The sequence below is a fragment of the Cetorhinus maximus genome, chromosome 8, assembly GCF_964194155.1.
Source record: "Cetorhinus maximus chromosome 8, sCetMax3.hap1.1, whole genome shotgun sequence".
Lineage (NCBI taxonomy): Eukaryota > Metazoa > Chordata > Chondrichthyes > Lamniformes > Cetorhinidae > Cetorhinus > Cetorhinus maximus.
In genome coordinates this window covers 17333284-17554898 of record NC_135886.1, presented here as the reverse complement: position 1 = coordinate 17554898, position 221615 = coordinate 17333284, and the positions used below count along the sequence as shown (strand labels likewise).

At 43.6% G+C, this 221615-nt stretch overlaps 1 protein-coding gene and 1 pseudogene across 2 annotated transcripts; both read left to right on the top strand.

Moving 5' to 3' along the window:
* Positions 1-18667: 18667 nt before the first annotated feature.
* On the top strand, positions 18668-137770 carry LOC144683467 (striatin-interacting protein 1 homolog). 2 transcript variants are annotated; one of them, XM_078546514.1, is made up of 21 exons: positions 18668-18862; positions 26372-26441; positions 27604-27678; positions 38804-38938; positions 47367-47487; positions 48905-48973; positions 60673-60779; positions 62290-62417; positions 63037-63219; positions 72586-72806; positions 73697-73762; positions 80275-80338; positions 86105-86176; positions 88702-88776; positions 91549-91646; positions 92249-92375; positions 107738-107838; positions 111156-111222; positions 131400-131504; positions 132279-132483; positions 136984-137770. In XM_078546514.1, the coding sequence occupies exons 1-21, from the start codon at positions 18689-18691 to the stop codon at positions 137229-137231; spliced, it is 2511 nt and encodes an 836-aa protein (XP_078402640.1). In that variant the 5' UTR covers positions 18668-18688; the 3' UTR covers positions 137232-137770. The 2 variants fall into 2 exon arrangements, with proteins under 2 accessions (XP_078402640.1, XP_078402641.1); XM_078546515.1 differs by having other exon boundaries at positions 132279-132443; positions 136984-137170.
* Positions 137771-207499: 69729 nt separating this feature from the next.
* On the top strand, positions 207500-207628 carry LOC144684097 (U2 spliceosomal RNA; annotated as a pseudogene).
* The last annotated feature ends 13987 nt before the right edge of the window (positions 207629-221615 follow it).

Below are 221615 nucleotides of genomic sequence, written 5' to 3'. Positions count from 1 at the left end.
AGTGGCAAACAGCTTTCGAGACACTGAAAGCCATATTAACAAATGAACCGGTGCTGTCAGCTCCAAACCTTAACTAAACATTTAAAGTGGCCAATACTGGTGACATAGGGATAGGTGCAGTTCAGCTCCAAGTTGATAAATCAGGTATCAAAAGGCCGATTGGGTATTTCTCATAGAAATTGAATCGGCACCAAAAGAGGTTCTCCATTGCAGAGAAGGAAACTCTAGGGCTGCTACTCACTGTCGAGCAATTTGAAATATATGTTCAAAATGGATATAGAGAGATCTTAGTCTACACAGATCACAACAAATTAACATGAAGAAGAAATTCAAAACTCATAGTGCACGGATATTTTAATGGAGCCTGCTTTTACAACCTTATCACTTAAAGAAAACACACATTGCAGGAAAAAACAATGTGTTACCTGACGTTTTACCCAACAGACAACTATCCCAAGGACTGTGGACAATGGGAGACTGGGCCCAGGCTGTACTAAATTCAGCCGCTATGTATGATGTGCATGTAAATTATGGTTTGAAAATGAGTGTGTTTCTGTTACTTTCCCTTTTAATGGACAAAATAATTGTAATGAAATGCTCATTCACCCTAGTGGGAGGGTATTATAAAATCCTGTTTTATATAAAAAATGACTTTATTTATTGAGTGGGCTGAAACTACTGGATAGGTTTAAAGAGACTGAACATAAGCATTTTCAGTGGCTTAAACAGCAACCCCTAAGATGGCTGAACATTCTCATAACTCATGCTCACTCACTCACTTTTCCAGAACCGCTTCACCCAATTCAGGGTCGTGGGAAATCCCAGATAATGACCTGGTGGGTGTTGAGTGGTAGCTGCGCTAGTGGTCTTAGAGAGGCCAAACGAGGCTGGGGAGGCAGAAAGGTTACAGGAGAAGGTTCCTGGCAATTTTCCTGACTGTGTGGTAACTCAGTTCATTGCCAAACAAGCTTTTTCGGAGGAGGCTGAACCAGCACTGCAGAAGGATGACTCTGCAATCCGGCTGTCCACTGACACTGCAGTCTGGCTGGCCTAGGCTCAACAAGCCGACGCCCATGTAAAAAACATTTGCACGGACTGGCCAGACCGAACCTGAAGCAGAGGGAGTTCAGAAGAGCTACTATTTAAAGAATGTACTCCTGTTGAGGAATTGGAGACCTCCTCATAGACCTGTGGATGAAGAGTGGACAGTGGTGCCCCAGTTAGTAGTGCCTCTGAGAAACTGTCAGGAAATATTGAGGATACTCCATGAAATTCCAAGGGCTGGGCATGTACTTATCCTAAAAATCCAAGTCTGCATAAGGCAACATTTTTATTAGCAAGGATGTGGTGGAATTCATAAAAGCTGATCACATGTGCCAGGTTGCAGGGAAGCCCCACCCTGCAATAAAAACTGCTCCACTAATCCCCATACCAGCTTTTGGAGAACCGTTCAGCATGCTGCTGGTGGAAGATGTGGGCTCCCTACCTAATCAAAAGAGGCTTACCAATATCACCAACATGTTTGTGGCTACCCAGTTTCCAGAGACCATTCCCCTGAGAACTATCTCAGCAAAAGTTGTAGTTTGAGGGGCTAATTCAATTCTTTACCCAATACTTACTGCCTGCTGTGATCCAGTCAGATCAGGGCACAAATTTTATGTTCAGTATTTTTGAAAATGTCATGGGTAATCTGGGCAAAACCCAGCTAAGGTGCTTAGCCTAACACCCACAGTTACAACGGGCACTGCAACTTACCACCAGACCCTGTAACTATGATCGGGGTATACGGCTGTGAGTACTCCCATGACAGGCATAAAGGGCTGGGATCCCCCCTGTTCGCTACCAGGAATTCTCCAAATGAATCTACTGGTTTTAGTCCTTTTGAAATAGTTTATGGACAAGAGGTGAGAGGTCAGTTCTTGAACTAATCAAGGAGAAGTTTTTAGAACCACGGGAAGAGATTTCTTTATTAGACTATGGGCGGAATTTTCCGTGCCCCACTGGCATCGGGTGTGTCTGGTGGCTTGAGCGGACAATATGGCGAGAAGGCCAAAAATCAGTTTCACGAAGCCATGAAACCAGTTTGCAATCGATCACTCTGCCTGTCAATGGCGGGCCTGGGGCGAAATCATCCCAGATTTGCACTAAGTGTGGTAGCGGGCGGGAAAAAGGATGTTTTACCTGCCAGCCGCAATGGCGGCTTTTCATGCCAAATTGTCCCAATCCCGCTGCATTATTCATGCATTCCCGCTAAACACGCCGTTTCAATGGCGGGCAGGCTCCGATTTGCCCATCATGCCGTCACCTCGCCTTTTCATCATGCCAGGCATCGCATTTAAAGTGCAGCCGTGCGCACATCTCCCAGTGCTTCTAACCCAGGGCTGCTGTAAAGAAGACATCGCCCCAAAAGACAAGTAGGCTGCAGCCCCCCGGTTTAGTAACATGCCCCTTGAGTGCCTTTGGGCACCATGGAGACCCGCCATGATGTCCTCTAACCCGCTCTGGCTGCAGGAGGGGCAGCAGCATTACCACTCCAGCTTGGTAGGTGGTGGCAGTGGTGGTCAGTGCCAATCCTGCACAGAAGAGGTTGGACATCCAATGCAGACAGAGGATGAATGATCTCATCAGTGCCTCCATGGTAAGGCAACCATTTCCTCACTCTAAACTCACACACTCAAGCCCATCACACATTCACTGACACCTCACTTACTGCCAACTCAAGGGACATCACCATTCACTCTTTCACACAACCCTCACCTCGCCCTGCAGCTTCTTCCCATTCCTGAGGCCACTTCTCCACCTTCCCCATGCAAGCCTTAGACCTGTAGCTATTGGGAAGCCACCCAGCCTTATGGCTGGTCTGGTAGGTAGAGACCTGCCCGTGATTCCCCCCCAAAAAGTGATGTGGTGCTGTCTGTGAAGCCTGGCGCTGATGACTGCGCGTGCTGCCCGAAGCAAGGTAGGCAAACAAACCTCGAAGTCCTGAGCGAAGTGCAGCTCACCAGATGCACATCACTTGTGTACAGTTGTAAAACATGTTGGTGGCCAATCACATCGTGTGCTAGGATGTTCCAGCTTAGGGGATGATTTTGGTGAGCTGGGCTTATAGTGATATGCAGATGTATTACAATGAGGTCCCTAATGTTCGATGGTGGGAAACGTCATTGATAGGCAGAGTGGGCAATTGCGAACTGGTTTGACGGCATGGCGAAACCGATTTTTGGCCTTCTCGCCGTATTGTCAACTCACGCCACCAAACATGCCCAGCGCCAGCAGGCACGGAAATTTCCATCCCTGGGCTGGAAGCACTGAGAGGTGTGCACGCAGCTGTACTTTAAATGCGGCGCCCGGTGTGATGAAGCATTGAGGTGACGGCGTGATGGGGGAATTGGAGTTCGCCTGCCATCGAAAGGGCATGTGTCCCAGGAATGCGTGATTAAAGAAGTGGGATTGGGCAATACGGCGTGAAAAGTCGCCATTGTGGCCTGCAGGTAAAATGTCCTTTTTCCCGCCCATTGCTGCACTAAGTGCAAATCTAGTGCGATTCCGCCCTCTGTGTGCGTATTCTGTGTACTGTTCACAAGAACCCGTGCTGTGGCTCAATCGCACCTTAAAATCTCTGTAAGTTATGAAAAGACAGGCAATAAACAAGCCAAGGCTTGAACATTTAAATTAGAGGACCAAGTATCATACTGGCAATACACAGGGTGAAACTGAAAGTAGGGTTCAGTTGCTCATACAGTGTAGTAATGGATTGGTGAAGTGAATTATTTAATTGGCACCCCAGACTTGTAGGAAAAAAACAAAGGATGTACTACGTCTACATGTTAGAGCAGTTTTACAGCCGGGGAGGTGACAAACAGGCACCGATATGCCAGGTAGTGAGGAAAAAGGAGCGAAAAAGGAACAGTGAGGATGAGTAAGAGGGAGAACGAAGCCTGGACGCTTCCCAAGTTGAACTGCCTGCCTTCCGGGCAACAGTGAAAAACGTGGGGGGGTAGACACTGTGCTGCCTTATATAGTTGCAGAACAGAGAGGAGACTTAACAAAGCTGCTTACATAGTTCAAAGGGATCTGTAAGTACATGCCAGGATGCACGGCCCTGGCTCTACACAACATAGATTGAGGAGGGACCCCTCCCAAAAAGCAAAATCCCTATCCCTTAGGTCCTGAGGAACTATTCCAGCTTTGGGAAGGAATTAAGTCCGTGCTGGATCACATCCTGATGGAGCCCGGCCACAGCAGCCTGAGTTCTCCAGTTGTACTTGTGCCCAATCCCAATGGATCAACCAGGCTCTGCATTGATTACAGAAAAGTTAATGCAGTGACCAGAGCTGACTCATACCTGACCTCTCGCCTGGAAGACTGTACTGTCAGAGTAAGAAACTTCATTTACATCACAGGGATAGACTTGTTAAAAGAGTATTGGCAAGTTTCCTTCGCCAACTGAGCTAAAGAGATCACAGCTTTCGTCACACCAGATGTTTTTTTCCAAACCCGAGTTATGCCTTTTGGGTTAAGAAATGTCCCAACCACCTTCGAAAGACTGATAAAGCAGGAAGCAGCTGGACTGTCCAATTGTGTAACATACCTGGATGATCTGTTAGTATATAGTGACACCTGGAGGGATAACCTAGACCAGTCAGAATCCCCATTCTGAATGTTACTGTTACTAATTTAGTGGTAAACCTCGCAAAGAGTGAGTTTGTTAAAGCTCAGGGCATGTTATGGGTCAAGGGTGAGTGTTGTCCAGGGCAGTGACAGTACAAGCACTGGTGGATTTCCCCATCACAAGGACTAGATGGGAAATGAATGTGATTCTTGGGGATGTTTGGGTTCTGCTGCATGCTTGACCAGAACTTTACGACTTTAGCTACCCCATTGACAGACTTGCTGCAGAAAAAGGCAGAAAAGTGGCAAACAGCTCTCGAGGGACTGAAATCCATATTGACAAGTGAACCGGTGCTGACAGCTTTGAACCTTAACTAACCATTTAAGTGGCAACCAATACTGGTGACATAGGGATAGGTGCAGTTCAGCTCCAAGTTGATGAATCAGGAATTGGGTATTTCTCATAGAAATTGAATCGGCACCAAAAGAGGTTCTCCATTGCAGAGAAGGAAACTCTAGAGCCGCTACTCACTGTCAAGCAATTTGAAATATGTGTCCAAAATGGATATAGAGAGATCTTAGTCTACACAGATCACAACAAATTAACATTTGTAAAGAAATTCAAAACCCATACTGCAAGGCTCTTTTAATGGAGCCTGCTTTTGCGACCTTATCACTTAAAGAAAACATACATTGCAGGAGAAAATCAATGTGATACCTGATGTTTTATCCAAAGTTTGATACAGCACAAAACCATCCCAAAAACGGTGTAATGGGAGACTGGGTCCAGGCTGTACTATATTCAGCCACTGTGTCTAATGTGCGAGTGACTGAATGTCTGAAAATAAATGTGTTTCTATTACTTTCCCTTTTTCTGAACAAAATAATTGTATTGGAATGCTCATTCACCCTGGTGGTGAATTGTCATAAAGCCCTGTTTTATACTGAAAATAACTTTATTTATTGTGTGGGCTGAAACTAGCAGATAAATTTCAAAAGACTAAACAACAGCATTTTAAGTGATTTAAACTGGAGCTCCTGAGTTGGCCAAACATGCGAACATAAGAAATAGGAGCAGAAGTTGGCCATTCGGCCCCTCAAGCCTGCTCTGCCATTCAATTAGAACGTGGCTGATCTGTCTGTGTTTCAAATTTCACATTCTTATCCACTCCCGATATGCTTTGATTCCCTTTCCTAATAAAAAGCTATCTACCTCCACCTTAAAAATATTCAATGACACCACCTCCACTGCCTTCTGAGGCAGTCACACAACTCTCTGAGACAGAACATTTCTCCTCATCTCTGTCCTAAAAGGGTGACCCCTAATTTTAAAAGAGTGCCCTCTAGTTCTGGACTCACCCATCCGAGGAAGCATCTTTTCCATGTCCACCTTGTCTTTACTGTTCAGGGTCTTATATACTTAAATCAAGTCACCACTTACTCTTCTAAATTCTGGAGGAAACAAACCCAATCTGTCCAACCTTTCCTCATAAGATAACCCGCTCATTCCCAATTTCAATCTTGTAAGCCTCTTCTGAACCACCTCCAACGCGTTTATATCCTTCCTTAAATAAGGAGACCAAAACTGTACCCAATATTTGAGATGTGGTCTTACAAATGCCCTGTATAATGGAAGCATAACATCCTTACTCTTATGTTCAATTCCTCTCGTTATAAAGAATAGCATTCCATTCGCCTTCTTAATTACTTGCTGTCCCTGCATACTAACTTTTTGAGATTCAAGCATTAGAACACCTAGATCCCTCTGCACCTCGGAATTCTGCAGCCATTCTCCCTTTCTGCTTTTTTATTCTTCCTGCCAAAGTGAACAACTTCACAGTTTCCCACATTATACTCCATCTGCCAGGTTTTTGCCCACTCACTCAACCTATGTCCGTCTGCCACCTCCTTATGTCCCCTTCACAACATACTTTCCAACCTATCTTTGTGTCATCTACAAATTTAGCAATCATGCCTTCACTCCCCTCATCTAAGTCATTGATATAAATTTTAAAAAGTTGAGGCCCTAACGCAGATCCCTGCAGGACTGCACGCGTCACATCCTGCCAATCAGAAAAATACCCATTTATGCATACTCTCTGTTTTCTGCCAGCCAGCCAATCTTCTATCCATGCTAATATGTTACCCACTACACCATGGGCTTTTATTTTCTGCAATGACCTTTGAAGTGGCACCTTATCAAAATGCCTTCTGGAAATCCAAGCACAACACGTTTACAGGCTCCTTTTTATCCATAGTGCATGTTGCTCCCTCAAAGAACTACAATAAATCGGTTAAACATGATTTCCCTTTCACAAAACCCTGCTGTCTCTTCCCGATTACCTCGAGTTTCTCTAAGTGCCCAGCTACAACCTTTAATGATTCTAACACCTACCCCGCTACAGACATCAAGCTAACTGCGCTACAGTTTCCTGTTTGCTTCCTCCCTCCCTTCTTGAACAGAGGAGTTTTATTTTCTACTTTCTAGTCTGAAGGAAACTTTCCAGAATCGAGTGAATTTTGGAAAATTAATACCAGCGCATCTACTGCCTCATTAGCCACCTCCTTTAAGACCCTAGGATGTAGTCCATCAGGATCCGGAGACTTGTCAGCCTGCAGCTCCATCAATTTGCTCAGTACTGCTTCTCTAAAGATTGTAATTTCACTGAGTTCCCCTCTCCTTTCCACTGGGATAGGAATAATACAAAAGAACAAGAGGGTCGAGAGTTCTTGGAATGTGTTCAAGATAAGTTTCTACAGCAGTATGTTTCTAGTCCAACGAGGAGACATGCACCTTTGGACTTGGTCCTGGGGAATGAGTTGGCCCAATTGGATCAACTATCAGTGGGAGAGCCTCTCAGGGACAGTGATCATCGTATCATAAGGCTTAGATTAATCATGGCTAAGGACAGGGAATAATCCAGAGCAGGAATAATAAATTGGGGGAAAGCCAACTTCGATGGGATGAGAATGCATCTAAGTCAAGTGAGTTGGGATCAAATGTTGGCAGAAAAGACAGTGGCTGAACAATGGACCGCCTTCAAAGAAAAAGTATTGTAGGCAATGTCTAGGTATATCCCCTTGAAGGGGTAAGTTTGGACAAATAAATCCAGAGTGCCCTGGATGACGAGAGAGAAAGAGGCAAAAATGAAAAGGAAGAAGTGTGTGTACGATAGATGTCAGGTAGAAAATACAATGGAGAATCAGGCTGAATATAGAAGGATCAGAGGGGAAGTGAAGAAACTAATAAGAAAAGCAAGGAGAGGGCATGAAAAGAGACTGGCAGCGAACATAATAGGGAATCTCGAGGTCTTCTGTAAGCATGTAAATAATGAAAGGGTGGAAAAAGAAATAGTAGGGATGGTTAGGGACAAGAAAGGGGACTTGCTTGTGGAGGCTGGAGAAATAGCGGAGGTGGTGAACGAGTACTTTTCACCTGTCTTTGCAAAGGAAGAATTTGCTATACAGGCTGAGGTGACAGAGGAGGTAATTAGTACACCTGAAGAACTTAAAATCGGGAGGAAGGAGGTGTTGGAAAGGCTATCTTTACTTAAAATAGATAAGGTACCAGGACCAGATGAGATGCATTCAAGGGTACTGAGGAAAGTGAGAGTGAAAATTGCCAAGGCACTAGTGATAATCTTCCAGCATTCCCTAAACACAGGGGCAGTGCCAGAGGACTGGAGAACTGCACAAGCGGGTGCAAGGATAAAGCTGGCAAATGCAGTCCAGTCAGTTTGACTTCAGTGGTCGGGAAACTTCTGGAAACTATAGTTTGGCACAAAATAAATAATCACTTAGACAAGTGTAGGATAATTAAAGAAAACCAGAATGGATTCATTAAAGGAAAATAATGTTTTACTAACTTGTTGGAGGTTTTTGAGGAGGTTACCTAACCCTAACCCGAACTAACCCTAACCCAAACTAACCCTAACCATAAACCTAAACCTAACTCCTAACCCGAACCCCAACCCCAACCCTAACCAGTAACCCTAACCGCTAATCCTAACCCCTAATCCTAATATTAACCCCTAACCCTAAACCTAACCCTAACCCCTAAACCCTAGACGGTAACCCTAACCTTAACCCTAAACCACAGCCACAACGCCAACCCCAACCCTAGCTCTAACACCAACACTAACCTCAACCCCAACACAAATCCTAACCCTAACCGTGTCCCTAACCCGAATCCTTAGATTGACCCTAATGCTAACCCCAACCCCTAACCCGAACCCTAACCCTCACCATAATGCCTTAACTCTAACACTAACCCTAACCTTAACGCTAATACCGGAGGCTTAACCCTAACCCTAATGCCCGAACCCCAACCCTAACCCAAACTAACCCTAACCCTAACTAACCCTAACCCTAACTAACCCTAAACCTAACCCTAACCCTACCCGGAACCCTAACCACCAACCCTAAACCTAACCCCTAATCTCTAAACAATAAGCACTAATCCCAACCCCAACTCCAACCCTTAAACTAACCCCAACCCTAAGCCTAACCCTAAACCTAATCCCTAACCCTACCCTGACTTGACCCTAACCCAAAACCTAACCCCTAACCCTAACCCTAATGCCCTAACCCTAAAAGTAACCCTAACCCTAATAACACAACCCTAACCCTAATGCCATAACCCCAACCCCAACCCCAACCCTAACCCTAACCCTAACTAACCCTAACCCTAACCCCAACCCCTAACCCTAACCCTAACCCCTAACCCTAACCCGTAACCCTAATACCCTTACCCTAAACCTCACCCTAACACTAACCCTAGCCCTAACCTAAAAATTGTGCGATAAGAGCCCACTTTTAGCGTTCAAAAATGCGGATATTTTTTCACACATGCGAAAAACGCGCGGATGTTGTGAACCTACAGACTCGCCACTTAACGGCAGCAAAGACGTTCTTTGTTGAGGGGAAAGCGTGAGACTTTTTTTACCATTTCTTTTGTACAACCCTAACCTAGAAAAGACCAGTATATGACCCTCAACATGATGCAAACTACAAAGCTGACCTTGAGCAGATTGACAAGCTAGGAGGGTGATAACCTCTCTGACAGTTTGGGTACCTGTCCTGTATCCATTAGTCAGAATAATTTGAACAGATGACTAACACTGGGTAAGCTACCAGCCCCCAGAGAAAGGGTACACTAACAAGTGCTCAGGCACACAGATCAGGTCGTATATTGGTGAGGCCTTGGTGAGGGGTCCTGCTGAGGTGCTGATGAGGTGGCAGTGCTCTTTGGGCAGCTGCCTTCTTCAGATGGAAGATGGACCAGAGGAAGAGGAGGAGGAAGATCAAGGGAAGAGTTTCCTAACATTTCAACTGGAGAACAGAATGCTGTTATCCCAAGCTATTGAGGTCAACAAACTCTGTGCCAACCGTTTGTCCTCTGGGATAGGTAAATTACTCTCAACTGTGACGGGTAGTATACTTTTTCTGTCTAATTGGTTAGTGTACCACATCTAAACTGCTGTTTCTTAATAAACTATCTTAAAATAGTCGACTGCCTGTCTTAGGTATCTGTGACCACCCCTCCGAACCCGCAAAATCTTACATCACGGCCCTAGATAAAGATCACAGGCTTGCGAAAGGGGCTTTGGTTGTAGGAGGGAGAGTTTGTGTAGTAGTAGTCCAGAAAGAGAGAGGATGGCAAGCAGAGGCCATAGTTTGACAACAACAAGGACCACAGAACATGCTCAGAATGCCACTAGAAGTAACAGTCCTATGATCGAAAAGTTTTAGTGGCTACTAACAAATTAGAAGCTAAGTTGATAAAGGATCCCAAACAAAAGAAGTTGGAAAGTTGGAAAGAATTTGGTGTACACACTGAAATGCCAGATGGGGGCAGCCAGCTTTATCACACAGGCGGATATGCACAGGAAAGGTGCTTCCTGATGGCACGTATTAGGCTAAAGCTTTACAAGTAGCTCAGGGTTTTGAACAAAGACATGAGCTAGGATTTTTCTATGGTGAGGTTTCCTGTCTCTCACTCGGGAGGAAGTCCTGCCTTAGGGAGCTGCCAGCCCATCTGATTGCAGCATCAGAAGCTGCAGTGGACATAAGTGGAACTTCATGCAGTCCATGGAGCCTAAGCTCCAGGAGTGCAAGAAAAGGTAAGTTTTTGGGGTCTCTGGCCGGGGAGGGTAGGGTAGGCCTGGGGTGGGGATGTAGTGGATAGTGGGGTTTGGGTTGTGGGGGAGAGGCTGGGGGAGAGGAATATCCAGAGGCTTTAAGTCAGGACTCCCAAAGTTATAAGGAAGCTTCTGATGGAAGCTCCCCCACCTTCTTGCCCAAGGCCTAAACCTAAATTCGGACTTCCCACGTATCAAGGAAATCCTCCCACCGGCCTAAAAATTAAGGCTGGGTGGTAAACGGCCCTTAAGTGATCAATAATTGGCCACTTAAGGGCCTCAATTGGGCCAAGGTACACAGACAGCCGGTCTGAGATCTCACCCACCCCACATAAAATTGCTGAGAAGTCGGGGTGGGTGGGAACCCAGCAGAAAGTCCACTCGTGCTATTTCACACTCACCTCCCCGCCTCCAAACCCACTAGCAGGGGAGCGTGAAATTCAGGCTTTGGTGATCAAGATATCAGGGTGGACTCCCCTACTGCAGGAAAAGTGAGCTCGAAGATTTTCTTAGTCCTCTTAACATTATATTCCTGGGAATACAAATCAATTGATATAAAAGCTGCATTTTTGCGGGGTGAGAAGTTTCAAAGGGAAGTGTTCTTGAAACCACCTAAAGAAGCTGGCGATATAGAAGGGAGACTGTGGAAGTTAAACCAGTGTGTTTAAGGGTTGAATGATGCGTCAAGGTTATTGTATTTCTCAGTTAGCTCCATCCTGTTAAAACAGGCTGTGTTCAGTTAAAGGCAGACCCGGCCATGTTCTATTGGTATCACAAAGTGAAACTAGCAGGCTTCTTTATAAAGCATGTTGATGATTTTCTGTGGGGAGGTTCAGCAGAATTTGAGCAATGGGTGATAGATAAAATAAAGAAGAAATTTAAGATTGGAAGTCAGACTTCTGGGGCTTTTAAATATAGAGGGTTAACATTAAGCAGAATAAGTTGGGAGTGACTTTGAATCAACAGTTTATTTAGAAAACGCCAATCACATTCCAATAAATATGGCCAGGTCTTCACAAAAGAGGGTTCTGCATCCAAGAAAGAAATAGACTAGCTAAGAAGTTTGATTGGACAGTTGAACTGGCTGTGCACTTAGACTCGACCTGATGCTAGTTATGATATTTTGGAACTAAGTACTATAATGAAACATGCTATAGTTGAGGAAGTTCTGAGATCAAATAAAACATTACAGAAATTAAATTCAGAGAAATTCATACTCAAGTTTCCAGCCTTGGGTGATCCAGAAGATATCAAGTTAGTCAGTTTAGCAATGCTTCACATGCCAATCTTCCAGATGGATATTCTAGCACAGTAGGGTTTATCATATTCTTGGTGGGAAAGAATAATAAATATTGTCCATTGGCCTGGGAAGTGAAAAAATTAAAAGGGGTAGTTACAAGCACCTCAGCTGCAGAAATGCAGGCATTATAGAAGCAATAGATATGGGAGTGTACTTATTTAATATACTGAAGGAAATTCTATACGAGGGGCAATATGAGAAAAGTTTGCTCATAGAATGCTTTGTGGATAACCATTCTCTTTGGGAAAATGTTCATTTGACAAAGAATGTCACTGAAAAAAAAGTTGAGAATTGACCTTGCTAACATAAAGGAAATGTTGGAAAGAAGAAATATTTCCAAAATAAAATAGGTGGATGCAAGTCACCAATTGTCAGGTTGTCTTACGAAGAGAGACGCTTGCTCCAAGAAATTATTAGATGTAATGGAAGAGATGATTGGGCATTGACAGATGCCTCTCTTTTCTTATAAAATAAAACTTTTTGAAAACTCAAGAACAATCTTTCAATGCCTTGTGTTATAATGAGGATATGGAACACCAGTACTCTGATTGCTTTGTAATTATTTATATATTGTAGAGAAGAAAAAACGTTTTTTGTTTAAAGAAGGGGAAACGTGAGATCTATTAATGATTTGTTTTAATATAATGTGAGGCATAGAAGATGGAAAAATGCATATAATTTTGTTTCTTTTGATTAGTTTGAAAGATTGTTCTTGAGTTTTCAAAAAGTTTTATTTTATAAGAAAAGAGAGGCATCTGTCAATGCCCAATCATCTCAGTTCCAGCACATCATGGTTGGAGTTCCTCAGGGTAGTGTCCTAGGCCCAACCATCTTCAGCTGCTTCATCAATGATCTTTCTTCCATCATAAGGTCAGAAGTGGGGATGTTCGTTGATGATTGCACAATGTTCAGCACCATTCATGACACCTCAGATACTGAAGCAGTCCACGTCTAAACGCAACAAGACCTGGACAATATCCAGGCTTGGGCTGACAAGTTGCAAGTAACATTCACACCACACAAGTGCCAGGCAATGACCAACTCCTACAAGAGAGAATCTAACCATTGCCCCATGACATTCAGTGACATTGCCATCACTGAATCACCGAGCAATGCCCACATCCCATAAATGAATATAAAGAAATTACATTGTTAACGTTTAAGCAAAGAAAGCAGCTTTGTCTTAATGTTATAATCCCAGCTGATGTTGCTACTGGACAAACAAAATCTCAGGGTGGAACCGAGCTTGATAGATTCCAACTTTTATTTTTTGTTTAGATACGTGGAGCTAATGAACAGAGTCACAGGAGTCAGCTGATGGAATTTTAACAAAAGAATAAAACATTTATTAAACCAGTAAAGATTAACTATATTACACTACTTCTTTACAGATATACTCAGGTTCGTAAGGATAACATAAGTTACAAAAGCTTTTTTTTAATTCATTCATGGCATGTGGGTTTCACTGGCTAGGCCAGCATTTATTGCCCATCCCTAGTTGCCCTTGAGAAGGTGGTGGTGAGCTGCCTTCTCTAACCACTGCAGTCCATGAGGTGTAGGTACACCCACAGTGCTGTTAGGGAGGGAGTTCCAGGATTTTGACACAGCGACAGTGAAGGAACAGCGATATATTTCCAAGTCAGGATGGTGAGTGACTTGGAGGGGAACTTCCAGGTGGTGGTGTTCCCATCTATCTGCTGCCCTTGTCCTTCTAGATGGTAGCGGCCGTGGGTTTAGAAGGTGCTGTCAAAGGAGCCTTGGTGAATTCCTGCAGTGCATCTTGTAAATGGTACACACTGCTGCTACTGTGCGTCAGTGGTGGAGGAAGTGAATGTTTGTGAATGTGATGCCAATCAAGTGGGCTGCTTTGTCCTGCATGGTGTCAAGCTTCTTGAATGTTGTGGGAGCTGCACTCATCCAGGCAAGTGGGACGTATTCCATTACACTCCTGACTTGTGCCTTGTAAATAGTGGACAGGCTCTGGGGAGTCAGGAGGTGAGTTACTCGTTGCATGATTCCTAGCCTCTGACCTGCTCTTGTAGCCACAGTGTTTATATGGCTAGTCCAGGACCTCATCCCCTTTCTTACCTAGGTCATTAGTACCAACGTGGACCACAACCTCTGGCTGATCACCCTCCCCCAGAAGAATGTCTTGCAGCCACTCTGTGACACTCTTGTCCGTGTCACCTAGGAGGCAACATACCATCTTGGAGTCATGTCTATGGTTACAGAAACGTCTGACTGTGCCCCTAACTAATGAATCCCTTATTACTGCTGCTATTCCCCTCTTGTTCCTCCCTCCTGTTCAGCTCGGCCATCTGTGGTACCACAAGCTTGGCCCTGACTGCACTCTTCTGAGGAACCAATGCCCTCACCAGTATCCGAAACAGAAAACCAGGGTTTTACTTGTGCCTTGTAGATGGTGGGCAAGCTTTGGGGAGTCAGGAGGTGAGTTACTTGTTGCAGGATTCCTAGCCTCTGACCTGCTCTTGTAGCCACAATGTTTATATAATAGTGTCAGGGTTACTACCTGAGCCACAGGCAAACTGGCAAAGGGTAAATAATGTCAAGGAGTTAAATGCGTGGCTCAAAGGGGGGAATGGGTTTCAGTTCATGGGGCACTGGCACCAGTACTGGGGTAGAGAGAGCTGTTCTGGTGGGACAGGCTTCACTTGAACCATGCTGGAATCAGTGTACCAGCTAATCGAATAACTAAGGCTGTAGAGAGGGCTTTAAACTAAATAGAGGGTGGGAGGGTTCTGGAGAGGGGATACGTACGCTTACAAAGCAAAAGGATATGGCAGCATTGCAGGGCAGCTATTTAGGTAATGATACCCAGAGTGTGACAGGAAGGGGCAGAGTGTACAAACATTAAAAAAAAAACAGCATCAAATAGGGTCAAAGGAGGGAAAATGGTAAAAATGCAAAATTAATGGCTCTTACATGTAATTAATGCATGTAGTATTCGGAATAAAATAAATCAATTAACGGCGCCAATAGAGGTTAATGGGTATGACCGTATAGCCATTACGGAGACGTGGTTACAAGGAGATCAAAGATGGGAACTAAATATTCAGGGGTATGTGATTTTTCAAAAGGGCAGGCAGGAAGGAAAGGGTGGTGGGGTAGCTTTGTTAGTACGATATGGAATAAATATGATAGCAAGAAATGAATCTTGAATCGGAAGTTGTAGAATCCATATGGGCGGAGGTAAGAAATAACAAGGGGAAGACGACACTGGTGGGAGTAGTCTACAGACCCCCTAACAGTGGCCATACTGTAGGACAGAGAATAAATCAGGAGATAATGAGGGCATGTAAAAAAGGCAGTATATTAATCATGGATGACTTTAATCTTCATGTAGCTTGGGAAAATCAAATTGGCAGAGGGACTAAATAGAGGTGGGGAGAGTTCTGGTCAGGGGATATGTAGGGTTACAAAGCAAAAGGATATGGCAGCCTTGCAAGGCAGCTATTTAGGTAATGATACCCAGAGTGTGACAGGAAGGGGCAGATGCACAAACATAAAAAACAGCAGCAAATAGGGTCAAAGGGGGGAAAAAATGGTAAAAAGGCAAAATTAATGGCTCTTTACTTAAATGCACATAGTATTGAGAACAAAATAAATGAATTAATGGCACAAATAAAGGTTAATGGGTATGATCTTAGAGCCATTACGGAGATGTGGTCACAAGGAGATCAAAGCTGGGACCTAAATATTCAGGGTTATGTGACTTTTCAAAAGGACAAGCAGGAAGGAAAGGGTGGTGGGGTAGCTTTGTTAGTACGAGATGGAATAAGTATGATTGCAAGAAAGGATCTTGGATTGGGAGGTGTAGAATCCATATGGGTGGAGATAAGAAGTAACAAGGGGAAGGGAGTAGTCTATAGGCCGCCGAACAGTAGCTATACTGTAGGACAGAGAATAAATCAAGAGATAATGAGGGCATGTAAAAAAGCAGTACATTAATCATGGGTGACTTTAATCTTCATGTAGATTGGGGAAATCAAATTGGCAGAGGTAGCCATGAGCAAGAATTCATAGAGTGTATTCGGGACAGTTTCCTAGACCAATATGTTGTGGATCCAACCAGGGATCAGGCTATTTTGGATCTGATAATGTGTAATGAGGCACGTTTAATAAATGATCTCAGAGTAAAAGATACCCGAGGAAACACTGACCATAATATGGTCAAATTTAGCATTCAGTTTGCGAGTGAAAAACTTGGGTCGGAAACAACTGTGCTAAACTTAAGTAAGGGTGATTACAAAGGAATGAGGAAAGAGTTGGCTGGAGTGGGCTGGGATAGGATTTTAGCAGAAAAGACGGTTGATGAACAATGGCAAATGTTTAAGAAAATAGTTCATGACTCACAACAAAGATATATCCCAGTGAGGAAGAAGGATTCAAGGAAGGGGATAAACCAACCATGGTTAACCAAGGAAGTTAAGAGTAGTATCAAATTAAAAGAAAAGACATACAATGTGGCAAAGATTAGTGGTAAGCCAGAGGATTAGGAAAGTTTTAAAAAACCAACAAAAGATGACCAAAAAAATAATAAAGAGGGAGAAAATAAACTTTGAGGGTAAAGTAGCAAGTAATATAAAATCGGACAGCAAGAGCTTCTTCAAATATATAAAAAGGAAGAGAGATAGAGATCAAAGTGAATACAGGCCCCTTACAGAATGAGGCTGGGGAAATAATAACAGGGAACCAAGAAATGGCAGAGGAGTTGAATAAATACTTTGCTTCAGTCTTCACGGTCGAAGACACTAATAGCATTTCAATACTAAATAATCAAGGGGCAAAAGAGTGGAGAGGAAGTAAATACAATAACTATCATTAGGGAAAAAGTACTGGGGAAACTAATGGTGCTAAAGGCCGATAAGTCCCCTGGACCTGATGGGTTGCATCCTAGGATATTAAAGGAAGTAGCTGCAGAGATAGTGGATGTACTGGTAGTAATCTTCCAAGAATCCTTAGATTCTGGAAAAGTCCCAGAGGATTGGAAAACTGCCAAAATTTCCAAAACATGTTTGATAAGGTACCGCATGTAAGGCTACTTAATAAGATAAGAGCTCATGCTGTTGGGAACAGTTTTTAGCATGGATAGAAGATTGGCTAACTAATAGAAGACAGAGAGTTGGGATGAGACAGGCATTTTCAGGATAGCAACCTGTAACTAGTGGAGTGCCACAGGGATCAGCGCTGGGGCCACAATTGTTTACAATATATACTAATGACTTAGATGAGGGAAGTGAATGTACTATACGCAAATTGCGGTTGATAGAACAATAGGCGGGAAGGCAAGTGGTGAGGATGAGACAAGGAGTCTACAGAGGGATATAGACAGGTTATGTGAGTGGGTAAAAAAGTGTCAGATGGAATATAATGTGGGAAAGTGTGAGGTTATGCACTTTGGCAGGGAAAATAGAGCTGAATTTTATTTAAGTGGAGAAGGACTTCAGAAAGCTGCAGCACAGAGGAGTTTGGGAGTCCTTGTGCATGAATCCCAAAAAGCTAACATACAAGTTCAACAGGTAATAGGGAAGGCAAATGGAATGTTGGTTTTTATTTCAAAGGGAATAGAGCATAAAAATAGGGAAGTCTTGCTAAAACAATACAAGGCACTAGTTAGACTATACCTAGAATACTGTGAACAATTTTGGTCTCCTTATCTAAGTAAAGATATACTGGCATTGGAGGCTGTCCGGAGAAGGTTCACTAGGTTGATTCCGGGTATGGAGGGGTTTTCTTATGAGAGGTTGAGTAGGTTGGGCTTGTACTCAGAGTTTAGAAGAATGAGAGACGACCTTATTGAAACAAATAAGATTCTCAGGGGGCTTGACAGGATAGATGCTGAGAGGTTGTTTCTCCATGTAGGAGAGTCTAGGACCAAAGGACATAATCTCAGAGTAAGGGGTCGCCCATTTAATACAGAGATGAGGAGGAATTTCTTCTCTCAGAGGATAGTTAATCTGAGGAATTCTTTATCGCAGAGGGCTGTAGAAACTGGGTCGTTAAGTATATTCAAGTTGGAGATAGACAGATTTTTAATCAGTAAGGGAATCAAGGGCTATGGGGAAAAGGCAGGAAGGTGGAGTTGAGGATTATCAGATCAGCCATGATCTCATTGAACGGTGGAGCAGACTGGATGAGCCGAATGGCATACTCATGCTCCTACATCTTATGGCCCTATAGTCTTAACACTTTGAGTACAATATGGCATCTTCAGATCTCTTGGAATATGTCTAGCTAGCATTGGCATATGTGTCTTGGAGTTGAATGAGGATATCAGCCTAGACTTCTTTTCCAGTCCATATTGGCATCTAGAACTCTTTATATTTTTATTTCCTTTTAAGTCAGAGTATATTCATGATACTTTTGATGTTGAACCTTACTTGCAGGAGAGCAATATAGATATGATTTACAGACCAGTAATACCATGTCGAGAAGGGTAAACGAGGGTTGACTCTCCGCCATGTTGGGAAGGGTAAGCCGGGCTGCCGCTCCGCCATGTTGGGAAGGGTAAGCCGGGCTGCCGCTCCGCCATGCTGGGAAGGGTAAGCCGGGCTGTCTTCTCCTGAAGTCCCGTGAGAACAGAGTAATTGGACGGAGCTCGCGAGAAGAGGCAGCGATGGAGTCGGGCGCTGGGGTGGAGAACGGAGCGGCGCCGGGACCCGGAACCGGAGCCGGAGCGGCGCCTGCGGCCGGCACAGCCACTGGCGTTCCCGTCAATAACAGCTTCGGCAAACCCAGGGCCTTACCCAAGGGCCGTGAGTTTTTCAGAAATCAGCGGAAAGATTCGGAGGTGAGAGGGCCGGGGCTGTGGGAGGAGGATAGGCGGGGCGGAAGGTGTGTTTCCCCTCCTGTGGGGGCGGGGGTGGGGGTGAAGGGTGTGTTTCCCCTCTTTTGGGGGCGGGGGCGGGGGGTGAAGGGTGTGTTTCCCCTCCTTTGGGGGCGGGGGCGGGGGATGAAGGGTGTGTTTCCCCTCCTTTTGGGGGTGGGGTGGGGGTGAAGGGTGTGTTTCCCCTCTTGTGGGGGTGGGGGTGGGGGTGAAGGGTGTGTTTCCCCTCCTGTGGGGGCGGGGGTGGGGGTGGGGGTGAGGGGTGTGGGTGAGGGGTGAGGGTGAGGGTGAGGGGTGTGGGTGCGGGTGAAGGGTGTGTTTCCCCTCCTTTGGGGGTGGGGGTGAAGGGTGTGTTTCCCCTCCTTTGGGGGTGGGGGTGAAGGGTGTGTTTCCCCTCCTTTGGGGGTGGGGGTGAAGGGTGTGTTTCCCCTCCTTTGGGGGTGGGGGTGAAGGGTGTGTTTCCCCTCCTTTGGGGGCGGGGGTGGGGGTGAAGGGTGTGTTTCCCCTCCTTTGGGGGTGGGGGTGAAGGGTGTGTTTGCCCTCCTTTGGGGGTAGGGGTGAAGGGTGTGTTTCCCCTCCTTTGTGGGTGGGGTGGGGGTGAAGGGTGTGTTTCCCCTCCTTTGAGGGCGGGGGTGAAGGGTGTGTTTGCCCTCCTTTGAGGGCGGGGGTGAAGGGTGTGTTTCCCCTCCTTTGAGGGTGGGGGTGAAGGGTGTGTTTCCCCTCCTTTGGGGGTGGGGTGGGGGTGAAGGGTGTGTTTTCTCTCTTGGGAGGTGTCGGATGGGGAGTGTGTCCACCTTGGGGGGGATGGTGTTCGCAGATCATTGGACTCTCGAGTACATATCCCTAATTAACGGGCCTGGACTTTGTGCCTTCTAAAGTAGCATTTAATGTTTCTTTACATTTATCATAGGGTTGGCAGTGGTGGCAGTACTGCTTCTGTGATCTTAGCCGCCAGTGTTGCATGTTCCAAGCTCATTGCTGGTGGAGTGTTGTTCAGTGCAGGTCGTTCAAAAGTATAGGAGATGGGGACAGGAATGAGTCACATTAGAAATGAGTAGCACTATGATGAACAAGAGCAGACCAGGGTGAAGTGGGGTTTGGGGAAGACTGTGATTGTGGGAGAGGATGGGAGGGGAGTTATTGAGAGTCAGCTGGGGCACACCATGCTACCAACCATGGTGCATCTGAAACAAAAGATAGCAATGGAAGAAAAGCAACAAAGAGAGAACTACAACAGTCCAAAGCTTACTAAGTCTAAGCTTAATACTATGATGCTAACAACTAAGAGACAATTAGAACAAAGAACAAAGAAAAGTACAGCACAGGAACAGGCCCTTCGGCCCTCCAAGCCTGCGCCGATCATATTGCCCATCAACTAAAACATTTTGCACTTCCGGGGTCCGTATCCCTCTATTCCCATCCTATTCATGTTTTTCTCAAGCTGCCTCTTAAACACCACTATCGTACCTGCTTCCACCACCTCCTCTGGCAGCGAATTCCAGACACTCACTACCCTCTGCGTAAAAAACTTGCCCCGCACATCTCCTCTATAGTTTTCTCCTCTCACCCTAAATCTATGTCTCCTAGTAATTGACTCTTCCACCCTGGGAAAAAGCTTCTGACTATCTACTCTGTCCATGCCACTCATAATTTTGTAAACTTCTATCAAGTCGCCCCTCAATCTCCGTCACTCTAGTGAGAACAGCTGAGAATTAGCTGGCACGAAAGAGGAGCTGAGGCCTGGGGCAGATCAGCCATGATCTTATTGAATGGCGGGTCAGGCTTGAGGGTCGAATGGCCTACTCCTCCTATTTCTTATGTTCTTATATATTTCGTATTAACATAAAACATCCCAAGGCACTTTACAGGAGCATTACAAAACAACCAAACCACACCAAGAGATATTAGGTCAGATGATCAAAAGCCTGGTCAAAGAAGTAGGTTTTAAGGAGTGTCTCAAAGGAGGAAAGTGGGGTTGGGAGGTGGAGGACTGTTGGAGGGAATTCCAGGCCACCAGTTGTGGAGCAATTAAAATCTGGGATACAACAGAGTCCAGTATTAGAGAAGTGCAGATATCTCTGATGGTTTTGGGGCTGGCGAACATTGAAGCCGTGGAGAGATTTGAAAATAATAATTTTAAAATCAAGACCTGGCTTAAACGGGAGCAAATGTAGATCAGTGAGCTCAGCAGTGATAGGGGAAGGGGATCTGCGTGAGTTAGGACACGGCTGTAGAGATTTGGGTGATCTTGAGTTTATGGAGGGTTGGATGTGGGAGACCAGACAGAAGAGCGTTGGAATAGTCGAGTGTAGAATTAATAAAAAGGCATGAATGAAGGTTTCAGCGGCAGGTGAACTTAGACAGGTGAAGTCTTTAAAATATTGACCTAGTTATCAAAACAGAGTTAATGGAGAGCTAAGGCTGAGAAATTTACACTGGGAATTTCCTCAGGGGCTCTGCAAATTGGCTGCTGTACTTCTGGTGGAAGATAGACAAAAAAAACCACATAAGTGGGAAATAAATTTAAAATGTTCAACAAGTAAATGTGAAAGGTCAGATCTGAGATTGCATTAATCCAAAAAGTCCAACACACTTTTTTTGATGAGGTAATGGGGAGAGTAGAAGAGGGTAATGCAGTTGATGTGGTGTACATAGACTTCTAAAGGCATTTGGTAAGTTATTGCACATCAGACTTGTGAGCAAAGTTAGAGTTCATGGATTAAAAGGTACAGTAGCAACATGGATACAAAATTGGTTGAGTAACAGGAAACCGAGAGTAGCTGTAGTGGTGATTGGTTGCTTCTCAGACTGAAGGAAGACTTAAAGTGGGATTCCCCAGGAGTTGATGTTAGGACCCCTACCTTTCATTGACCTCGACTTGGGTGTACATGGAATAATTTCAAAATTTGCAGATGACACTGTCATGACTCACTGGGGATAGTGCGCTGTAATATCAAGCCCCACTGATCCCTGAGCCGCGACAAATGTGATAAGTTTGACCAAGCTACCAGATTGCTGCAATTCTACCTAATTGTTTAATTTAGGTTAACAGAATACGAGCACCAGGTTTGTAAACTTAATAAGTAAATAACTGTTTATTGAACAAACTGTTTTTAACTAGTGGCAAAAGAAAGACATATGAACTGCTAACTTCTAACACTATAACTTAAACTCTACCCCTTCTTAAATCCCTACACACACACACACACACATACAAGACACACACACATACAAGACACACAAAAACATGAATTTTAAGGGTGGGGTAAAACAGTTCAATAGCACCAATTCATGAGTACAGGATTTGATGGGTTGATTTTGATCCATGTTTTTCAAATTCCTTTCGGTTCTTGTTGAACAACAAGAACCTTGTTGACCACAAGGTGGTCTTCTAGCACTTCCGGTGTTTAGTTCACTAGTTGAGCACTTGCATTTCAATGTCTCTAACAGTGATTTTTCCCCTTTGCCTCTTGACAGAAGTTTTCAGAGAGAGATAGAGCAGGTTATAGAGATGTGAGGAGAAAAAGCCAGCTAGCTGCTATTGTGGAATTACTGGAATCTTCCACAAACCGGAGAAAAAGGTTTTAGATCTTGTTCTTTTAAGGCTAGGAGCTATTCTGCACTGCTCTTACACAAAACCTGGTCACCTGGTCAGGAGCCAATTAAAACATTGTTGCCAGGCAGCTCCTTGGTCCAGGACTCCGTTCTGGCACCATCCTGTCTTTCATGGCACACTCTGTTCCAGGACTGAAATGTTGATATATCTCTCACCCTGTTGCAGTGGACATGGCCCTCAAACTGCAGCCATTGTAATTCCAATCCACAGCCCAACAGAAAATAAAAAGATATTTTCTTTGCAACAGCTGAACAGAACTAAAAAGATATGTTCCTTACAACACAAAACTTGAAAATATTATACAATAAAAACAAAAATACCTGGAAAAACTCAGCAGGTCTGACAGCATCTGTGGAGAGGAATACAGTTAACGTTTCGAGTCTAAGTGACTCTTCATCAGAGCTAAGGAAAAATAGAAAAGAAGTAAAATATAAGCTGGTTTAAGGGGCGGTGGGACAGGTAGAGCTGGTTAGAGGGCCAGTGATAGGTGGAGTTTGCCAAAAGATGTCATAGACAAAAGGCCAAAGAGGTGTTGACGGTGGTGATATTAGCTAAGAAATGTGCTAATGGGGACATTAAGGGTAGAAAGCAGGATGAACGAGGGACAGGTAGCCCTAGTGGGGGTGGGGTGGGAGGATCAAAATAAGCTAAAAATATTATAGCTGAGGAGGATAGTGTTAAGCTTCAAAAGGGCATAAACAAGTTGGTTGAATGCATGGATGAGTGACTGATGAACATGAATGCAGAGAAGTGTCAAATGATTCATTTTGATGGAAAGAATGAGAGTTAATATAAAATAAAAGGTACGATTCTAAAGGGGATACAGGAGCAGAGAAGCAGTATCACCGCACAAATTATGATAAACGTATGTAAAACCCTGGTTTGGCCTCAACTGGATTGTTGTGTCCCATTCTGGGCACCACACTTTTGGAATGATGTGAAGGTTTTAGGGTGCAGAAAAGATTCACAAGAATGGTTCCAGGGATGAGGAACTTCAGTTAGGTAGATTGATTTTTTAAAAAAAAATCATTCATGGGATGTGGGCTTCGCTGGCTGAGCCAACTTTTATTGCCCACCCCTAGTTGCTCTTGAGAAGGTGATGTGAGCTGCCTTGAACCGCTGCAGTCCATGTGGTGTAGGTACACCCACAGTGCTGTTAGGAAGGGAGTTCCAGGATTTTGACACAGCGACAGTGAAGGAATGGTGATATATTTCCAAGTCAGGATGGTGAGTGACTTGGAGGGGAACTTCCAGGTGGTGGTGTTCCCATCTATCTGCTGCCCTTGTCGTTCTAGATGGCAGCGGTCATGGGTTTGGAAGGTGCTGTCTAAGGAGCCTTGTTGAATTCCTGCAGTGCATCTTGTAGATGGTACACACTGCTGCTAATGTGCGTCAGTGACGGAGGGAGTAAATGTTTGTTTGTGGATGTGGTGTCAATTAAGTGGGCTGCTTTGTCCCGGATGGTGTCAAGCTTCTTGAGTGTTGTGGGAGCTGCACTCATCCAGGCAAGTGGGGAGTATCCCATCACACTCCTGACCTGTGCCTTGTAGATGGTGGACAGGCTCTGGGGAGTCAGGAGGTGGTTACCCATCGCAGGATTCCTAGCCTCTGACCTGCACTTGTAGCCACAGTATTTATATCGCAAGTCCAATTCAGTTTCTGGTCAATGATAACCCTCAGGATGTTGATAATGGAGGATTCAGTGATGGTAATGCCATTGAACATCAAGGAGCGATGGTTAGATTCTTTCTTGGTAGAAGTGATCATTGCCTGGCACTTGTGTGGCGCGAATGTTGCTTGCCACTTGTCAGCCCAAGTCTGGATATTGTCCAAGTCTTGCTGCATTTGGACATGGACTACTTCAGTATCTGAGGAGTCGCGAATGGTGCTGATCATTATGCAATTACCAGTGAACATCCCCACTTCTGACCTTATGATGGGAAGAAGGTAATTGATGAAGCAGCTGAAGATGGTTGGGCCGAGGACACTACCCTGAGTGACTCTTGCAGTGATGTCCTGGAGCTGAGATGGCTGACTTCCAACAACTACAACTACCTTCCTTTGTGCTAGGCATGATTTCAACCTGCAGAGAGTTTTCCCCCTGATTCCCATTGACTCCAGTTTTGCTCGTGCTTGTTGATGCCACACTCAGTCAAATGTGCTCATGATGTCAAGGGTAGTCACTCTTACCTCACCTCGGGAGTTCAGCTCTTTTGTGCATGCTTGAACCAAGGCTGTAATGCGGTCAGGAGCTGAGTGGCCCTGGTGAAACCCAAACTGGTCATCAGTAAGCAGGTTATTGCTGAGCAAGTGCTACTTGATAGCACAGTTGATGACCCCTTCCATTACTTTACTAATGATCGAGAGTAGACTGATGAGGCGGTAATTGGCTGGGTTAGGTTTGTCTTGCTGTTTGTGTACAGGACATACATGGGCAATTTTCCACATAGCCAGGTAGTTGCCAGTGTTGTAGCTGTATTGAAACAGCTTAGCAGGGGGTGTGGCAAGTTCTGGAGCATAAGTTTTCAGTACTTTAGCCGGAATATTGTCAGGGCCCATAGCCTTTGCAGTATCCAGTGCCTTCAGCTGTTTCTTCATATCGCGTGGAGTGAATCAAATTGGCTGAAGACTGGCATCTGTGATGCTGGGGACCTCCGAAAGAGGCTGAGATGGATCATCTACTGGCTGAAAATTGTAGCAAATGCTTCAGCCTTATCTTTTGCACTGTTGTGCTGGGCTTCCCCCATCATTGAGGACTGGGGATGTTTTTGGAGCCTTCCCTCCAGTGAGTTGTTTAATTGTCCACCGCCATTTATGACTGGATGTGGCAGGACTGCATAGCTTTGGTCTGATCCTTTGGTTGTGGGACCGCATAGCTCTGTCTATCACTTGCTGCTTATGCTGTTTGGCATGCAAGTAGTCCTGTGTTATAGCTTCACCAGGTTGATAACTAATTTTTAAGTATGCCTAGTGCTGCTCCTGATCTGCCCTCCTGCACTCTCCATTGGAGAAGTTGGTACTGTTTCCCTTGGAGAATGGAAGATTGACGGAAGATTTGATACAGGTATTCAAAATCATGAGGGATCTGGACAGAGTAATTGGGGAGAAACTGTTCCAATTGGTGGAAGGGTCAAGAACCAGAGGGCACCAATTTAAGCTGATGGACAAAAAAAGCAATAGTGATGAAATTTTTTTACACAGCGAGTGGTTAGAATCTGGAATGCATTGCCTCAGACTGTGTTGGAGGCAGATTCAATCTTGGCTTTCAAAAGAGAATTTGATCATCACCTGAAGAGGAGAAGTTTGCAAGCTACGGGGGAAAGATGACAGAATGGCATAAAGTCAGTTGCTGTTAAGGAGAGCAGGCACAAACGATGGGGCCGAGTGGCTGCCTCCTGTGCTGTAACTATTCTATGATTATGAAATTATTAAAATCAGGGATTGGCAAGGGACCAGATTTAAGAAGTGGAGAGACCTTGGACTGTTGTAGGACAGGACGAGGTTTCACAGGTAGTTGAGGGGGGGGGGGGGGGGGGCAGGGGGGGTGTGAGGCCATGGCGGGATTAGAAAATAAGGCACATCCACTTCATTGCTCCCATCTGTGACATCTGTCACCATCTCACAACTTTGTTTTTTCCTGACCAAACCTGACTGTGTTTCTTGCATTTTCTATTCTTTTTGTTATTCATGCATGTATGATATTGTATTTTAAGTTTAGAGGAATGGTACCTGTCAACCTAATAGCTTCAGTTCTGTTTTTTATTATAAGATTGTGCAATATCTGCTGATTTTCTGTCTCTCCTGTTTATTTAATCAGATTTCTTTTTATTTTCTCCCACCCCCCCAACCCCGCACAGGGTTTCTCAGAATCACCTGATTTGGAATTTGAATATTCCGATAGTGATAAATGGGCGGCAGAATTTTCAGGTAAGCAGAGGAAGTGAAAGACCTCTAAAACCACAGAACACTTTTCAGACTGAGAAAACAATGTGGGATGTTAATGACCAGGATAGTGATGGATGAAAAGGCAGAGTATTGTGTGAGCCACCCAGTACACTGCCAATCCTCAATCCCCTCCTGCCACCAGTGCATCAGCCTTCTGGCACAATCAGAATTGGGGGTGTTTTCCACCCTCCTGTCAAATAGACTAATAGATCCTGCAACTGTTCACTGCCAACATTCTTTGTTGCAATAACTTCCATTTATTATCTACCAAGATGTTCAGATTTCTTTCACATGTACATAATATTTCCATTAAAATCATAGTTTCAAGATCTGAAGTAAGTCAATATTAAGACCAAAGAACTGCAGTGTTAAGTAGTAAAATAAGGTGCTGTTCCTTGAACTTGCATTGAGTTTTGCTGCAACAGTAAGGTCAGGGTGGGAATGGGATGGAGAGTTAAAACTAGCAAGTGGCCTAGAAGTCAGACTTGCAGACAGAGTGCAAGTGCTCAACAAAGTGATAACCAACCTTGCTCCAGTGTAGAGGAATCTGTACTGTGAGCAGCAATCACAGTGTATTAGTTTATCAAGTATATTGCCTTGTCACCAGGAAGGAGAGTTTGGGTAGTATGTAAGGAGGTGAAAGGCAGGTGTTACACTCCACTTGCACAGGTATTAGAGTTGGATGTGATGGAGGGTGTCACAGTGAATTTCTCCTTTGGACCTTTGGAAAGCTACAAATAGTAAGGGGAAGATCCATCTAGTGGCAGATAAGAGGAAGAGGAGTGGGTAAGATGTGTTTTGTGGGATTCAGTTGGCGGTAGCAGAAATGGTGGAGGATGGCCTTAGGAATGTAGAGGCTGGAGATGTGAAAGATTCCTCTTGTCCTTGTGTAATCATTCTGGGTGGGAGTTGAATTGATGAGGGAGGAAGTACGAGTAATATGATAGCCTCAGGCGAGGGTCTGTCAACCGTAGTGGAGTGGGCTACGTGGCTACAGAAAAGAGATAATCCAGCCTTTCTCCCCAAATGCTGATGAGATGCACGTACTTCTTTCTGGGTAGTGCTGTTTTACCATTGATTACATCTGTGTTACAATGTCCATTCTTGGTTTTTCACTCCTAATACTCTTATTATGTATTGATAGAACTTTATAGCTACACAGAGGGTCCTGAGCTTCACCTGAACAGGAAATGCTTTGAAGAAGAATTCAAGACTCATGGTAATAAAGTTGCTTTTGATGTTAAATACAAATACAAGCAATGCCTATATAAATTGATGGTGAACCTTATCTCAAATCTCACCTTTGGTGCTGTGTCGAATCCTAATTATCTTTTAATGATTTTGACACAAATTCTAGTCTTTGATCTATCTCTTTTTTTACCTTCCTTTGAAAATATTTTGCACTCTTTCCATTTCATATATGATTATTTCCCAATGCTTGTCTATCAACTTATTTGTAGACTTGTCTTGTGAATTCAGACCAGATCCCTGTACTTTGCCTTATTCTAGTCCAGAACTGATCTTTTATTATATATTTTCCTCACTTCATTTCTCTGAACAAAATCAAATGAAAGTTCTTTCCTCGTTGGACAAGAAACCTTCTGACACATTCTAAAAAGCATTTCCATCTTTGGTCTTGTGTATTACTTTTTATCCTAGCCTAACTTGCAATAGTTAACGTCACTTAAAAGGCATGATTACCAAAATTGAGACTCTTGGAATAGGAGGGTCACTGTCAGCTTGTAGAAAAAATGGCTTAAGGACAGAAAACAGTGTCATAGTAAATGGTTGTTTCCCAGACTGGAGGATGGTAGACAGTGGCGTTCACCAAGGTTCAATGCTGGAGTGTTTTGTCCTCTACAGGGAACAGGCAAACCAAATTTACTGAATGTCCCTAAATGAAGAAATTACCAAAAATATTTCACTTTTGTAATTTTAACACAAATCTGAGCCAACGCAAATTAAACATGAATTAATAGGCAAATGATACTTCCAATAAAAAGGTAAATTTCACTTTAAATAGTCCATACAGCAAAGATACATTTTACACAACCACAAGCACTGACATCATTTTCCAGAGACATGAAGCATTATGTAGCTACACAGCTCCACAATATGCTGTTCTTTATTAATGCAGGGTAGGTCAGGCGTCCTATTCGACAACAGCTTTCACCTTCGAGTTTCATGGGTCCGATTATCGGCCAGGCACACTTATGAACCTTCTCTCCCTTGGCTAACAACAGTCCCGATGATGCAGCTTTCCAGAATTCCTTTTCAACCGACCAACTGTTCATGGTTTGGCCACTTCTTTAAAAACACCGAGCTTTGGGTTCAAATACAGGATTTAGCTCCAGGAGACATCAGCAACACTGCCTGGATAGGGTACCTGTCCTGATCAGCATGCACAATTGAATAACTGCTCCAGGACTCTAGAGGAAAGCAAGATCAGCCAATAATGAATAGTTCCAACAGGGCAAATGCAAGCAACATCCAATTGCAATTTGTGGATGTGGGGGAGTGGTGGACCGGGATTTGTGAGGGAGAGTGCGGCGGGGACGGGACGGGTGCAGGAGCAAGGAAGAGCAAGAAGCCTGGCAGGCTTCGTTATGAAAGTCTTTATTCTCAGCAATCATAGAATCCTAGTTTACGGCACAGAAAGAGGCCACTTGGCCCATTGTGCTTGAGCCGGCTGAGAAATGAGCCATCCAGCCTAATCTACTTTCCAGCATTTGGTCTGTAACCATGCAGGTTACAGCATTTGAAGTGTGTATCCAGACACCTTTTAAATGAGTTGAGGGTTTCTGCTTTACTCCCTTTCAGACAGAGAGTTCCAGACCCCCACAACCTTGTGGGTGAAAGATTTTTCTCTCGTCTCCCCCCTAATCTTTCTACCATTGACTTTAAACCTATGTCCCCTAGCCACTTACCTCTCTGCTAAAGTAAATGGGCCTTTCCCATCCACTCTTTCTAGGCCCTTCACAATTTTGTGCATCTCAATCAAATCTCCCCTCAGCCTGCTCTGTTCCAAGGAAAACAACCCCAACCTATCCAATCTTTCCTCATAGCTGCAATTTTCCAGTCCTGGAAATATCCTCGTAAACCTCCTCTGTACCCTCTCTAATGTAATTACATTCTTTCTGTAATGAGGTGAGCAGAACTGCACACAATACTCAAGTTGTGGCAAAACTAATGTTTTATATTGTTCCAGCATAACCTCCCTGCTCTTATATTCTATGTGTCGGCTAATAACTGAAAGGGTTCCATATGCCACCTTAGCTACCTTATTAATCTGTTCTACCTTCAGGGGTTTGTGGACATTCACTCCAAGGTCCCTCACTTCCTTTACACCTCTCAGTATCCATCCATATATTGTGCAATCCTTTGCTTTGTTTGACCTCCCCAAATGTATCACCTCATACTTATCAGTTGAATTCCATTTGCTGCTTTTCTACCCACCTGACCAGTCCGTTGATATCTTCCTGCAGACTACAGCTATCCATCTCGCTATCAACCAAACGGCCAATTTTTGCCATTTGTAAACTTCTTGATCAACCCCCTTACATATATGTCTAAATCGTTAATATGTACCACATAAAGCAGGAGACCAAGTACAGAACCCTGCGGAACCCCACTAGAAACAACCTTCAAGTTAAGAAAACATGCATCAACAATTATTCTGAAGTTAAGATCTCATTCACAACCATTGCAAAAAATAAAAACATCTAAGCTGCCAGAATTCCAAACTTTGAAAGAGACATACTGGTGATGAATGATTGAAATAAATATGCATATGATTTGCATTTAACTAATATGTAACTTTTATTGTGTGTAAGTTAATCTATATAATTAATATGGTGTTGCCATAGCCCATGTGTGGTTAGTGAGGGATGTTCTATTGGGCAACATTATTTTGCAACATCCTTGTGTAAGAAATGGGAGCAGTAGTAGGCCACATGGTCCCTTGAACCTGCTTCACCTTCAGTATGATCATGGCTGATCTTCTGCCTCAACCCCACTTTCGCGCTCTTCCTCACATCCCTTAATTCTCTGAGAGGTCAAAAATCTGTTTTTCCCAGCCTTAAATATACTCAGTGATGGAGGATTCACAACCTTCTGGGTAGAGAATTCCTCTGGGGTGGAAGATTTACAACTCTGAATAAGTTTCTTCTCATCTCAGCCCTAAATAATCAGCCCTTACTCTGAGGCTGTGTCTCTATGTTCAAGCTTCCCAGCCAGGGAAAACAACTCAGTGTCTACCCTGTTAAGCCCCTTCAGAATCGCGTATGTTTCAATGAGATCACCTCTCTTCTAAATTCCAGACAATATAGGCCAATTTACTCAGTTATTTTTGGACAACCCTCTCACCTTGCATCCTATTGCTGTCATAGAATCAAGAAGTGCTAGAAGTTTCGACTTGAGAGTTGGCTTCTCAATCTGGCCAGTCTGTACGTTTGCATTTACCTTCCATATGAATAAATAGTTCTAATCATGTTTTCGAGTCCTGTTAACTTTTCTGAATGTTTTAATCACAAATATTAAGTTCGCAGTCCTGCTATACATAAACCATTATATCATATCTGTCCTTAATGCTTATAACGCTCTCATTTTGATTTTATACTTTGTACACACAATTTCTGTTACTTGATTCTCATTTTTTTCTTGTGACATTATACTGAACTTCACTAATTAAAAAAGTTGAATGACATCATACCAATGATTAAACCCTATTATTTAGCACAAGAGTGCATTAAAGAGGTAAGCTGGTTCATGTATGAGTCAAAACTTCTTAAAATGTTATATTGTATGATATTTCTCAAAAATAGATAATCAGTGACTATCCTGTCTACTGTGTAAATTTGGTGAAAGTACAGTGCAAGCTGCTGCTCTAGTTCACTTCCTAGTTGCTGCGCAAAACAGCATTATGCAGAGTTTTCAGTGCAGGCTAGTTGCTTTCTTGATCTTTGGGGCAAACATGAAGGAAGTTTACCCTAAAAAGTTGAGCCCTGTGTCTCCCTGCCAGTGGGTCCTTCTGTGCTGCACTTGGTATCCTGATTATTGCCTATGGGCTCCAAGATAACTCCACTCAATTTTTGTTGCTCTTTTTTAATGGAAATCATGTAGTCTCTGCTGGCCCTGTCTCACTGGACAGCTAAGATTGTAATCCATTTTATGGGTAACGAGTTGTTAAAGTGCCAGGATTCTGCACCCCTGCAAATGCATTTTCTAAATTTCTGCAATTCACAGTTAAACTTGTTCGTTATGTGGCTATTTCTGCTTTTGCCAAAATGGAGGTAAAATGTCAGGTTTCAGGTGACTGACTTAGTTGCATTATATAGCTCCTTAAATTGTAAAGGTCTTGTAATACATTTTCAGGAATACATTTTGTCACAACCACAAGGCATTTCCTTAAAATGATCTGTAGCTAAGAATTTGTGCATAGCGTATATAGCCCCCTTTCAATTTACATGTGATTCAATTTTAAAAAAGCAGCAGCAAAGCTTTAGTCTTTAAGGTAAAGGTTCATTTATTACAAAACTACTGCTGTTACTTAAGTAAAAAGTAACAAAGTTACTAATTAGATGCCGATAAGGATAAAATCTGCTTATAAAGATGAAATTCAGTTCAATCCCTTACGATGTTGTCACAGGCCCATAGCTTGCAGTTTAAGTGTTTGTCTGGAGTGAAGGGTTGAAGTTGAAGAGCCGTGTTTCCGAACTCCCAATCTGAACTCAAGATTAGCATTGGAGTTGCACCTATCCCCTCAGAAGAAAGAAAGCTTCAATACAGTGAAGGTTCCTTTACAGTGATGTGACATTTCTTCACAAGAATGTAACGTGATAAACTTCTAGCAAGTAACCTGTTAGATATGATACAGATAAACTTTCCATTTTGTTCCATTACTATATGCCATATTATACAATTACAAAGGTTTAACCAAAACAAAAGTCTAAACCTACAACAAGTAGGATTAGCGGAATTTAAACATCACAGGATGGTCATAACTCAACCTTTACATTTCTTTTTCTTCTCATTCCCAGTCTTTAACTCGGCAAAGAATTTTAGTTCACAGGCCAATCAACATCCTTTTCGTTAGCTGTAGGTGTAATTCCATCATCATTCACATTTTCCGACCTCAAACGTGGTAAATTCTCAGTTCCGGATAAGGTCAACGTGGCATCATTGTGTGTTAACAACTCATTTCTCCTCTGATCAAAATCTCTTTTGGCCATTTCAAGGATGTTATTGAGGTGTTTTTTATGTTCACACAATGATTTTATATCCTTGATCTTGAACATTTTAAGATCTTGTAGTTTCTCCTGATCCCATTTCAAATGGGTCTTACCTAATTCTCTTTGAGCAATATCAACCACTTCCCCACTCTGGAGTTTATGTTTCGCTCCAATACTTCAACTCTTTTACATAATTCACACACTATATCATTCCACTCCACTGCAGCTTTTAAATGATCTTTTGCCAACTGTCCACTGCCTGGATTCTGGCTGCTTGTATGCATTGTCAACGCTGGCAAGCATTTGTAGTTCAGTGTCTCTGGTCATTGACCCTTCCAGACCATACATCTCATCTTTCATATTCCCTAGATTGCATTGAACTTTAATAATCTCATTGCTCTTTTCATGATGAAGTTCTAACAGTTCATTAGTCTTGGTTTTTAATTCTACATTCAGCTAACTGTTCTGATTCACTAGCAATTCTTTTTCCTCTTCAAGGTGTTTTTCATGATAGAGACTTTCATAGAGACAACAGATGTTTGAAGTTCACCAGATTTTAACTGAAGATCTATCTTTGTTAAATTTGTTTCTACAAGTTTATCATTCAGACATTTCAAGTCCTGATTCAAGTATTCTACTTCCAGTGAGTGATGCTCAATTATTCTCATCGATGCTCGTTTTTCATTAGCAAACTCATCTTTCATGCATGACAGTTGCTTCTCTACACTGATCGGGTTTCCCTTCAATTGCTTGCTATCGGCAGCAAGCTTCTCATTTTTGGCCACAGTCATTTTTTGGAGTTTAAGATCAGCATGATCAAATGCTTGCTGCAGTACAGCCATTGCCATGTTACTGTCTATGCTAGCCAAATCATTACCCAGAGTAAAACCTACCCCTTCAATAGGTAACCTCGGAACAATTCCCACTGTAACAATTCCATTTACGAAGCCACTTCGTAAATTGACTTTACACAAAGGAATGGGTTTATAAACTCCATAAAATCTCCTATTAATACCTTTTCCTTCATCAGACTATTTGGAACATATTGCATCATCAGCTACCAACAATGACTGAACTGCCCCTGTGCCGCTCAAAATTTTAATTTTGTTTACTTATTTTGTTGGAGGGGTAAGGGATAACTTCTCCTTTCGAGACAAAACATTCAGAACCTTTCGCAGCCTGACTCTAGCAGGAAGAATTCTCTGGACTATGCTGAGCCACATCCCCCTTTCTAGTAGTTTTTGAGGGAGCGTGTTTCACCATTCCAGTGGTTTTCATACCATTTCCTTTCCTGGTGCAGCCTTTTCTGAGGATTCCTTATGCATTACTAGGCCTGCAATAGGTCTCCCAATTAATTTCCGGCAATTAGTTTAGTATGTCCAGATTTATTGCAATGGAAGCATACTGTTTTCTTTACATCACTTGCAGGTTCTATCTCCTTCATTATTTTGGTTTCTTTCTATTTGTTCCCTAGAACTAGTATCTTTTCCATCCCTAGATTTTCTAATCCCCCAGTTTCCTTCCTAATTTCATATGTCCATTTCCCCACAAGGGGAACTATCTGTGTGAGATAAAGGCATTAGCTAAAACTGCTGCTTCTTGGATCTTTGTTTCTTGACGCTCATCTAAATAAACCTTAATGGTTACTGAAATGCTATTTTGGAATTCTTCCATAATCATAATTTCCTTCCCATTCTCAAAATCTTTTCCTAATTTCATTAATTGAAACCACTGACCCCACGGCATTTCTTTTTCTTTAGCAAATTCAACAAATGTCTGATTTGGCTTTTTCGTTATGGTCCTAACCTTTAATTGATAAGCTTCAGGGGCAAGCTCATAAGCATTGAGTATTGCCCTTTTAACCTCTTCATCGTCTGTAGATTGTTCTTCTGATCCATAAATACAACTGTCAGGGCACTTTGTAGCAGTAAGGTCCAAGCATCTTTTATCCGCTTCAACTTCATAGCTATATTTTCATATGAGGTGAAATATCTTTCAACTCTATCCTCTGTAAACTTAGGCGCTAAATGAACGTTTTTAGTTAAATTAAAATTCTCAGTAGAATCAGAATCATCCTCAGAACCACTACCTCCCCTTTCTTCCTTTATTCTAAGCTTTTCTCTCTCAAGCTCAAGCTTTCGCATTTCTTTTGCTCTTTCATTTTCCTTCTCTTTTCTCCTTTCTTTCTAATTCGAGTTTTTTTCATTGCTCTTTCTCTTTTTCCTCCAGTTCAAGGATTTTCAGTTCTTTTTCTTTTTCAAGTTCAAGCTTCTGTTTTTCTCTCATCTCTTTCTATCTGCCTTTCTTTCATAGCTGTACTTTAGCTAGCTAGCTGTGAGACACCAATTTCAGTTTTCTCTTCTTGTAATTCTAAATGCTGGGTATTTACTTTAATCATATAATTCTTACAAAATCCTGCTTTTCTTTCTACCTTCAATTTATCTGCTAGCTCTCTTAGTGTAGACTATTTAAGGATTTCAGATAATCTACAGTTACATCTTTTACTCCCAGAAAAGTCTTGGCAACAGTCAAAGCCATTTTTGAATTCCAGCCACTGTAATATGCTTCACAGCAAATCCTGTTCCTATGCCTAGTTTCTCCACATACTTGTTTCTTTAAGGATTCATAGATCTCACTTAAATTTAAGGATGTTTGATCCCGTAAGAGACTCCACCTTGCTATGATCCCGGACAAACCCTCACTTTGTCACGATCCCAGCTGGTGTTAAAACTGGACAAGCCAGATCTCTGAGTGAAACCTGGCTTGGTAGGTTCTGCTGATGAACTTTTAACACAGAATAAAACATTTATTAAACAAGAAAAATGAACTATATTACACCAGACAAAAAGGTTGGAAAGATCTCTACAGACACAAGAAAATGATTGAAATTATCACTATTCCTTCACCCAGCAATCTCTTTACAGCCACATACAAATTCAGAAAGATAAAACAATTTACCATATCTATCTTATACTCTAATATTCAGGGTAAGGATGCAGTGCATGTGAACCAACTGCCAAACTGTGGTCAGACCCACCACACTCCAAAGTAAATGACATATGCGACCAAAGCAGATTCTGTGGATTTCTCAACAACCCAGCCAGATGCTTGTTACACTGTGAGCCAGCCATTCCCTCTGAAACAAAACAAAAACAGAATTACCTGGAAAAACTCAGCAAGTCTGGCAGCATCGGCGGAGAAGAAATCAGTCAACGTTTCGAGCCTCCATGGCCCTTCGGCAGAACTGCAGCCTCTGAAACTGTCTTTCTTATGAGGGATTCCTATCTCCACGTTCGAAGAACTCACCTTTAAATTTTTCTCTCAAAGTCTCTCCAACTTGAACAGCTTCAACAAGAATCCATCTCCAGCATTTCAATCTTGCCTTGTGAGATTCCTTTCCTCTGGATCTCCGCATACACTCGAGCTTCACCTTCTAAGCATGCTTTCAGATTTTCGGCCGTGCCAAGCAGAACACCACTCCTTCAAAAGGGTACCTTTCCCCTTATGGCTCGCAACACGGAGTCACCAACCTTCACTGCCCTCTTGGAACTTCAGGGCTTCTCTCAAGCCCACTAGACTTCGTCTGCTCCCGGCAGCATGCTCTTATTAATTTGGAGGCTATTTCTTTTCCCCTTTCTCACAACTTTACTAAACAGGACCTGTTTCTAATCTCTGCCCTTGCCTTTTACCTGGGACTGTCTTCTAGGACTGCTTTCTGTCCCACTCCCTTGTTTGGGACCTTTTCCCTGTGTCCTGCCCCCTGTGACACCTCTACAGTGACACTCCTCTTCAGGACATCTTACCTGCAGTTTCGCGTTGTTTCATTTTTCTTCCGCACATGTGCTCAGTGCTGGTTCCCAGCCTAAAGAGCATAAAAACTACTAACTGCACGTGTGCGGCCCCTTTCCTGTGTGAGATCAACAAACTGTGCATGTGCAGCCAGTTCCCGGCTAGCGCACGTGCAGAAGTCCTGAGGCCCTCTGGAAACTAGAGTTCCTGAACTCCGAACTCCTGATCTAAACTCAAGGTAAGTATCAGAGTTCATTACATCAGACATGGGGCTGGTGCCAGAGGACTGGAGAATGTAAGCATTATGCCCTTGTTCAAGAGAGGTGTGAGGATAAGCCCAGCAACTACAGTCAAGTCAGTTTAACTTGGGTGGTGGGGAAACTTCTAGAAACTATAATTCAGGGCAGAATTAATAGTCACATGGACAAATGCAGGTTAATTTAGGAGAGCCGGCATGGATTTCTTAAAGGAAAATTGTGTTTTACTAACTTGCTGGAGTTTTTTTGAAGGGGTAACAGAAAGGGCTGATGAGGACAGTGCAGTTGATGTGGTGTACAAGGACTTCCAAAAGGCATTTGATATAGTGCCAAAAAACAACAGACTTGTGAGAAGTTATAGCTCATGAAATAAAGGGGACAGCAGCAGCATAGGTACAAAATTGGCTGAGTGACAGGAAATAGAGACTAGTGGTTAATGGATGTTTTTGGGGCTGGAGGAAGGTTTGTAATGGCATTCCCCAGGGGTTGGTATTGGCACTCTTGCTTTTCCTGATATATATTAACGATCTAGACCTTGGTGTACAGGGAGCAATTTCAAAATTTATGGATGATATAAAACTTTGAAGCATTGTAAACTGTGAAGAGGGCAGTGCAGAACTACAAAAGGACACAGACAAGCTGGCGGAATGGGCGAATAGGTGGTAGATGAAGTTCAATGTGGAGAAATGTGAGGTGATACATTTTGGTAGGAAGGATATGGAGAGACAGTATAAAATAAAAGGTGCTACTCCAAAGTGCGGTGGAGGAGCAAAGGGACCTGGGTGTATATGTGCAAAAGTCATTAAAGGTGACAAGACAGGTTGAGAGAGCAGTTAATAAAAGCACACAGTATCCTAGGCTTTATTAATAGGGGCATAGAGTACAAGAGCAAGGAGGTTATTTGAACTTATATAAGACGCTAGTTAGACCCCAGCTGGAGTATTGTGTACAGATCTGGGTGCTGCATTTTAGGAAGAATGTGAAGGCATTGGAGAGAGTGCAGAAGAGGTTGACGAGAATGATTCTAGGGATGAGAAGCTTCAGTTTTGAAGATAGATTGGAGAATTTGGGACTTGTTTCCTTGGAGATAAGAAAGCTGAAATGAGATTTAATAGAGGCATTTAAAATCATGAGGGGCCTGGACAGAGTAGATAGGGAGAAATTGTTCCCACTTGTGAAAGGATTGAGAACGGGAGGGCACAGATTTAAAATAATTGGCAAAAGAAGCTAAAGTGGCATGAGACTTTCTTTTCACGCAGTAAGTGGTTAGGGCCTGGGATGCACTGCCTTAGTGTGGTGGAGGCAGGTTCAGTTGAGGCATTCAAGAGAGAATTAGATGATTATTTGAAAAAAAAAACAATCTGCAGGGTTCCAGGAGAAGGTAGGAGAATGGCACCAGGTGAAATTGTCATTCGGAGAGGTGATGCAGACGTGTTGAGCCAAATGGCCTCCTCCTGCTTTGTAACAATTCTGTGATTCTGTCTTCACACTATTAAAAAAATATATATATCCCTGGCCCAAGACTGCCCAAAGTGGAGGGAAAGCATCTGGGAAGGAGCTGAACACCAAGTCTCATGTCCAAGGGCTAGATGAAGCCAAGCCCCGACAGCGCACCCCACTCACCCGTTCCCCTTACCACCGTCTGCTCCACCTGTGACAGACTGTTAGTCACGCATTGGACTCTTCAGTCACCTTGAGAACTCATTTTAGTGTGGAAGCAAGTTATCCTCGACCCCGAGAGGCTGCCTAAGAAGAAGAAAAGATTCAATGGATGCCCTGGAGGAGCCTTGCATTTTAATGACTCTGTGATCAGTTCTCAAGAAAAGAGCCTGGCCAGGTATGAACAAATATAGAAAGGTGCCAGGTTGCCTGTCGTACCTCCAATTTGAAAAGAGCTTTTGAACTCAAGTTACAGGTTTGGAAGCAAAAATGCACCTTTAAAACAGTTATCCTTAAAAATCTGTGATTTTATAATTACATCTTTGTGACAATTTTTTAAATGTGTCCTGAAGTGTGATTCATGCCTATAGTATATATAACCAATACATGCTAATAATTTGCTATGCAGTGAAAGACAAGAAATGGACCGAAGTGGATATCTCAGAGCACCAGACCCATGCCATGAGATTGCTGGATGGCCTGGAGGTAACTGCCCGGGAGAAAAGACTGAAAGTGGCTCGTGCTATACTTTATATGGCACAAGGTAACATCTAGTTGAAGATGATATTTAGCTGAACATTACTGATTTTTGCTTCAACAAGGTGAAAAATGTTCCAATTAGAGCAACCAGTGTCAGAAAGTATATGCTGTCAGATGGAGTACAGCACAAGATACAAAATAAACTTATGCTCGCCCTAACCTTAGTATCCCATACAGCAGCAATGTGACATTTTTTTTCATTTTCTACAACAGCCAGTTAATTTCTGCAGTAGGGCACTCGATATGGATCCTTGTCACCTTGGGATGGGATTCAGACTTTTGCAGATTAATCTCACTTTATCAGTCACAACTGAATTTGAAACCAAATCTTCGAGGTGAACAGCTGGAGTCCATCCCACTGGATCATCTGACCCACTGCCTCTGTAACTTGATGGTGTTAATGGAGTGTTTCTGGGTGGCAGAGCAGTGGTGTTTCACTCCTTTTTTAATACATTTTTGTATTGCAAACTTGCTTACCTCAAGTGTTAGAGTAGGGAAAAATTCAACATTGTGGCCATGAGTTGTACACACTGCGATGTGAACTCAGCATTGACCAAGTCAAGCTCATTGACATGTTTTCCAACCTCTTTCTGCTTGTCTTTGAATGTGACTAATGTCTCACCTCTTGATTTTAAAGCACTCGTACCTATTTTCATGATCATCCCTTGACCTTAAACTGCTTTGGGGCGTTTTATTATGTGAAAGGCACAATATAAATATAAGTTGTAATCATTTCAACATAGCTTCTCTATCCCTTTCTTCCTTTCATCCCCATCTCCTTTGTCATCCCCAGAAACAAATTCTCTGTACTTTCAAACGTCTCACTGTCTAGTCTGTGATTTACTATTCAAGTAATGGTTTGCCCATGATGCCTTTGTCCTCAGTCAGTATCCTCACTCTCTCCCACTCAAACATTGCCTCTGCTATGGCCTCCACCTTAGCTGTCTTGAATCCAGAGGGGGCAGGTGTGAAGTTCCTTGCCTTCAACCTTCCAAAAATACAAAATTTAATAGAGAATCACATCACATGTACTTTGCAGAAACAGACCATTCAACCTGACTGGGGTATGGCAGTTTTGTGCTTCACGAGCTCTTGTCTTCATCTAACTCCATCAGCATAACCTCTTATTCCTTCTTTTCTTCTGTTCATCCAGTTTCCCTTTAAATATATCTATGATCATCACCTCAGTCACTCCATATGGTTGTGATTTACACATTCTTGCTGCACTCTATATAAGCAAGTTTCTCCTTATTGAATTAATCAATGGTTATCTAATAGATTCTAATTGTAATGACTTGTATTTGGTCATCCTCAGCCTTCTCTCTTTCTGGAGAAAAGAGATGAGAAACCTGTTCAATTTTTCCTGATAGGCATAACTTCTCAGTTCTGAAGATTTCTTGTGAATTTTTATTTTTAACCCTCTCTACTACCTCTATGTCCTTTTGTAATATGTGGTTCAACCAAGGTTTGATTAAAGTTTAACATAGTTTTTGTATCTTTCCATCCCATCCCTCTGGAAAGGAACCCCAGTACTGTGCTTGCTTTGTTATGACCTTATTAACCTGCCTTGCCAATTTTAGAGATTTGAGTACCCAAGTGCCAGCTACTAATGAGCGCCATTACTACTTGCTGATTTGCCTTGTCTTTTTAATTTAGTTGCAGTCCTGGACGTTGGCTTTTCCATTCACTGTAAATTGAACCATAAATATTATTAATGTTTCTGATCCTTGCTCTTTATTCACTGTTATTTCTGCTGCCTTCCCCACTGTACAGTACATACTGCCATAAAATTCTCTTCTATTTCAGGTTGTAGACATCACACCCAAAATGCACACTCTTGCTTAAAATCTAATAACTTTGTACATACACTCAAATCGCTCCTCTTAACCATTAACATGAACCGATCATTCTGTTCACAGAGTGCAGAAGAGGCCCTTCAGCCCATCGAGTCTGCACCGACACGAGAAACACCTGACCTACCTACCTAATCCCATTTACCAGCACTTGGCCCATAGCCTTGAATGTTATGACGTACCAATTGCTTATCCAGGTACTTTTTAAAGAATGTGAGGCAACCCGCCTCCACACCCTCCCAGGCAGCGTATTCCAGACCGTCACCACCCTCTGGGTAAAAATGTTTTTCCTCACATCCGCCCTAAACCTCCTGCCCCTCACCTTGAACTTATGTCCCCTCGTGACTGACCCTTCAACTAAGGGGAACAGCTGCTCCCTATCCACCCTGTCCATGCCCCTCATAATCTTGTACACCTTGATCAGGTCGCCCCTCAGCCTTCTGTGCTCCAACAAAAACAACCCAAGCCTATCCAACCTCGCTTCATAACTTAAATTTTTCATCCCAGGAAACATCCTGGTGAATCTCCTCTGCACCCCCTCCAGTGCAATCACATCCTTCCTATAATGTGGCGACCAGAACTGCACACAGTACTCCAGCTGTGGCCTCACCAAGGTTCTATACAACTCCAACATGACCTCACTACTTTTGTAACCTATGCCTCGATTGATAAAGGCAAGTGTCCCATATGCCTTTTTCACCACCGCACTAACATGCCCCTCCGCCTTCAGAGATCTATGGACACACACGCCAAGGTCTCTTTGTTCCTCAGAACTTCCTAGTGTCATGCCGTTCATTGAATACTTCCTTGTCAAATTACTCCTTCCAAAGTGTAGCACCTCACACTTTTCAGGGTTAAATTCTATTTGCCACTTAATTGCCCATTTGACCATCCCGTCTATATCTTCCTGTAGCCCAAGACACTCAACCTCACTGTTAACCACCCGGCCAACCTTTGTGTCATCCGCAAACTTACTAATCCTCCACCCCACATAGTCATCTGTGTCATTTATATAAATGACGAATAATAGGGGGCCAAGCACAGATTCCTGTGGTACGCCACTGGACACTGGCTTCCAGTCACTAAAGCAGCCTTCTGTCATCACCCTCTGTCTCCTACAACTAATCCAATTTTGAATCCACCTCATCAAATTACCCTGTATCCCATGTGCATTTGCCTTCTTTATAAGTCTCCCATGTGGGACCTTGTCATAGGCTTTCTAATTCAGGGTTCCTCAGTTATATTGTATATGTAAACATCACTTGCTGTAGCACATATTTTTGGTTGAAATCTTTGCAAGCCAAAGAATACACCTTTATTTTGATTGAGCTGTTCACAGTTCACTCGGTAGAAAATTAGCAAGCAGGACCTCTAAAGTCATAATCTCTGGATTACTCCTAGTGCCACGTGCAACTGAGTACAGAAATAGAAGGATAAAACAGATGAATGTGTGGCTGGAAAGATGGTGCAGGAGAGAGGGCTGTAGATTCCTGGGACACTGGGACTGGCTCTGGGAGAGATGGCACCTGTACAAGCTGGACGGGTTGCACCTGAACAGAGCTGGGACTGAGTTCCTTGCGGGTTGTTTTGCTAGTGCTGTTGGGGAGGGTTTCAACTAACTCAGCAGGGGTGTGAGAACCAGAGGGCAATTTTAGAAAGTAATACCAGGGTGAATGGAATGTTGGGAGAGGCAGATAGCACTAAAATAGAGAATAGTAAGTTAATAGATGGAGTCGGGGTAAAGGAGCAAGAAATGAAGACTAGTTCAGGGTTGCACTGCATGTATGTGAATGCACGGAGTATAGTTAATAAAATTGGGAGTTACAGGCACAGATTGCCTTGTGGGATAATGATGTAGTGGCGATAACGGAGACCTTAAGGAAGGGCAGAAATGGTGCTAAATATTCCTGGTTACAAAGTGTTCAGAAAAGATAGGAAAGTGAAGAAAGGAGGAGGGGTAGTGTTTTTGGTTAGAAGTATTGCAGTACTGGAGAACGAGGATGTGTCAGAGGATTCAAGGACAGAATCGATTTGACTAGAGCTAAGGAACAAGAAGGGTGCAATTACATTGCTCGGTGTAATATATAGACCACCAGCGAGTGGGAAGGATATAGAGGAACAAATCTGCAAGGAAACTACAAAGAGGTGTAAACATTGTAGAGTAGTTATAATGGGGGACTTTAATTACCTGTATATAGACTGGGATAGTGGTAGTGTAAGGGGCAGTGAGGGACAAAAATCCCTGAATCGTGTTCAGGAGAATTTCCTACAGTATGTGTCCAGTCCAACAAGAAAAGAGGCACTGATAGACCTGGTTCTTGAGAATGAGGTGGGTCAAATATATCAAGTGACAGTAGGGGAACAGTCAGGGGACAGTGATCATTGTATATTAAGGTTTAGGATGACAGAGCAAAAGGATATTGGTCAACCCAGAGTAAGAATAATCAACTGGCACAGACCGGACTTCAATGGGGCAAGAACGGAGCTGGGCCAGATAGACTGGAATCAAAGGCACAAAAGGAAATCATTTGGCCTGACATGGCTCTGCCAGTGCTTTGAAAGAGCTATCCAACTGGTACCATTCTGCAGTTCTTTCTCTGTGGACCTGCATACTTTTTCTTTTTAAATATTTATGCAATTTCTTTATGAGCACTTCTTAGAATCTGTTTTCGCCACCCTTTGAAACAGAACATTGCAGGTTATAAGTCTCTGTATAAAAATTAGTTTTCCTAATTTCCCCTCTGGCCCTTTTATTATTTGAATTTGAGACTTCTTGTTAACCCTCTTTTTTGTTCATTCATGGGATGTGGGCTTTGCTGGCTGGGCCAGCATTTATTGCCCATCCCTAGTTGCTCTTGAGAAGATAGCAGTGAGCTGCCTTCTTGAACTGCTGCAGTCCATGTAGTGTAGGTACACCCACAATGCTATTAGGAAGGGAGTTCCAGGATTTTGACCCAGCGACAGTGAAGGAACGGTGACATATTTCCAAGTTAGGAGGAGTAACTTGGAGGGGAACATCCAGGTGGTGGTGTTCCCATCTATTTGCTGCCCTTGTCCTTCTAGATGGTAGTGGTCGTGGGTTTAGAAGATGTTGTGTAAGGAGCCTTGTTGAATTCCTGCAGTGCATCTTGTAGATGGTACACACTGCTGTTACTGTGCGTCGGTGGTGTAGGGAGAGAATGTTTGTGGATGTAGTGCCAATCAAATGGGCTGCTTTGCCCTGGATGGTGTCAAGCTTCTTGAATATTATGGGAGCTGCATTCATTCAGGCAGGTGGGGAGTATTCCATCACACTCCTGACTTGTGCCTTGTAGATGGTGGACAGGCTTTGGGGAGTCAGGAGGTGGGTTACTCGTCGCAGGATTCCTAGCCTCTGACCTGCTCTTGTGGCCACAGTATTTTTATGACTAGTCCAGTTCAGTTTCTGGCCAATGGTAATGCCCAGGATGTTGATAGTGGGGGATTTAGTGATGGTAATGCCATGAACATCAAGGGTCGATGGTTAGATTCTCTCTTGTTAGAGATGGTCATTGCCTGACACTTGTATGGCACGAATGTTACTTGCCACTTGTCAACCCAAGCCTGGATATTGTCCAGGTCTTGCTGCATATGAACATGGGCTGCTGCAGTATCTGAGGAGTCACGAATGATGCTAAACATCGTACAATCATCAGCGAGCATCCCCCCTTCTAACTTTATGATGAAAGGAAGGTCATTGATGAAGCAGCTGAAGATGGTTGGGCTGAGGATACTACCTTGAGGGGCTCCTGTTGTGATGTCCTGGAGCTGAGATGACTGATCTCCAACAACCGCAACCATCTTCCTTTGTGCTTTGTATGATTAAACTAGTGGAGAGTCTCCCCATTCCCATTGACTCCAGCTTTGTCAGGGCTCCTTGATGCCATACTCGGTCAAATGCTGCCTTGATGTCTCACCTCACCTCGGGAGTTCAGCTCTTTTGTCCATGTTTGAACCAAGACTATAATGAGGTCAGGAGCTGAGTGGCCTTGGCGGAACCCAAACTGGGTGCCAGTGAGCAGGTTTATTGCTAAACAAGTGCCGCTTGATAGCACTATTGATGACCCCTTCCATTACTTTACTGAAGATCGAGATCATTAAAACATTGGAATCAAATTAGGTTATTTAGACCCTCAAACCTGTTCTGCCATGCAGTTGGATCATGGTTGATCTGTATCCTAACTCACTTTGGTTCCGTAACCCTTAATACCCTTGACAACAAAAATCTTTCAATGTCCTTTTTCAAGGAGATTTCAAATTTTCAATTGACCCCCAACCTCAGCTGCTTTTTGAGGGAGAATGATTCAGATTTCCTCTGCCCTTCGTGTGAAAAAGTGCTTCTGGCATCATTCCTGAACAACCTGGCTATAATCTTAAGGTTATGTCATCTTGTTATAGATTCTGCTTCCCCAGAGGAAATAGTTTCCCTATTAGCTCCTTTAATCATCTCAATCAGATCATCCCTTAATCTTTTATACTCAAGGGAATACAAGCCAATATTTATGTCTCAATTCAACATCATTTGGGGGAAACAAAGTTATCTGGCCAATGTGACTTTGCTGTTTTTGGGAACTTGCTGTGCACAAATTTGCTGTCCCAATTCCTATATTACAACAGCGACCACATTTCAAAAACTGCTTCATTGGTTGTAATGTGCTTTGGGATGCCCTGAAGTTGTGAAAGGTGGTATAGAAATGCAAGTCTTTTGATAGGAATCTAATATTAAATGAATGCATTAAATAAAAACACTTTATACATGAGCGATAGAAGTTAAGGGTGTCACGAGGCTATGCCCCCTTATTTTTGAAATAATGATTTTTCAGCTTTTACCTGCCTGGAAATTTTGCAATTTGAACTGAGAGCAAACTGCTTAAAAATGCAAGACCACATTTGAAGGTGAAGATGAGAAACGAAAGCATCACTCTAAGGGGAGTGTGAAGAGAGAGACATTTTCTATATTCCAGACACCCATCAAAACTCGTAACTATCTAAGGAAGAGATATTTAAAGTGCAAACTACTGGATATTGAAACAATGGCTGCCACAGGCAGATGCACTCAAAACCTCTCTGAAGTATACAGTGGGTGAAGCCTTTCAAGGCAAGGCTGCCCAGCCACTTGAGAGAGATTGCAAGTGACTCAGGCGGTGTCAAGAAAGTCTTCAGAAGAAACAGGCTGAAGGCTGTTCTCTTTCCCTCTCCCTCTTATGGAACAAGTGTATTGCCCGGTTCAAGAAGCCAACTCCATCAGAAACCTACCAGTGAATCGAGATCTTGTAATAATTACAGCATCTTCTACACCTGACTGCATCCAAGAAACCAGCTAACCTAAATCGGCTGCAGCTTTTTAAATCTATACCTCAAGGAAATCAAAGGACACTTAACCGTATATTCTTTTGCCTTTTTTAATGGACTCTTAACTCCACTTGTGTGTGTGTGTGTGTGTGTGTGTGTGTGTGTGGCTTGACATTGCATTTTTATTATTTTTCTTGGGTTTAATGATGAATAAATTTGCTCTTTGACTCAAGAAAACCTTATTTGGCTCCTTATTTCTCGTAGCTTAAATGGTTAAATACATTCTGATTTAGAAAAGACATATCCTCGTGAAAAAGAAACTTAAACCTTTGTTGTGACCAATCGAGAACGTTGAATAGAGGGGAGCCAGTTCAACCCTTCTCACCTGGTCATCATAAGGGATAGTGAACCAAAGTATGTGTATGACATCACTCGCATGCATGTTTTATATATGTAGAAAGTATGGAATTAGATAGCCTTTTAAGCAAAATAATGGAATAGCTGAGACCCATTGCCTGCAATTCCTGTGCCGTGTGGAACTCCTTCACATGTCCAGGAAGTGCTAAGAGCTCTCCCAATTTTGGCACAAGCCCCCAGATGTCAGTAAGGAGGACTTTGCAGGGTCGACAGGGCTGGTTTTGCTGTTGTCATTTCCGGTGCTTAGGTCGATGCCGGATGATCTTCTGGTGTCATTCCTTTTGAGATTTTGATACAACTAAGTTGCTTGCTAGACCATTTCAGAAGGCACTTAAGAGTCAACCACATTGCTGAGAGTTTGGAGTTGCGTGTAGGCCAGGCGAGGTAAGGACACCAGGTTTCCTTCCTTAAAAAGGTGTTAGTGAACCACATGAATACATAAATTTTTACAGCAATCAACAATGGTTTCATGGTGACTGGATTTTAATTCTAGATCTGTTAATTGAATTTAAATTCCACCAGCTGTGTGATGGCATTGAACCCATGTCCCCAGAGCATTAGCCTGGGCCCCTAGGTTACTAGTCCAGTGGCATGACTACTACAGCACTGCCTCCTCTTGGCCAGCCATTCAGCCACCACTCCTCAACCTCTTATCATGGCTTGGCAACCAATCTTTTATTCCTTTTATCTATTTGTGTTGCAAACATTCCCCCACCACCCAAACCCCTTAGCATCATCTGAAGTGCTTGGGGCATTTTCTGTATTAAATTGCTATCTAGGTGCAGGTCGGTGTGTGCTTGAGTAGCATAATATTGAAGCAAGCTGATTGTGATCCTTTTTGTTGGCTTGCAGGTACGTTTGGTGAATGTAACTCCGAGGAAGAGGTCCAGCAGTGGATGAGATATAATATATTTCTGCTGCTTGAAGTTGGCACCTTCACTGCATTGGTGGAGCTACTCAGCATGGAGATTGAGTGAGTGCAGACTTTTCAGGAATAATCATGCAGGCACTAGGGGTTCATGGTTGTTTACAGTAGAAGTTTGAGACACAATGAAGTGCAATGTTTCCTGGCTGCCTCATTGGGTTTCGAGCAGCATTTTGATACTGTTTTTGATTTGCTAAAGACAGGCTGTGGGGAAACAGCAGGGAAAAGCATTTGGCCCATTGTATTTTGTTAATTTAGAAAGACCCACCCCGGCCTTCCATCTTATATGCTTCCATCAAGTCACCTGTCACTCTTCTAAACAAGACCATTCTGCCTAACCTTTCCTCATAAGACAACTCGCTCATTCCAGGTATCAATCTAGTAAACCTCCTCTGAACTGTCTCCAACACATTTATATCCTTTCTTAAATAAGGAGACCAAAATAGCGCACTATTTGAGATGTGGCCACCCCAATGCCCTGTCATAGGCACAATGAGCAGAATGTGCTCTTATGCTGTATAAATCTAAGTTCTCTGAGAAATAATAAGAAAAAATGTTGCTTTGATGCTATTGACATATTGATTGTCATCGGCACGCACATGGGATACCTGACCCATGACTTTAAACGTTACCAGCGGGGAGCAGGCAGATGATGAAGAGGGGGGATCCTTGGGGGACATGAGAGGTAATTGTGTAGGGGTTGGGGGAGAAGCCATTGCTAGATATTCCTTGACTATGTTTGAATAGCTCAGAGTGGAATCAAATGAGCGTGATCTGAACGAGGCGACAGGAGAGTGGTGTTGGAGGAGGATGGTGTAGTCAACTTTGTCAAAGGTGGCAAAGAGGTCAAGGAGGGAAGATGAACACAGTCGCAGTCAGGGAATATAATTTGTTACTTGAGTTACAATAGTTTTATCAGCAAAAGATACAAACGTGGAGTTGTGAATGAATGAAATGTATTTCAATGTATAAAGGGTTAAAAACAAAATTGGCAACTAAAAGCATTAATAACGATATAAGGATGTCATATAGCAGCTATCATGGAAATGTGCTTGACCTAAAAACTACATAGCAAATTTACCATCATGGAAAGTGTTCTGGTTGGAATCTTGGCTGAAGCTAACTTTTGTGCTGCAGCTGCTGCTAAGACCCAAAATTTGGGGATTGACCTTGAGACTATTTGTTGTATATGATCCAGCTTTATATGGCATTTCTAACTACTTGGCCATCTGGGAAGTTGCAATTCAGTGTTTGCACAGAGCTTTGTGAATCCACTGGTCTGTTCCTCCTGACTGCTGTTAATATGCGTATTTCAGTGACGCTTTAAGATAACTGAGAACTTCTGGTTAATTGTTTCAGATTTACTAAGTGATTTATTTTTATTTAATTAATATACTAGGGGATATTTATTTCTCTGTAAAGTCTGTTGAGTTCACATTATTGACCCTATCGTGTTACCTTCCAGCAACAGTGCTGCATGTAGTAATGCAGTGAGGAAGCCCGCAATCTCTTTGGCTGACAGTACAGATCTAAGGTAAGTCACAACAAAATAGACATAGATGAGAAAAGCATTTGGCCCATTGTATTTCACTGATTTAGAAAGGCCCACCAGCCCTTCCATTTGGGCATGCCACAGTTTCTTCAATGATTACAAGGTTTTTATATCTTTATCCTATTCAAACTCCACTCTCCATGTTACCTTTATATGAAGACCTTTTTCGCATCAGTTCTAAATTTCTTACATACTAAATTAAGCATCAGAAGAGGGATATACTAAATGAAGCATCAAATGAGGCCAAACAAAAACAGAAAATGCTGGAAAAACTGAGCATGTCCGACAGCATTTGTGGAGAGAGAGACAGAGTTAATGTTTCGAGTCCGTATGACTTCCGCTCTGAAGAAGAGTCATACGGACTTGAAACGTTAACTCTGTGTCTGTCTCCACAGATGCTCTCAGTCCTGCTGAGTTTTTCCAGCATTTTATGTTTTTGTTTCAGATTTCTAGCATCTGCAGTGTTTCGCTTTTATCAAATGTGGCAAATGGAATTCATTCTGGAAAAGTGCAAGGTAATGCATTTGGGGAGGGCAAACAAAGCAAGGGAATACTCAATAATTGGGAAATTATTGAGAGGGGTTGAGGAAGTAAGTGATCTTGGAGTGCATGTGCACAGGTCCTTGAAGGTGGCAGGGCAGGTGGACAAGGTGGTCAAGAAAGCATATGGAACGCTTTCCTTTATTCGGCTAGGTATTGAATACAAAAGCTGGGATGTAATGATGGAACTGTATAAAATGCTGGTTAGGCCACAGCTGGAATTTTGTACACAGTTCTGGTCACCACATTATAGGAAGGACATAATTTCTCTGGGGAGAGTGTAGAGGAGATTTACAAGAATGTTGTCAGGGCATGAAAATTGCAGCTATGAGGAAAGATTGGACAGGCAAGTGTTGTTTTCCTTAGAACAGAGGAGGCTAAGGGGTGACAAAAGGTATACAAAATTGAGGGCCTAGAAAGGGTAGACAGGAAAGACTTGTTTTCCCCTAGCTGAGGGGTCAATTACCAGGGGGGGCATAGATTGAAGGTGATAAGTAGAAGGATTAGAGGGGACATGAGGAAAAATTTTTTCACCCAGAGGGTGGTGGGTGTCTGGAATTCAGTGCCTAAGTTGGTGGTTGAGGCTGAAATGTTCAACTCATTTAAAAGGTACCTGGATCTGCGTCTGAAGTGCTGTAACCTGCAAGGCTACGGACCAGGTGCTGGAAAGTGGGATTAAAATGAGCGGTTAATTTCTTTTTTTCTCTGTTTTTGGCTGGCGAAAACACAATGGGCTGAATGGCCTCTTTCTGCATCATAAGTTATCTATGGTTCCTGCTGACCTGAAGCTGCATTCCTCCTCCTATTTTTAAGATTTAGTTTGAAGGAATTTTCTGGATTTACATTTTCTATTTCATTTACCGTCTTCTATACCTTTGGAAAATAATCTGTTATCCTTTTCCCTGACAAAAATACCAATTTCTGTAGTCTTTGCTTTTGTTTCAGCTTTCCTCATCTAACTGTATCAGCAAAGCCTTCTATCCCCTTCTCAATTGCTTTTCTAGCTTGGTCTTAAATGTATCTAACCTGTTTGCCTCATCCATTCCATGTGATAGTGAGTTCCACATGGGGAGACGGTGGCGTAATGATAAAGTCGATGGACTAGTAATCCAGAGACCCAGCTAATTCTTTGGGGACATGGTTTGAAATCGCACTACAGCAGCTGGTAGAATTTGAATTCAGTTAATAAATCTGGAATGTAAAGCTAATCTGTATAATGGTGACCATGAAGCTATCATCGATTGTTGTAAAAACCCATCTAGTTGACTCTTAACTGCCCTCTGAAATGGTGTGGCATGCCACTCTGCTCAAGGGCAATTAGGATGGGCAAAAATACTGGCTTTGCGAGCGACACCAACATCTCATGAAAGAATAAAGAAAAAAATTCTCACCACTCAATGCATAAAAAAGTTTCATCTGAATTCCCTATTTGATTTTTTTGGTTACTATTTTATGCCCCTAGATTTGCTCTTTCCCACAAATATCTTTGTGTCTTCTCCACTACAACCTATCATAATGTCATAAACCTCTATTAGATTGCTCCTCCGCCTTCTCTTTTCAAGCGAAAAAAGACCTTAGCTGCTCATCCTTTCCTAATAAGTTCTTGTATCAACCTTGTAAATTTCTTTTGCACCTTCTCAGGTATCTCTATATCTTTTTTTTATAACATGGTGCCCGGAACTGCACACACTACTCCGGTTTGGTTTAATAGAAGTTCAATACATACATATTTAAACACAATTTCTCTGCTTTTCAATCCTGTTCCTCTAGAAATAAATCCTAGTGCTTGGTTTGCTTTTTTAATAGTTTTATTGATCTGCCTCATTACTCTGTGGTTTGTGTTGTACTTTTAGATCCCTTTTCTCCTCAACCCCATTTGGATTCGATTTTCCAAGTAATTTGTGATCTAACTTTTCTAATATCTCTCACTATCCGTATTGAAATTCATTTGTCAATGATGTCTATTCTGCAAGTTTATTGGTACCATCTTGAGTTCGTGAAAATGAATGTTAATGTATAACTAAACCTTTCTTGCTATAAAACTTGGTCCTTCAACTAGGTGTAACACTATCACTTGGGGTAAATGAAGGGCTATTGTGCAATGGCATCACCAAGAGTAGGCCAAGGGCCACAGTGTAGGTGAATCAGCAAGGGTAGACCAAGGACCACAGTGTAGGCCATCACCCAGGGTATGAGAAGAGCCCAGTATCATAGTGCAGGAGATCACCCAGGGTAAGATGAAGGGCCCATATTAACAATGCAGGACCATCACCAGGAATAGGTGAAGGGCCACAGTGCAGGACATCACTGAGGTTGAAAAGAAGTCTCCTGATGCATTATTATTAGACTAGCAACCCAGAAATCAAAACATGATGAGTTGTTAAATTGAATTTCATAAATCTGATAACTTGCAGCTTAGCACTAGAAAAAGTGACCATGTCATAAAAACAAAATTAGCTCACTATTGTCCTTCAGGAACTGCAACCATCTCTACTTGACCTGGCCAACAGATGATTCCAGTTCACATTGTGGTTGGCCAGAACATGGAGGGATGTGTAGCAAATGCTCCTTTGTCAGTGTCACCCACATCCTAATAAGTTTTTAAATTATAAGATAAATCCTGAAGTAAAAGTTTGAGTAGGTCAAGATGAGTCTACAAGGAAGGGAAAATGATTTGACAGTGTCGGACTGTGAAGTCTCGGACTGCACAGAACAAGCAGAAAAGGAAACTTTCTCTGAAAGAAGGCTTATAGAATCAAAATCAAGAAAACGTGATGGCTTGAGGAATTTGAAAAAGGCCTTGAATTCCTCAGGATCAATGGTCTGGCGTACTTTTATCAATTTGATTATAATTATTGGTTTTTATATTGAAAATCCCAACTTAAGCCAATGCATTTCAATATTAAGCTAATACCATTCCTGTATGATACTTAATTTAAACTACTCACACCATCAATGACAGCTCTATAACATCAGCCCCATGTTGCACATTTAAAATGTTCTTTGCTGATGGAAGAGAAGTTTGAAAGACCATTGCTATGATCCCTGTAAAGACAGATAACTTTTAAAAAGAGATGAATTTTCCAATGATGGAAAGAACTGAAGGACAAGATTTCATGTTTTAAGACTTTTACTGTAGCAAAAAAATACTAAAATCAACTTGGATCAAACACTGATTAACAGGCAACCAATACATCAAACTTATCAAAAGGTACTTATGCATTAACTGCCTTATGAAACCCTTTTACACGCTTCTGGCAGATATGTAGCATTGAAGGAAGAGCTCCACAGTCATTCCCAGCTGTGGAGTGACTGGGAATGACTGTGTCCAGCAGAGGTTCATTTCTCCCCACCGCACCAGGTCAAACCTTTGTGTCCTTCAACAGCCGTTTCACTCCACCCATGTTTTCCTGGATATGATTATCATCAGCAAGGCACACCTAGCTGACTCACTGTTTCTTAAATCTTCAAGAGCCTCGCCTGTTCTGTTCCCTTTCTTTTGAACAGAAAACAAACTCTTAAAAGCATCTTGCTTCGTCAGTAATACAAAACAGTTACCCCTGCTTTTCCATAGTACTAAGATGGCACTTTCCAAACCCACGGCCAGTACCATCTAGAAGGACAAGGGCAGCAGATAGATGGGAACATCACTACCTGGAAGTTCCCCTCCAAGTCACTCACCATCCTGACTTGGAAATATATCGCTGTTCCTTCACTGTTACTGGATCAAAATCCTGGAACTCCCTTCCGAGCAGCACTGTGGGTGCACCTACACCACATGCACTACAGCAGTTTGAGAAGGCAGCTCACCACCACCTTCTCAAGGGCAATTAGGGATGGCAATAAATGCTGGCCCAGCCAGCGAAGCCCACATCCCATGAATGAATTTTAAAAAAGCAAAATACTATGGATGCTGGAAATCTGAAATAAAAACAGAAAATACTGGAAAAACTCAGCAGGTCTGACAGCATCTGTGGAGAGAGAAACAGAGTTAAAGTTTCAAGTCCTTATGACCCTCCAGAGCTCTGAAGAAGGGTCATATGGACTTGAAACATTAGCATCTGTGGGCAGCTAAACAGTTATCAGACCTGCTGAGTTTTTTCAGCATTTTCTGTTTTTATTTCCACAGCAGTAGCTTCTTTGTTCGTTCATCTCAAATAGCAGTTATCCCAAGTTCTGAGAGATAGTATAAAGCTGCCACCCTACCTCAGTGGGTTTCTACCCGAGCTTCTCTCCCTATGGCAACCAGATCACATGGGCATTTTTCTGAATTGAGTTTATCAGGGATTTACCCTCTTCTCCCCTTCCCCCATTTTCACTGTACCCTTCTTACTTTAAGTTAAAGGGGGCATTTTAAAGCATCATCTTGAAAGGTTCGGCATTCGTGACACCGTGGGGCAAAACTACTTGGGTCTGGGAGGGTGCACTGGCAGTGTAAATGAGGTAGGCCTCAGGAAATATGGCACAGGACCTTGTGTCTCCTTCCATTTCCATGTAAGAAATTGTACCAGAACTGGGGTGTGAGCTACATGCCTGTAACACTTTTCCATTGTGGATGTCACAGGAAGAGACAGACTGGCGGAATGATTCTTCCATTAGAAATGCTGCTATTTTTATTGTCAGTGCTCCAGGTGCATGTGCATGACGTATTCATATCAGCATAGCAGGACCAGGTCCTGGCAGATTTACAGTGGTAAGGGGATGCATGGAAAGGAGATGAAGACTCAGTACGAAATAGACTGAATGCAAAATCAGGAGTTTAGTTTATGTGGGAATTCAGTGCTAGGGGGGAAGGCACATACCAGAAATGTTGGGGATAACAGGGTTTAGTGAGAGGGAGGAACTGAATTAAATCAGTGTTAGTAGGGAAATGGTGTTGGAGAAACTGATGGGATTGAAGGCCGATAAATCCCCAGGGCCTGATAATCTCCATCCCAGAGTACTTAAGGAAGTGGCCCTAGAAATAGTGGATGCATTGGTGGTCATCTTCCGAGATTCTATAGACTCTGGAACAGTTCCTACAGATTGGAGGGTAGTTAATGTAACCCCACTATTTGAAAAGAGAGGTAGAGAGAAAACAGGGAATTATAGACCAGTCAGCCTGACGTCGGTAGTGGGGAAAATTCTAGAGTCCATTATAAAAGATTTAATAGTTGAGCACTTGGAAAACAGTGGCAGAATCGGACAGGGTCAGCATGGATTTACGAAAGGGAAATCATGCTTAATAAATCTACTGGAATTTTTTGAGAATGTAACCAGTAGAGTTGATGAGGGGGAGCCAGTGGATGTGGTTTATTTGGACTTTCAGAAGGCTTTCGACAAAGTCCCACATAAGAGATTAGCGTGTAAAATTAAAGCGCAAGGGATTGGGGGTAGGGCATTGAGATGGTTGGAAAACTAATTGGCAGACAGGAAACAAAGAGTAGGAATAAACGGGTCTTTTTCTGAATGGCAGGCAGTGACTAGTGGGGTACCGCTGGGATTGGTGCTGGGACCCCAGCTATTCACAATATATATTAATGATTTAGATGAGGGAACTAAATGTAATATCTCCAAATTTGCAGATGACACAAAGCTGGGTGGGAGGGTGAGCTGTGAGGAGGATGCAGAGATACTTTAGTGTGATTTGGACAAGCTGAGTGAGTGGGCAAATGCATGGCAGATGCAGTATAATATGGATAAATGTGAGGTTATCCACTTTGGTAGCAAAAACAGGAAGGCAGATTATTATCTGAATGGCTATAAATTGATAGAGGGGAATGTGCAACGAGACTTGGGTGTCCTCGTGCACCAGTCGCTGAAGGTGCAGCAGGCGGTAAAGAAGGCAAATGTTTTGTTGGCCTTCATAGCGAGAGGATTCGAGAACAGGAGTAGGGATGCCTTGCTGCAATTATACAGGGCTTTGGCGAGACCACACCTGGAATATTGTGTGCAGTTTTGGTCTCCTTATCTGAGGAAGAATGTTCTTGCTATAGAGGGAATGCAGCGAAGGTTTACCAGACTGATTCCTGGGATGGCGCGTCTGACATATGAGGAGAGATTGAGTCGGTTAGGATTATATTCGCTGGAGTTCAGAAGAATGGGGGGGGGGATCTCATAGAAACCTATAAAATTCTAACAGGACTAGACAGGGTAGATGCAGGAAGGATGTTCCCGATGGTGGGGGAGTCCAGAACCAGGGGTCACAGTCTGAGGATATGGGGTAGACCATTTAGGACTGAGATGAGGAGAAATTTCTTCACGCAGAGAGTGGTGAGCCTGTGGAATTCGCTACCACAGAAAGTAGTTGAGGCCAAAACATTGTATGTTTTCAAGGAGGAGTTAGATATAGCTCTTGGGGCGAAAGGGATCAAAGGATATGGGGAGAAAGCGGGAGCAGGCTATGAGTTGGATGATCAGCCTTGATCATAATGAATGGTGGAGCAGGCTCGAAGGGCAGAATGGCCTACTCCTATTTTCTATGTTTCTATGTGCTCCCATTTCTCCCAGTTTTCAGCCTCCAGTAGCTGGTGAGTCATCTTCCTTATCTCCAAGCTAGCAGACAGTAACTTTCTATTACTTTAGCTGTGTAAATTAATAATTCATTGACTAATTAAACATATAAAGTTAGACAGACATGGTAAGGCTAGTAATGTGTTGTGACTGCATCATGTGCAAATTTGTGGAATGAGGTGCACTTGTGGCCAACCATTCTTCCAATAAGTGTCTACAACTTGCACAACTTTGGTTCAGGGCTGCTGAGCTGGAGCCTGAGTTGCTGGCATTGCGAGCACCAGGAAGGGGGAAAGTTACCTGGATACTATGTTACAGGGGGCAGTCGCACATCTTGGGTTAGAGCCTTCGAGTCGGTCAATGGTCTTGGACAGGAGAGTGTGACTGCGAGTGGAACCAGCATATAGAGATGTAGGAGCCTTAGCTTCTGGCTTTGTATAAACACGTACAAAGTGCTTTCTGCTTGTGTAGATGAGGAAAAGAACTGTAGGATGGATGAGCGGACTGATCATTGTAGCATGGTGCAGGATGCCATTCAAGTGGGGGAAACAAAAAGAATGTGGTAGTGATAGACTGTATAGTCAGGGGGACAGATACTGTTCTCTGCGGCTGCAACTGGGAGCTTTGAAGGTTGTGTTGCCTGCCATTTAGCAGGGTTAAGGGCGTTTCCTCTTTGCTGGAGAGCAACTTGGAGTGGGAGGATCCAGTTCTCGTGGTCTACATGGGAACTAAGAACAGAGTTAGAACCAGGAATGATGTTCTGCCAAGAGAGTTTGAGGAGCTAGGGTTCAAATTAAAATGCAAAACATCAAAGGTAATCATCTCTGGATTGTTACCTGAGCCATGTGCCAGTTGGCATAGGGTCAAGCAGATTAGAGAATTAAATGTGTGGCTCAGAGTTGTGTGGGAACAAGGGGTTAAGATTCTTGGGACACTGACAATTAATTGGGGAAGAGGGAGCTATTCCATTGGGATGGACTCCACTTAAATCGATCTGGAACCAGTGTCCTCGGCAGTCATATAACTAGGGCTCTGGACAGGGCTTTAATCTAACGTGGGAGGGTTCAGGTGAAAGGAGATTTAGAAATCTAAAGGGAGAGAGGTCGAAGCAATGGAACAAGTGTAGTGATGTGGGTAAAGATAAGCAGTGGGACAGGAAGGGACAGAATGTTTAACATTAATTGTGTATCAGCGAATAAGGTCAATGCAGGGAATAATAGTAAAAGTATTAAATTATTGATTTTTTTTATTTGAATCTGCAAATAAGATTGATGAACTCGTGGCACAAAAAGAGGTAAATGGTTTGGATTTAATCGCCATTACAGAGACATGTTTACAAGGTGAGCAAGGTTAGGGAATAAATATTCCTGGGTGTGCAATATTTCAGAAAGACAGAATGGCAAAGGAGGTGGGATAGCTTTGATCATGAAGGATATGAGTGAGAAGAGACCTGGTTTCAGAAGATCAAGAAGTAGGATCAGCGTACGTGGAAATTAGGAATAGTCAGAAAATGTTGGTGGACTATTCGGGTGCAACAGTAAAGAAAAGGCTTGCATTTATTTAGCACCCTTCATGACCACCAGATGCCTCAGAGCTCTACAGTTAATGAAATATGTTTGAAGTGTAGCGCTGTTGTAAAGTAGGAAGCACAGCTAATTTGTGTGCAGCAAGACCTCATAAACAAAGTGTGATAATGACCAGATAAAGGGAAGGCAGTGGAGTAGTGGTATTGTCACTGGACTAGTAATCCAGTGATCCAGGTAGTGCTCTGGGGGCCCAGGTTCGAATCCCACTACGGCAGATGGTGGATTTGAAAATTCAATAAAAATCTGGAATTCAAAGTCTAATGATTAGCAGGAAGCATTTTTCGATTGTTATAAAACCCATCTGGTTCACTTCTGGGAATGTCCTTTTAGGGAAGGAAATCTGTCCTTACCTGGTCTGGCCTACATGTAACTCCACAGCAATGTGGTTGACTCTTAAATGCCTGGAACCTACAATGCATGGACTGCAGCGGTTCAAGAAGGCAGCTAGCTACCGCCTTCTCGAGGGCAAATAGGGAGTCAGCGACGCCCACATCCCATGAATGAATAAAAAATTATTTATTTTTGTGATGTTGCTTGGGAGATAAACATTAGCCAGGACGCTGGGGATAATTCCCCTGCTTTTCTTTGAAATAGTGTAATGGGATTTTTTATATCAACATGAGCGTAAATGGGGGCAAAAGCAAAATACTGCAGATGCTGGAAATCTGAAATAAAAACATGAAATGCTGGAAAAACTTAGCAGGCCTGGCAGCATCAGTTTCTCTCTCCAAAGATGCTGCCAGACCTGCTGAGTTTTTCCAGCATTTCCTGTTTTTAATTAGGGTAGATGGGGCCAAGCTTTAATTTCTCATCTGTGTTATGACTGGGATGGGAGGAGTGCACATCCACATAGCCCCATTACTCAACAGGGCGCATCATAAGTGCAAATGTTTATTTCACTCTTCAAAATGACTAATTGTTTACCTTCACTATGGTTGGACCCAGAATAAAAGAGACTTTAACTAGGCTTCTTTCAATAAACTCAAAATAATTGATTTATTATGAAGCAAAACTTGTTTTTTAAAACAAGTTGCAAAACATGGGTAACACACTTCCAGATTACAAATTGTAACTATTTACCCCTTTCAAAATCCCAACATACACACAAACACACACAAAACAAAGGACAAGACAAATAAGGTTCCTGCAGAGGTTGGCATAAGGCAACACTTTCTAAAAAATTTGAAAAGGTGTTGATGCTGTCGCTTTGCTGTTCCACCTGTGAAGACTGAGCGCTCTTGTGGGATTTTGAAATGCAGACAACGGATGATTGGATGCGGATTAATACTAATTGTAAAGGATAAAAGGACAGTTACAAAGTTTCTTATACACCAGTAAACCAAAATGGCTTTGGAAGTTGCTAAGACTTTTCTGGGAGTAGAAAATGTAACAGTAGATTATTTGAAATCCTTGACTAATAGAGATAGCAGATACAGTGAAGGTAGAAATAAAAGCAGGATTTCATAAGAATGATATGATTAAAGTAATTACCCAGCGTTTAGAATTAAAAGAGGAAACTCCTAAAATTGGTGTATCATAGCTAGAGCCAGCTAGGATTCAGTTGCAAATGAGGCAATTTGAGATAGAAGGGGATAGAGAAAAGCAGAAGCTTGAACTTGAAAAAAGAAAGGAACTGAAAAACCTTGACTTGGAGGAGAAAGAGAGATGAGAAAAATTGAATTAGAAAGGAAAAAGAAAGAGCAGAGAAAATGAAAATGAAGAAGCTTGATCTTGACCTCCAGAAAGAGAGGTTAGCAAGGGAGGAAAGAGAGCAGGAACAAGAGTGGGAATATCAGCTTAAAAGGTTGGAATTTAAAAAGAGGCCCCAGATGCTGGGGGGGGGTGGGGAGTTCTGATGATGGAAAAATTACCCCCAGCCTGGAGCCCAGTACAGCGATTTTTAAGTTTCTACAAGCTCTTCTAGAGTTTGAGGAATGGGATGTGGAGGCATTCTTCATTTTGTTTGAGAAATTTAGACGTGAAAGGCATTAAAAGCATTTTTTGAATTCTTTGGGTATCTGGGAGCAAACTGTGAAGGAAGATTGCTCCTTTCTCCCTCTCTCCCCCTGTATTGCCTCAGTCCAGAATGGGTGTTCACCTTCAGTCAGAAAAATTCTTACCTCAGTATAACTCGCATATATTTGAAAGCCTGTGAAACTACAGCAGGTGAGAGTTAATAACAACAGCGTTTCACTGAATATCCTTTGGAAAGGACTTCTAGACAACTACTGTGACCATCGCTCCGTCTTTGCCTGCAGGAACACTAAATTGACAGTGTCGAAACCTTTTCGAATTTTACCCTTTTTCAAGAAGTGACACAACCTCTGCAGAGACCTTATTTGTGTTGTCCTTGGGTTTTTTGTAAGTGTCTATGTGTTGGGATTTTAAAAGGGGTAAACTGTTACACTTCCAGATTCCAAATTGCATGTTAACCAGTTTTGCAACTTGTTTTTTTAAAAAAAGGTTTTGCTTCATAAATCAATTATTCTGAGTTTATTGAAAGAAGTCTGGTTAAAGTCTCTGTCATTCTGGGTCTAGCAGCAGCGAAGGTAAACAATTGGCCGTTTTGGTGAATGAATTAAACGTTTACGCTTACGGTGTGATCTATGGAGTAGTGGGGCTCGAGAAACTGCACTTCTCCCATCCCGGTCATAACATAGATAATAACATATTAAAAATTTTGCTTTGATATCTCATCTGTAAGACAGCACCTCCGGCAGTGAAGCTGTCCCTTAGTTTTGCAGTAGATTTTTGTACTCCAGTCCCGCAGTGAACCTGAAACTTTCATATGCAGGCGAGCATGCGACCATTGAGCCATGGCTGACACTGGCACAGATTGTACGTTCTGCTTCCACCCTCCCACTTCTACACATTGCAATTTGTGGAATAGAGCTCCAAGAGAGAAGGGCTCATGTCTACAATTGCACGATGAAATTTCAAGTGCAAAACAAACTGACATTTTCTCACTCAGTTATTTTCACTATAAACTTAGTAGTGGTACTGATTAAACATACTGATGGTCAACCAGTGTTCCCTTGTTTACTCTATATTCCTGTTTCTCAGAGTGCTGCTGAACATAATGTACTTGATGGTGGAGACAATCCGTCAGGAAATGGACGAGGATAATCTGGAGTGGAGGGCCATGAGGGAGACCTTCAGAACAGACCTAGGTGTGGCAATATGTTCTGTCTGATTTATGGATCATAAGATGAAACAAAAGTAAATTATGTTTTTGATGCATGATATATCACAATCCCTTAGCTATTTGCTTCCATGTGTTACCAATTCCATCTTACTTGAGAGCATTGACATAGCTGAATCTTAAGGTAACTAAAGCATAATGAGGGTTTCAGTAACAGTTGGACAGAGGTAGTGCAGAGGTGGAATTTAGGAGTCTGTTCTGCTTTTCATTTAGATTATGAATGATCTTTGCTTCAATTTCATTTCCCTGCCTTAGGTCTATACCCTTTAATACCTTTTGCCTAATAAAATTCTGTCACTTGGTCTTGAAAGTTTAATCTAACCCCCCCAGCTCCCACCGTCAGCACCAACAGCTTTTTGGGGTGAGGATTTCTAATTTCTACTGTCCTCTGTGGACAAGTGCTGCCTTATTTCACTCTTAAATGGTCTATCTTTTATTTTAAGATTATGCCCATTTGTCCACTCACTGGAAGAAATTATTTCTTTTCTTTCTACTTTATCAAATCCTTTGATAATTTTAGACACCTCAATTGGATCACTCTTTAAACTTCTAAACTCAATGGAATAGAAGTCAAATTTATGCAGTATGTCCTCATAATTTTACTCTTGAGTCACAGTTTCATTTTGTGAATATAGATTGTAGCCCATCCAAGATCTGCATATCCTCATGTTACAACTTAAGCATAACATTCTTTTGTATTTCAGCCCTTGAAGAGGGCCAACATTCCGTAAGTCTTTGTCTTCCTCAGAAGCTTTTAGTGATTTGTGGACTTCAATGCCAAAATTCCATTGGTCTTCCACGAATGGGTGATGTTTCAGAGATGAAACTAGGTGACCTTTATGCTCGCGAAGATCTAGAGTAGATGCAGAATCAGAAGACTCTGGTTCGAACAGAACATCAAGGTTGCAGCAAGGGTTCTGTCTACGGCTTGGCTGTGGATAGAATTATGGCAACGGTGTGATATTTGTGATCTTAAGCCAAATGTCATAGAAATATGATGTGCTTCTAGTGTTTAGTTAGAGGAAATTATAGCTCATCCAAGTCTGGATTTTTGGTAATGATGGGTGCAGAGTGATCATGGATCATGTGGAAACTGACCTTGAGGTCTCCCTGTTCTTCTTTGTGATAGTGCCATGGAATAATTTTTGTCCATTTAACCCATTTAACTTTGGGAAAGCTGGAAATTGGTTTGCATGCAGAAAATTTCACAAGCTACAGCTGGATGAATCATAAGTTAATCTATTCCTTGGTGTTTTAGTGAAGTGCTAGGCAGTGCCGACCAACAATCTGCTGTCTCAGACATAAAAGTTACATGGATCCATTGCTCTTTTTTTTAAATAACGCAATTCCAAAATTTTTACTATTTCTTTAAAAGTCTGATCTCCACCACACTCCCAATCTACCTGTCTCATTAAAAAATTCCCTCAAATATTTGTCCACTTGCATGTACTATACATCCCCTTTCTTTTTTCTCTTAGGTGTATCGCTGTACAACAATGAACCATTTTCAGTCATGCTATTTGGGATGGTGACCAAATTCTGTAGTGGCCACGCTCCTCATTTCCCCATGAAGAAGGTTCTGTTATTGCTTTGGAAAACTGTATTGGTGAGTATCAATGAATTGAGAGGTTCTTTTTGGTCACGAATATTTATTGTTTAAAGAGGTTGATTCACCCTCCACATTTAAAAGTAAAAATTTACAACTTTTGCAGTGGCTTAGCTGAGTGGAAAGTCTGTTGTGTAAAGTCAGAGAAAGGTCCTGACTTTGATCCATTGTTTGCTTTTAGTTAGTTTCTTCAACTAGCAAGGGCATTAAAATTTGCCACGGTACCCTGAGCTGCAGTGGGAGAATGCTGATGATTCTTGCTCCTGCTTGCTGTCTGACGATTCCTACTGAAAAGTGTCTGGCAGGTGGGTGCTGGACTGGAGGCATCTGTGCTGCCCTCGAAAGTTGAGCATCCTGCTTTGGCGCATGCGTGAAGAATGATCACTGCAGTAAGGTTTCAGAGTCATAGCAGTGATTGTTGAACTGATACCAAGATTAACGTTCATAGGTTTTTAAAATGCTTCAAAATCTAAACTCTCTGTGAGGGTTCACTTTCCTCATGCTTAAAATTCCTAAGTCAGCAAGCGTTGATGTAAGCTTCTGTTTGCATTTCAGTGTTTTAGTAATATTTCAGGTGAGACCCTTCCTTAACAGGAAGTTTTACTTGTCTCTTTAATAGCTGTCACTGGGAGGCTTTGAAGACTTGCAGGTTCTTAAAGTGAAGAAACGTGAGGCCCTTGGACTGCCACCGCTTCCTGAAGACAGCATCAAAGTGATCCGTAACATGAGAGCTGCCTCACCACCAGCATCTGCTTCTGACCTAATAGAGCAGCAGCAGAAAAGGGCTCGCAGAGAACACAAGGTGAGAGTGACGTGCATTCACTGAATCAGTCACTGGTCACTGATGTTGTGGCCGTACCAGTACCGGCACCAGTTCCTGAATTTGTGCTTCAGTTAGCTGATTTGCAACTAGATTGCTTTGTCACAGTAAAACACATACACTGGCAAAATTCTTAACAAAAACAAAAATACCTGGAAAAATTCAACAGGTCTGGCAGCATCTGCGGATAGGAGCACAGTTAATGTTTCAAGTCCGAATGACCCTTCCACAGAACTAAGTAAAAATAGAAGAGAGGTGAAATATAAGCTGGTTTAAGGGAGGGGGTGGGTCAAGAAGAGCTGGATAGAGGGCCAGTGATAGATGGAGATAAGCAAAAGATGTCACAGATAAAAGGACAAAGAGGTGTTGAAGGTGGTGATATTATCTAAAGGAATGTGCTAATTAAGAGGAGAAAGGTACAGATAGCCCTGGTGGGGATGGGGTGGGGGGAAGGGATCGAAATAGGCTAAAAGGTAGAGGTAAAACAATGGATGGAAATACACTTAAAAATAATGTTTTCCACCCACGGTGGTTGACAGGGCCCTCAACTCCTGCGCATCCGCCCTCACACCTTCTTCTCCCTCCCAGAAACATGATAGGGTCTCCCCCTTGTCCTCACTTATCACCCCACCAGCCTCTGCATTCAAAGGATCATTCTCCTCCATTTCTGCCAACTCCAGCATGATGCCACCACCAAACACATCTTCCCTTCACCCCCCCTGGCGGCATTCCGCAAGGATCGTTCCCTCCGGGACACCCTGGTCCACTCCTCCATCACCCCCTACACCTCAACCCCCTCCCATGGCACCTTCCCATGCAACCGCAGAAGGTGCAACACCTGCCCCTTTACTTCCCCTCTCCTCACCGTCCAAGGGCCCAAGCACTCCTTTCAAGTGAAGCAGCATTTCACTTGCATTTCCTTCAACTTATTCGTTGCTCCCAGTGCGGTTTCCTCTACCTTGGAGAGACCAGACGCAGACTGGGTGACCGCTTTGCAGAACACCTTCGGTCTGTCCGCAAGCATTACCCAGACCTCCCTGTTGCTTGCCATTTCAACACTCCACCCTGCTCTCATGCCCACGTGTCCGTCCTTGGCTTGCTGCATTGTTCCAGTGAAGCTCAACGCAAACTGGAGGAACAGCACCTCATCTTCCGACTAGGCACTTTACAGCCTTCCGGACTGAATATTGAGTTCAACAAGGACACCCAGATTCCTTTGTACATTCACATTTCCCAATATGTCATCATTTAAATAATACTCTGCCTTTCTGTTTTTCACACCGAAGCGTATAGCTTCACATTTATCCACGATACAGTGCATTTGCCATGTGTTTGCCCACACACACAACTTGTCTAAATCGCCCTGAAGCCTCCTTGCATCCTCCTCACAACCCTGCCCAGTTTTGTGTCGTCAGCAAACTTGGAAATATTGCATTTGGTTTCCTCATCTAAGTCATTTATATCATGAATAGCTGGAGCCCAAGCACTGATCCCTGCAGTACACTACTAGTCTCCGCCTGCCACCCGGAAAAAGACCCATTTATTCCCACACTCTGTTTCCAGTCTGCCAGCCAATTCTCAATCCATGCCAGTATATTACCCCCAATCCCGTGCGCGTTAATTTTGCCCACTAGCTTCTTATGTGGGACCTTATCATAAACTGCCTTGAAATCCAAATACACCACATCCACTGGTTCTCCCTTATCTATTCTACTGGTTAACATCCTCAAAAAAACCTCCAGTAGATTAGTTAAGCATGATTTCCCTTTCATAAACCCATGCTGACTTCGTCTAATCCTGTTAATGCTTTCCAAGTGTTCTGTTGCCACGCCTTTTATAATAGACTGTAGCATTTTCCCCACGACTGGTGTTAGTTTAACTGGTCTGTAATTCTCTGTTTTTTCTTTCCCTCCTTTTTTAAATAGTGGGGTTACATTTGCCACACTCCAATCTGCAGGAATTGCTCCAGAGTCAATAGAATTTTGAAAGATGACCACCGATGCATCCAATATTTCCAGAGCCACTTCCTTTAGTTCTCTGGGATGTAGATTATCAGGCCCTGGGGACTTTTCAGCCTTTAACCCCATTAATTTCTCTAGCACCATTATTTTACTAATACTGATTTTCTTCAATTCCTCCCTTTCACTAGACCCTTGGTTCCCGAACATTTCTGGGAAATTGTGTGTTCTCTTTTGTGAAGGCAACCAAAATATGTGTTCAATTCTTCTGTCATTTATTTGTTCCCCATTCTAATTTCCCCCGTTTCTGACTGTAAGGGGCCTACCTTTGTCTTTGCTAATCTTTTTCACTGCACATATTCACAGAAGCTTTTACAGTCAGTTTTTATGTTCTCTGCAAGTTTACTCTCAAATTCCGTTTTCCCCTTCTTGATCAACGTTTTTGTCCACTTTTGCTGAACTCTAAACTCCCAATCCTCAGGTTTGCTGCTTTTTCTGGCAATTTTCTATGTCTCCTCTTTGGATCTAATACTATCCCTAATTTCTTTTGTAAGCTATGGTTGAGCCACCTTTCCTGTTTTATTTTTGTGCCAGACAGAAATGAATAATTGCTGTAATTCGTGCATACATTCCTTAAATATTAGCCATTGCCTGTCCACCGTCAATCCTTTTAGTAAGGTTTCCCAATCCATCATTGCCAACTCGTGCCTCATACCCTCATTGAGACAATAAAAGGCTGGCGATGCAAGGAAATATATTACTTAGGATTACATAGGGTATATGGCTGTTTGGCCCAACCAGTCCATGCTGGTGTTTATGCTCCACTTGACCCTCCTCTCATCTTTCTCAACTAAATCTACCATTGTAGTAATTTATTTCCTTGTCCTTCATAGGATTGCCTAACAGGGTTCAAAATAGATGGGGGGAGTGGGTGGCAGGCAAATTCGGCATGGAAACCTCGCAAATAGCCCCTGAAAACTCAATAATGGGAGTGAAAAATTCAAGAAAGGTTGCCCTCATGTATTTTGTTTGGAGGAGCAATGAGCGCAGGAGACAGAATCTGTGGGGAGCTGCTCTACCAATCTCAGATTCTGCCCCTCCAGTATTGCTGCTCCAGTTCATCCAACCACAGGTCCCCTCCCTTCCTTTTTGATCTGATCTCGTCCTTTACCTTGTGGGTGTTTCCAGTTTTCTTGGAGAGCAGCATGGCCTGGATGTCAGCCACCCCCCCCCCCCCCCCCCCCTCCCTCCCAACCCACCCTGGGCAATGGTGAGCCCACCCAGCAGCTTATTGAGCTCCCTGTGGTTGCAAAACTCACCTGACACCCAAAAGCCTGTCTATCATCTACAAGGCACAAGTCAGGAGTGTGTTGGAATACTCCCCACTTGCCTGCATGAGTGCAACTGCTACAACACTAAAGAAGCTTGACACCATCCAGGACAAAGCAGCCCTGCTTGATTGGCACCACATCCACAAATATTCACTCTCTCCACCACTGACGCACAATCGCAGCAGTGTGCACCATCTACAAGATGCACTGCAGAAATTCACCAAGGCTCCTTCAACAGCACCTTCCAAGCACACGACCACTACCATCTAGAAGGACAAGGGCAGCAGACACATGGGAACACCACCACCTGGCAGTTCCCCTCCAAGTCACTCACCACCCTGACTTGGAACTTTCTCACCATTCTTTCACTGTTGCTGGGTGAAAACCCTGGAACTCCCTTCCTAACAGCACTCTGGGTGTACCTACACCACATGGACTGTAGTGGTTCAAGAAGGCAGCTCACCACTACCTTCTCAAGGGCAACTAGGGATGGGCAATAAATGCTGGCCCAGTCAGCGAATTCCACGTCCCATGAATGAATTTTTTAAAAAGCAAGCTGGAAATGGCGGGCAATTATGCAGGTCGTCTTGTTGTCCTGGGCCATGTTGGCAGGCAGCTCCAGGATCTTGATGGCAGTCTGGTAGGTGGGGACTCTGGCCTCAACTTGCTTGGCAAAGTGACTCTTGCACACTGCATAGTAGCTGGTGGATGCAGCAAATGGGGAACTGGAGACTGACTCTGGAGGAAAAGGCCTTGGCTTTGGCCAGATACTAACCTCAGGGGCCACTGCCTGTCAGGGAAGAGCCGCTGCGGTCTCCACTCTGTGTTCTGCATTCATTCCCCTAGCGTCAGAGGCTCACTAGGCCTAGGCTTTGGGCACTGGGGGTCCGTCTTTAACTGTGCCTGGGCCTGGCTTCAACTGGGGTAGGTTTTCACCTTGGGAGCAGCCGGCACTGGTGAGCAGCAGCCCAGGCTCTGTGTTTTCCTCCCACTTTGGTGGAGAGAGGTAGTAGAGCATTATCATGTGGTTCTGTTTTATTAAATTCTGTTCAGCTACTCGGTACTTTGAAATGATATTTCTAACAAGGTGTTATAACCCAGAATTGAGTTGCAAGGATGTTATTTATCCTGCATGTGAGGAAACATTTATCTAAGTTGAGTGAAACTTAGTTATCTTATTATTGAAATTCTTGATTAGATTACAACATCAAATCTCATTCCTTATGTTAAACTTGTTCTATAAATTTACTGTTTCTTAATAGAGTTTCTCTATATCACTGCGATTTCTATTTCATTGCGTCAAATAGTTGGTGTTTGAGATGAATCTGATCTTAGTTTAGTGTGGTAAATTTGGAATTGTATTTAGAATCCAAATTTGAGAGAAAATACCAAGGAACTAAAGAAAACTAGTATCCTGAACTCCTTGTGAAAATGAGAAAGGAGCAACTAAAAAAAACAAAAAATAGCCCCTGAAACTCAAAAACTCAAGATAATCTCAAAAAGAGCTCTCAAAAAATATTTTGACCAAGTTTCCCGTTAAATGTATCTTAACCATTCACTTCAATCATATAAATACCGTGGCCACAAGAGCATGTCAGTGCCTGGGAATCCAGAGGTGTAACTTGCCTCTGGATTCCCCAAAGCCTGTCCACCATCTAGAAGAACACAAGAAATAGCAGGTGTATAACATATGGCCTGTCGAGCCTGCTCCCCCATTCAGTACAATCATGGCTGACCTGGGGCTTCAACTCCACTTTCCTCTCTGTTCCCCATATCCCTTGAATCCCTGAGATCAAAAATCTGTCTATCCCAGCCTTAAATGTGTTCAATAATGGAGCACCCACAACCTTCTGGGGCAAACAATTTCAGAGATTCATAACCCTTTGAGTAAAGTAATTTCCCAAAGGCACAAGTCAGGAATGTGATGGAATGCCCTCCCCTTGCCTGGATGAGTGTAGCTCCAACAACACAAGAAGCTCAACACCATCCAGGATAAAGCAGCCTGCTTGATTGGCACCCCATCCAACATCTTAAACACAATCAATGCACATGGCAGCATTATGTGCCATCTACAAGATGCACTGCAGCAACCGATCAAGGCTGCTTCAACAGCATCTGCCAGATCCGCAACTCCTACTACCTAGAATGACAAGGGCAGCAGATGCATGGGAACACCACAACCTGCAAATTCCCCTCCAACCCCACACCGCTCTGACTTGGAACTATATCACCATTTCTTAAATGTCGCTGGGTCAAAAGCCTGGAACTCCCTGCCAGGGTAGGCAATGGCGTAGTGGTGTTGTTGCTGGACTAGTAATCCAGAGACCCAGGGTAATGCTCTGGCAACCTGGGTTTGAGTTCCGTCACGGCAGATGGTGGAATTCGAATTCAGTAAAAAAAACCTGGAATTAAAAGTCTAACAGTGACCATGGAACAGTTGTTGATTGTTCTAAAAACCCATCTGGTTCACCAATGTCCTTCAGGGAAGGAAATCTGTCGTCCTTATCTCGTCTGGCCTACACGTGACTCCAGACCCACAGCAATGTGGTTGACTCTTAAAATGCCCTCTGAAAGGGCCCAGCGAGCCACTCAGTTGTAACAAACCACTACAAAGTCACAAAAAAGGAATGAAACTGGACGGACCACCCAGTATCGACCTGGGCACCAGAAACAACAATGGCAATCTCAGCCCTGTCGACCCTGCAAAGTCCTCCTTACTAACATCTGGGGGCTTGTGCCAAAATTAGGAGAGCTATCTCACAGTCTAGTTAAGCAACAGCCTGACATAATCATCCTTACGGAATCATACCTCACAGATAATGTCCCAGACACCACTATCACCATCCCTGGGTACGTCCTGTTCCACCAGCAGGACAGACCCAGCAGAGGCGGCAGGAGAGTGGCATACAGTTGGGAGTTGCCCTAGGAGCCCTCAACACCAACTCCGGCCCCCATGAAGTCTCATGGCATTAGGTCAAACATGGGCAATGTGATTACTGACAATCCTGCTGATTACCATGTACCACCCTCCCTCAGCTGATGAATCAGTGCTCCTCCATGTTGAACACCACTTGGAGGAAGCACTGAGGGTGGCAAGGGCGCAGAATGTACTCCAGGTGGGGGACTTCAATGTCCATCACCAAGAGTGGCTCACTGACTGAGCTGGCTGAGTCCTAAATGACATAGCTGCTCGACTGGGTCTGCGGCAGGTGGTGAGGGAACCAACAAGAGGGAAAAACATACTTGGCCTCACCCTTACCAACCTGTCTACTGCAGATGCATCTGTCCATGACAGTCTTGGAGTGATCACTGCACAGTCGAGACGAAGTCCCACTTTCACATTGAGGATACCCTTCATCGTGTTGTGTGGCACTACCACTGTGCTAAATAGGGTAGATTTCGAACAGATCTAGCAACTCAAGACTGGGCATCCATGAGGCGCAGTTGGCCATCAGCAGAATTGTACTTGAACACAACCCTGTAACTTCATCGCCCGGCATATCCTACACTCTACCATTACCATCAAGCCAGGGGATCAACTCTGGTTCAATGAAGATTGCAGGAGGGCATGCCAGGAGCAGCACCAGGCATAGCTAAAAATGAGGTCAACCTGGTGAAGCTATAACATAGGACTACTTGCGTGTCAAACAGCATAAGCTGTAAGCGATAGACAGGGCTGAGTGATGCCACAACCAACGGATCAGATCTAAACTCTGCAAACATGCCACATCCAGTTGTGAATGGTGGTGGACAATTAAACAACTCACTGGAGGAGGAGGCGGCTCCACAAATATCCCCATCCTCAATGATGTAGGAGCCCAGCACATCAGTGTAAAAGATAAGGCTGAAGCATTGCTACAATCTTCAGCCAGAAATGCTGAGTGGATGATCCATCTCGGCCTACTCCGGAGGTTCCCAGCATCACAGATGCCAGTCTTCAGCCAATTCAATTCACTCCATGTGATATCAAGAAATGGACGAAGGCACTGGATGCTGCAAAGGTTATGGGCCCTGACAATATTGTGACAATAGTACTGAAGACTTGTGCTCTAGAATTTGCCGTGCCCCTAGCCTGGCTGTTCCAGTACAGCTACGACACTGGTGTCTACCCGGCTATGTGGCAAATTGCCCAGGTATGTCCTGTACACAAAAAGCAGGACAAATCCAACCTGGCCAATCACCGCCCCATCAGTCTACTCTCGATCATCAGTAAAGTAATGGAAGGGGTCATCAACAGTGCTATCAAGTGGTACTTGCTTAGCAATAACCTGCTTGCTGATGCTCAGTTGTGTTCTGCCAGGGCCACTTCGCTCCTGAGCTCATTGGTTCAAACATGAACAAAAGAGCTGAACTCCCAAGGTGAGGTGAGAGTGGCTGCCTTTGACATCAAGGCAGCATTTGACTGAGTGTGGCATCAAGGAGCATTAGCAAAAGTGGAGTCAATGGGAATTGGGGAAAACTCTCGACTGGCTGGTGTCATACCTAGCACAAAGGAAGATGGTTGTGGGTCTTGGAGGTCAGTCATCCCCGCTCCAAGACATCACTGCAGGAGTTCCTCGGGAGTAGTGTCCTCAGCCCAACCATCTTGAGCTGCTTCATCAATGACCTTCCTTCCATCATAAGTTCAGAAGTGGGGATGTTCGCTGATGATTGCATGATTTTCAGCACCATTCACGACTCCTCAGATACTGAAGCAGCCCATGTCCAAATGCAGCAAGACCTGGACAATATCCAGGCTTGGGCTGACAAGTGGCAAGTAGCATTCGCTCCACACAAGTGTCAGGCAATGACCATCTCCAACAAGAGGGAATCCAACCATCGTGCCTTGATGTTCAATGGCTTTACCATCATTGAATCTCCCACTATCAACATCCTGGGGGTTACTGTTGACCAGAAACTGAACTGGACTAGACATATAAACACAATGGCTACAAGAGCAGGTTAGAGGCTGGGAATCGTGCGACTAATATCCCACCTCCTGACTTCCCGAAGCGTGTCCATCACCTACAGGTCAGGAGTGTGATGGAATACTCCCCACTTGCCTGGATGAGTGCAGCTCCCACAACACAGAAGAAGCTGGACACTATCCAGGACAAAAGAGTCTGCTTAATTGGCACAATATCCACAAACATTCACTCCCTCCACCACTGATGCACATTAGCAGCAGTGTGCACCAAGGTGCATTGCAGGAATTCACCAAGGCTCCTTCAACAGCACCTTCCAAACCCACAACCACTACCATCTAGAAGGACAAGGGCAGCAGATAGATGGGAATACCGCCATCTGTAAGTTCCCCTCCAAGTCACTCACCGTCCTGATTTGTAAATATATCGCCATTCCTTCACTGTCGATGGGTGAAAATCCTGAAACTCCCTTCCTAACAGCACTGTGGGTGTACCTACACCACATGGACTGCAGTGGTTCAAGAAGGCAGTTCACCACCACCTTCTCAAGGGCAATTAGGGATGGGGCAATAAATGCTGACCCAGCCAGTGAAGCCCACACCCTGTGAATGAATTAAAAAAAACTCCCTGCCTAGAAGCGCTGGGTGTTCCTACACCACATGGCATGCAGTGTTTCAAGAAAGTAGTTCAACACCACCACCTCAAGGGCAATTAGGGAAGGGCAATAAATTCTGGCCTTGTGACATCCCATGAAATAATGAATTTAAAAAAATAATACTTCCTTGGTGATTTCTTCTTGTATATTGATGGCCTCTAGTTATGCTGTTCCCCACAAGAGGAAACATTATCTCTGTAAGGTCAACTGAGCCATAGTTAACACTTTATGTCATATGTAAGATTATGAAGGTTCAAATATCTGGAAATAGAAGTTGCAAAGGCTATTGGGGGTGAGAAGAGAAGCCAGGCGGAAATGGTAACAAGGATGGAATAAGCTACCAGAAAAGTAAACCATAAGTTTGAGGTAATTGAATATTTTTTGCTGAAAAGGGATGGAGGGCATAAACCGATCGCTTGACAAAGTGTTAACAGGCTGTCGTACCTACTGATGTTTTCCTATTCATAAAATTAATTTTGTTTTTGTATTTTCCAACGCAGGCACTTATGAAACAGGATAACTTGGATGCTTATAATGAGAAAGATCCATACAAAACAGACGATCCTCGTGAGGATGATGATGAGAATGACGATAATGATAACTCTATTGAGGCAGAACCGTTTTCTTTGGAAAGGGAAGAGGTTTTACCACCACCAATCCCACATCCAACCACTGAACGATTATCACTCCCAAAGGGACTGCCTTGGGCACCAAAAGTAAGGTGAGGAGTTTCTGCTAATTATTTGTTAAATGGGTCTGACTGGACTAGATATGCATTCTTAATTTATTTTGTTTTTCTGACTTAGATAAATTACTGTCCAGCAATTAATGGTATTGCTAAAAATAACTTAGCAGTTTGTTCCCCTCTTCTTTTTGCTTTCTGGAAATGCTGATTACCCCCCTGCCTTTTACACTCACAATGTATGTTTAATATGTGAACCTGTATACTAAGGCCAGGATTTTTCACTTCTGCACTTGCCAACCTTTGATTTTCATTCCATTTAAAATGAGGGGGAAAGGGAACCGCAGCTGACGAGTGCAGAATTGCCAGTCTGATTGTCATCAGGTTTCTCAGCTGTGAAGAGAGTCCCCTCCAAGCCTGATCATACTCTCATTGACATGAGCTTATGAAAGAATCAGTGGATAGGGGCATAAATCCTCCCTGCACCTCGCTTTTCTTCCGAGCAGTGCAGCATAAAGCTGCCAGCAATATTGTGAGCTGGAGATGATGGAGGATCCAGCAATTTCTCCTCAGTTTTTTTCATTGTACAAGGTATTTTCATTTAAATTTGCAATACATTTTTTGTTTGGCCCCACAGAGGTGATATTTAAAGGGGGCAATTTATGAATGGCCTGCATAGCACCTCTCATGTTAGATGTGCAGCCGCACGCGTGTAGCTTACAGGGAGCATTGGAATTATATTGATAAAATGATAATGAAAAACTTGTGCATATTTACAAAAAAGAAAACAATAACGGTTTTAATTTTTGCTCACTGATATCTTCAGTGGAATTTTAAATCATTTAATTTTGTAAAGTTTGTGCCAAAATTCTTAGCATCCTTCTGTTAGTTTTTTCCCCCATGATGATACAGAACTTTTATCCCCACAGAGAAAAAGACATTGAAATGTTTTTAGAATCCAGTAGGAGCAAGTTCATCGGTTATACTTTAGGAAAGTGAGTATCCAATTCTCTTGTCCCATTGTCAATCATTCCTTTTGATTTTCAGTGTGTTTTTAAGTTTTTATAGATGGAAACAAATTTTACCTGGCAGCTGATGAAGTAAATTGTGGTTACAGTGCAATGACTGGACATATGTCCCTAAGTCCCACTTATTTCTGGCAGTGTTCCTCAAGAGCTACATCACTGACCAGGTGTTCAGACTTTCCACTCTTAACTGTTCACACCTGTATCTAAGAAGTGTTGTAGAATTTTTACATTCTTATTATTTTTTCAGATGTTTTTTTAAGATGTTTTGTGCTCATGAAGGCAAGGGAAGGTAGAGTTTCCAAAATGAGTGTATTTCATTTCATGCACCTAGCATAAGCATCCAGCAATCAAGTCAGTTATATAGTAATTGGGTGCAAATTAGTTTCTTCTATCCTACCTTAAATGCCTAATCCTCACCTCAACCTAAAAAAGAGCACCCCTACTGTGCCACTATGGTTATTAATTTTACCTGCTCATATAAATCCTCCTTGGGCTTTGTAGAAAGATGGATTTCGGTATCCTGACAGATACAAGATACATGACAGATACAAGAAACCATCTGGGTTTTATCTTCCATTGCAGGGCTCAGGTTGAATAAGTGAAATGCAGAGTACTGTAGATGCTGGAAATCTGAAATAAAACAAAAAATTCTGTAAAAAAAAAAATCAGGTTAGGTGGCATCTGTGTATAGAAAGAAATAGAGTTAACGTTTCAGGTCTGTGACCTTTCATTAGAACTGGGAAAAGTTAAAAATGTTGAGCAAGGGGTGGGTGGGACAAGGACAGAAGGAAGAAGGAAGACAGGATAGATTGAACGACAGATAAGTTAGTCTTCCAGGGCCAAGGGGAATGGAGATGGGGCAAGAAAATAACCAAAGCAATAAAAGATGTGCCTAGATCAGGTTTGTTGCTGGCTGAAAGAAAAAAAAATGAAATGAGCAATGCAAAGGAGACAAAATGGGGCACAGAGTTCATGTTCTGAAATTATTGAACTCCATGTTGAGTTCCAGAAGGCTGTAAAGTGCCCAACTGGAAGATGAGTTGCTGTTCCTGATGCTTACTTTGATTTTCACTGGAACAGTGCAGCAGGCCAAGAACATAGAGGTCAGTGTGAGAGCAAGGTGGAGAATTAAAATGCTAGGCCATCAGAAGCTCAGGGTCAAGCTTGCAGACAGAACAGAGGCGTTCATAAAGTGGTTACTCAACACGTTTGGCCTTCCCAATGAAGGGTAGACCACATAGTGAGCAGCGAATATAGTAGACTAGATTGAAAGAAGTACACAGAAATCGCTGCTTCATGTGGAAGAAGTGAGAAGGGAGGGGGTAAAAGGACAGGTGTTACCTTCCCATACAATCTCAGGAGATGTATCATGGGAAGGGGATGGGATGTCGGGGGTAACTGAGAAGTGGACCATGGTATCACAGAGAGAATGGTACCTTTGGATTGCTGGAAGGGGAGGGGAAGATGTTTTTGGTGGTGGCATCACGCTGAAGGTGACGAAAATGGTGGAAACTGATCTGTTGAAGATGGAGGGTGGAAGCTGAGGACAAGGTTAACCTATAGTTGTTCTAGGAGGGAGGGGAAGGGTGAGCGCAGAAGTGCAGGAAATATAGTGGACATGGTTGAGAGACCTGTCAACTACAGTGGGGGGAATCCTAATTGACGAGAAAAGACAGCACCTCAGAAGTACTGTTATGGAAGGTTGCATCATCAGAAGAGATGCGACAGATGAAAGGTCACGGAACTGAAACGTTAACTCTGTTCCTTTCTCTACGCAGATCTTGTTTTTATTTCAGGATAAATCTGATTTGGCTTGACAAGCCATCTAAGCAAAATGCTGGTTGTGTTGGAAATCTGAAACAAAAACAGAAATGCTGGAAATACTCAGTACCTCATGTAGAATCTCTCGAAAAATAGCGTTAAGGTTCCTGGTCAATGACTTTTCGTTAGAATTTTTGTCCCTGAGAGGCTAAGACAGGAGAAATTATTTTGGCGAATAAGAAAACGACGGAGACATTAAACAAATATTTTATACCTGTCTTCATAATAGAAAACACGAAAAGCAAGCCAAAATAGTTGAGCTCCAGGGGGCTAATGGGAGTAGGGAATGTGAAGTAATTAATATCAGTGCAGAAAAAATACTTAATTAAAAAATACAAAATTAATGGGCCTCAAAGCTGATAAATCTGTGCTACCTGGTTGCCTACGTCCTAAGGTTCTAAAAGAGGTAGCTGCAGAAATAGTGGATATGTTGGTTGATTTTCCAGAATACCCTAGGCTCTACTGGAATCGCAGAAAATTGCAAGTTAGCAAAAGTAACTCCGCTATCCAAGAATGGGGAAGGAAGAGAACTAGGAAATACAGGCCTGTTAGCCAAACATCCATTGCCAGGGAAATGCTGGGATCTGTTGTTAAGGAAACTTGAGCAATGCACTGAGAAAATCATTGTATGATCAGGCAAAGTCAACACTGTTTTAAAAATGGGAAATTGTATTTGACAAATTTATTAGAGTTTATTGAGGATGTAATAACTAGGTTAGATAAAGAGCAGCCAGTAGATTTTGTGTACTTGGATTTCCATAAGGCATTTGATGAGAAGCCACACAAAAGGTTAAAATGCAAATTAAGGGCTCATGTAATTGGGGGTAATATATTAGCATGGATGGAGAATCAGTTAATGGACAGGAGGCAATGAGTAGGGATAAACATTTTTAAGTTGGCAGGCTGTGACTAGTAGAGTGCTGCAAAGAATAGTGTTGGGGCCTCAGCTATTTACAATCTACTCTTTACCTAAGTCATTAATATAATGTTTCTAAGCTAGCTGATGATACAAAACTAGGTGGGAATGCAAGTTGTGAGAAGGACACAGACTGCAAAGAGATGTAGATAGGTTAAGTGAGTGGGCAACAAGGAAAGAGATGAGATGTATTAGGTGGTTCACTTTTATAGTAAGAATAGAAAAGTAGAATTATTTTTAAAAGACATGAAACTTTAAATATTGGTGTTCAGAGGCTTGGGTGCACTCATACAAGGACCACAAAGTTAGCATGCAGATTCAGCAAGCAGATGGGTAGGCAAGTGGCATTTTGGCCTTTAGTGCAAGGCGACTGATGTACAACATTAAGGAAGATTTGCTACAGTTGTATGGGGCTTTGGTGAGACCACACCTGGAGTACTATGCACAGTTTTGGTCTCCATTTCCAAGGAAGGATATACTTGAATTGGGAGCACTACTGTGAAGGTTCACTAGATTGGCCCTTACAATGAGGAACCAGGGGAAACAGTCTCACAGTAAGGGGCAGGCCATTTAGGACTGAGATAAAGAGGAATTTCTTCACTCAGAGGGGGTGAATATTTAGAATTCTCTGCCCCAGAGTGCTGTGAAGGCTTTGATAGATTTCTACAAATTAAAAACAGTTATCAGAAAGAAAATATACTTTTATTTAGAAAGGCATGGGTTAATCGAGGAGAGCTAGCATGGATTTGATAAAGGCAAATCGTGCCTGTCATTTTTTTATTTGTTCATATATGTGGGCATTATTGCCTATGCCTAATTCACCTTGAGAAGGTGATGGTGAGCTGTCTTGGACAACTGCAGTCCATGTGTTGTAGGAATACCCACAGTACTGTTTGGAAGGGAGTTAATTGAACTGTGAGGCAACAGAGATGGTTAGTAAAAGAGGTACAGCGGATATTTTGAATGTTGACTTTCGAAGCCAACGGTGTGGAATGCCGGAGCATTATTTAAAGAAGTTGGAGCCATGGAATTAAGGGGAAAGTGATAGTACGGATATGGAATTGGCTCAGTGACAAAGCAAATGGCTGTGATGGATGGATGTTTTTCAGACTTTGCAATGGATTTTCCCAAGGGTCAATTTTTATGAATGACCTAGACTCTGGTGTAAGGAGAAGTATTATAAAGTTTGAAGATGATGCAAAACTTGTCAACATACTAGATATAGTTGCGCATAACATAGAACACAGGACAAAATGGACAGAAGTATGGCAGATCGAGTTCAGCGTAGCAAAGTATAATACAACAAAACAGTATACTATAAATGCCATGATTTGAAAAGTATAGTTGAGCAAGAGAGACCTTGGTGTCCATAGACACAACCTTAAAGGTGGCAGAGCAAACTGATAAGATGCTTTAAAAAACACATATGGAGTGCTCGAGTTTATTACTGGAGAAATAGAATAGAAAAGCAAAGAGATCATGCAAAACTTTATAAATCACTGGTTAAGCCTCAGTTGGAGTATTTAAACCATTCTAGGGATCACACTTGAAAGATGTAAGGACCTTAGAAAGGGCAGGGAGGAGGTTTACCAGCATGTCCCCAGGCACAAGAGCTTCCAGTTATGAGAGATTGGAAAGTTAGGACTGTTCTCCTTGGAACAGAGAAGATTAAAAGGTAACCTAACAGAGAGTTCAAGATGATGAGAGATTTTGATTGAATAGACAGATGAGTGGATCAATAGCCAGAGGTCATCGATTCAAAATCATTGGCAAAAGATCTTGGCTGGTGATGAAAAGGAATGCCCTCACTCCTAGTTGTTGAGATCTGGAATACTCTGCCTGAAAAAGTGGAAGCTGAGCTCATAAACAATTTTGAACGGGAGTTGGACAGGGACTTGTGGATGAGGTATCTACAGGATTACGGTCAAAAAGTGAGGCTATGCTCTTTGAAAGAGCCAGCTCAGGCACAATGGACTGTATAACTTCCTGAGTAGACTTCCATGATCTTTTGACAGAAATCATTTATCTCATCAGCTCTTTTTGAGCAGCAAAAGACTGGCAATATAATAATTATGTACAGTGTGCAGAATGGAAACAGGCCATTCTGCCCAACTTGTCAATGCTGGTGTTTATGATTCACTCAAGCCTTCTTCCACCTTCCTCCTTTTCAGTTTATAAACATAACCTTCTATTCCTTTTCCCCTCGTATACTCACCAAATGCTTCAATGCTATTCACTTCAAGCGAGCTTCACATTCCAACCAGTTTTTGGCTGATTAAATTTCTCCTGAATTCCCTGTTGGATTGATCAGTGACTTTCTTATATCTTGCATTTATGGCAATATAACCTTTATTGGTCTCCTCCAGAAGTGGAAATACCTTCTCTACCGATTGCTATCAATCTTAATTTTTTTTTATCAGGTTACCCCCAGCCTTCTCTTATCAATAGCAAAGAGCCCCAGCCTGTTCATCTTTAAAAGGTTTGCCGATTTCTCCAGCTCAGGCCCAAAGTTCCCTTTAACTTCTGCTTGCTGTGCACACCCAACTTCTTGCACTGTACGGTTCCCTTTAAGATTGATGCATAGCTGTACATCAGAAAGAGGATGTTGCTTGTTTGCTGGGTGTTTGTTCCCTGCACAAGAGCAAGTAATTAAGAAGGCTAATGGAATGTTTCCTTTATTACGAGAGGGATTGAACATAAAAGTAAGGATGTTAGGCTTCAGTTATACAGGGCATTAGTGAGACCGCACCTCAAATACTGTGCAGTTTTGGTCTCTTTTTTAAAGGAAGGATGTAAATGAGTTGGAGGCGGCTCAAAGGAGGTTTACTGGATTGATACTTGGAATGAGTGGGTTGCCTTCTGAGGAAAGGTTGGACAGACTGGGCTTGTTTCCACTGGAGTTTAGAAGAGTGAGGGGTGACTTGCTTGAAGTATACAAGACCCTGAATGACCTTGACAAGATGAACGTTTATGTCCTAATCATGGCCATACACCTGTGCAGTTTCGAGGGAACATTGCTCAGATCTTTATTATTTCTCAGATCTATCTTAGCTGGGTATCCAGATGACACCAGAACTGATGAGTTTCACTGGTCTGCCGGAAGACCCATCTTTCCTGGCACTTGGTGCCCCTGACCAGTGTAGCCATCTGTACTGCTTAGTAATACAAACTAAATACTGCTTTCAGTAATGTCGTCATGTGCATGTCCCCATCTTGGGTTTTGTGCTTTTTATTAATAGTTGAGGTAATGCCATTGGGCATTTGTGAAATGCCCGGTTTATTGTTAGTTCAGATAGATTGGCAGTGACTTTTAAAAGTAAATTTAGGAGACTGTCACTTGCAAGCCAACCCATAATATAGAAGATCCTATGTTTTTCCACACTGCTCATAAAATGTAGATCTTTGCCCCTCTGAGATGCTCTGTCTTGGCTGTAGCTGAGCAACCAGCAAATTGAGAGTATGGTGAATGATTTAAAATTAAACCTGGATGCTTCAAACAGATCTTTTTAAATGAGTCACTTTTTAAAACTGTGTTAATTCTGACTGTTTAATGTTGGAAAAATACAACAGTTGCATTAGCATGGAAAGATATTTAACATTTTGAGTAGAGAATCTTCAAGATATTGGAGCCTGTGAATGGGAAGGATACGGATGTAGACTCAGAATTATAGGAGAATTGCATTGGAAATTTAAGATGCAATTGCGAAGACAGCTGCCTCTTTAAACTTTTTTTTCTTTGCAGTGACACTGATACTGTTGTTGGACTACCACGGCCCATCCACGAAAGTATCAAAACCCTTAAACAGGTAGGCGGGGAGATGCAGCTTTTAACTGCCCACAGCAACATTTCCTCAAAAAATTGTAAATGTCGTTATACAACTTGTTTTCCATTTTGATACAAAAAGTGTACAGAGGGAACAATCTTCAGATGTTTTTTTTTCTCTCCCTATTTTCCCATACTCTGTATCAAAAAATACTACCACAGGCACCAACACTCCAATAACTTGCCTAAGTGACCACTCAGTTGTTAAACTAATTTTTTTGTGAATGAAACCTGCCCTCTTTACTGAGCATATATGCAACTCCAGTTCCCTGCCAAAGTAGGTGCCCTTCTCAAATGTAATTAGGGAGGGGCAACAAAAATGTTGGCGTAGCCGGTGACACCCACATCCGGTAAAGAATAAAAAAACTCTTAACTGCCCTTTTAAGTGGCCTAGCAAACTACTCAGTTGTATCAAACCACTAACTTGCAACACACCTCCTGACTTGCCAAAGCCTGTCCACCATCAACAAGGCACAAGTCAGGACTGTGATGGCATACTCTCCACTTGCCTGGATGAGTGCAGCTCCAACAACACTCAAGAAGCTCGACACCAACCAGAACAAAGGAGGCTGTTTGGTGCCCCATCCGCCACCTTAAACATTCACTTCCTCCACCCCCGACGCACAATGACAATAGTGTATATCGTCCACAAGATACACTGCAGCATTGCACCAAGCAGCCTCCGACAATACTTTCTAAATCCACAACCTCTACCACATGGAAGGGCCGTTGCATGGGAACACTACTCCCTGCAATTTCCCCTCCAAGCCACACATCATCCTGTTTTGGAACTATGCCTCTGTTCCTTCACTGTCACTGGGTCAAAATGCTAGAACTTACTTCCTAACAGCACCATGGGTGTACCTACATCAGAATGACTGCAGCTGTTCAAGAAGGCAGTTCACCACCACCTCCTCTGAGAATTCGGGATTGGCACTAAATGCTGACCTTACAGCGACACTCAAATTCAAAGAACAAAAAATATATGTGGACAAGTAAAGCTTTTGTTGATTACCACTTAGAGCTCTCCTGCTGATGAATCAGTACCTCTTTACATTGAACATCACTTAGAAAAAACATGGAGGGCAGCAAGAGCACAATGGACTGTTGGCAGGGACATCAGTGTGCATCACCAGGAGTGGATCGGTAGCACCATTGCTGGCTGAGGCCAAAAGAACATAGCAACCAGACTAAGCTTGTGGTAGGTGTGTTGAGAGAACTAACACAAGGAATAATCTTGACTTTTTTGGCATCTGTCTACCTGTGGCAGATGCATCTGCCTACCTGTGGCAGATGCATCTGTCTACCTGTGGGAGATGCATCTGTCCATGAAAGTATTGATAGGAGTGACTATGCAATAATCCTTGTGGAGATGAAGTCCCAACTTAACACTGAGGACACCCTCTGTAGTATTGTGTGGAACTACCACTATGCTAAATGGAATAGATCCAGGACCGATCTAGCAGCATCCTTGAGGTGCTCTGGGCCATCAGCAGCAACATAATGAATTCCACCATAATCTGTAACCAATCATGCCCAGCATATCAGTCACTCATCCATTATCGTGAAACCATATATCTGACCCTGGTTGAATGAGTCTACTAGAACATGTCAGGAGCAGCAACAGGCACCTGTGAAAATGTGGTACCAATCTGATGATGCTACAACACAGGAATACGTGCTTGCTTAATAGTGAATTTGTATGTTGTCAATAGCTAATTGATTCCCAAATCTGAAGAATTAGGAGGAGGCTCCGAAATACTGTCTCACTCAGTTGTGAATGCTGTTGTCAATTAAACAACTAAGGTGAAGGAAGTTCGATGAACATCATCTTCAAATATGGCAGAGGCCAACAAGGAGTGCAAAAGACAATGCCATATGATTTGCCACAAACCTAGCCAGTAGTGCAGATTGGATGATCCATCCAACATCAGCAGAGTGAAAGAAGGAATCGTCAACGGTGCCATCAAGTTGCACTAATTCACCAATATGCTCTTTACCGATCTTCTGTTAGATTTTGCCAAGACCACTCGGGTTTGGACCTGTTGCAGCCTTGACTGTGTGAAAAGAGCACCTGGAGACCGTAACCACCACCTAGAAGAGAGAGAGGGAGCTTCATTTCAATTGTGCTGGGACCAGTGTCCTGGCGAATCGAATAACTAAGGCTGTAGAGAGGGCTTTAAACTAAATAGAGGGGGGAGAGGGCTCTGGAGAGGGGATACGTACGCTTACAAAGCAAAAGGATATGGCAGCATTGCAGGGCAGCTATTTAGGTAATGATACCCAGAGTGTGATAGGAAGGGACAGAGTATACAAACCTTAAAAAAAAAAGGCAGCAAATAGGGTCAAAGGGGGGAAAAATAGTAAAAAGGCAAAATTAATGGCTCTTTACTTAAATGAACGTAGTATTCGGAACAAAATAAATGAATTAGCGGCACAAATAGAGGTTAATGGGTATGGTCTTATAGCCATTATGGAGACAAGGTTACAAGGAAATCAAAGCTGGGAACTAAATATTCAGGGGTATGTGACTTTTTGAAAGGACAGGCAGGAAGGAAAGGGTGATGGAATAAGTACGATTGCAAGAAATGATCTTGGATCGGAAGATGTAGTTTTCGTATGGGTGGAGGTAAGAATCTACCTGGCTATGTGGAAAGTTGCCCAGGTATGCCCAGTACACAAAAAGCAGCACAAATCCAATCCGGCCAATTGCAGCTCCCTCAGTCTACTCTCGATCATTAGTAAAATAATGGAAGGGGTCATCAACAGTGCTATCAAGCGCCACTTGCTTAGCAGTAACCTGCTCACTGATGCCCAGTTTAGGTTCCTCCAGGGCCACTCAGCTCCTGACCTCATTACACCCTTGGTTCAAACATGGACAGAAGAGCTGAACTCCCAAGGTGAGGTGAGAGTGACTGCCCTTGATATCAAGGCTGCATTTGACTGTGTGGCATCAAGGAGCCCTAGAAAAACTGGAGTGAGTGGGAATCGGGGAAAACTCTCCGCTGGTTGGAGTCATACCTAACACAAAGGAAGATGGCTGTGGTTGTTGGAGGGCAATCATCTCAGCTCCAGGACATCACTGCAGAAGTTACTCAGGATAGTGCCCTCGGCCCAACCATCTTCACCTTCATCAATGACATTCCTTCCATCATAAGGTCAGAAGCGGGGATGATCGTTGATTGCACAATGTTCACCATTCATGACTCAGATACTGAAGCAATCCATGTCCAAGTGCAACAAGTCGCCCATCTACAAGGCATAAGTCAGTAGTGTGATGGAATACTTCCCGCTTGCCTGGATGAGTGCAGCTGCCACAACACTCGAGAAGCTTGACACTGTCCAGGACAAAGCCCACTTGATTGGCACCACATTCACAAACACTCACTCCCTCCACCACCGACGCACAGTAGCAGTAGTGTGTACCATCTACAAGATGCACTGCAGGAATTTACCAAGGATCCTTAGACAGCACCTTCCAAACCCATAACCACTACTATCTAGAAGGACAAGGGCAGCAGATTGATGGGAACACCACCACCTGGAAGTTCCCCTCTAAGTCGCCCACCATCATGCGTTGGAAATATATTGTCGTTCCTTCACTGCTGGGTCAAAATCCTGGAGCTCCCTTCCTAACAGCATTGCGGGTGTACCTACACAACATGGACTGCAGCGGTTCAAGAAGGGAGCTCACCACCATCTTCTCAGAGGGTAACTAAGGATGGGCAGTAAATGCTGGCCCAGCCAGCGAAGCCCACATCTCATGAATGAATAAAAAACAGGGGGTAGAAGTCACTGGTGGTCTATAGGCCCCCTAACAGTAGCTATACTGTAGGACAGAGAATAAATCAGGAGATAATGAGATGTAAAAAAAGGCAGTACATTAATCATGGGTGACTTTAATCTTCATGTAGATTGGGGAAATCAAATTGACAGAGGTAGCCACAAGCAAGAATTCATAGAATGTATTTGGGACAGTTTCCTAGATTAATATGTTGTGGATCCAACCAGGGATTTTGCTATTTTCAATCTGGTAACGTGTGGGAAAATGTGAGGTTATGTACTTTGGCTGAGCTGTGGACACTGCGCCACGTCATGGAGGGGGAAAGGGAGGCAGTCACACCTGTTAAGGTAGGGTCTTCTGATTTGGAAGGTGGTCAGGGGCAGGAGGGTGTGACTGTTGCTGAGGCAGATACGGGGACCCAGAGGGCAGGAGTGTGAGCCTCCACAATTGTCCAACAGGTTTAAGGTTCTTTCAGCTTGTTTGGATGAGAGTGGGGGCTGCAGAGTGCATGAGCTGACTGACGTGGCACTGTGGTACAGGAAGCCATTCAAGGGGAAGGAGCACAAAGGAATGTCGTGGTAGTAGGGGACAGTATAGTGAGGGGGTATTAACACTGTTCTCTGTAGCAAGGAGCGAGAGTCCAGATGGCTGTGTTGCCTGCCCAGTGCCAGGATTCGTGACGTTTGCTCAGGGCTGGAGAGGAACTTGCAGTGAGAGGGGGCAGGATCCAGCGTTCATGGTCCACGTAATTACCAACGACATAGGCAGGATGAGGAAGGAGGCGCTGCGTAGTCAGTATGAGGAACTAGGCACCAAATTAAAAAGCAGAACCCCAAAGGTAATAATTTCTGGGTTATTGACTGAGCCACGTGCTAATTGGCATAGGGCAAATAAGATTAGAGAAATGAAGGTGTGACTCAAAGGCTGGTGTGGGAGAAGTGGGTTCTAGTTCGTGGAGCACTGGCACTAGTATTGGGGAAAGTGGGATCTGTACCATTGGGACAGCCTACACCTGAACCATGTTGGGGCAGGTGTCCTTGTGAGCCGCCTAACTAGGGAAGTAGAAAGGGCTTTAAAATGGGAGCAAGGGATCAAATTTGGGAAGATGCGATAAACCAAAGAGTAGCAACAAGGCATCAATATGGGAAATGATAAACAGACAGTGACAGGAAGGGGCAGAGCGTACAAATCTAAGAGTAAATCAGCAAATAAGGCTAGACGCTGCAAAAATAATAAAAGGACAAAACAAAAGGCTCTTTATCTAAATGCATGTAGCATTCGAAACAAAACAACAAAGAAAGTACAGGCATTTATGGAGTTCCCTGCCCCTAAAACTAAGCGGAAGATCATGAGATTTTTGGGGATGTATGGATTTTACCATAAATTTGTGCCAAATTTCAGTACTTACAGCTGCTTCACTGATGGACTTGTTACAAAAGAAAGCCAAGGTAGTGTGGATGGGAGAGTACCAAACACCTTTTGAAAAGCTGAAATCAATTTTGATCAATGAACCAGTGTTGACTGCTCCAAATTTCACTAAACCCTTCAAGGTAGCAATTGATGCTAGTGACCTGGGGGTAGGTGCAGTCCTTTTACAAGAAGATGAATTGGGCATAGAAAGGCCAGTGGATATTTTTCCAAAAAGCTGAATCAACAGCAAAAAGGATACTCTACAGTAGAAAAGGAAACCCTGGGCTTGTTAATAGCCCTTAAATATTTTGATGTGTATGTCTGCCATGGATATAGGGAGACACTTGCGTACACTGATCACAACCCTTTAGCCTTTGTGGACAAATTTAAAAATCAGAATGCCAGACTATTTTGATGGAGTTTATTGTTACAGCCTTGTCGCTTAAAGATTGTTTCTCTCCACAACGTGGGCAATGCTGATGCTTTAACTCAAATTTAGTTTTGAAAGCAGATGAACATATTTCTGTATCAACTCATCATTTATTTACTCTACAGCACAAATACATTTCAGTATCCGAGATTCAGATCAAGAAGGAGGAGGAATATCTGAAAAAGCCACTCTCTGCGGTATGGATTGTGCAATTTCTAAATTGAAGTTAGCTCATGTCAATTAGAAGTAGAATTTTTAATATTAAATTGGGTTAAGTACATGGTGTACCTTCTGTGTAACATACTGTTCATCCTATAAAGTGTCCCTTACTTTACGTACAACATACACTCTCTCCATTACTGTCACACAGTGACAGCTGTATGCACCATATACAAATGCACTGCAGTAACTGACCAAGCCTCCTTCACCAGCACTTTCTGAACCTGCGGCCTCTTCCACCAAGAAGGACAAGAGCAGCTATGCCCACACCCCATGAAAGAATTAAAAAACAGCCTAATGGTAGCAGTGAGTAGCTTCTGGGGGCAATAATAGGAAATAAAATTACATTCACCTGGATTAACGAGTGACAGCTGGTTTTATAAAAGGCAAGCGATGTTTGACGTTTGAGTAAATAATGGAATGTATTGATAAAAAGAGATGAGTAGAAGTTGTGAATAAGAATATTTGAACAAACTTATATTCAAACACCACTTTAATGTAATAAAATATCCCAAAGCGCTTCAGGGGAGTTATCTAAGATACTATATATCTCACAATTGGGACTCTTGGGATTGAGAGTAATGTATTAGCATTGATTAAGGGATTGAAAACAGTGCCACAGGAATCAGGACTTGGGCCTCAGCTATTTACAATCCAAATTAGATGCAGAGGTTGAGTGTAATGTATGCAAGTTTGCTGACGATACAAGTAGGTGGTGGTGATGCGTAGAGGGCGCCGAGGGATATCGACAGATTGGATGTGTGGACAAGAACATGGCAGATAGAATACAGTGTGAAGTTATCCACTTTGTAGGAAAACTAAAAAAGGACATTATTTTTTACATGTTGAGAGATAGGAAATGTTTGAATCCCAGAAAGTTAACATGCAGGTACAGCAAGCAATTAGGAAGACAAATAGTGTTAACTTTTGTTTCAAAGGGATGGGACTATATAGGTAAATAAGTCTTAGTACAGGTTTGCAGGGCATTGCTGAGACCACACCTGCGATACTGCCTGTGGTTTTGGTCTCCTTACCTAAGGAAGGATATATTTGCCTTAGAGGGAGTTTCACCAGACAGGGCAATCCCCCCCCTAATCTCAGGAACCAATGTGAGGAGATTGAGTAGACTACACCTGTATCCTCTGGAGTTTAGAAGAATGAGAAGTGATCTAATTGAAACATATAAAATTCTGAAGGGGCTTACCACAGTGGACGCTGAGGAAATGTTTCGCCCCTCTGGGGAATCCAGAACATGGGTCAGAGTCTTAGATTAAGAGGTTGACCATTTAGGACTAAGATGAGGAGGAATTTCTTCACTCAGTGTTGTGAATCTTTGGAATTCTGTACCCCAGAAAGCCATGGATCCTCAGTTGTTAACTATATTCTATATAAAGTTCAATAGATTTTTGGGTAATAAGGGAATTAAGGGGACAGTGCGTGATGGTGGAGTTCAGGAAGATGATCAGTCAGGCTCTTGTTGAATTGTGGTGCAGACTTGAAGGGCTATAAGGTACTCCAGCTTTTCTCTCAAGTTTTTATGTAGATATCAATGATTTTATAAAATGTTCAGCATGTAGAGTGATCCATTTGTAACAGATTGTTTATCCTATGATTGGTGCCTCTTATACTTTGTATAGTGCATTCTGTTATATTGCTCATTCTTTACGCTGCTTCTTGTGTGGAATTGTGCTTTTCGATTGTAAATTTACAAACATCGCTCCATTGTTTAAGAAAGGAAGTAGAAAGAAGCTAGGTAACTGCAGACCTGTCTGTCAAACGTAATGTTGGAATATGACGAGAATTTGTCATTGGGGCATGATGTGCATTTGGAGAAGTAGGAGCACGTCAGGTCAGCATGGATTTGTGAAGCAGAGGCCATGCCTGAGTAATCTAGTTGCATTTTTTAAGGAGATCACTAACATGATGGTTAAGGAAGTGTCTGGATGTTGTCTACATGAATTTGCAGAGCCATTTGATAAGGTTCTGTAGAAAGGATTATTGGCAAAAATTAAAGCACTTGGAATTGGAGGCAACCTTGTGATTTGGTTGGAAATTGGTTGGGAGGTATACAGTCAGAATAAAGTGAAGGTATTCTGGTGGCTGTAATGAGTGATGTTCCCCAGGGATCTGTACTAGGACCTCAGCTTTTCTTTGTATATTTCGATGGAATGGATAACGGAGTAGAGAGTTTCAGATGGCACTGTTAGGAGTAGTAAGGTATACAGATTGAAGCAGCAAGTTATAAAGAGACAGATTAAATAAATTGGGAAACCTGTGGCAGATTGAGTTAAACAGGGAGAAATGTGAGATTGCCCACTTTGGATCCAAGAAAGACATACGAGAATCTTTTTGTGGTAAGAAAAATGAAAAAGCAAAGATTTGGATGCCACGTGCACAAAACACTCATAGCTAGTATAACAAACACAAAAAGCAGATCAAGTAAATGACTGAAGTTGAAGACGTAACCGGAAAGTTATTTGTGGGATTTTTTTCTTGTTTATAGGGGGATGAGGAGTTTGACCTGACACCTGCTGAAGTTCTGTACCAGGGTATACTACCCAGTCTACCTCAATACATGGTGAGCCTAAAGCCTTTTACAGTTATCTTCCTTTTTGCGCAGAATTATTTGGAATATACAACACAAACAGGCCATTTGGCCCAACCAGATTATGCTGGCATTTATACATCATTTGAGCCCCCTTCCATCCTTTTTCCTTTAACATATGTGTATCTAGTTTCCCCTTAAATGCATTTATACTGCTCACCTCAACTGCTGCCTGTTCAATTCTATCTAGAAATAAACCCTAGTGCTTGGTTTGCTTCTTATTGCCTTATTGACCTGCTTTGCTACACACTCCGAGACCCATTTGCTCCTCTTCTTGATTTAGATTTTTATTTTCCAAGGAATATGTGATCTCCTTACTTTATTACCAAAATGTAAAATCATACGCTTGTGAACTTCATATTGAAATTCATTTCCAAATTATATGTCCATTGTGCAAGTCTATTAATGCTGTTATAATTTGTTGCTGTCCTCTTCAATATTGACTATTCCCCCCAACAACTTGGTGTTACCCACCAACTTGGAAATAGTTTTCAATGTCAAAGCTTAAATTAGTATAAATTATTAACAGTAGCTGTCCCAGCACTGATTGTTGTGGGACCCCACTTTCCACTTCTGCCACTCTGCATTATCTTATTATTTGAGTGCCTTTTACTCCTACTCTGTGCTTTCCATCTTACTACCAGCTAGCTATCCATTCTGCTATTTGACCCCTGACGCCATCTTATTAATTCGCCTATGATGGCACCTTATCAAAAGCTTTTTTCAAAATCTCGATATATTACCCTGTCTATCTCTGTTATCCTTTCAAAGAATTCAATGAGGTTGGTGAAGCAAAATGTTCCTTTTTTAAATTGATGCTGAATATTGATTATTATTACTTATTGTTTCTAGGTATCCTAGTTTCTCCTTTAGTAGGGATTCCTTATCACTGATGTGAAGCTAATTGGCCTACTTTTTTTAAATTTGTTCTTGGGATGTGGGCTTCACTGGCTAGGCCAGCATTTATCACCCATCCCTAATTGCCCTTGTTCAGAGGGCAGTTAAGAGTCAACTACATTGCTGTGGGTCTGGAGTCACATGTTGGCCAGGCCAGATAAGGACGGCAGGTTTCCTTCCCTAAAGGACATTAGTGAACCAGATGGGTTTTTACAACAATTGACAATGATTTCATGGTCATCATCAGACTTTTCAGTAAAAATCTGGAATTAATTCAAACTCCTTCATCTGCCATGGTGGGATTCAAAACCGGGTCCTCAACCGAGCCTCTGGAATACCAGTCCAGTGACAATATCACTAGGCCACCTCCTCCCTTATTCTCTAAACATGTACTATCTCCCTAAATATAGTTGTAATGTTAACTATCTGCTGCTCACCTCACTACACCTTTTTCTAACAAATCGTTACATATGCGTAATGGTACCACTGCTATCTCTTTGCTAGATCATTTTAAAATGCACAGTTGCAATCTATTCAGACCAGGAGTTTTGAATTTGATTAGTTTATCTAAAATTTCTCCTTTTACAAGCATTTCAAATGCATTTATATTGTTCTAATCGCGCCTTTCAACTTCATGTCCACCAGATTTGTGTGTCTGGTAAATACAGAAGCAAAATTGTTGTTTAATATTTCTGCTATTTTGCTATTACATTGTGCGATTTTGCTCTCTTGCCTGTCCTTTGTGGCCCAATTCCCATCCTAACTTTTTTTATTATTTATGCACTTGCTGAATATTTTACTATTTAGTTTTATGTTCTTAATTAAATAATTTAATTTCTTAATTTCTCTTTGCCGTTTCTATTTGTATTTTTCACCCCCCTCCTAAATTCTTTGTTATTCTCCCTTATGCTCTGCCCTGTTGTCCATGCTTCATCGTCAGACTTGGTCAATGTACATTTTAATCTTCTCACTAGGAAATATATATATAAAGCTCTGGACAGTAACTCATTGTCCATAATTAAAGCAGTGGAAATGGAGCGTTTTGTTCAGAGAGATTAAAAGATTGGGAGCAGCAAATAAAACAATTTCAAACTATTATGTAAAAGGTTTGAATTATTTCTGATATGTTTTGAAAAGCAAAGATTTAACACCCTGACCAGGTTGAAACAAAAATGCTGGTGAATGTCAGAAATCTGAAAATAAAATGTATGCGTCTGTCAGTACTTGGAAGGATTTGTCATTTATATATAATCCTTCATCAGAACTGAACATTATCTTGGTCAGTCCTAGGTGCTAATTTACCTAACCTGCACCACCAGCACGTCTAGTCTGTGAATGATGTAAGTTTTACTTTGCAGTAGCTCTACCTGCTTGGGAGATGTTAAATACAGGCCATAGTCCAAGAATAGAAAATACATTTTTTCTAAGCTCCTGATTTCCCAAAGGCAGTTAAATGAAGTGTCCAGAGTGGTAGAGCTGTACTCAGTTGTCAACCCTGATTGATTGCACTCCAGGGTTGATGGTTCCCATTACCACCAGGTCTTAAGCAATGTTCCCTTTAAGCCGTGCAGCGCACATGAAACCAGCCCTGTGGGCTGCGCACAAGGCAGCCCCTTTAAGCTATTGCTCATGTGGTTGCCATGTGTTTTGTACAGTATTCAATCATCATTGTCTGCAGTTAGTCCTATAAAATTTCAATCCATTTCACTGTCAGATTTTTGTTCAGCAACTAATTGTGTCTTTTTTGGAAAAAGTATCTAAGATGCATGTTTGATGCAAGCCTTTTTAGAAGAAAAAAAACTAAGATAATTTTCTTCATGAATCTCTACCTTCAACTGTTCTCCATAGATTGCTTTACTTAAGATCCTTCTGGCTGCAGCCCCAACTTCAAAAGCAAAGACAGACTCGATCAACATTCTTGCTGATGTTCTACCAGAAGAAATGCCGTAAGTATCTCATTCCTTTTGAAACTAGGAACTTTAACATCCCACTTATTAGATTATTTCACTGTTTTCACTAAACTATTGATCTTAATTTCCATGGAGTGAAAAGACCAGGAACCAACTGGAAGTAACTTAGTGAAAATTATTTTCATCAATTAGATTGCAACTTTTGAAGTTAGCTTGGTAAGATGCAGTTATGCTCAGGCAGTTTAAGACCTTGTTCTGTGGCAGAGCTGCACTTAATCAATACTTCGGATGCTAGAAACCTTGAAATATAAACAGAAATTGGTGGAAATACTCAATAGGTTAGGCAGTATCTGTGGAGAGAAACAGAGTTAATGTTTCAGGTGGCTGATCTTTCATCGTCAATCTGAAACATTAATTCTATTTCCCTTCACAGATGCTACCTGACCTGCAGAGTATTTCCAGCATTTTCTGTTTTTATTGCACTTAGTCAAATCCTGTTTCCTGTCAGACCTCTTTCTCATTTGCACTCCTACCTTTATCCTAGCAATTTTCTTTCTTGTCTCTTCATCTTCTGTTACACAAGTTACTTTATTACCTCATGGTGCAATAATGCAGTGATGTGCTCTTTATCCTTACAGTACCACAGTGCTACAGAGCATGAAGCTGGGAGTAGATGTCAACAGACACAAAGAGATCATCGTAAAAGCAATTTCCGCTGTTTTGTTACTGTTACTTAAGCACTTCAAACTCAACCACATCTATCAAGTAAGTAATGCTGTTATGTTAACTAAGCAATCCATTAATATTTGGTAGTGAGAAGTTTATGGAAAGTTTTGTTCGGCATGCAATATTTTTGCCCTAACTTTTTGCTTCCACTCCAACTCTTCCAAAGGCATCAATTCATTATTAGAGTCCCAGCCACTGATTTACCAATGGAATCTCATGCATGTGCTCATGTTCATGTGTGAGCCTTATTTGAGGGTAATAAGCCCAATTAGATCATCATCTCATCCTTAGCTGTACGTGAGTACTTGACAGTGCTAATCAGGAATAGGGACCATGCAGTATTTTTGCTTCTCGCCTAGGGGCTTCAAAGGCAATTGTAGCCCTGTTACCATCATCCTGGTTGAGGAACTCAGCACAGCTTTAAGTCGAACCTGGATTTTTCACGTTCATGTTCGCTAGGTGAGTTCACTGAGCTGTGCAGGCGAATTTAATACTTGTGCCCTTGGGTTTAACTACTTAACTGCTTGGCTTTTAAAGCTCATGATGATTGTTTCCACTGTTTCTGAAAGGGCATTTTGTGTCAGCATAATATGATAGGAACTGGAGTAGGTTATCCGACCTTTTAACCTGCTCCACCAATCAGCAAAATCATGGCCAGTCTTCTACCTGAAATCCACCTTCTTGCACATCCCTATATCCCTTAATTCCCTTAGTATCCAAAAACCTATTGACCTCTGACTTGACAGTTGAGCATCCACAAGTGTCTGAATTAGAGAATTGAAAAGGCTTACAACTCTGAGTGAAGAAGTTTCTACTCATCGCAGTCTTAAATGGCTGACCCCCATATTCTGAGACTGTGATTGTTCTTGATTTCCCATTTTATAAAAATTAATTCACGGGGTGTGGGCTTCACTGGCTGAGCCAGCTTTTATTGCCCATCCCTCGTTGCCCTTGAGAAGGTGGTGGGTGAGCTGCCTTCTTGAACAGCTGCAGTCCATGTAGTGTAGGTTGTTATTTGATTCACCAGGACACTGGTCCCAGCAAGCTTCAAGGGAAGCCCGTCCCACCGGAACAACTCCCTTCTATCCCAGTTCTGGTGCCAGTGCCCCATGAGCTGACACCCATTCCTCCCACACCAATCTCTGAGCCACGCATTTAACTGCTTGACTTTATTTACCCTATGCCAGTTTGCCCTTGGTTCAGGTAGCAATCCTGAGATTTTTACCTTGGAAGTTCTGCTTTTTAATTTAACTTCTAACTGTTCAAATTCTTTCAGCAGAACCTCCTTTCTAGTCCTATCAAGGTCGTTGGTACCAACATGGACGACAACAACTGGATCCCTCCCCTTATACTCCAAGTTCCTCTCTAGACCTGAGGAGGTGACCTTAGCCCTGGCACCAGGCAGGGAACACAGCCCTCATGCCTCACGCTCCCGGCTGCAGAGAACAGTATCTATCCTGCTAATTATGCTGCTCCCTACCACTACTACGCTCCCATTCCCTGTGCCCACTTGAATGGCTCCCTGTACCACGGTGCCATGGTCAGTTTGCTCATCTTCCCTGTAGTCTCCGCTCTTGTCCGCACAGCTTGCAAGAACCCTGTAACTGTTGGACAGTTGCAGGGGCTGAGGCTCCTCAAACGCTACCCCCTGGGGTCCCCACACCCGCTTCACACTCTCCTGTCCCTACTCTCAGACCAAATTTGAATTACCTAATCTGAGAGGTGTGACCGCCTCCTGGAGCAAAACGTCCAGGTAACTTTCCCCCTCCCTGATGTGGCGCAATGTCTGCAGCTCGGACTCCAGCTCTTTAACTTGGATCTGAAGTTCCTTGAGCTGCAAACACTTGGTACAGATGTGTTCGCTCTGGATCACCTGAGTGTCCAGCAGCCCCCACATGCTGCAGCAGCAATACATCACCCGTCCTGCCATTGCTATTGTATTTTATTCAATTTATTAATTAATTACTTTAGTTTCCCCGCTCTTATTATACACCCCAGTATCGATCTTATACTTAACAAGCTATCTTTAAGAAAAAGAGGGAAAAAAAAGGCTGGAGATCTAAACACAAACTAAGACCTTACTTTTACTTTAAGACTAGAAATACTCCCCAACCCTACTCACCAATCAGTTGCTCTCTGCGCTTTTTTTCCCCCTTATGTTCTTTAATGGTCCCACACTCTTCCCACACTCTCTCACTGTTAAAGACCCCACTCCTCTCGCACTCACTCCCTGAAAATGACCGTGCTGTTTCTCTCTCACTCTTGTGCTGTAAATGACCCCACTGTTTCTCTTACACTCCTCACCCTGTAAATGGCCCCATTGTTCCTCACTCATACTCACTCTAAAATGGCGGTGTTCCCATCTATCTGCTGCCCTTGTCCTTCTAGATGGCAGCGGTCGTGGATTTGGAAGGTGCTGTTGAAGGAGCCTTGGTGAATTCCTGCAGCACATCTTGTAGATGGTACATACTGTGGCTACTTGCGTCGGTGGCGGAGGGAGTGACTGGCAGCACATTCATAAACAATCAAGCGGGCTGCTTTGTCCTGGACAGCGTCAAGCTGCTTGAGTGTTGTGGGAGTTGCACTCACCCAGGCAAGTGGGGGAGTATTTCCATCACACTCCTGGCTTCTGCCTTGCAGATGGTGCGTAGGCTTTGGGGAGTCAGGAGGTGAATTACTCATTGCAGGATTCCTGGCCTCTGACCTGCTCTTGTAGACACAGTATTTATATGGCTAGTCCAGTTCAGTTTCTGGTCAATGGTAACCCCCAGAAGGTTGATTGTGGGGGATTTAGTGATGGTAATGCCATTAAGTGCATGACTCTTACTTGCCATTTGTCAGCCCAAGCCTGGATGTTGATATATTTGGACATGGACTGCTTCAGTATCTGAGGAGAACGTGAATGCTGGTGAACATTGTGTCATCATCAGCGAACATCCCCACTTCTGACCTTATGATGGAAGCAGCTACAGATGGTTAGGCTGAGGACACTACTCTGAGGAACTCCTGCAGTGATGTCCTGGAGCTGAGATGACCGACCAACAACAACAGCAACCATCTCCCTTTGTGCTAGGTATGACCCCAACCAGAGGAGAGTTTTCCCCCTGGTTCCCATTAACTCCAGTTTTGCAAGGGCTCCTTGATGCCAGACTCTCTCAAATGCTGCCTTGATGTCAAGTGCAGTCACACCTCACCTCAGGAGTTAAGCTCTTTTGTCCATATTTGAACCAAGGCTGTAATGAGGTCAGAAGCTGAGTGGCCCTGGTGGAACCCAAACTGGGCATCAGTGAGCAGGCTATTGCTAAGCAAGCGCAGCTTGATAGCACCATTGATGACCCCTTCCATTATTTCACTGACTATCAAGAGTAGTCTGAGTAATTGACCGGTTGGATTTGTCCTGTTTTTTTGTGTATAGGACATACATAGGCAATTTCCCACATAGCTGAGTCGATGCCAGGATTGTAACTGTATTGGAACAGATTAGCTAGGGGCGCAGCAAGTTCTGGAGCACAAGCCTTCAGTACTATTGCTGGAATATTGTCAGGGCCCATATCCTTTGCAGTTATTAGTGCCTTCAGCCATTTCTTGATATCACATGGAGTGAATCAAATTGGCATCTGTGATGCTGGGGATCTCCAGAGGAGAATGAGATGGATCATCCACTTGGCACCTCTGGCTGAAGATTGTAGCAAATGCTTCAGCCTTACCTTTTGCACTGATGTGCTGGGCTCCTCTATCATTGAGGATGGGGATATTTGTGGAGCCTCGTCCTCCAGTGAGTTGTTTAATTGTCCCCCACCGTTCATGACTGGATATGGCAGGACTGCCGAGCTTGGATCTGATCCGTTGGTTATGGGATCACTTAGCCCTGTCTTGCTCCTTATGCTGTTTATCCAAAAGCAAAAGCACACGAGTAGTCCTGTGTTATAGCTTCACCAGGTTGACACCTCATTTTTAGGTATGCCAGGTGCTGTTCCTGGCATGCCCTCCTGCACTCTTCTTTGAACCAGGGTTGATCCCCTGGCTTGATGGTAATGGATATGCCAGGCCATAAGGTTACAGATTGTATTAGAGTACAGTTCTGTTGCTGCTGATGGCCCACAGCGCCTCATGGATACCTAGTCTTGAGTTGCTAGGTCTGTTCGAAATCTATGCTATTTAGCATGATGGCAGTATCACACAACACGATGGAGGGTATCCTCAATGTGAAGACGAGTCTTCGTCTCCACGACTCTGATCACCACAGTGATACTCAGGGATAGTGATGGTGGTGTCTGGGACATTGTCTGTAAGGTATGTTTCCTTGACTATGTCAGGCTGTTGCTTGATTAAACCTGTGAGACAGCTATGTTAGCAAAGGGCTGAGTTTGCCATTGTCATTTCTGGTGACTATCTCAGTCTCATTCTTTTTTTTGTGACTCTGTCGCGGTTTGTTACAACTGAGTGGCTTGCTAGGCCATTTCAGAGGGCATTTTACATGGAGTCACATGTAGGCCAGAACAGATAAGAATGACAGATTCCTTCCCAAAAGGACATTAGTGAACCAGATGGGTTTTTATAACAGTTGGTCATCATCAGATTGTTAATTCCAGATTTGTATTGAATTCAGATTCCACCATCTGCTGTGGCGGGATTCAAACCCGGGTCCCCAGAGCATTGGATTACTAGTCCAGCGACAATGCCACTACACTATCGCCTCCCCTTAGCATTTTCTCAGCATCTACCTTTTCAAACCCCTTTCAATTAGATCACCTTCATTCTTCGAAACTCCATGGAATTTAGGGCTAGTCTATTCGATCTGTCCTCATGAAATAATCCCCTCAACCTCGGAACTAGTCTAGTTGAAACTTTGTTCTACTCCCGTAGGGAAATTATATTCTTCCGTGGGTAAGGAGACCAAAACTGCGCACACTACTCCAGCTGTGGCCTCACCAAGACCCTGTATAATTGTAGTTAGACCCCTTTACTCTTATATACCCATCTCTATGTAACAAAAACTAACATACCATTTGCCTTCCTAACTACTTGCTGTACCAATATGTTAACTTTGTGATTCATGTATGGACCCTATATCCTAATGCAAATTTTTTCCCAGTCTCTCTTCAAAAAAAAATAATTTTTTAAGAGTTTTTTCTACTAAGATGGTAACTTCACGTTTGGTCACAAAGTATTCCATCTGTCATGTTCTTTTCCACCTACCCACCCTCTCTGTATCCCTATGCAGCATGTTTGCATCTTCCGCATAGCTTCCTTTTCCACTTAACTCTGTATCATTAGAAAACTTGGATATGCCACGCTCATTTAACTCCCTCATTTAAGTCAGTAATTTAGCTAGCAAATAGCTGAGGCCCAAATAATGACCCTTGCAGAACCTGCTAGTTACAGCCTGTCAAGTTGAAATTACCCCTCTATTTCTCCTCTGTTTTACGCCCATTAACCAATCCACAGTTAATGCTAATATATTGCCGCCAATTCCATGAGTCTTAATTTTGTGTAATAACCTCTCGTGTGGCACCTTATCAATTGCTTTTTGAATATCTAAAATTGCTGCATTTACTGATTTCCTCTTATCCATCTTATTCATTACATGTTCAAAAGACTATAACAGATTTAACTGACAGGATTTCCCTCCCATAAATCTCTGATTCTGCTTGATCATATTGTGAATTTTTAATTGCCCTATTACCACTCTCCTAATAATAGATTTTAGGGTTTTGCCTATTGCTAATGTTAGGCTAACTGGTCTACAGTCGTTTGTTTTCTCTCTCCCCTCCTTTCTTATATGCTCACATCCCACGAATGAATAAAAAAACTAGCCCTGCACCAAACCTTTTCCTTTACCCTGTTTTTGGTGGCCCTAAATTTATGTCTCACTAACCAAAGGAAATCAACCTTCCCAGATTACCATGTTAAAAGCTTACAATTTTGAGCACCTCTAACAAGCTTCCTCCTAACCATCTCTGCTCCAGGGAAGTGAGCCCCCGTGTCTCTGGTCTCTCCTCATAACTTAAACCCTCATCCCTGGGGTCATAGTGAACTTCTGCATTCTCTTCACGACAATTTTTCCTGACGTTAGATGCCCAGAACTCCACCTAACTGCGGCTTAACTAATGATTTATAATACTCAGCATTATCCCTTCGCTTTTAAACTCCACAACCAATTCATAAAATCTGGTAGTTAAGTTACTGGACAGCCACCCAGAGGTAATCAGTTTAAATTCCTCTATAGCTTGTTGGGAAACTGAACACTCAGAATTTGATAGTTTGTTGCTGACACTAGAAAAATGACCATGAAAATTGCTGGATTGTTGTAAAAACACAACTGGTTAACTTGGGTCCTTCGGGGAGGAAGCCTGCTACACCTAGTTCCACACAACGTGATTGACCCAATGCTGTCAACTTAACTGGGGATGGACAATAGGAAATGCAGCAACCAGTTTGTGCGCAACGAGCACCCCTGTAATAATGACCAACTAATCTATTTTTTAATAACGTTGAGCAAGTGGTAAATATTGGCTAGGACACAGGAATAATTTCCTGCTGTTCTTGGAACCATACGAAGATAGGTAGGAAAGCACCTTGTGAGGAGGGTACAAAGAGTCTACAAAAGGCCAAGTGAATGAACAAAGATTTGGCAGATGAAGTAAAATGTGCGAACCTTGAGGTTGTCCACTTTGGTAGATAGAAAAGCAGAATGCAATTTAAATGGAGAGACGCCATAGGATAGGGATCCGGGTGTCCTCATACATGAATCACAAAAAGTTAGCATGCAGGTACTGCAAGTTATTAGGAAGGCAAATGGAATGTTGACCTTGACTGCAAGGAGGATGGAGTACAAAAGTAAGTACTGTTGTGGAGTTGCCACAACTGGTCAGGGCAGTGGTGAGACCACATCTAGTGTACTGTGTACAGTTTTTGTCTCACTATTGAAGAAAGAGTATAATTGCATTGGAGGCAGTTCGAAGAGCACAAGAACATAAGAAATAGGAACAGGAGTAGGCCATTCAGCCCTTTGACACCGCCCTGAGCCACAGGGATCAGTGCTGAGACCTCAACTGTTTACAATTCATGTAAATGGCTTGGATGAAGTGATTAAAGGTATGGTTGCCAAACGTGCTGATGACCCAAAAATAGGAAAGTAAGTTGTGAAGAGGACATCAGGAAGCTGCAGACATATGTAGATAGGTTAAGTGCATGGGCAAAGATATGGCAAATGTGGTAAGTGTTATGACACAGTTGGTAAAGGCTGTTATTTAAAATCCCAGAGGGAAACTTAAAACAACTGTCATAACCTATATATTAATTGGTATGTCTGAGAAATTCAGGAATATTCAGTAAATTCAGTAATAAGACCACCAGTTCTTGAGAGATTTTAATATCAAACTAAATGAGACCTTTATTAATTTACAATAAATTAAACATATACACATGGCTACAAATTACTACTATCATAACTTCTAACAAATTCCCAAATTAATCTCCACTAAGGCAACAATAAACAATGGACTGAACCAGACACCAGGCAAAGCATTTTCACCTTACGAATTCAAAATGAGGCTCCTTTCAATTTGGTTCCTTAGCAAACAGTTGTAGGCTTACAGCTGCTCTGATGTTACATGCCTCTGCTCTGCACACACAAAATTGCTTTCTGTTATACCCAGCACTTCTCTTTGAATATAAATTCTCATTGTATCACCAGCCCTTTGAACTCCTTCCATAGTACCAATTTTATTAGTGATATAAACATTGCTTGGTGTCTCCTAGCTAGGTGCAAGATTTTACTCCCACTCTTGAATGCTCTATTCACAAATTGCAAATGTACCTCTACCTCTGTTTACATCTCAAAACTACTATACCTCAAAGCACCCAGACTAGCAGGCTTTAATGCAATTAAGACACAGACAGACACACCCACAGACTAAACCTCTATTTAAAAAAATAATTTCCAATAACATTATATACACTAATAGCTTCATGACAGTAAGCAAGAGAGGGTTCCAAAGACATGCAGCCCTTTGAAAGGAAAAAATTCTCCCTTAAATGCCTTATTTTTAAATATGACCCCTAGTTCTCTATTCTTCCACAAGGGGAAACATCCTTTCCGCATACACCCTGTCAAGATCCCTCAGGATCTTAAAGGTTTCAATCAAGTTGCCTCTTACTCTTCCAGACTCCAGCGGATACAAGCCTAGCCTATCAACCTTTCCTCATTAGACAACCCACCCATTCCATGTATTAGTCTAGTAATTCTTCTCTGAACAGCTTCCAGTGCATTTCCTTTCGTAAATAAGGAGACCAATAGGTACACAGTACTCTAGATGTGGACTCACCAATGCCCTGTACAACTGAAGTATTACTTCTTTACTTTTGTATTCAATCCCCCTTGCAATAAATGATAACTTTCTATTAGCTTTCCTTATTACTTCCTGCATCTGCATATTAACCTTTTGTGATCCATGCAATGGGACATCCAAATCCCTTCAGCTGTTTCTTGAGATCACGTGGAGTGAATCAAATTGGCTGAAGACTGGCATCTGTAATGTTGGGGACCTCAGGAGGAAGCCGAGATGGATCATTCTTTCGGCACTTCTGGCTGAAAATGGTTGCAAATGCTTCAGCCTTGTCTTTACGCTGATGGACTGGGTTCCCCCATCCCTTAGAATGGGGATATTTGTGAAGTCTTTTCGTTCAGCTAATTGTTTAATTGTCCACCACAATTCCTGACTGGATGTGGCAGAACTGCAGAGCTTGGATCTGATCCATTGGTTTTGGGATCGCTTAACTCTATTGCATGCTGCTTCTGCCGTTTGTCATGCAGGACTTGACAGGACTGGGATTAATTTTGTCGTGCGGAGGTTTGCTAGTGCTGTTGGGGAGGGTTTAAACTAGATTGGCAGGGGGATGGGAACTTTAGGGGAAATTCAGAGTGCAGAGGAGAAAAACTGGCAGTGGGAAGTAGTAAAGTATCAACTGATAACAAGGATGTAACAGAGAGTAATATCAAGGTAGATAGAATACTTGGAGAGTTTGATAGAATTAGGATAGGCAATAGTGAGCCATTAGATGGGGTCAGAATGAGGGGGAAAGTAAAAAAGCCTAAATCAGGGCTAATGTGCATGTATGTGAATGCCCGAAGTGTGATTAATAAGATTGCTGAACTGCAGGCACAGGGCTGACAAAAGGAATTATGATATTGCCAGAACAGAGTCCTGGCTTAAAGAAGGGCAGGACTGGTTGTTAAATATTCCTGGGTACGAGGTGTTTAGGAGAGACAGGAAAAGAAGAAAAGTAGGGAGGTGGAGTGGAGTGGCAATATTGATTAAAGATGGCATTACAGCACTGGAGAGAGAGGATGTTCCAGAAGGGTCAAGGAATCTCTGGCTAGAGGTAAGGAATGAAAAAGGTGCAATAACATTGATTGTTGTAGTATATAGATTACCAACTAGTGGAAGGGATGTGAAGAAACAAATTTGCAACGAAATTACGGAGAGACGCAAGAATTATAGAGTAATCGTAAGGGGAATTCAATTTTTCAAATCTAGACTGGGAGAAGAATTGTACAAAGTGACAAAAGGGGCGAGAGTTCCTGGAATGTGTTCAAGATAATTTTCTGCAGCAGTGTATTTCCAGTCCAATGAGAGGAAATGCAGTTTTGGACCAGGTTTGGGGGAATGAGTTGGCCCAAGTGGATCAAATAGCAGCGGGTGAGCCTCTAGGGAACAGTGACCATTGTATCATAAGGTTTAGGTTAACCATGGAGAAGGATAGGGAATGATCCAGAGCAGCGATATTTAATTGGGGGAAAGCCAACTTCGATAGGATGAGAATGCATCTGAGTCGAGTGAGTTGGAATCAAATGTTGGCAGAAAAGACGGTGGCTGACCAATGGATCACCTTTAAAGAAAAGGTGTTGCAGGCAATGTCAAAGTATATTCCCTTGAAGGGGAAAGGTAAGACAAATAAACCTAGAGCCCCCTGGATGACGAGAGAGATAGAGGTAAAGATGAAAAGGAAGAATAGAGGTAAAGATGAAAAGGAAGAAGTGTGCATACGACAGATGTCAGGTGGAAAATGCAATGGCAAATCATCCTGAATATAGAAGGACCAGAGGGGAAGTGAAGAAACTAATAAAAAAAGCAAGGAGAGAGTATGAAAAGAGGATGCCAGCGAACATAAAAGGAAATCCCAAGGTCTTCTATAAGCAAAATAATAAAAAGGTGGTAAAAGAATAGGGCCAATTTGGGACAAAAAAGGGGACTTGCATGTGGAGGCTGGAGAAATAGCGTAGGTGTTGAATGAGTACTTTGCACCTGTCTTTGCAAAGGAGGAAGATGCTACCCAGACCGAGGTGAGAGAGGAGGTGACTGGTACACTAGATAAACTTACAATTGAGAGGAAGGCGGTGTTGGAAGGGCTATCTTTTCTTAAAATAGATAAGGTAGCAGGACCGGATAAGATGCATCCAAGGGTACTGAGGAAAGTGAGAGTGGAAATTGCAGAGGCACTAGTAATAATCTTCTAGTCTTCCTTAGACACAAGGGAGGTTCCAGAGGACTGGAGAACTGCGAATGTTACACTCTTGTTCAAAAAGGGGCGCAAGGATAAAGTTGGCAACTACAGACCAGTCAGTTTGACCTCAGTGGTAGGGCCACTTCTGAAAAGTATAGTACAGGATAAAATCAATCATCACTTAGACAAGTGCAGGATAATTAAGGAAAGCCAGCATGGATTCATTAAGGGAAAATCATGTTTAACTAACTTGCTGGAGTTTTTTGAGGCAGTAACAGAGCAGGTGGTAAGGGAAACGCTGTTGATATGGTGTATATGAATTTTCAAAAGACATTTAATACAGTGCCACACAACAGACTTGAGCAAAATTCTGGGTCATGGTTAAGAAATTGGCTGAGTGGCAGGAAACAGTACTGATAAATGGTTGTTTTTCAGATTGGAGGAAGGTTTGTTGTGGAGTTCCCCAGGGGTTAGTGTTGGGACCCTTGCTCTTCCTAATATATGTTATTGACCTAGACTGTGGTACGCAGGGCATGATTTCAAAGCTTGCAGATGATACGAAGATCGGAAATGTCATCAACTGTGATGGGGGTAGTCTTGAACGTCAAAAGGACATGGACATGTTGGTGGATTGGGCAGACAAGTGGCAGATGAAGTTCAGTGTAGAGAAGTGTGAGGTGATTCATTTTGGTAGGAAAAGTATGGTGAGACAATCCCAAATAAAGGGAGAGCCTCTCAGGTGTAGGAACAGAGGGACCTCGGTGTGTATGTACATTGGTCATTGCAGATAGCAGGGCATGTTGAGAGAGCAATTAATAAAGCATTTACTACTTTAAGCTTTATTAATAGGGGCATTGAGTACAAGAGTAAGGAGGTCATGTTGAACTTGTATAAGACACTAGTTAGGTCTCATCTGGAGTACTGCATCATACTTGAGGAAGAATGTGAAGGCTTTGGAGAGAGTAAAGAGGAGGTTCACAAGAATGATTCTAGGGATAAAGAACCATAGCTATGAGGATAGATTGGAGAGGTTGCGACTTTTTTCCTTGGAGAAAAGAAGGCTGAGAGGAGACTTGATAGAGGTATTCAAGAACCTGAGGGTATGGACAGGGTAAATAGTGAGAAACTGTTCCCACTCAAGAGAACATCAAGAACTAGAGGGCACAGATTCAAAATAATTGGTAAAAGGAGTAAATGTGATGTGAGGACAATTTTTTTCACCCAGAGGGTGGTTGGAATCTGGAACAAACTTCCTGAAAAGATAGTGGAGGCAGATTTGACCGAGGTATTCAAAAGGGAATTGGATTGCTACCTGAACAGAGTGTATGCAAGGTTATGGGGATAAGACGGGGGAATGAGACTAGGTGGAATGCTCTTTCAGAGAGTGAGTACAGACTCGATGGGCTGAATGTCCTCCTGCACTGTAAACACACTGTACTGTGATTTTGCTACAGAGGGATGCTGTGCCTCATTAACCAGTTCTTTCTCTGATCAGCGTTGGCTCCAATAGATTTTGGTAACCTCCTTTGTTTTAAATTAAAACCTGATATCCAGGTTTTTCTTTAGTTTTCCATCCCTTGTATTTCTCACTTTTTTTCTAGACAATGTACTGCATTTGCTTTTCACATGTCTGGAATTCATACAGTGTTTCTTTTATTACTTTGGTAAGGTGATGTTGCATCATCCCACTGTGCCTGTTTATTCCCCTCCCCGCTTCTATTTCTGATTCCATTAATATGTTGCTTATAATTTCAGTTCTGAAGAAGGCTACAAGCAAGAAATGCTCACTGTTCTCTCCACAGATGCTGAATGATTTATTGTGTGTTTGCAGCCTTTGTTTTTATTTCAAACCTCAGTGTATTTGGTAATCTTGCCAATTTGCGTTTTACTTCATCCTCCTAATCTGTTTTTCTCTTCCTCTTTTCCCATAATCCTTGTCTGTTTTGCCTTGCTTTCTGTTCCCTCTGTTATATTTGTTTAGCACCCTTGCAACGCCAATGACTGTCCCTGGGAAGACAGTATTACTAGTCTCGTTCAGATGAAGTCTGTGCATGCCATAAAGATAGCCTTTGCCCCTAAAACTATTACGTTTAACAAGCGCTAAGCGGGATATAATTGAAAGTTAAATAAGTTATGCTAAATGTATATCAAGCCTTGGTTAGACCAAATTTAGAGTACTGCCTACAGTTCTGGTCACATATTATAAAAAGGATATAGAGACACTGGAGAGATTGTTGAAAAAATATTTACAAGTATGATACCAGAACTACAAAGTTATATCTATCTGGGAAGGATGAATGGGCTGGGTCTCTTTTCTCATGATATAAGGCTGAGTGGTGACCGAATAATGTTCTTAAAAAATTATGAAGGGTTTTGGTAGAGTAGCTACAGATAGTGTTTCCACTTGTGGAGAAGAACAAAACCAGAGGCCATCACTATATGAGAGTCACCAAGAAATCAAATGGGAAAGTTCAGAAGAAATTTCTTTCGCCCGAGAGTGGTGAGAATGTGGAACTCGCTAGTAGGTTGAGCTCAAGGTAGAGAAGCATTTAAGGGGAGGTGAGATAAGCAGATGAGTGACAGGAAATAGATGGTTATGCTGATGTTTAGATGAGGAAGAATGGGAGGAGGCAAGTGGAGCATAAATGCCAGCATGTACTGGTTCAGCTGAATGACTTGTTTCTGTGCTATACGAACATACAAATTAGGAGCAGGAGTAGGCCACTCAGCCCTTCGAGCCTGTTCTACCATTCAATAAAATCATGGCTGATCTGATTGCAACCTCCTACCTACCCCGATATCCTTTCACACCCTTGCTTATCAAGAATCTATCTACCTCTGCCTCAAAAATATTCAAGGACTCCGCTTCCACTGCCATTTGAGGAACAGTGTTCCAAAAACTCACGACCCTCTGAGAAGAAATTTCTCCTCACCTCTGTTCGAAATGGGTGACCCCTTATTTTTAAACAGTGTCTCCTAGTACTAGATTTTCCCAAAAGCGAAAACATCCTCTTCACATTGACCCCATCAAGCCCCCTCAGCATTTTATATTTTTCAACCAAGTTGCCTCTGACTCTTCTAAACTCCAGCAATACAACCCTAGCCTGTCCAACTTTTCCACATAAAGACAACCTACCCAATCCAGGTATTAGTTTAGTAAACATTCTCTGGACTGCTTCCAATGCATTTACGCCCTCCCTTAAATAAGGAGACAAATTCTGTACACAGTATTCCAGATGTGGTCTCACCATTGCCCTGTATAACTGAAGCACAACCTCCCTACTTTTGTGAGCAAGTCCCCTTGCATAAATGATCACATTCTATTAGCTTTCCTAATTACTTGCTGTATCTGTACCTGCATACTAGCTTTTACCCTGCAGTTTTATATAACTGGTCCCATTAACCCAGAAATCTGAATTCTTCTCTCGTGCACCTTGACTCTGTGAGTAGCACTCACCCCCCTGAGTCAGAAGGTCTTGGGTTGAATTCCCACGCCAGAGACTTGAGCACACAATCCAGACTGGATTTCAGTGTAGCATTGAGGGAGTGCTGCACTGTTGGAGGTGCCGCCTCTTGAATGAGACATTAAATTGAAACACACTGCCCTGTCAGGTGGATGTAAAAGATCCTATCGCCCTATTTGGAAAAGAGCTAGAGTTTCCCCAGTGTCCTGATCAATATCTATTGCTCAACCAACATCATTAAAACAGCTTAATCGGTCATTATTAAATTAACCATCGCATGACAAAGGTAGTGAAATTATGCATCATAAGTAATGAATTGGTTGAAAAGGGCCTGAGACTTTGTGTGACCATGAAAGGTGCTAAAAGAATGTAGTCTATCTCTTTCTTACACTGTAAAATGAGAAGCAAGTGGTATTCCAGGGTCCCAATGTAAGTATCAAAGTTTAAAATTGTTGGGCACCCCAACAAAAGGATGCCTGAAGAAACCTGCCCTGGGACTTGTGCATACCAGAGGGTCTGAGGATGTTGTGAGCACAGGTTGAAGGAGAAGCAGGAAAGTTTTTAATTTTTGAAACTCTCACCCCACCCATTCCCAATAATCTGAAGATCTGTTAGACTTCCGGCTGTGCTTCTCAAACATTCCGGATTCCCCCCAAAAATACTTAAGCGGTGACCCCTTGTCAGAACGACCTAAAACTTTAACTCTGTTTGATGCAACTAGGTGGATTACTACATCATTTCAGAGAGAAGTTAAAAGTCAATTACATTGCTGTGGGTCTGGAGTCACATATAGATTTCCTTCCCTAAAGGACGTTAGTGAGCCCTGTGGGTTTTTATGGCAATCCTTTAGTTTTTTAGTTACCATTATTGATACAAGCTATTTATTCCAAATTTGTTAGTTAATTGAATTTAAGTTCTCCAATTGCTGAGGTGGGATTTGAACTCGTGTTTCTGGATCATTAGTCTAGGTCTCCAGATTACTAGTTCAGCAACATACTACTGTTGCTGGTAGTTTCAGCTCCAAATAAAGCTACCATAGTTAAAAGAAGCTTTGGAAGTTATATACTGAAACAAAGGTGAAGGAAAGGAGCTTGTAGCTGATTAGGCAAAACTGTGCTCAACGCTGAATGTGAGCAAGCTATTGCTTAAAGCCATATGTGCTCCTCCGACCAGTACCGCTAATGAGACCAGCTAGCTGAACAGCCAATTTCATTTAAAAAAGCACCTTTGATGCTTTAAAATCTCCTTATGCACGAACAAGGGATTGAGCCTAGAATCTCCTTGTCTATGCAACTCCATTAGACTGGAGAGTGCACTTACCAGCCAAGCTACAAGAAAGCTATGAAAATGGATTTACTTAATGTTTTGTTTTCTTTGCCAGCATTGAGAAGATGTTGAACCTGATCATCTGTTGTTATTATCCTGCAGTTCGAACACATGGCACAGCATCTGGTTTTTGCTAATTGCATTCCACTCATTTTGAAGTTCTTCAATCAGAACATCATGTCCTACATTACAGCGAAGAACAGGTAAGGCTTCTGAATCCCATCTCAATATTCACAGGATATATTGTATTATCCTTCCTAAAGTGGGATCATTTTCCAACTAGTTGTGTAATGAGTAGACTGAACTGGGATTGAGTGTGTTTATGCAGACTTTAATATTTAGACAACTGTAAAAGCATGGCAGCAAACTATGTGGGAGGGACTAAGCATAAAGAGCCATCTCTCTGACTGCTTGGTTAAGGTAGGTAATTTGTGTAAGGATTAATGTACATGAACTTGACCTCACTATTCAATGTCACTAGTATGTTGATGCAAAACCGGCCATTTCTCGTAAATCTTATCTTATTTTCTAAATCAGTTTTTGAATATTAACTGTTAATCAAAAAAAAATCTTCTAGCTGGTGTAGTAGAATTAAACAGAAAAAAAATATTGCCTATTTGATTGCTGGTGTGTGCTGAGTAAAGTGATCACAGCCAAGGTGGCATTCTGGTCTCTTCAATCCTCAGGTTAAGGAGAGGAAATTGTCAAGATTTATGCACTCAGTTACTATCCATCAATCCCTATTGGAAATAATCATGTTTGAACACAAGGTGCAAGTGCCCATACTAAGCTGGGATTCCACATACAGTAGAATAATTGCTCCTGGCATGAAGATTCCCACCTGAATAATGGTAATTAGGCTGTTAGTACTGTGGAATCAAAACTCAGGAGAAAAATTGGCCTATTATATTCCAACTCATTGTTATCAAACTCCTGTTAGCTACAACAAAAACAGAAAAACAAAAACTCAGCAGGTCTGATAGTTTTTCCAGCATTTTCTGTTTTTGTTTCAGATTTCCAGCATCCGTAGTATTTTGCTATTATCCTGTTAGCTACACCTTCTCTGAATAAAATCTACGGACAATCCTTATCTTTTTAACACCATTCTAATTATAAATAACACGGTTTAAAAAAAACACTTGCTTTACTGTGGTGACTCCATTAGCTGGTGTCTGAGCAACAACTTAGCGTACGTACCTTGGGAAATTGTGGGCGTGTAGGCTGTGAATTGATCATTCATTTTAAAGGATGTCAAATCTCAGTTTATGCGCATGTAGGATTCTTGGATTTGCAAAATCACCCCAAATATGAATTTGGCTTAAAGCCCCTGCTGTCCTATCCTGTCTAAGGATATTGCTGTGAAAGCCTCTGAATATGATTTTCAAGAAATTCTCCTCTGCATTTTGAAACTTGCAACTGATTTGCTACTATATCCTACTTTGAAATGTTTTGATTCAGCTGATTAGAAAACCCAAACCACTTTCAGCATTGATTTTTTATATTTCAGAAAACAAATAGAACTATCAAACCACACTGTAGAATGCTAGGCAGAGGAAGTCGTACTCCAGTCAGGTCATCCCTTGACTTTGAATTGAGTTGTGGTCACCAAAACATAAAGGAGATAAAATCTCTGGAGAGATTTCAGGACAAAATCATGGTACTGGTTCCTGATATTAAATGAGGTGACAAAAATGATTGCACGGTGTTCAGTTCTGCTCCCAATTTCTCAGATACTGAAGCAGTCCGTGTCTACACATAGTGAGACCTGGAAACTATTGGAAGCAATTCTGAGGGACAGAATTAATCTACACTTGGAGAAGCAGGGATTAATCAAGGACAGACAGCGTGGTTTTGTTAAGGAGAGGTCATGTCTATCTAATTTGATTGAATTTTTCGAAGAGGCGACCAGGTGTGTAGATGAGGGCAATGCATTTGATGTAGTCTACTTGGACTTCAGCAAGGCTTTTGATAAGGTCCCGCATGGGAGACTGATAACGAAGGTAAGAGCCCATGGGACTCATGGCAATTTGGCAAATTGGATCCAGAATTGGCTGAGTGGCAGGAAGCAGAGGGTGATAGTCGAGGGGTGTTTTTATGACTGGATGCCTGTGCCCAGTGGAGTTCCACAGGGATCGGTGTTGGGTCCTTTGCTGTTTGTGGTATATATAAACGATTTAGACTTGAATGTAGGAGGGTTGATCAGTAAGTTCACGGAAGACACAAAAATTGGTGAGGTGGTAAATAGTGAGGAGGATAGCATTAGATTATAGGAGGATATAGACGGGCTGATCAGTGGCAAATGGAATTTAATCCGGATAAGTGTGAGGTGATGCACTTGGGCAGGACAAACAAGGCACAGGAATACACTATGAATGGTAGGACCCTGGGAAGTACCGAGGATCAGAGGGACCTTGGTGTATATGTCCGCTGGTCCCTTAAGGTAGTGGGACAGGTAGATAAGGTGGTTAAGAAGGCATATGGGATACTTGCCTTTATTAGCTGAGGCGTAGAGCATAAGAGCAGGGAGGTTATGCTGGAACTGTATAAAACGCTGGTTAGGCCACAGCTAGAGTATTACGTGCAGTTCGGGGATCTGCACTATAGGAAGAATGTGATTGCACTAGAGAGAGTGCAGAGGAGATTTACCAGGATGTTGCCTGGGCTGGAGAGTTTTAATTATGAAGAGAGATTGGATAGACTGGGGTTATTTTCCCTGGAGCAGAGGAGATTGAGGAGGGACATGATTGAGGTGTATAAAATTATGATGGGCATATATGGGGAGACAGGAAAAGCTTAACAGAATCTGCCCCTCAATTTTTTTTTTCATTCGTTCATGGGATGTGGGCTTCATTGGCTGGGCCAACATTTATTGCCCATCCTTAGTTTCCCTCGAGTTGCCAGTTCTGCGGTAGGCTATTCTGGTGAGCAACTTGCCTCCTGACTCCCTAAATCCTTTCCATCGACTATAAGGCACAAGTCAGAAGTGAAATAGAATATTCTGCGCTTGAATGAATGCAGATCTAGCAACACTCAGGAAGCTGAGTGCTATCTGAACAAAGCAGTCCCCTTGACCAACAACTCACCCACCAACTTAAATATTCATTCATTCTGCACAAGCGCCATATGGCAGCAGTGTGTGCCATCTATGGGATGCACTTCAACTCACCAAGGCTTCTTTGACAGCGCTTCCCAAACCCCTGACTTCTACCACGTAGAAGGACAAGAGCAGGAGGCACATGGGAAGTTCAAATATCTGCAAGTTCCCCTCCAAGCCACACATCATCCTGCAACAGTGCAGTACTACTCCAATATTGCACTGAAGCATCAGTCTTGATTGTGTTCTTAAATCCCTGGAGTCAAACTTGAACCCATGACATTCTGACTCTGGCAAGAGTGCCTCCACTGAGACATGGCTGACAGTACACGTGCATAAGCAAAGCTAATATAAGGAGATTCATTGAAATTATATTTCAAACTCTCTAATCATTAATTTCCTGCATTAATTTCCAAATCTCTGCAGTATTTCGGTACTGGATTTCCCATACTGTGTTGTACATGAACTCCCGGAACTGACGGCGGAGAGCTTGGTAAGTTAGTATGCATGAGATTGGAAGTGGTTTTAGCGTGACCTTCCAAGGCAGATTACAAGGATTAGAATTTCTTTTTTGGAGAACAGGCAAGGTTCCAGGAGATGTACTTCCTTGATATATATTTGCAAGAATATTTTAAGAAGTCAAAGAGATATAAATATTATTGGGTATGGATAGAATACAGGTCGTCTTATTCTTTAAGGCCTTGTCCAGTGCTAAATGTGACTGCCTTTACTTGTGGAAATAAAACATCTGAGTACCATACTTATTTTGTATTTTTAAAAGCAACCAAAGTGTCTGCAGTATCTAATCGCTACACTTATGTAACTTGTGGAAAATATGCGCATGAAGTTTTGCTGCAAACAAAAAAAGTGAAAAATTTTACGACCCCTGATCAGTAACATATCTTTAAAGCAAATTTTGGGTAGATGGGAGACCAAGACTTAAATATTTAGTTTTGGAAGGAAGAAAAAGGAGGCAACACAAACTAAATGGTACAATTTTGAAGGTAGTGCAGGAATAAAGAAACCTACGTGTGTTTTACAGAAATCTGTGAAGATGGCAGGACAGGTTGATAAAGCTGTCTTAAAAAACATAAGGATCATTGCATTCATAAATAGGGGTACAGAGTACAAAAGCAAGGGAGTTATCTGAAATCTTTATAAATCACTAGCTTTCGTATTTTGGCCAACTGTGAACATCACATTTTAGGAAGGATATCAAGGCCTTGGAAAGGGTGCAAAGGGGATTCTCCTGTGGGAAATTTAATAGAGGCATTCAAAATTATAAGAATAAATAAGAAACTATTCCCAGTGACAGAAGGATCAACAAAAGAACCGGAGAGAGATGAGAATTTGTCTGACGAGGCAAGTTGTTTATGATCTGGAATGCACTGCCTCCTTGTCATCAGCTGACCCTCAATTCGAGGATGACATTTACTCAGTCAGGAGCTTCTGCTATGAGGTCCGCATGTGGCTGAACTGGCCGATTCTTGACCCATAGCTCTTTGGGCACATGTGGCAGAATGCTCCATGAGTTAGGGTGTTCCAGAGTGCAGGATTTGCTTCATTTTCTTTCTCTCTGCTGCTCCTGTACCTCATCAAAGCATGATGCAGCTTGATGGACAAGTTGTTGCCATTTTTAACAATTGGTAGCAAGCTTCTCCCAGACATTAATGTCAATGCTGCCACACTTCAAGGAGAACTTTGAAGTGTCTTTGAAGCATTTTCTTTGTCTTGTGGAGCTGGCTTCAAAAAGGACACCAGTGTTTGTCCAACAGCCCTCCTGTTGAATCCGGAGGATGCAGTGGAGGCATTTCTGATGGAATTTCTCTAGCGCTTGTGTGCTGTTGATGCACACTCCAGATCTCACCGCAATACAGGAGTGTGGTGATGACATTGCTCTGTACACTCGGAATTTTGTAGACTTGTGGAGGGCTTTGTTTTCAATAATTTGCTGCCATAGTTTGTAGACGGCTGAGCTGGCGCAGCTGATCCGGTGTTGGGCCTAGTCAATGGCTGCCTTTTAAGAGAGGTGGTTGCCAAGGTATGGGTAGCCTCAATACATTTCAGAGTGTCTCCAACATGTATAGGAGGTGGAATATTTGACTGACCAGGTCTGGGTTTGAGTTTTGTTTTGGCAACATTCAATGACAGGCCGAGTCTCATGTATGCAGAATTGCGATCGAGATTGGTTTGCAAATCTGTTGCAAAGTCGGCAATGACATTGCAGTCATCTGCAAACTAGATCATGTATGTCTATGGTGATCAGTTTAGTTTTGGCATAAAAGCAATGAAGGTTAAAGAGTTTTCCGTCTAGGCGTTGTTTAATTTTGACGCCTGAGGGCAGTTAATCTTTTAAGGTATATAGCTACTGTCAGGACAATTGTAAATAGTATGGGCGCTATCACACATCTTTACTTGCTCCTGGTCTGGATTTTGAGGCGTCTCTTTCAGATCTCCCACTCAAGACAGTTGCAGTCATATCATCATGAAGCAGTTGCAGGATTGTGAAGAAGTTTCTCCGACATCCAAATCTTTGGTGCGCAATCCAAAGAGCCTTGTGATTTACTGAGTCAAATGCTTTGGTCAGGTTGATGAATGCAATGAAGAGTTCTGGTGCAGTTCTTGACATTTTTCTTGGATTTACCTGGCAACAAAGACCATCTCCAAAGTTCATTTGGAATGTCTGAAGCCACTCTGTGTCTCTGGCAGGATTTCCTCAGCTACAGGAAGCAGGCAGTTCAGGAAAATGTGTCAGGTTTTTCCCTGTTATAGACAAGAGGGGAGATACTACGATTGTTTCCACAGTATGATTTATTTCCCTTCTTCAAGATAGTTACAATTGTCGTATTCCTGAAGTCAGTGGGAGGAGTTTTTTTCTCCCAGATCCGTGGGATGAGTGCATGTAGTCTTGATGTGAGCAAAAGCCCACCAGCTTTGAAGATCTCAGCTGCGGTGCCATTCGGGCCACAGGCTTTGTTGTTTTACATCCTTTTGATTGCTTGTTGATGTTCTCCCATTGATGATGGTTCGCTCATGGATTCTACCACAGGGTGCTGGGGGATAACCTGGAGAGTATCAGGCTACATTGTAGATTCACGGTTGAGGAGTTGTTGAAAATGTTTTTTCCAGTGTTGATGGATCGCATTGTCATCCTTTAAGAAGAGAGACATCATCCTGAGAGTGAAAAGGATTTTGTCCATTTGACATTTGTCTATAGATGGCCCTGGTGGCCTCAAAAAGCTTCACATGTAATTTATCTTCCGAATTTGTCTTTGGGCGTCAGCCTTGAGCTGTTGGAATGCTGCTGCCTTGACTTGCGACCTTGAGTTGTTCTGCCAGACAATCAAGGCTGCTAATTTTTGTTCTAGGTCACATACTTCAGCTGTTATGATCTCAGCTGATGTTACTACTGAACAAGTCAGATTCCTGGGTGGAACCTGGCTTGAAAGATCCTAACTTTTATTTTTTTGTTTAGAAACGTGGAGGGTGGCTACTGAACAGAGTCACAGGAGTCAGCTAATGAACTTTTAACAAAAGAACAAAACATTTATTAAACAAGGAAAAAGATAAACTATATTACACTACTCCTTCACCCACAACCATACCTTTACAGGTATGTACAGATTTGTAAGCATAATACAAGTTACAAAAGCTATCTTATACAGTAATGTTCACAGCGAGTATACAGTCCATGTACACCAGTAGGCTACCTGTGGTCAGACACAGCACACTCTAAAACTAAGTGACAGATATCACCCCAAACAAATGCTGTGGATCTCTCATCAACTCATGGAAACCCTGCCTTTCACACAGGGGTTTCCAATCTCCGCTCTCAAAAAACTCGCCTTGGAATATTCTCCCAAGTGAGGCTTCCGTTCTGACGTCTTCGACAAGGATCCATCTCCAGGCTTCGATCTCTCCCTTTCCTCTGGATCGCCACATGCATTCAAGCTTCCACGCACTATTTGAGACTCAGTCGTGCCAACCGAACACCACCGCTTCACAGGCCCATAGAAAAGAGTCACCAACCTTTGGTTGACTCCTCGGATCTCCTGGCTTCTTGTAAGCCCACTCTGCCTTAATTCTGCTCGCTGCAGCTTTTATCTGTTTAACTCGAAGCCTTTTCCTCTGCTCCTTAATCTAGCTTCACTGAACAGGACCTTATTCAGATTCCTGTTTTTTTCCCCTTGACTTAACTGTCTTCCTGGAACTTTCTTTTGTCTCCACTCCCTGGTTTCTGGGACTTTCTTCTGTTCTTTTGGGAAGTCTGCTCTCTGCAGTTCCCTCCCCTGCCCAGCTTCCTCACCCTGTGGTATCCTCAGACCAGTTGAACCCAAACTGCTTTTATGTTTCTCTCTGTCTCTCTGTAGGTCTCCTAGGCAACAGCACAGTTTTTCCTACTTCATTTTAACTTCCCTAAACCACTTCAAGGGTCATAAAACCTTGTTAAAATGCAGGTATACAAACAAAACGTCAGACTTGCTGACTCTATCGCACAGAGAAAAGCTCTAAATGAAACTAGACCCAGGTTTCACCCTTTTAACCCACAAATAAAACATACAAATTAAACTAAAAACTTAAAGCTATGGCTTATTCCTAACACCCACCAATACAAATATAACTTACTTAAAATGAACTCTAGTTCCTAACGAGCATCATTTTCAGTCAACCAGTCCTGGTGAAGGCGATGCTTGAACCCAGTGGACAGGAGTCAAATGCAGCTCACTATTATTTGATCCCATGTTATATAATTGAGTTCGATGTCTGAAGCTTTTCCAGATTAGCCTTGATCTGCACTTGGAATTCCTCTCTTCGGTTAGGCTGCTTTGGGACTCAGAAATTGATCATCTTCCTCTTGAACTTTTGGGCTTTGTGATGTCTTGGTGCTAGGTGGATGCTCTTCATCGAACAAGACTATGATCTGTCCAGCAGGTATCGGTCCCCTTCATGGATCGAGTGATACAGACATCACATAGATCTTTGATCTGACAAAGACATAATCCAGGAGGTAGCAGTGCTTTGATCTTAGGATGCCTCTGTGGTTTTGTATTTGCCCTTCAGGTGGAAGAGGGTGTTTGCTACAATGAGGCCAGGCTGAGCACACTTCCTGAGCCCTAGGAGTCACCAACATCGACTCTGGACCCCAAGAAGTCTCAGGGCATCAGGTCAAACATGGGCAAGGAAACTTCCTGCTGATTACCACGTACCAACCATCCTCAGCTGGTGAACGAGTGAATGTTGAACACTACTTAGATGAATCACTGAGGGTGGCAAGGGCTCAGAATACTCTGGGTGGGGGACTTCATTGTCCATCACCAAGAGTGGCTCAGTATCACCACTACTGACCAAGCTTGACTAGTCCTAAATGACATAGCAGATAGACTGGGTCTGCGGTAGATAGTGAGGGAACCAACAAGAGGGAAAAACATCATCCTCATCAACCGGCCTGCACAGAGGCATCTGTCCATGACAGTATCGGCAGGAGTGACCACCGCACAGTCCTTGTCGAGACGAAGTCCCATCTTCACATTGAGGATACCCTCCATCGTGGTGTGTGGCACTACCACGGTGCTAAATGGGATGGATTTCGAACAGATCTAGCAACTCAACTCGGCATCCATGAGGCGCTGTGGGCCATTAGCAGCAACAGAATTGCACTCGAACACAATCTGTAACCTCATGAACTGGCATATCCCCCACTCTACCATTAGCACCAAGCCAGAGGATCAACCCTGGTTCAATGAAGAGTGCAGGAGGGCATGCCAGGAGCAGCACTAGGCATACCTAACAATGAGGTGTCAACCTGGTGAAGCAACAACACAGGACTACTTGTGTGCCAAACAGCAGAAACAGCAAGTGATAGCGCTAAGCGATTTCCACAGCTAGCGGATCAAATGTAAGCTCTGCAGTCCTGCAACATCCAGCTGTGAATGGTGGTGGACAATAAATCAACTGGCTGGCGGAGGGGGCTCTGCAGATATCCCCATCTTCAATGAGGGAGCAGCCCAGCACGTCAGTGCAAAAGATAAAGCTGAAGCACTTGCTACAATCTTCAGCCAGAAATGACGAGTGGATAATCCATCTCAGCCTCCAGAGGTCCCCAGCGTCACAGATGTCAGTCTTCAGCCAATTTGATTCACTCCACATGGTATCAAAAAATGGCTGAAGGCACTGGATACTGTAAAGGCTATGGGCCCTGACAATATTTCAGCAATAGTGCTGAAGATTTGTGCTACAGAACTTGCTGCGCTCCTAGCCAAGCTGTTCCAGTACAGCTACAAAACTGGCATCTACCCGGCTCTGTGGAAAATTGCCCAGGTATGTCCTGTACACAAAAAGCAGGACAAATCGAACCAATGGAGCAATTACTGCCCCATCAGGCTACTCTTGATCATCAGTTAAGTGATGGAAAGGGTCATCGACAGTGCTATCAGGCAGCACTTGCTTAACAATAACCTGATCATTGATGCCCAGTTTGGGGTCTGCCAGGGCCACTCAGCTCCTGACCTCATTACAGCCTTGGTTCAAACATAGACAAAAGAGCTGAACTCCCAAGGTGAGGTGAGAGAGATTGCCCTTGACATCAAGGTCACGTTTAACTGAGTGTGGCATCAAGCAGCCCTAGCAAAACTGGAGTCAGTGGGAATTTGGGGGAAAACTCTCGGCTAATTGGAGTCATACCTAGCACAAAAGAAGATTGCTGTGGCTGTTGGAGGTCAGCCATCTCAGCTCCAGGACATCACTGCAGGTGCCCCTCAGGGTAGTGTCCTAGACCCAACCATCTTCAGCTGCTTCATCAATGACCTTCCCTCCATTGTAATGTCAGAAGTGAGGATGTTCGCTGATGATTGCACAATGTTCAGCACCATTCACGGCTCCTCAGATACTGAAGCAGTCCTTGTCCAAATGCAGAAAGACCTGGACAATAACTAGGCATGGGCTGACAAGTGGCAAGTAACATTCACGCCACAATTGCCAGGCAACGATCATCTCCAACACGAGAGAATCTAACCATCATCCCTTGACATTCAATGGCATTACCATCGCTGAATCCCCACTATCAACATCCTTGGGGGTTACCATTGACCAGAAACTGAATTGGACTAGCCATAGGTGACCCTCCTTTGCTGGGGAAGGGTGACCCTCCTTTGGCGTAGGTGGGGGAAATATGACCCCACTTTGGTGGGGGAAGAGGGAGGGTGACCCTACTTTGGTGTCTGGGGGAGGGTGTCGCTCCTTTGTCGGGGCAGCGGGAGGAGGGTAACACTCCATTGGCGGGACAGTGGGGGGGAGTGACTCTCCATTAGCGGGGGGAGGGTGACACTCCGTTAGCGGGGGGGAGGGTGACCCTCCATTGGCTAGGGGGGGTGGGGGTGACCCTCCTTTGGAGAGGGGGGAGGGGAGGGTGACCCTCCTTTTGGGAGGGGGAGTGTTTCCTGTTTTGGGAGGGGGTTACCCTCCTTTGCGGGGGGAGGGGGTTACCCTCCTTTGGTTGGGGGGGGGCGGAAGGGTGTGTTTCCCCTTTTGGGGGGTAGGAGTGTAACATACCTTTGGGGCGAAGGATGTGTTTCCTGTCTTAGTGGGAGGGGTGGAGGTGAAGGATGTGTTTTCCCTTTTGGGGGGGGGCTGGTGGTGTTCGCAGATCATTGGACTCTTGAGTGCATATGCGTCCCTGATTAAAGGGCTTGAACTTTGTGCCTTTTAAAGTAGCATTTAATGTTTCATTATATTTATCATTGGGTTGGCAGTGGTGGCAGTACAAACTTCCATCCACAAACATTTTCTCCCTCCACCACCGACACAGACTAGCAGCAGTGTGTGCCATCTACAAGATGCACTGCAGAAACTCACCAAGGCTCCTTAGACAGCACCTTCCAAACCCACAGCCACTACCATCTAGAAGGACGAGGACGCGGATAAATGGGAACACCACCAACTGGAAGTTCCCTTCCAAGCCACTCACCATCCTGACTTGTAAATATATTGCCGTCCCTTTACTGTCACTGGGTCAAAATCCTGGAAATTCATCCCTAACAGCTTGATTGGCACCGCATCCACAAACATTTACTCCCTCCACCACCGACACACAGTAGCAGTAGTGTGTACTATCTACAAGATGCACTGCAAGAATTCACCAAGGCTCCTTTGACAGCACCTCCCAAACCCACGACCACTAGCATCTAGAAGGGCAAGGACAGCAGGTAGATGAGAACACCACCACCTGGAAGTTCCCCTCCAAGTCACTCACCATCCTGACATGGAAATATATCGCCATTCCTTCACTGTTGCTGGGTCAAAATCCTGGAACTCTCTCCCTAATAGTACTGTGGGTGTACCTACATCAGATGGACTGCAGTAGTTCAAGAAGGTGACTCACGACCATCTTCTCAAGGACAACTAAGGATGCGCAACAATTCCTAGCCAGAGATTCTTTCATGGGATGTGGGCATTAAAAAAATGCTCCACAGAAGGTATACACTACCTGAAAAAGGCCTGGGGGTGGAGGCAGATTCAATAGTAACTTCCAAAAGGGAATTGCGTAAATACTTGAAAAGTCAAAATTTGTAGGGCTGTGGTGACTGGCCTCCTGCATTGTATGATTCTAATGCTGGATCAGTTGCAATATTGATCCAGGGACTTGGTGTTTTTACTCATGTACTGTGACACTGAAACAACTTTTATTATCACATTAAGAAAATAATTAGGGTGACTCTGAGCCTGGGAAATGCTGCAACGTCACGGTGTATGATAGCAGCGTGTGGATGTCCACCGTAATTCTGAGTTATAGTTGCATCAGAAGATTTAGACTCAGGTGTTATAAGATTGACATGGTGCTGCTGTACCAATATGATGCATAGCAATGCATGGAAACCAGATATGGTTCTGCCAAATGAAGATACCTAGTAACCTCAAGGCCGGACCATGCTTAGATGAGTAAACTAATTGATGTAAGGATCGATGACCAAATCAAGTGCTTGCCATGATGCATCCTCCATTATATTTGCCTAGTTCTGCCAAGATTGGAGAAAAACAAAGCTGGTAATGGGAAATAGAAAAGTAATAGAAGAAAGTGGAAGGCAGCAGAAACAAATGCCAGCATCAAATAGAGTTAAAATATGGAATAATGTTAAAAACGCAGAATCAAAGCACTCTATTTGAATGCATGCAGCATTCGCAACAAAGTAGGTGAATTGAGGCACAAATATAAGTAAATGGGTATGATCTAATTGCCATTCGGGGATGTGGCTGCAGGATGACCAAGGCTGAGAACTAAATATTTAAGGATAGTCGACCTTGAGAAAGGTCAAGCAAAAAGTAAAATGATGTGGGGTAGTGCTGATAATAAAGGATGAGATTAGTACATTTATGAGAAGAGGGTCTTAGATCAGAAGAACAAGATCTAGAATCTGTTTGAGTGCAGCTAAGAAACAGCTAGGGGCAGCAAACAATGGTAGGAGTTGTTTGTCGGCCACCAAACAGTAGTGGTGTTGTAGGGCATGCTATAAATCAGGAAATTAGCGGTGCATGTAACAAGCGTAGTACAGTAATCTAAGATAAAAGCAAAATACTGCGGATGCTGGAAATCTGAAACAAAAATAGCTGGAAAAACTCAGCAGGTCTGACAGCATCTGTGGAGAGGAACACAGTTAACGTTTCGAGTCCGTATGACTCTTCATCAGAACTAAGGAAAAATAGGAATGAGATGAAATATAAGCTAAAACAAAAACAGAATTACCTGGAAAAACTCAGCAAGTCTGGCAGCATCGGCGGAGAAGAAATCAGTTAACGTTTCGAGCCTTCATGGCCCTTCGGCAGAACTGCAGCATAGTTTCAACAAGGGAGAAGTATAAATTGGTTTAAGGTGGGTTGGGGGGGGGGGAAGAGACACATTGGGGGTGTGGTGTGAGCAGATAATCAAAAGATGTCACAGACAAAAGGGTCAAAGAGGTGTTGAAGGTGGTGGTCTTTGTCTGAGAAAAGTGCTAATTAAGAATGGAAAACAGGATATTCAAAGTACAGCTCTAGTGGGGGTGGGGTGGAAAGACTAAAGGTTTTAGTTTTAGATTTAAAAATAATGGAAATAGGTGGGGAAAGAAGAATCTATATAAATTATTGAAAAAAAAGCGGGTGGGGGGGGAAAAGAAACGGGGTGGGGATGGGGGGAGGGGGAGTTTAAGATCTAAAGTTGTTGAATTCAATATTCAGCCCAGAGGGCTGTAAAGTGCCTAGTCGGAAGATGAGGTGCTGTTCCTCCAGTTTGCGTTGGGCTTCACTGGAACAATGCAGTAAGCCAAGGACAGACATGTTGGCAAGAGAACAGGGTGGAGTGTTAAAATGGCAAGCGACAGGGAGGTTTGGGTCTTTCTTGCGGACAGACCGCAGGTGTTCCGCAAAACGGTCGCCCAGTTTGCGTTTGGTCTCTCCAATGTAGAGGAGACCGCATTGGGAGCAACGAATGCAGTAGACTAAGTTAGGGGAAATGCAAGTGAAATGCTGCTTCACTTGAAAGGAGTGTTTGGGCCCTTGGACGGTGAGGAGAGAGGAAGTGAAGGGGCAGGTGTTGCATCTTCTGCGTGGGCATGGGGAGGTGCCATAAGTGGGGGTTGAGGAGTAGGGGGTGATGGAGGAGTGGGGGGTGATTGACCCGCTTTTTTTTCAATAATTTATATAGATTCTTCTTTCCCCACCTATTTCCATTATTTTTAAATCTAAAACTAAAACCTTTAGTCTTTCCACCCCACCCCCACTAGAGCTGTACTTTGAATATCCTGTTTTCCATTCTTAATTAGCACTTTTCTCAGACAAAGACCACCACCTTCAACACCTCTTTGACCCTTTTGTCTGTGACATCTTTTGATTATCTGCTCACACCACACCCTCAATGTGTCTCTTCCCCCCCCCCCCCCCACCCACCTTAAACCAATTTATACTTCTCCCTTGTTGAAACTATGCTGCAGTTCTGCTGAAGGGCCATGAAGGCTCGAAACGTTAACTGATTTCTTCTCCGCCGATGCTGCCAGACTTGCTGAGTTTTTCCAGGTAATTCTGTTTTTGTTTTGGATTTCCAGCATCCGCAGTAGCTTTTAGCTTTTTGAAATATAAGCTAGTTGAGGGGGGTGGGACAGGTAGAGCTGGATAGAGGGCCAGAGATTGCCAAAGATGTCATAGACAAAAGGACAAAGGGATGTTGACAGTGGTGATATTAGCTACAGAATGTGCTAATGGTGACATTAAGGGTAGAAAGCAGGACAAGCAAGTGACAGACAGCCCTAGTGGGGGTGGGGTGGGGGGAAGGGATCGAAATGGGCTAAAAGGTGGAGGTAAAACAATGAATGGAAATGCATTTAAAAATAATAGAAATAGGTGGGAAAAGAAAAATATATATATATATATATAAAATATATATATATTATTGGAAAAAGGCGGATCGGAAAGGGGGTGGGGATGGAGGAGAGAGTTGAAGTTGTTGAACTCGATGTTAAGTCCAGAAGGCTGCAAAGTGCCTAATCGGAAGATGAGGTGCTGTTCCTCCAGTTTGCGTTAAGCTTCACTGGAACATTGCAGCAGGCCAAGGACGGACATTATTACAGTAATCATTAGGTGACTTTACATATAGACTGGGTAAATTTGATGAGTACAAAAACTGTGGAGGACAAATTCCTAGAATGTGTACGAAATGGTTTTGTGGAGCAGCATGTTGAGAAACCAACTAGGGAACCGGCTATTTTAGATCTAGTATTATGCAATGAGAAAGGATTAATAATTAATTTTGTTGTAAAAGAACCTTTAGGGAGGAATGACCACAATATGGTAGAATTTTCCATTAAGTTTGAAAACGACGTAGTTCAATCCAAAACTAGGGTTTTAAATCTAAACAAAGGAAACTATGAAGGTCTGAAGGGCAAGTTGGCTGTGGTGGTTTGGGAAAATACATTAAAACGTATGATGGTCGACAGGCAATGGATAGTGTTTTTTTTTAATTCATTCATGGGCAGTAGGCAATGCTGGATTTTGACCCGGCAACAGTGAAGGAACGGTGACATATTTCCAAGTCAGGGTGACGTGCGGCTTGGAGGGGAACTTGCAGGTAGTGGCATTCCCAAGTGTCTGCTGCCCTTGTCCTTCTAGATGGTAGCGGTTGTAGGTTTGGAAGGTACTGTCAAAGGAGCCTTGGTGAGTTCCTGCAGTGTATCTTGTAAATAGTACACACTGCTGCTAATGTGCATCGGTGGTGGAGGGAGTGAATGTTTGTGGATGGGGTGCCAATCAGGTGGGTTGCTTTGTCCTGGATGGCGCCAAGCTTCTTCTTGAAGAGTTCTTAATTCTTCTTAAAGAATTAATACATGCTTTGCAACAAATATACATTCCTTTTAAGGTACAAAAACACAACAGGGAAAGTGAGTCAACCATGGCTAACAAAGGAAGTTGAAGATTGTATTAGTTCAAAAGAAGAGGCTTGTGAAGTTGCCAAAAAAAAGCAGTAATTCTGAAGATTGGGAATATTTTAGAATTTAGCAAAGGAGGACCAAGAAACTGATAATGGGAGAATAGAATATGAATGTAAGCAAGCAGGAAACATAACTGAATGTAAAAGCTTCAATAAGTATGTAAAAAGGAAAAGATTAGCAGACAAGTGTGGCAGGCAGAGAATAGGGAAATGGCAGAGAAGCTAAATGATTACTTTGTGTCTGTCTTCATAGAGGATAATACAAAAATCACCAATAATAGAAAACCAAGGGACTAGCGGGATTGAGAAATAGAAAGAAATTATTAGTAAAAAAGTAGTATTGGGGAAATTAATGGGACTGAAAGTTAAGTCAAGTCCCCAGGACCCGATGATAGAATCATAGAATTGTTGCAGCACTGAAGAAGGCCATTCACCCATCTTATCTGTGCTGGCTCTCCTAAGGAGCAGTTTATGCACTGTCACTCCCCTGCCCCCTCCCCACAGCCCTGCTGTCAGATTTTGGGTTCGGGAGCCACAGACAGCTAATAGGCAATCGAGTACTCATAAGTAATTTTCACATAGTTTATTAAGAAATAACAATTTCGATATGATGCATTAACTAAATTGACATATGACCTGTGACAATGGAGAGCATTTTGCTAATGCCAGAGAAGAAACGTACAGTTGTCACAGAATCTGTTGATCTCAATAGCTTATGATAGCAGCACTCTGCTCTGGTGTTAAGGAATTGTTCCCCCTGTCTTCCTCCATCTTTCCCGGTCCATCTTCCATCTGAAGAGTACATTGAGTAAGAGGATAAGTAAGAAGAAAGTAGGGCCCATAAAAGACCGAAAAGGTAACCTGTGTGAGGAGGTGGAGGATGTGGCTATGGTACTTAATGAAAATTTTGCATCTGTCTTCACGTAAGAGGGGGACAATACGGGCGTTGTAGTTGAGGAGGAGTGTGAAGTATTGGATGTGATGAACGTAGGAAGAGAGGAAGTATTTTGGGGATTAACATCCTTCAAAGTGGATAAATAAGGGCTGGATGAAATGTATCTCAGGCTGTTAAAAGAAGCCAGGGAGGAAATTGCAGAGGGTCTGACCAACATTTTGCAATCCTCACCAGATACAGGTGAGGTGCTGGAGGATTGGGGTCTGCTAACATTGTGCTCTTGTTTAAAAAGAAAGCGAGGGATAGACCGAATAATTATAGTCCAATCAATCTAACCCCGGTGGAGGGCAAATTTTGCAATCAATCCCGAGGGACAGGATAAACTGTCACTTAGAAAGGCAAGGAATAATCAAGGATAGTCAGCATGGATTTGTTAAGGGAAAGTCATGTCTGACTAATTTGAATTTTTTGAGGAAGTAACAAGGATTGATTAGGGTAGTGCAGTTGATGTGGTCTACATGTTTTTTAGCAAGGCTTTTGACAAGGTCCCATAAGGCAGACTGGTTATGAAAATAATAGCCAATGGGATCCAGGGAAATGTAGCAAGCTGGATATAAAGTTGGCTCAGGCAGGAAACAGTGTAATTGTTGATGGGTGTTTGTAATTGGAAGGCTGTTTCCAGTGGGGTTCCACAAGACTCTACTAAGTCCCCTGTTTTTTGTACTATATATTAATGATTTGGATGTAAAAGTAGGAGGAATGATCAAGAAGTTTGTAGATGACACAAAAATTGGCCACGTAGCCGATAGCGAGGAAGATTGCTGTAGACTGCAGGAAGATATCAATGGACTAGTCAGGTGGGTGGTAAGGTGGGAAATGGGATTCAACCCAGCGAAGCATGAGGTGATACATTTGGGGATCAAACAAAACAAAGGATTACACAATAAATGGAAGGATGCTGAGAGGTGGAGAGGAATGAGGGACCTTAGAGTGAATGTCCACAGAGCCCTGGAGGTAGTGGGACAGGTTGATAAGGTGGTTAAGAAGGCAAATGGAATCCTTTCATTTATTAGTCGAGGCATAGAATGTAAGAGCAGGGATGGTATGTTGGAACTATATAAAACATTAGTTAGGCCACAACTTGAATACTGTGTGCAGTTCTGGTTGCCTCATTACAGCAAGGATGTAATGGCATTAGAGAGGGTACAGAGGAAATTTAAGAGGATGTTGCCAGGATTGGAAAATTATAGCTATGAGGAAAGATTGGATAGGCTAGAGTTGGCCTCCTTGGAACAGAGGAGGCTGAGGGGAGATTTTATTGTGATGTACAAAATTGTGAGGGGCCTGGATTGAGTGGATGAGAAGGGCCTGTTTACTTTAGCAGAGAGGTTAGTGACGAGGGGACATAGATTAAAAGTGAATAGTAGAAAGATTAGAGGGGAGATGATTTTTTTCCCCCCCGGAGGCTTGTGGTGTTATTGAACTCTGCTTGAAAGGGTAGTAGAGGCTGAAATTCTCAACTCAATTGAAAGGTGTCAGGATGTGCACCTCAAGTGCCATAATCTTCAGGGCTACGGACCAAATGCTGGAGAGTGGCACAGACATGATGGGCCAAGTGACCTCTTTCTGTGCCTATCACTTTTTGATTCTATGAAGAAGATGGCTGCCTGATAAGACCACCAGCTGTCTCTAAGCATTTGTTAATATACTTTATTTCTAGCAGTGTTTACCCAACATCAATCTCTTGTGTCATGATCAGAAGACAAGAAGCAAAATCTATATGGCTACTTTATTAAACTTATTACTTTTTAAAAAAAATGGACCAATGGCTGGACTGATAAAATGGCTGCAACTGACCACATGATGGTGGTTCTGGAAGATGTTCCAATGGACAAAGTCTATCACATCATCCTCCTGGAATGTGACTTGTATAAATATTCCAGCCAAGCCAAGACAGAATTGTTAGTGTAGAAGGAGGCCGTTCAGCCAATCGTGTCTGCATCGGCTCTCACCAAAGTGTCAACTTAGTGCCAATCGCACGCCTTTTCCCTGTAACCCTGCACGTTGTTTCTATTTAAATAATCACCCAATGCCCTCTTGAATGCCTCAACTGAACCTGCCTCCACCACACTTCCAAGGCAGTGCATTCCAAATCCTAATTACCAAATAAGGGATCGCTCATTAAAGGCAGAGATTAGAAATTTTTTCTTTCAGAGGGTTGAGTGTCTTTGGAACACTTTCCTCAAAAGGAGGTGGAAGTAGAGTGTTTGAATATTCTAAGACAGAGCTAGGTAGATTCTTGATTAACAAGGGAGTGAAAGGTTATCAGGGCCAGGCAGCAATGTGGGGTTGAGGTTACATTCAGATCAGCCATGATCTTATTGAATGGCGGAGCAGGCTCGAGGGGTGGATATATGTGAATATATATATATCCTGCATTTTAATTTGGTCCCTAACTCCTCAAATTCTCTTAGGTAGAAGCAGGAATGATGCACTGTCCTGCTATGTCATTGGTTCCCATGTGCATCTCGAGAACCGGATTCTCCCTCTCTCACTCCCAAGTTCCTCTCCAGCCATGAGGAGATATCCTTAATTCTGGCACTGGGCAAGCAACACAATTTTAGAGCTCCCTGTCACGGCAGCAAAGAACAGTATCTATCCTCCTAGCAATATGTCTCCTGTAACCACCACATTCCTCTTTGCTCCCCCCACTTGAATGGCATCCTTCACCATCGTGCCAGACCACTCATCCACCTTGCATCCCTTCTCCTTATCTACACAGTTAACAAGCATCTCGTGCCTGTTGGACAAAGTCAGTGGCTGAGGCTCCTCCATCACTATATGCTGGTTTCCCTATATAAAATTCTAAAACGAAGGGTCACAGGATATGGGATAGGCCATTTAGGACTGAGATGAGGAGAAACTTCTTCATTCAGAGGGTGGTGAACCTATGGAATTCTTCACCACAGAGGGCTTTGGAGGCCAAGTCACTGAATATATTTAAGAAGGAAATAGATTTCCGGACTCCAAAAGCATCAAGGGGTATGGGGAGAAAGCAGGAGCATGGCATTGAGATAGGGGATCAGCCATGATTATATTGAATGGTGGAGCAGGCTCGAAGGGCTGAATCACCTACTCCTACTTTTCTATGTCTCTATACCTACCTGACTTGCAGTTACACCTCCCTGTCCATGACCATTGACCAACTCTAAGGTTCTGCCTAACCTAAGGAGTGTGACTGCCTCCTGTAACATAGTGTCCAGGTAACTCTCCCCCTCCCTGATGCCCCACAATTTTCAAACTCAGACCCTAGCTCAGAAACTCTGAGCTAAAATTGCCTAGGCTGCAGACGCTTACTGCAGATATAGTTGTTCGAGATTGCACTGCACTCCACAGATTCTCATATGCTGTAGTCACGACACACCACCAGCCGTGTCATTTCTGTCCAAGCTTATTTATTTAATCAGTCAATTTAGTTAATTTACATAATTAAAGTAATAGAAAGCTGCACTCACCTCGCTAGGAGACAAGGAAGAAAAACTCAGCAACTACTGGAGGCTGAAAAAAAAATTTTAAAAGGAGCATCTCTTTGCCCCTCTGCACTGAATTTCCACCAGAACCAAATTCCCAACTACAGGTTGTCTACAACTCACTCTGGCATAGTCTGCTTTCCATGTGTCCTGTACTCCATGTGGTTTGATAAAACCTGTCTGATTATATGGAGCTACTGATGAGTCACCAACTAGTGAGCTCCCTGCTACAATAATTAACCAACCAATTTCAGCTGATCGACAGATAACTGTTACTGCCAGGCAGCTCCCTGTTTAACAAAGCTATTTACTTGAATGTTGAAAGTTCTATGCCAGAGTCTGACCCTTAATCTAAATTTAAATTTGAGAAAAAGACTGGCCAAAAATTCCCACCTACGCATTCTGTCTTCGTCTCACTCTGGCGTAGTCTCTTTTCTGTGCTGAGGGTAAAACACAAGCCACAGTTAAACTAGTTAAAGCTGAATTTAGAATGACGACTTCTCTGTGTGGAAGAGAATGACAACACATGAAATGGAATTCCAGATCAGATGGTGAAATTGAAAAAAACTATTAGAATCTTCATTTAGAGAATTTTAAAAGCACTTCTGGACAGATAAGCAAAGAAGAGACATAAAAGCTTCCTCGATCTCACCCCATGCTATTGATTTGATGCTTTGATTAGGAATGATAAGCTAGATAAGCGGTAAGACCTCCCTCACCTCAACATAACTTTAGTAATTGTGAAGGTAGCTGCAGCAGTTGCTCACTGGGAGGTGACGGCATAGTGGTATTGTCGCTGGCATAGTGGCATTGTCACTGGACTAGTAATCCAGAGACCCACGGTAATCCTCTGGGGTCCCAGGTTCGAATCCTGCCATGGCAGGTGGTGAAATCTGAATTCAATAAAAATCTGGAATTAAAAGCCTAAAGATGACCATTGTCGATTGTTGTAAAAACCCATCTGGTTCGCTAATGCCCTTTAAGGAAGGAAATCTGTCATCCTTTCCTGGTCTGGCCGACACATGACTCCAGACGTAGAGCAATGTGGTTGACTCTTACATGCCCTCTGCCACTCAGTTGTAAAAAACCATTACAAAGTCACAAAAAAAGGAATGAAACCAGATGGACCACCTGGCATCAACCTAGGCACCGGAAACTCAATCTCAATCTCAGCCCTGTCGACCCTGCAAAGTCCTCCTGGCAGCTCATGTCTCTCAGACTAGTCAAGCAACAGCTTGACATAGTCACTCTCACGGAATCATACCTTACAAATAATGTCCCAGACACTACCATCACCATCCCTGGTGGCAGCACAGTGGTATACGGTCAAGAGGGAGTTGCCCTCAGAGTCCTCAACATTGACTCTGGGCCCCATGAAGTCTCATGGCATCAGGTCAAACACGGGCAAGGTACCCTCCTTATTACCATGTACCGCCCTCCCTCAACTGATAAATCAGTGCTCCTCCATGTTGAACACCACTTGGCAGAAGCACTGAGGGTAGCAAGGGCACAGGATGTACTCTGGGTGGGGGATTTCAATGCCCATCACCAAGGGTGGTTTGGTAGCACCACTACTGACAGAGCTGTTGAGTCCTAAATGACATAGCTGCTAAACTGGGAGTGGGTGGTGAGGGAACCAACAAGGGGGGAAAACATACTTGACCTCATCCTCACCAACCTGCCTGCCGCAGATGCATCTGTCCATGACATCGGAAGGAGTGTCCACCGCACAGTCATTGTGGAGACAAGTTCTGCCTTCACATTGAGGATACCCTCCATCGTGTTGTGTGGCACTACCACCATGCTAAATGGGATAGATTTCGAACAAACTTAGCAACTCAAGACTGGGCATCCATGAGGCGTTGTGGGCTATCACCAGCACCAGAATTGTACTCGAACACAATCTGTAACCTCATGGCCCGGCATATCCCCCACTCTACCATTACCACCAAACCAGGGGATCAACGCTGGTTAAATAAAGAGTACAGGAGGGCATGCCAGGAGCAGCACCAGGCACACTCAAAAATGAAGTCTCAACCTGGCGAAGCTATAACACACGACTACTTGCGTGCCAAACAGTATAAGCAGCAAGTGATAGACATGGCTAAGCGATCCCACAACCAGTGGATCAGATTTAAGCTCTTTAGTCCTGCATCCAGTCGTGAATGGTGGTGGGCAATTAAACAACTCACAGGAGGAGGAGGTCCACAAATATCCCCTTCCTCAATGATGGAGGAGCCCAGCGTGTCAGCAAAAGGTAAGGCTGAAGAATTGCTACAATCTTCAGCCAGAAGTGCTGAGTGGATGATCCATCTCAGTCTCTTCCTGAGGTCCCCAGCATCACAGATGCCAGTCTTCAGCCAATTCGATTCACTCCACGTGATATCAAGAAACGGTTGAAGACACTGGATACTGCAAAGGCTATGGGCCCTGACAATATTCTGGTAATAGTACTGAAGACTTGTGCTCCAGAACTTGCAGTGCCCCTAGCCAAGGTGTTCCAGTGCAGCTACAACACTGGCATCAGCTGGCTATGTGGGAAATTGCTCAGGTATGTCCTGTACACAAAAAGCAGGACAAATCCAACCCAGCCAATTACTGCCCCATCAGTCTACTCTCCATCATCAGAAGGGATCATCACATTAACAGTACTATCAAGCGGAACTTGCTTAGCAATAGCCTACTCACTGGCGCCCAATTTGGGTTCTGCCAGGGCTACTCAGCTCCTGACCACATTACAGCCTTGGTTCAAACATGGACAAAAGAGCTGAACTCCCGAGGTGAGATGAGAGTGACTGCCCTTGACATCAAGGCTGCTTTTGACAGTGTGGTATCAAGGAGCCCTAGCAAAACTGGAGTTAATAGGAATCAGGGGGAAAAGTTTCTGCTGGTTGGAGGTCAGTCAGTCAATTAGGGATGGGCAATAAATGCTGGCCCAGCCAGCGAAGCCCACATCCCTTGAATGAGTAAAAAAAAATTGTGGGTTTGGAAGACATGTGGAAGATAGATTTTTAGGTTGCTCTATTAAGGAATTATACACAATGCACATTTAAACTGAATCCATAGTACAGTAGAATCCACTATAGCGATCACTTGCAAACTGCACATTTCCACTGAAATTATTGGCCACAATAATTAGTTAGGGCAAAATTATCATTTGAGTGTTAGGTTGGTTCAGTGATGAAATTTATATATCTTAAAAATTGTAACGAGAATGTTGTAACACATTCAAATCTGAGAAAATGCAATTTTGGGATTTGGAATAATTTTGGTAAAATTGAAACTAGTCCAGTGATAACTTAAAAATTGGTGACTCCTTGAGGTGCTTATAGCAGTTTTGTATAGTGTTGCCACACTTTTAAACCAATTCATCAAGATTTGGTCAAAAAACCTCATAAGAATTTCTTCCAATTGTTGCTGTTGCTAACCCTCTCACCACCAGTGACATTACTGTAACCATCAGCCCTCCAACCAGTTTTGCACAGCTCAAAAGCGCTCTTTGCAGACCTAACCATTTTGAAGGATGCAATCTTTATTGTTAATTGTTTTTCCACACTTCAAGTAGGTGCAGCAACATCTGTTATCATTTTCAGAAATTATTATTACTGTTATCAGGCAAATTTTATAGTGAAGCACTGGTATATTTGTATAAGTACAAAGCCTGCCTTGGAAAATATATATTATAGAACCAAAGTCATTACAAATATTTCTCTCCGTAACTTGTTGGCTGTTTGACATATTTTGATTTCTTTGGCTGAGTGTTATTAATATTAATTCAATTCTTTTGTCCCATCTAGGAAGCTGGTGATAACAACCAGTTCTGCTGGAGGAATCTCTTTTCATGTATAAACCTCCTTCGAATTCTCAATAAACTCACCAAATGGAAACATTCAAGGACAATGGTGCGTCTGTGGATGTCAGTTGTACGCTTAATTACATCATAATTATTTCAGATTGACAAAGAATTGGCCCCTTTTTATATTAAAAAAGGAAAATTCAATAACTGTAGTGATGAAAAGAACATTTTTTTTCTTTTCAAATGTTTGAAATACAATTCTGATATGGACTAGCAGTTCACTTATAGTACAGTTGCTGATGTGCTTGCTGCATAAGCTGATGCTGATTCTTCCATATTGCCATTGTTGTGAGATTTTTATGGCTCCATTTCTGTGTCTAATTGAAAGCTGAAACCCTAAAAAGAAAAGGAAAATGACTGTACTGGGAGCCTGAAATTCTTTTTGCCTGCTTGCAGTCCATTTGATAAAAAGTTCTCTTATGGAACTCCTGTATTTTACAATGCTGCATTAAGCATTTTAAATAACAAGAAGACTGCTTTCAATTTTTATCATGAAGATTGACAAGAACAGAGGATACTTGAATGTTTGTCAGGAAATCATGTCAGTGGCTTTTCAACAGTTTCTGAATATGAGGACCCAACATGGCCCATAATATTTATCACAACGCTAACTGATAGCTATAACCCCTAAATTGTAAAATCATTTTAGAAATTGATGGTACCTGCACATTTGGGAATTTTAAGTGCTTACCAAATTGTGGTTTGAGAAATTGGGTAATATTATTTCAAAATACTAATTTGTAAGGAGGAGCATTTAAAAAGCAGACAGACTGCCATTCATTACCTTCAGTGAGTATCAGTTCATGTCTTCATTATATAGATGCTGGTAGTGTTTAAGTCGGCTCCAATCCTGAAACGAGCATTGAAGGTGAAACAAGCCATGATGCAATTGTATGTTCTGAAGTTGCTGAAGGTGCAGACCAAATATCTGGGTCGCCAGTGGCGGAAGAGCAACATGAAGACAATGTCTGCAATCTACCAAAAGGTGCGCCATCGACTGAATGACGACTGGGCTTATGGGAATGGTACGTACCTAACAATTGTATTAAAGAATTAGAAATATAAAACTTTGTTCTTTTTAAATTTTTCTTCACAGAAGTCAAGGCTGATGCTGTGGTTAATTTTTATCTTGTCAGTTCAAGTTTGCTCGGTAAATCACCTCCTTCCTAGAAAGGCTATCTTAAATTGTTCGGATAGTTTTAAAATAAATGGATTCTTTAAAGTGATCAAGAGGAAAGAAACTTAAGATTGCATGGTGCCTTGCCACACCTTCGAAAGTGCTTCACATGCAGTGAATTTCTTTGAAGTGCAGTCACTTGTTATGCAAGTTAATGCAGTAGCCAATTTATACGCACCAAGATCTCGCAATTAGCAGTTGGATCTGTTTTGGGGATATTAGTTAAGTGATAAATGTTGGCCAGGACATTAAGACTCGCCTGTGCTTGGAAAAAATGCCATGAAATCCTTAAAATGCACCTGAACTGCAGAACACAGCTGAATCCTGCTCAACACCATATCTAAAAATGACTCTTCTGCAGTGAAGTACTTCAACAGTACCACCCACCATGATTACCTGTTATACCCTTAATTTATATATTTCCTTCAATTATTCATTCTGGGAAAAACGAGCATCAGTGACAAAGCCGACATTTATTGCCCATCCCCCGTTTCCTTCTTGAAAAGATGGTGATCTTAAACAGCCCATTTGATGCTCCTGTAGTGCGCTTTCACATGGATTATAGTGAAGATACACAGGAGGGATAGGATCAGAAGATGAACTGGAATGTAGGATCTGCCTGGGCTTCTAGCCCAAGTATGCTTAAATGTGTAATCTAGACTGACCTTCCAGTGAAACATGAAGGTAGTGCTGCATTGTCGATCTTGCATTCTTTAAGATGGAACTTTAAATTTAGGTACACGTTCAAGTGAAATTTGTTTTTAGATCTGGAAGGTTAATGGGAAATTATTGGTGTTCATATTCTGGAATGTTGAGGTCAAAGAGCTGCCATCATATGAACCTGCATAATGAAGACCTTCTCTCCTATCAAAAGCTAAATCATTGATAAAGCAGGAAACTTTACCTTCTGAAGCCTTGTTTAAGCAATAGTTTCAAATTTGTCTTGTCTTTCATCCGTCCTCGTTCTGAGGCCACACTATGGATGATTTTTCTCCACTGATACATGTGTTCGGCTGCCCTCATAGCCTGTCCCATAGAGAAGCCAATCCATGTTCTGATATTATCCATCCATGCCTCCTTGAGTATTTGTGCACATTTTCAGGTGCTTTGCCTCGCATTAACTCTTTGACCAAACATTCCCCTCATATTTGCATCACATGTCCAAAATATATGAGCTTCCTTGATCTGGGCTGGAGAGGAACTCGGAGTGGGAAGGGAAGGATCCAGTTGTCGTGGTCCATGTAGGTACCAACAACATAGGTAGGACACGGAAAGAAGTTCTGCTGAGGGACTACAAGCAGCTTGGGGCTAAATTAAAAAGCAGAACCACAAAGGTAATAATCTCCAGATTACTACCTGAGCCACATGCAAATTGATAAGGTTAAATAAGATTAGAGAGCTAAACGTGTGGCTCAAAGATTGGTGTGGGGGAAATGGGTTCTGATTCATGGGGCACTGGCACCAGTACTGGGGAAGGAGGCAGCTGTTCCATTGGGACGGGCTTCATTTGAACCATGCTGGGGCCAGTGTCCTAGTGAATTGTATAACTAGGGTTGTAGACAGGGCTTTAAACTAATTAGTGGCGGGGAGGGTTCAATTGAAGGGAAGCTTGGACAATCAAAAATAATTGAGAGAGCAGAAGTGCAGGGTAGTGAAGAGGTGAATGATAAAGTGTGACAGGAAGGGGCAGAAAATATAAGCAGAAGAGTGCAACAGAAATTAGAACTAGAATGAGTAATAATGGTAAAAAATCAAAGCTTATGGCTCTTTATCTGAATGCAAGCAGCATTTGTAACAAGATAGATGAATTGACAGCACAAATAGAAATAAATGGATATGACTTGATAGCTTTTACAGAGACATGGTTGCAGGGTGACCAAGATTGCGATAATATTCAAGGATATTCGACGTTCCGGAAAAATAGGCAAAAGGAAAAGGAGGTGGGGTAGCTTTGTTAATAAAGGAAGGTATCAGTGCGGTGGTGAGCAGTGATATAGGTGCAATAGATCATGATGTGGAATCAGTTTGGGTGGAAATAAGGAGTAGCAAGGGGAAGAAGTCACAGGTGAGAATCATCTATAGGCCCCCGAAGAGTTGCCTCACTGTAGGACAAAGTATAAATCTGGAAATAATGGAGGCATGTAAGGCTACAGTTGTCATGGGTGATTTTAATTTGCATGTTGAATGGACAAATCAGATTGGCAGGGGTAACGTGGATGACGAATTTGTAGAGTGCATCAAGGATTGTTTCTTATAGCAATACATTCCAGAACCTACCAGGCAACAGGCTATGTTAGATCTAGTAATGTGTAATGAGGTAGGATTAATAACAGACCTCGTAGTTAAGGATCCTCTAGGGGATAGCGATCACAACATGGTAGAATTTCAAATTCAGTTTGAGGGTGAGCAACTTGGATCGCAAACCAGTGTCCTCAATTTAAATAAGGGCAATTACAGCGGTATGAAGAAAGAGTTGTCTAAAGTGGCTGGGAAAATAGACTAAGGGGAAGGTCAGTGGATGAGCAGTGGCAGATATTTAAGTAGATATTTCATAACACTCAGCAAAAATTTATCCCAGTCAAAAAGAAGGACTCGATGAGGAGGATAATCCGTGGTTAACAAAGGCGGTCAAGGAGAGTATCCAATCAAAAACTAAGGCATAGAAAGCGGCGAAAACTAGTGGTAGGCCAGAGGATTGGGAATTTTTTAGGAACCAGCAGTGGATGACTAAAAAGCTAATAAAGAGGGAGAAAATGGATTATGAAAGTAAATTGGCTAGAAATATAAAAACAAACAGCAAGAGCCCCTACGGGTATATAAAAAGAGTAGCTAAAGTGAGCGTGGGACCCTTGGAGGATACAACTGGAGAATTGATAATGGGGAACAGAGGAATGGCAGATAATTAAATCAATATTTTGCATCGGTCTTCACGGTGGAGGACAGTATAACATTCCAAAGATATCAGATAAGCAAGGATCTAATGGGAGGAAAGATCTTGTAACAGTCTCTATCATGAGGGACAAAGCATTTGAGAAACTAATGGGACTAAAGATTCTGAGGGGGCTTGACAGGGTAGATGTTGAGATGGTGTTTCCACTAATGGGGGAAGCTCACTAGGGGACATAGTTACAGAATAAGGGGACACTCATTTAAAACTGAGATGCGAAGTAACTTCTGTCGGAGGGTAGTGAATGTCTGGAATTGTGGAGGCTAGATCACTGAAAGTATTTAAAGAGGAGGTAGATAGATTTTTGAAATATCGGGGAATTGAGGGCTATAAGGAGCTGACACCGAAAGTGGAGTTGAGGCCCTGTGCAGATCAGCCATGATCTTATTGAATGGCGGGGCAGGCTTGAGGGGCTGAATGGCCTACTGCTCCTATCCCTTATGATATGTTATCACTGCCTTAAACAAGTTCCCCTTCATGCCAACTTTCTCGAGCAACCACTCGTTTATCCGCTTGGCCATCTATGACACACATAATATCCATCTGAGTCCTTGCGTTTCAAATACTCTTTTTGAGCCTTGTCACTCTTCTTGCTGATCCAGCTTTCATTCACAGCCTTACATTGTGACTGGCCACACAAGGGTTTTCAGAAGATGAACTTTCATTGTACTCGAGATGCTGTGGCTACTCCATACTTTTTTAAGTGAGTTCACAGGCCCATGATCCTTGTTAAATCTAGCCCAAATTTCTTTGGTAGACTGCATCTTGCATGATGAGTGACCCAAGATAGCAGAAGGTATCAACCCGTTGAAGCTGAACTCTGTTAATCAGAATCTTGTAGGTCTTTCCATTCCACCTTTGCCTTGTCAACATTGATGAGGAGACTGTATTTCTCGTTAACTTGATCGAGATGATCCACCAACTCATATAACTCCTCCACTGAGTTAATGAGCAGAATCATGTCGTCAGCGTTTAGAAGATTTGAAACTTGCTGCCCGCCAATCAGTTTCTCACCTTCATATCCATCAAGTGTCCCTCTCAAAACCATTTCTGGTGAGAGGACACACCCTTGTTCAAGAAGGCAGCTCACCACCACCTTCTCGAGGGCAACTAGGGATAGGCAATAAATGCTGGCCCAACCAGTGAAGCTCACATCCCGTGAATGAATAAAAAAAAACCTCCCTTTTTAATTCTGAGCTATTCTGAGAGGGTACTGGCAACTCTGACCCAGGCTAGTTGTTTACGATAAAGCTTGGCTAGCAAATCGATTGTGGTGGGTATCCTGTGTCTAGCATTGTCAACCAGAATTTCTCATGTGAGACCAAATTGAATGCCTTCTCAAAATGAACGAAGCACATCTTTCAAATTTAGTTTTCTAATTTTCAAAAATGTTATTTCTAGATCTTGACGCCCGCCCATGGGATTTCCAGGCCGAGGAATGTGCATTGAGAGCCAACATTGAAAGGTTTAATAGTCGCAGATATGACAAAAATCCAAGCAATCCCGATTTTGCTCCAGTGGATAACTGTTTGCAGAGCGTCCTGGGACAGCAGTTGGTGCTGCCAGAGGAATTCCAAATGAACTATGACCTTTGGCTTGAGAGGGAAGTGTTCTCGAAGCCAATCAGCTGGGAGGAGCTTCTTCAGTAATTTCCAACTCCATTCTGTATCATAGTCAATTGTTTTGTAACTGTGTAATAAATTAATCATTGCCTTCATGAACTTAGTTAGGTTTTGTAGGCCGAGAGATCTTATTGTTTAATTTATCGCGTTATCGATGATGAGAATCTTTCCATCCACTATATGTGGTGCTGCAACCGAATGCCAAGTCTCTAGCATCTGCTGGAAAGTGCCTATGTGGACACTGGGTGAGATATCGTTGGGTTTGTCATGGCTCCTATGGTAAAATAACTTGCTTAGCTACACATGAAGAAGTACTTGATTGAAGTACCAGAGGACAACCATAACTTCAAGAATTGAGGCCTTCAGGAGAGGAGGTGAAAAGATTGAAAGGGGAAGTAATTGAGAAAAGTTTCAAGCCACTGGGAATTAAATGACTGCTCATTAACTAGTGAAAAAGTAGTTCTGGCAAAAAAGCAGCAAAATGCTTCTTGTATTTGTATACTTGTTGCTAAAATTACCACGGATCTCATCCTCTAGGTGGAAATAAAGAGAAAATCAGTGGTTGAGCTTCAGGTCAGATGAAAGTGCTGGCTCTTGGATGAATCATTTACTGTTTAATGGTCTGTGTTTCTTGATGGTCTGTAATAAGCTTTTTCTTTTCTTTTAACTGTTGGCAATGAATGAAAGTGTAAGCTGTTTGTGATAACTGCCTTTTTTTTAAATGTTGTTGATCATGTCTGACAGTTTGGATAATCATAACACCATCTAGCTCTTAGTTTTTCCCGGGATCTTAAATATGTGGAGTTCCTCAGTTTCCTCCTATAATCTATGAAACTTCAAGGAAACCGCTTCTTGATTTACATTATCTCCTTTTATACCTGTTTTAGCTTCAGATGTACTATGGGCTGTAACCCTTCACCTTGGCTTCTTAAACGTAGGCAAGAATTTTCCCGTCGGTAAGTGGAGGCGGGGCCCACTCGTCGATGCGTAAAATGACGTCAGCTGGAACTCCCGACGCCATCCCGCGTCATTTCCATTTTCAGGTCGGCAGTGGTGCAGCCGAGTCAGCTGTGCACCTGCTGACCTGTCAACGGCCTATTGAGGTCATTCAAAAATCAATTAAAGCTGGACGGGCAGGTCGGGAGCGCTGGCGGCCACCTGCAAAAGCATGAAACCTCATCCACGGGCGGGATGAGGTCTCATGACTGAATTAAAAAAATTAAGATTCACTTTTACTTAAAGTTACGTCTGTGTCCCAACCCATGTGACATTGTCACATGAGGGGACATGGTTGGTAAATGAAATTTTCGAAAGAATAACTTTTTTACTTTGGGAACCGATCCCCTTGAGGCAGCGCTTAGTCTCAGGGAGATCGGAGCGCTCCTGCACGAGCATGCGCAAAGGAGCGCACTTCCGCATTTGCTATTTCCCCCCCACCCGCACAGGGAGTGAACAGCGCTTCCGTGCGGACGTCACGCTGGGCGAGCATTAATTGGCCCGCCCATGAAAAATGGTGGCGCGCTGGGCCACCTGCCCACTCCCACACTTCCCCCCCAACGATGGGAGAAAAATGTTTCCCACAGAGTTGTTTCATGGGGCGTAAGTAACTGAGGCACTGATAGAATTCTGGTTTTGGTGTGTATTTTGCATTGTTCCTACTTAATCGTTAAGTATACAATAGAAGGTTTTCTGGCCTGAGTACAAATCTCTTGGACATTCTGAACTGAATCTTGCTTGTGTGACTTAACCATTGCATTTCTGCCATGTCCAGACAGTCATGACTAAAGAGCAAAATTCCAAGGGATCCCTTCATTCTCACTATATAGAATTCCTGTAGCTCAGAACGTTGTTAATTCACTTAATGGATTCCAGGAGAATTTGTGGAGACTGCAGGGTATAGAATTTTGATTATTCAACCCTTCTCACATTCGTTCCAATTGTATAGAATCCTAACGGACTAGAGCCCTACCCAGCCACTCTGCTGGCATGCAATTCCTGATCTAAATACAAAAGGGCTCTGCATATTTCATTATCTGTACGCCCATAGTAATTGCCATTGGTATTTTTCCAATGTCCAATGCAGAAAACCATCACTCTACTGCTATTTGACAGACCTTCTAAAAGATTAATCACTGTTTAAAAATTATATTTCAGTTTACATATTGTTCAATCAACTAGCTAATTAATTTAAATATGTGTGATATTAAGAATTGCTTATTTCTTTCTCAGCAAACTAATTATAGACTTGTCAGGAGTTGAGCCCATTCTTGTACCTCAATGGAGTAGAATCGAGTAACTTAAATGGCCATTATGATGAAAAGTATTGAAAGGGAAATGAGCAGTTGTAATGCTTTGAATCTGAAAGGATTTCTCAATCACAAGGTTAAGATATTGCAGCCAGAAATCAAAGTAGGAAAGAGAATTGCCTTCATTATTGGAGATTATAACCTGAACCAACATAAGACTTTTCAAGATTAATTTATTTGCAATGGGAACAGGGTGGGGAATTAAGCGAAATGTTCATAGAGTAGTTGCAGCACAGGAGGAGTTCGTTCGGCCAATCGTATTCTGTTAGCTTTCTGCAAGAGCAACTTGGCTAGTTCTACTCACCCACCTTTTCCCATAGCTTTGCAATTTTCCTTCCCTTCAGATAATTATCCAGTTTTCTTTTGAAGGCTATGATTGTATCTGCCTCCATCACACTCTCGGGCAGTGCATTCCGTATCATAACCAGTCACTGCTATTATATCAACCAAGCTATCTGTTGATGATGTTACGGAACAGAACCCAACACTGTACATATGTATTTTTAAACTATCGCTATTTCTTAACTTTAAACTGGGCTTTTCTGCTGAATGAAGACAATTAAGATGGCTGACCCGCTGTCTGTGAGTCACCAGAACAAAAGAATTCACCTCAGTTTCAGAAATGATACACCTTGTTATGTCTGAGGAGCTTCTAACAGATCACCTGAACTGCACAGACCAACTTCAAAGAGAGCTACACGAAGGCCACTTGCATTTGATAAGCGAAGCTTGTTAGTGGAGTCAGTGAGCTGCAGAGACAGTGACTTTCCAAACACCAGACCCTCATCCAGCGACACCCCTTTTCAATCCATAATGGCTGAGACATTATCAGTCCTGGACACACAGCCAAAATCCAGGTGTCTGATAAATATCCTTTGTTGAAGCCATTGTGGAGAAGTAAGGTCATGTGACCTAACAACCTGGCTTGCTGAACAAGTTACTATTACTCTCGGAGTATACCCCAGTCTTCTATTTAACATCCGATTAGCAGGCCACACATAAGCAAGCTCTGGTCAGGTTGAATAACAGGCCCCCATCTAACCTGACTCTGCTGGGACGATTTTGTACCATTTCCTACAGAACTGATTCAATCTCTGCGTGCCTAATTCGTCTTGTGAAATCAGCACCACCGGAAAAGCGAATCTTGCAACACTGGCCTTCAGCCAGCCGACCTCTGTGAAAGAATTCCTCACTGGACTTGATCCTGGACTCTGGAAATTATGTAAACCAATACTCATTTTCTCTGTGATCCCTGTGCTATATAACTTCCTTTTCTCTATCCCTCCCTTTACTATATGATTGCGGCTTGGGAAGTTGTGGACACACCTTTTCTGCTGAATGTGTGCAATAAACAATCTGAGTTAATCCTAACTCAAGTTTGCTGTGGGGTTACTAGTAGAGGGGTTGGGAGATACGCCACCACTTATTCCAAAAAAATACAATTCAAAATGCCTTTGGTTTACGGACAGGTGGTAAGAGTATAAAAGTCAGTGCTGTTTGAACAGACCCCTTTCTGGCCATAACAATATGTAGGTAACAAATTGACGATTTTGAGGCACTCAACCGAGAATGATTTATCAACATCGCAGGCCTGACGTGCATTCCTTTTTGCTCTTGACTGCTCTGGTTTAATCAGAACATCATAGTTCTGCAAAAGCAAAATACTTTGGATGCTGGAAATCTGAAATAAAAACAAAAAATGCTGGAAATACTGAGGTCAGGCAGCATCTATGGAGGGGACCTCAACCTGAAACAGTAACATTTTCTCTCCATAGATGCAGCTAGAACCAAGTATTTTCAGCATGTTTTGTTTTTATTATCTCAGTTTTGCATGTCAGTTTCAACTATTGCAATGCAATCAGGGCAAAATTGCTGAGAAACAGCTTCATTGTTAATCATCAAAATAAAAAAAGTAATAGAAAAATGCTAGAAATATAAGGCAAATCAGTCAGCAATTGAGGATCATTAACCTGTCATTTTTTAAAAGTGTTTTGTTAGGAACAATATATAATTTTTAAGTTGAATATATTTGTGTGTGTGTGTTAAGAAATGTAGAATGGTTTCAGTTTCGTTTTTGGTTGTTTGAGCCTTGGTGCCTAGATGTTTGGGTGGACCTGTGGCTGAAAGGGCAGTCTTTTGGGTTTTTATATATATATATATATATATATATATGGGTTTAAAATGCCTGAAGTTAAAGAGTTGGGTTAAAAAGGGGTTGGATGTTTAGTGATTTTGGGGAGAAAACAAAGTAAAAAAACTGGGCTGTTGTCTAGCCACAGTGGTCAAGTGACACAGACATGGAGAAGGACAGGGCACAGTTCATTGTGTGTCAGAGACTGAAGACGGATTTTTTCAGCTCTCTGAGAAAAGCGCAAGTCTAGTGGGACAGTAGTTAACTGAATAGTCAGTTATAGGACTCAGTAATGTGATCAGTTTAATGGTGTTGCTACTAAAACAGTGAGTTTAAAGCGCAGTTATTTTTGGGTGTCTGGGGAGATACGAGTTGGGTGAGAAGCATCAAGTGAATGCTGAAGAATTCACTAGAAGAAAACTGTTTGCACGTGTACCAGTCCCAAGCAAGGCGCCATTGTGTCATGCTAATAATTTTTCACTGGTTTGTGTGCCTGTAAAGATATTGCTGGGTAAAGGAATATTGGGAAATTAAATTATCTTGTGTTTGTATTGAGATTTTCCAACCTTTTTGTTTGGTATGATATAATTCATTTTTTTTGTTTAATGTTTTATTCTTTGTGTTAAAAGCTCATCAGCAGATTCCTGTGAATTTGTTCAGTAACTTACCTCCATGGTTTCTGAAAATAAAAATTAGGATCCATCAAGCCAGGTTTCACTCTGGGATCTGACTTGTCTGGTATTGACATCAGCTAGAATTGTAATAGTTTGCTCAAATGCATATTGAACTGCATTTCCAGCATTTAAATAATATTTTAAATCTCCATTAGGAAATAAGGGCTAAGATAAATGGAGTAAATTCCTTTAGATATACTAGTAGTACTCAAGCTTCTTTAGAATTGTATTGAAGATACTGACTCTATTTTCATAAAACTCACTCTGATCCCTGAAAACCAATGATGTACATTAGCTATAGTGCGTTTGTTCTTTCACATCTGTGTACGTAACGTGAACTGCAGGTTCAGACAGTTGCTGCTGACATATATTCATGCATGTTTGCAAGAGTGATTTTAAAAGGCTTATCAATTATAGGCATGAAATAGAGCCCATGATGCATAGGACCTTTCTGTCAAAGCATCGCTATGAGCGCAATCGCAATATGTTCCTTTTTTCTTATGGTGCTGTACTAATATTAGATGTGGATATTTAGCACAAGGTTTTATTCTATGTATGTCAGTTAAATAGTTCATCTCTGTAAATTAATTTTGTTACTGAATTTCAGTAGAGTTGTACCGTTTCCTCCCCTCATGATGTATGAACTCTTTCCTTGTGGGGTGTTCCTATTTTGAGAATAATGGCATTAATTTTGTAATAGCTGGAGTCCTGAATATAAAATGTAAATCCTTTTCTGCTTTTTAGTCAGTGGTTTAAGTCTTCCCAATGTTTATTTCAAGGAAACTGCAAGTTAACTAAGAAGTCTGACAACACAATCAAACTGAATGTCATCAGCATTCATGTGGAAGGATGCATGTTATTCACAGGAGCTGCTGCCAAGGGTGCTGCATGTAGATATGGAAACGGAGAGAGTGAAGGATAGTCTGTACCGCTGAGATAGGCTGCACCTGAACTAGGTGGGACCAAGGCCCTGGTTAAAAAGATAAATGGATTGTAGAAATGACAATAACGGGCAGAAGAGATAGAAATACTAGTAAAACTTTAACCTAAAGATGGAAAAGTGACCTATCTTGTGCAAAATTCAGAAGCTCTGACCAAAACCTTTAATCTTCCATTAGATATGGGAGTGGGACCAGAGGACTAGATGTTGGCAGATATTAACCATTGTTCAAGAAAGCATGTTATGACCCCAGTAGAAACCGATACCTTTTAAAAAGAAAGAAATCCCCACGACACCCCTTTCTAGAGTCAAACCTTTTTTTAAAAGGAAACTATCCCCCAATGGAAAGAAACCAATGGGCAAATTTCACTTTTTAAGACTTATAATAAATAACTAAAATCAACATAGATGGAACATTAACAGGCAATTGATACATCAAAGTAAAAAGTTATATTTCACATTAACTAACACTATTTAAATGTCTTATGAAACGCTTTTACTTTAAGCCATGCCTCTGACAGACATGTAGCATTAAGTGAGCAGTCACAAAGTCATTCCCAGCTACCCAGCAGATGTCTAGCTCTTCCTGCCATGCCAGGTCTAAACTTCTAGCGTCCTCCAATGATCATTCCACTCTGTTTCGAGTTTTCCCAGATATGATCATCATCAGCAAGGCACATGAACATAGTAACATATGTATGAATTAGGAGTAGGCCACTCGGCCCCATGTGCCTGCTCCACTATTCAGCAAGATCATGGCGGATCTGATTGTTTCCTCAACCCCACATTCCTGCCTACCCCTGATAAGCTTTTACTCCTTTGTTAATCAAGAATCTATCTAGCTCTGGCTTAAAAAATTCAAAGGCAGTGCTTTCACCGCCTTTTAAGGGAGAGTTCTAAACACGACCTTAGGAGAAAAAAATTCTCATCTCTGTCTTAAATGAGTGACCCCTTATTTTTAAACAGTGACCCCTAGTTCTAAATTCTCCCACAAGAGGAAACATCCTCTCCACATCCACCCTGTCAAAACCCCTCAGGACCTTAATGATTTCAATCAAGTTGACTCTTATTCTTCTAAACTCAAGTGAATACAAGCCTAACCTGTCCAACCTTTCCTCTTGAGGAAACCTGCCCATTCCTGGTGTTAGTCTAGTAAACCTTCTCTGAACACATTTACATCTTTCTTGAAATAAGGAGACCAGCACTGTACACACTACTTGTTGTGACACAACAGTTGGTAAAGGCTGAGTTATTTAAAATCCCAGAGGGAAACTTTAAACAACTGTCATAACCTATATTTTCAATTGGAATGTTTGAGGTGCAAATCTGAATTCAGAAATAAAACCACCAAGCTTCCAGAGGTTTTTTTATATAAATTAAATTAAACATTTATTCATTTTACAAGGTATTAAACATATACACATCTACAAATTACTACCATAATAACTATTAAACAAATCCCTAAATTAATCACTCCTAAAATCTTCACCAAGGCAACAATAACCCATAGACTTTAAACAGACAACATGCAAAGCACATTTTATCTTATGAATTCAAAATGAGGTTCTTTCAATTTGTTTCCTTTGCAGACGGTTGTAGGCTTACAGGTGCTTGGATATTACAAGCCTCTAACTTCCACACACAAAACTCTACTGTAAATACCTAGCCTTCCCTTTGAATGTAAATTCTCATTGTATCAACTGGCCCTTTGAACTCCACCTCTTCTAACAATAAATCCCTTTCATAGTACCAATTTTATTAGTAACAAACATATTGCTTGGTGTCTTCTAGCTACGTGCAAGATTTCACCCCCAATCTTTGAATGGTTTATTCAACAAAATGGAAATGTACCCTCTACCTTACTGTTTAAAACTCCTATACATCAAAGCACCCAGACTAGCTGGTTTTAATCCAATTAACATGCACACACTCACACCCACAGACACAAACCCTACTACAAGTCCAATTTTAAATAATTTCCAATAATGTTATATACGTTAATATCTTCATGACACTACTCTAGATGTCATCTTACCAGTGGCCTGTAGAACTGAAGCATAACCTCCCTACTTTTGTAATCAATTCCCCTCACAAAAAACGATAACTTTCTATTAGCTTTTCTAATGACTTGCTGTACCTGCCTTTTGTGACTCATGCACTAGGACACCCAGATCCCTCTAAATCTCAGAACTCTGCAGTCTCCCATCATTTAGGTAATATGCTTCTTTTATATTCTTCCTGCCAAAATGGACAATTTCACAATTGTCCACATAATGCTCCATTTGCCAGATCTTTTCCCATTCACTTAACCTATCTATGTCCCTTTTAAGCCTCCTTATGTCATCTTCACAATTTACTTTCCTGTCTATCTTTTGTGTTGTCAGCAAATTGAGACCCCAGCACTGATCCCTGTGGCACACTACCTGTCACATCCTGCTAACCTGCTAACCCATTCATGCCAACTCTCTGCTTCCTGTTAGCTAGCCAACCTTCTATCCATTATGTTACCCCCTATACCATGAGCTTTTATTTTCTGCCAGAACCTTTGATATGGCACTTTATCCATTGCCTTCTGGAAATCTAAGTACAGTACGTCCACCGGTTCCCTTTTATCCACAGCAGATGTGACTCCTTTGAAGAACTCCAATAAATTGATTAAACATGATTTACCTTTCACAAAAGCATGTTGACTCTTTTTTCCTAAGTGCCCTGCTATAACATCTTTAATAATAGCATCTAACATTTTCACTATGGCAGATGTTAGGTTAACTGGCCTGTAGTTTCCTGCTTTCTGTCTGTCTCCCTTTTTGAATAAAGCAGTTATATTTGCTATTTTCCAATCATGGAATCTTCCCTGAATCTAGAGAATTTTGGAAAATTAAAACCAATGCATCAACTATCTCACTAGCCACTTCTTTCAAGACTTAGGGTGAAGTCCAACCAGGCCTTGGTTTTGTCAGCCCACACCCCCAACAATTTGCTCAATACCACTTCCTTGGTGATTGTAATTTTCCTGAGTTTCTCCCTCCTTCCCATTTCCTGATTTACAGCTATTTCTGGGATGTTACTTGTGTCATCTGTAGTGAAGACGGAAGCAAAATACCTGTTTAATTCATCCGCCATCTCCCTATTTTCCACTGTCATTTCCCCAGATGCTCTCTCGATAGCACCAACGCTCACTTTGTTAACTTTTCTTATCTAAATATCTATATAAATTCCTTACTATTCATCTTTATATTACTAGCTAGCTTCTCTCATACTCTAATTTTCCCTCCATATTAATCTTTTTGTCATTCTTCACTGTTCTTTATAATCTTTCCAATCTTCTGACCTGCCACCCATCTTTATGTAATTATATTCTTTCTCTTTAAGTTTGATACTGTCTTTGACTTGTTTAGTTAACCACGGATGGTGGGCCCTCCCCTTGGAATTTTTCTTTCCCATTGAAATGTATATATTCTGTGTATTCTGAAATATCCTTTTAAATGTCTGCCACTGAACTTCTATTGACCTATCCCTTAACCTTATTTGCCAGTTCACTTTAGCTAGCTCTGCTTTCATGCCATCAAAATTGCCCTTATTTAAGTTTAAAATACTGGTCTTGGAAGCACTCGTTTCGCCCTCAAAATGAATCAAAAATTCAATCATATGATTGCTGATACCTAGGAGTGCCTTCACTCTGAGGTTATCAACAAATCCTATCTCATTGCTCAATACCAGGTCTAGCATAATCTGCTCTCTGGTTGGTTTCAGAATGTGCTGTCCTAAGAAACTTTCCCAAAAACTTTCTATGAAATGCTCATCCACACTACCTTTGCCCATTGATTTTTCCAGTCAATATATAGATTAAAATTTCCCATGATTATTGCTGTACCTCTCTGACAATCTCCCATTATTTCTTCTTTTATACTCCATCCTACCTTCCTAGTTAGGGGGCCTGTACACCATTCCCACAAGTGACTTCTTGTCTTTACCATTTCTCATCTCAATCCACACCAATTCTACATCCTGGTTCCCTATACTTAGGTCATCCCTCTCTAATGTGCTAATATCATCATTAATTAACAGACCCACCCCTCCACCTTTTCCTAACTTTCTGTCCTTCCTAAATGTCACATACCTTTCAATATTCAGGTCCCAATCTTTGTCATCCAGTAGCCATGTCTCTGTAATGGCCATGAGATTGTATTTCTATTTGCACTATCAGTTCTGTTTTGATTCAAATGCTATGTTAGATACAGAGCCTTTAGTTTTGTCCCTTTATTATTTTTGTAGCGTCTAGCCTTATCTGCTGATTTACCCTTAGATTTGTACTCTCTGTCCCTTCCTGTCACAGTCTGTTTATCATTTCCTATATTAATACCTTTCTCTCTTGCCTTGTCTCTACTGTTTGGTTGACCACATCTTCCCACTAGTCCTTTAGTCCCACTATTCAGGATAAAACCGTGTCTACTTCCCTACTAATGCAGCTCATGAGGACCAGTCCCAGCATGGTTCAGGTGTAGATTGTCCCAATGGTACAGAAACCGCTTTCCCCAATACTGGTGCCTGTGCTGCATGAATTGGAATCCACTGTTTTAAAATTCATTTACAGGATGTGGGCTTCGCTGGCTGGGTCAGCATTTATTGCCCACCCCTAGTTGCCCTTGAGAAGGTGGTGGTGAGCTGCCTTCTTGAACTGCTGCAGTCCATGTGGTGTAGGGACACCCACAGTGCTGTTAGGAAGGGTGTTCCAGGATTTTGACCCAACAGTGATGGAGCGGTGATATATTTCCAAGTCAGGATGGTGAGTGGCTTGGAAGGGAACTTCCAGGTGGTCGTGTTCCCATCTATCTGTTGCCCTTGACCTTCTAGATGGTAGTGGTCGTGGGTTTGGAAGGTGCTGTCTAAGGAGCCTTGGCGAATTCCTGCAGTGCATCTTGTAGATGGTACACACTGCTGCCACTGTGCATTGGTGGTGGAGGGAGTGAATGTTTGTGGCTGGGGTGCCAATCAAAAGGACTGCTTTGTCCTGGATGGTGTCAAGCTTCTTGAGTGTTGTGGGAGCTGCACTCATCAAGGCAAGTGGGGAGTATTCCATCACACTCCTGACTTGTGCCTTGTGGACAGGCTTTGGGGAGTCAGGAGGTGAGTTACTCACTGCAGGATTCCTAGCCTCTGACCTGCTCTTGTAGCCACAGTATTTATATGGCTAGTCCAGTTCAGTTTCTGGTCAATGGTAACCCCCAGGATGTTGATAGTGGGGGATTCAGTGATAGTAATGCCATTGAATGTCAAGGGGCGATGGTTAGATTTTCTTGTTGGAGATGGTGTCACGGCTCACTGGAGACAATGTGCGGCAATATCAAGCCCCACTGCTCCCCGAGCCATGACAATTGTGGGAAGTTTGATCAAACCACCTAACTGTTTAATTTAGGTTAACAGAATACAAGCACCAGGTTTGTAAACTTAATAAGTAAATAACTGTTTATTGAACAAATTGCCTTTAACCAATGGCAAAAGAAAGAAATATGAACCGCTGACTTCTAACTCTATAACCTAAACTCTACCCCTTCTTAAATCGCTATACAGACACATATAATACAAACAAAAAATGGATTTTAAGGGTGGGATAAAACAGTTCAATAGCACCAGTTCCGGAGTACAGGATTCGATGGGTTGATTTTGATCAATGTCTTCCAAATTTCTTTCAGTTATTTGTTGATGACACGAGGTGGTCTTTCCAGCACTTTTAGTCTTTAGGTCATTGGTTGAGCATTTGCTTCTCTGTCTCTAACAGTGATTTTCCCCTTTTTCTCTTGACAGGGGTTTTTCAGAGAGACAGCAGGTTATAGAGATATGAGCTAGCTATAATTGTAAAACTACGGCAGTCTTACACACACAGGAGAAAGAGGTTTTAGGTCTTTTCTCTTCAGGCTAGGAGCTTTTCTCCGCTGCACTGCTCTCACACTAACCCTGGTCACCTGGTTAGGAGCCAATTAAAAATGTTGTTGCCAGACAGTTTCCCCGTTAGACTAGGCTTCTCCTCGGCACCATCCTGTCTTTCATAGCACTCTGTCCCAGGACAGCAACATTGTATATACCCCTTACACTGTTCCAGTAGGCATGCACTTCAAACTGCAGCCATTGTAATTTTAATCCACAGCCCAACAGAAATAAAAAGATATGCTCTTTACAATGGTTATTGACTGGCACTTATGTGGCACAAATGTATATTGCCATTTGTCATCCCAAGCCTGTTCAGGTCTTGCTGCATTTGGAAACGGAGTGTTTCTGTGTCTGAGAAGTCGTGAATGGTGCTCAACATTGTGCAATCATAAACAAACCACTTCTGACCTTATGATGGAAAGAAAGTCATTGATGAAGCAGCTGAAGATGGTTGGGCCAAGGATACTACCCTGAGGAACTCCTGCAGTGATGTCCTGGAGCTGTGATGACTGACCTCCAACAACCACAGCCACCTTCCTTAGTGCTAGGTATAACTCTAACCAGTGGAAAGTTTTCCTCCTGATTCCCATTGACTCAATTTTTGCTTGGGCTCCTTGATGCCACACTCTGTCAAATGTGGCCTTGATGTCAAGCGCAGTCACTCTCACCTCACATCGGAAGTTCAACTTTTTTGTCCATGTTTGTCCACTCAGCACTCCTGTCTGAAGATTGTAGCAAATGCATCAGCCTTATGTTTTGCACTGATGTGCTGGGCTCCTCACCCATCATTGAGGATGGGGATATTTGTGGAGCCTTCTCCTCCAGTGAGTTGTTTAATTGTCCACCATTCATGACTGGATGTGGCAGGACTGCAGAGCTTAGATCTGATCTGTTGGTTGTGAGATTGCTTATCTCAGCCCATCACTTGCTGCTTATTCTGTTTGGCATGCAAGTAGTCCTGTGTTATAGCTTTACCAGGTTGACCTCATTTTTAGGTGTGCCTGGTGCTGCTCCTGGCATGCCCTCCTGTACTCTTCATTGAACCAGAGTTGATACCCTGGCTTGATAGTAATTGTAGAGTGGGGGATATGCCGGGCCATGAGGTTACAGACTGTGTTCGAGTACATTTCTGCTGCTGCTCATGGCCCATAGTGCCTCAAGGATGCTCAGAGTTGCTAGACCTGTTCGAAATCTATCACATTTAGCATGGTGGTAGTGCCACATAACATGATGGAGGGTATCCTCAATGTGAAGGCGAGACTTCGTCTCCACGACGACTGTGCAGTGGTAACTCCTACCAACACTGTCATGGACAGATGCATCTGTGGCAGGCAGGCTGGTGAGGATGAGGTCAAGTATGTTTTTCCCTCTTGTTGGTTCCCTCACCACCTGCTGCAAACCCAGTCGAGCAGCTATGTCCTTCAGAACTTGGCCAGCTCGTTGCTACTGATGTGGTGTCTTTGATGAACAGACCACAGGAGACTCAGGTACAGGTTACGATCGTTTATTCAAGCAATTGCAAGGAGGGCACCATCTCAATACCGCTGTACTGTGCTAAACTACAAGTATTCAACATATTTATACATTATTGGTCACGTACAAGAACAGTTTCCAGATTCCGATCTCATCAACATATAGGCTTACATTACAAAACATCTCTGGTAACAAGTACTATTTGTTTTCACCCAGGCAGAGACCTTACCACCTGTTCTTCCCTTATCTGTTGAAGAGCACACTTAATCTTAGTTGTTATTGCCATCCTCTGACTACAGTCCGGCTCCAAGGCCTTTCTGTTCTTTGCAGGCCCTTAAGGCTGTGCAAGTTTAATCTGGTAACCTTTAACTGCCAATGTGCTCGGAGATTTTAAGTAATTCATTCCCTTTCAATAAGTTCTTACCCTACCCCTATATTCCCCCTAATAATTACTGTATCCCTTTATTTCCCCCTAACACTACTGAGCCATTCTTGGTGATGGACATTGAAGTCCCCCACCTAGAGTACATCCTCTGCCCTTGCCACCCTCAGTGCTTCCTCCAAATGGTGCTCAACGTGGAGGAGCACTGATTCATCAGCTGAGGGAGGGCAGTATGTGGTGATCAGCAGCCCATGTTTGACCTGATGCCATGAAACTTCATGGGGTCCGGAGTTGATGCTGCAGACTCCCAGGGCAACTCATTCCTGACTGTACACCACTGTGCCGCCACCTCTCCTGGGTCTGTCCTGCCGGTGGGACAGGGCATACCTAAGGATGGCGATGATGGTGTCTGAGACATTATCTGTAATCTATGATTCCGTGAGGATGACTATGTCAGGCTGTTGCTTGACTAGTCTGAGGGACAGCTCTCCCAGTTTTGGCACTAGCCCCCAGATGTTAATAAGGAGGACTTTGCAGGGTCGACAGGGCTGAGATTGCTGTTGTCAGTGCCAGTGCCTAGGTCGATGCCAGGAGGTCCATCCGGTTTCATTCCTTTTAGCGGCTTGATACAACTGAGTGGCTTGCTAGGCCATTTCAGAGGGCATTTAAAAGAAAATGCGCACCCTGAAATCTATAACATCAGCAAATTTTTGTACCCTTGGTATTGCAAATGTAAATCTGAATGAAAGAATATACACGCCTAAACAATTCATTTCAGAGTCAACCACATTGTGGGTCTGGAGTCACATGTAGGCCAGACCAGGCAAGGATGGCAGATTTCCCTAGTAAACCAGATGAGTTTTTACAACAATCGTTTCATGGTCATTATTAGACTTTTAGTTCCAGGTTCTTATTTAATTCAAATTCCACCATCTACCATGGCAGGATTTGAACCCCAGAGCAATTACCCTTGTTCTCTGCGTTACTAGTCCAGCGACAATACCACTTTCCTATTGCCTCTACCTGGTTTCTCCCACGCCAGTCTTTGAGCCACGCATTTTTTTCTCTAATCTTATTTGTCCTATGCCAATTTGCACGCGGCACAGGTAATAATCCTGAGATTATAACCTTCGAGGTTCTGCTTCTTAATTTGGTGCCTAGCTCCTCATACTGACTATACAGAGCCTCCTTTCTCATCCTGCCAATGTATTTGGTACCTACATGGCCCACAACCACTGGATCATCCCCATCCCACTGCAAGTTCCTCTCCAGCCCTGAGCAAATGCCCTGAACCCTAGCACCGGTCAGGCTAAATAAACATTTAGACTCTCGCTCCTTGCTACAGAAGACAAGAGTCCAGATGACTATGTTGCCTGCCCGGTGCCAGGGTTTGGATCATTTATTTCGGGCTGGAGAGGAATTTGCAATGGGAGGGGGAGGGGGTGGTGGTTATTGGAGATCAAACATCTCAGCTCCAGGACATCACTGCAGGAATTCCTCAGGGTAGTGTCCTAGGCCCCACCATCTTCAGTTGCTTCATCAATGACCTTCCTTCCATCATAAGGTCAGAAGTGGGGATGTTCACTGATGATTGCACAATGTTCAGTACTAATTGTGACTCCCCAGATACTGAAACAATCCATGGCCAAATGCAGCAAGACCTGGACAATATCCAGACTTGGGCTGACAAGTGCCAAGTAACATTCACGCCACACAAGTGCCAGGCAACAACCATCTCCAAGAAGAGAGAATGTAAACCATCGCTCCTTGACATTTAATGGCATTACTGTTGTTGAATCCCCCACTATCAACATCGTGGGGGTTACCATTGACCAGAAACTGAACTTGACTAGCCATATAAATACTGTGGCTACAAGAGCAGGTCATAGGCTAGGAATCTTATGGTGACTAACTCACCTCCTGATTCCCCAAAGCCTGTCCCCCATCAACATGGCACAAGTCAGGAGTGTGATGGAATACTCTCCACTTGCTTGGATCAGTGCAGCTCCAACAACACTCAAGAAGCTTGACACCATCCAGGACAAAGCAGCCTGCTTGATTGGCACCCTATTCACAAACATTCACTCCCTCCACCACCGACGCACAGTAGCAGCAGTGTGTGCCATCTACAAGATGCACTGCGGCAACTCACCAAGGCTCCTTAGACAGCACCTTTCAAACCTACGACCTCTACCAACTAGAAGGGCAAGGGCAGCAGACAGCAAAAGGGCACCTCCAAGCCGCTCAACATCCTGACTTGAAAATATATTACTATTCCTTCACTGTCACTGGGTCAAAATCCTGGAACTCTCTTCCTAACAGCACTGTGGGTGTGCCTACACCACATGGACTACAGCGGTTCAAAAAGGCAGCTCACCATCACCTTCTCAAGGGCAATTAGGATGGGTATAAATGCTGGCCCAGCCAGTGATGTCCACATCCCATGAATGACTTTTTAAAAAGTACAGTATAAGGCTTAGCACAAGGCTCTGTATAAAATTCTCCCTCTCCGTACTCTATTGCCATGTGATCTTATATCACTGATGATGTTGACTATCTATTTACAAATTTAACATTAACTCTTTGTGCTACACTGACCTGCATTTATTTGGCTAGTCCAGTTCAGCTTCTGTTCAATGGTAACCTCCAGGATGTTGATAATGGGGGATTCAGTGATGGTAATGCCATTGAGTGAGGGTGATGGTTCCTCTGTGGAGGACAACCGGAGCAAAGGCCATGGCACTGTGGGTGGTCCAGCTGCCCAGGGCAGGAGGAAGAATTGTGGAAGGGCAGTTGTGGTAGGGGATTCGTTAATGAGCAGAGTAGACAGGCGCTTCTGCGACCGTAGACTTGACTCCAGGATGGTATGTTGCCTCCGGGGTGCCAGGGCCAAGGATGTTATGGAACGGCTGCCGGGCATTCTGAAGGGGGAGGGTGAACAGCCAGAGGTCGTGGTCCATGTTAGGACCAATGACATAGGAAGAAAGAGAAATGAGCCCCTGCAAGCAGATTTTAGGAAGTTAGGTAGGAAATTAATAAACAGGACTTCAAAGGTAGTAATCTCCGATTATTCCCAGGGCCACGCAGCAGTGAATATTTAAGAAGGATAGTGCAGATGAAAGCGTGGCTGGAGAGATGGTGCAGGAGGGAGGGCTTTAGATTCCTGGGGCATTGGAACCGTTTCTGGGGGAGGTGGGACCTGTACAAGTTGGATGGATTACATTTGAACAGGAATGGGACCAACATCCTCGCGGGGAGGTTTGCTAATGCTGTTGGAGCGAATTTAAACTAAATTGGCAGAGGGGTGGGATCCTGAAAAGTAGTTCAGAGGGGAGAGAAGCTGAGATGGAATTAGAAGTTAAAACGCTAGTGAGTGAGTCTAGAAGGCAGAGGAAACAGGCTAGATAAGAAAGGAGTGAGTTTAGCAAGGCTAAATGGAATGTATCTTAATGCAAGGAGCCTGAGGAATAAGACAGACAAGCTGAGGGCACAGATAGTCACATGGGAGTATGATCTCATAGCTATGACCGAGACTTGGCTAAAAGGACAGGGTTGGCAGCTCAACATTCCTGGTTATAGGGTATTCAGACAAGATGGAGAGGAGGATAGAAGAGGATGGGGGGCATCACAATATTGATCAAGGGATCAATTATAGCAGTGAGGAGGGATGATATAGAACATAAGAACTAGGAGCAGGAGTAGGCAATTCAGCCTCTCGAGTCTGCCCCGCCATTCAATGTGATCATGGCTGATCTCAATTTCGGCCTCAACTCCAATTTCCCACCCTCTCCCCATAGCCTTTCAACCCATTACTAATTAAAAATCTGTCTATCTCCTCCTTAAATTTATTCAGAGTCCCGACATCCATTGCACTCTGAGGTAGTCAGTTCCACAGATTCACAACCCTTTGAGAAAAGTAATTCCTCTTCATCTCTGACTGGTGCAAAAGTAAAACAGGAAAGGTGGCCAAACCATGGCTTACAAGGGAAATTAGAGAGAGTATTAGATTCAAGGAAGAGGCGTACAAATTGACCTGAAAAAACAACAGACCTGAGGATTGGGAGCAGTTTAGAATTCAGCAAAGGAGGACCAAAGGATTGATTAAGAAGGGGAAAATAGGATACCAGAGTAAGCTTGCAGGGAACATAAAAACTGACTGTAAAAGTTTCTATAGGTATATGAAGAGAAAAAGATTGGTGAAGACAAATGCAGGTCCCTTACAGTCAGAAACAGGGGATTTTCTAATGGGGAACAAAGAAGTGGCTGACCAACTAAATACATACTTTGGTTCTGTCTTCACAAAGGAGGACACTAATAACATACCAGAAATGTTGGGGAACACAGGGTTTAGTGAGAGGGAGGAACTGAAAGAAATCAGTATTAGTAGAGAAATGGTGGGGAAATTGATGGGATTGAAGGCCGATAAATCCCCAGGGCCTGATAATCTATATCCCAGAGCACTTAAGGAAGTGGCCCTAGAAATAGTGGATGCATTGGTGGTCACCTTCCGAGATTCTATAGACTCTGGAACAGTTCCTAGAGATTGGAGGGTAGCTAATGTAACCCCACTATTTAAAAAGGGAGGCAGAGAGAAAACAGAGAATTATAGACCAGTCAGCCTGACGTCGGTAGTGGGGAAAATTCTAGAGTCCATTATAAAAGATTTAATAGTTGAGCACTTGGAAAACAGTGGCAGAATCGGACAGGGTCTGCATGGACTTATGAAAGGGAAATCATGCTTGACAAATCTGCTGGAATTTTTCGAGGATGTAACTAGTAGAGTTGATGAGGGGGAGCCAGTGGATGTGGTTTATTTGGACTTTCAGAAGGCTTTCGACAAAGTCCCACATAAGAGATTGGCTTGTGAAATTATTAAAGCGCATGGGATTGGGGGTAGTTTATTGAATGGATAGAAAACTGGTTGGCAGACAGGAAACAAAGATTAGGAATAAACGGTAAGATAAAAGCAAAATACTGCAGATGCTGGAAATCTAGAACAAAAAAAAAATACTTGGAAAAACTCAGCAGGTCTGACAGCATCTGCGGAGAGGAACACAGTTAACGTTTCGAGTCCGAATGACTCTTCATCAGAACTACGGAAAAATAGAAAAGAGATGAAATATAAGCGGGTTTAAGAGTAGAGCTGGATAGAGGGCCAGTGATAGGTGGAGATTGCCAAAAGATGTCATAGACAAAAGGACAAAGAATCAACGGGTCTTTTTCCGAATGGCAGGCAGTGACTAGTGGGGTACCGCAGGGATGGGTGCTGGGACCCCAGTTATTCACAATATATATTAATGATTTAGATGAGGGAATTAAATGTAATATCTCCAAATTTGCAGATGACACAAAGCTGGGTGGGAGGGTGAGCTGTGAGGAGGATGCAGAGATGCTTCCGTGTGATTTGGACAAGCTGAGTGAATGGGCAAATGCATGGCAGATGCAGTATAATGTGGATAAATGTGAGGTTATCCATTTTGGTAGCAAAAACAGGAAGGCAGATTATTATCTGAATGGCTATAAATTGAGAGGGGAAGGAGCAATGAGTCCTGGGTGTCCTTGTACTCACTTGCTCTTGATCAAAATAGTGACCTGGGATCTTTTGTGACTACCTGAGAGGGCAGATAGGGCCTCAGTTTAATGTCTCATCTGAAAGATAGCACCTCTGAAATGCAGCATTCCCTCAGTCAGCTTTGATTTTTGAGCTCAAGTCCTGGAGTGAAACTTGAGCCCACAGCCAACTGAGCCACAGTTGACAGCAAACCGATGGGAAGGGTGGAACATAGGAATTGAAGTGGCTTTCCACCCCTCCCAGTCAATATTAAACCTTCCACAATTTTACTCCTACCCACCCCCACCGATATTTCACCCCTCCCAACAAATACACAATTTCACCTCACTCTCACTGCTGGGGAGACCAGAAGTGGACATGAAATAGGAAGACTACTAAAGGTCACAATTAAAGGGGAGAGCCAGAGTCCAATTATTGATAACATTGTGACAGATCCCTCATTAATCATTGCCTGTGGTATTTAGACAGGCTCCTTTAAGAATGACAGTTCTTAAAGAGGCATTGTCTCCTGCTGAAGTATTGTGATAAGATGCGCAAGAAACACAACGATGTTTTGGAGATTCCTCTGCCTCTTTGTGTTTTGCATCATTCCATGTGTGGCAAATATGATGAAAAGAGCTTGACGGCAATTTTTTAATGAAGATGTTCCCTTTCAATGGAAGTATCCCAACCTCTCGTTGGACTTGTTGTGTTGAATGGAATTCCCTGGATGCTGCATGAAAACCGACGCTACCCTCACCACCACCTTCAGCTGGCAGCTGCCTGAGGCTGTGCTGATATATCCTTCAGTAATTCCTCAGTGACATGGTCTTTCACTGGCCTTCTAATACTGACAGACAACACTAGAAACAACTCTTCGTTTATTCTTAAAGAAAAATACAGAACATCAATGAATTTACAGGCAGGGCCCAGAACCATAAATCATTGCATGGAATCTTAATCGGGAAACCTTGAAAAAAAACTGACCATGAAATATTAGCAAGTTGGAACTCATGCCACCAGGCCAAGCGTGAGAATATTGGATATTACGGACTGTAAGGTCATACTTTGTGAAAGTGGGGTAAGACCTCTTAAGATGGCTGCAACTTAATGTGACAATGGACATTGAAACTGTGGACAATGCTCATTTTTTGGGCCAAATTTAGTTAAACATGGACCTGAATGAGGGCACTTTGCAGCCACCTGTGAGGTTTAAATATCTCGTTGCTTAAGGATGAAGCAGCATTTGAGGAATATGAAACCTCTAGACTGTTGCTCTCCGAGTGCCATATTGAACCAAGGAGGCTATTTGAGCTCAAGTTGGGACAGAGATAAGAGTGATTGACTATTGTTAACTGCCATTGTGTTGTGGTGGTCTGTACGCCAGAAGAGTTAACCCTGCAGCCATGTGACTGAAACTAACTTTCATAAACTGCAGTACAACCTGAACAAAGCAGATCTGGGAGATATGGGGGGTGAAATCTGAAACACCAGAAACAGCTGAGTAGCCATAACTGAAAGTCTTCAAATGCAGCTAAAGTACTGTACAGTTTTAAAGTGCAACTGAGAACACATCCTTGCAGACTCCAAGTCCCCCGCAGCCATTTCACGCTCCAGTGAGAGCCGCCAGCCAGTCTAATTGGCCGGCAGCTCTCCAGTCCCTGTAGCGATAGGTGCTGCAGTGGGCAGAAGAGGAACTTCAGTAGGACGTTGGAGCCTAAGTCCAGGAAAGTGGAGGCCCAGGTAAGTTGAAAGGGTCCAGGACAGGGTGGGTAGGGAAGGTCTGGGGAGTCATAAAGGGGGTGAATAGGGTCTTGGGGGAGAGGCTAGGAGTTGGGGAGACAGGTCTGGAGTCCACCGGACCTTAATGCGGAGTTGGGGGAGGTAGCACCCGACTTCAGCAGAGAGCTTCTAATGGAAGCCTTAAGGTCCAGTGGCCTCTGGACCTTTCTCCCACACCCTCCGCCCCACCACCCCCACCTCCCCCACCACCGCACTCCCCGCCCCGGCCTCTCCCCCAAGACCCCAATTGCCTTCTTCATGCCCCCGAAAGTTCTTACCTACCCTCCCTGCTCTGAGACCCTTCAACTTACTTGGCCCTCCATTCTTGCTGAAATCCCCTTCCTGTCCACCACAGTGCTGTCGCTGCAGGGGCTGGAGATCTGTTGGCCAATCTGATTGGCCAGCAGCCCTCTAAAGCGGGACGTCCCCCTGAGCGAGGGGTAGTAGTCCTGCCTGCAGCCACTTACCGCTCATTCGAGCGTGAAATAGCTGCGGGGCATTTGGAGTCAGCTTTGGATGGTGGGAAGCGACACCCCACCATCCGAAAAAGTCAGGCCTTGATTTTCAGCCTTTCCCCACACCAGCTCCCTCCCGCCAGCCTAAAAATTGAGTCTGGGCAGGAAATGGCCCTCGAGTGGCCAATAATTGGACACTAAGGGCTTCAATTGGGGCGAGGGCAGGCGGGCCGTCCAAGACCTTGCCGGTCCCAACGTAAAATTGCTGTGTGGTCGGGGCAAGCGGGAACCCAGAGGAAACCCCGTCCCCTTAATTTCACACTCCTACCTCCCAACCCCTGCCCAAAACCCACCTTTGTTTCTCAAAGGCCTTCATTCCAACTAAACTATCAACTCAACCAAGATGACATCAGGCCTGAAATGACACAGAGACTGAGTTAAATTTCACTTGTATAATTGCGGCTTTAACTTCATCTCTATCGAATCTGTGTGGTAGTGCGAGTGAAACGAGTGATTGGGACATTGTGTTCAAACACCTGGGGCAAGTGTGAGGTAGTAAATAACTTTATTTTTAATATCACCAGAATCCTGCCATTGGCATTTATTTTAAATTAGGGAAAATCATTCTTGGGGGAAGGTAATACACACAAATTTACCAACTGGAAGGAACCACATAAATTCTGTCCATATCACTGCAAACATTTCAATTTCATCATTCTTCCAGGGAACCTGCAGGAGTGTTGAAAATTCCTGTGACTCAGACAGAAACAGAGAAGCTACTGAAGGTTTAGCCTGATTCATACAGAATCATGTCTCCATCCTGAAGCATGTTAATCAAAAGCTCTGAGTTTGGCTTGCGTGAGGAGTTATCCCCTAGAAGCTAGCAGTCAACTCCTGTCTCCAGGCTTCACTCGGCCATTAGTGTTGGATCTCTTTGGAGGAAGAAGCAGCTTAGATTTATGTTCAATTAGAAAATTGTCCAGCATTTTTTTTAACTAATTCTTGCCTTTAGGAGCATGTATCCTATAATTTACTGCAAAATTGTATATGACACACATTCAGTGCTACAGATGGGCCTGGAAATTTGATGGCATTGCACTAAGTGAGTGCATCGGCCTCCAATATGGTGGACTAGAGGCACCCGCTCATTACAAACCTGAAGCGTGCCACCCATTGTATTGGTAAAGGCAAACAAAAATGCACAAGGGTCCTCACCTGAAACAAGTGATAAGGCCCTTTGTACATACGATTAAAGGAACCTCGTGTTGGGGATATGGGGAGAAGCTAGGTGTATGGGGTTGGGGATATGAGTGAAGGGGGCTGGGTAGGGTTGAGGGATATATAGATGGGATTGAGGGATTGGGATGAAGGTGGGCAGGTGAGAGTGATCTAATGATATTTCCTTGTTCTTTTTCTTACCTAGTGACAGTGACATAGATTTTAGGTTTTAATTATAATGCTAGACGATAAATTATTTATATATTTTTTCTCCTCCTAACTTTGTACAAATCCTCTTGTACAGACTCGCAGTGGAGCCATTGTAGCAACAGCTGAACTATGAGGCCACCATGTGGCTACTATGAGCAGTGCAGGAGTTTCATTCAAAAATAATATTGAAATATTGGAAGTCCACATTAATGAAGTTATATTAGTGTCAGTATTAAGTATGTGTAGAATTTAGTCCTGTCCAATGTAACTCAAGAACCCTGATATTTAAAATTTTTGGCCATTTATCCTTTGTTAATGAGGCAGAGAATCATCGAATGATCACAACACCGAACTTAAGGGCATAAGAAATAGGAGCAGGAGAAGGCCATTTGGCCTAACAAGCCTACTCCACCATTTATCACGATCATGGCTAATCTTCTACCTCAGCTACCTGTTCCCCACATCCTTTAGAGTCCAAAAATAAAATTAAACCTCAGATGAGCACATCACCAGCCCCTCCCAACAACTGAGTGATTTGCCGTGCTGCTTAATACATTAGTTAGAAGTCAACCTCTTTGGTGTGGGGCTGGAGGCATATATAAATGAATGAGTTGGCCTTTTCAAATTGCAACAGTTCAATGGTCACTTTTATTGGTACCTTTTTAAAATTCAAATTTTCAAACTGGAGGGATTATGAACTTGCATTGGTTGGATTATTAGTCCAGGCTTCTGGCTATCCAGTCCAATAACGTAATCACTAAAGTATTAACCTCCTTCAGCCCATCATGCCTATGCCAGCTCTTTGAAAGATATTCAATTAGCCTCACTCCACCTGTTCTTTCCGCATTGCCCTGGAAATGTTTTCCTTTCAAGTATTTATCCAAGTCCCTTTTAAAAGTTACAGCTGAATCTGCTTCCACTGTTCTTTCAAGTCATGTGTTCCAGGTCACGACAACTCACTGTATAAATAAATGTTTTCTCATCTCTTCTCTGGTTCTTTTGTCAATCAACTTAAATCTGTGTCCTCTGGCTACTGACCCTCCTACCAGTGGAAAGATTTTCAGCTTGTTTACTCTCCATGATTTAAAATGCCGCTTTAAATCTTGGTTTTACTTCTCTGTTCTAAGGAGAACAATCCCAGCTTCTCCAATCTCCCAATCATCCCTGAAACCATTCTGGTAAATCTCCTCTGCACCCTCTCCAAGGACTGGACAGTGCAGTGCCCAAGATTGGATTCAATGCTCCAGCTGAGACCTAACTAATGATTTATAAAGGTTTGGCTTAACCTTCTTTGTTTTTATACTCAATGTCCCTGTTAATAAAGTCAAGGATCCTGTATGCTTTTAAAACAGCTTTCTGACACCTTCAATGATTTGTGTACATACACCCTCAGGTCTCTCTATTCCTCCACCCCATTTGAAATGTTACCATATTGCCTCACCTCATTCTTCCTTACAAAATGAATCAATTCACATTTCTCTGGCATGTATCTGCCCATTATACTAGTTTATCTATGTTCTCCTGAGGCCTGTCACTAACCTCCTCACTGTTTCCTATATTTCCAAGTTTTGTGTCATCAGTTCATTAATATATATCAAAAAGAACATGAATACCAACACCGCTGTGTATCTCTCTGAGGTTTGACAAAGCGCTGCTCAGTGCTACTCTCTATTTTATTAAAGGACCCAATCAAGTTTGTGAGGCACAATTTGTCTTTAACAAATCAATACATACAGACATACGAATTAGGAGCAGAAGTTGGCCACTCAGCCCCTCGAGCCTGCTCCACCATTCAATAAGAAAATGGCTGATCTAAATGTAACCTCAACTCCACATTCCTGCCTATCCCCCCAATAACCTTTCACCCTCTTGTTAATCAAGAATCTATCTAGCTCTGCCTTAAAAATATTCAAAGGTTCTGCTTCCACTGCCTTCTGAAGGAGAGAGTTCCAAGGACTCACTACTCCTTGAGAGAAAATATTTCTCCTCATCTCTGTCTTAAATTTGTAAACAGTGACCCTAGTTCTAGATTCTCCCACAGGAGGAAACATCCTCTCTACATCCACCCTGTCAAGACCCCTCAGGATCTTAAAGGTTTCAATTAAGTCACCTCTTACTCTTCTAAACTCCAGTGGATACAAGCCTAACCTATCCAGCCTTTCCTCATAAGACAACCCACCCATTCCTGGTATTAGTCTAGTAAACCTTCTCTAAACTGTTTCCAATGCATTTACACTATTCCTTAAATAAGGAAACCAATACTATACACAGTACTCCAGATGTGGTCTCACCAATCCCCTGTACAACTGAAGCATAACCTCCCTACTTTTGTATTGAATTCCCCTCATAATAAACGATAACGCTCTATTAGTTTTCCCTAATTACTTGCTGTACCTGCATAAAGGGAGGAGGAAATTAGCCAGATACCCCGAATGCAGCCACTCAGGACACTCCAAGGATGTACAGCAGTTCCCAATCCCTCTGCCTGTGACCCCATCAGCTCCAGCTGGTCAGGCCAAGGAGGGTGCACTGCCCCTGCGCAGAAGACCCAAAGCAGGCCGGGGCCCTCCAGGCCTCGGACCACCAGAGGACGCCCACCAAGGCCATCGCAGACAACAGGGCGCAGTAGTCAGCAGACTGCCTTCACCTCTGCTGCAGATGTTGGGGCTGCACCACGAAGCAGTAGAGTTAGAAAAATGAAGAAGTTATGAATGCACAATGGTGCATGGGTTTTCACCCAGCGTATATATTCTGCACCCTTGTAAATATATTTTGAATCTATAACTCAGGTACTGAATGCCTCTTTGATCTGATTCAATGTTCCGTGTTCATCGAAGGGTTATGTGATCCCATGTCTTTTGGAGGGTTAGATATAATGTTGATGCAGCAGCATTGAAGTGTGTTCTTTATGACTGTAATAACATTTGGTCGAGAACCACGTTGTCTTTACTGCAAACAAATGCTCTTTACAATGGCCTGCACTTAATGAGTGACAGGCTTTTCTCACATTAAGAATCTTCTTGGAGGATCATAGTCTATCATGGCAACCTGAAGCTTTCCCTCAACACCACGTTGATGGCTGAACCTTATTCTTGCATTACTTTCCATTCTCCACTTACATGATGCAGAGCAATGGAGGTTAGGTTATCTTATTAGCATTGGTGATGTCTGCCTGAGTGCGCAGTGTCAGAGGTGAGTGCTCAGGCTGATGACACTGGCCGTTTACATTTTAGGATGTAACCTTGCACATGAGGGGCTGCAAAATTGGCATCACTCAATCCCTTTGTCAGGTTGCAGAGAAACGTTCAAGGTGAATCTCATTGCCTGAATGCACAAGCAATGTTTAAGGCTTCCTTGTCAATATTGCACTTTGGGAGGTAGAGAATGTGGTGGACTGGAATGCGATTAAAGCTAAACATCGTCACTTCTCCTGATGACTCATCAGTAATAGAACGGGGAATAAGTGGTACTTAGATGAAGTGTCAGTGCTGATTGGCCAATGTCTGTCTCAGATGCCAGGGCAATGCTGGACGTCAGCTTTCCAGGCTTCTGACCAAGGCAGGGTCATGAGTGCCTGTCTATGACTATAGGATGGTCCTGCTGGAGCGCTCTGTGCTTTCAGTGCTAACCAAACTTACAGATTGGCATCAATGCTGCAGAGCCTCATGTCACAGCGTCCTGAGGAGCCTTTACATCCTGGGGCTCATCTTTAGGAAGAGGTCTCACCCACTATCTGGCTTGACAGGAGGACTTTGCAGAGATGCTGGTGTTACAGACAGGAGGCAGTTTAATTTAAACAGCCCTCAAATCTCCTCCCACCCCCCACTTGTAAACAGAAAGGTGTCTTGTTTTTGATTTCCCCCTTTATAAGCAGTGGCATATTTCCCAAACCCTCAGTTTTGGTGTGATCCATTTGCTATGAATAACCCCACAGCAAACTTGAGATAGGGTAAACTCAGAGGGTTTGTTTATTCGCACACAGTCAAAATGCAGGAGGGGCTGTGTTACGTAGCCCCTGGTGCATTCATACAATAAAAGAGGGATAGAGGAAGAAATATTCTCAGGGCAAAGACTATCGAGCAAAGAATTATTGTTTCACCTGAGTTCCAAATCAGAGTCCAATGGTGTATTCCTTCACAGAGATCGGCAGGTTGAAGAATGATGCTGGATAATTCACTTTTCCAGTAGAGATGACTTCCACGATGGGATAGGCAAAGAGATTAATTAGTCTTGTAGACGCTGGTACAGAAGTTCCAGTAGAAACATTGTAGATGGGGACCAGGCATTCAAACCTGGAAAAAGTCCTTTCTCTGAAGTTCTGCCTCCTAGATAGAAAATGGCAGACTGATTGGAAGTACAGCAAGGAAATGTAACTGGTTCTCCCGGCTCAGGGGTGGTAGGGTGGGGAGGTGTTGATGGTGGTGGGGGGGATGTCATATGGCTCCCACTTCTCCACTTCAGCTTTGACAAAGAATATGTATTCCTTTGTCTAGACTCTTGAGGTTGTTAATGTTCAACCATCGAGAATGTGAAAGGAAAGGTGCAGGGTCTTTTGTCCAAGCAGACTGGTAGACTCCAGTGGGTTATAGAATGTAGATAGACTTTGTATAATTCCCTTTGAATTTGATCTCTGCAGTCCACAGGATCGTTAGCGTCTATTCAGAGATAAGGATGCACTGCTAGATTAGCAGATTAGCAGGTTACAGGAAGACATGGCTTCAGTCTTTTTAAAGTCTTTGTTCAGTTTTAAAATTTTGGTAAGTAGCCATGTATATATAAATATTAGTACATTATATATAAGAGATTTAAAAAAGAATTTGGATTATGTTTGTATTCTGTGTAGAAGGCAGGTTTAATAAATGATTTCAGCGTATAGGATCCCTAGGAAACAGTGACCATAATAAGGTAGAATTTAGTGTTCAGTTTGAGAGTGAGAAATTTGGGTTGGAAACAACTGTGTTAAACTTAAAGAAGGGTAATTACAATGGAATGAGAGCAGAGTTGGCTGGAGTGGACTGGGAAAGCAGTTTAGCAGAAAAGACAGTTGATGAACAATGGCAGGCATTTAAGAAAATAGTTCATGTCTCTCAATTCAAGGAAGGGGATAAACCAACCATGGTTAACCAAGGAAGCTAAGGACAGTATCAAACTGAAAGAAAAAATGTACAATGTGGTAAAGATTAGTGATAAGACAGAGGATTGGGAAAGTTTTAAAAACCAACAAAAGATGACCAAAAAAGGAGAAAATAAACTTTGAGGGTAAACTAGCAAGTAATATAAAAATGGACAGTAAGAGCTTCTTTAAATATATATAAAAAGGAAGATAAAGTGAACATCAGCCCCTTAGAGAATGAGGCTGCGGATATAATAATGGGGAACCAGGAAATGGCAGAGGAGTTGAATAAATATTTTGCTTCAGCCTTCATGGTAGAAGATACTAATATCATTCCAAAAATACGAAATAATCAAGGGGCAAAGGCGGGGAGGAAATAAATACAATAACTATCACTGGAGAAAAAGTACTAGCAAACTAATGGGGCTAAAGGCTGATAAGTCCTCTGGACCTGATGGGTTGCATCCTAGGATATTAAAGGAAGTAGCTACATAGATAGTCGATGCACTGGTAGTAACCTTCCAAGAATCCTTAGATTCTGGAAAATTCCCAGAGGATTGGAGAACAGTCAATGTAACACCCTTATTCAAAAAGGGAGGGAGACAAAAAACGGGTAAATATAGGCCAGATAATTTAACATCTGTCATTGGGAAAATGTTGGCGTCTATTATAAAGGGTGTAATAGCAGAGCATTTAGAAATTCATAATCTAATCAAGCAGAGTCAGCATGGCTTCATGAAGGGGAAATCATGCCTAACAAATTTATTAGAATTATTTGAGGTGGTAACAAGCAGAATAGATAAAGGGGAGCCAGTAGATGTAATACATTTGGATTTCCAAAAGGCATCCAATAAGGTTCCGCCCATAAGGTTACTTAAGGCAAGTGATGAGGATGGCACAATGAGTCTACAGAGGGATATAGACAGGTTAAGTGAATGGGCAAAAACTTGGCAGATGGTATATAATGTGGGAAAATGTGAGGTTATGCACTTTGGCAGGAGGAATAGAGGAGCTGAATATTATTTAAATGGAGAAAGACTGCAGAAAGCTGTAGCACAGAGGGATTTGAGAGTACTTGTGCATGAATCACAAAAAGCTAACATTCAAGTTCAACAGGTAATAGGGAAGGCAAATGGAATGTTGGCCTTTATTTCAAAGGAATAGAGTTTAAAAATAGGGCAGTCTTGCTAAAACTATACAAGGCACTAGTTAGAGCACACCTAGAATACTGTGAACAATTTTGGTCCCCTTACCTAAGGAAAGATATACTGGCATTGGAGGCAGTCCAGAGAAGGTTCACTAGGTTGACCTCGGGTATGGAGGGATTTTCTTATGAGGAGAGGTTGAGTAGGTTGGGCCTGTACTCATTGGAGTTTAGAAGAATGAGAGTTGACCTTATTGAAACATGTAAGATTCTTAGGGGGCTTGACAGGGTAGATGCTGAGAGGTTGTTTCCCCTTGTGGGAGAGTCTAGGACCAGAGGGCATAATCTCAGACTAAGGGCTCGCCCATTTAAAACAGAGATGAGGAGGAATTTCTTCTCTCAGAGGGTAGTCAATCTGTGAACCATAGAACCATAGAACACTACAACACAGAAAATAGGCCATTCGGCCCTTCTAGTCTGTGCCGAAATATGGAATTCTTTCCTACAGAGGGCTGTAGAGGATGGGTCGTTAAGTATATTCAGTGTTGAGACCGATAGATTTTTAATCAGTAAGGGAATCAAGGGTTATAGGGACAAGGCAGGAAAGTGGAATTGGGGATTACCAGATCAGCCATAATATCATTGAATGGCAGAGCAGGTGACAAGGAATATTTGCATTTTATAGGGGTTCCATGAATAAACAAGGGGATGTTTGTTAAATTTTATTGACCTAAAAGTAGAGACAAAATGGAAAACATGAAAGATTGTTATATTTGGAGGAGTTGCATTCAAAGAGGTGTTTGAGGACAATGGAATCTGAGATGAAAGGGGAAAATGGTATTTAAGGAAGGATGCATAACTGAGTTGGGTAGTGGCTGTGGAGGAAAAGCGCTGAAGACCAGATCCTTGGTGTGTGAGCCATTGAAAAGCTGTGAAAGTTTTGAATTGGAGGCAGCCACCCAGTGTTAAGACAGGAAAATCTGTGTTTTAGGAAAGAGTTTGTATCTGAACCTCTTTTGGAATTTCCCGTCAGAATGGAAGTGTTTGAGAAGTTGTGAGGTGTACTTTTATTAATGTGACAACAATTTCTTGACTTGGGAAACGCTACTGGATTTTCATGGTTAAAAAATTATAAATGGGTTGTTGCCAAGAGGGGAGTTTAATTGACTATTTTTGATCAAGCAATTTTTGGGGGTTATTCTGTAAGACTGTTTTAATTGTGTAGCTTTAATCTTGTGTGCTTAAGTTTTTTTTTCTTTTTAATAAATCTTCTATTTTTTAAAATCCTAAAGTTGCTACTGGAGTCCTATATTTCTGAGGTCAGTAGCTCTTCCTCCTCATTTTCACAATAAAAAGAAAGGTTTAGGATCAGTGAGATAGACTTCACTCCGGGGTCTGGCTTGCTCAGCAATAACATCAGCTGTGATTGTAACAATATTAATGTATTTCATAAAAATATCATGAGAGGCCTTAGCTCTGTGATATCTCACGCTGCCTCGGAGAAAAAAAAGATGAATTCTGTTTCATTCTTTTTCTGTGGTATTATAAAGGAAGAATAGGGAGTGAAGAAGTATCCATTCACTCTCTCATTCACACTGGCACGTCAGAGACACAGCCAGCAGGGGCAATGGCAGCTCCCTGCTGCATTTTCTTTTTAGGTTTAGACATGGGTCAGCGCATCAGCAAGAACATTGTCCAGTCCTGGGATGTGGAATGTTTAAGTGACTTGGGAAGACTCGAAATTCATTTGTTGGGGGATTCATCTGTAAGGAGAAGTCTCATTGGGTTTTGAGTCCTGAGTTTCCTTTGTTAGGGATCAGGTATAAGCAAAGCTCTTCTTTTCAGAACTCTGCCTGTCCAACTCCTGATTAAGTATCCTCAACAGTTTCTGGGAGTTTTACAGAGTGGTTAGCATTCAGGGGGCGAGTGATGGTCAAGCTGCTCTGTGCTATCAGCAGGGGGTACCAGGCCCTTAGATCATAGGGCTGAGCTGTTCTTGTCCAGCTTAGTTCCTACCTGTCCACCTTGGTAACCTGTGGGTTCAGCTGGTCAAACCCAGAGACTGTGGTTAGGCAGAGGGTCAGGAGATTCGAGTGTTTTAATGGGACTTTGGCCTCTTCAGGGGATTCCGGTTCAGTGTCCAGCTCAGTTATTCGCACAACTGGGGTGTTCCAGCTTCTGCTGCTAGGTGCTTTAAGTTAGCACGACAACAGGCGGGCAGCCTGATCCCGAATCTGGGCCAGCCTCGCTTAGGGAAATGGCATTCTGGCAAGGAACTCTCCCTATCTGCTCATCAGTTTGGGAACCCACTTTGTCCCTATTTAATGTCAGAAAGAAGGCAATTCCGTAACCTTTTCCTTTCTGGTTTAAAAGCTTGCCTTCCTTCAGGCTCTTTGACTGCATGGGGCATCTCCCTCCCTATTTCTTTCCCTGCCTTAGGACCTCTCTGGTCCCTATTTAATTCTGGGATACTCTGTGGATCCATTGTAGGTTCTAGTGGCCTTTCCTGGACCTCCACTAACTTTACTGACCTGGCTGTGGCCTTGCTACATTCAGCCAGCCCTCGCTCAATGTTTATGGGTGCTATTTCACTCTTTACGGCCTCTTTTCTTTCACTGGCCAACACCTTCCCTGCCAGCCAAATCGTTTCCCAGGAGGAAGTTGATTCCTGCTATTGGTTCAGGGACAATTCCTGCTGTAACAGAGCCTAAAACAAGGGGCAGAATTTTCCACTCATCAGGCGGGCGTGTGCCCGACGTCTTCGTACACTCGCACGATATTTCGCCCGGCGGGCGCGCACAGGAGTCTGAACTGCACCTATTAATTAAGAGGCCAGTTGAGGCCCTTGTTAATACAATTTGGCAGTGATTTAACATTCCCTGTGCAATTTTTTCACTCGTCGCACAGGCAAAATGGGCAGGCGGACAGCCCATAATTTGCAAAACCTCATCCATGGATGGGATAAGGGTCAACAGCATTGTCAATGTGAGTGGTGAGGAGTTTTGGAGATAACTTGCTGCCGGTGGCTTATTGGTGCTTGTCAGCTTAATCTCTGATTGGGGCTTCATTCTTAGCATTTCCAGGCTTCATTCCTGGGCTTATTGGTGCCCATCAGGCCCCCTGAGGATTCCGACCGTGTGGACCCCTCCAGGTATCAGACAGCCTTCCCTCACCCTGGGAATGGGGGTTGTGGTCTCCGCTGGTGGTACCTCCTCTGAGGAGGGAGAGAGGGGCAGGAGGGAGAGGAGGCCAGGTGTCCCAATGCAGCTTCCAGGGGAGGGACCTGTGGGAGGAGAGGCGCAGGCACAAGGGACGCAGGGCCAGCAGGTAGTCCAAGGTGGAAGGGGCCACAGAAGATGCCACTACCCTGCTGCCAGGGTTTACAGGCAGTGATGCAGCTGCCTCAATATGTCCGAGGTGCAATGCTGAAGGAGGCTCCACCTCTCCAGGGAGACCTTGACCTCCATCTGTCAGAAGATTGGGCCTGAGATCAGCTCCAACTGTGCAGGTGGACACCCCATGCCAGTGGCTCTGAAGGTCACAGTGGCCTCAACTTCTATGCCTCCGGCTCTTTCCAGGGGTCTGTGGGGGAATCTGTGTGGCCTTCTCAAGATGCGCTTCCGATATCTGGACCGTTCAGGGGGTGCATAACAATACCCCACAGAGCGGGTGTCATTGATAGTGGTTACACACTGCACTCTCCTCAATCTGGCACTGGCAAGGGGGGGACCCACTGGAGGAAGAGGATCTTGACACAGCTCCACAGGCCACAGAGGATGAATCCAATAGTGAATCAGAAGAGGAGCATGGTGAGTAGAATGCTGAAGGTGTGGAGCCAGACCTTGGTAACTTCCAGGGAGGCAGGGACACCAGGGACACCTTGATCCAACGCTCCTTCAGCTGGACTGCTAAATAAGGACTACCACCTCATGCCAGGGCTACCGCCTCCATCCTGGATCGCAAAAATGACCCTTTCCTTGGCCCCCAAGATACAATCAGCGCCTGTGCAACAAAGTTTCGAGCCACCCACATCCAGCATTATATATTGGCCTACCCTGCACCTGCAAAACAAATGAAGCATACTCAGGCCAATAACACAAAAGCAAGTGTAATTTAATTATATGCCTACCCTGCACCTACAAAACAAATGAAGCATACTCAGGCCAATAACACAAAAGCAAGTGCAATTTAATGTTGGAACACACATAGTATTGCATGGAACACTATCTGGTGTTGGTAATCACACCATTAAAAAAAGAAAAACAAAATGGGGGAACAAAAGATCACCCCCGACCAGTCCCTCTTGTGCTTGAGGTGCGTCCCCACACCCCATCCCCCGTCACCCCACCACCCCAGGCATGATGGCACATTCACAAAGGGGGCTGGACCTAGGTGTGTACAGCCATGTGTTATTAACCTCAGTCAGGGCAGTACCAGGCTGCCTCTTTCTCAGCCCAGCCTTGTACTATTATAAGGACTGTGAGCGCAGTGCCCTGTAAGCCCTGAACATCCCAACTGCAATGTGTAGGGTTTGCTGAAGCATGTTGCATATGTACTGCAGCCGTGGCCCCTTAATTGTTGGTTCCTTCTTTCCTTTTTATATTCCTCTGTGTTGGGGAAATGGCCAATCATACCAAATTTAATGTTACCCAAGCCCTAATTTGCAAGAATGAGGAACAATGAGTTCAGGTGCCCAAATCCTTCAATTGGTGTTTGACTCCTCCTAAAATGTCTCAGCTGAACCTTGCTCTCCATGTCCTGAAGCAGTAATTATTTGGGTGCCCCTTCAATTGACCCAAAAGTGCAGTAGTTGACTCCTCCCACATGCCCTCAGACACCTGCCCTAGTGAGTTTTTTCCAAAGTTATTTTTCTACTGTGTTATTCCATTGGCTGTTGAGATGGAGAGCAGAATGCAGGAGGAGTTCCCTGGGACAGGCAGTCAGTAACACCTAGAGGAGAGTGTGAGAGGAGGACCCTGAGCCAGGCAGTCAGCAGTGCCTAGAGGATTTAATCTATCTAGAGGATCTAGCATCTAGTCTATAATCAAGTAGGAGTGAGGGTAAAATAAAAGCAAGGGTCCATATTCCATTGAGTTAAGACATGTCTGGGGAGTTCAGCCCCATGATTTGCACATCCTGCGCTATATGGGAAATCCTAGACGCTCCTGGAGGTCTGGATGACCATGTGTGCAGGAGGTGCCCCTGACTGGAGCAACTCAAGTTCCGGGTTTTGGAGCTTGAGCAGCAGGTGGGTGCCCTGTGGTGCATTCATGAGGCTGAGAGGTTCATGGGTAGCACATTTCAGGATGTGGTCACCCCACAGCTTAAGGAAGTGCAACAGAGAGGGAATGGGTGACCGCCCCAGACAGAAGAAGGGGACCAGGCAGGTGGTGAGGGAATCCCCTGAGTGCATCTCACTTGCAAACCATTTTTTGACCTTGGAAAATGGTGAGAGTGACAGTTCCTCTGTGGAGGAAGGCCATGGTACTGTAGGTGGTCCAGCTCTAAGGTGAGAGGAAGAAGTGTGGAAGGGCAATAGTGGTAGGGGATTCGTTAGTGAGGGGAGTAGACAGGTGCTTCTGTGGCCATAGACGTGACTCCAGGGTGGTATGTTGCCTCCCAGGTGCCAGGGTCAAGGATCTTACGGAATGGCTGTAGGACATTCTGAAGGGGGAGGGTGAACAGCCGGAGGTCATGGTCCATGTTGGGACCAATGACATAGGAAGAAAGAGAAATGTGGCCCTGTAAGCAGATTTTAGGGAGTTAGGTAGGAAATTGAAAAGCAGGACTTCAAAGGTAGTAATCTCCAGATTACTCCCAGTGCCACACAGTAGAAAGTATAGGAACAGAAGGATAGAGCAGATGAATTTTTGGCTGGACAGATGGTGCAGGAGGGAGGGCTTTAGATTCCTGGGGCATTGGGACCATTTCTGGGGGGAGGTGGGACCTGTACAAGTTGGACGGGTTATATCTGAACAGGAACGGGACCAACATCCTCGCAGGGAGGTTTGTTAATGCTGTTGGGGTGAATTTAGACTAAATTGGCAGGGGGATGGGGTCCTGAAAAGTAGTTCAGAGGGGAGAGAAGCTGAGATGGAATTAGAAGTTAGTAAGTGAGTCTGGAAGGCAGAAGAAACATAAACTAGATAGCAAAGAAGTGAGTTTAGCAAGGCTAAGGAATATATGGTCGACATGGACTTTAACAAGGCTTTTGATAAGGTCCCTCATTTTGGATTGGTCAAGAAAGTAAGAGTCCATGGGATCCAAGGCAAAGTGGCATGTTGGATCTAAAATTGGCTGAGAGGCAGGAAGCAGAGGGTGATGGTATAGGGATGTCTCTGTGACTGGAAGTCTGTTTCCAATGGGGTTCCACAGGGCTCAGTGCTGGGGCCCTTGCTGTTTGTGGTGTACATAAATGATTTGGACTTTAATGTAGGGGGTGTGGTCAAGAGGTTTGCGGATGTCACGATAATTGGTAGGGTGGTAAATAGTGATGAGGATAGCTGTAAACTGCAGGAGGATATCAATGGACTGGTCAGGTGGGCAGAGCAGTGGCAAATGGAATTCAACCCGGAAAAGTGTGAGGTAATGCACTTGGGGAGGACTAACAAGGCAAGGTATAACACTATGAATGGTAGGACCCTGGAAAGTACTGAATATCAGAGGGATCTTGGTGTGCATATCCACAGATCCCTGAAGGTAGCCGGGCAGGTAGATAAGGAGGTTAAGAAGGCATGTAGGATACTTGCTGTTATTAGCCAAGGCATAGAATATAAGAGCAGAGAGGTTATCCAGGAACTGTATAAAACACTGGTTAGGCCATAACTGGAGTACTGTGTGCAGTTCTGGTCACCACATTACAGGAAGGATGTGATTGCAATGGAGAGGGTGCAGAGGAGATTTACCAGGATGCTGCCTGGGCTGGAGGATCTGAGCTATGAGGAAAGATTGAATAGGCTGGAGTTGTTTTCCTTGGAGCAGCGAAGGTTGAGAGGGGACCTGATAGAGGTGTATAAGATTATGAGGGGCATAAATATGATGGATAGGAAGGCACTTTTTCCATTAGTAGAGGGGTCAATAATCAGGGGGCATAGATTTAAAGTAAGAGTAGAAGGCAAAGAGGGGAGTTGAGGAGAAATTTGTTCACCCAGAGGGTGGTGGGAGTCTGGAACTCACTGCCTGAAAGGGTAGTTGAGTCAAAAACTCTCGTTACATTTAAGAAGTATTTAGATATTCACTTGTGTTGCCATAGCCTCCAGGCTATGGGCCAAGTGCTGGAAAATGGGATTAGTGTAGTCAGATCTTTGTTGACCGGTGCAGACACGATGGGCCGAATGGCCTCCTCCTGTGCTATAAACGTCCATGAGTCTATGCTGCTGCTCCGATTCTGCTTCAAGAACAGTTTATGAAACCCCCCTGGTACTGTCCAAGTCCCCCCCATCTTCCTCAATCCTCACCATGCCAAAGTTTCCCTCCCTCCAATCACTCTCCTGCCTCCCCCTTTAACCCTGGAGCCCATCATTGTTGTTGTCAATATTGCTCTCCTCCCCTTGAACTGCTTTCTGTTGATGTCTCTGTGCCTCATGTTGACCTCACCCCTCCCCATCTTGAGGCCCTATGCACGGTGACCTGCAAGGACTCCCCCCTACCATGACACCATCGACTCCTCCCCCTTCACTTACCAGTCCCCCATTTACAGGCTGCAGATGCCTCCCCCAACCATGACAGTGCCATCTGCTGCCCCTTGCAAAGCCACCAACCACCAGGATCCAAATGTGTGAAGGTCTGGCCACACGCTGAACAGCACGAGTGACACTGCACAGGCAGGCCTTCCCCCACCTTGGCCCGGGGCCAAGACACAAGTGCCAGGCATAGCCCTGCAGCATGGCCCAAACCTCCCCAGGGCTGCCTTTGCATTCTATCCCCTAAAATGTGGTCTACACAGCACCAGGACTGCCTTTAATTTCCGCCCCTGACAATATCACCTTAGGCCCAGGACTGACTGACACTTCTCCTCCCTCACCCTTTAAGCCCCCCACCATGCATGCATCTGTATCCACCCCTTCGCTCTGGTCAACTCCTCCCACTCATGCCTCTGCCTTCCACACCCCACCCTCCCGCCCTTCCCTCTGGTCTTACCTGACAGTCAGCAACCTTGGCACTGAATCGGAGCAGCGAGATATGGCAGCATCACTGTGAATGGTTGGCAAGCATTGGGTGTAGAAACCTCAAAGTCACAAATGGAGTGAAGCTTGACAGGTGAACACCACTTATATCCGGTCGTGAATAAGACCAGTGTAATTATCTGCTGGCAGGGCACTGAATTTGGAGGGAGAACATGATTATGGCGTGAAATGGGAATGCATGCAAATGTGATTCCTGACATGGATCAACAGGAAATTTGACTGCCGTTAGCCCAACAAGAAAGTCCGGCAGAAACCTGACTTATACCACCATGCCAAATTTTGTGCCCCCTCCCTCTACTGGGATTGGAGAATTCTGTCCATAAAATGAGACAGTAACAGTGTAAAGGGCAAAATTCCTAAAGTGTGTTCAAAACAACTTTCTTGACTGGTATGTTTTCAGCATCATTACAGAGGGATGGAGCAGCTGAGAGGACGAGTGGAGCATGTTTCAACTTGGCTTGTTCTATTTAGAGCAAAGAAGGTTAAGGGAAGATTTAATAGGGGCATTGAAAATCATGAATAGTCACAGGTTTAACATAAATGCCACAAGAACCCATTTCATGGGTGGCAGGATTTCCCACCCAGCCAACATAAAAGTCAACAGGGAATTCACCAAAATGCAGCAAATTACTGCTCCATGGAGCGTTAATAAACAGGGACGGACATTCTGGCCCCATCGAGGGAGGAAGTTGCACCTTTGAGAGCTACCAGCCGTTTGATTGGCCAGCTGCTCAATGGTCTCAGCAGCACCACTGAGAGCTGTGGCCACAGCTGGCTCTGCAGTCCCGATCACTAAAGAGCCCAAAAGAGGCACACCTCACCTTTTCTATCCGAGGACCAAGCAGGTTACCCTGCTGGGCATCCCCCCCATCCCTGACCTCCTTCTGCCAACTGAAAAGTTGTGGCTGGGGTGGGAAGTGGACTTTAAGCGGCTCAATCATCTGAAGCCATGGTTAATATTGAAAATGGCATTATGTAGTTATTGACTGAAAATCATTGAGTTTAAAAGACTAAAACAGAAGCTGCTAAGATGACCGCTGACAGTCCGGTGCCATTTTTAATTTCTACACAGACTCAAAATTACGTCAAATCTCTGGAAAATTTTTAATTAACTGACCATAGGTGAAGTGTCCTCCTTTGAATGGACAAGCTGCAGAAGGAACCATTTGTGAAATTTACACCTCCTATTGTCCCTGCCCCGAGCAAAACTCAAAATCCAGGCTCCATATCTTCAAGCTCAACACTTAACAATGAGAGCAGCAGAGAAACCAGTTGAACATAAGCAGGTGTGAACAGCCATCATGCATCTCCATGCTATTGCAATGGTTTCTAACTTCAAATCATCTGCAAGGACAATAAAGGCATTGAACACGTTTTTTTTAAAATTCATGCATGGGATGTGGGTGTTGCTGGCTAGGCCATCCTAATTGCCCTTGAGAATGTGGTGGTGAGTTGCCCTTTTAAACTGCTGCAGGTCATGTGGTGTAGATCCACCAAAGTGATGGGAGGGAGAGAAACCTGAATGTGATGCTCCTCCAGGATGATGGGAGGGATTTTGATGGTAATACAGGGAGGGTCTCAGCAGGCCTGAAAATAAAACCTGAGGACCATCATCTTGGAACCTCAAGCAACAATGCAACAGAAGTGAAAATAGGAAAAAACACTGCGGGGAGAGCTGAGTCCAATTATTGATAACATTGTGACAGACCCCTCATTAATCATTGCCTGTGGTACTTAGACAGGCTCCTTTAAGAATGACAGTTCTTAAAGAGGCATTGTCTCCTGCTGAAGTATTGTGATAAGATGCGCAAGAAACACAACGATGTTTTGGAGATTCCTCTGCCTCTTTGTGTTTTGCTTCATTCCATGTGTGGCAAATATGATGAAAAGAGCTTGACGGCAATTTTTTAATGAAGATGTTCCCTTTCAATGAAAGTATCCCAACCTCTCGTTGGACTTGTTGTGTTGAATGGAATCTCTGGATGCTGCATGAATACCGATACCCAGGAAGCTGCCACAACTCCTACATCTTGAGTAAATTGTAGATCCCAGACATCTTTGATGGACCAAACAAGATCCAGGGTTGGCTCCCCAGTAACAAAGGCCACTCACAAAGGATATGGCTGATGATGCTCATCCAACAGCCACAAACTCCAGTTGATGGAAGGTACAATGGTGCTCAGACAGCTACATGAACATTGGTGGAGCAAACCATTGGCGTCTTGATGATACGATTCCGATGCCTGGACAGATCTGGTGGAGCGCTCCAGTGCACATCCCCGATGGTCTCGCAGATTATTATGCTTTGCTGTGCCCTGCACAGTCTGGCATTGCAAAGGGGGCAGGACTTACCAGGTGTCAAGATGGAGGAGCTGCACATCTCCTCCAATGAGGAGGACATCGAGAGGGCTGAGGGCGATGAGGTCAAGGAAGCCGAGGCTGCTTGGGGAAGAAGCCATAGCATGGGCCAGACGAGGCCGGCATTCATTCCCAGACATTCACAGCAGAGATGCAGGTAGCCTGCTAACTGCTGTGCCCTGTTGCCTGTAGTGACCTTTGAAGGGAGGGGTGGGGGGGTGGTTGTGGGGGGGCGTCCTCTGGAAGGCAGAGGCTTGGAGGGCCGCGGCCTGCTTTGGGTCTCCTGCTGTGGGGCAGGTGCACCCTCTTCAGACTACAGAGCTGATGGTGGTCACAGGTAGAGGGGATTGGGATCGGCTGGTCACTACCGGAGTCACCTGGGTGGATGGCCCTGGGGTGCCGCTGGTCCTCGTCCCTTTGGGTGCCCGACTTCTTGAGAAGGGGCACCTGGAGTGAGGTCAAGGTCCCCTGGGCCCTTCTCGCATAGCCAATGGTAGATGCCACCAATGCCTACAGTGATGGAGTGCAACACCAGCAGCAGCACAGGTGCAATGTCCTGGACCAAGGTCTCCATGGCAGCCACCATCCTACCAGTGTTGACCTCGGTGCATTGGCATGCCGGGTCTATCACTTCAGATTGAACATTGACAGACTCCTCCATGGTACGTTGCAATCTGTGGAATGCAGCTGACAGCCCTGTCTGATATTCCATTGCCTGTTGCTGCTGCGCTGACATCTGCGTTAAGACCAAGTCCACCAGCTCGTCATCTGGCTGGATCTCAACAGAATCCTGGCCTCCAGCAGTCCACAGAGTGCCGGTGACCTTGGATATCCCTGCCTCTGCCTGCTGTGGACCAGAATCTGTGCATTGCTCACCACACTATGCCACCAAGCCTGCTCTAGATCTCCGCCCCACCATGGTGTGTGTCTCTGCGCTGGTGGAGGTTGTGGGTGAGCCCTGTGATGGGTTTTCCACAAGTGGGTCCTCAAAATCTTCATCTGAGGTGTCTTCAGTGCTGGAGATGGTTGGGGAGGGGTTGGCTTCCAGTGTCCCTGGGGAGTTTGGCTGTGGTACCTATGAGGGTAGAGAAAGCTAGTGGATGGCTCCAAGACATCAAGTTGCACTCACAGTCTCACTGTCTGAAGGATCAGCTGGTACAGGGTCCTCACTTGGGTGTGCACTGTTGACATCACCATTGCCGCAGACACAGCCCTGGTCCTCTCTGGCCTGGTGTACTGCACACTCCTCATACTGGGTGAGGGCCCTGATCTCTGGCTTCCCACCACTGGTCTGGGACCTTTCGCTCTTATTGTGGGCAAGCTTGGCCTGCATGAAGACGGATGGAGAGAGTGTGAGCGGGAAGCATGCCAAGGCAGATGATAAGGATGCCTGCTTTGTGTGGGTGCTGAGTGGAGCCATGTACGGGATGAGGCTGTGAACTGCACAGGACGTGAGCCCAGATGGAGATGTCAGGGTGTGTGTGTGGTAGAGTAAGCGGTAATGCCCCTTGTGCTGCGGACTGTCATCCTGCAAATGTGTGAGGGGCTTGTAAGAGTGTGAGCTGAGGGGGATGAGAAGGTTGACCTACCCTGGCTGTGTGGATGAGATCATTCGTCTGTCTGTGGTACTGTGTCGCTCACCGCCACAGACACTCAAGCCGGGTTGGTGACCTTGTCAGACCACCGCCGGCAACCCACGGGTGGAGAAGGTCACGGCGGGGCTTGACAGTGTCCAGAAGGTGACCCAGTGAAGCGTCACTAAACTTGGGGGATACACTCTTACTGCTTTTGGGGCCATCTCTTGCCTGGAGCAGTCCTGAGCTGCAGGTTTTGAAAGGTCTGAGTGGGTGGGGTTTAAATATGTTGCCCGGAGTGAGGATGCACTGAGGTCAGGGCGGGATGGGCGAATCACAGGCCGCCCGCCAGTTAAAACAGGCCCATTTCCAGCTGGTTAATATTTAGTGAGGCGAGAGGCGGATAATCGGGCGCGCAATCGCGCCATTGCGGTCAGCCGGGGGGGGGGGGGGGGGGGGGGGGAAGCCGCCTATAGCCCGCGGAGAGGAAACTCTCAAACCATTGTGTCTCGATTTTCCAGCCTGCTCCCTGTGTTCCAGAAACTCAACAACTTTCTGACTTTTTTCTAGGAGATGGTGAACTGAGAAGCCTTTGAAAACCTGCTGAAATAAGCTTTAACTGAACAGCTCCAGAAGCTGAGTCAGGTTTTGTACTTGTTCCACTGATCAGAGGGGGGATGTGTTAATTTATTGAATGACACAGCCTGTTCGACCTGACTGTGTGTCAAGAGGTGTCAGCTGTGGCTCAGTTCATAGCACCCTCGCCTTTGAATCAGAGGGTTGTGGGTTCATATCCCACTCCTGGAAAACCAAGAACTGTGATTGTACTCGAAAGAGTTGCAATCTGTGACTGTTGATAACTTGAAAGAGTTTGAACAAGGCTGACTGTGTGTCGACCTTAGCGAGTCGCTGCCAGGGAAGCTGCGCTGCTGGTCAGTGCGGGGACAGGTGTCGGGCTGGTCACAGTGAACAAAACTCAAGGGGAGGAAATTAGAAGTAACAGGATTCCAGAAACACTTAGCAGGTCAAGTAGCATCTGTGGAGGTGGGAAAGGATTGCATTACTATTTTAGGTTTGTGATGAAGGATCATAAACTGTTTCCTTTTTTTTGTTGACAGATGCTGCCTGACCAGCGTTTTCTGTTTTGATCTAATTTATGTGTGACATTTTGTTTAATAATCATTCAGGCAGCAGCTGTGATGATGAATGTCAGGCGTGTGCCACATAGATCGAGATTCAGGTTGCTGGGAAACTGAGGCTGTGCTATCGCGGAATTTAAACAGCAATCGCCTCTGTCAACTTTAAAAACTTAATCCAGACTCACAGGTGACATCGGAAGAGGATTTCGCACGCATTCAGGATTCTCAGGAATAACTCACTCAGCCCAGAACCAGGGACTCCACTGAATTTAAACAAGGCAGATGAGGGACTGGGGGTTTATGAAATGAAAGCTCAATTTCCCATTAACTTTAGTGCCTCATTCAATGGGAACAATTATTGACAAAATTCAGATTGCAGCAAAATCAAACTTAGCATTCAAGATACATGTCAGACTCATAAACCACGAGGGGAGGGGAGGGGTGCGACGGGGGAGGGAAAAAGAGCGAGGGGAGGTGGAGTGAGGGGAGGAGAAGAAGAGTGAAAGAAAGGGGAGTGAGGTATGAGTGAAGGGGGAGAAGGCCAGAAACGGCAGAGTTGAACACCAGAGTAATATTCCAATGGCAATTTTCCTGTGTATTGGGAAATTGTGATGAGGGGTGTAAATTATCCCAACGGACATAGCAAGATGATATGAAGGTAAGGAAGCATACAGTACAAAGATTCTGATAAACCTCCCTAAATCATTGGGGTTAGGCCCTAGCTAGCCTTGTGTCCAATTTGGGAAGCCAGACTTTAGGAAGGGTGTTAATGCCTTAGAGAGGAGATGGAAGAGATTTACCAGAATGGTGCCAGAGATGAGGGATCTGTGAAGAGACTGGAGAAGCTGGTGTTCTCTTTAAAGAAGAGAAGTTTAAGGGGAGATTTGATAGAGCTGTTCAAAATCCTGAAGGGTATTGATAGAGAAACTGTTTCCATTGGCAATAGGGGTTGGCAACCAGAAGATACAGATTTTAGACGAGTGGCGACGGAGCCAGTGGGGGAGATGAGGATTTTTTTTTTAACTCCGTGAGTTGTTGTGACCTGGAACGTGCTGCCTGATAGGGCAGTAGAATCAGATTCAACAATAACTTTCAAAAGGGAATTGGATAAATACTTGAAGGGGACCATTTTGCAGGTTTATGGGAAAGGGCAGGGAGAGTGGGATTAAAAGAACAACTTAAGATTTTTTAACTTATTCTTTCACTGGGATGTGGGCTTTGCTGGCTGGGCCAGCATTTATTGCCCATCCCTAATTGCCCTTGAGAAGGTGGTGGTGAGCTGCCTTCTTGAACCGCTGCAGTCCATGTGGTGTATGTACACCCACAGTGCTGTTAGGGAGGGAGTTCCAGGATTTTGACCCAGCGACAGTGACGGAGCGGCGATATATTTACAAGTTGGGATGGTGAGTGGCTTGGAGGGGAACTTCCAGCTGGTGGTGGTGTTCCCATCTATCTGCTGCCCTTGTCCTTCTAGATGGTAGAGGTCGTGGGTTTGGAAGGTGCCGTCTAAGCAGCCTTGGTGAGTTGCTGCAGTGCATCGGTGGTGCAGGGAGTAAATGTTTGTGAACGGGTTATCAATTAAGCGGGCTGCTTTGTCCTGGATGGTGTCGACCTTCTTGATTGTTGTTGGAGTGGCACTCATCCAGGCAAGTGGAGAGTATTCCATCACACTCCTGACTTGTGCCTTATAGATGGTGGACAGGCTTTGGGGAGTCAGGAGGTGGGTTACTTGCTGCAGGATTCCTAGCTTCTGACCTGCCCTAGTAGTCACAGTATTTATATGGCTAGTCCAGTTCAGTTTCTGGTCAATAGCAACCCCCAGGATGTTGATAGTGATGGTAATGCCATGGAAAGTCAAAGGGCGATGGTTAGATTCTCTACATAGCATTACTTGGCACCTGTGTGGCATGAATGTTACTTGTCAGCCCAAGCCTGAATGTTGTCCAGGGGCGCAATGTTCCATTCTGGAGACTAAGTGCAGTGGTGGTCGGGATTCCCACTGGGTGGCAGGACGGAATTTTCCACGAGATTTTCCGCTATTCAGGTAATTCAGCATGCATCAGCAAGCAGCTCGTCGAATCTCGTGACAGAGTGGGCAGGGATTCATGGGATCGAAGGTCCTGGCGCCATGTTTAAACGGCACCCACACACACATTCACTCACTGCAGGACAGGAGTGTAGTGAACTTCTGCTTCTCAATGACGACCAAAAGAACCAAACCCTCCGCCCCACGGTTCAGCGAGGCCTCCCTGGGAATTCTCCTGCAGGTTGTACAGGAAAGACGGGAGGTTCTCTTTCCTTGGGATGGGAGCAGGAGGTCCTTCCACCTGATCTCGGTAGCCTGGGTGGAGGTTGCCAGGGAGGTCAGCGCCTGTGCCAAACAAAAAAGGAGTGCCCTGCAGTGCAGAAAAAGGATAAATGATCTGATCCGCTCCGCCAGGGTAAGTGAACCTCCTGCTCATTTCAAACTCACTCTCATAAGGGCAAAAAGTAGTCTAAGGTTTCGAGTCCACAGGGATGTCACATCATGCAGATGGTACATCAGCACTGAATGTCTGCCAGAAATTTAAGATCATCATCTGATGTATGATCCTGCACAAATGGCATCTTAATCCCTTACTGGGGAGGGCTCAACACACACAGCAGGCATGCATGCTTCTGAACTTCTCTTTTATCCATAGTGCTCACAGTCAATCCAACTGCCTTTATACAGGACAAGCTTGCCCACAATCGGTGGGATAGAGCAAAGACTGGAGGCGGTACCCCGGACCTGTAGACATTCTGCTCCCATGAGGAACAGGCAACAGAGCTGGCTGGAGAGGATTGAGATCACTCCTGCATGGAAGGTGAGATCAGCCTTCATCAACAAGCCTGTGAGACTCCATCCAATATTCATTGACAACATGCGGACAATGATTGTGAGTGACCTATAGGGTAGGAGCCTGACTAGTAAATCACTAATTCTCTTTTCTCCTCTCTATTCCAGCAAGGAAAATCGGAGGAAGACCACCAGCAAATTCCTCAGCCCCAGCCCCAGACCACCTCCGGTGAGGAGTTCTGGAGAACTATCCGATGAAGATCTGGCACTACATTCACCTTCACCAGCACAGATACACATATCTCAGTGGGTCCTAGTTCTAGAGTAGTCTCTGGGTCATTATCTGGTGACCACCTCATGAACATGTGTCCACAGCAGGCGGAGGCAGTGACAGCCAAGCTCTCTGATGCTTGGAGGACTGTTGGAGACTAGGCCCTGGCTGAGTCTGAGCCTGATGATGAGCCTCTGCAGTTGGCTGTAGGACAAATGTTGGCGATGCAAAGACGGACAGAGGAACAACAGGCAGAGTTGCCAGAGGTCATCATCAGACTGGAACGAAGGATGAAGGAGCCGATCTACCCTCTGTCTGGTGTTATTTCTCTAGCATGTGAGCACATCGAAGCCTCCATGGGAAGGGTGGCGACCACCTTGGGGACCCAGTGCCAGCAGTTTCTGCCAGATTTGTGCACTGACCTGCACACCTTTGCTCTAGCTAGGGGTGTGTTTCAGCAGCAGCTAGGTGAGAGGGGACAGGGAACTTCAACCTCCCTCCAGATGCCCCTTCTCCTTATGGAGTCAAGTAGGGGCCCTCGGACACCCAAAGGGAGGAGGAGCGCCAGCCAGACACCCTGTGGACACCAGCCTTGAGACTCCAAGGGTGCCCTGCCACTCCAACCCCCCTCTGTCTATGACCCCTGTTAACTCCAGCAGGTCAGGCTGAGGGAGGTGCACCTGCCCCAGAGCAGGAGATCCTTAGCAAACGGGGGCCATCTAGGCCTCAGGCCACCAGAAGACGCTCACCAATGTCATCTCAGACAGTAGGGCATAGCAGTTAGCAGGCTGCCTCCACCTGTCATGATGGTGGATCATAGCTCCGAATTGCTTACGCACACATTGGACTTTTAAGTAAGATGTGCGTTGCTTTAAAAGGACCTACAAGCAAAAGCTGGCTGAGACTGTAAAGTAACCACTTGCTGGAAAATTCTAATGTGGATTACACTTGACCAATTAGTTCAGAGAATGGAATGTCACACCTAAAAAGGTGTCAAGGCCTACTTCAGACAGAGACACTTCAAAGGAAAAGATGCAATGCAAAAACTGAAACATAATCTCCTGTGGATGATTACCATTTTAGCAGAAACCATCTCCTGTGAGTTATATCTCAGCCTGTGAACATGATGTGAGTTGAAAAGAAAGCAGATCAGGGTGAAAGACATGTTTGTTTTTTCCGTTCCAGGAATACACAAGGAAAAGGGGTTAAAAGCCAACTGCAATCCTGATCTCTGTGTGCTAGTTTTGGTGTTCCAGGTCTGGTATCAGAGGGTGTGCTGTGAAGGTCACAGATGAAGAACAGCAACTAGTCCTCCCTGCCCACGCAGGTAAAAAAGCCCTCTCCGATTTCTGGAAGCAAAGCACAAGTCAGCAAAGCTATAGTCGAAAAGGAATCAGGACATCTCCTTCAGCTAACCTGCAGAGCCAAGAATCTCCAAACCAACTGCTCAAAGTCAGTGCTACCGGAATCATCCAACGTTTCATCTACTCCTCACGGACAAGTCAAGAGACTGATTTGTACATTTTTTTAACCTTTATTTCTGGACTCACTTCTCATTTCTAATCTGTGTGTATGTGTGTTGCGTTTTTATTATTTTTTTCTTGCATTTTAGTAACTCACCCTTTCTCCCACTCGAGACAGCCTGGCCAAATTGGCTCCATTTAAAACATTAATGCATTTGGACTGAGAAAAGGTGTCCATGAGGGAAGGGATCCTTTTTAAATTAACCTTGTTGCGATCAGGCGATGGGTTGAATAAAGAAGGGGAGCCAGTTCATTCCTCCTCACCTGGATGCATAACAATTCGGGGTACCTTGCCTGGAATCATAACAAATTGGGGGGACCTCACCCACAAACCAGGCATAACACACCTCTGCTGCAGATTCGGGGCTGCACTAGACGTAGCGGCAGAGTTAGGAAAATTAAGAAGTTTTGAATGCACAATGGTGACATGGGTGTTCATTCACTGTATATAATCTGCATCATTGTAAATATACTTTGCTTTTGTTCATCTTCCAGCCTCAGGTATTGAATGACTAATTGATGTGATGGAAGGTCCTGCATTCTATCAAGGGTACAAAATGAACCCCCACCCCCAAATCCCTCCCATCTTGTCCATTTTATTCAGTCTCACTCAATCTCATCAGTGATTCACCTTTAGTTCCACATCAGCAGTATGAACTAAGAGACTTTCCATGTCAAAATAATGGCTGCACTAGACACATGTAACCCTTGCATCTGAGGCAGACATTATGTGACCTCCTTTGATTTGTTCATCAAGGTCAGTGATTATCCTATGCTGTCGCACTAAAGGCTGTATTTTGTGGATAAAATAAGTATTCGTTGTGAGCAATGTTTGAACCTTTCACACAAATGCGCTTTACAATGGTCCTTATTTAATTTGTGAGAGGTTTTGGTTTAAGTAGTATTTACCCCGAGCACCATAGCCTTTCATGATTCCGAACAGTGTGGTTTCTTCTCTGCATTTAAGGTTAAACATTTTTCCTTTCTTAGTCCTGTAGGGGGTGGGGGTGTGTGTCAGCTTCACCTCTGACTTCTGTGCGGTACGAATCGCTCCCACTCCCTGGGTTCTAGACCTTAGACTTATTTGGGGGTTGTGACAAAGTGCAGCAGACAACTGGTTTTGGTGCAAGGAACTTTATTGAAGTCACAAATGAACTTATAACATTAGGATTACACTGAGATTATACAGACCTACAAAGTACACTTAGTTAAGAATGGGGAACACACGGCATAACGAGGGAAAATCACGCTATTAATCCCCTTACCCTTGTCCCACCCCCAAAACCTAACTAAATTGAAATAGGAGAGGTCAGGGATTATGCTCACCAACCAGGGTTCCTCGACAGTTCGAAATCCAGCCAGGTAAGCGGGTTGCAGTTTTGGGGTACGCTCTTTGTGTCCTCTGGGGCCTGCCGTCCCCACGTGGTCTTGGTCTGTGGAATCTGCGAAGGTTCTTCAGTTGGGTGGAGGGCGCGGTTGTGGGTGCTCGAAGTCCGTGGAGGGCTGCGGTTGTGGCCTTGTTGTCTTCGGTTGAGCCTGTCACCCCGTGCCCCTCGCCGTGATGTTGCCTGTGGGCCTGCAAACCTCCAGATCTCCTTCCTTCCGCTTGGCTCAGCTCCCTCTCCCTGCTTAAACTCTGCTTCTACCGCTCCAAAACTGCTCACCCTCCCTTCGTAACTGGTGGACCAGTTATGCTGTTTTTTTCGAATTTCTTATCTGAAACCAAATCAAGGTTAGTTCTTAGTCTGATTTTGGTGGGCTTCTTCAGGTTATTGTTGTCTCATTGTTTTTAATGGGCTCGCATGATGTTTATCGTTGTCTTCCTGGCCCCCTCACTAGTCTTGAACTACAAGCCATTGTATATGTGGAGTATTGATAGGTTCGCATAATTGCATTGATTGCTGCCTTCCTGCCTTAGTAGTTAGTAACGATTATTTATGCAAGATTTTGATGGGCTTTAGTTTCATGTAAGATGAAGTCTTTCTCTGGGTTGATTGTTTTAAAGGGAAGAATGCATATTCTGTCTCCTCTTGTTGTCTGGTTGCAGGCAACAATCCACACTGCACTCAACAAGCCCGGGCATGTCCAGTCCCAGGCCTTCATGGGCCTAGCCTCCTGTCTGCAGGGTTCTACACTTAACTCAGCAGTTGGGTCCTCTGCCGTAAAAGTCCAAAAGTCATATCCTTGTTGATGATGTTGAGAGCCCTTCAGTCCCCACTTTCTCCATGCCTGAGGAGAGCTGAGCGGTGAAGTTGGTTCCACTCGGTGACATTTGAAATGTTTGTTAGATGAGAATGAGTGTGTGATGTCAGAGGTGTGTGCTCATTCTGATGCACCTGCCCACTTAGCTGTGAGGGTCATCATTTTCTCCTGAACGGCTGTCTAGCTGTGCCTTGTGGAATCCCACTGAGGGTACAGAATTCAATTTGTCATTTAAATCTTGGCATTACTGTGCAATCATTGACTTATGGTCCTTAGAAATGATTGGCCTTTGTGAAATGGACAATATTTAACACTGCAATGGTATGAAAGCCATGCTCTGGCACATCTCCTGATGAGTGCTCATCTGTATCATTGAGGAGAATAAGTTATAATTGATTGCTGTGTCAAAACTGTCTGAGCCACACCTCTCCCAATGCCAAGGCAATGCACAATGTAAACTTGGCATGCTTCAGGCAAATGTAGAGTTTTGAGTGTTTGTCAATAATCACATGATTGAACCACTCTCTGTGAGGATAATGCTAGCTTTAGGTGCATGCTGTCATGTTACTGACCGTTGCGTCCTGATGTCCAATGGCATCTTGGGGCTCAGTATTAAGATGTGGCCTCTGCATTAGTCATGCTTTAGAGCTGGCATTTGGAGAGACTGTGCTGTATGGATGTAGCTTCTTCTTGAGACGGTCCAGCGCTAACCACTGACAAATGTTTCTTCTCTTAGAACCCCCTTGTCATGCTGCCGTAATGCATGCTTGATTGTGTATGTGTCCGATGGCGTTTCAGCCTTTTGAAGGATGCAGTGGTCACTGACTTGTTGGCACCATGGTTGAAAGGATGACACTATGTGCAGTTGCTTGTGGATGTGCGACTGTGTGGTGCTAAGCACATTTCACAGTGGTCACATGGTCCCTAGGCTACTACGCCTTCCAAGCATGACCCTATCATTATGCTTGAAGGTGACCAGCGTTTATTGAGAGATTTTTAACCTTTCGTGACATGTTGAAGATGGCAGTGAAGGTGTTGTTGTCTCCCCTGCACCAAAGTGTGAAGAGAACTGTGCTTATAAAAACTTGCCTTCACCTTAGTCATCTTAGATCTTGTAGCTATGAGGCTCTCATGGGCATGGCTCCCCCGTCATGCCTATGCAATGGCATCCTGGTGTGGCTCATCTGAATCCTCACCCTCTTCAGATTCATCACCTTCAACATCCTCCTCACCCAAGCAGACATGTAGCTCCTCCATCTCCCCGTGTCAAAACATGCAGGGCACAGCAAACAACGATGATGCGGGACACCCTCTACGGGGAGTATTGAAGAGCCCCACCTGATCGGTCCAAACACCTGAAGTGCATCTTTAAGAGGCCAATAGTCAGCTATATTAAGGACCTTGTTGCTGAATGTGCAGCATTGTATCTCTCCACAATTGCATTCTGGGGTGGATAAACAGCTGTCATTAGCCATGTCTTCTGTTGGTACCCCTTATCGCCGAGGAGCCAACCCTCTAAGTGTCGAGCTCTTTCACATATCTCTGGCACCTGGAAGTGTCACAAAACGTAAGAGTCATGAGAGCTCCCCGGGTATCTGGCACAAACATGCTGGATCTGCTTTCTGGGATCACAAATTATCTGTATGTTCAGGGATGAAATCCTTTTATATTAATGAATCCCATAGGCCGCTGCCAGGGAGCTCTCAAGGCCACATGCTTGCAGTTGATGGTGCTCTGTACTTGTGGGAAGCCTGAGATCACAGCGGGTCCCGCAGTCCTGGGCAGCCTGGCCTGCTTCCTCGATGCAGAACTGCACATAATGGTGAGCTTTATTGAAAAAGGCCTCTGTCACCTTCCTTACACATTTGTGTGTTGCTGATTGAGATTCTGCAAAGGTCCCCAGTGGAGCCCTGGAAGGATCCATTTTCAAAAAAGTTCAGGATGGCATTAACCTTCAGAGAAATTGGCATTGGATGCCCTCCAAGTTCATGTGGAGAATGCGACAAATATGAGCTACCATATCCCTAGACAAGCAAAGGTGCCTACAGCCCTGTCTTTCACTCAGCTCCATGTATGAGCTGCATATTCTGTACTCTTGGTCACGCCAAATGCCTTTGTGGATTTGGCCGCTCTGTCCATATCTCAGACTTCCTGGGGCCCTGCTGGTTCTTGTTCCTCAGGGTAATGGTCTTCCCTGAGCTGAGCCAATCAGTGACAGGCCCTTCTTTTCCTCATTCTAATGCAGCCAATCAGGAAGTCAGCATTGCCTGCAGCCTGTATTCTCCACTCTGAATTTTATCTGTGAACATATACAATTGAGCAATCAATGGTCATTCCCCTTGAATGGTCTCCCTCCATGCACAAGGCAGTTATGCAGTCTCTAGCCATAGACTTGCCCTCTGATTGTACACCCCTTGCAGGATGGTATCATCCTGGAGGATGACAGGTGGCTGAGCTTTCCCCTCAGACGTGACTGAGCATTCACAACGAGTGTCTTAATTAAGATGTAAAGACCCAAGCCCTTGAAGCTATAGTCACCGTTGTGTTGGTTGACTTCCAGTAGCCTTTACGACAACTATGGATGCCCAGCCCTCACATTTAAGCCCTGACTGCAAGCATGGTGCTTTGAATGCCATGACCAATGCACAGGGAACATGGAAGCTTGTAGGGCCCATGCTGCCTCTGTACAGCAGATGTGGCCATTGATTCTTGGAGCCTGCATCCATTCTGACATGCCCATGTAATGATCTGATGCCAATTAAGACCATAGGCACCACAGCACCTAAACTTAATGGTTCTCATCTGAACGCACACCATTAGAAAAGAAGCCAAGCTCATTCATTGTGCATTAGACCCTCAAGTCCAGCACTCAGCTCAGCCATGTTCTCCCTGGTTTCAGCAGTACAGTTATAGAGGGGTTCCTCCAATCAGCCAAGATTTCCTATGCTGAACTCCTCCTGCACGCCCCTAGAATCTTCCCCGATTGATTTTTTTATACCTTGGTTTTCTAACTGCATCATTGAAGGGTGAGCTCGGAAATGGTGCTGCTGACATTTGTGTGGGAGACCAACTTCCAACCTCCCCCATCGCCCATCACTTCGCTCCCATCTCACCATCTCCTAATTTACCTTCCTGCTATCCAGCCTCCTTCTGTTACCCCTGAACCCATCATGATTCATGTCGATATTCCTGTCCTCCTCCCTGAACCTTTTAATGTTGATGTCCACATGCACCCTGTCTTTCTGCGACCTCCCCTGCATGAGACCATTCAATATCCCCCTCCATGGCTTCTCAGTTACCAACTTACAGGATGCAGATGTCACCCCTGACTGTGACTGTGCCATCTGCCTCACTGTACCATGCCTCTAACCCCCAGGACCAAATGCCTTAGGTGACTGACCATTCCCTGCACACCAGACAGTGTCTGGCCATCATTGCCCAGAGAGGCCTTCCCTGCCCAGGACCAGGATCAAGACATTCATGTCATGCAGAGCTCTATAAGCATGGTCTCAGCCCCAAGACAGTCTGTCCAATATTCCCCTGACAGCGTGGTCTCAGCCCCAAGACAGTCTGTCCAATATTCCCCTGACAGCGTGGTCACTGCCCCAGGAGAGTCTGTTCAATATTCCCCCGACAGCGTGGTCTCAGCCCCAGGAGAGTCTGTTCAATATTCCTCTGACAGCCTGGTCTCAGCCCCAGGAGAGTCTGTTCAATATTCCCCCGACAGCCTGGTCTCAGCCCCAGGAGAGTCTGTTCAATATGTCCCCCGACAGCGTGGTCTCAGCCCCAGGAGAGTCTGTTCAATATGTCCCCCGACAGCCTGGTCTCAGCCCCAGGAGAGTCTGTTCAATATTCCCCTGACAGCCTGGTCTCAGCCCCAGGAGAGTCTGTTCAATATGCCCTCGACAGCCTGGTCTCAGCCCCAGGAGAGTCTGTTCAATATGCCCTCGACAGCCTGGTCTCAGCCCCAGGAGAGTCTGTTCAATATGCCCCCGACAGCGCGGTCTCAGCCCCAGGAGAGTCTGTTCAATATGTCCCCTGACAGCGTGGTCTCAGCCCCAGGAGAGTCTGTTCAATATTCCCCCGACAGCGCGGTCTCAGCCCCAGGAGAGTCTGTTCAATATGTCCCCCGACAGCGTGGTCTCAGCCCCAGGAAAGTCTGTTCAATATGTCCCCCGACAGCCTGGTCTCAGCCCCAGGAGAGTGTGTTCAATATGTCCCCCGACAGCGTGGTCTCAGCCCCAGGAGAGTGTGTTCAATATGCCCCCCGACAGCGTGGTCTCAGCCCCAGGAGAGTCTGTTCAATATGTCCCCCGACAGCCTGGTCTCAGCCCCAGGAGAGTGTATTCAATATGCTCCCGACAGCGTGGTCTCAGCCCCGGGACAGTCTGTTCAATATTCCACCGACAGTGTGGTCTCAGCCAAGCTTCTGATGCAAGCACTGGAAATCTCACAGCAACACCCTTAAACGTAATCGAAATCAGTGGCTATGGCCGTCAAAGTCGTTGATGAAGTGAGGTTTGCCAGGTACATGCCACTTGTTGGGAAACAGACCGTTCTAATTATCTGCTGCTGGAGGGGGTTCGTAATTCTGGTAAATTGGCCTTTTCATGAGAATTCATGAGATAAAATAAATGCAAATATGGTTCCCAATATAGATCAGTGGAAAGCTTGACTTGCCTTTAACCTGCCATCAAAGTCATGTCATTACTCACTGGGGATACTGCGCTGTGATATCAAGCCCCACTGTTCCCCGAGTGTGATAAATGTGAAAAGGTTGATCAAATCACCAGATTGCCCTAATTCTACCGAACTGTTTCATTTAGGTTACAGAATATGATCATCAGGTTTATAAACTTAATAAGTAAATAACTGTTTATTGAACAAATTGTCGTTAACTGGTGGCAAAAGAAAGAAATATGAACTGCTAACTTCTAACACTATAACTTAAACTCTACCCCTTCTTAAATCCCCATACACACATACACACACACACACACACACACAGGACAAATAAGACACACAAAACATGGATTTTAAGGGTGGGATAAAACAGTTCAATAGTACCAGTCCGGACTACAGGCTTCGATGGGTTGATTTTGATTGATGTCTTCCAAATTCCTTTCAGTTCTTGTTGATGACATGAGGTGGTCTTCCAGCACTTTCAGTATTTTGTTCATTGGTTGAGCACTTACCTTTCAATGTCTCTAACAACGGTTTTCCCCTTTGCCTCTTGACAGGGGTTTTCAGAGTGAGAGCAGATTATAGCGATAGGAGAAAAAAAAAGCTAGCTATTACTGTGGAGTTACTGGAATTTTCTGCACACAGGAGAAAGAGGTTTTTGGTCTTGTTCCTAGGCTAGGAGCTATTCTGCTGCACACGCACAAAACCTGGTCACCTGGTCAGGAGCCAATTAAAATGCTGTTGTCAGGCGAGTCCTTTGGTCCAGGACTCCTTTCCGGCACAATGCTGTCTTTCATGGCACAATCTGTTCTAGGACTGCAACATTGTATATATCTCTCATCCTGTTCCAGTGGACATGTCTTTCAACTGTAGCCATTGTAATTTTACCACAGTCCAACAGAAAATAAAAAGATATGTTCTTTACAACAGTCCAACAGAAATAAAAAGATATGTTCCTTACATGCCTCCACCCTTAAAAGAAATGAAACACCATTTCAACAATGCGTTTCATCACATGGTATGTGACACATGAACAACAAAACACGAGACCTACAGCCATTCATCTTTTCTCCCCTTTATACAATCATATACAATCTTCAGCATTTCTTATCCCTTTAACTTATTTCATTATTTTATACCTGGGACAATGCGTCCACGATTACATTATTTTTACCGGCAATGTGAACAACCTTTACACTGAATAGTTGAAATAATATACTCCATCTAAACAGTTTCGCATTTTGAGCTTTAAACTTTTCAATGATTGCCAGCGGATTATGGTCAGTGTAGATTAATGTTTCTTTGTTATTGTGTCAGACATAAACTTCAAAGTGTTGAAGAGACAACAACAATGCTAGAGTTTCTTTTTCTACTGCAGAGTACTTCCTCTGATATTGATTTAGTTTCTTGGAAAAGTACGCCACCGTCCTCTCTATCCCTAATTAATTATCTTGTAATAGGACTACATCTACCCCCAAGACACTAGCATCAATGGCCATTTTAAAAGGTTTGGTAAAGTCAGGGGCAGCAAACACTGGTTCATTTATGAAGATTGCCTTCAGCTTTTCAAAGGCTGCTTGGCATTCTGCTGACCATACCACTTTTGCCTGTTTTCTTAACAAATTGTTGAGAGGTACAGCTATTGTGCACAAGCTTCCTATAAAACCCCCACATTCCCATAAACCTCATGATTTCTCATTTGTTTTAGGAATGGGGAATTCTATTAGCGTGTTCACTTTTGCTGTTCTTGGCAACACTTGGCCTAGTCCTACGATGTGACCTAGGTAAGTTACCCTTGCTTTTGCAAATTTGCTTTTGGCCAGATTTATGACTAAGCCGGCCAATTGCAATTGCTTAAACAGGTCCTCTAATTGCTTTACAAGTTCTTCCCATGTGTTACTATATATTACGACAATGGCTAAATAAACCACACAGGTACTTCAGCTACGACTTGATTCATAAGCCTCTGAAATGTAGCTGGAGCTAGACATTGATACAATCCGCTTGGTGTAACAAAGGCGGATATTTCTTTAGCCCTTGATGTTAATGGCACTTGTCAGTATCCCTTAAATAGATCAATTTTAGAAAGAAATGAGGCACTGCCAACCCTATCGATGCAATCTTCTAACCGAGGAATTGGGTACGAATCTATCCTCGTTACTACATTCACTTTCCGGTAGTCTATACAAAATCTAGTGAATCCATCTGGCTTAGGAACCAATACCACTGGTGAACTCCAGTCACTTTGCCTCGGCTCAGTCAACTGATTGTCTAGCATACATTGGTTCTCTTTTTATAACTGAGCTTGTTTTCCTGGGCTCAACCAATAATGATGTTGTTTTATCGGCACTGAGTCTCCTACTTTCACATCACGTTTAGCTAACATAGTACATGCAGGCGTATCCCTACAAATTCCCATATACTTCCTAAGTAACCCTATTAGATCTTTCCTTTGTCTTTCCTCTAAATATGAACACAGTGTCCATCCGTCCCAGTATTGCCGTATTGCCTAGTCGAATTGTAGGAGGTTCGCTTTGGACACTGTCTACTTCTCCTTCTACCTTGACCTTACTGTCTCTGTCATCCTCCACTACTCCTACCACCTTGCACACTTGCTCTGTCTTATCCTGTTCTCTGCGATGATATTGCTTCAACATGTTTATGTGGCATAACCGTTTGTTCTTCCTATGCTCAGGAGTATCTATCAGGTAAGTCACTTTACTATCTTGTAGGGGTCACTGAATTTTGCTTTCAGGGGTTCACCCTGCAAAGGCAGCAATGCCAAGACTTCATCTCCTGTTTGCAATGTTCTAGTTGCCGCATGTTTGTCTGCCTATTCTTTCATTTTGGCTTGGGAAATTTTTAAGTGCTCTCATGCTGCTTTACATACTCCTGTGAGTCTTTCTAGACACATGGACACATAATCCAACATGGAGGATTTGCCTTTCTGCTTTAGGAACTTTTCCTTAATCATTTTTAATGGATCTCTTATTTCATGACCATAGGTCAATTTGCATGGACTAAATCCAGTAGATTCACTCGAGAATCTCTGGTAGCAAATAGTAAGAAATCTAATCCTTTGTCCCAATCCTTTGGGCATTCATAGTAATAGCTCTTAATCATGGTTTTGAGAGTGTGATGGTATCTCTCTAAAGCTCCCTGTGTCTGTGGGTGATAGGCAGTAGACTTTAGTTGTTTATTACCCAAATTGCTGATTATGTCCTGGAAAATTTTAGACATGAAGTTAGAACCCTGGTCAGATTGTATTTCAATTAGTAGGCCATAACGAGTGAAAAACTGAGTTAACTTTTCCACTACCATCTTAGCTGTAATTGTTCTTAAAGGAATAGCTTCTGGAAATCAGGCTGTCATATCCATAATTGTAAGGATATACCGATGTCCTGCTTACGTTTTGGGTAATGGTCCTACACAATCTATTGATACCTGACTAAATGGTTCTTCAAAAACTGGTACGGATATTAAAGGTGCTGGTTTGATTACATGTTGAGGTGTGCCTACTACCTGACATGTATGACATGTTTTACACAATTGCACTGCGCCTTTATGAAGTCTTGGCCAGGTAAAATGCCTGTTTATTGATGCTTGGATTTTCCATATTCCTACATGTCCTGCCATAGGGATTTCATGTGCTACTCGCAATATCTCTTTGCCACTATCTTTTAAAAAATTTTCTTATTATTCATTCGTGGGATGTGGGCGTCGCTGGCTAGGCCAGCCATCTGCTGAGCAACCGTCCATTGCTCACCCGCAGGTCTGTAAGGGTGTCTCCATTTCCTCATCAGAACTCCGTTTTTAAGGTAATAACACTCCAGAACTCCTTCAACCTCAGCTTCAGTGTGAGCTTACTGTGCTAACTTGTTTAAATCTGGATCTGCTTTCTGAGCCTCACTTAAGGAAGACCTGCCAAACACTCCCATTGAATTATCCTCATCCTTAAAAAAAGCTTCGGCTACTCTAACACCTGCTCGTGGTATTACTTTGACCTCTGGTGATGGACTTTGTTCAGCCATTGCTTTGGTCACCACACATGATGGAAAAATACTAGGAAGTTATTCTTGTAACTGCTCTGTCTCTTTAGTCTTTCTTGGACTTTCCGTAATTATGGGCAAAGCTACAAATTTCACTCCTGCTAAATCATTCCTCAGGAGTAAATCAACTCCATCCATGGGTAATTTCTTAACCACTCCTACAACCAGTGCCGAACATTGCGCAATCATCAGCGAACATCCGCACTTCTGACCTTATGATGGAAGGAAGGTCATTGATGGAGCAGCTGAAGATGTTTGGGCCAAGGACACTACCCTGAGGAACTCCTGCAATGATGTCCTGGAACTAAAATGATTGACCTCAAACAACCACGACCATCTTCCTTTGTGCTAGGTATGACTCCAACCAGCAGAGCTGGAGTTGAGCTCTTTTATCTATGTTTGGACTAGGGCTGGAATGAGATTAGGAGCTGAGTGAACTTGACGGAACCCAAACTGAGTGTCAGTTAGCAGATTACTGCTGAGTAAGTGCTGCTTGATAACACTGTCGACAAAACCTTCCTTCACTTCACTGATAATCGAGAGTAAACTGATGTAGTGGTAACCGGCCGGGTTGGCTTTGTCCTGCTTTTCCTAGACACACACAATCATAAGAGCATAAGAATGAGGAGCAGGAGTAGGCCATTTAGCCCATTAAGCCTGTTCCACCGTTCAATAACATCATGGCTGATTTGCATTTTTATAGCACCTTTCACAACTCATGTCATCTCAAAGATCTTTACATTTGATAAACTGCTTTTGAAGTGTAGTCGCTGTTGTGATGTAGCAAATGCTGCAGCCAATTTTGACACAGCAAGCTCCCACAAACAGCAATGTGATAATGACCAGATAATCTGTTTTAGTCATGTTGGCCGAGGGATGAACATTAACCAGGTCACAGGGCAGAAAACCCCTGCTCCTCCTTGAATTTTACTGTGGAACCTATACCATCACCTGAGAGAATGCAATCCTGCACCAAGATGTTTCAAATTAAGTTCATGCACCATTGCCCATCAACACCTCTAAGCCCATACACGCACCAAAATACTCCCTTTACAACAATCCTGTGCATGTTATTTACAAGAAGTGTCTGGAGTTATTTATTAGGATGTTATACTGCTGCAGTGTTCAAAGGTGTGTAACCACCCAGGTCCCCAGCATGACAGATGCCAGTCTTCAGCCAATTCGACTCACTCCACGTGATATCAAGAAACAGCTGAAGGCACTGATAACTGCAAAGGCTATGGGTCCTGACAATATTCAGGCAATAGTACCAAAGACTTTGTGTTCCAGAACTTGCCGCGCTCCTAGCCAAGCTGTTCCAGTACAGCTATAACCCTGGCATCTACCCGGCAATGTGGAAAATTGCCCAAGTATGTCCTGTACATAAAAAGCAGGACAAATCCAACCCATCAATTACCGCCCCATCAGTCTACTCTCGATCATCAGTAAAGTAATGGAAGGAGTCATCAACAGTGCTATCAAGTGGCAGCTGCTTAGCAATAATCTGCTCACTGACACCCAGTTTGGGTTCCACCAGGACCACTCAGCTTCTGACCTCATTGCAGCCTTGGTTCAAACATGGACAAAGAGCTGAACTCCTGAGGTGAGGTGAGAGTGACTGCCCTTGACATCAAAGCAGCATTTGACCAAGGAGTCCTAGCAAAACTGGAGTCATTGGGAATCAGGAAGAAAACTCTCCGCTGGTTGGAATCATACCTAGCTCAAAGGAAGATGGTTGTGGTTGTTGGAAGTCAGTCATCTCAGTCCCAGGACATCACTGCAGGAGTTCCTCAGGGTAGTGTCCTCGGCCCAACTGTCTTCAGCTGCTTCATCAATGACCTTCCTTCCCTCATAAGGTCAGAAGTGGGGATGTTCGCTGATGATTGCACAATGTTCAGCAACATTCGCGACAGTTCAGATACTGAAGCAGTCCATGTCCAATTGCAGCAAGACTTGGACAATACCCATGCTTGGGCTGACAAGTGGCAAGTGACATTCGCATCACACAAGTGTTAGATAATGACCATCTCCAACCAGAGAGAATCGAACCATCTCCCCTTTACGTTCAATGGCATTACATTCGCTGAATCCCCCTCTATCAACATCCTGGGGGTTACCATTGACCAGAAACTGAACTGGGCTAGCCATATAAATACTGTGGCTACAAGAGCAGATCAGAGGCTAGGCAGCTTGCTATGAGTAACTCACCTCCTTATTCCCCAATGCCTGTCCACCATCTACAAGGCACAAGTCAGGATTGTGATGGAATACTTTGTCTGGATGAGTGCAGCTCCTACAACACTGAAGAAGCTGGACACCATCCAGGACAAAGTAGCCCGATTGATTGGCACTGCATCCACAAACATTAACTCCCTTCACCACTGACACACAATAGCAGCAGTGTGTACCATCTACAAGATGCACTGCAGAAACTCACAAAGGCTCCTTAGACAGCACTTTCCAAACCTACGACCACTATCATCTAGCAGGACAAGGACAGCAGATAGATGGGAACGCCACCAGCTGAAAGTTCCCCTCCAAGTCACTCATCATCCTGACTTGGAAATACATCATCGTTCCTTCATTCTCGCTGGGCCAAAATTGTGGAATTCCTTCCTAACAGCACTGTGGGTGTACCCACACCATATGGACTGCAGCGGTTCAAGAAGGCAGCTCACCACAACCTTCTCAAGGGCAACTAGGGATGGGCAATAAATACTGGCCCAGCCAGCGAAGCCCACATCCCATAAATCAATAGTAAAAGATGCTTTGCTTAATGAATGATTATCTAGAGAAAGGTGTTGGGTTTTACATTTTGAAAAAAAACATCAACAGCTGCTTATTGCTTCTTAAAAAAAATCCTGTTAAACGACTCATATTTTCACCCTGCTCCAGAATCCATCAGCAATCGAGGAAGTTTCTGGTCTTAAAGCTGCAATGGCATTAGGAATATTGAGTGATGGGACAAAAAATCCTTGCACTTTAAGCGCATGGCTAAGTTATACATGGTGTCAGAAACAGCTCCTCAGGATACCAGAATAATTCATACAGCAGATTCATCAGGAGCTTGCTGGAGTCTTCACATTTTCTGTTGTTATTCTGGGGGAATCTCATGCTCCTCTGAAAGCTCCAAATGTGATTTTGCGGCCACTTGCCTATCTCTAAATCTTTGCTGTGTTCTTCTCCGGACATCTTCACCAACCTCGATGTTTCCTCCTCCTGCTTTCATAAAACTAAAGCTGTCTGTCTGTCTGTCCTTCTTCTGAGGGTTTGCTGCACTATGGACAATCTTTCTCCACTGATTCCTGATCTCCACTGCCCTCACTGTCTGTCCCACAGGGAGGCTAGTCCACGTTCTGATATTATACACCCAAGGCTGGTGCCCCATAACTGCTCCATGATTCACTGCATCTTCTTTCTGCTCTATTCAGCTTTGCAAAATGAGGTTTGATACTTTACCTTCCTTTCTGTATGATAAGAAATAAGAGAGAAGTTAGGGAAATACATAAGTGTAGCTGGAAACACTGCGTTAAACCAGATAGACACAGGACTGATTGACTTATGGGTTCAGAACCACTTTGCACCATTCTGATAATTGCTCTGTCAGTTTTAGCAATGGCAAAGCTTCCTGGGTACCATCACTTTGAACCGATATAGAATTACAAGTTTGGATACTTTTCTTCCTTCTGCCATCCAAGCTGGATTTTAAAAAAAAGTGGAGGGTGATGAGGAAATCAACGAGTTCATGGTTCTGGGAAAGAGTAGTTTTGAGTTGGAGATTGAGTGATCAGAAAGAAGCAGCAAGAAAATACAGAATGCAGTTAATGCAGACCAATGCAGCAAGACTGTTTCAATCAATACAGATCAATGCAGCTAAGAAGAAACAAGGGGCAGAAAACATTAGTGGGATTTGTCTATAGTCTTCCAAACAGTAGTGATAAGGTTAGGGACAGCTTTAAACAGGAAATTAGAGATGCATGTAACAAGCATGCTACAGTAATCATGGGTGACTTTAATCTACATCTAGACTGGGCAAACCAAATTAGTAATAATACTGTGGTGGACAAATTCCTGGAGTATGTACAAGATGGTTTTTAGACCAGTATGTCGAGGAACCAACGAGGGAACAGGCTATCCGAGATTTGGCATTGTGCAATGAGAAGTAGTTAATTAATAATCTTGTTTTGCGGGTCCTTTGGGGAACAGTGACCATAGCATGAGAGAATTCTTCATTAGGATGGAAAGTGAAGTAGTCTGATCTCAAACTAGGGTCCTAAATCTTAACAAAGGAATCTACGAGGGTATGGGATGTGAGTTGGCTAAGATAGTTTGGGGAACCTCATTAAAAGGCATGGTGGTGGATAGACAATGGCTAATATTGAAGGAACGAGTCTATGTATTGCAACGGTTATACATTCCTTTCTGGCACAAAAACACAACTGGAAAAGAGGCCCAACCATGGCTAACAAAAGAAATTAAGGATAGAATTAGACCCAAAGAGGAGACGTATAAAGTTGCTAGAAAAAGTAGCAAGCCTGAGGATTGGGAGCAGTTTAGAATTTAGCAAAGGAGACCAGGAGATTGATTAAGAGGGGAGTATGTAAAAAGAAAAAGAATAGTGAAGACAAACATAGGTCCCTTACAGTCTGAAATGGGAGAATTTATAATAGAGTACGAGGAAATGGTAGAGCAATTAAACCAATAACTTTAGTTCTTTATTCATGGAGGTAGACACAAATAACTTCCCAGAAATGCCAGGGAACCAAGGGTCTAGTGAGAAGGAGGAATTGGAAGAAATTAATATTACTAAAAGAATAGTGCGGGAGAAATTAATGGGAGTGAAAGCCATTAAATCCCCAGGGCCTGATAATCTACATCCCAGGGTACTAAAGGAGGTGGCCATGGAAATAGTGGATGCGTTGGTTGTCTTCTTCCAAAATTCTGTAGATTCTGGAACAGTCCCGGCAAATTGGAGGGTAGCAAATGTAACCCCATTATTTAAAAGAGGAGGAAGGGAATAACAGCAATTTACAGACTGGTTAGCCTAACATCAGTAATAGGGAAAATGCTAGAGTCTGTTATAAAGGATGTGATAATAGGACACTGAGAGAATATCAACAGGATTAGACAAAGTCAACATGGATTTATGAAAGGGAAATCATGTTTGACAATCTTACTGGAATCTTTTGAGGACGAAATCAGCAGAATAGATAAGGGAGAACCAGTGGATGTGGTGTATTTGGATTTTCAGGAAGCTTTTTTTAAAGTCCCACATAAGAGGTTAGTGTGTAAAATTAAAGCACATGGGATTGGGGTAATATATTGGCATGGATTGAGAATTGGTTAGCAGACAGGAAACAGAGAGTAGGAATAAATGGGTCTTTTTCAGAGTAGCAGGTGGTGACTAGATGCAGATAAGTGTGAAGTTATCCAATTTGGTAGGAAGTACAGAATGGCAGAGTATTATTTAAATGGTGATAGATTGGGGAATGTTAATGTACAAATGTGTCCTTGTACACCAATCACTGAAAGCAAGCATGCAGGTGCAGCAAGCAGTTAAGAAGGCAAACGTTATGTTGGCCTTCATTGCGAGAGGACTAGAGTAAAGGAGCAAGGATGTCTTACTGCAGCTGTACAGGACCTTTGGTGAGACCACATCTGGGACAGAATTTTCACCTCGGTGGGGAGGCGCGTGCCTGACCCGCTTGAGCGTGAAGTGGCATGCGTTGACTTTGGGTATAGTCGCGTGATAGTTCAGTCAGTGGGCACGGGTGGGAATTGGCAGCACACCCGCTGACAATTAAAAAGCCTGTTAAAGCCATTAAAGTAACAATGAAGTTCAATTTTTCACTGCCCATCCAACCTTACGGTTGGCGGGCAGGCGAAAAGGCCAAGCGGCCTTTGCATTTTTTAGGAAACCTCATCCACGGGCGGGATGAGGTTTCCTAAAGCAAATAAAAATAAAATTTAAAATTTTAAATTTAATTAATAACATGTTCCTGCTCATGTGAAAGAGCCACATGAGGGGACATGTTTTATTAAATTTTTCATATCTTTATTTTTTTTTGAAAATTCTTCATCTCCCTGAGGCAGCCACTCGCATTTCACACTGGGTGGGCCTTAATTGGCTCGCCAGCATGAAATCATGGTTCAGCCCCGATCGCGGGCGGCGGTCCTGACCGTCCCTGCCAAGCCTGCCCGATAAGGGCTAAATTCTGCCCCTGGAATATTGTGTGCGGTTTTGGTCTCCTTACCTAAGAAAGGATAAACCTGCCGTAGAGGGAGTGCAGCGAAGGTTTACCAGACTGATTCCTGGGGTGACAGGTTTGTGGTATGCGGAGGGATTTGGCCAACTGCGCCTGTATTCACTGGAGTTTAGAAGAATGAGAGGGGATCTCATTGAAAAGTGTAAAATTCTGACAGAGATGGACAGACTGGGTGCAGGGATGATGTTTCCTCTGGCTGGGGTGGTCTAGAACAGAGGGTCACAATCTCAGGATATGGGGTAGGTCATTTAGGACTGAGATGAGGAGAAACTTCTTCACTCAGAAGCTGGTGAACCAATGGAATTCTCTACCACAGAGGGCTGTGGGCGTCAAATCACTGAATATATTTAAGAAGGAAATAGATAGATTTCTGGATTCTAAATGCACCAAGGGGTATGGGGAGAGCATGGGAAATTGGTGTTGAGATAGGGCATCAGCCATGATCATATTGAATGGTGGAGCAGGCTCAAGGGGCCGAGTGGCCTACTCCTGCTTCTATTTTTTTATGTGCTTATAGAGTCATAAAGTTATACAGCACAGAAACAGGCCCTTTGGCCCATCATGTCTGTGCTGGCCATCAAGCACCTATCTATTCTAATCCCATTCTCCAGCACCTGGCCTGTAACCCTGTATGCTATGGCATTTCAAGTGTTCATCTAAATACTTCTTAAATGTTGTGTGGGTTCCTGCCTCTACCACCACCCCCCCCAGCAGTGTTTCTATAAGACTGTTTCCCGGTTATACAGACCAAGGCATCAAGACTGTTTCAGTCACAAGCAACATTCCTGAAGGTTAATCACCTTTAAGACTTTGATGTCATTTTGTTGTTTCCATGGAAACATTTAAAAAAGCTCTAAGTTTCTACACATTCCTCCTTTATGATATTGTCTAGACTAACACTGTGATCTATTAAAAAAAATAAATGTACTTGCTTTTTCGAAACATTTAACACATTTGTTTTAAACTGCTTTTAAATTAATAATTGACATCCCTTCTATTTTTAGCATTGCTCCAGATTGTTGCTTGAGAACCAGTTTCTGCAGCAGCTGGGAGGAGAGGCGTGTGGGGTTGGAGAGGCAGAGGGGGAGGGGGAGAAGGTGTAAAATGAAGGGGTAGAGGGAGGAGGTAAGGGTGAGGTGAGAGTGTTGGGGTAAGGAGGCGAAAGGGGAGGGGCAATGGATGAGGTGGGGAGATGCGGATGAATTCAGGTGGTTGGTGATGTTGAGAATGAAGGGGAGGAGGTGAGGTGGAGAGAGAGGGTAAGTGGAGGCTGTGGTAATGGGAGGGGTTGAGGTGGAGGGTGTGGTTGAGGGGGAGGGGGTGAAGTGGAGGCTGTGGTTGAGCGGGAGGGGGTGAGGTGGAGGGTGTGATTGAGCAGGAGGGGGTGAGGTGGAGGGTGTGGTTGAGGGGAGGGGGAGGGACAGGCGGAAGGTGTGCTGAGGAGGAGGGGGAGGGGTTGAGGTGGAAGGTGAGGTTCAGGGGGAAGGGGAGGCGAGAAGAGCAAATTGCAGCTTCAAGGAGATTATAAACCAAAAACTATTTAAAGGTCAGTCACAGCAGCAGGTTTATTAATTTCCCATTAGTGTTATTGAAAATTCAACAAAAGAGCAATTTCCATTTGCTATTGGAGAATGGTAGCTAGGAAATACACTGAGGGCAATAGACGCTGGACAGTCAGTTTTGTCAAGAATATAGAATAATGTCTATAATGTTATTGGAAATTATTTTAAAATAGAGTTCTATTGGTGCCTGTGTCTATATGTTGTGCATGTGTGTGTGTCTTAATTGGATTAAAGCCAGCTGGCCTAGAGGCTTTGATGTATAGAAGAGAAATAGGTTTGAAATGTTAATTAGGTGGGAAGTTACAAGGTGAAGTGCAAAGGGGGCAATTTGCATTTTTAAATAAACCATTCAAAAGAATGGATGAAATATTACACCCAGCCAGAAGAAGCCAAACAACATGTTTACTTTTTCCAAAACTTACTAATACAATTGGTATTATGAAAGGGTTTTACTGTTAGAAGAGGTAAAGTTCAAAAAACCTAGTGTTACAATGACACTTTGCATTCAAAGAGGAAAATATGTATAAAGGAAGAGGAGGCTAATGGTAAAAGAAGAGGGATTCTAAGATCTAAAGCCTCCAGCCTGTAAGCCTCAGACTGCTGTCTGCAAGGACCCAGAGCTGAAAGAAACTCATTTTGAATGCAACAATCCAGAATGTGCTTTGCCAGGAACCTGTTGAAATCTACGTGTTTTACTGTTGCCTTAACAGAGGTGTAACTGCGAGTCAGATTAATTAGGGGATTTTTTTAGAAGTTATTATCGTGGTAATTTGTAGACATATGTCTGTGCTTACAATCTTTTAATTAATAAATATTTCATTTAGTTTTATAAAAACCTCTTGAAATTCAATGGCCTTATTATAACTGAATTCAAAGCCTGCACCTTGAAACATACAAATTGCAAAAATTGGTTACGACAGTTGTTTCAAGTTTCCCTCTGAGATTTGAACAATTCAGCATTTACCTATGGCTGTGTCATAATAGTTCAAGGGAACTTGAAACAACTGTCATAACCAATTTTTGCAATTTGTATGTTTCAAGATGCAGGCTTTAAATTCAGTTATAATAAGACCACCGAGTTTTAAGAGGTTTTTATAAAACTAAATTAAACGTTCATTAATTAAAAGATTGTAAGTGCATACATATGTCTGCAAATTACTACGATAATGTCTTTAACTCACTGCCCAGCTTCTATTGCTCTGTAACTCAATGTCCAGTGTCCATTGCCCTGTGTGTAACTCACAAGGCAACAGATAGTGGGCAGTAAGTTACACACAGCTGATGACCCCAGCTGATGTTACCATTGGACAAGTAAGATCCCAGGGTGGAACCCAGCTTGATAGATCCTAATTTTTATTTTTTGTTTAGAAATGATGAATTGCTGAACAGAGTCACAGGAGTCAGCTGATGAACTTTTAATGAAAGAATAAAACATTTATTAAACAAGAAGAGATTAACTATATTACACTACTCCTTCACCCACAACTATACCTTTCCAGATATATTCAGATTCATAAGGATAACACAAGTTACAAAAGCTATCATACTCTAATGTTTACAGTAAGTACACAGCCCATGTGAACCAATAGATGACCTGTGGCCAGGCATGCCGCACTCTGAAACCAAGTGACAGATGCCACCCCAAGCAGATGCTATGGATCCCTCGTCAGCTCCCCCAAAATGCTTGTCACACTGTGCGCCAACTGGTCTCACTGAACTCCGCCTTTCACATGAGGGTTTCTAATCTTCACTTTCAAAGAACCCGCTTTGGAATCTTATCCCAAACAACTCTTTCTCTTGGACTGCTTCTACAAGGGTCCACCTCCAAGGTTTTGAACTCTCCTTCCAACGTTCCTCTCCTCTGGAAAGCCACATACATTCAGGTTTTGCCTTCCATGCACTCTCAAATGCCCAGACAGAACACCACTGCTTCACATGCCCATAGTAAAGAGTTACAGACCTTCGGCTGTCTCTTTGGATCTTCTGGCTTTTCGCAAACCTATTTTGCTTTAAGTCTGTGTCCTGCAGCTCTCTCCCTTTAAACTTAGATCCTTCCTTTGCTTCTCACTCTTAACTTCACTTAACAGGACCTTTTCCAGATTCCTGCCCTTGTCCTTTTATTTAACTGCCCTCTTGGAACCTTTTCTGTTCCACTCATTGGTTTTGGGGACTCTCTTCTTTAGTTTTTAGAGTTCCCTTTCCTGTGTCCAGCTCCTCCTGGCAGCTGCTTCCAAATGAACTAAAATTGCTTTCTGTTTCTCCCTGTCCTTGTGGGGGCCTCACGTTGTGAGGCAACAGCCCAGTTTTTCTACTTGGTGTTTGCTTTAGCTCCCCTTCATGAGCTGTAAAACCTTATTAGAATGCAGGCATCTTTTAAAGTGAAACTAAAACTCAAGTTCCCCCCCTTTCTTAACACAAATACAAAAATACAAATTAAACTTAAAGCTAAAGCTCATTCCAAATACCAACAGATACAAAGATAACTTTGTTAAACTGTCTCTAGTTCCTAACAGCTGTGAGTTACCCACAGCACAATAGACAATGGGCAGTGAACTAAACACAGGGCAATAGGCACCGGGCAGTGAGTTACACTGAGGTTAGTAGCCAGTGGGCAGTGAGTTGCACTGAAGGCAATAGACTCTTGGCGGTTAGATACAAATAAGTGTTATGACCGGGATGGGAGGAACATACACACGAACATACGAACAAATGAATTCAGAGCAGGAGCGGGTGACCGCCAGACAGAAGAAGGGGACCAGCATGTAGTGAGGGAATCTGCCGAGTGCATCTTGCTTGCAAATCATATTTCAGCCTTGAAAAACAGTGAGAGTGACAGTTCCTCTGTGGAGGTCAACCAGAGCCAAGGCCATGGCACTGTGGGTGGTCCAGCTGCTCAGGGGAGGAAGAAGTGTGGAAGGGCAATAGTGGTAGGGGATTAGTTAGTGAGGGGAGTAGGTAGGTGCTTCTGTGGCCGTAGACGTGATGGTATGTTGCCTCCTGGGTGCCAAGGTCAAGGATGTCACGGAACAGCTGCCGGGCATTCTGAAGGGGGATGGTGAACAGCCAGAGATCATGGTCCATGTTGGGACCAATGACATAGGAAGAAAGAGAAATGAGCCCTTGCAAGCAGATTTTAGGAAGTTAGGTAGGAAATTGAAAAGCAGGACTTCAAGGGTAGTAATCTCCGGATTACTCCCAGTGCCATGCAGTAGTGAGTATAGGAACAGAAGGATAGAGCAGATGAAAGCGTGGCTGGAGAGATGGTGCAGGAGGGAGGGCTTTAGATTTCTGGGGCATTGGGACCATTTCTGGGGGAGGTGAGACCTGTACAAGTTGGATGGGTTGAATCTGAACAGGAACGGGACCAACATCCTCGCGGGGAGGTTTGCTAATGCTGTTGGGGCGGATTTAAACTAAATTGGCAGGGGGATGGGATCCTGAAAAGCAGTTCAGAGGGGAGAGAAGCTGAGATGGAATTAGAAGTTAAAACGTCAGTAAATAAGTCTGGAAGGCAGAGGAAACATAGGCTAGATAAGAAAGGAGTGAGTTTAGCAAGGCTAAATGGAATATATTTTAATGCAAGGAGCCTGAGGAATAAGATAGATGAGCTGAGGGCACAGATAGACACGTGGGAGTATGATATCATAGCTATGACCGAGACTTGGCTAAAAGAAGGGCAGGATTGGCAGCTCAACATTCCTGGTTATAATGTATTCAGATGAGATAGAGAGGGGGATAGAAGAGGAGTGGGGGGTCACAATATTGATCAAGGAATCAATTATAGCAGTGAGGAGGGATGATATTGTGGAAGGATTATCAAATGAGACCATATGGGTAGAAGTAAAAAACACAAAAGGGGCAAACACGCTGCTGGGTGTGTACTATAGACCCCCAAACAGTCAGGGAGCCAGAGAGGATCAAATATGTATTCAAATTTCAGAGAAGTGTAGGAATAATAAGGCAGTAATAGGGGATTTTAACTACCCAAATGTTAATTGGGACAGTTTTATAGTGTGCAAGGCAGGGAGGGAGCAAAATTCTTAAGTTGCATCCAGGAGAAGTTTTTTTAGCTAGTACGTAGAAAGCCCAACAAGGGAGGGGGCAGCTGTGGACCTAATATTTGGAAATGAGCCCGGGCAGGTGGAAGGCGTAGCAACAGGGGAGCATTTTGGAGATAGTGATCCTAACTTAGTTAGATTTAGGGTGGTTATGGAAAAGGATAAGGTTGGGCCAGGAATAAAAGTTCTAAACTGGGGAAAGGCTAATTTTACTAAGTTGAGATACGATTTGGCCCAAGTGGATTTGGAGCAGCTACTTGCAGCTTAAACTGTGTCAGAGCAGTGGGAGGCATTCAAGGAGCACTTCTCGGCCTTTTGGCTAAGATCAAGTGTAGTATCTGTTCTTATCAGTTGCTTCCGCATGTGCAGGCTTCAGTGCCTAACATTGGGAACTGAAAGAGGTGATGGCTGCAACCAGTCGAGCCTCAAACCAGGGGGTACGTAACATTGTTAGGGTGGCAGTGAAGGACAGCGAAGGAGGTACACCCATGGACCGTGCCTTTTTCACTAAGGGAATTCTTTTGGATTCCTGTCGATTTGAAGCTGCGGTGATATACTGTCTGCAGGATTTCCCCAGCACTGGATACTTCGATGTGACCTTCAAGAATGTTGCTGCCTGTGTCAAGTTCCTGAAGGTGTTCAAGGAGAAGAGAGACCAGTCACAGATGAGAATTCTCATGGAGGAACTACTCTTTGCTCTGCTGTCGCAATGGGACTGTTTGGTGACTCTGCATCTCTACAACCCCCATGAGCCTGTTGCCAATATGCTAACCTTCCTTACCAGGTACATCGACAAGTTTGGGAACTGCACCAAGGTCAAAGACGCCTTCAGAATTTGGACCAGCAAACGCCAGGTCAGGGTCACACACAAGATGGATGGTAAGGGAGCCATCCTCCACCCCCCTTCCAGCTTTGCTATCGGGGGAAGCCTTGGCTACCTTGTCTACGCTGGGCAGCCCAAACTTTGTCGCTCATGTGGCAAATCTGGTCATGTAGTGGCCACTGCAGCACCGTACTCTGCAAGAATTGCAAGCAGGAAGGGCACCAGACAAAGGACTGCAAACAGACTAAGTACTGCAACCTATGTAGTGAGGCAGGCCACCACTGCAACCTGTGTGGTGAGGCAGGCCACCTCTACAAGACCTGTCCCAAACGTTGCCTCACTTATGCACGGCGGCCAAAACCACAAGGTCAAGCAGACAAAATGGTCAATGTCACTACCGCCAAGGACACTTGCAAACCTCCACCCACCAAGGCTTCCAGCGAGCACAATGGGACAAAGGAGGACACAGAGAGAGACAAGACAAAGGGAAACATTGAGGCAGCAGACGGTCAAACAACTGCACTGCCCCCTGAACCTCCTACTCCTCAACAGAGTGAATCAATGGAGGAGGAACCAGCAGACAATCAACTGGGGGAAGGGAAGCTGGTGAAGAGGACCAAAAAGAAGAAGGGGTTAAGAAGCGACCAAGTCACTTCGCAGACAAGTGGCAAGAGTCAACTTCCATCCAACACGGATGACAAGGGCTGCTGCTTTTTGGATGAAGAAGTGCAAGGGTGGCACCTACAGAAGAAGCGGCAAAGCTCTAGGGAGTTGGAGGACGAGACACCCAAGCTCCAGAACATTGGAGACAATGAAGAGACCAGCGCACCCCAACTTTGCCCTCAACTCGAAGAGGTCAGCGCACCCCAGCCCCTGGAAGCTGGGAGCAGTGAAACGCTCAGCGCACCCCACCTCCCGCTCTGCGCACCCCAGCTCCAGGAAGCCGGGAGCAACAACTCCCCTGAGGGTGAATGGATTGGAGAGACTTCCCAATTAGAGAACAATTCAAAACCTCACTCCTTACATGAACCCTCCAATGCCACATGAGTGGAACATCTCCAATGGGGTGGTACAGGTACTGGGGTTTCCTCAGCCCATTCAAAGTGAGACAATTTGTGAACACTATGGGTATACAGGAGCAGACCAAAGGACTGGAACTCTCAAAGACAACAGGTTTGGAAAGAGACTAAATGTTTTAAAAATGGGGATAAAGCTTATATCCATTAATGTGGTTAGCATTAAATCTACTAAGCAATGTTTTGCGACCTTGGATTACCTTGCCAAGGTCAAAGCTGACCTGTTTCTGCAGGAGTGTGTGATATCGCACCTCAGCTCCTACAGGCAATGGTCACGATGGTGGGTCCCATGAGCCATTGATCTGGTCAGGAGGAAACGACTCATGTTCCTCTGGCCTGGGTATTCTGCTGCGGGGAGGCAACTTCACCATCTCCGAGGTTAAGGAGGTGAAGGGCGTTCGCCTCCTCATATCAGGCTTATTATACAAGAATGCTGTGCTCCAGTTAATTAATGTGTATTCCAACAGTGAGCAGCTGGTGATCCTTCAGCAGCTCCCAGTGCTGCTGATGACTTCCAGGCTGGTCATTCTGGGCGGTGACTTCAACTGCATCATTGATACAGCTGGATAATCCGGCAGGGCTTGACAGCAGACTGGACACTACATCCAGACTCTTGATGGAAACAGTAAAGGGTGCCAAGCTGCACGACGTCTTCAGCACCCTGCAGATGGAACGCAGCGTACATACACTTGATCACAGCCAGACAGGTCCATCCGTTCCAGGTTAGACTTCCTGTTTGTGTCCCGTGCGTTCACAGTCAGATCCACTGACATCAAGCGGGTGTTCGTCTCTGACCACTGCCTCCTACTGGCTGACTATCACTTACAGGAAGACCAGAGTGTTGGCCAAGCGGCATGGGAGCTGAACATGCAACTGCTGACCTCAGAGAACATTGAGGAACTCAAGAGGGATTACAAAGGCTGGAGAACCGTGAAACCTCTCTTTGAGTCCCTGACACACTGGTGGGAAGCGATCAAAGAGAACATCAAGAAGTTTTTCATCCTCAAAGCTATCCAGGAAGCTAGTAAGGAACAGAGGGAAATGTCCTAACTCCAGAAAAACATGCAGAACCTGCTCCAGCTGCAGTCGATGGGGGTCGATGTCAAGGAAGACCTCTAAGGGGTAAAGAGCCAGCAAGCCTCGCTCTTTGCCTTGGAGGCCTCCAAGATCACCTTCCAGTCCAGAGTCCGCTCCGTAGAGCAGGATGAGACATGCCACCATTTCTTCTTCCAAAAAGTACACAGAGAGAGCTCTGTGATCGCCAGCCTGAAGGAAGAAGATGGCTCAGTAAAGTCATCGCAGTCTGACATTTTGAGGATCAGCAAATCCTTTTATGCCGGATTGTATGACGTGAAGTCCACAGACAGCACGGCCTCCCAGTCCTTCCTGTCCTCTATCACGGAGGTCTTAGATGACAGTACACAGGAGAGTCTGGACAAACCGCTAATGCCTGATGAACTGATTAAGGCTCTTGAGTCCTTCGAGAAGAGTAAAACTTCTGGAAGCAGTGGCTTACCGGCTGAGTTGTATTCGGTTCTGTGGGACTGAATCAGCCCAGACCTGCTAGAAGTGTACGAGAGTATGCTCCTGGCCGGCAGCATGTCAGAATCCATGAGAAAATGCATCATCACCTTCATCTACAAGCAGAAGGGGGAAAGGGAGGAAATTAGAAATTGGCGACCCATCTCACCGTTGAATGTGGATTCTGCTCAAGGTCATTGCCAATCGGGTCAGGTCTGCTCCGGAGTTGGTGATCCACTCTGACCAGACCTGCGCTGTGCCTGGCAGGAAGATCTCTGACAGCCTTGCGCTACTCAGGATTGCCTATGTGCAGGACAGGGGACACCTGCCTCATCAGCCTGGACCTGGATAAGGGCCTGGGCAGAGTATCGCACACCTACACGCTCTCCAAAATGGGGTTTGGGGAGGGAATCCACAACTGGATCCAACTTCTCTACACAAACGTCAGTAGCACAGTTTCAATGAATGTGTGGGAATCAGGAAAATTCCCAATTAAATCTGGAGTCAGGCAGGGCTGCCCTCTCTCTCCTGTCCTGTTTGTGTGTTGCATAGAAACATTTGCTGAGTCCATCAGGAAGGATCAGGCATAAGAGGAGTGATGATCCTGTCAGATGGTTCCCTGAATAGGCTGTCAAAGTCATTTGACAAAATGCCTCATCGCCAGAACTTTTCAACAAGCACCAAGACATAGCTTGGCTGGTGATGAGAAAGGCCCTCCCCGTCAGATCCTTCCTACACGCCAGGAGTATCACCCCACTCTGCACGCTGCCCTTGAGGTGGCTGTGGTGGGGAAGAGACCGTTGTTCACCTCCTTGAGGAATGTGCCTTTGCAAAGAAGGTCTGGAGAGAGATACAGTGGTTTTTGTCAAGGTTCATCCTGAGCAGTGCTGTGACACAGAACTCTGTGCATTACAGGCTGTTCCCAGGGACACACACCGAGACAAACATCAACTGCAGCTGGAGGATCATCAACTCAGTGAAAGATGCTCTTTGGTCTGCCCGAAACTTGTTGGTCTTCCAGCGCAAAGAGTTGTCCCCGACCGAGTGTTGCAGACTGGCACATTCCAAGGTCACTAAAGCTTGGGGCAGCTGTCTCAAAGGCGCAATGGGGAAAGGTCACTGCCTAAGACCTTTCTGTCATATTGCACCAAGGGGCTGGGAATTGTATAGACCCCTTGGGTTGTATGACTCGCATTGAATGTATGCAGTGAATGCTAAATGTATCATAATTGTACTGAAGCACCTCAGAGTGCAACATGATCTATGTTGATAACTTGAAAACCATTGCACTGTCTGACTGTCTGTAATGACCATGTTGAAATGTCTATACATGTCTATAAATGTCTATACATATGAAATGTATAATAGTCATTGATTGTATTGAAACATCTCTTGATCTATGTGGAAAAGTTGAATATGATTGCACCTTTTGTGATGGCCATTTTGAAATGTTTTGTAATGTTCTATCAGATACTTTATGAATAAAGTATATTTTTGAAAAAAAAAAATAGCGAGACAATAGGGCAAATACGGTCCTGTAATGACAAAGGGGTGGGGTCTATGTCCGGAGAGCCCTGGATGTCAAGGGTCATAAAAGGTTAGGATTAAGAAAAGAAGAGAAGATTATGGAAGATACCGAAGGCTCAATACAGCAGAGTCCCTAGAGGAGTATAAAAAGTGCAGGAGGGAACTTAAAAAGGAAATTAGGAATGTGATGAGAGTGCATGAGAAAGCATTGATGGGTAGAATAATGGAAAACCCAAAAGGTTTTTTTAAATATATAAAGAGCAAGAGAATAACTAGGGAAAGAGTAGGGCCAATTAGGGACCATAGAGATAATCTGTGTGTGGACCTGGAAGACATGGGTGCAGTCCTCAATGAATACTTTGCATTGGTCTTCACAATGGAAAAGGACAACACAGGTATAGACATCAGGGTGGAGGACTGTGAAATATTAGAGGAAATTAACATAGAGAGAGAGGAGGTACTAGCGGGTTTGGTGGCCTTGAAATTGGATAAATCAACAGGCCCAGATTAGATGTATCCCAGGCTGTTGAGAGAGGCAAGGGAAAAGATATCTTCGCAGTAATTTTCAAATCCTCCCTGGCTACAGGTGACGTGCCAGAGGTCTGGAGGACTACTAACGTTGCCCCATTATTAAAAAAGAGGGAAGGGATGGACCAGGAAATTACAGGCCAGTCAGTCTAACCTCAGTGGTGGCGAAGTTGCTAGAAAGAATTATGAGGGATGGAATATATCTGCACTGGAGAGACACAGATTAATCAGGAATAGTCAGCATGCATTTGTTAAGGGAAGGTCGTTTTTGACAAATTTGATCGAATTTTTTGAGAAGTTAACCGGAGTATTGGTGAGGGTAATGCACTTGATGTGGTCTACATGGACAGTAGCAAGGCTTTTGATAAGGTCCCTCATGGCAGATTGGGCAAGAAATGAAGATCCCATGGGATCCAAGGCAAAGTGGCACGCTGGATTCAAAATTGGCTGAGAGGCAGGAAGCAGAGGGTGATGATAGAGGGATGTTTCTGAGACTGGAAGTCTGTTTCCAGTGGGATTTCACAGGGCTTGGAGCTGGGGTCCTTGCTGTTTGTACATAAATTATTTCAACTTAAATGTAGGGACTATGATCAAGAAGTTCACGGATGACACGAAAATTGGTATGGTGGTAAATAGTGAGGAGGATGGCTGTAAACTGCAGAGGATATCAATGGACTGGTCAGGTGGACAGAGCAGTGGCAAATGGAATTCAACCCAGAAAAGTGTGAGGTAATGCACTTGGGGAGGGTTAACAAGGCAAGGGATTACACTATGAATGGTAGAACCCTGGAAAATACTGAAGATCAGAGGGACCTTGGTGTGCATGTCAAAAGATCCCTGAGGGTAGTAGGGCAGGTACATAAGGTGGCTAAGAAGGCATATGGGATACTTGCCTTTATTAGATGAGGTGTAGGATACAAGAGCAGGGAGGTTATGCTGGAACTGTATAAAACACTGGTTCGGCCACAACTGGAGTACTGTGTGCAGTCCTGGTCACCACATTATAGGAAGGATGTGATTGCACTGGAGAGGGTGCAGAGGAGATTTACCAGGATGCTGCCTGGGCTGGAGGATCTGAGCTATGAGAAAAGATTGGATAGGCTGGGGCTGTTTTCCTTGGAGCAACGAAGGTTGAGAGGGGATCTGATAGAAGTGTATAAGATTATGAGGGGCATGAATAGGGTAGATAGGAAGGCACTTTTTCCATTAGTAGAGAGGTCAATAACCAGGGGACATAGATTTAAGGTAAGAGGTAGAAGGCTAAGAGAGGAGTTGAGGAGACATTTTTTCACCCAGAGGGTGGTGGGAGTTTGGAATTCACTGCCTGAAAAGGTGGTTGAGTCAGAAACTCTCGTAACATTTAAGAAATATTTAGATATTCACTTGCGTTGCCATAGCCTCCAGGGCTATGGGCCAAGTGCTGAAAAATGGGATTAGTGTAGTCAGATCTTTGTTGACTGGTGTGGACACAATGGGCTGAATGGCCTCCTCCTGTGCTGTAAATGTCCATGAGTTTATGAGTGGGCCACTTGGCCCCTCGAGCCTGTGCTGTCATTCAATAAGATCATGACTGCTCTGAATGTATCTGCAATCCCACATTCCTGGCTACCCCTGATAACCTTTCAACTCGTTGTTTACAAGAACCTTTCCAGCTCTTCCTTAAAAATATTCAAATACTCTGCTCCATTGCCTTTTGAGGAAGAGAGTTCCAAAGACTCACAACCCTCTGGGAGAAAAAATTTCTTCTCATCTCTGTCTTAAATGAACAACCCCTTATTTTTAAACAGTGACTAATAGTTGTAGATTCTCCCACAAGAGGAAGCATCCTCTCCACGTCAACCCTGTCAAGAACCCTCAGGATCTTAAAGGTTTCAATTAAGTCACCTCTTACTCTTCTAAATTCCTGTGGACTCAAGTTTAACCTGTCCAACCTTTCCTCATAAGACAACCGCCCATTCCTGGTATTAGTCTAATAAACCTTTTCTGAACTGCTTCTAATACATTCACATCTTTCTTTAAATAAGGAGACCAGTACTGTATACAATACTCCAGATGTGGTCTCACCAATGCTCTGTATAACTGAAGCATAAGCTCCCTACTTTTGTAATCAATTCCCCTCGCAATAAATGATAACATTCTATTAGCTTTACTAATTACCTGCTGTACCTGCATACTAACCTTTTGTGATTCATGCACTAGAACACCCAGATCCCTCTGAATCTCAGAGCTCTGCAATCTCTCACCATTTAGATAATATGCTTCTTTTTCATTCTTCCTGCCAAAATGAACAATTTCACATTTCCCCACATTATACTCCATTTGCCAGATCTTTGCCACTCACTTAACCTATCTATGTCACTTTGTAGCCTCCTTACGTCCTCTTCACAATTTACTTTTCCACCTATCTTTGCGTCGTCAGCAAATTTTCGGTCCCTTCATCCAAGTCATTCATATAAATTATAAAAAGTTGAGGCTCCGGCATTGACCCCCATGGCACACCACTTGGTACATCCTGCCAACCAGAAAAGGACCCATTTATGTCAATTCTTTGCTCCCTGTTAGCTAACCAATCTTCTATCCATGCCAATATGTTACCCCCTACACCATTGTTATGACCAATGCAGTTGGTGAAGCGGAGCTATTTAAAAAATCCCAGAGGGAAACTTTAAACAACTGTCATAGCCAATAATTTTAAGTGTTATATTTGAGATGCGACTCTAAATTCAGCAATCAGACCATCAGTTCTTGAGGTTTTACATTAAACTAATTGAAACATTTTATTAATTTGTACAGGTTAAAAATATATCTACATATGGCTACAAATGACTACTATCATAACTTTTAACAAATTCCCAAACTAATCTCCATTAAGGCAACAGCAACCCATAGACTTAACCAAACACCAGGCAAAGCATTTTTACCTTAAGAATTCAAAATGAGGTTCTTTTTACTGTGAAACCATTTGGAGGCTTACTGCTGCCTTTTGATCTCACATTGCCTCTGCTCTGGACACCCAAAGACTGCTGAAGTTATACCTACCAGCCCCATTGAATGTTAATTTTCAATGTATCAACAACCCCTTTGAACTTTACCTTTTAACAATGAAACCCCTTTCGCAATACCAATTTTATTGGTAATATAAACATATGGCTTTGTAGCTGCTAGAAAGGCATCAATTTTCACCCCACTTCTTGAATGCTCTATTCAAAAAATGCAAATGCACGCTATTTCTATTACATATCAAAACAAGTACATATCAAAGCACCCAGACTAGCTGGCTTTAATCCAATTAAGACATACCTGCAGACTAAATCTCTATTTTAAAAGAAAAATATTTTCCAAAATATTATATACATTAATAGCTTCATGACAACCATGAGCTTTTATTTTCCACAATAACCTTTGATGTGGCACTTTTTTAACTGCCTTCCAGAAATCTAAGTACCGTACATCCAACGGTTCCCCTTTATCCACAGCACATGTGACTCCTTCAAAGAACTCCAATAAATTGGTTAAACATGATTTCCCATTTACAAAACCATGTTGACTCTGCCTGATTGCCTTGACTTTTTCTAAGTGCCCTGCTATAACGTCTTTAATAATAGCTTCTAACATTTTTCCTGTGACAGATGTTAGGCTAAATGGCCTATAGTTTCCTGCTTTCTGTCTCCCTCCCTTTTTGAATAAAGGAGTTACATTTGCTATTTTCCGATCTAATGAAACCTTCCCCGAATCTAGGGAATTTTGGAAAATTAAAACCAGTGCATCAACTACCTCACTAGCCACTTCTTTCAAGGCCTTAGGGTGAAGTCCATGTGGACCTAGGGATTGTCATCCACCAGCCCAACAATTTGCTCAATACCACTTCACTTGTGATTATAATTTTCCCAAGTTTTTCCATCCCTCCCATTTCCTGATTTACAGCTATTTCCAGGATGTTACTTGTGTCTTCTGTAGTGAAGACCAAAGCAAAGTACCTGTTTAATTCATCCGCCATCTCCCTGCTTTCCATTATCAATTCCCCAGACGCACTCTCAATAGGACCAACACTCACTTTGTTAACTCTTTTCTTATTTAAATATGTATAGAAACTCTTACTGTCTGCCTTTATATTACTGGCCAGATTTCTCTCATATTCTATTTTTTCCCTCCTTATTAATCTTTTTGTCATTCTTTGTTCTTCTTTATATTCTTTCCAATCTTCTGACCTGCCACACGTCTTTACATAATTATATGCTTTTTCTTTAAGTTTGATACTGTCTCTAAAATTTTTAGTTAACTGTGAATGGGGTGCATAGTTGATCTAGCCCCGCTACTCCACAGGTCGTATCATTATTTTAAAAGTTTAATTTACTCATCAAAATGGCCAATTGTTTACCTTCACTCCTGTTACACATAATAAAAGAGACTTTAACTAGGCTTCTTTCAATAAACAACAAACTTATTAGTTTATTATAAAACCAGCCCTGTCAAATAGAAGGGCAAAGCTTATTAACTTACAATATGGAATATGAAATTGTTCTAAATCTCTTTCGAGATACCCTAAGTCACATACACACACACACAAAAATGTTAATTGGCCAGCCAGCATGAAATCGCGGTCAGGGGCTGATCACAGTCGGGGGCCTGTTTCCCGACCGCTCCCAGGCCCACTGATAGTGCGCGTACGACTGGGGAAAAATTCAGGCCCAAATTTATAACATTTGGCGACGAGGGTAAATAGCCCCGACGCTGCACCTCACTTTGTGAATGTGAGTACATCAATTCCTAAAGAAAGAAAGAAAAGTATGTTCACCAGTCTTGTCAGTTTTTTGGCAGAATCGACCCTTATGACTCATCCATGGAAGACTGGAGTCAGTACATAGGGCGCCTCAGTTTTTATTTTGTGGTGAATGGAATAACAGTGGAGGAGAAGCAGAAAGCAATTCTTTTAAGTGTCTGTCGCAGCAAGACATATAACCTCATCCGCAGTCTGACAGTCCCAAATGTGCCCAATTCTAAATCAATTAACGAATTGGTTGATCTCGTGAAGACGCATTTTCAGCCGAAGCCATCAGTAATTACACAGAGATTTAAGCTTAACTCCAGGATAAGGACCACAGGAGAGTCCATTGCAACTTATATAGCGACGTTGAAGCAGTTAACTGAGCACTGTGATTTCGGAGTTACTCTCAATGACACGTTGCAGGACCGGTTGGTTTGTGGTGTTCATGATGACACCATCCAGCACCGTTTACTTGCAGAAATTAACACTGATTTGAAGCGTGCCATGGAAATAGCGCTAGAAATGGAGAGTGCTGAGAGGGACTCGCAGGCTTTACACAGTGTGCAATATGACGCTGTTCTTCAGTTGGGACAGGAACCTACCGCCAGGTGTGGCGCGAAAACCAGAGAGACAGCCCGAAGCAGGAGACAGTCTCTGCTGCTCGAAAAATGAAAAGACATAGTGGAAGCATCACTGCAGCAATTCAAAAATTAATCTGTTAACGATGAGGGGGTGACCATGTACCAGAAACTTGCAGTTTTAAGGAGGCAGAATGCCATTACTGCCACAATAAAGAGCATATAATAAAGCAATGCAGGGCAAAATCGAGACAGCCAGTCAGACAACAGACCAAGATGATTGAAGTGCACAACATAACTGAACCAGAAGCTGCTGATACTGATATCTATTCCCTATACAATGTCAAAGCAGTAAAAACTGAACCAATCACTGTCACCCTTCAAGTGAATATGAAACCTCTAGTCTTGGAGGTAGATACGGGAGCCTCAACCACAGTGGTAAATACCTAAATGAAGGTACCCAGCCACTGAATCCGGAGCAAACCATGGCTCAGCTGTAGACCTACACTGGAGAGTCAATACAGGTAAAGGGCATCATCACAGTTACTGTGTCCAATGATCATTGTAACATGTGAAGGACCTAGTCTCCTGGGCTGTGATTGGTTACAAAAAGATAAGCTCAACTGGTCAGAAATATTTCGATTGAGAACAGGAGGAATTCCTGAGCAGTTGAGGAAGTATGACAGTGTATTTCGTGATGAATTGGGAAAGATAAAAGGCCTACAAGCAAAAAGATATGTAGATTTGGAGGCAACACCCTGGTTCTTTAAGGCCAGACCTGTGCCTTATGCCCTAAAGGAGAAGGTGGATACAGAATTGTGCCACTTAGAGAAGCTGGGCATCGTCCAACCAGTCCAATTTTCAGAATGGGAAGCGCCCATAGTCCCTGTGATGAAACCAGATCAAACTATTCGCATCTGTGGAGACTACAAATTAACTGTGAACAAGGCTGCTAAATTAGATATATATCCTATCCCAAGGTTAGAATCTCTGTATGATAAGCTAGCTGGAGACAAATCCTACACCAAACTGGACATGAGCCATGCATACCAACAGCTGGAGCTGGGCAGCACATCTAGAGGGTATGTAACCATCAACACGCACAAGGGTCTGCATCAATTTATACACCTACCCTTTGGTGTATCACCTGTCTGTGCAATCTTCCAAAGGACCATGGAAAGCCTACGATAAGGACTTCCGAGTTGTAGTGTACCTGGATGACGTCGTGATCACAGGATCAATGGAAGCTGAATATTTGGCCAACCTAGAAGAGGTTTTACGGTAATTTTTGGAAGCTGGTGTATGCTTGAAAAAAGAGAAATGTACATTCCAAGCGACAGAAGCCACTTACTTGGGTCACCAAGTAGATGTCCAGGATTTGCATCCAGTAGAGGAGAAAGTCAGGGCAATCAAAGAGGCGCCCTCTCCTCCCAGTGTCACTGAACTCGTCTTTTTTGGGCATGATTAATTATTATAGTTGCTTCTCACCAAACTTGTCAACATTGTTAGCACCTTTACACGTATGTTGAAAAAAATCATCATTGGTCATGGAAGGTGCAAGAAGAAGAAGCTATTATACTCATCATGTCTACTAGTACATTATGACCCATCAAAAGAATTAATATTAACCTGTGACGCAGCTCCTTACAGTGTGGGAGCTGTGTTATCAGACAGGATGGAAGATGGTTCCGAAAGGCCAATAGGCTGTGGCTGGGATTTTCCGTGCCTGCTGGCATCAGGCGTGTTCAGTGGCATGAGTGGACAATATGGTGAGAAGGCCAAAAATCAGTTTCACGGCATTGTGAGACCAGTTTGCGATCGTCTGCTCCACCTCCCGATGGCGGGCCACATTTCTCGCCATCGGGCGTCGGGAACCTCATTGTAATACATCAGCATATCATTATAAGGTGAGCCCGCCAGAACTGTCCCCCACCACTGGATCGTTCACCCACGTTGGCGTCCAATCACAACAGCATATATAAGGCGTGCACTTGGCGGGCTGCAGTTTGAGGGGAACTTGGAGTTGAGTGCACAGTAATTTTGCTGGGCACTGACCTGGGTGGCCTGTTGTATTTCAAGGTTGAGGTGTGTTTTGGGGAGGGGATGGGGGCAAGGGCTACCTTGTGATTGAGGTGATTTGGGGGGGGTCAAGGGCTGCCCTGTGGTTGAGGTGACTTGGAGTGGAGGGGGCAAGGGCTGTCCTTCAGCTGAAGGGACTTGAGTCAGGGACTTGGGGAAGATATAGTATAAATGGTTAATGTTAAATATGTAAATAGACAGTCTTCATCATCAGCATGGCAACTGAGCATGCTGAGGGATGGTTCTATGTGAAGCCTGGAGCTAAGGCTTGTCCTGTTTATAGTTTTACAAAAGCCAACTTACCTTCTCATTGAGGGCAGGGGTTGGGAACTCCAAGTCCCGGCAGAGCTTGGAGCTTCTGCATATGCACAGAGTGGGAGTGGGCTGCACATGCACGGTTCAGCACTTTATGTTCTTTGGGCTGACAATGGGTCTAACGTGCCTGCAAAGGAAGGAAAAAAGGCACGAGAAACAGTGAATGGGAGTGGAGCACCATCATGTGATAAGTGTCCCAGGCAGTGGATAGCGAGAGGGAACAGGGAGAGTTCCCAAAGGAAGAGGGGACAACAAAAGGTCCCAAAGGGAGAGGAGACAGTGAGAGGTCAAAATAAGAGTCCCAGACAGGGGATAGAGACAGGGGACAGGGAGAGGCCCCAGTTAAGTTAAGGAAAAAGTGGAAGAGCAGCAAGAGAGGCTCCAAGCGGAAAAAGGGCTGCGATTGGCAGACTTTAGGTAGTGAGGGCTCAGGAGATGCCCTGGCAATCGAAGAGGGCTCAAGAGGAGTCACAGAATCACAGAATTGTAATGGCACAGAAGGAGGCCATTCAGCCCATTGTGTCTGCACCGGTTTTCCAATGAGCATTATGACCTTGTGCCAAGTCTTGAATATCTAAGGAGGCAGCTAAAGGTTGGTGACTTCGTGCTGTGGGCAGTTGGGGTGAAGGTATCCATCTAGAGCAGTAGTGTTTTGCTCAGAGCTGAAGTTGTGCTTGCAAGTCAGTGCTTCAGTGCAGATTCGGGAAACCCGGGGGAACAGAATCTCAGGAGATGAGATTGAAACCCTGTGAGGTGGGAGGTCATTGAGGCTGTCCGAGTTGGAGCAACTTGTGGGGAGAATTCCAAGTTGAGATCTTCGAAGGTGAAGACTGGAATCCCTCATGAGAGAGGCAGAGTTTCAGTGAGATTGGTTGACTGACACGTTTACTGATGCCTGAGTGAGTTGTTGAGAAATCTGTGGACTCTGTCTTGGTCACATCTGTCATTTATTGTGCAGTGTGGTGTGTTCGACCACAGTTTTCCTGTTAATTCACATGTACTTCATACTTACCCTGAATGTTTGAGTATAAAGTAAATATTGTAAATTGCTTTATCTTTTTGAGCTTGTATAGTAAAGTTTATTCTTGTTTGTTCAAAACCACAGAATCTTGTGGCTTTATTCCCTTAGTGTCTTGAATCTCAAACTTTATTCACTTTAAACAAAAACTTGCTGACCCCTAATTGGATCTTGCTAAATGTAGT

Bases quoted from the DNA above. Each gene is read 5' to 3' on its own strand.
- LOC144683467 (XM_078546514.1), top strand. From the start codon at position 18,689: ATGGAGTCGGGCGCTGGGGTGGAGAACGGAGCGGCGCCGGGACCCGGA. The intron at 111,223-131,399 runs GTAAGTTAGTAT...TGTCCCATCTAG, and splicing joins AACTGACGGCGGAGAGCTTG to GAAGCTGGTGATAACAACCA. The intron at 131,505-132,278 runs GTGCGTCTGTGG...TTCATTATATAG, and splicing joins GGAAACATTCAAGGACAATG to ATGCTGGTAGTGTTTAAGTC.